Source organism: Lepidochelys olivacea, assembly GCF_965140295.1.
Source record: "Lepidochelys olivacea isolate rLepOli2 genome assembly, chromosome: 7".
Classification (NCBI taxonomy): domain Eukaryota; kingdom Metazoa; phylum Chordata; order Testudines; family Cheloniidae; genus Lepidochelys; species Lepidochelys olivacea.
In genome coordinates, this window is record NC_140417.1 from 90,488,323 (window position 1) to 90,763,219 (window position 274,897).

A 274,897-nucleotide genomic window follows, 5' to 3' on the forward strand; every position below is an offset into this window, starting at 1 on the left:
TATGGGGCTAGGTGTTTCATCAGAAGATGAACTGCTTTTTCTTACATTTGTCTCTTCTCTTGATGCAGCTGTAATTGCATACTGTCTAACAAATCTGTGGACCGAGGCCCTGGTCACCACTGTACAGATGGCAACGATAGGAACATTTCCCATAAAAGGAAATGAGGATGGATAAGTGCACTCTTGTTGAATGCAGACAGCTTCTCAGGAAATTTGATATTTTTGGCAGCATAGGTGTGACAATGAAGCTTGCAATCCATTTAGAGTCGTCATGCTGCAATAGGATGATGTCCCATTTGCTCTGCATAGGATATGAAGAGCTGGTAAGAAACTCAAAAGGGTTTTGTTCTGTCCAGGTAAAAGGCTCATCCTTGTGAGCATGTGACTTTGGAAGAGACTGACAAGTATGTAGACAGATTTAGGTGGAAATCAGATAAGACCTTGGAAAAGTGCACTTTTTTGTCATAGATTATAGCATCTGGGGGATCTGTAATCAGCATGTGCAGTTCCCCACTACTCTAACAGAGGTGATGGCCTCTAACAGCCACTTTTGCTGAGAGGTGTAATAACGCAGCAGGAGGCTAAGGGTACAAACGAGGGACCCATAAGAGATGACAACAATAAATAAAGGAGGAGGTGGATTCCTGATAAGGGGAAGCCCTTCACACGTTGTCCTGGCACATGCACCAATTCAGAGATGACAATATCCTGTCTGAGATCCATACTAACTTGTCCAGATGGTGAACCTCAGAGTGGTAGATTGACTTGAGCTATGCCTGTGTGTACAAGCAATCATGTCACCTAGGAGCTTGAAGCAATTCCTCATTGTGGATCACGGATGATCCTTGTTCGCCACATGGAGGTCTGTCAGACATACAACCAGACTTTTAAATATTACTACTATTCCATAGTATTAATGCACTGACTTGTAAAATGTGAACACTGGCTAAAAATGAATGCTGTTTCGATAAAGTCCAATTCTGAATCCATTCAATAAAACACAGAAAAGTAAAGACAAGGCTCTGGAGTGTAAACCTACCGTTAAATTTAAGACATATTGAAAAGATAAAAGAAAATACATTTTTTAAAAGTCTCTTTATTTTCCTTCACCATTATTGTTTTACAATACAAATATCACCTTGTGAATACACAAAAACCCTACAGAAGATAACTCTGCTTCACATAAAATACCGAACGGCTATCTTCTTCATTCTTAAAAATCTATTTTGTTCTGCACATTGGCAAGGATATCATAGAATACTTCCCCGAACATACAGTATGTATGGTAGGAGTGAAACTTAGAGGTACATGCAGCTTCTGCACAAATATATTTTAAAGAAATAGATTATTTTTGTTGTTTTTCAACAACATTTTCATTAAAGGATGGAGAAACTATTCAATTTGAAGTCAGTGATCAGCTGTAAAACTCCTGAAAAAGGGAATCCATGGCTGTTGTCTTGACAGTTAAAATCCAGCTACTGAGTAGATAATAAAATCAATTTAAATCTTACATTTTACTATGACCTGCCCACAATGTGTGAACAAGATCTGAGCCTTTGATTTGGTTTTTCCCTACTAATAGCAATTTCAACATTATAAGTAAATTTCCAGTTTAATTTAGTTATAAATGTAAAATTTATTAATGTATACAGTACATATAATTGTGTTTTCATGGAATATTTTATTTTAAATAAGAACATCTAAGACTGCCTACTGACCATACAATCAAGACAAGAAAGGCACTAGAAACATAGACAAATCTCTCTCTTCCGAGAAGCATTTTTTATTTTAACTCTCTTTTCTCTGACATGTAAAAATCTTTTTAAATTTAGTTTTCATACATATTTTGAAAAATAAAGTTAGGAAATACTTAGAAAATCACTTTACAACAGAATATTATTTTTTGCACTTTTTGACACTGTCACTGCAGATTTTACAAAATCAAAAGTTACTAAACCTTTCTGTGTCTTATCATTTTATTTGAAACATTGGTGTAACAGGTAGAAAGAGGTTTAATTTTTCCCCAGTCAGGTATTTAGAAACCTTCATATACACATTTGCTAGAAAATGGCTTACAGCCCAATCTTTGGGGCAAGAGATATGAAAAGTATGTTTTCCCAAGAAAATAATATGTTTTATTCCCAGATGTGACTGGAAAGACCAGAACCTATGATATAAAAGTTTTCATTTATGCTGTTGCATCCATATACAAAGGAACATGGTGATGGGTAATGTAAATCCCAAATCTATTAACAAGAAATGTATACAGTGCATGATAAGTTAAATTTTCTTTATTGTTGTCCAACGCAGATCCTTTGGAGAAAAAAAAAAGATCACAGTGCTTTCCAGGTAACTGAACAGGTTAGGTGAAGGTAACGGTTAAAAGATAAAAGATTAGGGAGCAGTTCACTTTTTTATGGCATCTTCTCTCATGGAGTTCTGAGCACTTTGGACAGTTCCTTTCCCCCCACTTTTTACAGCTGTTATGTGTCATTCACCAATCTGCCGTATTTAGCTTGCCTACCGAGATACAGCACTGGCCAGGGGAAGGGCCAATGGTAAGAACGAGGTACAATTCCTTGAACATTCTTTTCAAAGTACTGGAAGGGCCTGTACCACCACACCCGTGCAAGGAGGTTAGTCTGGGAAGCTTCTTTTAGCACCTGCACAAAGATAATTAGGAAAAAATAATTACAAACAAGCACAGCAATTTCTCTCATTACTTTAATGCACACTGTTTGCCACCATCTTCTGCAATTCTCCACAAATTTATTGTTTTAATTTACATAGTACTTGCATCCTATCTCTATGCACATTTACATTAACAATATGAACACATACCAAAACCAACCTACATTGACAAACTTCAGCTGGATAAAAATAATTATTGTTCACATGCTTCCTATCCACTGCCCCCGAAAACTCTCCTTGAACATGTCCTAATAGTCAAACTGCAGTTCCACTGGGCCAAGTGAGTAAGCAAGTTATGGATTTGGGAGCCCTATGAGAACTCTCTGTCCTCTAGGGGTTGTCAGTTCCACACTAACATCAAGTCTCAACTGTCAAGGAGTTGTCCTAAGTGAGAGAATTTTTATATACAGCTGGAGGATCCAAACTATGAAGAACTTTCCAGATTAAAAGAAACATCTGTAACAATACGATGTATAAAGCAAGCCGGTTTTATGGAGCACAGGCATGTTTCCTGTGTGAAACACCAGTAAATAATTTGGTGTTCAAGCAACGCAGTAGGTAAAGTTTCTGAGTGGTTAACCCTTAGCTTTTCAGCAACCCAGTCTGGAGGTTATTGAAGCATGAATGACTCTGGAGACATTCATACCCGAAGGGGAAAAAAGTCACAAACTGGCAAAAAGCACACTTGGCTTCTGGAATCATCTGGGAATCCAGAAACAGGTAAGGAATCAACACAATCTAGGGTTGCCAACTCCAGGGCATGTCTATACTGCCCCACAGTTTGGACTAACGGGTGATGTCAGTAGTAGTGCTCCCCTGGTAGAAGCTGTGGGAGCAAAATTAAAGGTCCTGAGGTCACACTAATGTTGCATCAGTGAGAACTCAGGACCTTTACATTGTGACTACGGCATCCACATGGGGGAGTTAACAGTGCAGTACTTTGGTGTGCGCTGCTATTCACATCACTCCTTAGTCTAAACTGGGGGGCAGTGTAGACATGTCTTCAGTAACAAAAGAAAGACATACCCAATACAGTTAAAGTGGCTAACAACCTCTGCCGTAACCTCTTTTTGCTTTCTCTAATCCTCAAATACCTCTTGACTCTTGTCTTGGGTCAATTTAAGCCAGCTATAGTTCAACCAAGTCAACTTTTGGACAGACACTGAGGCAGCACAGCATCCATGCTGTTTGGAAGGTTCGATGAATTAGTGATTCCAGTGCCAAACTGGGCAAGCACCATATTAGCCCAAGTAGGAAATATAAGCAAGTAACCCATATAACAATATTTCATTTTCATTCTATCTCAAGAGGCTCATAGGCAAGATAGACCCATTCCAGTGAATCCAGGTTAGAAATGGGAGACCTCCTTCATCTACAGTCAGATGCAGCCAGCACAGCGGTGCCAATTTCCAAATTGCATATGGGCTAATGCTGAACCACATACTGGACAGGAGAAAATAATGATGTTGTACTGTAATTGAACCAGCTTTCAGTAATACAGTGAAAATAGAGGTATAATCCACGATCACGGATGGCAATAATCATATTACCAATTTACCTTGTGTTACACAGCATGAACTGTGATGTAGACCCCTTGTCTTGTGCCTCTGGTATAAGATTCCTAACAAGACTACAGAACTAATATCACACACTATACCATAAAGATGATTTCTTCCTATCTAGAGTTCTCCTACTCTTCAGGAAAAGGACTGAAGTACCCAAGTCCTCTGAAGTCAATCCTGAGCCTCCATATTCCCAAACTGTACAGCACTGCTATTCCATCACCCTGAAATGGCAAATGAAGTATCACAGTTGCTGCAACTGGATACCGAGTAAGGACACCCAAGACAAAGTGAAAGGACATTTAGAGAATGATTTATTCCTTAGCTGAACGTAAACGCAACAGTCCACAACCATCGCTACTATGTAAGTCTTCCATCACAAAAGAACCATCCTGCCTGGGCCAGTTGGTATCAACACACACAATATTTGACGGATTACCTTTAGTCTCTATTCCTAAGCACACTTAATGATTCCCAGAACCAGTATATGCCGATATATCATCACTGTGAAAATTGGATGACAGGATAACCAATGTTTTTCTGTGCAACGAAATACAGCATTTCCCATAACAAGACTTTTGTAGTGTAATTTCCACTACTATGCTTTAAGTTAGCTTTCACTTCACCAGTTTACAGTTGCAAAATGCATTGACTCATTTTTCTGAGAGCAGTAAACCTATCAGTACCAGGTTTGTATTACAATATAAAAAGTACTGTAATGCCTTAAGCTTGCATTACTTTTTATATTATCAACTTAAAACGATTTTGCGGCTGGCATTAATTGTCAAGACCATATATTGCCATATTTTCATGTCATAAACCAACATCTAGCAGCTTTCTTTTCCAACAAACAAACAAACATATATATATTCCCCCTAGTCAGAAGCTTTGGGTATAAACTAGAAGTGATGGAACATTGATGATTCACAGAACATTCATACTTCAGCACTGCATATAGGCCCTGAATAAGCATATGCTCAAGTGCTATGCCGAACTGGAGCCATAGCAGGCATATAAGGAGAGAATGTGTTAAAGGATATATAATCAGGATCTCAATTTTCCAAATATAATACTTTTACACTGACCTATTATCTTAGATCAAAAGAGACTCCATTCCTATCTTAGATTTTCTGAAGATCAGCAAATAGTTTTGAGTACAAATAGGCACTAAATTTTTGCCCAAGTCTGAAGTCAGTCAATGGATTTTCCATTTAAACGGGGACTCTACATTACTGAGCCTTGGCAGACTAAATTAAAAATAAGGCAGTCAGCATTGCTATCGGTTTAACTCCACAAGACCCTCGAACACATGATGGTAGCATTAAAATAATGAGATTTTAAAACAAAAATAAATTGTTTAGGTCTGTCTTCTGATTTTTGAGCTTTAGAGATGTAAAAAACCAAATTCCTCTACCCACTCCACATCCCTCTCTGCTTCGTCCCCAAATTTCTTTCTTTCTTTCTTTCTGTTTCGTATTTCTGGCTCCCTCCCACCAGCTCTCCTTTATTCTTCAGATCACTACAGCCTCACGTAAGCTCCACTATCTCCTGCCTGGACCACACATGAAGAATGTGGACAGCCTAGGCTGAACAGATAGCAAGTGTCAAAAATCGAGATGGTGGTGGGTGGTAACAGGTGCCTATGTGAGAAAAAGCCCCCAAAATCGTGACTGTCCCTATAAAATTGGGACATCTGGTCACTCTAGGGCAGCCTGGCTTCTGTCCCATTATTTTCAATGTGAAAAGGACAGCCACCTTTACTAGGTGCAACTTCACTTCCACTTGCAGATGCTTTAAGACAATGGCTCTTTTTACTCAGAGCAGCCTGGCTTCAGTCCCATCAAAAGTAATCGTGACAGACATTTCTGAAATGGCTAAAAGTGCACGAGCAAGCTACAGCATATCTGGAGATCAAGAAAAGCTTTACCCCTCTATCACCCCCATTAAATTATGAGTTGTGCTAATACCGTAAGAGTGGACAATTTTGCTTTCTTCACCTTGCCCAAAATTCAAAAACACACATCCTTCAAAAGTGAAAATTAAATAAAAAATGAAGGCAGACTGCTTGTTTGGCAGGCTTTCCCACATTTTTGGTGATCAAGATAAGAGTGATGGAGCCCACTGGCAGGGAAGAATAAACCTGTTATGCTTCTCTGCCATCACTGGAAGTTCTGTAGTTTTTTATTTTAAGTGTTCTGTACAAGTTTGGATTTTAGGAATTCTTGGGGTTTGTCTTCTGTTCTCTCCCGTAAGGCACAATGTGAGGGGAGAACAATCCATCCATATTTCCTGGTTAAAAGTCTCAAAACAACATATCATAATTCATCTATTGATGTACTAAAGAAGGAGATGAAGAACCAAGGAGAACCAAATATTTGGGTGAAAACTCACTTGCTGATTGGCCATTGTGTGATACCACCAGAAAAGTCTTGTAGTGATGTAGTAAGCCACCACCACATCCACAGTGTAGTGGTCATGAGCCAAGAGAATACAGAACATCCCAATTATGCTAAGAGCCCAACAAATCCAATGATACCACCAAAGTCGCCGAGGTGAATCTGAAAGCAAGAAAAATAATCACTATTTAATCACATAAAAGAATGCTGATAACATTACTTAAACACACTAATTTATTACTCTGGAAGCCAGTAATTTATAATTAGAAGCAAGAGACTGTTAGACAACAACAACTGTGCACATGAATTGCACAATAAGACTTTGAGTGCAAAATAACAAAATATTTAATGTTTACCTCTCAATTTGAAAAGTAATCAGTATATTTTTTTAAAATGTATTCATACGTGTGGGAGAGAGAGCGAGAGTCTGGGGCACTGCGCCTGCTGTAAGATCTGAAGCCTGAACCACAGTCATCAAAGTTAAGGCATGTCATGAACCAAAGTTAAGCTTTGAACTTTGGTTCAGCCATGTATTACAGCAGATGCTACAAGTTTACTGTCTGACGCATGACCTTGGCAAAAGTATTGCTAGTGTTGCTAAAACTCAGGCTCCTAAGAAGCAACAGATACTGGGTATGTGTGTAGACACACTCTAAAAAAAATTAGCCCGGGTACATCCGGACACCAGATAAGGGGGGTTTGACATTAGTGATAAATAGGGATGTTTAGCCGAGATGCTTGGAGCAAGATACAAGGAGAGGTAACAAGCAGATGTCATGAAACACATAAGGTGGTACATAAGTTGTTAGTCTACAAATGTCAGGGTACTTCACCATAACCCTTTATGTGGCCTAGGGGACAGCAGACTCTGGCTGCTGACTACCACTCCTTCCCATTGGGCACTTGTGTTTGCATACTTGTAACCACTAGAACTGTGCCCTGAGAGCAATAAATCTTTGTCACTGAACAGTGCATGTGGTCTTTCTTTCTGGGTAGTACTATCAAGGTCTGAAGAGTGGTCAGTTTGGATGAGCTATTACCAGCAGGAGAGTGAGTTTGTGTGTGTATGGGGGTGGGGGGGGGGGGGGATGTGAGAAAACCTGGATTTGTGCAGGAAATAGCCCAACTTGATTGTCATGCACATTGTGTAAAGAGTTGTCACTTTGGATGGGCTATCACCAGCAGGAGAGTGAATTTGTGTGGGGGGGTGGAGGGTGAGAAAACCTGGATTTGTGCTGGAAATGGCCCACCTGATGATCACTTTAGATAAGCTATTACCAGCAGGACAGTGGGGTGGGAATAGGTATTGTTTCATATTCTCTGTGTATATATAAAGCCTGCTGCAGTTTCCACGATATGCATCTGAGGAAGTGAGCTGTAGCTCACGAAAGCTTATGCTCTAATAAATTGGTTAGTCTCTAAGGTGCCACAAGTACTCCTTTTCTTTTTGCGAATACAGACTAACACGGCTGTTACTCTGAAACCTGTTTAAAGAGACCTTCCCCTAGGGCTGTGCCCTGCACTAGCCAGCGGCGCTTTCTGCCGTGCTGATAGCCGTGCCGTTAGCGAAGCCTGACCCAGCTGCCCCGCTCAGCTGTGCCTGGAGGCTGGCTACTCGTTGCTTCTGCTCTGCTTGGGAAATGAAACTGCGTTAGCCTCGATCACCTCTCTTCCTCTCTTTCCTTTCTGTTTCTCGTGCTCGGGCATGACATCTGGGTGGTGAAAGCTGTTGAATGTTCACAGCCACTTTGCATTTTAAATGTATCTATTTAAAAAACTCAACCCCCCCGAACCAACTCTCTTTGCAGGGCTGGGATAGCATACGGAGAGAGCAACATGCATGCCAACTGACAACAGTCAGATACTAAAAAAAGGAAAGGCTAATTGAATTGAATTTTCAAGTTGCAGTGGGGGAGGTTTAGATTGGATATTAGGAAAAACTTTTTCACTAAGAGGGTGGTGAAACACTGGAATGCGTTACCTAGGGAGGTGGTAGAATCTCCTTCCTTAGAGGTTTTTAAGGTCAGGCTTGACAAAGCCCTGGCTGGGATTATTTAACTGGGAATTGGTCCTGCTTTGAGCAGGGGGTTGGACTAGATGACCTTCTGGGGTCCCTTCCAACCCTGATATTCTATGATTCTATGATTCTATGATCCCCAAAAAATTACACCAGTGACTATTTGGCTAGTTTATCTCAGTCTATAAAAACAGAAGTATGTATAACCTTATAAAGTACTTTGGGATTGTAATTATACATACTACAAGGCTACTGTAATTCCTTTTTTCCCTATATCCTCTTCCCTACCATATTGTGTGTATACATAAACTTTTGGGCCTGATCATCTCTTCAGTTGTATGCATACAACTTCCAGTATCTTTGGGAAAGTCACTTAGGTTTTTTGTGCCACATTTCCCATTCTGCAAAACAAGTATGCTAATATTTACCTACTAAACTGAGGTATTGTGAGGCTTGTGCTTTTCAACGATTAAAATACTTGGATCAAAAGCACTATATTCACTGAGCATGAGGTATGTTTTATATCATGTTCTAGTCAAAATATACTTTAATAAGAATGAATAATCCAAGTATAACTCATACAGTAGTGTTATTCCATTTTCACCTGTTTTCTTAGTCAATAAAGCATATATTATTGTCTTACATTACTGAATAGACTTGAACAAGCTGGGTTTTTCACTCTAATTCTATTAATGGATCGAGACAGTGAACATTCTTTAATCATTAATTATATACAAAATTAAATTCCATAAACATTGTAATAAACTTACACTCTTTGATAAATAAATATGTAAGCGTTAACATGACTGTGTGGCCGCTGTACAGATAGTCACCACACATGTTGTGGGATCCTGTGATAGATAATCCCCCTCCAGCAAGCAATTTCATTATCCTTCTCAGGTGAGACTCCCAATCTCCAAAGAGCTGGTGGAAGAAGAGAAGAACATATTTAACCAAGATTATTTCATACTGCATTAAAGATATGAAAAATTAACATAGATTATGAGAGAAGGCATTACCCTACAGGGTAATGTCAAGCATCTCCAATTCAATGCTGAACAAGCCTGACTCCCAGTGATGCTAATAGGACTTGAGGATGCTTACTAATTTGTGTGATCAGACCCTTTATCTCGGTAATTTTACACATGAGCTATTTAATGAGAAAAAAAAACGATTGGTTCCAAAGACTACTGCCAAACATCTTTGAGGCATAAGAATGAGACTTTAAGACTACAATACATAAAAATGGAAAAAAATGAATTGTTTTCAGATTATAACATGGAGAAAACACTACTGGGATGAAAATGCATGCAGTGTTACTTTACTTAAATAGATTTATATTTTCTAAGATAGGAAACCCAAAATTATGGAGACTTCCCTTAGAGAAAAAATTGTCAGGGCCTTCCCTTTTCTCTGCAAATAGCTAACGGTTTGGGGAGAAAAGGAAACTAACAAATAGCCAGCCTTAACTCATTCACTTTCAATTAAAATAATCAACATGACATATCTTTTTGGTATTATACTGGATCAAAGCAATAACTCCATAGTTACTGCCATTACATCTAGCAATTAATATGCCATGATTTTAGAGCGTTATCAGTTATGGTAACACTAAAATAGGTAACATGAAATCATTTTCTCTGGTATTCATAAATATTTATAAGTGCTGCCATTTATGACATTCTTCTGCAGATGTTTTGCCGGCAACATTCAATATTGTTCATTACTGTAAGGAAAAAATATTCTAATGGGAGCTTTAAATTCAGGTAATTGTTTAGTTTTCTCAGTGGGAGCTACACAGCTATACCTGAGAATACATTGTAAGCACCGTAGATATACTGTAGAATCCTGGGAAAGTCGGAAAACAACTCCTAGCAAAACAGCTTTTCTATCTCCTTTACAGTTACATCTCCAGAAAATAGTGAAGTGGTCACTCTTTCTCATAGATGAATGGCAAAGGAATTAAGTCAGCCAGGCAAATAATTTGTACAGCAATAGTAAAAGGTCCTCCAAATTTAGCTTATTTTCTAAGAATGAGACAGAACCCAGAAGTTAAGGTCAGGCAGCCAAAATACAGAACTGACAGATTAATCAAATGTATGTAGTCTTGCCTAAATCCAATTCCTAGAATACAGGGTTTTTTGGAGCTACGCTGGTTTCTATTGGCAAACAGATGTGTTTGTGGAGGAAAAAAATAGGTTATTTTACTACATGAGCTATCATGCAACTTACTTACTTCTTCCAATGAATAATGGACCAATGCAAAGCAAAATTCACAATAAAAATTCAAACATCTAACAGCAATGAAATATAAACACAATAGCTATAAAAACATGGAATAGTTTCCTGGGATTACAAGATGACACACGAAGCCAGTGGTTCCCAAACTTGTTCCGCCGGTTGTGAGGGGAAAGCCCCTAGAGGGCCGGGCCGGTTTGTTTACCTGCCTCGTCCACAGGTTCGGCCGATCGCGGCTCCCAGTGGCCACCGTTCGCTGCTCCAGACCAATGGGAGCTGCTGGAAGTGGCGCGGGCCAAGGAAAGTATTGGCTGCTGCTTCCAGTGGCTCCCACTGGCCTGGAGAAGCGAACCGCGGCCACTGGGAGCCGTGTTCGGCCGAACCTGTGGACGAGGCAGGTAAACAAACCGGCCAGGTCCACTAGGGGCTTTCCCCGCACAACCGGCGGAACAAGTTTGGGAACACTGCATTAAGCAGATCAAGCAGCAGGAACATCTATCTGTAGCACTAGTAAAATCCTATACACTGAATGCCACAGAGTGCAAAAATGTACTTTACATACCAATGTCTCTTTTCTTTGAAAAAAATCTCATCTAACACATATTATGAAGCCCAACGCCTCCACAAAAAATAAGTATGTTAAACAGAAATCAATTTCTTCCAGTGACAGACTGCAATTTTTAGGTGTTTTCATTAAATCTGGTAACCTCCCATTTTCCTTTTAATTTGATAATGATAAACTGTAAACAATTAAGATGAATTAAATAAAGTCCCTTAGTAACAGTGTTGTTCCTACAGAAATTAATCCAATAGTAAATTGGATGAATTGTCCAATTTAATGAGCTTGATTGAACAGTAAATACCACCTTAACAGTCATTGTGGTGTGATAACATCTGAAATTTGACACAATGGTTTCTGCATAAAGAAGAGCTGTAAAGTTGTATAGTTCTGGTTACTCATATTCCCCTATTATTACCCACTCCTCATATGGCTACCACCCAGTGTATCCAGCGTTGGAAATGCCTCCATAAATTATGTACAGCATTTCTAGCTCTGTTGTATCATTTCCACAAGTTGGCGCAAACATCAGCAAGGAACATAGGACATTGGTCGTACGTGCAGTGAGTGCTAGATAACTACATTTGCTCACTTTGTGGTATGGCCATTTCCCTCTGGCTGTGGAGCCAGGCCACCTCGGCACAGATTTAATACAATTCAGGGCCTCCTTTACCAGGCTGCTGAGTGTTCAGGAAGGTAGAGCAGATCTCACACAGAAGACGAGGAAACACCATCACTTACTGGCTGTTGTTCACTATTCCCACCAATGCAGAAAAAACTGAAAGCTGGTGCCTTAGCTGTCTCCTGGGGAAAGTCAATCTGCGAACTATCTATACCCTCCTATCTCCCCAAAAAAGGAAGATAAAACCTGTATTCATTACACTCCTCTGAAGAGTGACTGAAAAACCCATTTTTTTCCAGTAACCCCCTCTGCAGCAAGGATAGGGAAAGAGCAATTGACACAGTGGTCTCTGAACGGAGCAAAATTCTCCTGCCTATCACAAGTATTCAGATGCATTGGGATGAATAGGATGGGTAGGTGACTATGTGGAGAGGCTGGGGAGACTGGTTAGAAAAAAGAAGAAAGAGGGATTTTGGGAAGAAGTGAGATTACTGGAGAGAAGAAGAGTAAGAAATGGAGAGACAATAACTGAAGGAATGAAGGAGACAATACAGAGAATGCAAGGAAAGAGAAACCGGTGCGGGGGTGGGGGCGGAGAAAAGTGTTAGCAAGGGACAAACAGGTGATGAGAACTGAACAATGGAAGAAACCAAACGTTAATAACTACAATATGAAAGAAAAGTGAGATGTGAAAGACAGGAAAGAAGCTTTAAAAAAAGGCAGAGTGGCAGAGTTTTCAAAAACATTTTATTAAATAGAAAGATGATTGATGAAGTACTACCACAAACTAGACACATTCAGACTGTTTCCACAAACAAAAGCGTATTAAAAACCAGCTAAAACTGCTAAGAGCAAAACATATTCACACAAACACACAATACAAAAGAACTTACAAGTTCTGGAAAACTTGTTTGTAATACTTTAACATCCAGTCACAACATTAAACATACTCCACCCCTCTCCCAAGGATACAGACACACAAGAGACTCACCAAATTAATCCAACTCACACTGTAATGAAAAGCTTAACCTTTTTCAGCAACACTATAATTTATATTTATAGCAGACATAAATGGGAAAGCGTGTGACATGTTGTTCTTTCATGTGGGAAGCATAAGTTTGGAGTTAAGGGTTCGGCATTGCAGTGTCTCCCTGCCCCCAGCCTGAAGCAAGAAACAGTGTACAGGCTTCTCTGACCTCTAATGTAGCTCTGGTTCTTCGGAGGCTTACTATCTCCCTCTAGCTTCAGCTAGCCCACTGGCGTGGAAACCCTGTCTTCCACCCCAAGCACAAGGGATTATCAATGAGAAGGACAGGGCTGACCCGTGGTCATCTTTTATAGTTAGCCCTTTTCTCTCCTCATGATTCCTACTGTTGACCTCTGTCCACCTATGCTCCCTGGAAGACATGGATGCATTGAAGTATCCATATACCACATATGTCCTGGGACTTGCTTCCCGTTCCTAGCAGCAAAATCTAAGAGGCCTCAGAACATTAGTCTCCACTTTTCATTTTGAAAGAAATTTAACTAGTGTAGCCCACAGAGGAGCTGCATGTGCATGCATGCAAATTTACTTCAATTTAAACAGTAGGTGGAAGGGCCAGGTAGATTTCCACATATCTGACTGGGTTTATCCCTTCCTCTTGATGTTTAAACTATCTATGCAATGAATGATTTAGGCTCAAAGATACTTCTGGAGATTTTTTTTTTTGTTTTGCCTTTGGAATGTATCATATATATATACTTAAAAATCTATTTCTGAAGATTCCACTCCCCCTCCAAACAAAGGTTTTGGCTCCTTCCAGAAGATCATTAACTCTTTTATGGAGTGTTTGTAAGATACTGCCTGGGCTGCTCACACCTGCTAGAGTGACTCCGATCAGATATTTTAATTCATTCAAAAGAGGCCACTAATGGAAGTAATGGAATTTTTTTACACTTTGTTGCAAGCATAACAGGGGCATATTAGTCACTCAAAGAAAAGACTGTATTGCATGCCCACAAACTACCTGGAAGTGTAGGATCTAACGGCTTAGTATATTAACCAGCTAGGATCTAATGGATTAGTGTAGTAACCAGATAATTCTTCATGCTGTATCTTAATCTAATTTTAAAGAGGTTCACAGCCTAAAGTAGCCATGGTAACCACTTAATAATTAGAACAAAACATGTACTACTTAAATCAGTCACTACTGAATACATTTGTCTTCTGAAGACTAATATTTCTTTATTTTAGAGCTCATTCTTGTTTTAAAAACTCAACAGAAGGCATGAATTGTACTTTTCAGACAGTTCTAACATTAAGGATCTGTTTAGTGTCTTTCATGGTGATTATACTTCCTGCATTACCCATAAAAGCCTAGAATTCTCCCAAACACCAAATCATTTCTTTCAAACTATGTTTGACTCAGACAAGGAGATGAGAAGGGGTTTTCGGGATTGAAAATGTTCTGTATTTTACAAGGAAGTCCTGAGAAAGATCAAGAGAAGCTAATCAATATATCAAAACTCTGCAGTAATGCAGTACAGTGCAGGTTAGTCCTTGTTATAAAGGTCACTTAAAACATTGGCAAATCTGCCTAATTTCTGTTGAAATAAAGAATGTTCCTTTTCAGAAATGGCAGATTTACTCAGTTTGGAATTATAGTATCTGTTTTCTTTTTGTACTTATAGTGGCTCACTGTTTAATTGACTGATTACACATGTTGCTGATTTCTCCTTCTCATGTCCCTACCCATTCCTCCATTTACAAAGACTTATGTCTCCAAGCAGCCACATACGATTTGGCAAAGACTGCACTGTCATCATATAAGCAGAGCTAATTTCCATCATTGGTCAGCACACTCATTGGAACATTTTCTCTTGGAAACCAAACATTTTGGGTTTGTCTACTTTAAGAACATGTAGGCATTTTTCTGCATCAGTGCAGTTCCACCCATAAAAGAACAATAGCAATACTACTGTAAAGTAGGTTAAGGGGTTTTGGACTTTTAAGATGGCCTATAACTAATTATGCTCTGGAAGTGGAGTTTCACCAATACAGAAAAATGTGGACGAAGCCGTAGAGAGCTTGTACGTGGGAGGTTTCAAATAGGCTGATTAGATTATTTCTCTCAAGTTTAATAATTACCATAATTAACATCTAGGCTGGCGAGGGACAGGAATGCTATGGAGAGAGTGAGCAAGCACGACAGCTTGTCTTCAGTTTTTGTATCGCTTAAATTATATTGGTTTCAAACTGGTATAACATAACCCCCTTAGTGCAGATGCAATTATACCCATATAAAGGTGCTTATACTAGGATAGCTTAGTCTTGTAAATTTAGGGGAGTAAGTAGAGCTGGGTGGGAATTTGCCATAAGAAAATCATTAAGATGGAAAATTTACTGTCCACAAAATCTAATTTTTTTATTGGAAAATTTCTGTTTTTCAAAGACTCTTTGATTTTCTACTAGAAGAATGGAAACAAGATATTTCTCATTGGGTCAGTTTGATACAAATTGGAATATTTTACTTTGTTTAACTAACCTGAAATGCTTTGTTTCAAATCAATTCAACAAAACATTAAATTGCTGTGACAAAGCTCTGTCCTTGCCTCCGTGGGTCCCGCATTTCCTGGCGGATTTCGCTAGCCTCAGAGGCTCACTGTGACCCTCCACGTAACCCTTCTCTTTCTAGAAACAAGGGAAGCCATTTTCATCATAAGCCAGCAAGGGAGGTGAGGAGAAGTTATCCTTCCTTGCACAGTCTCTGTTGTCTCCCAGTCTCAGTGATTAATCAGGGGGCAAAGGTTGGGGGGGAGGGAGGAGAGCCCGGGCCCACCCTCTACTCCGGGCTCTAGCCCAGGGACCCTAATAGTATCAGCTATGGTAGCTGACCTTTTAGAAACATGACATGTACAATTCCCTGGGCTACTTCCCCCACAGCAGCCCTCACTTCCTCAAGCTCCACTTCACCCTTACCTCAGGGCCTCCTTCCTCGTGCCTGATATGGTGTGTAATACTCAGTCTCTCCAACAGCGCAACTTCCTCCCACAACTCCTGACATGCACACCCACCTGACTAACTGGGAGGTTTTTAACTAGCTTCAGCCAGCCCCTGATTGGCTTCAGGTGTCCCAATCAACCTAGCATTCTACCTGCCTTCTGGAAAGTTCTTAATCGGCCCCAAGTGTCTTAATTGACCTGGAGCAGCTGCCATTTCACTTATCCTGGTACCAGGGATTTGTTTAGCCTGGAGCTAATATATCTATCTCCCACTACTTTTCTATAGCCATCTGGCCTTGCCCCGTCACACTGCACTTTCCTACTAGTGCATTGCCTCATGGGACCTACAGGTCAGGCTCTCTGGAGGACTACAAATCCCACAATGCCATCTGGACTCCCCTTTGATGAAACTGTATGGGGACTTGTGAATCGCAGATATAGTCCAGCTGTGAAGCTTGGTCCTTGGGGAGAATAGAGACCATCAGGCTCCCAAAATACAACTTCCATGTTCACCTAAGTGGTGAAAGAACAGGTTAAGGACAATTTAGAAAAGCTGGACATGCACAAGTCCATAGGGCCAGATCTAATGCACCCGAGGGTGCTGAGGGACTTGGCTCATGTGATTGCAGAGCAATTGACCATTATCTCTGAAAACTCGTGGTGATCAGGGGAGGTCCTGGATGATTGGAAAAAGGCAAATATAGTGCCCATCTTTAAAAAAGGGAAGAAGGAGAATCTGGGGAACTACACACTGGTCAGTCTCATCTCAGTCCCTGGAAAAATCATGGAGTAGGTCCTCAAGGAATCCATTTTGAAGCACTTGGAGGAGAGGAAGGTGATCAGGAACAGTCAACATGGATTCACCAAGGGCAAGTCATGCCTGACCAACCTGACTGCCTTCTATGATGAGATAACTGGCTCTATGGATATGGGGAAAGTGGTGGATGTGATATATCTTGACTTTAGCAAAGCTTTTGATATGGTCTCCCACAGTATTCCTGACAGAAAGTTAAAGAAAAATGGATTGGATGAATGGACTATAAGGTGGATAGAAAGCTGGCTAGATTGTCGGGCTCAACAGGTAGTGATCAATGGTTTGATGTCTAGTTGGCAGTCAGTATCAAGCGGAGTTGCCCAGGGGTTGGTCCTGGGCTGGCTTTGTTCAACATCTTCAATAATGATCTGGATGATGGGATGGATTGCATCCTCAGCAAGTTCGCGGATGACACTAAACTTGGGGGGAGAGGTAGATACACTGGAGGGTAGGGATAGGGTCCAGAGTGACCTATACAAATTGGAGGCTTGGGCCAAAAGAAATCTGATGAGGTTCAACAAGGACAAGTGCAGAGTCCTGCACTGAGGATGGAAGAATCCCATGCACTGCTACAGGCTGGGGACCAACTGGCTAAGGGGCAGTTCTGCAGAAAAGGGCCTGGGGATTACAGTGGACAAGAAGCTGGATATGAGTCAACAGTGTGCCCTTGTTGCCAAGAATGCTAACGGCATATTGGGCTGCATTAGTAGGAGCACTGCTAGCAGACCAAGGGAAGAGATTATTCCATTCTATTTGGCACTGGTGAGGCCACATCTGGAGTATTGCGTCCAGTTTTGGGCCCCCCAAAATTGGAGAGAGTCCAGTGGAGGGCAATTAAAATGATTAGGGGGCTGGGGCACATGTCTTGTGAGGAGAGGCTGATGGAACTGGGCTTATTTAGTCTGCAGAAGAGAAGAGTGCAGGGGGATTTGATAGCAGCCTTCAACTACCTGAAGCGGGGTTCCAAAGAGGATGGAGCTAGGCTGTTCTCAGTGGTGACAGATGACAGAACAAGAAGCAATAGTCTCAAGTTGCAGCGGGAGAGGTCTAGGTTGGATATTAGGAAAGACTATTTCACGACGAGGGTAATGAAGCACTGGAATGAGTTAGCTAGGGAGGTGGTGGAATCTCCATCCTTAGAGGTTTTTAAGGCCCAGCTTGACAAAGTCCTGGCTGGGATGATTTAGTTGGGGTTGGTCCTGCTTTGAGCAGGGAGTTGGACTAGATGACCTCCTGAGGACTCTTCCAACCCTAATCTTCTATGACTATATGTGTCAATGCGCCACAATGGGGAAAATACAGTTTAATGTCGAACTAACTTGCAACGAAGCATCCTACCTGAGTTCAACCAACAGAAACGAAACACTAATTTCAAGAATGACGAAAGGTTTTGTTTCGATCGAAAAAGGAGAAAACATTTTAATATTTTTGAAATTAAGTTTTTTGGAATATTTAATTCCATGAAAATTTTACAAATGTTAACTTTTCTTTTCCATTCGGGATGAAAATACAAATGCTGAAATACTGGAATTTCCCATGAGATGGAAATTTCAAATTTTGCTCAGCTCTAGAAGTAAGCTACAGTGGTATATGGCACCTCTACATCAGTAACTGCATCTCATTATAGGATGTACAGATTCCACTATCTCAGGAAAAAAAAAAAAACAAAAAAGTCACACCCCTAATCAAAATAGTTAAAAATTGACACAAACACTGTAAATTAGGCCTGAGAAGGGAGTGCTTTGCATTGTTCAACAGCTAGCACCCCGGTTGACAAATTTGCAGCATTGACGATCTGTGAAAAAACGTCCTTGCCATTCCAACTTATATGAGAGTTACAATCAACAGGTCTGTTCACAGTTATTAAGGATCTCTGGCGTGTGGAAAAAGGAAAAAGAACAGAAGCTACCAAATGGAATTGCAGTGAGAAAAACTTACCTTTGGAGAACAGTTGAAATGCATACCGGGTACTGGCAGTGTAGTTACATACATCGTAATACACCGATATAGGTATAGTGTGCCAACTATACAGAAAAATCTTCTGCTAATAATAGACCTGGAGAAAGGGGGGAAACAAGTGTCATTCTAAGGAAACAAATTCTACCAAGATTTGTCTAAAAACATGAAAGGCATCAGTCTAGAATATCATGTTGACAATTCAAGCTCAGTAATTTTAATAATGCTTTATGCATCTACATCAGCTTTCATTTAAAACTATTAAAGAACTTTACAAACAGTAGTAAATAGAAGGTATCTCCCATTTTACAGGTGCAAAACAGGCACAGAATGCAATTAAGATTACACAGTAACTCAGTGGCAGAATTAAGTGGCAGAATTAAGACTAAACCCCAAATTTCTAACTTTTAGTTCTAAACACTAACCTACGATCGCTTCCTACCACCATTCCTCATAAATACAAATAACTCATAGTTTAAAGATAGCAAACAAAGCCAGTCCAAAACTAACATAGGTTTCTAGCCAGAGGCTGAATTCCTTTAATCTCTGCAGAGTATCTCTGCATCTACAAACAGTGAATTATCTTCCAAAAGGAGCAATCATATTCGATTTACTCATATACATTAAAAATTGTTACTCATGAAAGAGAATCGGCAATCTAAAATACAGAAATACAATTATTACAAAGCTGAATTAGACCAACCAATGACAAAAGGAGGTTGTTTACTAATATCGGAAGTCCTTTGAAATATGTGATCTGTATCTGTATTCAACACATGGATATGCATGAGCATGCATCCGAGTCCAGACATTTTACCGAGCGGCGTCCATTGGCCCTCATATCCATAGTGGGTCTTCTTGTGTTTTCGAGTGAGGATATAAGAGGTACTGCTGGTTGACGTCCCCTCAGTTTCTCTTCTCATGGTGAATCCAACCAGACCAGAAGCAGAGGGGACGGAGGGCAGGTAGTGGAATACAGATAGGGAGTGGAGGGTACCCTCAAGTCTTTTAATGAATGAAGAGTCAGTCATTTTCTTATTAAAGAGGTTTGACTCATCAAAGGGAAGGTCCTGCATAGTATTCTTCACTTCCCTGGGAAAGCCCAAGGATTGCAACCAAGAATCCCTCCTCATAAAAAAACCTGTGGTCAAGCTTCTGGATACTATAACTGTTGCATCAACTTCAACCTGAAAAGCTCTTTTTTGCCACCAACTTGCCCTCCTTTAGAAGGCTCACCCAACCTCGATCGGCTCAGGGAAGGAGCGCATCTCTTATGGACAGTTCTTGACAGGCATCTGTCCTTGCGCCCATGAGAACGCCCTTTATTCTCATGGGAAGCCCTGAAGGAAGAGTCTTTGGTCTTTGAAATTGAAGGCTCTGCTCCTAGGCATGTGCTCATTTACTGAGGCTGCTGTAGAGGAGGGTTTCCCTGCCCCAGATCAGAGGGGGGCCTCAGGGCCTTCTCCATTAAGGGTTTCCTAAGATGAAGCTCACAGGGTTTGCAATTTATTGGTGGAAATGATCAACAAACACAGAAGAAATGTGTGTCTCACTCAGACAGTAGACACAACATTGGTGTTCCTTTTTGACAGCGAAGGATCTAGTGCAGGAGATGCAGTTTTTGAAGCCTGGGACTTTGGGCATAGGCCCAGACTGCAGGGAGGTAGTCCCCGGTCCTGGGAAGTAAAGTACACAAATGACACTAAAACTATAGCTGTACTAAACTAAAAAGAATAACTATATACTATTTTATCTGCAGGATCTCTGAAAGCTGAAGAAAGAGAGAACATTGAATTCTGACTCAGGACCATGTGGCGGTAAGGAACTGAGGGGGTGTCAACCTGTACTGCCTCTTCTACTCTTGCTCAGAAGCATGAGGAGACCAACTGAGCATATGTGGACCAAGAGACACAGCTTGTTAAAATCTCTGAACTCAGGTGCATGCTGCACATGTGTACCCACATGAGGAATACAATAGGAACCAGCACTTGAAGAAGAACTGGAGGTTTAAATACCATGGATCCACAGTGGACTCATGAAAACACAATCAGTCACACGTTTCAAAATTTACCTCTATAATTACATCTGCAAGTTTTATCCATTCAGGTTTGAGTGTGAAAAACTGATCATTAGCTGTCACCCTAATTGCAAATTCATGTTAAAAATGAAATGCAGGCTTTGCAAGTACCAATGGCACACAAAATACAAGTATAACTTTAGGTTGCAGGTTGAGGCCAACCCAAAATTTGGCCCACTTAGCCTTCTGCTGCCAACTTTCAATGTAATTATAGTAGTAATAACTATAATAACAGTAGCAATAATATTAAATATTGGCAAGCATATATATGATACATCAGGATTAAGCCTCACTGTGCTGAGGAAGAGAATCACTCTGAGATATTCTCAAAAACAACAGATAAAGGTTAGAGGAAAGAAACTTAACATAGAAGAAATCTGGTGAAGAACTGGTACAACCTTATGTTAGTTACATGTTATGTTGGTTTTGCTTTCATAAAATAATCAGCATTTAAAACTGAGGAAATGATGGCAAACTAGGCTTGCAGTTTCTCATCCAGCCAAAAGTAGAATTCTTAGGTAAGATCAAACATTATCCTTTCTCCCATACTGTCTCTACTTGTGTCATAAATATAAAGGGAAGGATAAACACCTTTAAAATCCCTCCTGGCCAGAGGAAAAATCCTTCCACCTGTAAAGGGTTAAGAAGCTAGGATAACCTCGCTGGCACCTGACCAAAATGACCAATGAGGAGACAAGATACTTTCAAAAGCTGGGAGGAGGGAGAAAAACAAAGGGTCTGGGTCTGTCTGCGTGTGATGCTTTTGCTGGGGATAGAACAGGAATGGAGTCTTAGAATTTAGTAAGTAATCTAGCTAGATATGCGTTAGATTATGATTTCTTTAAATGCCTGAGAAATTAAGCTGTGCTGAATAGAATGGATATTCCTGTCTGTGTGCCTTTTTGTAACTTAAGGTTTTGCCTAGAGGGATTCTCTATGTTTTGAATCTAATTACCCTGTAAGGTATTTACCATCCTGATTTTACAGATTTTTTACTTTTTACTTCTATTAAAATCCTTTTTCCTTGTTCTTAAGATCCAAGGGTTTGGGTCTGTGGTCACCTATGCAAATTGGTGAGGATTTTTACCAAACCTTCCCCAGGAAGTGGGGTGCAAGGGTTGGGAGGATTTTGGGGGGATAGACGTTTCCAAACAACGCTTTCCTAATAAAGAAACCCAGATAAATGTTTGGTGGTGGCAGTGGAAGTCCAAGGGCAAAGGGTAAAATAGTTTGTACCTTGGGGAAGTTTTAACCTAAGCTGGTAAAAGTAAGCTTAGGAGGTTTTCATGCAGGTCCCCACATCTGTACCCTAGAGTTCAGAGTGGGGAAGGAACCTTGACAACTTACCATACAAGGCCCCAGGTATATTACTCTATCATTATAGCACTTTCCATGGAATACTTTAAGAGAAGCTGTCTGAAAGAAGGTTATATAGTAAACATACTGAAAAGTTATCCCTTCCCACTCTTGTTGCTCTCCTTCCCCAGACTGTCTCTGTTAAAGTAAAAACTACGTATTTAGGCAAGGATTCCTAAAGCATTTACTTGTGACTGCTTTCAAATTTCACTTTTTTAAAAGCACTTAATCCAGACAAAACCACATCTAATACCATTTAAACAAGTAAAGTTTCAAAACAACCAGTAGCAAACTGAACTCTCGTGAAACTCACAAATGGCTGACAATTTGATTTTTAATGGCTTTTGGCAGAGTCAATTAGTTGCAGTACTATTGATCTGACTACAGCATGACTCAACAATGCTAGATTAATATTACATAAGAGATTTAAATGCTTTGATGGAAAGATTTCAAACAATATATTGTGTACACACATATCTTTCAGACAAAGAAGGATTACCTCCTCTTGAAACAGTAAATATTTTTGCAAACAGGAATACACTAAAGAAGGTTTAAGGTTGTACTATCAGACTATATCTCCATGGATGTAACTATTGCAAACTGGGATAAGGGCATTATTCCATTAGAGAGATCAATTTCACTAAGGAGCAAAAGCTGAACTCAAGGCTGAACATCCATTTTATTAAACTATTTAAACTAACTGGTTTAGCAGACTCTGGGCTAAAGACACAGAATAAACTGTAAAAGGCAAATGTGAAGTAAAAATTCAATACCACTGTTTTTCTCAGGCTGGAAATACTGACAAGATTGTTGCAACTATGTATACCATTATAGCACACCAAAGGAGAGAGACTCAGACAATACTTTTAAGTTCACTAATTAACAAATGGCTACTAACTTGTAATATACTTCTGAGACCCAACTGTGAGGAGTTGCACTAGAGTGTAATGGTTTTATGCACTGTAGGTAGATAGTTTAAATTACAGGTGGATTCTGCAACCCTTAGTCATACTCAGTAGAGCTGTGCCAATTCATTTTTTGGTTTGCTAATAGTTCTGGAAAAATAAAAAAAATTTGGCTCTGGTTGAATAGAAGCCAATTTTTATTTTTTTTTTTTTTTTAGCATTTTCAATGAATTGAAGTCTGAAAACTTTAATTTAGGGTTGAACAAAACATTTAATTTGGAGTATTTTTAATAAAAGCAAAAAATGAAGGCTAGATTCACAAAACCCTTTATATGCAGTACTTCAGTGATTAGGGCATTCATCTGGGATGTGAGAGAAAGGAATTTCAATCTCCACTCCGGAGCTGGGACTTGAACCTAGGTCTCCCCGCTTCCCAAGATACGCTAAGCACCAGGCTATTGGCTATTCTGAGGGTCTCTCTCCTGTTGAAACTGTCGCACTTTCCACAAAATACTTATACATTTACTGTGATAGACAGAATGACTCCATAGCTCCAATGGTTAGGGCACTGGGCTATTCGGTGTAAGGGGGGCAGCACCACCACTGTTTTTGAGAATGGGAATCTAGCCTGAAAAGTCAAAATATGTTATGAATATATGAAAACCAAACAACCAAAAAACAAATAAAATACTCCATTGCGCACACGTTTCTCCTTGGGAAGAGGATAAGAGAACAAACACATGACAGACATTAGTTACGATGCTTAAACCACTACTGGCAAGCTCGCAAATACTATGGTGATGAAATCAGTATATAAGTCTATACACAATAAAACAGAATCTTCTCATATAATGCTATTGATGCATGCACCACTAGTGGGCACAGTTTGCTCTTCAAAAACAAAAGACCCAAGCTAATTTAATTTACATTTCCTAGATTTATGAACAGAAATGTTAGTATTAAATTCAGGATGGTTCAGGGTGTGTGACTGTAATGAGCAACATTTTCAAAGACTTAATTACCGGTTAATGAGTTAATGACAGCATAGAGTAAATGACTAAATATTATTAATGTTGGCCAAAAATATCCTCAAAGTTCTATATTATTATTTTCCATTTTTATATCATTATATATTATATAAAAGCTAAGAATTACGCCTCTTGGCTAAATAACTTATTCATATGCCATAGCATTATTGTTGAGAAAATAAAAGCTAGTCAAATTAGATTATCTCAGATAAATCCTCTTGTTAAATGTATTTAGGATTAAATCTATTTATTATGGTTTACAAAAGTTAAAGGAATAACTGATTCAGGGGGAAGTATGATTTTCCAGTTAGAGAAGTAGTCAGGGAGCTTGGAACCCCAACACATATTCTGGCACCAACTCACTATGTACCTTTGAACAAGACTCTGATTCAGCAAAGCATTTAAATATGCTTAACTTCCCTAAAAAGGGATGCTTTCCTGAATTGGACCCTGAACTTCAGGGCCTCACTGTGCCCATACAAAAATGGAGATAATGTTTAAACAACAAGTCAAAATGTCATTTGATATATTAACATACAACCTATGGTAACATATCAGGGACTTCCCAGTTATCCTCACTATCCAGTGGAATAATTATACCTATGAATGCTTTTTTCTTTGTCTCCATGGTTACTTTGTCATCTCAGAAAATCAGGGATTACTTCTGATAGTTTGTCTGAGAATAATCCAAATGGTCTTTTAATTACTAACAGCTATAAAGGTAAAAGGCAATGAAGGAAGTTGTATTATAAATATCCTACTTATGATGTCAAAGATTTCTGGTCTCCTTGTTAAAAGGCTAATCACTTGATTGAGCATATATGGGTTTGGAATACTTACCCAAATGCCAGGTTTTTAAACTCATAACATAGCTCTCTGAATCTTCTTCCTCTAAAATGCTCAATTAGTTATGTTTCTGTAGGGAGAAAAGTTTAGCCACAAATCTAGGAGGCAGCCAACTCAAAGAACTGTGGTTCATCAAGATGTTGCATTCAGTGTGCAACCCACACTGTAGATCCACATGAGCCTCATGCACACAAAATCAGATTTTTTTAAATCAATGTGCCTCCTTCCTTGTGCTCCTCTGTGAGGTCAAAAGGGCAGAGAGGCTATGACCCTGCTTCAGTTCCCTCACCATTCGAAAACTGTGATAGCTAAAGACTGAAAGTGGAAATGGAATGTGGAGATGAACAACAGCTTGAAGACCCACAGTTACTATAGCAAACGTAACTACTCTCTTGAGTCCGTGTCTATGGATCCCACTGTTGGTGACTGGCAAGCAGTATCCCCTTAGGATAGTGAGAATGAGGAGTGTCAGCTATATGCAGTATTGTAGCCATGTTGGCCCAAGGATATTACAGAGGGTGAGGTAATATCTTTTACTGGACCAACTTCTGTTGGTAGGAGAGACAAGCTTTAGAGCTACACAGAGCTCTTCCTTGAAAGTTTGTGTCTCTCCTACCAACAGAAGTTGGTTCAATAAAAAATATTACCTCATCCACCTTGTCTCTCTAAGCTGACACCCTCTAGTGCCAGCTGGAAGAGCTGAACAGTGATTGTAGTCCTGCGCTCCTGAATTTGGCATCTGATCTAGCCATTCGGCTCAATGCATAATGCTTGATACAGGTCAGTGGGTTACTCCACATTGGTGCCTGGCAGATCACGGAAGCAGGCAGAGGATGTTGTTTGAGCTGTGATGGAGTGGGCCTTGATGTTCAGTGGGAGAGGTATACAGTGAGATATCTTGTGTCGTCCTCATACAAAACAAAATAGTAAAATGTGAACTAAAGACCATACTTAACAATAGTTACCTGTTAGGATATAGATATTCAGGCCTGTCTGTAAAGGCCTATACTCTAAGAATTTAGGTGTATTCTTATCACTTGGCTAGTTAGAGATATAAAAGAAAGAATCAAAATCACTGTCTGCCCGTGTAAGGTCCTTCTCTTACTGTGACAGTCTGAGGCCCTGTGCTTCAGCTAAGATCTTTGGCTAAGCAACAGAGGCAGCCATAAGCTGGGAAGCGACCGGTCACCTCCTCACATTCCAAACTAGTCACATTGAAAGAAGGTGCTATTGGGCTGTTAGGAATACACTCCTGTCCTGATAATGCCTACCACCTCCAGAGAAAGGGAAGTGCCTAAAAAATGTAAAAGGAAATTTAGTTTGATAGCATCCTGTCTGGCAAGAACTCACTTATCAATAGCTGGGATGTGAAATCCTCATTTCTTGTTCTATCACTGTAGTCCTCATTTCCCTATTGTTTGTCTGTATAATCTCTGTCTGGTTCTGTGATTGTTTCTGTCTGCTGTATAATTAATTTTGCTGGGTGTAAACTAATTAAGGTGGTGGGATATAATTGGTTAAATAATCATGTTACAATATGTTAGGATTGGTTAGTTAAATTTCAGTAAAATGATTGGTTAAGGTATAGCTAAGCAGAATTCAAGTTTTACTATATAGTCTGCAGTCAGTCAGGAAGTGTGTGGGTGTGCGTGGGGGAAATGGGAACAGGGAATGGGGGTGGGGAAATTGGAATCATATTTTGCTAAAGGGGGAAATGGGAACAGGGAATGGGGGTGGGGAAATTGGAATCATGTTTGGCAAAGGGCAGGAATGGGAACAGGGACACAGGTGTAAGGCTCTGTGGTGTCAGAGCTGGGAAGGGGGACACTAAGGAAGGAAACTGGAATCATGCTTGCTGGAGGTTCACCCCAAAAAACATCGAATTGTTTGCACTTTTGGACTTTGGGTATTGTTGCTCTCTGTTCATGCGAGAAGGACCAGGGAAGTAAGTGGGTGAAGGAATAAGCCCCCTAACATCTCCTTTCCTATCTAATCAAGTAGGTCTCTCCAACCCCACCCCAAGATCAGTCTGTTGTAGAGCTGATGGCTTTACAGGAATCAGGAACCAAACTTTCAGGAAAACACCTCCATGCCACAAGATGTTTTCTCTGTGAATGGATTCAGAGTGCACCTTCCCATTCTGTGCTATAGTCTTTTATCTTTATTCATAGACAGGGCGAACCCCCATCTGTTGTAATGGTTCTTTTTTTTACTTCCAAGTGGTTTTGTCTGTTTGCAATTGTCTCTGATAGTTTTCCTTTGATAGCCTTGGGATGGAGCAACTCTATAGTCAACAGAGTTGCATTACATCATTGGCTATCCAGGGATAGGTGACAACTCCCACCTCCTTGAATGGGCCATCCCGGAGACATATTACCTGGTGACTACTCTAAGGACACAATGCATACTTTCAACATAGGCACATTATTCATTAAAATATTACCTGAACATATATCTCACAATAATTATGAGTCTTGAGAAGTTATGTGCTTCATGTAGATACCTTACATGTTACCCCTTATGGATAAATATCCTGCAAGATGGGTGGCAAAGAACAAAAGTCCCTTTGGCAATAGGCCTCTGTGTCACACACCTCTTATTCTTATGGAACCACCTACAGTTCTGGTGTGAAGCCACTGAGGAGCATGATCTCCTTTGGAGAGGATGATATGCTTCATGACATGTGGGAGGATGATCCTCAGCAAGGCCAGTGTGGCCACGTTGGCATACTGTACAGGTACTGGTCAGGTTGGGGTAAGCCGTTCCAGTGCCACTCCTGCACCAGCTGAGGTGGCGCTCTGACTGGGGGTTTCCCAATACCCTCCTTGGGGGTCATTCTACAATACCCAAGAAGAGGAATCTCTGCTCTCAGCCGGTAAGAAGGAATATATCAGCAATGGCGAGGAGGAATACATTTCCTCCTCAAAGGGCAGCACTAAGGGTTGATATGGGCCCAGTATCTGGCACTGCTCTTTTAAAAATATCCCTAATCTTGTGCACATGCATATGCACGGTAAGATTGATACTGACACGTATTCAAACAAAATAAATTATAGAGTGTTGTCTTCATTTATAGGACAAAGTGATTCAGAAATCAGTACTACTATGCTCACATCGCTAGATTTTCATTGAATGTTCTGTGAGAATACATGGAATTATTTTGAACCAGACTTAACTGTACTGTGCTATCAGAAGCTAATACTGTGACAGAATACACCCCTGTATTCACACCCTACACCCTACTGTAATAATCTTTGTACAAGATGTGCCTTGTGCGGTATCATTAGAAACTTATAATTTGGTGGTCAGTACTGTCCTGATAAATTATGCGTGGCAACATTATATGTGGAATTATAAGATTTCCCTGTATGGTGTTATTAACACAATCCAACAGCCTCACCCTGGCAGAACTGAGCAAACAGGTTTGTCCTAAACAAAGGAATGTATGTGTGCCTTAATTTGCATTTAAGCACTAAACAGAGTCATCAAGCTGGAAGGGGAAATAAAGGAAGCTCAAACAGGTGGGGGAAAAGAAGCCAGCCAAGAATATCCTTCCACGCAGACTCTTTATCTGCTGGTTCTCAGCTGAAAATGTTTTTCAAAAAGGGGGGCCTGAAACTATATAAGGGAAGCACAAACACCCCAAGGCACCCCCCAACCCCGTCTCCCTGCCCATCACATTCTATGCACCGAAGACAACAAAGGAAATAGCCATTGGACTCTCAGGGAGGTTGGGGTGGGGGTGGGTTCCTGACCAGAAAGAGTTTGGTCAATAATCTTGCTGGAAACATGTGGTGAGAAATTTTGCTTGAATGTAATATGGTTTGTTAAGTTAGGAACTAGAAATTGTTTTATCTTGAAAAAGAACAGGAGTACTTGTGGCACCTTACAAATTTATTGACTAACAAATTTATTTGAGCATAAGCTTTCGTGGGCTACAGCCCACTTCATCGGATGCATGCAGTGGAAAATATAGTAGGAAGATTTTATATACACAGAGAACATGAAACAATGGGTGTTACTATACACACTATAACAAGAATGATCAGTTAAGGTGAGCTATTACAAGCAGGAGAGAAAAAAAAACTTTTTGTAGTGATAATCAAGATGGGCCATTTCCAGCAGTTGACAAGAATGTGTGAGGAACAGTTGGGGGGGGGGGGAATAAGCATGGGGAAATAGTTTTACTTTGTGTAATGACACATCTACTCCCAGTCTTTATTCAAGCCTAAGTTAATGGTGTCCAGTTTGCAAATTAATTCCAATTCAGCAGTCTCTCGTTGGAGTCTGTTTTTGCAGGGTTTTTTTTTGTAATAGTGTGACTTTTAGGTCTGTAATCGAGTGACAAGAGAGATTGAAGTGTTCTCCGACTGGTTTTTGAATGTTATAATTCTTGACGTCTGCTTTGTGTCCATTGATTCTTTTATGTAGAGACTGTCCGGTTTGGCAAACGTACATTGCAGAGGGGAATTGCTGGCACATGATGGCATATATCACATTGGTAGATGTGCAGGTGAACGAGCCTCTGACAGTGTGGCTGATGTGATTAGGCCCCCCAATCTGAAGCAAATGCTCACCAGCAACCACACACCACACACCAAAAACACTAACCCAGGAACCTATCCTTGCAACAAAGGCTATTGCCATCTCTGTCCACATATCTATTCAAGTGACATCATCATAGGGCCTAATCACATCAGCCACACTATCAGAGGCTCGTTCACCTGCACATCTGCTTCAGGCTGGTGTATATAAATCTCCCCACTGTATTTTGCACTGAATGCATCCGATGAAGTGAGCTGTAGCTCATGAAAGCTTATGCTCAAATAAATTTGTTAGTCTCTAAGGTGCCACAAGTACTCCTGTTCTTTTTGCGGATACAGACTAACACGGCTGCTACTCTGAAACCTGTTTTATCTTTGTTTTTCTTGTAAACATTTCTGAATGTTATGCCTCATTACTAGTACTCACTTAAAATCTCTCTCTTTGTAGTTAATAAACTTGTTTTGTTGTTTTATATAATCCAATGTGTTTAAGTTGAAGTGTCTGGGTAACTATTTAAGATAAGAGGCTAATGTATATTATAGTGCAGGGGTCGGCAACCTATGGCACGTGTGCCAAAGACGGCACGCAAGCTGATTTTTAATGGCACGCTGCTGCCTGCCGAGTCCCAGCCACCAGGCCCGCTCAGCCTGCTGCTGAACCCAGGCTGGGACCCTGGCAGGCAGCAGTGTGCCATTAAAAATCCTGCCCGCCCCGGCCCGCTCTTCTCCGCCCTCGCCTCCCTTCCCCCAGGGCAGGGTGAAGAAGCTTGGTCCTGCCGACTGCTGCTGCAGAGTAGGCAAGCTCCGCCATGCCTCTTCCCCCAGAGTGCTGGTTTCCTGCCCCTCCTCCTCTCTCTTCCTGCCCCTCTTCCTCTCTCTCCCTGCTGCCGAACAGCTGATGGCCCTTGTGAGGGAGGGGGAGAAGTGGAGCCTGGTGAGTTGCTCAGAGCAGGGGGCTGGGAGCACGCCCACGACCCCAGCCCACACCCCCAGCCCTCTGCCCTGATCCCTGCACCCCCCTCACACACCTCCAGCCCTCTGCCCTGACCCCTCACCCACCCCAGCCTCCTGCCCTGACCCCTGCATCCCCCACAACCCCAGCCCTAACTCCAGCACCCCCACACACATCCTGCCCCCAACAGCTCTTCTCCTGACTCCTGCACCCATTGGCCATTAGATTGACTCGAGCTACGACAGACTGGTAACTATAAAGACCATCTGCAGGATGTGTGTGTGTTTGTGGTGTAACTGAATGCATATGCATATGTATTTTCAACAAATGCTGCATATTACCTTTTTCCCTGAAAAAATCCCATGTGCTTCTTATAACCATAACATGTGTCCTTATTTTCCTTCATAGATGTACCTATTAATAATCATCAAATGATAGCATCTATACACCTCTCATCACCCACATTTTCAACTTTATGTCATGTCCATGCTGGGCATGGTAGCTGTTCAGCAAGAGTAGGTTTAAACTGCAAACAACTTGGCAACAGATCAAGTATAATTACCTGACACATTACCATCCCAGGCAATGACTGGGGGTGGCAAGGCACTGGTTGACTTGTGAGTCATCACAAATATGCATGGAAAGAAAGTAACATCTAGAAAGGCAATACAAGGAAAATTCATCCTTTCATTTTCTGGAAGTGTAGAAACTTTTGATCCGTAAGGTCACAGGAGACAACCAGAAAATGGGAATTGTTCCTGGACACTAGGGAGGATGTGGGAGGTTGGAAGGTCTCAAATGTAAAGTTCTCTCTCCTCCTTAGGCTAGCTAGCTGATAGGGGCTTTGGGGCAGTTGATACTCATACTGATTTGTACCCACATTTTGTACCATAGCTCCTTCTCCCCCACCCTTTCAAAAAAAGGAAACACGAATGAAACTGGCACAATCACTTTAAGACCTATAAAAAGAAAGCAATGACAAGAGAGACTCCATGGAGCCACTCAAAAGCAGAATTGAGACCTATTCTTGACAATGTCTTTTTTAAATATATAAACAAGCTATAGAACAGTCCATAGCCCACTTCTCTCTCTAGAAGGGGTACTCCTGATCATATTTTATTCTGTTCAACATGTAGCGTACATAAATGTATTACCCAGCATATATGCATATATGAAGCAGGTATTTGTGCACCACCTGCATGAGCACCTTGGAAATTTGGCATTAGATGAAGGGATTCATAGTACTTTGGAGAATATTTTTAAAAATAGTAGATCCTCCTGAAAAGAAGTTGAAGTCTATTCTGCTAGTTAACAGCTCTAATTCATTTTCCTGAAGAAGACAGCAAAAGAGCCTTTTTGGATGGTACTCTTTAAAATTGCGCATTGCTTCAAGAGCTGGAAGTCTGAATATAGTTTTGATTCCAATTGAAATAATTCACTATTCATAGAAATGGCACCGACACCAAAGAGCAGAATAGCAAAACAGAGGAATGGGTGGAGAAAATGCCTCCCATGCTAGTGGCTGAGTAAAATTTTATTGCATTGAATTTTCCAAGCATCCATATTTTGTTCAGTGTAACGCTTGAGGACATCTGGAAGTCGTTCTCATGCCCACGCACCCTTTAGTGTTGGAAAGACCTTTACATATGTCTGCAGAAAAGCTGGAAAATTACACAATTATTTAAACAGAATTTTTAAAAAAGAGATTTTACCATTGAAATGGTACTCTATCAGAAGTTTGATTTAAAAAATAGTATACAAATTCAAATTTGATAGTGTTTCTTTAAATTGGAGTTGCTCAGATTAATCCCTGTAAACTTTCCTGGAATTGTACTCTTAACAGGAACACCAGAAATTCCCTAGCAAATCAGAGTTATTGCCCACCAAGTCCGTTTTCCTGTCTCTGCCAGTGGTCAGTACCCAGATGTTTCACAGGAAGCTTCAAGAAACTCTGCAATGGACAACTATGGAATAATCTGCCCAAAGATAAAGCTTCTTCTTCACCATGTTAGTGGTCCATGTCTGTTATTTCATATCTGTCAGAAGTTCATATCTGTTATTTTTTAACCTATCTGTCATAACTGCAGGTATTCTCATTTTATATAGAAATGTATAATGCTTTTTTGAATTTTGCAGACATCTTGGTCTCAATCATATCTTGGGGCACCGAGTTCCACATGCAAATATTCACAATGTATTTAAATATTTATTTTAATCAGTTTTAAATTGATTGCCTTTCAGTTTCATTGGATGTTTCCTTGTTCATGTATTATGAGAATAATGTACCCCTCCATTCACTATTAAATATTCATATCGTGTCTACTTGCTCATCTCCTCTTAACTGAACAGTCCTAATTTTCAACTTGCCTCACATGTAAGACTTTTGGTGTATGCCAACACTCTGATAAAAAACCTGTAGCCTCAGAGCCTGGGTCATTTGATATGGGCTCGTGGGGCTCAGGTCTTGGGATTTTTACTGCAGGGTAGACATTTGGGCCCGGACGTTTGGGCCCTCAGCTCTCGGACTTCCTCCTATGAGACACACGAAGGGAGCTTGGAGAGAGGGAGAGCTGAGCAGCTGGCTGTGGAAGAGAGAGTTTCAGTCACTGGCCCATTTCTCTCAGCCCCATACTTCTAAGTTTGCCTGAAGGAAGAAACAAAAATGGCCAACAGAAAATTACTGCTGAGAAAATAAGCCAGGCACCAGACTCTAGGAGAAAAGATGAAGGGGTAGAGGGAACATGTGGACTGTAGAGGTGGGAAAGGCAGAGAGTACTGATGGACTGTAGGGAATAAGGGGATTAATTATGGGGGCTCAGATATCGTGGAGTTGGGCAGAGTATGAAACCTTTTCAGAACAGAATGTAGATGGATAAAGGAGAATTGCTTCACTGTATGAAAAGAAAAGGAGTACTTGTGGCACCTTAGAGACTAACCAATTTATTTGAGCATAAGCTTTCGTGAGCTACAGCTACAGCTCATCCGATGAAGTGAGCTGTAGCTCACGAAAGCTCATGCTCAAGTAAATTGGTTAGTCTCTAAGGTGCCACAAGTACTCCTTTTCTTTTTGCGAATACAGACTAACACGGCTGTTACTCTGACACCTGTATGAAAAGAGGAAAGTGAAGAAATGTGCGGGCAGCAGGATGGATGAGAATATTAACTGATGGTAGGATGCATGGAATGCCGGGGATATAACTGATACAGTGATAGGGCAATTTTTGGATTTTTTTTTTGAAAGGGAAATTGTGGGAACCCACTTTGATTTATTAAGCAAATTATATGAAAGTTTCATGCAATTTTCACCCTCAGGCTTTTCTGCCAAGCCCACGTAGACAATTCTGACATACTCTGTAGTCAAGGGCCATGAAGGTTTATGTAGCATTCTATTCCTTTCAATGACACGCTTGAACACGTCACTTTGCTAGTGGCCATACTCTGTGAGCACCCACTGATGTCATTAGTGTTCAATTCTGTCCAATGCTGATTATCTAGACTGCTTTTTGGATGTTTAATAGTTGGTTTCTGGAACTCAAATATGCTTATTCTTGCTCTTTGAAAAGTGACAAGCTATGAAAATCCTGATACTGGTAAAAGTCAATGCTTTGAATGCTTCATTGACAGAGCTTAATAGGAGATAAATTTGATGTTAATCAGTTACCAAACTGGTTTATCTACTGGTAGTCTAAGGTGGACGTTATCTGCCCCATCTCATGGAAGACAAATCCCATATATCTTAAAATGTCTAGCTAAAATGCAGAAATCCCAGAACTATTCATGTGGTTTTATTCACATGATATAGTTTGTACCTTTTGTGTGTTTTTCACTATATTTGTTTGTTTATCTTCTTTTGCACTTTTAAAAAAGAGTGATATAATCTTTTTAGCATAAGTCTTCACTATGGCATTAAGTCTGGTTATCTACACTTGAGCTGGCCTAACTCAAGTGAGTGGGCACACTGACAAACTGAACATTTGAGGTATGCAGAGTGATTCTGAGAGCAGCTAAGGAGTTGTGCTATTGAGCTGCGTTAATTCGAGCTGCGACCTAGTTTGAGTTAAAAGCACCACCACAGTCAAAATTTAATGGTTTTCGTGTGTGGCCAGGACTTGAATTTGGGGCAACACCTGAGTTCACTCTGAAGTAAAGACAAGCCCACATATTTATACTAACCACAGTATTTAGGATTAGCTCCATTCTGTACTTTATGAACAAAAAAAATGTACACTCCAAAGAAATCTATATAGACTATGTGATAAATATTTAGATTTTTCTGAGTCTGCCAAGAGTACATTGACTTTAAAAAAGTCATCACCCCAAGAAAATGAAACATTTAAAAAGACTACGAAGATTTCAGTTTTATACCTTAAATACCTGCTTCTCCCAAAAGCGATTAGTATATCAAACACCACCATTGCAAAAAATTGTACTTACTTGTATTTTAAGAGCAGCCACTGAATTAACCAGAGTCCTACAAGGATCATGCCATTAATTTCACAAATAGAAAAGGCCCATTGTACACGGTTAAAACGGTCAAAAAATGCATCTGGTAGGGGACGCTGCACCTCCTTGGGAGGCACTCGTTCATGAACGACTGAGATTGTCACTGTGGTAAAGATGAAACAAAAAAGTGCATAAAGAAAAGCCAGTAAAGTCTTCCCCCACTCCATAGGATACTGGGAACGCTCTGGCTCTGGCATGGGGATCTTTATCATCTCCTTCCTATATCCATTTGGCATCCCATTCAATTTGATTTTAGTGCTGAAATCATTTTCACTCGTGGTGACATCTGTACTGATGCTGAGGTGCCCATTGGCATGCCCATTTTTGTGCGCCTCAATTTGGTGCTCCATTTTTAAAGTTTCTATCATGTACAACAACCTCTGCCCACTGTCAGAAGACACACGTGACAAAGGTGGCTTCTTAAAATCCTCCTTAGTTAGATTGATCAAATCCTGCCCAGTGTAAAATTCCAATGGTTCACAGTATTCTGGCACAGCATTCTCCATCAGCCAATTTGCCACCTCTTTGGGTGACCAGAATGCCACTTCTTTCATTTTGTCAGGCAAATGCATGAAGTCTTAAGTTTACTTTAAACCAGGCAGCAGTTGCTATTGTTCCAATACAACAAAAAGCCTCTTTTTGGCTTGTTCATCCTGTCAGATGTGCAGCAAAAACCAGTTTGGCAAGTTGACAAGTACAAGTTTCTAAATACTTTGTACAAATACCAATATAAGGTGGTCAGTCCAGGAAATGGTTCATCTTTTTTGCATTTATACTCTTCTTTCTAGTGAGGAAAAAAAAAATAAAAGGTGTTAAGACAGTGGTAACCTGTAAGTTTGCGTTTTATGTTCATAAGAAAAAAATAGCCCAAAGAAGCAATATCTAGATAGGAGCATGAAGAAAGAAGTACCTTTTAAAATTCAGACAAATGCATATGACTTTTCTTTTCAAGTTTGTTTCTGAATACTCAAGATAGTTACTAGTTTGATCTTCTGTATCATTTTAACAGTTAATATAAAGTTGTCTGGGGCAGGGAACCTCTTTTTGTTCCATGTTTCTACAGCACCTGGCACAATGGGGTCCTGGTCCAGAACCAGGCCTCCTCGAGCTAGGTAATACAAATAGTAAAATCATTACCTGTTCATCCATCAACTGTGTGATCTTACTGATGTAGCTCCTGTCCTCTTATACCCCTTCCATACTACTGTATGTTATGCTCATTCTTTGGAGTCTGATCCAAATCATGCTCATCTCAAGATGCTTTCACAAGATTTTAGCTATAAGTATAGGTAGTCGACTGATGATGTGAGATTTCAACCATGTTAAAGATTAAAAATCACAAGTTTTTGGTCCGACTGAAATCTGAACTGGAAAAATAGACCCTTCCAGTTTTAGATTCAACATGAAATCTAAGCAGATAGAGTGGTTTTAGATCCATGATGTAAATATTAACTGTCCAAACTTTGTAATAGTTCTGATATAAAGTTATGGTTTATTATAATTTGTAATTTTAACAGTCCATACTGACTTAATTTTAAATAATCAACAAAATAAAATGTACAGTACAAAGCAAAATGCAAGCTATAAGTCATAGAAATGTAGGGCTGCAAGGGTTCTCAAGAGGTTATCATGTCCATTCCCTCCAAAGCTGAAGCAGAACCAAGTACACTTACACCATCCCTGACAAGCGTTTGTCCAACCTGTTCTTAAAAACTTCCAGCGATAGGGACTCTACAAACCTCCCTTGGCATCCTATTCCAGTACTTAACTATCCTTACAATTAGAAAATTATTCCTAATATCTCACCTGAATTTCTCTTGCTGCGAACTTAGCCGATTGCTTTGTGTCCTACCCTCAGTGAACATGGAAAACAATCGACAACCATCCTGTTTATAACAACTGTTTACATATTTGAAATCTGTTACGTCGCCCCATAGCCTTTTCTTCTCTAGACTAAGTATAACCAGTTCTTTCAACCTCTCCTCATAGGTCAGGTTTTCTAAATCTCATATTTTTGTTGCTCTCCTCTAGTCTCTCTCTCCAATTTGTCCACATCTTTCGTAAAGTGTGGTGCCCAAAACTAAACAAAATACTCCAGCTGAGATGCCACAGCCCAGTGCCAAGGTGAGTAGAGTAGAACAATTAACTCCCATGTCTTACACACCTGTCTTACACACATCTGACACACCTGTTTGTATATCCCAGAATATTTACCGTTTTTTTGCAATTGCATCATATTGCTGGCTCATATTCAGTTTGTGATCCACTATAATCACCAGACCCTGGCCAGTTGTTACTCATTTTGTAGTTGCACATTTGATTTTTCCTTCCTAAATGAGTACTTTGCACTTGTCTTTACTGAATTTGTAAGCTTGTATGATTCAACTCAGAATCAATACTATGCTTCACATCTCAGCTCTTATAAATGTTTATAGTGAAAACAAGAATACATTTATTATCAAAGATTTAAGATTAAAGGGACTGTAAGTAAAAATACTGGAAACAAATGGTTATATATGAATCAAAATCATAATACACTTTCTAGAGACTAAACTTAACTAACAGGTTAACCTCCTGTCCAAAGAAGCTCACCTCTGCAGAGTTTTCAACCAAGTTTGCCTACGGTCCTGTTTTCATCAGTGTAAATGTGATGTCAGTTTACTTCCTAAGTACAGGATAAAGGGGTGTCTATTTGCCCCTTAGATAGAACCCCAAAGTTCATTGTCTTTACTCTTAGACAGGATAACCCCCTGTAGTTTGTTTTCTCCTGTGTGCTATTTCCTGTTGATTTCACGTCTCTTGGTTAGCATTTGACTCTGTATGTAAAAGGGCATCCACTGTGTTAGTATGTAAGCTAATCATTGTAAGCTAATAGAGAGACAGGTGAATTAACATCTCTTGTCTAACAAGAAACATGTTTTTTTACCTCTGCTGGTGACTGACATCTTGATTCAGACTGTAAGAATATATTTTCAGTATACATGCAAAAGTATCTGTACATATATTTCATGATGATATTAATAGCCAGTGTGATTCTGGCTTTTATTTGAGACTTCACATGATATTGTTTGGTGAACCAGAATGTATATACCAGAATCAGGAGATACCTGTCCCCTTCTATATTCCCTTGACGGGTGGCATTAAGAGGTTCTTGGATCACAGAAGACGCTATTGCAACCAGACGTAACCACTCTTAAAAACATAAAGGAGTATGTACAGGCTAAAACCATGTGATAGATCAGCGTAACGGCAATTTTAGGGAAGTGGGTTTTGCCAAACATCCTGCTAGAATATATGCTAGAAAGCAAACTTCTCCAAAGAGTAGGAGAAGAGTTGTATAATCTATTACAACCTGCTGAGTAAACAGTATGCTTTTAAAAGTTATCTAAAGATATACTAGATTAATAGTTTATGGAAAAATAAACATTTACATATTTTTCACGGGGCCTCTTTTCTCAATGCCAACATTAAATCCACAAATACTCCATGCTGCTAGTAAAGTAGATAGGACTGGGTGATTCTGAGTTGCTGCAAAAACTGCATCTGAAATTCATGGCATTCTGCCTGGGTATTGCTGCTCATATTTTATGAGAACTCTCAAACCTCTTGTCCAAATGCAGAACAAGAAAGCACTCCATGGTACCATCCCCCCATATGTATGGTCTATGTTTGCCACATAGCAAGGCCCAGTTTGGTAATTTCAGCTTCTTGATACCTACAGTAGCAGACTAAACAGTCTTCCATTGCATGATATAAAAGCTTCACAAAGGGTAAGGGAAGAAACATGGGAAAAGCAGGCAGGTAGGGATAGATTTTGAAATCTCTAGGGGGGAGGGAATGGGAACTGCACATTCAGGAAACCATTTGAGTTAATTGATTAATCTGACGCAGAGAAAAATAATCCACATTCACTATTTTTCTACAGATATGAACATTAACTAGATAAAGCCAGATGGACAGTTACTTGTTCCTTTAAGGGAATCAGGGCCCAGTGTGCATTCTGAAGGTCCACCTGAGAGTAACTGACTGTGTCAGGTGGCTCCCTAAAGGTTAATTGGGGAAGAAAAGGGGATAGGGGAAATGTGGGAAACAGAAACAAGCCCATCGAACCCTCACCCTGATACGTCCTACCTCCCTACACCTGGACCTTCCGCCAAGCCCCCCTCTACCTCCGCCCCCACTAAGCCCAACCCGCTGCTCCAGGACCCTCACCCCATCAAGCCCTACTCCCCCAGCACCCAGATCCCCTCCCCTGAGCCCCCCATATCCAGACCCCCCTGCCAAGTTCAATCTCCCCACACCTCCCTGCTGAGCCCCAACCACCGTCACCTGGATCTCCTGCAGAGTCCCATTGCCCCTGCACCTGGAATCCCTCAATAAGCCCCTGTGCATCCAGATCTCCCAATAAGCAACCCGCATCCAGATTGCCCCACACAGAAACCTCTCACCCCACATCTGGATCCCCTACACACTTGAATCCTGCTGGGATAAGCCTGCCCACCCACACCTGGTATGCCTGGCACAGAGGGACAGGGCCCTAGGGTGTTTCTGGGGCAGGCCCAGCCCTTGCACTGTGTCAGGGGCAGATGCAGCCTCACTGCCGAGTCCCTGTACTAGGGGAGGTGGGGGTTTCAGAGTAATCTCCCACCTCAATGCAGCCAGTGGCCTGTGGTCCCCACTGCCACGCTGGAGCCACATTTATTTATTGACAAATAAAATTTGCAGAATTTTAAAATATTGTGCACATACTTTTTGGTGCAGAATATTTAATTTTTTGGCACAGAATTCTCTCAGGAGTATATACTGCATTAGTAATACTCTGAGTTATTCTATCCCCATTAGAGTTAACGTTACACCTTTGAGAATTAGGTTGTCTGGAAAAGTAAGTTTATTAAATCAAGTTCTCATACTTTTGGGACTTACACAGCTTGCATCTTCCACTCTCTGGAAACAGGCTTAATCTCCCAGGCTTTGCTCTTAGTGTCAAACACACTTTCAATCTGCCATACCTTATTCTTAAAAGGAACAACTCCCATTAAGTAAGTGCAAATAATAAATGCAGCTGTAAAGCCAATATTAACACAAAATCCACATCACTTTAAATGCACATCACTTCTACGGGCCACTTTCCTCATATCCCACTGAGGAATACACTAAGAAACTGCATCATCTCCTCAGGACACTCCCTACACTAAGACAGGAACAAATCAACATACCCTTAGAGCCCCGACCGGGGCTATTCGATCTACTACCCAAGATCCACAAACCCGGAAATCCTAGACACCCCATCATCTTGGGCATTGGCACTCTGAATGAAGGACTGTACGCATACGTGGACTCTCTACTCAGACCCTACGCCACCAGCACTCCCAACTGTCTCCGTAACATCACTGATTTCCTGAGAAAACTACAAAGCATTGGTGATCTTCCAGAAAACACCATCCTAGCCGCCATGGATGTAGAAGCTCTCTACACAAACATCCCACACACAGATGGAATACAAGCTGTCAGGAACAGTATCCCTGATGATGCCACAGCACTGGTTGCTGAGCTCTGTGACTTTATCCTCATGCACAATTATTTCAAATTTTCTGACAATATACACCTCCAGACCAGTGGCACCGCTATGGGCACCCACATGGCCCCACAATATGCCAACATTTTTATGGCTGACCTGGAACAACACTTCCTCAGCTCTCGTCCACTCACGCCCCTTCTCTACCTATGCTACACTTATGACATCATCATCACCTGGACCCTCGGAAGGAAACCCTGAAAGAATTCCACCACGATTTCAACAGCTTCCACCCCACCATTAACTTCAGCCTGGACCAATCTACACGGGAGGTCCATTTCCCAGACACCACGGTGCAAATAAGTGACGGTCACATTACCACCACCCTATACCAAAAACCCACCAACCACTATGCCTACCTTCATGCCTCCAGCTGCCATCCCAGACACACCACACAGCCAAGCGCGGAGGTACAACCGCATTTGCTCCAACCCCTCAGACAGAGACCAACACCTACAAGGTCTTCACCAAGCATTCTCAAAACTACGATACCCGCATGAGGAAATAAGGAAACAGAACAACAGAGCCAGATGTGTACCCACAAGCCTCCTGCTGTGAGACAAGCCCAAGAAAGAAACCAACAGAACTCCACTGGCCATCACATACACTCCTCATCTAAAACCTCTCCAACGCATCATCAGTGATCTACAACCCATCCTGGACAACGATCCCGCACTTTCACAGGCCAGTCCTCGCCCACAGACAACCCGCCAACCTGAAGCATAGTCTCCCCAGCAACGACACACCACACCATAGTAACTCTAACTGAGGAACCAATCCATGCAACAAACCTCGATGCCAACTCTGCCCACATATCTACACCAGTGACACCATCACAGGACCTAACCAGATCAGCCACACCATCACCGGTTCATTCACCTGCACGTCCACCAATGTAATATAAGCCATCATATGCCAGCAATGCCCTTCTGCTATGTACATCGGCCAAACTGGACAGTCCCTATGTAAAAGGATAAATGGACACAAATCAGATATTAGGAATGGCAATATACAAAAACCTGTAGAAGAACACTTCAGTCTCCCTGGACACACAATAGCAGATTTAAAGGTAGCCATCCTGCAACAAAAAAACTTCAGGATCGGACTTCAAAGAGAAACTGCTGAGCTTCAGTTCATTTGCAAATTTGACACCATCAGCTCAGGATTAAACAAAGACTGTGAATGGCTAGGCAACTACAAAAGCAGTTTCTCCTCCCTTGGTGTTCACACCTCAACTGCTAGAAGAGGGCCTCATCCTCCCTGATTGAACTAACCTCGTTATCCCTAGCCCGATTCTTGCTTGCATATTTACACCTGCCTATGGAAATTTCCACTACATGCATCTGACGAAGTGGGTATTCACCCACGAAAGCTTATGCTCCAATGCGTCTGTCAGTCTATAAGGTGCCACAGGACTCTTTGCTGCTTTTACAGATCCAGACTAACATGGCTACCCCTCTGGTACTTTAAATGCAATGTTTAGCAAGATAAAATTACAGCAAGAACTCCTGGGTCCTTATATTAACTTTCATACATGTATGTTTTTTCCCCACTCCCCACGAATCAGCAGCAAAGTCTGAACTCACAAACTTCAGAACCATAGCACAGATTTCTTCTACTTCAACAATAAGAGTAATCTGTATTGAAAAAGCATGCTGAACTCCTCTTAGGGTGACCAGATAGCAAGTGTAAAAAATCAGGACAGGGGGTGTGTGATAATAGGTGCCTATATAAGGAAAAGCCCCCAAAATCTGGACTGCTCCTATAAAATCAAGACATCTGGTCACCCTAACTCCTCTGTATGGCCCAGCCCATACAGTGAGCCAACACACCCAGTGGGTTACGCAAATACTTGTAAGGTGGCACTGAAACTCTAGGTATTAGGATTTTTGGTTCACTTCCTGGCTCTGGGAGCAAATTTTACGGACAGCATAGCCAGTTGTACCACCTCCTGCATTTGCGTCATCTGCAGCGGCTGAATCTGGCATCTTTGGATGGAAATGCATAAGCTTCTTCCACTTAAGCTAGAGGGCCAGATCTCTTTGTATGAAAACTGCAGTGGAGTCATAAACCTCTGTATGCGGTTTAGCTGCTAAAGTGTGACTGAACCACACTCATCTAAGCATCAAATTTGCCATGTTCCTTCTGAACTATTGTGTGGCAAAAGCAATTAGACTTGGCTCAGTTATATCAGAAACTCTAATTCTATTCTCAGTTCTGCCCACAGTGGGTGAATGAGGTTACCTTCTGCAAGGTCTCGGTTATCCAATTTGGGAAGTAGGTGAATAATAGCCTTCCCTCAAGACAGCACTCCTTGGTTTATAGTAAGGCTTGTGGTGTGCACAAAAGATGCAGCAATCAATAGAAGAGCTGGGACTAGAACTCATGGTACCTGGACTTGCAATCTAGTGCTCTTTTCCGTAGGTTACAAGCACTGTGGGGGAGTCAATTTCTCTCTTATTTTGCTTCCTCAAAATCATGCAATGGCCTGAACTTGGCACATCAGCAAGACTGCTTGCAGCAGGAGCCGAATCTCATGACTCAGGATAAATCTGAGAGAGTTGGCAACACTGACCAAGGTTGCCAAGAAACACAGCAAAATATCTAAGAACTGAAACCAGCCCGCCTAACTCCAAGTCTCATGCCTGAGTACAAGATCACCTGTTCCTCATTCTTTTTTATGTTTTCATTCTCTCAGTGAAGTCCTTTCCTATCAAGGCAACAATCATTACAGAAATTAGTAAAGTAACTAATAGCCAATTCAAAGCTGTGAATAGCTATTAACCAATAGCCATGCAGTTTTGAGCTTTCACTTTTATTTTTAAAAAGCTTAATATCTGCACAGGCAGTAACAAAGTATTTCTTAAAACAAAGCTTAAAACAAAGTATTTCTTAAAATAAAGTCACCACCTACATTATATACATTCTAGGACTGCACATTAGCTTGCGGTTTTAGTGACATTACTTTTATTGTTAAGATCCAACAGTAAGTAATCAAAAACAAACAAAAAGTCTTCCAGAAATTGAGTTTATCTTCCTTTAGCAAACCCTGTTTTTGAAGCCTAGTCAAGTCGACAGTGTCTATATAATAAATATTAAACAAAAAGAAGTCAAAGAAGTTACTGTAACAGTCTGAATATTAATCAGTGATAGATTTTTGTGCCTAAAATATATATAACCAAAACTATCACCAATGCTGGCATGAAACAGTTTGCCTTAGTACTTAGGCTGTAAACTCTTTGGGGCCAGGACCGACTCTTTTACTCTGTATTTGTATGACTATCATTGTGGGGTCCGGTCCATGACTAGAGTTCCTAGACACTGCAGTAATACAAATATTAACAACAGTAACACCAGTACCATTCCACTACCTCAGCGGTAATATATCAACAGGCCAACAAACGTACGTAAGATTAAAAAGAAACTAAGTTTATAGCCAGAGCATAAAACTCTAGTGTGTGCGTTTCCCATCAGGGAGAGAAAATTTATATCTACAGGGCATATTTCAAAATTGCTGCGACTCCTCCCAGGCAGCCTTGCCTCCCGTCATCTTGAGATTGTACCCTGGATGATTGGCAGCTCTCAGGCATACTGATTATATAACAGAAGGCTTTAAAACATTACAGTAAAAGTTTGAGTTGGTTTACAGCACTGCAGGCATCACCAAATGTTGAGCACAAGACTCTTCAGCAATTGTGCTGTTATATTTTGAGACAGTTGCAACCTCTGAGTAGATTCAAAGCAGCGGTTCTGGAACTAGGGGTGCAGCAGCACCCCTTGGCTTGAAGTGGTTTCCATCATATACAGGGCTTGGAGTTTTATTCTATAGCTTTCAGCACCCCCACTATAAAAATTGTTCCACTGCCATTGATTCAAAGGGTAGCCCGTGGGGGGAACACATTGTAATAATCAGATTAGAGGTAATAAATACCTGAATTACAGTGACGAAGTTCACATTCTGAATGGAAGACTGCAATGGAAGATAAAAAGATACTCTCAACACAGTTGAAACAACTTAAATGTTCACCTTTGGAAAGAAAAAGTATCTTTAATATCACCAAAAAGAAAAGGAGTACTTGTGGCGTCTTAGAGACTAACAAATTTATCTGAGCATAAGCTTTTATGAGCTACAGCTCACTTCATCGGATGCATTCAGTCTTTCTGCGAATACAGACTAACACGGTGCTACTCTGAAACCTTTAATATCACCTTAACTGATCAGCACATCTTTAACATTCCAGGGAGAGAAAAAATATTTTCTAAACTACTAATATAAATCCACCCACAGTTGAAGAATTCAGTTAAAACCTATACAGTTAAACGGTAACACAAACAGAATCACACAGAGATAAATGACACAGGTGAGAAGAACTGAGTTACAGTTACACTGATACCTTAGTTATGTCAGATTGATAGTAGCTAAAACAATTATCTTCAGGTGACATTTGGGATATATGATGAATAGTTATCTAATAAATGCTTTTATAATAACAATCATTCTTTGCATTATTTATGAAAAACTCAAGGATGAAGATCTTTCATTCAAACCTCATTTGTCTCATTTCCTTCCATTCAGTTCTTCTATTCATACCCATAAAACTAGTTTATCTACGTAACTTTTCTTCCTCTTCTGCCTGCTTCTCTGAAGTAGTTATGGAGACACTAACAAACATTATTGTGCTAGGCTTTCACCTGACCCACAATTTTGTTAACCAAATAGTTGCTAAGCCTTTGTTATGTTACTATGGAAATACCACTTTATCTGATTCACTATTGACGAATACAATCTGGGCTAACAAAAAATATACCGTACATTGCCAGTACACATTATCAGCACAATACATATATCAGTATGTATTGTGCACTTAATAGTAATAAAACAGCAGTTAAATATAACAGCAGTTATATAGCCTAAACCCTTGCTCACTTACGCTAAGTATCCCATAACTCCTTGCATTCACTGAAGTAAGTTATAGCTTGAGCAAATAGGGAAGCTATCAAGATCAGAACAAATGAATGTTTTATGAGAGCAAAAGGAAAGGGTCTTACTCTCATAGGCCTGTACTGGAATGTCCCAAAGAAAGAGGTCAAGATATATGATTTTACTACCTTAGTACAGACCTAAGAGGAGTCTTCATGTCCTTTGGGACCTGGAATACATGTGTTCAGAACAAAGAGATAAAGGGTACAACATGGTACCACAAAAACAAGGTAGAAAGGCTGGTTAAATCTACTTTCAGATGGCATACACAGTATTTTTACTTGTAAACAGGTAGGGTATAAAAAGATGGCTTTAGGGGAATAACTTTGGGAGCACACCTGCTATGTGCTGCACGGGACAGCTTCCCAGAGCCTGGTATCATACTGAATCTTTTTCCTGTACTCTATTATTATTGGCTTGTAGCAATAAACCTGACTGATATTAGTTATTTGGTCTCTTGAATACATTTCCTAATAAATTAAGTGTAATCCAGCAATTGACTACGTCATTTATCAACACTGTTGAGTTTTCCTAACAAATTACTTTCTTCCCACTGTACACCAGAAATCAATTGTGTTTTCCCATAATATATATAACCAATATTCAGACATCACTCTCTATTACATAAAAGAATTGAAAGAATATTAAAGATTTAAAATCGAGTACTCAAAGCTAGGACATGCCTGAATTAAGGGTTGCCTGTGTATTCAATCCCCTTGTGTGTATGCATTAAGAAACAGCGTTCAATTACATGATCACACACTTCCCCCCACTTCCCACACACAGAAACCTTGGCTCCTACATTCAGCCTTTCTCCTGTAATAATGTATTGCCAATTCTTGCATATTTATCAAAAGTCACAACATTCTGAGAGATAAATGAATTTCTGATTTTTATTTTCTCTTGCTCAGGATTTCCATCACCTCTCATTACTATCAATAAGACTGAAGCCACAGACTGCCCTCAATAAAATGACTGACAGGACTCTTTAATCTTCGCAAGTGCAGCTAAGGCTCCCCTTAGCAAAGATGGTCACCTCCCATTGTTTCCAGTGAGGCTGAAACCAGGCTACTTTCAGGTAAGATGGTGGTCCTTTAGGTACCATGTGAGGGGACAGGAGAATGTGGAGGTGCTGAGAATGAAACTGTGGAGGCAACAGTTAGCATAAATGTGTTGGGAAATGGAACAGGTCACTGAAGAGTTGGGCATGTAAGGAGCAATAGACAAACTAAAGAAGGCACATGGGAATGGAGTATGGACGAGAGGGTAGGAGATGGAAGGAAAAGAGAGGGAAACATGGAGGGCAAATGCATGTACGAGCAGGTGGGGGACAAGAGATTGTGGGGAAAAGTGAGTGGGACAGCTGCTTATCCTGTCCAGGTAGAGAAGGGGAAAGAATGGCAGCTCCCCACATGCTAGGTATAGAAGCTAAAGCCTGCTCCAAGTAGTGAACATTATGGGGGTGGAGTGGAGGGAATGCTAGGATGGGAATCCCAGCTACTGCCTTTTTACCCCCAAGGCACAGCCATGAAACATAGGGAGGCTTTTACCCTACAGCAAGGAAAATCCATGTTTAGTTTCTCTCTCAGTCTTTTCCTGACCTTGTTGGACCTACATACTGTGTGACAAAACCAAAGCATTTATGCTGTGCCAACCATCACAATAATGAGGTATCTGCAATACCAGGCACAGGTTGTGTGATAGCAAGTAACTAATTTACAGTAACTACCTTGATGTTTTCAAGTTTACATCACTAAATTAAATGTTATTTAAAAGATCCTGAGATAAAATGAGCTGAAATCTAGGCTATTTTTGAACAGTTGAAATATGCAACCCATCTTCCACATCAATATAGCCATGCATAATAGACTTAAGCTTATTTTAAGAGGAGTGAAATTGACACAAGACTAACATAATACTCTTACACAAAGAAGTCAATTTAAGGTTGCGTGGCCAGCCTGAACACTGGTATTTCCTAATTTTTGAGTGCTTGATTTAGTGATTGAGTGCTTTTTTTAGATTCTTCCTCAGAAACAACTGCTAACAGCAGTAGACTTCCTTCCTATATGTGGACAAAGCCACTGGAGGATGACAGACTTTACTTGTAACCTTGTGAAACTGCTCATTTATCTGTAAAAAGTGGAAAGCAATATTTGCCTGCCTGCCTGCCTCCCAAGTCTATGGATATAAGGTCTTGCTGAATAATAAAGGATATGAATTACACAGGTACCTATACATACAACAGCTAAGACTAGAACTCACAGTCTTCTCCTGATGCCCAGCACAGCATCATTTCCCATAGGCTAAAGGGGTGTCTGCTGCTGTGTCCTGGCCAGAGCTCAAGTTCTACAGCGCCAGGAGGCATGCTCAGTGCAGAAGGAGGGTCAGTGATGCTGGAATATGCTCATTGCAGAGCAACTGTCCGAGGTTTTAGCAGAAAGCCTCTCAAAACATCTACCAATTATGTGCAAATGGCAAATTTTGAGGCTTATACCTTACCCAAATCTGGTTGAATTTTCATGGAGACAATGAAAGACCCCAGCAATAGCCCCGTCAAGATTCTAGTTTTCATTCAAAACCATGGAGAAGCTGGAGTTCAAAGAAGCAATTGAAAAAAATTAACATTACCAAAACTCTCCCTTCCCCAAAATATACCTCTTTCTTGGAAAGGGCTGCACTTTGTCCGAGAATTTCAGCCAGAAGCAGAGAGCGAGAACAGAAAGCTTCCACCCAAACAGTTAAAATTTGGCGAAATTACAAGTAACCTAAAACAGAAGTGCTTACCATAGGAAGTGTTAGGCAACCTTAAATACATGTGTGTCACTGCTGGTTCCACTATAATAGCATATCTGAGGTGTGAGGCTGTATGGAATATTGGAGACTGTTTATAATATTAATGTTACCAATATTATAAAATTGCAAGGAATCTGACCAGATATGCTGTGTAAGGTATCTGTGAAAATGCTGTTTTCCCAAGTATGATGATCTTGTTTATGTTTGTATCACCTTTGTATTGTAAGTTATAGATATGTATGATATTCATATTTCCAAAATTGTGCTTTGTTTCTGGGTGACATCCCACAGACAGATTGGCATCAGCAATGCCTAGCATCAAGCGTAATCAGCTGTACAATAAACCCATTGAAAGGAGCCAGGGTATACACCTTATGACTCAACAGGACTTGTAGGGGCATGCCTATGGACAGAAAACTTTTGCATGCCCATGTGCTGTATAGCCTGTATTTGGGACACAGGAAGTACAAGCCACATGGCAAAAGGAATATAAAAGGCAGCTGCGCCATCTCCATTTTGTCTTCATTCCTGCTTCTTACCACTGAACTACTTTTCTACAAACTGAAACGCTGAACAAAGGACTGAATGAACCATCCAAGCTGTAGATGTGTTCCAGAAGGACTTTCAAGCCAGCAAACTCACCAACACTGCTAAGAACCTGATATATGGACTTTGAAGTCCCTGTATGTATCTGATTGCTTTACCATTTAACAACTCTCTTCTTGTTCTTTTTTCTTTATAATAAACCTTTAGTTTTAGACACTAAATAATTGGCTGGCAGCAAGGTATTTTGGGTAAGATCCAACCTAATATTGACCTGGCAATTTGGCTGGCCCTTTGTGGTTCAGAAGAACATTTTGTAATGAGCCGAGTTTTTTTAATAACTTCCCACTGCAATGGACTGAGGTGCTGACTGGGAGCCAGAGAACTGGAATGCAATAATGGGGACTGCGTGATTTCTTTTTTTAGATTCTTGATAACCAGTGTGGGGAATCAGGAACACAGTTTGTGACTGGCTGGTGAGTCTGACTTCAGTGTTCTCCACCAGTTTTGGTAGAATCTGCTCTCATTTTGCAGCCTGCCCTGACGTTGGCATTTTCAGTGAGGGCAGCCCAGGCACCCCTGTCTCAACTGTGGTTTATTTAAAATATTATTTTATTGTATTATTTGGGAAATAGTATGACTATGTAATAAAACACTTATATGCATTATGAAAATGAAATCAAACTACCAGGTTTCTCTGTGGTTTATTTACTTATTGAAAATTTGGCTAATAATTATCTGCACTTACGTAAGCATTGTATCTAATTAACATAGAAGGTAACACACTATTGATACCAGCTATCTGATAGTTCAGAGGGGTGAGGCGCATATCACACCATCAATAAACCCCTGTGTAAATTGAAAATAAAGGGTTTTTCCCTTAATTGCTTGTGAATGATTGCTGTCTTACTGACACTGAAAATGAAACTTCTTTAAGTATCTATAGAAGAAAATGGTTAGATGCACGTATAGTTTCTCAAACCAGAGGTGAGATCATTGCCCAAATCCATAACTGTCTGCAACTTTGCAATCTCCTTCCTTTCTCCCTTGGAGAGCATTATTCTGTCAATCACATATGAAAAAAAAAATTCTGAACAGCAGCACAGCGTACAGCGAAAGCAGTCGAGCTAGGCTGCAGACCCAGTATTTTTATTAAGGTAATTTCCTAAATGTTAGGGAACTAGCTAGTGCCTGAGGAGAAGCTGTGCTTATTTTGTAAATTAGGCAGAGTCTTAAAAGTAAAGATGGACTGCAATGCTGTGGAGTCTGTTCAAGAAACTCCCAGGAAGCCAGGACTTTTACACAGACAGGTCATTGATTACCTACAAAACTGAAAACTGTATGGTGAATGACTGGATAAATGGACACAACTAAAAAGCTTTCATTTTTACAGCTTAAAAAATATAAAGTAAAAACTTCAAGAAAAAGTACACACTGGAAACCTGACTACTGTTTCAGCTTTATCTAATTACAGATGCTAAAAGTACCTACACATAAATTCTTTGAGTTCCTGCATATATATATATGCACTTGGTTTAAACAAGCCCTGGGAGTCACATGTAGCACATCACCACGTGTGCCACTGGCAGAATATTGAAACCTGTGAAAAAAATTCTGACCTGTACCTGGCCCAGAGACAACACAAAAAATACTTCTGCCAAGGTATCCTGTGCTGTAACACACATATATAAAAACTGAAACATCTGTCTAACCTTCTTCTGCTAATCATCCAGAGGCACTGTGTTTCTGGTGTTTACTTATGCATGTAGACAGTGAGGTAGGACCATATCTTCTTCTGTGTTCCACATAGGGGACTGCATACACTGTCCACACTCAGCAAATATATAATAATAATAATTATAATGTAGCAGCATATCTCCAACAATCTAATTTTCTTAGTTGTAAACTGCTGACTATACCCACACAAGCAAACAAAACATTATAACTGGCCCTTGATTTTCCCCGGAAGAGGGAGGGAAGAGCTGTGCAGTTAGAAGAATCTCAAGCCAATAACTTAGGATATTTAATAATTAAAAAAAAATTATTCCAGACCGCTGATGTCATATCTGTCATCTAGAAAAATTGGATTATTAAAATTTCTCTCAGGTTCACAACAAGGTAAGTAAGAGCTTGTGTGGCGCCTCTGTTGAAAAGTATGGGGCTGCATCCCCCCCGGGTTTATATCTTTGCTCACACTAGCAAAGTGGTAAAGCACACATCTTGAGAGAAGAAGACAGCCACCTGACAAGTAGTAACTTTCCTGCACAGGACAAGCCCTGATGTGCCTTTCCAGGCTCAAAAGACCCTATGCAACTATTAGAAAAAGTATCGGGGGTGGCCGTGTTAGTCTGTATTCACAAAAACAACCAGGAGTCTGGTGGCATCTTAAAGACTAACGGACTTATTTGAGCATAAGCTTTTGTGGGTAAAAACCCCACTTCTTCAGATGCATGGAGTGAAAATTACAGATATAGGCATAAATATACTGGCACATGAAGAGAAGGGAGTTACCTCACAAGTGGAGAACCAGTGTTGACAGGGCCAATTCGATCAGGGGGGATGTAGTCCACTCCCAATAATAGATGAGGAAGTGTCAATTCCAGGGGAGGCAAAGCTGCTTTTGTAATGAGCCAGCCACTCCCAGTTCCTATTCAAGCCCAAATTAATAGTGTTAAATTTGATCTTCTGGATTTCCTGCTGGAAATGCCTGATCAAGTAGGAGGAGTGCATCAGGACATAATGTGGGAGTAGGGTTGCCAACACTATTTCAAAAACAAGGGACTGTTTTCTTAGCACCGCCCACCCCACCCCACTTCTCCTCTTGATATTATTATATTATTAATATAGTATTAATAATAAATAATAATAATAAGCAGTACTCACCTACATTTGCCAGGAGTAATTTCTTGCTGCTTTTTGCAGCACTCACCAACTCCCAGTCTTGTTGCACAGAGATTAAAAAAAATAAGGGACGTCCCTTGTAATAAGGGACTGTTGGAAATCCTGCATGGGAGTGAGATAAAAGACAGGAAAGAAGGAAACTGCTTTTTTCTCAGACGCAAAAGAGGCTGGGGGAAGAAGAGAAGGAAGTGAAAAAAACCTGGAGAAAATCAGCAAGAAGGAGATTAAACTTATTTAATCAAGAGTGTTTAAAATATATCACATAAACAGATTTTATTTTAAAAACTTTAGTATGTAAGTAAAAAGGCAGAAAATCCTTAATTTAGCATAGCAAAAAGCCATGATTGATGGAGGGTCATCAACATTTGTGATGAACTTCAGGCAATCTAAGTATCAGCAACATAAAAATGTTTGCCAAACGAAAAATAAAAGATTTTGCTGAAGAAATAAATCTGATTATTAAGCTTACAAAGGAAAATGTAAAGGAAACTATGAATAAAAACTATCAAATGGTCTGTGAAATATGTACACTAATTCAAAATATTTTACAAAACCAGCCATAAAAAGTTAGTAGAAAAAAACCCTAAAAAAACAACAGTACAAACATGTACAATAGCCTTATTGCATTTAATGTTTATGACAAAATTAATTTTTTTTCTGCTACAAATTCATTAGTTGGTACCTCAAACAACTACTTCAGTAACAGAGAAAAAAACAGTATCCTCATTCAAACCACTCTTTCCTTATAACTAAGGCAAAAGCAAACAATTTCCTCACAGAATTGAACTTGTACAACTCACAGCCCCACCCTCACAATGCTAACATTTATTTTCTCTTTTAAATTCAACTAGAAGAATAGGTGACACCCGTTCTTCCAAATGAAAATCTTCTGCAGTGTTTTTTGGACTGTATTGTGCTTAATAAAGCTTCATATGAAAGCAGATGTTCAAAGGATACGGTTTAATATTTTATGTAACAAATATTGTATTACCAGTAACATATTACTTTAAAAAGTAGTTTCTGGTGTGGAAGTTTGTAAACATCCACCGATCCATGCTACAGCTAGAAAGAGGCCAGGAAACAATACTCATTCCTAATTTCCAGCACAAATTAGAAACAATACTTGAACACAGATCTTCTCTATCATGTATTGAGTCACACTGAAAATTGGGTGTTTTGGTCTGTATTTCAACTATCTTCTGCTTCAACAATTGGCAACTGTAAAGTTGTGGGCAGGGTAGGAAGAATCCTATTGCATGAGTAGTCTCAGACAACCAAAACTCCAGTTAAGAGACAAAAAATTAATTTCTGATAGACAACTGTTAATCCTTCATTTTCATCCTGGATGAAAAGACTAGAGTCTGATCTGCTGGCCTCTTGCCTCCACTTCCTAGTGAACATGACCAACCTGCAAAACAAATAGGCGCTTGCTGGGTTTGCTATTATACAGTTTTTTCAGCTACTTATGGTGTTGCCCCCTCCCGTCTTGGGAACAATGGGATAGCTCGTTTCTGCTCCCAACCTCCCTGCAACCACAGGCCTGGGAAAGGGCAGAAGAGAAGCCTGCCAGAGCTGCCCCCCAAAGGAGAGATGACCCCGACCCCACCCCCACCCTCGAACTGCAGGAGGAGCAGAACTGATGTGGGGACTGGGAGTGGGATGTGGAAGCTGGGAGTGGGATGTGGAAGCTGAATTAATTGCTGGCCTGGAGGGTTGGGGGGTAGGGGACACAATTAATTAGAATTTTGGGGAGAAGCTGGAAGCTCTGCACCATTAGGCAGTCAGTGAGAGCTCCAACCCAGGGGCCAAAGTTACTTTATTCAATACATTTACAAGAGTTGGCAACACTTACTGTCACACACATTGGAGGTGGGCAGAGGGGATTCCAAAAAAAAAAAAAATCAAGAGACAGACCAAAACACACAATGATAATCTTTTTTTAAAAATATATGATTGGGGGGGGGGGGAAGAGAATCTGACTCGATTTTTGAACTATTGGGCTTGGCAATACTATAGCTGAATTCCATATGGACTTTGGGAAGAGTTCACATTAATTATTATGTATATGCCTTCTCAAAGCACAGGATCCTGTACAGCAGTTCTTTCGTAGAGATTACATGAAACTATGGCAAAATTAAGGCCAGTTTTCATTTTCAGTCTCAGGTGTTAGTCATGTTAGTCAGTCAGTGCAACCAGGGTTTTTAATTGTAGGTCAGATCAGATCAGCAGTTTGCCCTTAAAAGAGAGAGAGACAACAAATATAGAACTCAATTTTAACTAACAACCTATGTAGAGAAATCACTCAGACTAGGACTATGGTGATTTAAAAATAAACCAAGACCATATTTAAGATGCAGCATTTCTTGTTACTTAGCTACAAATTATGTACAGTATGTAAATCTTAAACTATCTTAGATAAAACCAAAAACATGTAATTCAATGGCTATCCATAAAAACTCACTGTCTGGCCACCATGGCAAAATGGCAAATTATGGTCAAGGTTAAGATTTTGTCACAGATAGGTTTACTAAAAGTCAAGGATAAGTCATAGGCAATAATACAGACTAACACGGCTGCTACTTTGAAACCAGGCAATAAAGAAAAATTCACGGAAGCCTGTCCCTGACTTTTACTAAAAATATCCATGATAAAATGGAAAGGTACTAGGCAGATGCCAAGTAGCAGGGAGTTCCAGCTCCCCCACCTGAGGCAGGGAACTGCGGGGTTCCCCACTGCTGCTGTTGGGGGCCGGGGAGCTGCGGGGGTCTCCCCGGCTACCAGTGGAGGCCAGCGAACTCCAGGGGTCCCCCATGGCACCAGAGCTGAGGGGTACCCAAGGGTGTACCTATTACAACACTGTTGTCCCCTGTTATGGTTTAAAAACATAATTCAGTGATACAATGTAGATGGATCTTAACCATGTGTTTATAATTTAAATTTAGCTTAAGCACATACATATAGGAACAAAACATTTCATTTCAAGTATTAAATTACTTCTACTTCTATGTCTCTATTTTCATGTCTCTTGATAGAGCAAGGAAACTGCTACTGGTATTTAATTTTGAATGTGTGATTCATGCAATTGCTTATGCAAAAGTACTTAAAAACCTAGAAACCCTGTTTTCTTTCTTCGGGTGGATGAAAATTAGACCACTAATGATATATCTTAGTTATATGTTCCTTAACATATTTAGTCTTCTTATGTCAATATTTACATCTTGATATTTAAAATGCAATAAAATTAAACACACGCACTGCCAGTCCTGACAACGATAAAACTCCTACTAACTTCAACGGAAGCAGGTTCAGACCCAAAATTTTCTACTGCTGAGTACAATACTCATGACAATTTGAAGACCTACAGAGATTCATAATTTATTTTGTTTCTCCATGTAAAGTCCAATACAGAGAAAGGTAGTCTAGATTTTAATTTCACATTTTCTATCCAAATTCACTTAAGTGTCTTCTGGCCGAAGGCTGAGTAACATTTCTGTGAAGTTTTGTAGATCCCAATCCACCTTTGATTATGCAAAATCACTGCAGTCTTACTTTCTATTCCAGCTCAGCATTTAACCATATGCACACACAACACTTTGCCTCAAAAGTGTGTAATATTCACAGAAGAAATTAGTGTTTTCAATGTGCTTAATATTTCTACATGTCATGTGTTAAACAAGTTTTTTTTAAATTTGGAAGAAAATTTTAGACAATTGCACTTCCATGAAGGAAATAAATGGCCATTATGTCTGCCCCATGAGAGCAGTTAAATGATTTTCAAGGCCATAATCTAAATTGCCTGAAGGAAATAGAGCTTGTTCACTGAGCAGTCACAAAATCTGGGAAGCATTTCTTGTTTTAAGTATTAGTAGCAACATATTGTAAAGGTTACTGAGACAGTATATATGTATGAGATTTACACAAATAAAAAAAAGATACAGAAAACAGGATTTCAGACATGTTACTCATATCAACTATAGCACTGTTCTAGAAATTCTGATATTTTAATGAAACCATATAGAGATTAGCATTTCAAAATGAAGTTCTTCTATCCCTCACACATGTTTATTTTCTAACATCTGGTTGCCTACTTTTTCTTTTATCTTCTGTTTTACATAAAGGTATTGGAGTTGTCACCCAGGACTGTGAAAGAAATATTACATTTCTTCCTACAATATTTATAGAAGTATACATTAGCAACCTGTCAACTCCAGTTACTGATTCCATGGCATATGTTGTGTAGGGTTCTTCTCAACCATCATCCCTCTTTCAAATAATTACTTCATTATCTGCCATACGAAGAACTAAAGACTTTCTTTTTTTCTGCAGCAGTAGTTTTTAGTTAGTGATGGTGTAACTGGTGTATTTTGAATACTTCACATTAAAGTCACCCAAAAGCTCTAGTGACAGCTAAACCAGAGATTTGCAATGTACAGTTGCAGACTACAGTTTAAAGTACAGTATAAAATACTACTAGATCTCACTCACTTGTCTCCCTACTGGCCTAGAAAGTAGGTTACATTCAAATAATTCCAGACTTAAAAAATGAAAAATACTCTTGGGACATAAAAAAAGAATGATACTTATCCTATTTCCATAAAATTGTTATAAACATACTCAAAACACAGAGCATTTCATTAAATGTCAATCAGCAGGTGGCTCAAATATTCTACAACTCTCAGTAATGAAAAATAGCTATTTTCCCTTATGTGCATTTGTAAATTTAAATACAATGCTTCTGAAGATTTATAAATGCTGTACCCTATAAACTGACACAGAAGCAACTGCTCTGTCCATAACCTTTACTGATTTAATATTTAAACCTGATAGACTCTAGTTACCCTATACCTGACTCCCGGCCTGTTTAAAAACACAATGTATAATTAGGGATCTTTGGAACATAATAGGTCTGATTTTCTCTTCACTGATGAGGCAGCAGTAACTTCACTGAAGCTTAGGGTTCCCACCCTCCAGGATTGGCCTGGAGTCTCCAAGAATTAAAGATTAATCTTTAATTTAAAATGTCATGTGAAGAAATCTCCAGGAATATATCCAACCAAAACTGGCAACCCTACTGAAGCTAAGTCAGAGATAGTACAAAATTCAGAAATTGTTCATGAAATCTGCATACTTACAGTAACTGGGCTTGCTTTTTCCTTTCCTATATTTTAAAAATTGGAAGTTTACACCATCTGTAAAAGAAAATTAACACAAGGTTTTATTTGAACAGTTCAATGGTAATATTTCCTCTAAATTATTCTAAAATAGACTGTCTAAAATATGAAGTTTTTAGTACTCTAAATAATATTACCATTATAGAAAGCAATATCCCAATATTTTTTTGCAATATTTCATCTGTCTTCCACATTATGATTTTCCATGACTAGGGCTATGATTTTGTCACGGAGGTCACGGAATCCGTGACTTCAGCCTTGGTGACTGGGAGCTGCAGGGTCCCGCCACCTCCTGCAGTAGCAGAGAGCTGTAAGGTACTCCCGACTGGGAGGAAGTGGGCCCCCAAGCTCCCAGGCACCTGGACAGCGGGGGTACCCCAGCAGCTCCCTGGCCGCCGCCATGGGGTGAGGGATACCCTGGCAGCTCCCCACTGCAGTGGCAGCAGGGGGATTCCCACAGCTCCCCACCACTGGGGAGGGGGTAGGGGGACTTTGCAGCTTCCCTCTGCCACTAGGGGCAGGGAATCCTGGAGCTCTGAGTCCCCACGGGTGGTGGGGGCCCCGGAGTGCCAAGCCCCCCCACAGCTGCCCTGTCCCTTGCACCAAAATAGTCTTAGTTCAAGTAAGACTATCCTATAAATAGGGCCCTTATGGAGGGCCCTTCATTTTTATTTTATTTTATTTTTCCCAGGAATTTATTAGTGTTTATTACCACAAGAACAAAAACAGGTGAAAATCAGTGCAAAAAACTACTGTTAATTTTTCTAGGTAAACATCAGGGTTTATTTTGGTGAACCGAAAGACAGGGGGAAAAGTATTCAGTAGATTAATGCTTTGAACTCCGAACATCAATGTGGTTTGCCGCAGAACTAGAACAGAACTCAAAACACAATTCCACCTCTAAGTTTAAGAAAACAATATCTCTCTAATCCCCAAATAAAACTTTTCATCTGAATAAACAGTTTACTGCATCCGATGAAGTGAGCTGTAGCTCACGAAAGCTCATGCTCAAATAAATTGGTTAGTCTCTAAGGTGCCACAAGTACTCCTTTTCTTTTTGCGAATACAGACTAACACGGCTGTTACTCTGAAACCAGTTTACTGTTGTAGACTTAGAACTAATTGCCTTTAAATGTTTACGTTTAATAATTAAGCCGCACCATTTGCAGCACATGCACTCAACTTCATCCTTTTCTCCTGTTTTTGTTTTTTCAAACTTTCAAATACTGTACGACTTTGTGTTCTGAAACATATTCTGATACAGATTTTCATTCTCTTCCCATTTTAGTGGGTCAGATCTTTAAACCGTTATCTGCAAACAGCTTGAAATGTGTATGTGGTGGGTATGAGATTCACCAGTACATTCAGATGCGCACGCGCTACAGAGCTCACATGCGTGCCTGTTTATTGTGTACATCTTCTAGACTAATACATAGCCTTCCTTCAACAGGCAGCTTTGCATAAACACACAGACTAATGTATGATTGTAATACATATATCTCATGCAATGTATTCTGGTTTCTTAATAAAACAAGTTTTTTTTTATATATTTGAATGATTAAAAAGTAGGGTGAAAATCAGAAAAAAATGAAAAATACCTTTTGTAAAACCTGGGAATTTTTTGGTAAAAATCGGTTTAAACTGAAATTCAAGGGTCTTACCTATAAATTAAAGATGTGACCTTTGGTCCAGGTAATATTTCACAATCTATCAAAACACAACTGGCTATGTACAGTGCCACACAGCTCCAATTTATTTTACTCTGCCTCTGCAAATTACTAATTGCTCCAAAGCCTGTGACCATAAAGCCCTTTCTGAATTGTGTAACATTATACATCTCCATGTTGCTCTCAACATTTAAAAAAACTTACTGAAAGAGATGATCTGAGCTGGATTAGAAACTAAAAAGCTGCTTAAATCCTTTACTTACTGGATACACATGCACAGACATTTGAATAACGATTTAATCAACTAATGGAGGTACGATATTCGAAAGAGTATATTGGTAAGTGGACAAGGTTTACACATCAAAGTAGTTAAAAACTCTGTAAATCCTGAGGGAATTGGAAGAGAGGAAGATGCCAAGCTATATTATCCCCCTCTTATCTGTTGAACACATATGTAGCCCCAAATAAATTCTAACACTGAACAGGGAACTAAAAATCTGTGGTTGGTGGATGCTGCAGCTTCATGAATATTAGCTGGAATAAAATCCAAATTAGTGTGATTGTTAATGAAAGTAAGGTGATAAAGTCTGAGAGTTTTGGCTGCACTCTGGCCTGGTGAAGATGCCTATACAAGCTTGCTGGCATTTGCTTCTGCTGAAAGAAGTCCTGAAAGTTTCTGAAGCCACAGCTCCATCACATTTGGGGAAGGCAGGGAGAAAGAAGCATGTTAAAAAGATGACACAGAAATATAGTACGATGACAGACAACAATGTAGAGCACAGCAATTTATATACCATGCACTTGTAGTTTTGATTTTTGATTAATGAAGCAGCAGTGGTAATAGGGTATAACTGAGGGACTGTCTACACTTAAAATGTTGCAGTATAGATACTACCTATGCCAATGAGAGGGATTTTCCCATCGGTATAGGTAATCCACCTCCCTGCCTACATGGGGACTGAGGTCATCTTAACTATGCTGCTCAGAGTGTGGATTTTTCACACCCCTGACCAATGTAGTTAAACCAATTGAAGTTTCTACTGCAGACCAGGCCTGAGATACAGGGATATTCCTAAACCAACTGTCAGCAATAAAGACTGGTAAAAATGTTGAAAAGAGAAGTTGAGACATGCCAAATAACCTATTTTCTTCACGTATATAGAAGCAGAGCCTCCTCAGATTCATCAATACAGTGCAGGAACCTGTTTTGGGGTTTGTTTTTTCAGATGATTGACATCAGTACTGTACACCTTAGTGTACAGAACCCAGAATGGAAGCATTTTTATATAATTCATCCTAGTACAGTTAAAGCATGGAAAAAAATTAGACAAATTGAGGTTCATTTAAAACAGTGTGTTCCAAAGTATGGGGAGTACAAAGGACTATCAAAAGGGGTGTTGCTGGGACTCCACTGTGCTCCAGTCTCAGCTGTCTTTTTTAACATTCGTCTTCACTTGTTATGGTAGCAAAGAAAACCTTGCCACCCAACCCGCAGGTAACCGATGCGGTGATGTCTGCCTGAAACAACAGCTCTTAGTGAACAGCCCCAGTCATTTCAGTGGATGCTAATTCAGATGCCAATGATGATACTTCAAAATGTCAACTTTGTGAACAATTTTGTTCACTGAAACCTGTAAAAACAAGAAGCAGCATCACAATACGAGTATCTACACAATCTACTCTGAGTGACTGTTAATTTTGCCTTGGCCTTCAATACCACATGGTAGGGATGAAGGGAGATGTGTCTGGTTTCATTTTCCTGAAGGAGGCCTCAATTTTCAAAAGGCGGCAAACACTGACTGAAGCCATGCATGATTTATAATTCCAGAAACGAAAGGGTGAGAAAAATATTTTTAAAAACTCTAAGCTTAAAGAATCTGTTAGAAAGATAAAAATCCACATGGAAGGTTATACAAATTGTCAGAAAGACCCTTGTAACTATTAAAACCTGCCATGTAAATAATACTGACATTTTGAAATACTAAGAGAAAAAATGCTCTGGCCTTTTTTGGAACTTATACAACATAGTTTAAAAGTGTTATATTCGTTGCGTTCTGTCCATTCTGTACAGCACAAATACTTAAATGATTTTTTTTAAAGCAAGTGCAGTATTAGCTGACCTAAAATGACATGTCAGTTCAATCTTCAATTTAGTTTTACAAATACCTACATTCACAAGTTCTTACTATGGGAATACTCAAAAGCCCATCAGAAATCCTGATTAAACATGGATGTTATTTTAGGTGGTACAATAAGAGCAAAAAAATTTGCTTTGAGATGTGGATATATTTTATAGCATCAAGGGCAAAAATAAAGCAACTTCAAACATGTTTTTTTTTTTTTTTAAGTGCTCCAGGCTGAATTATTCTTCAAAAACCAAGTTATAAACCCATATGGGGTCTAAGACAGATATGCTGACTGACTAATATATACAGAACAATAGATAATACTCCGTAGAACCTCAGATATGAACACCTTGGGAATGGAGGTTTTAACTTTAAAATGTTGGTAATTCTCAACAAAATGTTATGGTTGTTCTTTCAAAAGTTTACAAATTAACATTAGCTTAATATAGCTTTGAAGCTTTACTGTGAAGAAAAATGCTGCTTTTAACCATCTTAATTTAAATGAAACAAGCACAAAAACAGTTTCCTTACCTTGTCAAATCTTTTTTTTTTAAAACTTTCCTTTTATTTTCTTTAGTAGTTTATGCTTAACAAAATTCTGTACTGTATACGCTTTTTCTTTTTTCCCTGCTGCTGCCTGATCGCATACTTCTGGTCACAGGCGCCATCTTTCCTTGGCGCCGGTGGGTGCTCGGGCCCCCTCCCTGTCCCCACCCTGACTTCACCCCATCCCTGGCCCTATTGGACCCCTCCACAAATCCCCACCCCAGCCTCGCCTCTTCCCCGAGAGTGCCGCGGTCCTCCCCTTCCCCCCTCCCGCCCTGTTTTGAGGTGCAAGTGCTGGGCGGGGGAGGGGGAGGAGAAGCAGGCCGGCGGTGTGCTCAGGGGAGAAGGCGGAGCGGAGGTAGAGGTGAGCTGGGGTGAGGGGGCAGGACGGGGAGCTGCCGGTGGGCGCAGAGCATCCACCAATTTTTCCCCATGGAAATCGGTGCCTATGCTTCTGGTTGACAGGTCAGTTGGTAACTCAGAGGTTCTATTATACTTCAGTTGCAAGAGAAAAGCATTTCTGAGACACAACTATTAAATTTAAAAATGATCACATGCATTAAGAATTTGCACTTTTACTGTTCCAAGCTAAAAAAAACAAAACAAAAAAACCACCACACCTTCAGTTTCTTTTTTTGGTTCAGGATGAGTCAAGTGTAAATGAATAAAAAGTGATGATTACAGTGTGTGAACTATACTAGACCAGTCACTGCATTTATAGATCTAATGCAATTTATGCTGTCAAGCTTACATACAAGATTGCTAAAAGTGACAATGCACGAGGTAAGCCTTGATAGACACTACCAACCCAGCAGCACACTGTATCAGTGGCTGCAACAGAACAGATAGCACATCTCACTGACCTCTGCCTATGATGAGTAGGATCAGGCGGCCTTCTTACCTTCTAACAGTCATGATGGAATTTTTAAGAGATGCAATGTGAGCTGTAATGATACCCACCTTCCTCTTCCATTCAAATTAGTAAAATGGGGGAGTGTAACAGTTTGGAACCATTACAAGATTCTGGGAAAGGGGACCACTGTCAGACCAATCCACCCTTCTCTTGCCACCAGAGGATGACAGATGTAGGGAGAGAGAAGGCATGTACAATATCAGCCCAAGTCCAATGAGATTCCATGAAACACTCTAATCTGAGATGGGTTTGAGACCGTGGCTGAAGGACTGTATCAGCACTCATAAAAACCACACTGTTTGCCTAATGGCGGTTCTATTTGAGAGACTCAAGTTTGATTACCAATAGCAGTCTCTTCTTGCCTACTCCATTAAGACCAGGGAGTGCTGCACAGGCTAAGTATCTTCATCTTAAAACAAAAAAAATTACTGATATTTTTGAAGTGCTGTGGTTACAAGTAACACCTAAAATTACTATAGCTGGTAGAGAAAACTGAACAGAGAAAGCATTTCTTTCATTACTTAGCACTTTGTGGATTCAGTTTCCTGTTTGCATAAGATTTGCACCCAGCAAGAAGAAAGAGAAACATTTTAAAATTAGGGAACTGTGATCAAAGTTGTTGAAATTCTCATTATCCACCAAACTGCCAAGTCTTTTTTGGATTCCACCCAACATTTAGTCTACATAACCTCTCGGACAAAGTTTATAGTACACTAGTATTTCCTTTCCTCATATTTAAATTTGTTGAATTTTCAGTCTCTGAATGCCCTCTTGTTCACATATTATGAGAGGGTAAATAAGAATGCTTGATTTCATACCATTCATGATTCAGATGGCAATTTTTTCTGATCACCACAAGGCCGTGATTCTTAATGGGTCAGCTTGCTAGGAATTTAACAATGTTTCAGGTTTCATTTTAGAGAACAGCCTATTGGGTGATTAAATCTGTGGCCTTACTGGTCCAAAATGACAATTGCTGTGTGATTAAAATCTTGATGTCCTAGTGAGATGACAGAGCTTGTAGTTTGGGAAAATCAAGTAAATGACTCTCTTTTAAAATAATGTATAAGAAACTTGTAAATTAGAATACCCTACATTTGGCATCAAAAACAAAGCAGACAAAGTAGAGGGATCATGGCGCAATAGGCAAACACTCAGACCAGATCAACTCTTTTAAGCCTAACTTTAGGTTTACCAGTCTTGATAAATCTCACTATTTTTCTTTCCTTTTTATATCCTCTCCCATTCCGCCCTTATTCTGTAACACAATAACATCCATAAAAAAAATGTTATTTCTGCCAGTACACAGGAATATTGTTCAGTTTTTTATTGTAGTTTTCTGCTTGTTTCATCCTATGAAAACCAACTGCTGTTACAAACCAGCAGCTTCTATCTTTTCCAGCCTACTAAACGCCAAATTTTAAGAAGATCATCATCTTGGTTACTTGCCTTATTAAAATATGCATTCCAGATAAAAGTACAAAATATTAAATATGGACACACATGTAACCAACAGACTGGTACTGTGGGCTCACAACTAAATAATTTACTTTAATTGGAGAAGTGAGTCCCAAGGTGAGGGCTCATAAACTCTCCTGCCAGTTAATTGACCTTGAGGCTTATCTAAAAGCAACTGTTATAAATGCAATATTTGTTCTTAAATAATGGAGATTTTAAAAAGTATACTTGTTTCATGTAATCCGATACAGCAAAAATTTCTCCCTCCTATGAATTATTCAAGAAAGCCAAGGTGGTAAAAGACTGTTGAACATTAATTGTTTGCAGTGTACAAGACAAACTCTGTGCTGCTCAAAAGCTCTCTCTTTCACCAACAGAAGTTGGTCCAATGAAAGATACTACCTCACACATCCTCTCTCTCTGTTGAACATTAAGTCACTTCTCAGACGATTCTCCAGGTCTCCTTACCAATTAATTATTAAACCTCTTACAAAGAAGAACACACATTAGTTTAATAATTAAATCAGAGTGGCTGAGAGAAAAGTTTCTTTAGAAATCTCCCAATAGCAACGTGGAAAGACAAAAGAATTTTCAGCTGCCTTTTTGAAACCGATTGTTTGAAAATGAGTGAAATACTTAGGCATGTGCACAAAATGGAACAGAGATTTGCAATCTCTTGAGTCAGTGGTTTCTATTGACAACATGAATGTAGCAGCTCTGCGACCACTGCTAAACTCCTTCACAAAGTTTCACATGAAAATAGTGATAATATATGTCCCGCAAATCAGGGGCCTCTCTCAGAGCTATTATTCCAGGCTGCACAGATTCAGGCATACCATACTGAATCAATTTTACACTCTTCACATTTTTAAAGGTTATTTTCACAGCTCTGAGGACAACAGACTGAATTTTTTTTTTCCCAAAGAAAACTCAGGGCTTCCCTACATGGGGATTTACAAGAAAATTAATCCCAATTAACTAAGGCATTGTCTATACTAAAGGGAAAAGTCGATCTAAGCTACGCAATTTGAGTCACGTGACTAGCGTAACTCAAATCGATGTAGCTAAGATCTACTTACCACGGGGTCCGCACTATGCGACGTCGATGGGAGACACTCTCCAATCGACTCCCCGTACTCTTCTCGATCAGATGGAGTACAGGAGTAGACGGGAAAGAAATCAGTGGTCGATTTAGCGGGTCTTCACTAGACCTTCTAAATCGACCGCCGCAGCATCTATCACCACAGCACTGATCCTCCAGTAAGTGTAGACAAGCCCTAAAGATATGAATTAAAAGTGGATTAGTTAAACTGCATTAAATCCCTGTGTGGACACTCAAGGTATGTCTACACTTAAAATGCTACAGCCGCACTGCTGTAGCGCTTCAGTGTAGACACTACCTATGATGATGGGAAGAATTCAGCTGTCGGCACAGATAATCCACCTCCCCGAGAGGTGGTAGCTAGGTCAACAGAATTTTTCCAGCAATCTAGAACTGTCTACACCGGAGTTTAGGTTGGTATAGCTATGTCTCCCAGGGGGTGTGGATTTTTCACTCTCCTGAGACAAACAGAAATGCTGATGTAAGTATCTAATGCAGACAAGGCCTCATTCAGAACTGATATGGTCTTGATTTGGTTTAGCTTAATTCTCTTTCAAAGTGAAGTAAGCTAAATTTAATTTACGTCATTTTAATTCTGAAGGAGAACACCCACACTGGGATTTAGTGCAGTTTAACTAATTCACTTTTAATTCACACCTTTAGTTAATTTGGATTAATTTTCCAAAGCATCCTTGTGTAGAGAACCCTAGGTTCTGGGACACAAGACAGCAGCTTCAAAAAATAGCAGTGGTTCCACAAAATTCTAATTCAACCACTTAACTGGGAAGTGAATTCTGAATATTCGCTGCAAACCCACTTGAATAAATATACTGTAAGAATAATATTCCAACTGGTCTTCACAATTAGTGCATGTTCTAAAACATTCTCTCACCTGAGTTGGCAAGCTGACTTTTAATTGTACTTGTGATGTTCACTCTACTTCCAATAAACAACACCAAAATGAGTTTAAGTTAGACTGTGCCTAATTGCATGAATGGGTGACCAAGAGAGGGTGGAGGACACAAGAATCCTCCCTCTTCATACTCCTGGAAAGGGAACAAGACAATAAGCAAGGACCAGGGAATTCTAGCACTGACAGAGCTGGTAAAATCTTGGAATTGCCATTTTGCAGGGAATTTCTATGTTTTGAAATTTGTTTTCATTCTGATTTGAGACAAACCCAAATATTTTTGAAATTTTCGGCCTAATGGAAAATCCAAAAAAAAAATTCACTTTCTGCTGTTTCAATTTTTGTTTTGGAATTTTATGTTTTTTCTTCATTTTTAATTATTTTTTACATTATTTCATGACATGTCAGTAGAAATTCTGAAATGAAAATTTTCCAAAATGAAAATAAAAATTGGTTTCAAAGTATTTTCCCTGTCCACAGGCACTGTTGCCAAAACTGATTTTTTTTTTTTTTAAAGTGTTTAGAATGAAAAAGGCCTTTGTAAAAACATTTCCAAGCAGCTCGACAAACAGGGGTAATAGCAATCCTGGAGGTTTGTGGAACAGGAACACAACGTAGATGGTTCAGAGGAGGAGTGATGAAGGAGTGCACAGTACTTTATGTAGAGGTACAACAGATGCCACCACTGACTGCTTAGAGGGACTGAGGGAAAATGCCTCCAAGAGTCTCTACTGCCGGGATGAAACCCTTTCACAAACACATACCCCTCTTTATCTATGTGGCTTTATGCCTTAGCCTGCAATCTACCCAGAACACGGAATAGATCATTGATTAAAATTACTATACTCTTGCAGGGCAGTAAGAAATTACCAAAGAGGGAGGGATCAGAGCTCGTGAGAAAGCTTAGCAAATGGAGAAATAAAAAGGAAGAGCTACAAAGTTTTTAATTTCCTACAGACTTTTTCGTTCAGAATGTATGTGAGCTTCCTATATTTGAAACTATTGCAAAGGTAATAATTTTATATTGGCCAATGAAACACTCCATAGTGTCACACAAAATTTTATATTCCTAGAAGCCAGAAGTATTAACCAACACATTTATTTAGCAATGAAAAATCATCTTTGCCTCTTATCGATTTAGCAAGTCTTCTCTAAAAGTCTTATATATTCTGAACACAAACTGAAGTTTAAAGTTTACAGCATCATCAAATTTACTATAAGAATTCTGTGTAGTTAATTTCCATTATATTCCATTTCTATTTCAACTCATTGTAATACTGGAACACCTGCTTAAAATGTGTATAAAATGACTGTCAACCCCATATGCAATAGGTCTAAAAGTTATAAAATATATATATATATAAGAAAAGCATCACACTTGTTTTCTATTTCCTGAAGACAAAGGTCTTATCAGGGTGCTACCAAGCATTCTGGGCTAAATCTGATTATGTAGGTCCAAAGAAAAGATACTAGCTTCTTCCACAGCTTTCCTATTATGCTATGGTTTAGGTGCTATTTTAAATCCTTCTAATATCTCCTGTTGCTGCATCATGAGCAGCCCATTGCCATGTTGTCTGCTTCAGGCTACACAATATCCTTCACCTAGGTGTGGTGTTTTCACTTGTACTTGTGACAACAAAAAAATGTTTTTGACTTCACTTGTTGGGCTTTCACCCTCTGCTTTATTTTAAGGATGATGTCTGTATGCCATACTTGGTAGAACAAGCTATGTTAAGTCCTTAAAAACAAAACAGACAAACAAACCAACCAACCTAGAAGGGAGATTACTTTTTATGGTAACAACTTAGCCTTTCAAAGGCTCTACTCCAGTGTTGACTCTTCTCTTTCCCTTATCAGATGGAACAGTCTACCTCACTTGGATTGAGAAGAAAAATTGTCGAGCAGCTTCTAATTTTTTTTCTCCTCCTTAAATGTTTAAGGAAACTTTATCTTCAGCAAACAACCTTAAAACTTGCATTCCTAACACTGTGTTCAGTTTTCTGATTATTGTTTTAAGGTCTCTGTGGGATTTCAGCAACAATGATGTTATCTGCATCTCTGAAATGACTCAGGTACTTTCTACTGCAAAAACCTTGAATGGAATGAAAAAAATTTCAGTTCCACCTACCTATTTGTTCTAAAAAAAGGCTTCTGGGTAGCAGTCCCTCCCTGTTTCAGAACGTATTGCTCATGGTATTAAAAGCCAGATTCACTGGTATACAGTTAAGATTCTCTGAGGAATGAATCATTAAACTGTTCATGCTTTGGTTCATTTCTCATTGAGCCTTACATAAGCTACCTAACAGACCTAAGGAGAAAAGGAACTGTGCTGTAAAAATTAGCTAGCATTCAAAACAATGTTAGCTATTTCAGAAAAAAGAACAGGATTACTTGTGGCACCTTAGAGACGAACACATTTATTTGAGCATAAATAAAAAATAAAATAAAATAAATGTATTAGGTGCCACAAGTACTCCTGTTCTTTTTGCAGATACAGAGTAACATGGCTGCTACTCTGAAACCAGCTATTTCAGAACTTATTTTTCCAACTTATCTTTGTCATTTTTTGTTTTTGACTTCAGCTCTAGCTTAAAACCTATACCTCAGACTTTTTTCCCTTGACTCAGGCCCACAAGCTGAAACATTGTAAGCTAAAAGGTCGATTGACATTTAAAAAACACCTTATGCTGAAAGGCTCCGAAAACCAAGATGGATCAAAGCAGTGCAAAATTATCGTGCAAAAGAAGCAACGGAATAATTTAGACAGCTTTCTGACAGAACAACAGTCTCAACAGTCTAGTACTGAAATTCTCTGTGAACCATACAAGCCCTTTTTCTTCTTTTCAAAGAACGTTTTAAAAATGACTGGAATTGTTCATCTGAAATAAGTTTTATCATTATAAATAAATTATGGCCTCATTCACCAATTATCTCATAGACTGCTGCAGTAAGCTTTATAATCACTCAAACCAAACTACACTGACTGGATCACTAATGTGCTGATGCTCAATTATTTCTGTGAAGAATGCTACAGAACATTAAACATTAACAACAGTCTAAGCCTACATTACCTTTCTCCAAAATAAATCTAATTCAACACTGTTGAAGTTTAAATAATCTTGAATTACTGGATCATTTCCCCTCCACTTACCTTCTTCTCTAATGACTGAAATAGAGCTAAGTTATGACATATTTTGGCACAATATACTATTAACTCAATAAACACAATTTACTCAATAAAATAAATGTGCTGAAATTCTATTTTCTTTGATACAATGTTAAACCTGTAGTGCACTTCTCAGGAAAATAATGTGTGATCACTTTAAAATCCCATACAGGACACTGGCAGCACAGAGAGTTTACTAAGAAGTTTGTGTTTTACAGGATTCTGATTTATTGTTTAAGAACTGCCAGAAGAATGCTTATCCTACTAGCTCCTATTCTCCTGCAGTGGACCACCTGAAACAGACTCCCTCCTAACCATGAATCCACATCCTCTCCAGCTATTATACTGTTTAATTATTGGAAGCCCTTAGGATAATATGAAGATAAAAATAAACTTACTTTATTGCAATTCTCTTCCGGGATGTAAGGTTTAATAGGACAAAAATCTCTTCATTGCCTGCAGCAGCCCCAACTTCTCTAATCGCTCTGAGTCACTTTGCTATTTCCTTCCATTCAAGTTTGACTCTGGTTTATTTATATTAGAAAGCGTATACAGAGCTGTGTAGGGTGCTAAAAGATGCAACAAAGCTACTATCGACCACATAGGCAAGGAATATTAAAGTGGTATTAGCCTCAATTTAATGAAGCTTGGTCTACATTACAAAGATAGTTAGATCAATATTAGCTGTCTTATGTCAACTTATGTCAGTGGCTACACTACAGCCTTGCTCCCGCCAATTTAAGTGCCCTACTACACAGACAAAATAAATCCACCTCCATGAGAGGTGTAGAGCTTATGTTGGCGTAGGTAAGGCAACAGACACTGAGGGCATGGCTACACTTGCAGATGTAGAGCGCTGTGAGTTAAATCAGCCCTTGGAGAGTACAGTAGGGAAAGTGCTGCAGTGTGTCCACACTGTCAGATTCAAGCACACTGGCGTGGCCACATTAGCAGTTCTTGCAACGCCACAGAGAGCAGTGCATTGTGGTAGCTATCCCAGCATGCAAGTGGTTGCAATGTGCTTTTCAAATCGGGGGGTGGGGGGTGGAGTGTGACAGGGAGTATGTTGTGTGTATGCAGGGGGGGAGAGTGGGTTTTTGGGGGGCTGAGATTGTGTCAGCATGATGTCTTGTAAGTTCAGACAGCAGCAGACCCCCCCCACTCCCGCCTCTCTCTCTCTCTCACACTCACAGCAAGCAACATTCCACACTAATGGTTGCTTTGTCCCAGAGCAGATAAGCATGCCAGCTGTCAGAAACGGAGCTTTGAAAGGGCCTATCCGCATTCCTGCAGCCGATTCCAAAACAATGACAAGAGTGGCCACTTGACTTAAGGGGATTATGGGACGTTTCTGGAGGCCGATCAGAGCACAGTAATGCAACACCTCGTTCACACTGATGCTGGGGCATTTCAGCCAAGGCGCAGCAAGCGTTATGCTTCTCGTGGAGGTGGATTACCAGGAGCGCTCCAGCTGCAGCGTCCAGGGGCTCTAAGTGCCTTGCCAGCGTGGACGGGTCGTGAGTTAGGGTGGGGCTGCTTTAATGCACTCTAACTTGCAAGTGTAAGGAAGCCCTTAGTTACTTAAACTGGCTGTTGGCTAAAATTGTTGTCAATTTCAGGGAGAGCTGGAACCCTGAAAATGACAAGAAAGGCTGATAGGTTCCCTGCTGTGAACCCCACACCTAGCTCACAGCTCAGGCTGTCACCCTGGGATGGGTGAGGGGCTCCAGCTAGAGCCCAGCTGCCTCCTGGGCTCTGGGCCCTCTCCGGCACTCCAGACGGGGACCGGGGTCAGGGGCCTGTCCTGCTTCACATGGTTCCTGGAATCAGCAGCATGTCCCCCCCTCCAGCTCCTACTCATAGGAGCATCCGGGGGCTCTGCAAGCTGCCACTACCCCTGCCAAGCACCACCCCCACAGCTCCCATTGGCCAGGAACCACAGCCAATGGGAGCTACAGGTGCAGCACCTACAGACAGGGCAGTGTGCAGAGCTGCCTGGGCATGCCTCCACGTAGGAGCTGGGTGGGGGGGACATGAGCTGCTTCTGGGAGCTGCTTGAGGTAAGCACGGCCTGGAACCTGCATCCCTGCACCAGCCCTGATCCCCCTCCTGCCTTCCGATACCCTCGGTCCCAGCCCAGAGCACCCTCCTGCACCCACACCCCCAGCTGGAGCCCTCACCCCCTGCCGCATCCCAACCCCCAATTTCATGAGCATTCATGGTCCGCCATACAATTTCCATACCCAGATGTGGCCCTCAGGCCAAAAGGTTTGCCCAGCGCTGATCTAGATGCTTGATCATAATAGAAGATTTTAACCTAACAAACTCTTAACTACTAGTATTTAGAAAGGTAGATTATGTCCTCTTCTTTTTTGAAGGAAAAATAGGACATTAATTTGTTGTAGCACAGAAGGTTGCAATCAAGAAGAAAAGTTATCTTTTAAATTTAAAAGAAAGGGAGAACTAAATTTAACTAGAACCTATATAGTGTAGATATTTTTAATGAAACAGCCCACAAACAATGAGAGAAGAGTTTCGTGAAGGAAATCTAAAACTGCAGAAACCTTATCTCAGGCCTGGTCTTCACTTAAAAATTAGATCGACCTAGCCACGTTGCTCAGGGCTGTGAAAAATGTTATGCCCTGCATGCCATGGTTAAGTCTACCTAACTCCTAAATTAGGCACAGCTACATCAACAGAAGGATTCTTCCCTAGGGAATTTTTAGTGCATACCACTCACTTGTACATGGACAATACATTACAGTGCTTTAGCCGTAAGGCACGTTATCCCACCAAGTAGACATGCCTTTAGAAAGACAATGAAGGAGGATTATTTGGTCTTGGGAGATCTCTGAATTTCTGTAAATTAATGTAAAGAAGAAAAAATGCATATTTTGGGGGAACCTTTCAGCCTCCGAGTCTTGAGTCCCTATTCAAAATTTTTCTTAATTATTAGTTTGTTATTAAATGAGATACTTCATGTGTAGTTAAAATGTGGTTTGATATTTTCTCTAGCGCATTTTTTTTTCCTGAAAACATGAAGTAGTCTGAGAAACATATTCATTCTCAAGCCATGGAAAAAAGGTACAAAATATCAAATTATGCCCTTCAGCCCTGAGAACAGATTGCTCTGGTAATGGCCATATTTATTTGCCACTAAGCCTAAATCCAAATATTGCTTGGTGCCTGAAAGACCTAAAACCACTAGCAGGGATGCTGTTACAACTATATGCCCCAATCTCACAAATTATTACATGCGGATAGACCCCTACACACATGCAGCACTTTAGTGAAATCTTAGTTCTGGTCATGAGCTGAAAAAAGGTTTACAGTGTATTTCAAAACAGATAATGATTCAGTTATAGTGATATTTGTGGGGTTTACTTTTTGTTCAGTAACTTTATGCATTTAAACTTTTATCATTGCTTTGGTCTAGATGATTTTTGGGGGCAGATGACCAAAATTTCACAACTCACTCTTAAGTTCATCTTCATCTCAGAAACAGCATCTTTATAAATAATCTTACAAAATATAGAATGAAAGTGGAACGGTTTCCAGAAAAGAGTCAATTAAATGCTCAGATAAGGAAGTGGGTGACAAAGAGGAAAGGAAAGGATAAAATTAAGCGTGCCTATCATTTGAGGTTCTCAATGCACTTTGAACACTGAGCCTTATAACATCTCCCATAAGGTAAATTAACCATATAAAAATAGGCTAGCTGAGGCATAGAGAGGTCAGAAGAATGCTTTGACCTAGATCACAGCATGGTGAAGTTCCATAATGACATCCTGATGGACCCAGAAGTCCTGATAAGATCACTTTATCCAATTACCAAATCAAGCTTTCCTCTCCTTGTTGAAGGTGGCTAAGTTATGAGGGGGCAATGGACGGGAAGTGTGCTATTACTTGCAAAGAAATAGGGATAAAGCCCTTGTATAGATGTTTTTCTACAGAAATTCTGTTATAATTAACCTTTCCTGAGAACTGGGCCCCTATTTGGAAGATTTTAATATATTCAGGGCTGTATTTCACTTTCATTCATATACAGTATTTTCATTTTATATTTATAGTAGGATTTAAGTGGTTCCAAGTAATAACAGACAGAACAAAGTAAGTTACCAAGCAAAACAAAACAAAAACACACAAGTCTAAGCCTAACATAGTAGGAAACTGAATACAGATAAAATCTCACCCTCAGAGATGTTCCAATAAGCTTGTTTCACAGACTGGACCCCTTCCTAGTCTGGGCCCAATCCTTTCCCCGGTACAGTTCTTGTTAGCTCCAGCTCAGGTGGGAACTAGGGGATTTTTCCTGACTGGAACCCCCTTTGTTCTGTTCCACCCCCTTTGTTTCTTGCCCCATTAACGGTAACTTTGCCGCGCCACTGTGCCGGGGGGGGGGGAGGGGGGGACCATTGCTGCACACAGGAGAGCCGCATAGGGGCCAGGGCGGAAGCTGCAGTCTTGGAGAAGACCCTCTCTTGATTCCCTGCTCACCCTCAGCAGCGAGATATCTTCCATAATTATCACATCCTGTGGAAAGTGTGAGGACAGGAATGATCATCAGCCCCCCACCCCGCCCCCATTGCTGGCTCTCCCCAAGAGCCACGTCCCCAGGGTCCAGCAAGGTCCAGGAAGAGTGATTTACCCAGCCCCTGTTTTGGGGGGTCCTGTGGCTCATTTGTGCTTGCCTCGGGTCAGCCAGTTAGTGACAGATGTGTGAGTACTGGCTGTGTTTTAAATCACTGAATTGGTGTTCTGTGTGTTGCAAACAATAGTGCTTCTGTAAAATGTTGTGTTTAAACTTCACAGAGATGACCTCGGGAGCCCAGCCTCCCTCTTTGTTACTGGCAGCTGAGTGGTTGCACAGAATTAGAAAGCAGCCAAGAAGAACTAAGGAGGACTTTCTGCGTGATGTTATGATGCACTCTGCGGCCGAGAAACAGGAATTGAAGGAGTGGCGGGACAGTGAGAAGAGAGAATGAAAGGAGAACGCGGCACACAAGAAAGCAGCCCCTGCAGCAAAACTCTTTCCCATGCGCCCCTCCCCACATACACCGCCAACATACTCTTATCACCTCCTGGCTCCACTCTCTACCCACAGCATTCCACTCCTCCCTCCTCACAGTCCAGTACTCCCAATATCCACTGCACTCAACACCCATCCCTCTGCAGTTTGGCCCTGCTGAAGTACAGCACCCTGCATCATACTTCAAAGGAAAAGGTTGGGTATGATCCCTGGACATACACAAAGAAAGAGGTGCTCTGTGGGATAGCTGCCCAGAGTGCACCGCTTTGAATAGTGCCGCAAGTGTGAACACGCTATTGCGCAGGCAGCTGTCAATGTGAACACACAACAGTGGTTTTCCTTCGGCGCTCTCTGAATGGCACAGTAACCATCAGCGCTGTAACTTTTGAAGTGTAGACGTGCCCTAAACGTTACTCCTGTTAACATAAGGGAGTGAGCTGGATTATGATCCTTCTCATGGCATCAAGAGAATTGTTCAGTTTTAACCATTTACACCTGAGCAGACCTGCTGAAAGGAAATGCAGTTGCACAGCTCTCATTTGAAGACATGTATGTGAAGACAATGGGATTGCATGTGTGTAAGAGCTTGGCATACGTAGCTTTTATTACCAGGAGTGCGAGTGAGAGGGAAACTCATCTTGACTTTCAGATTCCAGGTTAAGTTTGCAGGACTGGCTGTTTACAAACAACAAGATTGTTTCTTTCCTAACTCGCCGTGTAGTATAATTATTGAGGCAAACATGTACATTAAAAGACTGTTTAAAAAATTACTTTTTTAGAACAGAACACCAGAGTTTAAAATAAGCCTCCTAATATATTTGCACTGCAATACTAGGGAGACCTAAAATATTTAACAAAAAATCTATTCTGGAAAACCCACAAAAGTGACTGATTTATAAGCATCTTACTGTTTAACAATGAAGAAACTCAGTATGTTCCCACAATAATGCATTTCCTTAATCTGAAGCAAACTAAATGCTACCATATGCCTGTTGGGAGGTAATGGGTCCATTTAGAGCTGGCCTCCTTCTCTGCTCAAGGAGGATGACCTGTATTTAAAGGCTCCATATCCTTCTTCCTTCCTCCCAGGTAATTCTTGTCAATCACCCTGGTAGGGAAAAAAACACCACCCTTTATTCATCTTGCCTTTTAAACCCCCGGGGACGGGGGGGGGAGAGGGGGGGGGGAGAGGAGGGAGAAGACCCAGCTCCTCAGTGGCCATCATTTCCTGTAAAGTTGGCTAGCAGCCTGTTCTCTTGCCTGTCAGAGGAGGTCTCCTAGCTACACTAGATGTGCACTCCTGAACAGCCAGATCTTTATATTAATTATCCAGGCAGCCCAGAATGGTAAGTTACTTTGTTTAGGAACACAGAGTCTAGCAGCTATGACATAGGGTTCTATAGCTTTAATTTATGTAGCTGACAACATGACAGTAGCTAAAGCTTTCGTGGTACGTTCCCTGTCCCATCCCAAATCTCATTCAGCTGCCTTTAATTTAGCTATCTTGGATTGTGCAGAGTCTCAAAATACTACAGTCAAACAAAGGAAAACTGGATCCTTATTGGTATAAAGATTTATATTGGTGTTAATTAAATACACTAATAGTACCACCAGTTATAGCTGAATGAACAAACAAGTGATGATTTTGAACTTAATTGATTAAATTTTTTAAAGTTTTGTTTTCTGATGCAAAGACAGTAAGAATGATGATTTCTTATCTGTCCAAAGAATCTATTACAACATACAAGATCTTTCAGGTCAAAAAAATCCGTTTTTGTAGGGATAAAAGCTTTTTTCAAGCTGTAGGTTGGCTGCCTTATGCTGATTTTCTCAGTTGAATGTACTGAGAGATTTTATTATATGAGAAATAAAACTAAAGATGCATTCTCATATCAATAAACACCCAAAACCTCTTACTAAAAGAGTTATTGTAACTTGAAGTTATGTTCAGTAATTACTTTTATTCACCAAAATCTCTGAAATATGGATATGGGATATGAAAATACATTTCCCATTATCTGATCATTCCTATCTTTGATCATAACTCATGAGAACAGCCTACCAAAATCAGTATAAGATTCTTGAAGGGTTTTTGTTTGAACAGGACATCAGTTACAGAGTCATCATAACTGCAAAACCCCAAATTCATCCATGTAACATATGAGTATCACAGAAGTAATTGTTTCTTAAACTTCATAGACAAAATAAATACTCTGAATAAAGAACCTAGCATTGTAAAGTTAAGTACAGAAACTACAATTTTTAAAAAGCATGAACAGATCCTCAATGCTAATCTCAACAAGCCAGAACCACAGCCCAAATGAATGTTCAGCTAAACCGTTAAGAACCAAACTGAAGTTCACCATATACAATACATTTAAAATGAAATTTCACTGATGAGTTACAGTAACTACTGATTGCCATTGCACAACGTTTTGTAAACTATATTACTATTCTTGCCCCTGGGGCATTCTGCATGGACACTTTAGGCAGCTAGATTTAAAAACCAGGCCCAGAATAAATATCTCCTGCATACACAAAGTCGATTGCCTAGAACAGCATTTATATTACTCCTCTCTCTCCATAATGGCAAGTTTAGATCTATGCAGGAATCTGAATAATTCTTAAGTGTGTGTGATTGTTAGTGTTTTTCATGAGCTTTTTACCTTGGGGACCATTTATGGGGATGAAATAAAACAAGATACAGGCTTCTCATAATATTTCACTATACAGGAACTGAAATACTGTGGGAAAAACAACTATTTCAGACACAAATGTTTCCCTACGCATAAATAAGTCTAAAAATGTTCATATATATGATCAACTATGCACCCATCCCTACTCAGGACTACAGAAATGTATGAAACTCTCAGACTCATAGAAAAGTATGGTATTTCTCTAAAGTTGCATTTGCACTGTTTTCCTGTTTAAATTTAAGGTGTTTTCCTCTGTTAAGATGTTTGATCAGTAAAATTTACCAATAAATTTCATCTCAAATTTTAGAATTTATCTGTAAATTTTGGATATGAAGCCCATGTCTGCTCGGTGCCTAAATCACTTCTGAAAAAATGGGACTTAGGGGCCAAAGTCACTTGGATACTTGATATTTCCTTAATACTTAGATTTATTTTAAAACTTTTTTTTTAGACACTAGGTTCTATGAAGCAGGAACTCTCTTCCTATGTACTTGTTCAGTACCTGCCAAAATGAAGGCCCCAATCAGGGTGCTAACAGAATATAAAATGTTAAGATTACTTATTCTTTTTAGATATGCTGAGCAGCAATGACACTAAGTATTATTACTATTATTTTGTGATGCTACTAGCAAATGAGTAGTTTAAAAGCACAGTCGTTAATTAAGTCAAAAGACCTCTGATGGGTAGTGACTTCCTCAAGGTCACACAAGGCAGAGATCATATAACCCAAGAAACCCACCTTCCATCGCCATAGTCTACCCACTAGACCACAATGCACTGCTGAATTATGAAAACTGTATTTGCAAATTAGATGCAGGATTTCAAACAACTTCATTATTTATTTTGCAGTGACAATGTTCAACTCTAAGACTTCCCTCTGAGAAAATCTGCAAACGTTCACAATGCTAGCTGATAAAATCATTGTGACAACTCATTAAATTGATAGCACTATAAAAGTACAGTTTACAAAAAGAAGAACATACGTAAAAGTAACTGTCCTTCCTTTTTGTCCTTTAGTCATGTCAGCACACAGATGATTATAATAGAACCCTAATTTTAGGAACTAATTGTGGATGGAGGACTTCATAAAATTGAACATCTCAGAGCTGCAGCACAGTGCATCACATCACTTTTTTTTCCCATGTAGAGCAATTTCCAATACACTGGGAGCTGCTTGAGGTAAGTGCTGCCCAGAGCCTGTATCCCTGCCCCACTCCTGCGCCCCTGCCCCAGCCCTGATCCCCCTCTGAACCCTTCAGCCCCACCCCAGAGCCCTCACCCCTCCTACACTCTAACCTCCAATTTCATGAGCATTCATGGCCCACTATACAATTTCCATATCCAGATGTGGTCCTCAGGCCAAAAAGTTTGCCCACCCCTGCACTAGAGGGGTGGCTGACTTGTTCTTCATCAACATAATGTTCATTATGTGATTTTCTTTCCCCACGAGGAAAAATGGTTCATATTACTGGTCATCAGGAAAAATGAGGTTCTACTGTACTGCCTACTAGATGCTAGAAGGTGTATTGTAAATTAAAGCAGTTTCAAAGCTGCTGTAAATTGTGCTTCCTGAACAACCCCCCCACCGGCTCTGCTGCCACTACCGCAGGATTGGCAGAGCACAGCATACTTCTGTTGTGCCCTGGCAAGCCCACTATGCTGGTGAGCCATGAGTGAGTGGGGTAAAGCCAGCATTTTGAGGAAGTATCTTGATCAGATTAGCTAATCTGCCATACTATTAAGCCACTCAGGGGTGGTTTTTTAGGATCTCTATTTCCCATGGTGAACATGTTCCTTGTAGGCTTGCAAAATAATATGTATTCTGGCTAGGATCTGGGGGTTTTCCTCCTATTCACTACGAGACCTGGCAAATCAAACAAAGCTGTATCTCCTGCTTGTCTTAGGTGGCCTGGTTCCAAGAGCACATCCAAATATAGATTCATAGATTCATAGATATTTAGGTCAGAAGGGACCATTATGATCATCTAGTCTGACCTCCTGCACAATGCAGGCCACAGAATTTCACCAGTAGCGCAAATGAGGAATTGTACAAAGATACATATAGGGCTGGAAAATCCTGGATGGTAAATTGGCAGAGCATGCCACAGAATGAGAATGAATGTCCATTCCTAACTCAGAGCTAGGGATTGTGCCCCCAGGGGAAAGATTTTCAAAAGTTCCTAAGGATTTAGAAGTAAAAACCTCATCACAGAGCTTTTGTTTATAAAGAAATACCAAAATAGTCATTCCCAAGCGATCCTCTTCAGTGGAAGTACCATGGAAAGCATAAACCCCTATAAAATTGTTATATGGATTTCCCTTTCCTTTTCCAATATTTCTTTTGCGAACTAAATTCTGGTCTACACTGCAAACTTATGTTGGTATGATTAAGCCACCCTGGGGTGTGGAAAATCCACACGCCCTGAGCAATGTAGTTATACTGATCTAACTCCCAGTGTAGACAGTGCTATGTCGGCGAGAGGGCTTCTGCTGTTGACATAGCTACTGCCTCTCAGGGAGATGGAGTACCTATGTCCATAGAAGCTCTCCCGTCAGCATAGATGGCATCTTCACTAGGCACTACAATGGCATAGCTGCAGTGGAGCAACTGCAGTGTAGATAAGCCCATACTTGCAGTGCAAACCTAACCCAATATTTCCCTCTTAGGAAAGAATTATGGCCATGATGATAAATTTAAGATCCTAACACTCTTTGAAAATGGGAATTGGATAAGATCCTTGCATCATTGTATATCCAGAGAAGTCTGTTGCTGTGCTTCTATGGTGATGTGCATCTGCCATTTGAGAGTAAAGTTTTCCGTAGCTATGAATGATAACATTTGCTAAAAATTCATTTTTCTCTTCCAAACCACATGGCAAATCTCTTGATTTCTGTTGTGATCGTCCTAATCTCATGGAACCCCTATTATTTCAATATGGGAACTCAAATTTTAAAAGCAACGGTTTGATAGTTCTCCTTCTAATCCATCTGACAGCCAGTGGTACAAAATGTTGCCCACTGGCCAGACTAATTAGCATGGCTTGGATCAATCCACTTGCCAATAATGATTGGAAGATTTACTTTGCAAGAAGGAGGTCATCAATCTCTGAAGAATGTAAGGTTTGATTACAAAACATTTCTATTCTTGTTATGAGAGTTCCATGTAAAAGCAGTATGTGTTGTGTATGTATCATTAATATCATATAAAGAGCACTGTCTATTGACCTATATAGAATAGCTCCGGACAAGACAGACAGTAAGAGTACAACCAGCACCTAAAGACAGACACACATATCCTAAGAGCAGTGCCAAGCTCAGACTCTGCAGTGCAAGGACAACTCTACCACCTCAACCATCGTTTAAGAATTACCAAAGAACAACTGTCCTCATGAAGGCCTGAATTAGTATCACTGCATGTCTTCAGTTACAAGTGCTGCAGTGATGAATGTGAAACAGGTTCACTTACTAGTGATCCTCAAATTAACCAGTGCAGTGCCGAGAATTTATCAGCATAGAAAACACCAGAAGGTTCAATCATCAACAGAAGGGACACAAAATAAAAGCATCCAAAATGCAAATCAAGCCAAGCTGCCCAGTAACTTCAAAGATGTTAACTGAAATTATTCATTTCCACTTCAGGAAGAGGTTTTACAGAAATTCTGTATAAAAGTAAAAGCAACAGGAGTACTTGTGGCACCTTAGAGACTAACACATTTATTTGAGCATAAGCTTTCGTGGGCTACAGCCCACTTCATCTGATGCATGCAGTGGAAAATACAGTAGAACGATTTTATATACACAGAGAACATGAAACAATGGGTGTTACCATACACACTATAACGAGAGTGATCAGTTAAGGTGAGCTATTACCAGCAAGAGAGAAAAAAAAACTTTTTGTAGTGATAATCATTTTTGACTGTTACTATTCACAACTTTGTGAGCAGCAGTGAAACTGGCAAAAATCATTGTCACTGAGGCTTGGGAAAGCTGAGCAAGCAACAGAAGCAAGCACTGGAGTTATCCATAGGGTAGGAGAACAGATGCTGGGGAGAAACAGGTGACTGAAGACCTCTTCCCTTCCCAATTCTGATGGCAGGCAAAAAGTCAGATTCAGTGGTAAGAGTAATGGTAAAAGGTAGGAGTGAGGTGTAACGGAGAAAGTGTCTTCTCACTTCCAGAAGCTTGAGAAGATAGAGCTACAAATTTATCAGCTACCTAGCCTAAGGCAAATATTAAAGATCAAGCCTCACGGCAGGATTCAAGAAGATCAACCAGATACGAATTCCCTCCTCTCTCCCAGCAGACTAGGGCTGGAGGGAGGTGTGAGGGGAAATTGCATTCTTGCTAGAATATTGCTGTTTGACCTCAATCCTAGGGTCTCCACTTCACCCCCACTTGTGTCTGAAACCTACTTCTGATTAATAGACATATGTCTATATTTTAAAGCCGTGCTTACTGACACCTACTAACTCTATAGTCACACAACTCATATCCTCCTCAGGGACAGAATCAGCAGCTTCATTTTAATGAGATCCAGAAGACGGGCTGAAAATGCAGGTGAGACTTCACTTGTTCCTTCTGCAACCAATAGTCCCACGAGTCACCATTAGTCCAAGTTTTACTTTAAAATATCTTTAAAAGATATTTTTTTAATTTTCTGAATTCAACTTGGTTCCAAATCAGGTACTAAAACATAGCACCTCTAAGAAATAAACTGATGTGCTTTTTACATTGTGTAAATTCACCTACAGTAGTTTATCTTTAAATGCAACTTGCCATCCTCCTGGTAAAAGAGTAACCATTATAAAACTTACATTTTATTCTTCACCCAAAATAGACTTACTTGCCTACAATATTTTAAGTTATATTTAAATTTCATCAAGAAATATAAACCTATAAGAAATCCTATATAGATGTTCTAATTAATATTTCAATAAGGGGAGGAGTTTGGGAGAGAAGGAGAAAAATATATTTGTCACAAAATGAACAAACAGTATCACGTATTATTTGGAAAATAGTTAAACAAAAAAAGTCTAGAGCTAGGGTTATACTCTCCTTGAAACTTGTTCAGCTCAGCAACAGGTTTTCCCTGGCTCCAATGAGGGAAGAATAGCCCCATGAGTCACCAGGTTTTCTATAATACTTGTGTCACCTAGTTAAACGCTAGAACACCGGTTCACAAACTGGGGTCCACATACCACTAATGGTCTATGGAGACCTGCCTATTGTTTTTCCACATAAGCAATTGCCACAGGGATGTTATGGAACTATTAATTGGATGGGAGAAAGTCCACATACGTACCTGTGAGAAGGAAGTGAAGCTGTCCATAAGACTCAAAGTGATATCCAGGCTACGAAAATGTGAGAAACCCCCTGCTCTAAAATACCTTATAGAAAGACACCTACTAATTTATTTCAAAATAAAAAACTATAATCCATAACCAAACACCCAGTATTTTCACCACCATCTTCAGCCTGAACTGAAATCAAATATTCACTAAGGAATCTTGGTAACAAATTTAAAAAAATACATAAAACTGAAAGTGTAAGTAAAAACTCCCTCCCCTTTTGGAGATATTTACTCTTCAGGTAATGACATGAAAGGCAGTTAACATTCTAGCTGGCCATTACTTGACTAAAAGTGGTCTTAATGCAGTTCTAATACGGTGCCATGTTTCAAAAAATCATGTACTCTTGACATTTTAAGATGCAGTAGTATTTTCTTCTCTACCCTTACTCTATTGTGCAGTCTCAGGCCTTCTGCTATGCTTCGGACACATCTTATGATTAAAACAGGATCGTTCAGAATTTAAGATCTACTGATTTACTGACATTTTTCCATCCAATTCACATGACAGGATTTTTCTCCCTTTGGCTTTGTTGCTAATGGTCTGGGAGTTTCCCTTTTTTCTTATTTTAAGTGTCAACTCATTTAGAGTTTGTCCATTCAGCAAGGACACATATCTATAAGATCAAACTTCAGAATTCCAATTGAGTGTTTCAGCATGCTTTTTACAGATTTAAAAATTTTATTAAAGTTAATGTTGAAAATCAAATTTACACAAGTTAAGAGGGAAGGTACTGTACATACTGGGTCTGGCTTGGGTTATGGGGGATTGCAAGTATCGGTTACAAGGTTCATAAGGTACATACATATCACAAAACCAGCATAGATCCAGATTGGGGTGTGGGAGTTTTTAAAAGTGTCAGTGGATAAATGGGCTCGGGTACGCCACCCATGGACTGTATTAAGAGTCCAAATCAGTATTGGTGTAGAGAGTAAGTACATAGGTGATACTAAGCTCTCTCCCCTCCAAACTACAAAGTTCATGTTACACTTCGTCTCTACTGAACGCTCACAGTTCACACAGTTTTCAAACTGTTTCCTCTGTATTTCACTTTTAAACTAAAAAGAAATCATAGCAAAATCCTCCCTAAAAGCAGCTACAAACACCACACACCCGCTTAATTCCACACATACAGATAAAGCATTTAAATAAAGCATTCTCACCAAATACACGCCGGGCTCAAGGATTGCTTCTTCTCCAGCTGTATTTTCTCAGTGTACCGTGTACAAATGATGTCAGCAGCACTTAAGACGAGAGGCGGAGAAAAAAGCATACTGGGAAATCCAGTCCAGCTGGAGAAAGCCTGTGACTTATGTGGGTGGGTGGAACTCTTTCCCGTTATAGTTCATCTGATAGAGATGATCCATTTCACTATAATTTGCAGAGCTTAAAAGAGTGGAGATAGACGTGTCTATAGAAAGCAGCTTTCATGGTATGCTGGGTGTGGTACTGCTTAGCTGGTTTAACCATGAAAGCTTTAAAAGAATGAGTCAACCTACTGAGCTTTTAAAACTAAACATTTTCATTGTCTGCTAAAGAAATGCATTCTTCCGAGGATTTTTTTCAGATGAGTTAACACAATCTGGAGTTTTAAATTGCTTCTGAAGTTTACCACAGTTTCATGTGGCAGTTTACATTTCACTTTAAATGTGTTCCAACTCTTACCAGCAAAACAATCACTTATATGTATTTTTATTAATCAGTTTACAAACTTTAGTACAGCACTCTCAAATCCAGTAATTGTATTGAAATCTCTAAATTAATTTGATCAAAGCTAAAATTCAGCATGGCATTGTACATGGAAAATAAACTAATAAAAAAACAGAAAGCAGGGATAAAGTATTCGCAAAAAGAAAAGGAGGACTTGTGGCACCTTAGAGACTAACCAATTTATTAGAGCATAAGCTTTCGTGAGCTACAGCTCACTTCCTCAGATGCATATCGTGGAAACTAAGCTCAGAACCAGGACGGAGACAAATGTTCATTCTCCAACACACAGACATCTGAATCTAAAGCTGCTGCCCTGACTCGGAAAGCAAAAACTCTAACATGCTCTGACTTCCTTCCAGACTACATAATACTAGATGCAACATATGTCAAACTGCTAGAAACTTGCTGCTGGTTTTTATAAGGCAGACAACACTGTTATTCTGTGAAGCAGTATTTCCTAATCCTCCACCCCACCTGACACCGGAGAATAGTTTGAGGGGGGAGGTGCAGGAAAAAAGTGGCTGGGTCAGCCTGGGTGGAGAGACACATACAGAGTACAAATAAATGTGTTGTTGCATGTGATGGCTCCTTGCCAACAAGGGAAATCAGAATCAGAGAAGTGAATGGATGAAAAGGAGATGACAGCAACTGCATCTGGGCATAGTGCAAGGGGACATGGCAGGATATTCATCTGCCAGTTCAAGCTGCGGTAAGATCAACAAAGGATTTCTCCATCAAAACCTTTCAAATATCAAATATCACCACTACACCACTCTAATACTAGAGGTTACGACACATTAGCAAAAACTAGACTAACAGGAAAGGAGTACTTGTGGCACCTTAGAGACTAACCAATTTATTTGAGCATAAGCTTTTGTGAGCTACAGCTCACTTCATCGGGGTTTGTCACAAATTTAGGGCTTTCAGCATTTATGTAGTATGATATTAGGTTAAACAGATTTTAAAATGAAAAATTAACTCTGAACTAATCTTACTAAAGTAAGGATTCCCCCTAAAGAAATGTTCCTGCTGAGTTTATCTCCTCCAGCATATAGGCAAATAACACAGTGCACAGCGAAGCCAACTTGCAAGAAAAGCCAGACTTTGGCAAAGATAGAAAAGGCAGTTCATTCTCCTGTCAGCTGGAAATCTATATGATCTATTGGCTGAATAAATAAATGGGATGTGTCCAGGGTGATCAAGTTCCCTGATGAACAGATAAAATTCCATGTAAGAAAATGGATTAGTTAATGCTTCTACAAGCAACAAAACTCATCTTGTGTGGTCTGTGAACCTCAGAGAGCACCTACATCACAATTAAACACCTGCGGCTGGCCCATCTTCACAGAACTCAGGCTGTGGGGATATAAGATTGTGGTGTAGACGTTTGGGCTCAGAAGAGCCCAGGCTCTGGGACCCAGTCCCCTCAGGGGTCCTACATCTCCAGTCAGAGCCCGAATATACATTGCAACTTTTCAGCCCCACAGCCTGAGCCAGATGATGCAGGCCAGCCGTGGCTGTTTAACTGCTGGGTAAATGTACACAGAGAAAAAAAGAGTACCATACTATGTCCCAGCAATCAGTGGAAGCCTGGCTGGAAACCATCTGTTTGGAGGAAGAAGCGCAGCTCTGAAACAATACAGAGAAATTCCCTCCACGCACAGAGCAAATGGATACATGTGTTTGAAGGTAGTATTTCTTACATATATTAGGCCTGTTAGTCTTACCTAGTCTGTCCTCATTCCTGAAGATCCTGGAGACTATCGGGACAAAGCAACCCTTCAGTCTACATATACCCCTCCATACATTTTTCCATAATATGAGGACACAGAATGATAGGATTTGAAGGGACTGGAATGATCATCTAGTCTAACTCCCTGCCAAGATGCAGGATTTGTTGTGTCTAAACCAGCCAAGACAGATGGCTACCCAGCCTCCTTTTGAAAATTTCCAGTGAAGGAGCTTCCATGACCTCCCTAAATCTGCTATGCTGTAATTTGAACCCACAGCCTCTTATCCCACCCTCTATGGCAAAAGAGTTATTTCCATCTTTTTAATGGCAGTATTTTAAGTATTTGAAGACTGCTATCATGTCTCCCTTAATCTCCAAACTAAATACACCTAGGTTCTTTTCCAAACTAAAATACACCTAGGTCCTTCAACTTTTGCTCATATGACCGCATTCCATCCGTTTGATCGTCCTTATCACTTGTCTCTAGATCCTTTCCAGTTCCTCTACATCCTATCTATACATTGGCATCCAAAACTGGACAAGGTACTCCAGCTGAGGCCTAACCAGTGCCCAGTAGAGTGGTACTATCACCTCCCATGACTTGCATATTATGCATTTTTTAATGTTAGGGATGCCAGAAGACTTCTGACTGCAGAAGACCAAACACCCCTGCTGCGCCTCAAGGCCCTGTCCCTTCCCCAAGGCCCCAGTGCTGCTCACTCCATCCCTGCTCCCTCCATCACTCACTCTTCCCCCCCTTTGCTCATTTTCACCAGGTTGGGCATGGGGTTGGGGTGCGGGAGGGGGTGAGGGCTCTGGGGTGGGGCAGGGGGTTGGGGTGGGGGGATGGGCTGAAGGTTTGGACTGTGGGAGGGGGGTGCAGGCTCTGGGAGGGGGTTTGGGTGTGGGAGGGGGTGGGGCAGGGAGTTGGGATGGGGGAGATGGTTTGGGGTGCGGGCACCTCCCCGAAGCAGCCGGCCTTTCCCTCCTGCTCCTAGGCAGAGGCACAGCCAGGTGGCTCTTTGCGGTGCCCCCGGCAGCAGGCACCGACCCTGCAGCTCCCACTGGCTGCAGTTCCCGGTCAATGGGAGCTGCGGAGCTGGCGCTTGGAGCGGGAGCAGTGCGAGGAGCTCCCATGGCCGTGCCTCTGCCTAGGAGCCATAGGGAAATACCAACTGCTTCCTGGAGCCATGGAGAGCCAAGGCCAGGCAGGGAGCCTGCCTTAGCCCTGCTACGCCGCCAACCAGACTTTTAACGGCCCAGTCAGAGGTGCTGACCAGAGCCGCCAGGATCCCTTTTCAACCACGCATTCTGGTCAAAAACCGGACGCCTGGCAACCCTAGTTAATGTGACCTAAAATGTGCTTTTTTTCCAACAGCATTGCGTTGTTGATTCATGTTGAGGTTGTCATCCACCACAACACTCAGATCCTTCTCAACACTGCTGCTGAGAAGACATAGGGGCTTAAGTTAAAACAATCTGGTTTGTTATTGATCTTTGAAAATTTCAGATAGTTAAAAGGTATATGACAGATTTGAAAAAATTAAAAAGCACCCTGTTACGTCAGGGAACATAAACAATCATACAGTGACTGTCAAAAGTAATCTTGTGGTGTGCACATTAAAATGGCTGACATAAGCAGGAACATTTGCAAAATCTTGGAGGAGAAAGTTCAGCTGACAACCAGTATAAGGGTGCTAGGGCCATTTATTGGAGTTGATTATAAATAGGCTTGAATTTGATTTTTTTATATAATTTTGATGGATAATATCAATGTTTATTTTTAAGATTTTCTATACTTATCAATTTAAATGTTCACAGTTGTGGGAAATTATGGGGGTCAGACAATTTATTTATGACAGTAGACACTGAGATGCAAAAAGTTAAAGCTTTGAATCATTAAAACACAAATTCTCATCATATATGCCAAAACATACTAAATAAATAGCCTTAAATCAAACTCTAAAAAGTTTTCAAGCAGCATTTTTCTTACTTGGCCTATCTGTAAAATTCAATTATCATTGATGGAAATATTTTTCATGCGCATGCGCACAGGGAAATCAATGTTTATCAACATTTACCAATAAAAATATAATCCTTCCAAGCCTGATTAAGGCAAAGAGGGCAAAGTGAAACTCAAATTGGAGAACTAAGTTTATGCCTTTTTGTTTGTTTAGTTGTCCCTCGCCCACTTTACAGTATAATACGAAAAGGCAACCTTAAAGGGTTTTTTAAATTTAATTTGACTTTTTCCACATTTTTTTCCCCTTGGAACTGTCAGGAATGTCAAGTCTAGCCTTCCCTATTTTTGAGGAAGCAGTCTGAGGTCCCAGAGGTGTTTCTCTCAGGCTTTAGTTAAAAGGAATGGAGTGTTTAAGTTTTAATGAAGGCACATTTGCTGCTAATAATTTCCCAGACATTTGATTTTAATTAGTTAAAGAAAACAGTTTTACACAATACAAACAAAATCACTTTCCCTTCTCAGGTTTCAGAGTAACAGCCATGTTAGTCTGTATTCGCAAAAAGAAAAGAAGTACTTGTGGCACCTTAGAGACTAACCAATTTATTTGAGCATAAGCTTTCGTGAGCTACAGCTCGGCTGTAGCTCACGAAAGCTTATGCTCAAATAAATTGGTTAGTCTCTAAGGTGCCACAAGTACTCCTTTTCTTTTTCCCTTCTCAATTAATCAGGTCGGACTTGCATGGCATTTAAGAAAAACAGGGGAGACAATATCTGATTTGCTAATATAAAACAAAAGCATACAAATACTATTTTTAACACACAAACAAATAGAACAAACCTATTCTGGCAGTATCCATGTTTCCTTTATATATCAGCTGCCTTTGACTCTCCTCTCCACAACACACTGATAGATGGATTTACTCAAGCTGGTCTCTCCTTTCTCTGTAAAATCTCAGGGTAATAGTGAACAATTGTTCATCCGCCTCAAGAGCTCACCTATTCAGGATTTCAGCAAGTTCAGGCATGGATACAGTCCCTATTAGACTGCAGTTTTAGTGGCTGGTAAGAACACCCAAAGAACCAGATAACAGCATTTGCTAAAAATGCTTTTTCTTTTTTCGGAGGAATGGACAAGAATGTTGTGATTTTTTTTTTCAAAGGCAGATCTTATCACAGTTCGTTATCCATGTCTTTGTCACCTCTAGGTTGAATTACTGAAGTGAGCACTACACAGATAATGTTAATCTTAAAATATACTTTAAAATAGAAATGCTTAGATCTTAAAGCCATTCAGAAACTCATAGCTAGGACAGATCCAGTCTAGACACTTTCTAAGTGGTATTTTCTGAAGGGACTGCTTTGCATTAGTTCTCAATAATCTGTACTATCTACAAAATGATTTCCAGGTCACACTTAAGGTTCTGGTTGTTGCCTCAGCACTGGGGATCATCTGAAGCACACAACAGCTTTTAAAAATCCCTAATTTGAACAGTAATACATTCTCATCCAGTGGTTCTAGGCTTTGCAACTCACTTCTACCATGATCCACCATAACCTCAGAGAATAATGCAAGACTCTCCTGGTTACCCAATTTTTTCCCCAGGAATAAGGGGTGGACTGGGTTTGGCTGGTATTATGGGATCAATAAAAGGCAGTGTGATTCTGGAACTGAGGTAGTCTTTTTAGAAATGCCTTTTAATATGTTTGACTATTGTGTGCAGTTTAAGTATTGTAAGTGCCCAGCGAGCTGCCAATAGATATTTATTTAGCTTTAAACAAATAAATAAGATAGTAAACTTGGTTATGACATCTCAAAGTATTTGTGAACTCCACTTCATAGCTCCAACTTCCTGGAGGATAAAAACAAGTGGGTGGCCAAAGAACTGTTACCTTGTGTGTGGTTTCCTAGATTTCAGAAGCGAGATTTGCAAGCATTGGTGCCAGGGACAGAGGTCGCCTGCAGTGAGCATGAGTCGACAATGTGGCTAACTGGACGGGATGCGATATGGTGCGCATCTCAAGGCTGTGTGAAACAGTGACATGTGGAGGAAGTCTACCCTCTAATGATGCCCATTTGTGGTGTTTACTGTTCATGGTGATGTGACTCTATGGTGCTTCGCACTATGAGAGAATGCATGTATGTGTGGTTTCTGTTGGAATAGAGGGAGAACACCTGTCGATACTGCCTTCTGTCATACTGTCTTCACTCTGCTTCATCTCCTCCTTCCCACGTGAGGCTCACATAGCACAACAATGAATGCAGTATATATGCATAAAGAGGGGAGGACTGACTCTGAAAGCTGTCCCATTTTCCCTGTGCCGGTAAGAATTTTATATTAGACACATGAGAGGCTTCTGCTCCAATCACTGACAGCATAAACTTAATATTAAATTAATATTGCAGTAGCTCAAACTATAGGGAAAGAAAAAGCACAAATATCTATCTTTGTTACTTTGCTCACATGACCCAAATATCCCATAACAATTTGTTACATAATGTCAGTTTGAAATCTGATAATTTATCTTACTGAGATAGTATTCAAGAAAAGGGTTCAAACCACTGAAATTTAAATCCCCAAATGGCAGACTATAGAAACTAGAGAGAGGGCTTAGTAACTCATCTTTTTCTTCCACCTACCAGTGTGGAAATTGCATAATGGCAGATGAATGCAAGTAATGCACAATACAAGGAATAATCTGAACTACTTATTCTCAATGCTAAATTAACTGTAAACATTGAAGAAATATCTGGGTGTCATTGTGAAGGTCAATTAAAACACCTACTCAACATGCAGCAGCCATCAAAAAACTAGCAAAATTTTACGATGTACTTGCAGTGGGACAGAAAATACTACTGAAAATATGATAACTTCAGTGCGCACTCACCTGGAGTTGTGTGTTCAGTTCTGGCTACCCTATTCATCAATCAATGTAGGAATAGAAAGGATTGAGAGAGAGAGCGCGCGAGCGCTGTGAAAGTTAGAGGCATGGAAAGGCTTTCATATGAAAAGAGACTGAAAAGATTGGGACTGCTTTAGTTTAGAGAAGAGGGGGGAAAGAGGAGAGACATGATGGAGGGAAATAAAATACTGAATGGTATACAGATAGTATATTGGGAATTCCTATTTATCTTCTCCGACAAGAACAAGAAGATACCCAATGAAACTGAAAGACAACAAATTTAAAACTGATAAATAAATCCTCTTATTTATATGTAGCACAGTCTATAGAACTCATGTTGCAAGATGTCATTGAGGCTTAGTCTGTAAGATCTTTGGGGAAGGCACTACTGCAGGGGTGACCAACCTGAGCCGGAGAAGGAGCCAGAATTTACCAATGTACATTGTCAAAGAGCCACAGTAATTTGTCAGCAGCCCCCCATCCGCTCCCCCACCCCGCTCCTAGTGCCTCCTGCCCACCGTCAGCCCCGCCAATCAGCGCCTTCCCCTCCCTTCCCGCACCTGTTTCATGCGTGCAGGAGGCTCTGCGGTGGGGGAGGGGGAGGAGTGAGGGCATGGTAGGCTCAGGGGAGGGGTGGGGGCAGGGCCTGCAGCAGAGCCGGGGTTGAGCAGTGAGCACCCCCTGGCACATTGGAAAGTTGGCGCCTGTAGCTCCAGCCCTGGAGTCGGTACCTATACAAGCAGCTGAATATTAACTTCTGAAGAGCTGCATGTGGCTCCAGGGCCGTAGGTTGGCCACCCCGCACTACTGTCTTTTCACTAGTCCCTGTGTGTACTGTGCTTAGCACAAGGAGGCCTGATCTTTAGCCTCTAGCTACTGCCACCAAACAAGTAATAAATAGTAAGACTAAGAGCTCAGTTAGTAGTATTCAAAAACAGACTAGTAATTTTTATATGGATAATGAAGACATCCTCAGTTACTTTAGGCTTCATGGCATAAGGCAGCCTCTCACAGGCATTAGAAAGAAACTTATCCTATGGAAAATTTATTATGGGTTTTTTATCAACTTTCTTAGAAGCATCTAAGAGTATCCACTCTGAGACAGGATACCAGACTAGATGGACCATTGGTCTAATCTAGTTTGGCAACTCTTATATTCCCATGTTCACTTCTTATATTTTAAAGTGCTTTTTCCAATGCACCATGCTAACTACTTTTAAAGTTTATCAGAAATGGATAGTAGGATCTCTTCTACACAGGGAAATTATTGGAAAATAAGTCTGCAAATGTGTGCATCTGTTCATTTCAATTACAACTATTAAGAGCTGTATTACTTTGAGGTTTTACTGCCTTCAAAACATTTTCAAAGCAATCTTAAGTAATATTTGAAATTAGCTGGGCACAATATAGGTCACTTTAAAACATATGATACTGAAAAGCAATTTAAACAACACCTTCACTCCAACAAGCAATCAAGTCTCTTTCTATGAATATATATCAGTCAACTACCAGAAACCACTTGTTTCCTCAACCATTAACAAATTAAACTAAGAAAGAGATCGCTTCTCATTATTAAAATGTTACTGTATATGCTGAATTCTGCCTGGTGAAGCAGGATTTTATTCCACTGCAATAAATGCCATCTAGTGTTTTTTTTAAGAAAAATCACAATCTTTCATTCAGAACTTCTCTCTCTCTCTCTCTGGTTAAGCTAAGGGGACCCAAGAATTCAAGCTGTGTAAGAAATCCAATTAGATAAATGATTTCTCAATAGACTTAGGCAGGCAACAATACAACTTGCAGGATTGCACTGATTCATGTCAACTAGTGCAAATGGATTTTGTGAGAGTATGTTATGTGTGTATTTGGCATCAGACTAGGCATGGCCTTATGCTTGCTTGATTCCTTTAAACTTCAGCATCTTTCCTTCTATATTAGTATTCATTTGACTTTTAATTCAAACTACTTTTAAATTTTAAGTTTACAGAAAGCCAGAAAGGAAAAAAAAACAGGTACCAAGCTTTATAAATAAATAGACCACACATATAAAACATATCAAGCAAAAAAAAGGAAAAAAAAAATCTTAGGATTTTTCACTATTGACTTCAAAGGGAGCAGAATTAGGCCAGCACTGAGCACATCTGAGAATCCACATATTCTCCTATACTTCAACAAACATGGTCAAATGATTTTAGAGTTTTATCAATGTATAAAGTCATGCTCCATAGATTTTTCTACAAGAATTAAATACACCATTTTGGGAATTTTTTCTCGAGATCTTCCTTAAATTGACAAACCATTAATGATTTAGAAGGAATGTGGTTAACAGGCCATTTTTTGGACCACCATCAAATTAAATGATTATTTTGAATGTTTTCCAACACAGATATTTTAAAAGATTTAAATGGGAATTATGAAGGCCTTTTTACATCATCCTTTTTTTAGTGGACAAAGTATTGCCGAGGATCCTGTGAAATGTATGACAAACACAGACATTGTAACAAATCTAGCATCCACAATTTACTGGGTCAACCAGCTCACAAGCTGCAGTATTTAAATAGGCTGAAATTACTGCTCAAACTAAGAGAGGTATAGTAAAAGAAATGGGAAACTGGGGACAGGAATACATTTTGTACATCACTCTACACAGTGTCCTTTTACCATATGCCCACAATATTGTGTGTAGATGTGTTGGTTGGGTTACCAAATACTTGCTCAAGCCACTCACTTGTTTTATGAACCAAAACACATTCAAATAAAATAGCACTAGAAAGGGATCTCAGGCTTCAGAATACTCTTCATATACAGTAGTGATATGAAATTCCAACCCACCTGTATCATTCACTGATAACAGCTAACACATTGCAAAATCATTTGAAACAAGGAACTGGTTTTATGGACAGTAATGGAAATTCAATAAATTAGTATAGTTTCCAAGCATGTATCACTCTCAATTTTAGCTCTTAGTGAACACTTGACAAATTTATGACACTGAACAAAAAATACTCTTTGAAAGGAATTATTTAAAATGAAATACTTTTGACCTACCCAATGAACAGATAAATCCTAATTACAGAATTACAAACAAACAGATAAATATGAAAAAATGAATTTAAATAACCACTACTTTTAACCTGTAGGTAAATTTATTGCACTTTTTTTTCCCTGATGATTATCCTTGATGCAGGCTAGATGATTTTGTCCAACTGCTTTTTTTTTAAATCAGGTATGATATATCCAAGCTCAGTTAAATCACCTATATAAAGAGAACACTCCTTACCTGTAATCATCTTTGTTGTACACATCACATCTTCCCTCTAGTCTCCAAATTTGTTAGTGTTCTGCTATTGTATCTCTACCTACCAGAAAGCAAAGAGACAGTTCAGTTCTCACAAACATTTTTGTCATGGATTTAATATCAAATTCTCCTAACACTTCCTTATTTAGATTCAACAAAAACATGTCTGTATGTGCCACAAACCTGTATAGCTTATATAAGAGCTTTCCTTGATTTTACCCATTTATTGCACCAGCATAATTATCCAGCATGTATTTATTCAGTTGCTTTAATTACTCCCTATCACAACCAAAAACAATATCAGGAAATATGGTGTTATAAAAGAGTCACAGGAAGGAATATAGAAAATTCTCTCTTTAAAATATTCTGGTGGTTTTGCGCAAGTTCCTTGATTGTTTCTATTGCCGCCATTTAAAAGTCAAACAAATACATTCTCTGATCCACCAAGAGATGGGGGCTGCAAAGAACCCTAACAAGACCTTAAAGCTTTGACCAGAAGTTCTTGTATAGGAGGAATATGACTAGCATCCAAAGAATGAAACAGATACTTTTTAAGGAGAAATGGTAGAAACACAAATCCCACACATATTTTTCTGTAATTCTATAAACCTTCAAGTACCAGGTAAAAATAAATTGGGGACTAACTACTAATGACGTGCTTTCCAGAGATGCTGAGCCCTTGCAGCTCCCTTTGTCTTAAAGGGAGCTACAGGAGCCGAGAACCTGTGAAGACCTGATCACTAACTACTGTAATTCTACCCAAAGGTACACAAAAATCAGTGGAAAAAGCCATTCAAACTCCCCTGTCCCACTAGATGACATGAAAAAACTTGTCTAGAGACCTGTCTTTAGAGTCAATAACATTCAGAGACTTAGGAAACACATGAAAGTCCCAAAATAGAGTAAGCACGTCTTGCACCAAAGCACAGACTTGATTCCAATGTTTTAAGTCTGAGATCTCCAGCTCCCATAGTGGATTCAGGGGGGGGTTGGGGGGGGGGAGGGAGAGAGAGAGAGAGTGATAGGCACCATTTCTTCATCTTTATGAACAATAACATGGTATTGAAAGGAGGAGCAGACGATCAAACGAACAACAGGGAGAAAACAGCATGGAAAGAAAGGGAAAAGCAGCGCATGAGCAGAGCACTGTTTATGGGATGTGCAATGTGGAAGGAGTATTTGAAGAACTGGGCTTATCACAGAATGGTCTCTCACTGAGATGGTTAATTGATTCTGGCTGGGAGCTTGGTTAAATGCTTGCTTAGAAACTCCAGCCCTGAAAGACTTTGTGAAGCTTGGGAGTTGAACCTTGGCAAAGGCCTGCTCCACCATTAGAAGACTTAGCCTGGAATTTAAGTTAGCTTTTAGGAACCTGGCCTAGGCAGAGGCCTTCTTCCAACCTTCAAAGGCTCAGTTTAGTCTAGAGACAAGGCAGAGAGCTAAGGAGGAGATGAGAAACCCACATCGCATAGTAGGTCCAAAACTTTGGATGTCAAAATTAGAGATGGAATCATGTCATGAAGCTCAAATTTGGATTCCAGCTTTCCCAGACCTCAGGAGTATTCAGATTCCTGTATTCTGATGTAAGCCTATTTCCAGTCACAATGTTCGGCATGGTAAATGTTGTGAATCCAGATGACTCTTTGAAGAGAGGTGGGAAAGAAATAGGAAGGCAGAGATCCAGCTTCAGATTGCAACCAATTCTGAGCCAAACATGTATCCCCCTTCCTGCAACATCAGTTCGCCGAATGGGAAAGAAAAATTGAGGGAAGTAGGAAGGAAGCTAGATTTAAAAAAATACAACATAAAAAAGGAAAGCCATTTAATTTATTTAATACTTCAGCTGATTTAAAATGCCAATAGAATATAGCCTTTATTAGAAGTTGCCACCAAAAATTTGATTTAATTTTCAGACCATTTATACAAGAAAGGTGTTCCCAGCATACTATAGAACACATCTCATGCTTTGGCAACTAAAGTTCAAAAGAGGAATACTGTGTCATACTCCACATGAGTCACTATCTTGAAGTGCAAAGGAAACAGAGTTTCCGTTCCCCTTCCTATACTCTGATTAACTTGGTATAATTCAAAACTAAAAAGTCAATTTATTTCAAGAATTTTCTTTCATGTCAAGTTTTTCCCCAATACAAAAGTGGACTTAAAAGTTCCCTTTATATACATAAATATGCATTTGCTTTGTTAGTGTATATATATCTGTATATGTACAAGTCCAAAACAAGATTTTGATAATTCTGCCTACCAACAATCCAACCCCTTCTGGAAACTCAGATGAATCACAACACCAGTTTTTTTCTTTCTTCAAATGGATCCAGAAATATTTGACAGTATGAGTGTACAGATACTACACAACCTTTGACTTCAGTTTGTGTTTTGGTTTCCTCTTCATAAACATCTAAAATCATGTCTCAAGTAAGGACTGAACACGAAGCAAATCTCATCTACAGCCAAGCTCTACAATACAACCGCATTTGCTCCAACCCCTCAGACAGAGACAAACACCTACAAGATCTCTATCAAGTGTTCTTACAATTACAATACCCACTTGCTGAAGTGAAGAAACAAACTGACAGAGCCAGAAGTTACCTACTACAGGACTGGCCCAACAAAGAAAATAACAGAACGCCACTACCCATCACCTTCAGCCCCCAACTAAAACCTCTCCAACACATCATCAAGGATCTACAACCTATCCTGAAGGACGACCCATCACTCCCACAGATCTTGGGAGACAGGCCAGTCCTTGCTGACAGACAGCCCCCCAACCTGAAGCAAACACTCACCAGCAACCACTCACCACACAACAGAACCACTAACCCAGGAACTTATCCTTGTAACAAAGCCCGTTGCCAACTGTGTCCACATATCTATTCAGGGGACACCATCATAGGGCCTAATCACATCAGCCATACTATCAGAGGCTCGTTCACCTGCACATCTACCAATGTGATATATGCCATCATGTGCCAACAATGCCCCTCTGCCATTGCTAAACTAGACAGTCTCTCCGTAAAAGAATAAATGGACACAAATCAGACGTCAAGAATTATAACATTCAAAAACCAATCGGAGAACACGTCAATCTCTTTGGTCACTCGATTACAGACCTAAAAGTTGCAATTCTTCAACGAAAGAACTTCAAAAATAGACTCCAACGAGAGACTGCTGAATTGGAATTAATTTGCAAACTGGACACCATTAAATTAGGCTTGAATAAAGACTGGGAGTGGATGGGTCATTACACAAAGTAAAATTATTTCCCCCCCTACTGTTCCTCACACATTCTTGTCAACTGCTGGAAATGGCCCACCTTGATGATCACTACAAAAGGTCCCCACCCCCCCACTCTCTTGCTGGTAATAGCTCACCTTACCTGATCACTCTTGTTACAGTGTGCATGGTAACACCCATTGTTTCATGTTGTCTGTGTATATAAATCTCTCCACTGTATTTTCCACCGCATGCATCCGATGAAGTGAGCTGTAGCTCACAAAAGCTTATAAGTAATAAATAAATAATTTAAGATAAATAAATAACAAATAAATTTGTTAGTCTCTAAGGTGCCACAAGTACTCCTTTTCTTGAAGCAAGTCTTATGTACTTCAGTTTTCAAACAGCTTCAGTCTTTTCCCATCCTTACTTTACATCACTGCGTAAGAAGGCTGTCTTTGCTGTTAGTTGTATTATTCCTCTCTGAGATGTTCCAAACAATCCTAGTAATCACTTTTACTCTTAGATTAGTAAACTGGTCTTCCTCTGAATTTCAGCTGCCTTCTTAAAGAAAGATATTTAACTTAATCTAAGCTTTTTGAAAGTGCTTATTACATTCAGTCTCTCCACAAGACTACCCAGAAAGCTGAGAGCAGAGAGTTCAATGGGCTGCTTTCTTCCTTGGAGTTGGTTTTCTGAAATGATATTGCATCTTCAGGAAAACAGTGCAGTCTTTCAATGGTTCCTTAAGAAATAAGTCCTCTTTCTTCCTAGGAAAAAGTTTAAAGTCAAAAGGTTTAAAGGTAGTGGCCTGTTAGCTAGGCATCTGTGCACTAACTTCATGCTTTTTATACTACCTTTTTTATACATCCCTCTTACACTCAATGGTGCAGTGTAGCTTAGTGATGGGTAGATTTAAAGACTGTAATTTCTTACTACTTTGGTTGGAGAGATCTCTTCAGGGCTGTTTCATGCAGAGAGTCTGATCAGATGTGTTAACAACCCTCTATTTTATCTCTGGATGACAGAATTCATTTGCATCGCAGACACCTATTTCACAGCTCACTCCAGTTAAAACTGGAACGCCAGATTCACAGAGCCAGTTTCAGCTCCCTGATTCTGTGTGTGGCCCTCCATGCAAGTTAGAGCAGCCTGGGGGTTAACTCTAAAGTGCACAGCTGTCAATGGTCCCCAAGGGACCATGCGCTCTTTTATCCTCATCTGGTGCTGTGTGCGCCACTCACTCCTCTCTAGAGCTGCAGGGTAGATGACCCTGTAAGAGCGGTCTACATGGTCTCTACACGCGCTGGGTGCCCCACCATAAATACTCATCTAGGAGGATAAGGTTGGTTTCCATTCTCTTTGTGAAGACACGTGAGTGAAGAAAATAATTTGCCCCAAAATCTCTCATTAAATTTAATAGTCAGGAACTTTTTTAGATAATACTAATCTAAGATTGTCCTGCTGAATATATATACACACACAACAGCAGCCTTTCGCGATGTACGTTTTTCTGCTGTTGTTAGTCAGGCATGGCTTTTTCTCTTTGGAATATCCTGGCTGAACTGTGACAAGCCTGATTACGAACATCACAATTTACATTATGGAACTTTAAGAATAACGTCCATAGATTCTTTATCAGAGATAATTAATAAAGTTGTATTGGATAACATACTATACAGTTACAGTTTCACGATCATTCATAGAATCATAGTTTCAGTTTGAAACATTTTCAGAACATAAAAAGTATTATGCATTTCAAATAAAACAGGTATTCAGCGCTACCATGATACGTTTCAGATGTGTTTTAACAAAGAATAATGAAGCTAACAATAAGCTTATGAAAAATCTCCATTTCAGTTCAGCATCATATGTTTGAAAGAAATATTTCCACTTAGTGGGGACTTTGTATGGTGACCTGTGGCACACAAAGTTTCATTCTAGATTGGAAGATGGCATTCCCAGCATGGGAAAGAAAGGAGTGGTTGCACTTATTACCTTTACTTCTCCTTGAAAGCAAAGGCAGAGGAGTCATAATCCACAAGATACAGAGGTTACAATGTACAAGGCCTATTCTGTTACAATTCTTCCTCACAGGAAATAAATCCCAAAACAAAGAGGATCTCCCTTTTACAGAGAGAACACATGGTTCCTGAATCTTCGTTACTAAGTGCCACAAGAGGCATACAGCGTAGTAACTAATCTCTATTTGATGTTCTCTTAATACATTTGTTTTTTCCCCAAAATTATGTTTTTTATTGTTTCCTTTAGAATCGTTATCTCATAGTTTGCTTTTGTATATTGATGACATCATAAATGTAGTGAATAAAGTTGTTTTAAAGTTTTTCCTTCTTTCAAAGTTTTGGTGAAGTGAGCATTTTAACATATATTAGAAATTAAAAATATTAAAAATGTAATGCTCTAGGATAGATTCTGCAACTATTACTCCCACTGCACAAGAAGCAACTTAGTAGCCAAGTAATTTCTCTGATTTAAAATTGGACTGTGTCTATAGTAAGATACTAGTTAATATGCATAAATTTAAGCATGTGAGTATTGCCATTGAAGTTAAATGTTTGCAAGATTGGAATCTTAATCTTCTGCTCCTGTGATGACTTTTTATTTATTTATTTTTAGAGGGGATTTTATAATTTACTTTTAGAGGAAAATTATCTGACACCCTGTCTGCTATATACACAAGCACATTTTTCGTTTCCTTTATACATCAAGAACATTTTTTCTCTTTTGCACTTTTTCTCAGGTTCAGAAGGAAGTGGGAGGCAGACCAATTAAGAGTCTGTGGGCAAAGATAAAAGGTGTAAAAAATAGGGGCAACATCGTGGCAGAGGTCTACTATAGACCAGCAAACCATGATAGGGGAGGTAGATGATGCATTTCTAGAACAAACAACAGAAATACACAAAAGACAAGAGCTGGTTAGTTATTGGGGACTTTAACTACCCAGACTTCTGCTGGAAAAGCAATATGGCAAAACAGAAAATTTCCAGTAAGTTCTTGGAATGTGTTGGGGACAACTCTTTGCTCCAGAAAGTGAAGGAAGGAACCAGGGGACAGCCACTGTAGACCTGAGTCTGACCAACAGAGAGGAACTGGTAGCAAATCTGAAGGTGGAAGGCAATTTGGGTGAAAGTGATGATGAAATGATAGATCGCACAATTCTAAGGAAAAGAAGGAGTAAGAGCAGCAGAACAAGGACTATGAACTTCAAAAAAGTAGATTTTAACAAACTCCCAGAACTGGTAGGTAAGGTGTCATGGGAAAAAAATCTAATGGAAAAAGAGTTCAGGAGAGCTGGCAGTTTCTCAAGGAGGCAATATTAAAGTAGGATGACCATATGTCCTCTTTTGGCCAGGACAGTCTCTTTTTTAAGCCCTGTCCCGGCCATTTGGCAAAACTGGGCATTTGTCCTGTTTGCTCTTGCCAGCCGATCATCAGGTATTATAGAATATTAAAGAATATTTACATAAGTTAGATGTACTTAAGTCAGCAGGGCCTGATGAAATTCATCCTACAGTACTTAAGGAACTAGATAAAGCAATCTCTGACCCATTAACAATTACCTTTCAAAACTCATGGAGGATGGGTGAGGTACCAGAAAAGTAAATAGGGAAACAAAGAAGACCTGGAGAATTATAAACCAGTCAGCCTAACTTGGATACCTAGAAAATTATTAAACAATCAGTTTGCATGCACCTGGAGGATAAAAAATTATAAGTAATAGCCAGCACGGATTTCTCAAGAACAAACCAATTCAATTTCCTTCTTTGACAGGGTTATGGGCCTAGTTGTTAAGGGGCAAGCGGTAAACAGAGCTGGGTCAATCCTTTATGTCTAATGGAGATCAGCCCCTGGTGTCTAGCTAACAATTGATCTTTCAAGTTACTGACCCCTTAGGAGGTGCTAAACACCTTATAATTCCATTTAACAGAATATCAGTGCGAGCAGAATGTGCCCAGCTCCTCCCAGGAGGCAGCTTAAAGAACATAAATCATGTCTTGCATTTACATAACTTGTGAATAACTTTCAAAAAGTCACTATGGACATTCTATACTTGGTTAATGGAACCAAGATGTACCACATTTGTGCTTATGTGGGCCACTGCAAACCAAAAATTGAAAAACCACTGCACTGCAATCAGAACGAGTTCATGTAGAATGCAGGTTTTCCACTGAAAACAATCTACGTGCCTTCAGTTGATATGCCAGGCAATGCTTATTTATATTTTAAAATAACGAATTTGGCAAAAGAGCACTAAAAATTGAACTGAACACATTGCAAAATGGTTTCTACCTTTTTTAACCATGTTCCTGTCTCACCTAAATATTTATTTTCTCAGATTTAGTCTGCATTTTTATAGCTTCACAGCACAATTACCTAAGTGACAATGTTCAGTTCTATTTACACTGTCTATCGGTGTTCAAACATGAATCTCAGTTTCTTATTATCTGGAACTATCTATGTGGAGCCAGCACTTTCCAGTAGAACTAGAATCAGATGCAAATCAAAAAAGATACTGAATGTGACTGGTGTTGGGTGATCTGGGCTAGGGTTAAAAACAGAATTAGCCAAATTTATTGTCTATGCACCCTCTGTGCAACCCCACTGACTCTTTTGGAGTTGCACAGAGCACGGTGGATAAAAATCAATGATTTGTTTTTTTAATTAAAAAAATGGATTTTTTTTTTATGAAATGCTTTTTGAGGGAAAAAACCTATCTAAAGATAATTTTAATTAAGATATATTATAGCTCAAAGATATCTCATTGTGGAATAGGGATTATAAATTCTAATTCTATAGTATGAGATAATATATTCATGTCATGTTTCAGAAAAGTTTTGTAAATGAGTTCCAATAGTTCATGGATTAGGGACCCAATCTTATGGGGTTCCAGGGGCTTCTGTATAGATTATTTAGGTTAATCTTTCTATCTACCCAATGGGACTCAGTGCTCAGTCTAGAAGATACTACCAGAGATGCTTAGTTTTGCAGTTCTCAGACTGTGGATTTGTGTCTCCAGAGATAAAATGCTTGTTAACAGCAAAAATGTTTTCAAATAAATAAATAAATAATATATAGAGGTGAGAACTAGCAGACCTCAACCCTATTGTCCCTCTGCAAATTTGGGTACACAGAGTTAATCCCTTACCTCTCTCTAAAAGTGCAAAGTTTTAAAAACTTCAATGAATAGAAGATTATTGGGGACGGAATAGATCTGGACAAGGAGAAGAAGTCTGGAAGTAAATGTGAGAAGAGAGGGACAGGCAGTAGAAACAAAAGTGAAACTGTTTCAGCAGCATATTCTAGAAGTCTTGAGGTCTTTCTCAGTGTAGCCTTCATTGATTTGAGATCTACCATACCATACCATTCTCTCACTAGAAGGGAAAACCTATAATGGCAGCAGGCCGTAAAAGAGACCCAGTTTGGGAATATTTTAATGAAGTTCCTCTACCTACGGGTAAAACAGGCATGCGTGCAAAATACAAACAGTGTGACTAAGAAATGCAAGACCTGAATGAAACAACATCATGAGAAGTGTTCCTTCTCAGGAGGAAGCTGCGTTGAAGATGATGAAAGGAACATGTCTGAACATGCAGGATCTTCAGGTTGGTAAACTTTTTTATGGACTGTCTGTCTTGCTTCTGGACTATTCTTGAATTCTCATGTTTGAGCAAAAATTATAGTTGTTACTCTATGGTACTATCATTTTAGATGCAGCTGTTTTAAAAAAAAATAAATAGCTGAAATAGGCAGATCTTCCTTTTACAATTTCACCTTTAAAGTAGTAAAGAGTGTCAGTGAATGTAATGAGTAATACTAAATGAGCAGTATGGTAATAATAATTAAATAACTGCATGGACTTATTTTGTTTAGGAGAATCCATCCTCAACGTTCAGGATTCTGAAGACTATCCACCTTCAAGATCACCATCATTTTCTATAGTTTCAGAGTTATCTGCCAAAGATAGTGTTTCAGTCACATCATATATATTACATAACCACAATATATCATCTGTAGTAAAAAGAAAAAAAATCTCTATCATCCAGAAACAGACATAGATAAGTTTGTTATAAGAACCAATAGATTACAAAAAGAGGTGTAATTGATGAAAAAACTGCTTGGGTTGTTTATGCAACAAACTCTCCTTTCCGTATGATTGAGAACCCACACTTCATCAACATGGTGCAGTCATTAAGACCCGGATACAATCCACCCTACAGAGCAGATGTCACAGGCAAATTGCTGGATAAAGTGTATGAAAGAGAAATTGAGCAGCGTGCAAAAGGTCTAGAGCAGGGGTAGGCAACCTATGGCATGTGTGCCAAAGGCGGCACGCGAGCTGATTTTCAGTGGCACTCACACTGCCTGGGTCCTGGCCACCGGTCCGCGGGGCTCTGCATTTTAATTTAATTTTAAATGAAGCTCCTTAAACATTTTTAAAACCTTATTTACTTTACATACAATAATAGTTTAGTTATATATTATAGACTTATAGAAAGAGACCTTCTAAAAACGTTAAAATGTATTACTGGCACCCGAAACCTTAAATTAGAGTGAATAAATGAAGACTCAGCACACCACTTCTGAAAGGTTGCCGACCCTGGTCTAGAGGGTAAAATTGTTAACCTGAGTCTTGATGGGTGGCGCAATATCCACAATGATCCTTTTGTATGTGCTTGTGAGACAACAGAAGACTAACACAGCTACCCCTCTGATACTTGACACCATGCAAGGCACTGCATTTAGTCTTATTGAGTGGAAATCCATCAACCTCATGAAGAAACTTGCACAAGTACAGACAGATATCATCTTCCTTTTCAAATGCAAATGGATGGACATCATAACAAATGAACTGAAGGTGAAAAATCCATTGGTCTGTGCAGTATGTAGATAGCAAAGTGAGAGATTATGCCACACACTATCAAAGAAACTGAGGAACCATCTGATCACCAGATCCTATACAGCAAACAGGAAAACATCAAAAAAGAGCTCTCCAACTTGGAGACGCTCATAAATAACCAACCTTCCTTACAAACTGACTTTACTAAAATAAGACAGGAGATCTACATTACACACTTCACCTCTCTACAAAGGAAAAAGGACTGTAAGCTGTCTAAAATCCTACCTGCCACCTGGGGCCACAATAGTAGTACCCCTAACTCACCCAGCAATATCATCAATCTACCCAGCTACACACTCAGCCAGCAGACGAGTCTGTCCTATCTCGGGGACTCTCTTTTTGCGCCACCACCCCCACAAACATGGTACAGTTCTGCAGTGATCTGGAAGCCTACTTTCACTGTCTCTGACTCAAAGAATACTTTCAAGATAACACTGAACAGCGCACTGATACACAGATATCTTCCCACCAACAGCACAAGAAGAAGAAGGTCACATGGACTCCTCCTGAGGGTCGAAATGACAGTCTGGACGTATACATAGAATGCTTCCGCCGACATGCACAGGCAGAAATTGTGGAAAAACAACATCGCTTGCCTCATAACCTAAGTCGTGCAGAATACAATACCATCCACAGCCTCAGAAACAACCCTGACATTATAATCAAAGAGGCTGACAAAGGAGGTGCTGTTGTCATCATGAACAAGTCTGACTACCAAAAGGAGGCTGTCAGACAATTCTCCAATACCAAATTCTACAGGCCACTTTCCTCAGATCCCACTGAGGAATACACTAAGAAACTGCACCATCTACTCAGGATACTCCCTACACTAACACAGGAACAAATCAACCTACACTTAGAACCCCGACCGAGGTTATTCTATCTACTACCCAAGATCCACAAACCCGGAAATCCTGGACGCCCCATCATCTCAGGCATTTGGCACTCTCACTGAAGGACAGTCCAGATACGTGGACTCTCTACTCAGATCCTATACCACCAGCACTCCCAGCTATCTCCATGACATCACTGATTTCCGGAGAAAACTACAATGCATTGCTGATCTTCCAGAAAACTCCATTCTAGCGACCATGGATGTAGAGGCTCTTTACACAAACATCCCACAAACAGATGGAATGCAAGTTGTCAGGAACAGTATCCCTGATGATGCCACAGCACAACTGGTTGCTGAGCTCTGTGACTTTATCCTCATGCACAATTATTTCAAATTTGGTGATAATATATACCTCCAGACCAGTAGCCCCACAATATGCCAACATTTTTATGGCTGACCTGGAACAACGCTTCCTCAGCTCTCGTCCACTCACGCCCCTTCTCCACCTATGCAACCTACATTGATGACATCTTCATCATCTGGACTCATGGGAAGGAAACGCTGGAAGAATTCCACCACGATTTCAACAGCTTCCACCCCACCATCAACCTCACCCTGGACCAACACGGAGGTCCACTTCCTAGACACCACGGTGCTAATAGGTGGCGGTCACGTTAACATCACCCTATACCGAAAACCCACCGACCACTATGCCTACCTTCATGCCTCCAGCTTCCATCCCGGACACACAACACAATCCATTGTCTACAGCCAAGTGCTGAGGTACAACTGCATTTGCTCCAACCCCTCAGACAGAGACCAACACCTACAAGATCTTCACCAAGCATTCTCAAAACGACAATACCTGCATGAGGAAATAAGGAAACAGAACAACAGAGCCAGACATTTACCCACAAGCCTCCTGCTGTGAGACAAGCCCAAGAAAGAAACCAACAGAATTCCACTGGCCATCACATACAATCCTCAGCTAAAACCTCTCCAACGCATCATCAGTGATCTACAACCCATCCTGGACAACGATCCCTCACTTTCACAGGCCTTGGGAGGCAGGTCAGTCCTCGCCCACAGACAACCCGCCAATCTGAAGCATATTCTCACCAGCAAATACACACTGCCATAGTAACTCTAACTGAGGAACCAATCCATGCAACAAACCTCGATGCCAACTCTGCCCACATATCTACACCAGTGACACCCTCACAGGACCTAACCAGATCAGCCACACCATCACTGGTTCATTCACCTGCACATCCACCAATGTAATATACGCCATCATGTGCCAGCAATGTCCCTCTGCTATGTACATCGGCCAAACTGGACAGTCCCTATGTAAAAGGATAAATGGACACAAATCAGATATTAGAAATGGCAATATACAAAAACCTGTAAGAGAACACTTCAATCTCCCTGGACACACAATAGCAGATTTAAAGGTAGCCATCCTGCAGCAAAAAAACTTCAGGACAGGACTTCAAAGAGAAACTGCTGAGCTTCAGTTCATTTGCAAATTTGACACTATCAGCTCAGGATTAAACAAAGACTGTGAATGACTACAACTACAGAAGCAGTTTCTCCTCCCTTGGTGTTCACATCTCAACTGCTAGAAGAGGGCCTCATCCTCCCTGACTGAACTAACCTTGTTATCCCTAGCCTAATTCTTGCTTGCATATTTATACCTGCCTCTGGAAATTTCCACTACATGCATCTGACGAAGTGCGTATTCACCCACGAAAGCTTATGCTCCTATACGTCTGTTAGTCTATAAGGTGCCACAGGACTCTTTGCCACTTTAACAGAAGAAGGGAATGTCTTCCTTACAGAAACAAATGCACACACAGCAGAATACTTACAAGAAGCAGCAGTAAAAAGTATAACAAACTGAAAAAAAATTCAAATGTCTAGTATGCAACTTGGTCACAGACAATGTTGCAAATGCATCAAAGATGAGAAGAAATTATTTAGAAGAGAGTCCCAAGCTAGTAACATACGGTTGCAGTGCTCATTTGATGCACCTCCTAGCCAAAGACTTCAGTGTTCCAGAAATAAAGGCTAATGTTGTTGAAGTTGCAAAATACTTCTGTAACAACCACTTTGCAGCAGCTGCTCTGAAAAAAGTGGGAGGAACCAAGCTAACTCTCCCACAAGATGTGTGATGCAACTCAGTAGTGGACTGTTTTGAGCACAATATCAAGAACTGGCCTAATCTGATGACAGTTTGTGAACAAAATCGTGAAAAAATAGATGGCACTGTCACAGCCAAAGTTCTCAACATTGGGCTTAAGAACACATGTCGAGTACCCTGAAGCCTGTTTCTGTAGCCTTGAACAAAATGAAGGGAAATAGCTGTTTTATTGCTGATGCTGTTGAAATTTGGAGTGAGTTCTTAAAAAGAGAAATATGCAATGACAGAGTTCAATTACAAGCATTAAAAAAACGAATGGGACAAGTACTAACTCCAGGTCATTTTCTTGCAAATATTCTCAATACTCGGCATCAGGGTCAAACCTTAACTGCGAAAGAGGAGTTGGCTATGACATGGACACCCAGCAATCATCCCTCCATAATGACAACTATAATAAATTTCAGAACTAAGGGGGAACCATTCAAGAAATATACATTTGCTGATGATGTTTTAAAGAAAGTCACACCAGTGAACTGGTGGAAGTCACTTAAACACTCGGATTCAGAGACTGCTGAAGTGATAATCTCACTTTTAACAGCAGTTGCTATCTTCTGCCAGTATAGAAAGAATATTTTCTTCCTTTGGACTAATTCATTCCAAATTGAGAAACCGTCTGGGAAAAAGCAGGAAAGCTTGTTTTTTTTTCCAGATTATGAACAAACAGGAAAATGAAGGTGAAGATGACTGAGTTAGCTGCAGAAGCTAATATTTTATGTTTCTCATGTTGACCTGGCTGACATAGTCTATTTAATTTTTGTTTTGTTTTTAAAAATATTTCCTCTATTTTAGTTAAACAATTTTAACAAAAACAAACCTGATTTTAAAAAACTTGAATGTTTAACTAAATTCAAAAATTCATATGCTTGTTTTGTTAAAATATTATATGTTTGCTGTTGAAGAAAAAAATCCAGAATACATAATGTTGTTGTTTTAGTTAAATAAAACGATTTAAATGTCTGTCTGGTGATGTTCTCCTCCAAGAGGCATGGCAAAAAAATCCTCCAAATATTAATGATTAACCTGTTGAACTGGAGATAGTTCACCTCCCAATGACTTCATAAATATCTGCTTCAATTACCGTTGGTAAATGAAATAACCGAACAATCATTCATTTTCTGATATAGCTGTAAAACTAATTGGAAAACTTTTCAAAATAAATCACTTTAAAAATGTATAGTGTGTACCTTCTAAAAATGAAACTTACAATTACCTCTGAGATGTGAAGAATACGTATTAAGGTTATAACAACCAACAAATCACTAGTATAACAACTAAATAAATCACTAGTCAGGAAGACTCGATTTAATAATGGATTTCTACATAAAAGTGCACTTTTATGTAGCTATCCATGATTAAATCGAGTCTTCCTGACTACTGATTTAAATCATGATTTAAATCAAATCCACCCTAGTTTGCCCTTCATTGTCACCGTATTTTAGTAGCACATGAAAAGACAGAATCTGACAAAGCAAAATGTTAAAATATTAATACCCAAAATACACTACTTATAGATGCTGTTCAGACATGTCAAAAGACAGGCCCTGCCCTGAGAACTTACAGTCTGAAAGGCAAAGTAAAAAACAAAGATTAGAGGTGGAATAACATTTACAATAAATGTGAACAGGGTAATAAAAATAATAAATGCAACCACAGTACAGCACATGATTATTGGTGATCAGAGTAAGTAATAGTGCTTATTGTCATTTAATTTTCAGAATATGTGATGAGGGATACAGTAATATTAGATATCCCTACACTAGGGACAAATGGCACATGCACACACTCAGATTCACGCATGTACTTCTCATAGAAATAACAGGGAGCCACATTGACTCGACCAAGGGCAGAGTATGTCCCATAGCATGTGCACATGCAAGGACCATGAGGCAGAGAAAAGTGCCAGTTATACTGTAGAGTAAACGCTATACTAACTTAACATAACTCAAAATATTTGGTAAACAATGGTGCAGTTACATCCAACAGTCAGAGGTTAAACAGCATCCAGTCAGCCATATTTCTCCATTCAAAAGACCTACTTTATAAAAATATTGATGGTTTATGTTGCAGCAATAAGAAAGGCTTCTACTATCTACCTTTCCACCCCCATATGGCAAAATAGGACTGAGAAAGCCTGAAGTAACAGACAGAACTAAGGATTTTCTGGTTTTAAAGCTGTATAAAAAGTTAAATAATTAACCGACAATAACCCTCTGATGTACACCTATATATAATATTACTCCAATTTTTACAGATGGGGAACACAAAAACTGAGTGACTTGCCCATGGTCACAATATTTATGGGGCAGAGCAGAGAGCAAAACTAAAGAGTTTATAGGTTCCTTGCCTCCCACTGGCCTTCTAGTCCATGTTTTCTATAAACTTTACTCATCTGATGCAGATTAGAAATACAGATCAGAGGACTTTCTGTTTGCAGCTAACCTGCTCTGGAATCTAAATTCTTGCTGGTTTTAGAATGTGAAGAAAACCAGTGTGTTTCACATGGGTCAACATCTGCAGGCACCCATATCACCTGCTAGCAAAGCCAAGGACTTGGACAATGAAAGAGCTTTTCATATTGTCACAAACTAGGAAATAATTTTTCATTTGCATCAAATTTATAATACACTGCTTGTAACTCTGTGGCTAAAAACATGTTTAAAAACTACACAGTAACCACTCTAAAATACAAAGCGTATACCTGCCTTGATTCACAAACCAAATCTAATTACCTAATCAATTCAAATACTAACCTGAGAAAACTTCCATTGTAACCCCTTCTGAAGTGTGAGACTAGGAAGCTGATTATTAAATACAGTTTTCCAATTACAGCTTTGTACACTTGTTTTAGCCAGTCTTCTCCATCCTGGTTTAACCCGATATGAACAGAACCCTCTATAATTTCTGTAAATATTAAAAATTACTATTTGTCCCTTCTATGCCGAAGTCAACCACAGCAACATAACCAGGCGTCAAAACTCAGGAGTATTGTGTCACCTAAACATCCTACCATCGAGTGGTTAAACATTTTCTTAGGCCCAAAGTCAGCAAGTCTCTTAAGCACATGCCTAGCTTTAAACACTTGAGTAGTCCCATTGACTTCAACGTTTAGTACCTTGTTGAACTGGAACATTAATGAATAAAAACGCTGCTGCTGCTCCCATTCAAGTCAAGGGCATAGCCAACCATTAACTTCAACACGTACAAGATCAGGTTCAAAGTTATATAGTTCACTTGAGTTTCTAATGCTGGGATTACAGCAGCATTTTTGAGAACAGTTTTTCTTGACCCAAGCTACGAACCTTACCAAGCTACATGTTATTAAGCAGCAGAAGTGCCATATCTCATCATCAGCCTGTAATAATCAAATAGTTTTGTTAAAAGTTTCCAGATACCATGAAATAGAAGCACAGCCAAGATTTAGGTGAATCATACCCTAGGTTCACTAAGCAAGATGCACAAAAATATTTTAGAGTGACAGGACTCATTTTAATGCTTCCCTTGTAAATTAAGTAGTTAGTCGTTTGCGTTATTCAAATGTCGGTTTCATTTTAACTCACACTGTGCTGGACTCTCAGTATGTTACAGATACAGTCCCATATATCTGTGGGCAGGTATGTTAGTATTGTACTACAGGGAAACAAATGCTACAAGCAGATTACTACAACAGGTTCAATTTCAAGGGAATCAGAGACATTTATACTTAATGTAGATTCTCTGTTTAATGTCAAGTACCTTTTCACAGAGTAGCATGGCATAGAATTGATGTTGACAAGTAATGGTGATTTGGATCATGGAAAAGATATTATGGATCTCAAATAGAAATAGAATGCCTATAAGCTTTCAAACTGCATCCTGAATTTTATATGAAATTTAACAGCCATCCCCACAACTCAGGCTTGAGGATTCAAATGATTCTCTACATGTTTCAGGAAGTTACCTATTTCTGAAGTTCAAATTTAAGATTCTAGATGTGCACACTTTTGCTGCAGGTGCCTATTAGTGCAACTGATAATTCTTCATTTTGACTTGCTTCACATTTATAGGGTGGACTACTTTACTATCTGTGAGAGTAACTTCATACTCTCTACGTAGTCCTAAAGCTATTCTCATCATTCCTTTCAACACTCCAAGACCACATACATCTAAGTCTTGCCAATTCTTTCTGCATAACATCTCTAAAATCTCAAAGGCCTTTCCTATCCATCCACATATATAAAACTCTTGTCCAGGCTCTCAGCTTGCATCTCGATTCTTGCAATACCTTTTTCTCTGGTGTAGACAAACATAATCTTTCCCTACACATAACCATTCAGAAGGTTGCTGCAAAGATCATTTTCTAGCCCATCGCTTTGACCATGTCATTCTCTCTTTGCATCCTGTTAACTGGCTCTCTGTTCTCTATCCTATCAAACTACTTGTCTTCCCTTTCAAGGCTCTTCACGATGATCTATCTCCACTCAGTCTATCATCTCTAATTCAACATTGAACGGTCTACTCCCGTCTCCTATCAGCCTTCCTCCACTGCCCACTTGTTAAATTTTCAAACAAGCACTTAACGATACTATCTACACTGCAGTTAGACACATGTGGCTGGCCCAAGCCAGCTGACTTGGGTTCCTGAAGCTCAGTCTAAGGGGCTGTTTAACTACAGTGTATCCTTTTGGGATCTGGGGTCCTCCCATCTCCCAAGGCTCTAGAGCCCAGGCTGCAGCCAGAGCCCAAAGATCAAACTGCAATTAAACAGCCCTCTACCCTGAGCCCTGCGAACGTTAGTCAGCTTGCATGGGCCAGTTGTGGGTTTTTAACTGCCATGTAAACATACCCTAAGTGCTCTCTCCCATGCTGCCCTGCATGGAAGAAGCTCCCTGTAAACATCCACAGTTACCTCATCATCCTACCTCATATCTCTCCTTACTACTCTCCTCCACCATGAGGTCTTACCAAAAAAAACCCCAGAAAACAAAAAAACCTGACAAGTAAGTCTGCTGGCGAGCTGAGACCACAGCCTATCATGCTGACCAGTATTATTTCACTGTTTCCTTGTGCTCTCCTGTTAGTCTGTCTGTATCCATCTGTTATCTCTTGTTGCATGCTTAGATTATATGCTCCTTGGTGCAGAAACAGTCTTTTTGTTCTGTGTTTGTACTGCACCTAGCAAAATGGGTCCTGGACCATGACAGGGCTCCTAGACCCTACTATAATAAATATATCTCTAACATAGCTTGCTACAAGCAGCAACACTCAAAGCTGGCCCACACTCTAAGATCCTTTGGACTAGCACTTCTCAGGTTTAAGTTCCTCTTTTTGAAAACAAGTTCACAAAATAAATGCTAGCCACACTGGTGATAATCACAGGGCTACCAGATCACATACAGTCCACAAAATCTGGTATCATTCCCCTCACTATGACCCTTGGAATCCCCTGGACCTCCCAACTAATTGTGATGAGAACCCTCTTTCTTTTGACTGTAGTAGCTTTACAATAACATGGAATAGTTTTATTTTAAATAAACTGAGTAAATAAGCATTACAGAAAGCACCCAGAAGCAGGAAAGGTAAAATATAAAAACTTAAAAAAAATATAGTGATGGTAGAAAAATACCAAGCAGACATTAAACACAACAGACAAACATGAAAAAAGTGATGTCAGTGAGGTTGAATGGATGCCTGAGAGGGGGCAGATCCACACATGAAATCTTGTATTCTGACATCTTCTCCTCACACTCTGTATTACAATCACAGGAAATGGTAGTTTCACACTTTGAAACTTGGTGCTGAAGTATTTGTCTTGGCCTTAGAATATATTTAATGTTACTATCTCTTACACAGATCACCTTTTACAAGCCTTCAAATGTGAAATGAACTTCCCTACTACTGTATTCTTTGTTTAGAACCATCCAAAAAAACAAACCTAATTTCAACTAAAAGTCCTTCATCCCCTTTTCAGCACAATCATAATTATACATTGAAGTGCATAAAATGGTGAGAAGCAAACTCTCTACTCTTAGTCAGAAAAAAGACTAACCAGTTAGGAAAAAACTAATTTCTGGTTCACATTTTAGATGCAAATGTGAGATAGTATCTTCTGCCAGACTAGAAGTATATCCTTTGACTACTTATTACCTAGCACAATGGGATCCTGGTCCATGGCTAGGGCTCCTCAGCAGTTCGGAAATATAAATAAATAAATAAATAATAGTTTAGTGATCCATATCCTGCAATTTCTTCAGTCTCTACTGAAGCCAATCAACACTTGATCAGAGTAAGGTCTGAATAGGGACTGCAAGTCTGCCTCTATGCACCTGAACCTATGAGTAAGGCTGTGTGTCTGTCATGTAGGTCATGGATTCCGTGACTTTCCATAACTTCTGCAGCCAGTGCGGCTGGCTCAGGGGCTGCCCCTTGGGACAGCAGCAGTAGTTTAGGCACGGGAGGGGCAGGGTGTTGGACAGCATTTACCTTGGGGAGGGGAGCTTCAGGGACATGCTGATAGGGGCTGGATAGGGAGCCTGCCAGCCCTTCCCCTGACAGCACCAGCGGGGGTCCCGGGCCACACGCCGCTGCCCCCCTGCAGAGATTCCGAGTCACGTGCCACCACTGCTGCCTCCTCCCTCCCCTCACCCCTCCACTAGCGCCAGCAGGGGTCCCGGGCTGCGCGCTGCCACCTATCCTCCACCCCAGCACCAGCAGGGGTCCTGGGCTCCATGCCACCGCCCGCCTCCCCATGCCCAGCACCAGCGGGTTCCCAGGCCACCTCCGCTCAGCACCCGCGGCCCCCAGCCTGAGATTTAGTTAGGGGTATATAGTAAAAGTCATGGACAGGTCACGGGCCATGAAATTTTGTTTACTGCTTGTGACCAGTCCATGACTTTTACTAAAAATACCAGTGACTAAAACACAGCCTTACCTATGAGGTACTGAGCACTTACCTTGGGGCTTTATTTGATCATAGTACAATGATTGCTACTGTATATTACTACTACTATTTTCTTAAAATAAAAGATACTGTACCGGATATACCACTGTATAATTGTATTACCTTCACACACAACTGTATATTAAATCCAAATTGCCAAATGAAATTTGCGTCAGCATCTCTCAAATAAGTCAAGACATAATGCAAGTGTTCACTAAACGCAGACTCTCTAGACTTTCAATCAACAGCACTTCCCATAATGGATTCAATACTGTATAGCAATGTGTCTAAGTTCTCAGGTCCCAAGCCTTTGGAGTAACTAGTTTCTCACCTCTAAAAACTCAATTTTAATTGAACTACCCCATAATAATGGGCTTTTTTAATCAACTTGATTAAAAGTATTTTGTCAAAATTTGTTAAATGCTCCAATGACAATTTTCATACAAGTATATTCTTTGTTGAGCAGCACACTTGAAGCAAAAAATGGAAAAGAGAAAGGTCATTTACCTTTAGAGTGTCATTCACCTTCCCAGATTAATCTATCTTTCTTCAGACCTCTCTCTCTCTCTAAGAGAAAACATAAAACAAAGATCATTTTAACTTTCATGTTCTCCTTTAAACACTTTGGCTGATTACGACAGACTTCTTCCAGAGCAAGTACCTTTAAAAAAGTTCACTTTATATACACATGAAGAAACATAATGAAGAAATAAAGCACTTCTGTAGATATGTCTGAAAGTATCTGACGAGAGAGAGAAAGAACAGGAGATAGGAATAAGAACTTTCATTTTATAGTCCTGCATTTACCACAGACTGTAAGCAGTAAACTGGTTCAAGCAGTTAAATTCAGGTACACACTAGCTTCAGCCCTCCAAGATACACAAGCATTCTGAAAACATTCCTACCTATGGCTTTTTGCACAACAGTCAAACTAATTACCTCTACTTGTAATTGACTGAAAAGCTCTGGTTATTTATGACTAACAATGTTTTGCATTTCCAATTTACTTAGAAATTGTATAAATAACCAGTGTTAGCTGATCTTTAACTAGGTCGACAACTTACAACACTATAATGCAAGTGTCAACATACAGGTAGTTTCCCCATTCAATGTTATGTTTAAGAAGTATCCAAGAAAGGTTTTCATAATACACAAATAAAACGGCATTGGGGAAATGTCTTAGTTCTCATTGCATAAGTTACCATAGTTTATAGATATACACTAATATTTGTTGCATGACTTCACTTAGAGGTAGGTCAAACCCAGACTTGGCAAGATAGAATGAAATAAGCTGCACTTGTTTTATGAACTGTCATTCAATTTTATTAGTACTTGTTGCCTCTGCTTGGCCATAGATTGGAGAAAAATGCCACACACTGTAAGTGCCGCTTATTGGTATGCCCTTGTACTCGCCAACTACATCTAAATCCTGCTGTTACAGAGGCCAGAAACAGTGAATATGATTATTAATGGGCTGCTGAGAACTGATTTTCAGAGGCTATATGGGTTTTATTTCCTAAATCTGTTTATATGGCCTCAATTCTGCCCCCAATTGGATACCCATTACAGTACATTTCTACTCCAAATATTTACATTTACAAGTTATATCTTAATATTCTCCTCAAAATAAAGATATAGCTATTTAATTTTAGAAATCTTTTCAATTTATAAAAGGAGAGAAAAAACTCACTTATGGCTCCTACGACCAACACATATAATAGCCATGCTCAACCTCATTTTGTTAATCTCATTTCTTTGAGGAATATTTTCCAAATAAAACCCTCAATTTTCAATGTAGAAATATCTTAAATATCTTCTCCTCCTACTCTGACAGTCCAAATTAATTTTGGCTTTTTTAGTCAGTTCTCTTTGACCTACTCTTCAGAACTTACTGGGACTGTATTTCCTTAATGATATTTTTGTTCTCTTTTTATCCAGTGCTTCTCTTTTTGTACAATAATAGGCATTACTGTTCACAAGAAATTCAGCTCCATCTCATCTTCAGATTGTTCTCCCTGAGTTTCTTTTCTCAGTGCAAGGGTGGAAGATCTGTTTACTTTCTTCACTGAGAATAAAACTTTATTGCAGAAGGTCAAATCCTTATGTCTCTTTCTAAACTCTTTACTGATCTACTCACTCAGATTCTGCTTTAGCCATAATGCCAGAGAACATAGGTCGTAATAAATTTGTGGCCTTATACTAACATACTAACTTTTATTTCCTCATCACTGCATCTTTACTTTTTTTTTAATTAGCATAATCTGGAAATAATATTCCTAGGGGGCTTCTAACACTTGCTGAGGAAAATAGAAAGTTTGCCTTATTACTCATTATTGCATTTGATGAAGTGAGCTGTAACTCACTTACGCTCAAATAAATGAGCTTATGCTCAAATAAATGGGTTAGTCTCTAAGGTGCCACAAGTACTCATTTTCTTTTTGTGGATACAGACTAACACGGCTGCTACTCGGAAACCTGCCTCATTACTGAAACCTCACTCTTGAAATGCCGATTCAACAGATCTTTTCCTATACGCGACACAGTGAACTCCTTCTCTTGAGGTTTCCTGACCCACCCTTTTATCATTGTATCTTTCATGAGTCTCAATTTTCTTACCATACCTTCTCTCCCCTCCCTTTGTTTCCCCCACCCATACCTGATTTTATTTGCTAAACACAGTTATCAGCACCTGTGACTAAAGGGCTCACTTTTTCTTTTTCTGGTACATTTTTCATCAGTCAACTCAGTGAGTATGTCTGTTCATTGGCCATTAAGCCCCACTAGCAACTGAATTTTTGTTCATGACACACTTTTCCTTTTCAGCATTTGCAGCCTTTTTGTCAGATACTCCACTAGTCCTCCAGACAAAGGCCATCCTCCTCCTATTACTGGCTCTGCATTTCTTGCCTAAATACTGTTTCATGCTTTTAGGGAAGGTCATTGAATATCTGTAGAGCTGGATTTTAATGGAGGGCATAAACATAGGATGGGAGCCTGATGGAGGTGAGCTTTACATCTCCCCTCTTGAAGCCACTTTTCTCGGCTTCCACACTTAGGTGATCTTGCTTTCCCCAAAATGGGCTCTTGTTTACTGACAGGAGTACACTAAATTAAGTTTTATCTTTAGAAAGCCTGGCCTCTCATCAGAAAAACTGGTTTATTTGTGAAAGGGACTGTGTCCTCCACAGGGACAAATTCAATTTCTGTTGCTTGCTATAACAAGCGAACAAAAGGAGGCATAGTAACAGCCCAAAAACTTGCATGCAAATGCCAACTATTCCCTAATGCAGGGAGCTGTCAATGTGAAATTACATTACAATAAACCCTTTCAGAGTCTTGGAACATGTCAAGCGGATGAATGGTACAACTGGAACTTCAGGATTTTGGATTCCTCCCACTTCTAACCCACACAACACCCACCAGCAAGCCCATTTTCGCTTGGCAGCAATAAAGTATAAAACACGATATCATACCAAAATTAAAACAGAAAGTAGAACCAACTGAACACAAAAAATAGCAACAGCACACACTTGCTTCCTGGACTTGAAATGGAAATCAAGATCATTACCATAATTATGGTCAAGCCAATTTATTCAGAAATGCCACAAAGAACATCAGTACCGAAGTGCTTCTTTATATAACGCATTAACATTGGTGTTTTGTTAAAAAGGTAATTTTAGTGCTCATGAGTGGTGTCAGACGGAAAGGATTTGAAAATGAAATAGACTCTTCGGTTCTTGTACCAGAACAGCATAGACAGCAACAGTATGGGCTTCCCCTTTGATATCCATCCATTGAATCCAATTCTGTCCTAGAGAAATGACGGTAGTTCCCTTACCAGGACCATTACCATTCTCAGTTCCTTCATTCAGCCAGCCAGCCAGCCATTTAATGCCAATGTGTTGTTAAGTTTGTATAGCATAGACGTTATCCCACTAGGAAACCGATGGACCAGATATCATTTGAAACATGAGCCTAAGTGCAAAACTGAAGACTCAGGGGAGAAAAAAAAAATGTGTCACTAACATGTTCGTTGTAACAAATGCTATTAATTTATTTTTACTAGGCAAAAATTGAAAGCCACTAACCTTAGTTATACTTAAAGCCATACCTTAACTGTAAGGGATATGTAGACTTGCAACACTAAACTTGGAACTTCACATTTACTTTGCATCATGAACATGCTGGGGGTTGTTAATTAAAAGCAAACGGTTTATTCTAAGAAGGAATCTTTTATGCACAATGATAGAAATATTTTAAAAACTGATTCGTAAGGAAGAGACAAAACACCACAGTTTGGATCTAGTACCATACTTCCCCAACATAAGGCAGTGTTTGGATCATGGTTTTAAAATGAGCCTATCCCTATTGAAATGTCTTGGACTATAAATGTCTCTATATAGATAAAACCTCATGCATAAATGAGATTTTCCCAACATTTCATAAACTAACTCTGATAAAACCTAGAGGAAAGTTGAAGTCTAAAGCTGCATAAGAAAATATGGTGCCTCTCTCTTCACAGACTTTCCAAAGCTCATGCCACTTGTACAAATTTATTAGGAAACAGAAGAACTATCAGGTATAACTCAATATTAAATTCCTGGTCAAAACAGTGTCAAAACAGAGGGTGTAAAGATGCTGTACAGAGCTACCCCATATGTCAAGGTTCCTTCCCCACTCTGAACTTTAGGGTACAGATGAGGGGACCTGTATGAAAAAAATCCTAAGCTTATTTTTACCAGCTTAGGTTAAAACTTCCCCAAGGTACAAACTATTTTACCTTTTGTCCCTGGACCTTATTGCTGCCACCACCAAGCGTCTAACAAAAACAACAGCGTCTAACAAAAACAACAGGGAAAGAACCCACTTGGAAACGTCTTTCCTCCCAAAATCCCCCCAAGCCCTACACCCCTTTCCTGGGGAAGGCTTGATAAAAATCCTCACCAATTTGCACAGGTGAACACAGACCCAAACCCTTGGATCTTAAGAACAATGAAAAAGCAATCAGGTTCTTAGAAGAAGAATTTTAATTAAAGAAAAAGTAAAAGAATCACCTCTGTAAAATCAGGATGGTAAATACCTCACAGAGTAATCATATTCAAAACATAGAGAATCCCTCTAGGCAAAACCTTAAGTTGCAAAAAGTCACAAAAACCAGAATATACATTCCATTCAGCACAACTTATTTTATCAGCCATTTAAACAAGACAGAATCTAACGCATATCTAACTAGATTGCTTATTAACCCTTTACAGGAATTCTGACCTGCATTCCTGCTCTGGTCCCGGCAAAATATAACACAGACAGAGAGAACCCTTTGTTTCCCCCCCACTCCAGCTTTGAAAGTGTCTTATCTCCTCATTGGTCATTTTGGTCAGGTGCCAATGAGGTTGTCTTAGCTTCTTAACCCTTTACAGGTGAGAGGATTTTTCCTCTGGCCAGGAGGGATTTAAAGGTGTTTACCCTTCCCTTTATATTTATGACATGCTCCCCAAAATCACAAATAGGGTGAAACGCTGGCTGTGATTTCTTCCTGGAGCTCTAGGAGAAAACAGAGTTAATAAGACACATGCACCTCTAAATATACTACCCAGTATAAAAGACTAACAATATTTTTCACATCTCAAGGACGATTTTAACCAGTTGATTCTGGGAAACTTTCATGGGAGAGTGCATCAGCCACTTTGTTAGAAGTTCCTGAGATGTGTTGGATGTCGAAATCAAAATCTTGGAGAGCTAAACTCTACTGAATAAGTTTTTTGTTATTTCCCGTGGCAGCATGAAGCCACTGTAGCGCAGCATGGTCGATTTGCAAGTGGAAACACCGTCCCCAAACATACGGGCATAGCTTTTCCAGAGCGTAGACAATGGGGTAACATTCTTTTTCACTGACTGACCAGTTGCTTTACCTCTCAGACAGCTTCTTGCTGAGAAACACTACAGGATGGAATTTTTGATCCAGTCCTTCCTGCATTAAAACTGCTCCCACACCATGCTTGGATGCATGGGTGGTTACTAGGAATGGTTTGTCAAAGTCTGGGGCCCTTAGCACAGGGTCAGACATGAGTGTCGCTTTAAGCTGGTTAAAGGCCTTCTGACACTTTCCGGTCCACTGAACAGCATTTGGCTGTTTCTTTTTGGTTAGGTCTGTCAGTGGGGCAGCGATTTGGCTGTATTGCGGTTCAAATCACCTGTAATATCCGGCCAAGCCCGAGAAGGATTGGACCTGTTTCTTTGACTTTGGGACAGGCCACTTTTGGATAGCATCCACTTTGGCCTGTAGGGGGTTGATAATTCCTTGACCCACCTGGTGTCCAAGGTAAGTCACTCTGTTTAGGCCTATTTGACACTTCTTAGCCTTAACAGTTAGTCCTGCCTCCCTTACGCGCTCGAAGACTTTTTGTAGATGTTACAGGTGTTCTGCCCAGGAATCTGAAAATATGGCCACATCCTCAAGGTAGGCAACTGCATATTCTCCTAATCCCGCTAGGAGACCATCTACAAGTCTTTGGAAGGTGGCGGGTGCATTCCGCAGCCCGAAAGGGAGTACATTAAATTCATACAGCTCGACATGTGTGGTGAAGGCTGACCTTTCCTTAGCAGATTCATCTATTGGTACCTGCCAGTACCCCTTGGTTAAGTCCAAGGTAGAGATGAACGGGTCCCGTCCCAGTTTCTCCAATAGTTCATCTGTGCGTGGCACTGGATAGTTGTCTGGGCGAATTACAGCATTTAGCTTACGGTAGTCCATGCAAAAACGTATCTCCCCATCTGGTTTGGGAACTAGAACCACTGGAGATGCCCACGCACTTCCAGAGGGGCGGATTACACCCATCTGTAGCATATCCTGGATCTCCCGTTCTATAGCAGTTTTAGCTTGAGGAGACACACAGCAAGGTTGGACTTTAACTGGGTGAGCATTACCTATGTCAATGGAGTGGTATGCCCGTTCAGTCAGTCCTGGGGTGGTTGAGAATGTTGGCGCGTAGCTAGTGCACAGCTCCTTGATCTGCTGTCGTTGCATACGCCCAAGGGTCATGGAGAGGTTCACCTCTTCCATACCACCAGCACTTTTCCCTTCGTAGTAGAAACCTTCAGGCCACTCAGCATCACCTCCTCCCTGGGCTGTAAACTGACAAACCTTTAATTCGCTGGAATAAAAGGGCTTTAGAGAATTAATATGGTACACCTTAGGCTTCCGGTTGGAGGTGGGGAATGCTATGAGATAATTAACAGCTCCCAGGCGCTCCTGGACCGTGAATGGCCCTTCCCACGACACTTCCATTTTATGGGCCTGGAGCGCCTTTAAGACCATGACCTGGTCCCCTATTTTAAAGGAATGCTCTCTGGCAAGTTTATCATACCAGGCTTTTTGCTCTTTTTGAGCATCCTTTAGGTTTTCTTTAGCAAGGGCTAAAGAAGTTCAGAGGGTGTTTTGTAGGTTGGTTAGTTAGTTCCTGGAAGAGGATGTAAACCCCTCCCATTGCTCCTTCACAAACTATAATGGCCCCTTAACCTCGCGGCCATATACAAGTTGAAATGGTGAAAACCCTAAACTGGGATATTGTACAGCTTTGTAGGCAAAGAGCAACTGCTGCAACACTAGGTCCCAATCGAATTTACGTATCATGGCCCCCAAAGTCCCATTACATTTCTCCACCAGGCCATTTGTTTGATGATGGTAAGGGGTGGCAACCAAGTGATTCACCCCATGAGCTTCCCAAAGGCTTTCCATAGTTCTTGCCAGGAAATTGATTCCTGCATCTGTGAGGATGTCGGAGGGCCAACCTACCCTGGCAAAAATGTCTACTAATGCCTGGCACACACTTTTAGCCCTGGTGTTGCTTAGAGCTACTGCTTCCGGCCATCGGGTGGCAAAATCCATGAAAGTCAGTATGTACTGCTTTCCTCTGGGTGTCTTTTTCGGAAAAGGACCCAGAATATCCACAGCTACTCGCTGAAATGGAACTTCAATGATGGGGAGTGGCTGGAGAGGGGCTTTGTCCTCATCTTGGGGTTTTCCCACTCTTTGGCATACCTCAAAAGACCGGACATAGTTAGAAACATCCTTGCCCATTCCCTCCCAGTGGAATGACCTCCCCAAACGGTCTTTAGTCCTGTTCACCCCAGCAAGGCCACTAGGATGATCATGGGCCAAGCTCAAGAGCTTTACCCGGTACTTAGTTGGAACTTAGTTGGAACATAGTCTTCCTGGTATCCCCCAGAAAGAGTTTCCTTGTATAAAAGTCATCTTTCTACAACAAACCTGGATCGATCAGAAGAGCTGAGAGGCGGTGGGTTGCTCTGTGCCGCCGTCCAAGCTCTCTGGAGCCATTCATCTGCTTCCTGTTTGGTCTGGAACGGTTCCCTTGATGCTGTAGACATCAGTTCCTTATTGAATTGTGGACCTAGGCTTGGTCCCTCTGGAAGCGATGTAGGGGATGGGGCTGTTTCCGTTGACTGTGAACCGCTCTCCGCTGGTGCACTAAGTTGGGGTTCAGGCTCCGGCTGCTCCCAGTTCAGGTTCAGCGGGGCCCTCTGGTGTTGGGGTTGCAAGTACTGGATTCAGTGCTGGCAATGGGTCTGATGCTGGTTGTTCCGCTGGTTCCGGTTCTGGGACTGCTCTGTCTGGGTCTCTGGGACTGGATCCACTACTGCTGTTGCAGACGTTGGCATGGGGTCCAGGTCCATCACCTCTGACCGGGTCCTGGTAGAAGTTTCCGGAACAGAGCTAGGCATGTCGGCTTGCTTAGCCTGGCTGCGAGTGACCATTCCCACCCTCTTGGCTAGCTTCACATGATTGGCCAAGTCTTCCCTCAACAGCATGGGGATGGGATAATCATCATAGACTGCAAAAGTCCACGTTCCTGACCAGCTCTTGTACTGGACAGGCAACTTGGCTGTAGGCAAATTGAAAGAGTTGGACTTGAAGGGTTGAATTGTCACTTGGATCTCTGGGTCGATTAAATTTGGGTCCACGAAGGAAGCATGGATAGCCGACACTTGTGCTCTGGTGTCCCTCCATGCGGTGACCTTCCTGCCCACACTCACAGTTTTCCTCCGCTCCGAGGGTATCTGGGAGGCATCTGGGCCTGAGGACCTCTGGTGTGATTCCGGTGCAATGAACTGTAATCTGTTGGGGTTCTTGGGGCAGTTGGCCTTCACATGCCCCGGCTCATTACATTTAAAACATCGTCCAGCTGACGCGTCCCTGGGGCGAGGTTGGTTGCTGGAGAATGGTATGGCAGGACGATAAGGTGTCTGGAACATTCCCTGGTGTGTAGTTGGGTCCTTGGGCTGCACCCAGTAGTAGGGTGTGGTCTGAGGGTGTCCCTTCTGGTATCCACTCTAACTGCGACCAGGTTTGTTCCTCTCTCCTCCCTCCACCCATTTTGTTCCAGCTTGCCCCGCCTCTCTGGCAGTCTGGGACTGCTCATATCGATCAGCATAAGAAACAAGACTTTCTGCTGAGTCCATTTCCTTATCCCATAAACCCTGTTTTATTTCCTCCTTGGACATAGTCAGGAATTGCTCCTGAGCTATCAAATCACACATTCCGTCAAAGCTAGTGACACCCCTTCCTTAGACCCATTTATCTAACAGATCCTTCATCTGGTTTAGATAAGCCACATTACTTAGTCCAGGCCCTCTCTTAAGGGTTCGAAATTTTACTCTGTATGTTTCAGATGTAATTTGAAATTGCTTTAAAACCAAATCCTTGAACTTATAGTCAGAAGCCTCATCAATAGGCATCTTATTGAATATGTCCAGAGCTCTTCCAATTAATTTTGCGACCAGTGTGGTCATCTTGTGAGCTTCAGGAATTTTATGGAGAGTGCAGAGTCTCTCAAAGGTGAGAAAATATTCAGCAATATCACTGGATTCATCATACCATGGACACAGTCACTCCCATTTGTGGATTGTTGGGGAAGGATGGTTAGGGTTATCCAGTAGATTCCGCTCAGCCCTTACTTTCTCCAACTCCAGTTCATGCTTCCTTTTTTTCCCTCTCCTCCATTTCTTTTTCCCCTCTCCTCCATTTCTTTTTCCCCTCTCCTCCATAGCTCTCCTGTGAGCAGCCTCTTGGTGTTTTTCTGCCTCTATAGCTCTCTTGTGGGCAAACTCTTGGTTTTTTTCTGCCTCTTTTGCTGCCTCCATAGCTCTCCTGTGGGCAGCCTCTTGTTTTTTTTCTGCCTCTCTCGATGCTTCCAGTTCTCTCCTGTGAGCAGCCTCTTTGGCTGTTTCTGCCTTGGGCTCTGGCATGTTTGCCTCTCTGTTTTTAACTAACTTTACACCCAAGAGTTAGAAATAAAACAAACAAACAAAAAACTTGGCTTGAGGAAGTCAAGGAATTCTCATTAGGGAATGAGAGCTGAGGAAGCGTTGTTCTAAGTCAGCCATCAAAATGTTGGCATACTGTGGGGCCATGCAGGTACCCATAGCAGTGCCGCTGATTTGAAGGTATACATTGTCCCCAAATCTGAAACAGTTATGGGTGAGGAGAAAGTCACAAAGTTCAGCCACCAGGTTTGCTGTGACATTATCGGGGATACTGTTCCTGACAGCTTGTAGTCCATCTTTGTGTGGAATGTTGGTGTAGAGGGCTTCTACATCCATAGTGGCCAGGATGGTGTTTTCAGGAAGATCCCCAATGGACTGTAGTTTCCTCAGGAAGCCAGGGGTGTCTCGAAGGTAGCTGGGAGTGCTGGGAGTGTAGGGCCTGAGGAGGGAGTCTACATAGCCAGACAATCCTGTTGTCAGGGTGCCAATGCCTGAGATGATGGGGCGTCCAGGATTTCCAGGTTTATGGATCTTGGGTAGTAGATAGAAGACCCCTGGTCGGGGTTCTAGGGGTGTGTCTGTGTAGATTTGTTCTTGTGCTTTTTCCTGTCCAGATCTCTCCAGAGCTAGACATCTCTAGTGCAGCAGTCTTAAGACAGTATTTTCAAACAATTTTACAGGAGCAAAGCACTGTTGTGACATTTTTTTTCCATACTAGAGCTAATTCAAAAATGGGGGATGAGGAAAAGAGATCAGCAAAATATTTCCCATTTTTCATTGAAATTTCAGGTCCGTGAAGTGTGACATCACTTTCCAAAACCTACAAACTCCTTGTACTACACAGGGATACACAATTTAAAAATACAGAAACCACACTCCCGTATTAACTTACTAGCACTGCTCTGAACTGCCATGAAGAATAACCAAGCTTTATTTCCAGTCCATGCTATGCTCTTGCACCTTGAGCCAGTATGTCTAAGAGTTGTGCCTGGGCAGCACTGGGGAAGCAAAATGAATAGACAACAGGAAAAGAAACAGTTCAACCATCATTCTAAATTTTTGTGTACATGAGGCCTAGAGATACAATATTACAACTGCTAAAACATGGGAAATGGTTAGAAGCAACATTCTAGGGCTCTCACAATGTTGACGCACAGAGGATCATATTACCAAGAGAGAAGATGGCTGCCTGACCACTCGTCTCCTCCACCCCCATGTGGCTCCCACGTATCTAAGCCATAACTGTCAGAAATTTACTCATTACAGGAGGGAGATCCTTTTTTGTTGTGTTGTTATGAATCCTGCTGGGAAAACAGAAATGTGCATCAACCCAATCCTGAGTATCCAAAGAAAGGTAATCCAACAGTCTCTCACAAAGGACTTTGTAGCTAAGAAGAACTTTTTAACTACCAAATTTGATCTTTTATCTCAAGATATACATGAGCTCTCTAAAAATGTGGGAAAAGTCAAAGCTCCTTTGACCTATTTAGATAACAAACTACAAAAACATGCCACACAACTGAAGGAGGTTAACACGGAGAATGCTTCCTTAAGGCAAAGACTAACCAGTCTTGAAGAAAAACAGGAAGATCTTGAAAACTGATGATGCAGAAATAAATTGCAGTTCCTGGGGGCATCCTGGAAGGTGTGGAAGGAAAAAACATGATTAACTTTTCCCAGAATACATTCTTTGAGGGACTGGATTTGGATCCCGGTTTGCCTTCCCTGGAAACTGAAAGGGCTCAAGTGACAAGGGCCAGGAGGAGAGAACAACCCCAGACCTATCATCTGTAAATTGCTAAGATTTAATGACAAAGTTAAACTGATGTGTTAGGCAAAAAGGAATTCTTGAATATCAGGATTTAAAATTTTCTTTGTATCCAGACTTCTCTGCGAGTTTAAGCAAGAAGAGAGCAACATTTAATGTCATCAAACAAGCTCCCAGGGGATCGCATATTAAATACAGTTACAAATATTCTGCGATTTTCATAATGAAGAAGACAGACTCATTGAAATACTTAAATACCAAATCAGATGCTTGGCAAGCACTATAGGAATTGAGACCAGATCCCACTCTGGTAACAGCATGATCCTCTCATAAGGAAAAAGAAATTGCCAAGTAGAAGTCCTGAAAAAAAGGATCTGTGATTAGGAAAATCAGGCAACCCATGCACCCCTTCTCGCTGAAATAACTGGCATTATTTCCAGAGAGACAAGGTGGGTGAGGTCATATCTTTTATTGTACCAACTTCTGTTGATGAGAGAGAAACTTTCAAGCTTACATAGAGCTGACCTGAAGAACAGCTCTCTGTAAGCTTGAAAGCTAGCCTCTCTCACCAACAGAGGTTGGTTCAATAAAAGATATTATTACCCCACTACCTTGTGTCTCTAATATGCTGGCACTGACATGCCTACAACAACACTGCATATAACATACAGCATTATTTCTGACAGAGCTGATGTCTCAGTGGTACTAGGAGGACGCTGGAACACGGTCATGGATGACATCATAGACAAATCTCAGTGCTTTAGGGGAAAAGCTCAGCCCTTTGCAAGCCACTCATTATCCCAACTGAAGGATATTTGGACACAAGCATCCTACAAAGCATGACTACACATATTTCTCTATGGTTCATGCCTCCTATTCCAGATTAAATTTTTTATGATATCTACAGTTCTACCTCCTGCATGTCTGGGGGCAGAAGTTGGTAGACTCATAGACTTTAAGGTCAGAAGGGACCATTGCAATCATCCAAGTAGTATCATCATCTCTGATCATGGTCCAGTTTTTCTTCATATAGACACGGGTCATAGCACTCCAAGAGCCTCAAGAGGGAAGTTAAACACACTTCTACTCAGAGACCTTAAATTTCTTCAGATGATTGAAACATCCATCACCAACTTATTGCAGGCAAATACAAATGCCATCTCCTCTACTATAACTTTATCGGAAACACTGAAGGCTACCTTAAAATTTGCATCTGGAAGGAAGGAAGGAAGAAAAGCAGAGGAGGTTGCAAAATAATTAGATGTTGCACTTGCTCAGTACCTCAAAATACAAATACAATGGATGTATCGTCCACCCAGATTCAATTCATGCTTAATAGAATTAAACAGTGGCATTATGAATTGTGGGATAAAGTGAGCAAACTCCTAGCAAGGAAAATTAAAATGGCTTCCTCTAACAACATTATATCCCCCTTGTTACAGAATAGTCTTTCCGTACCAGAACCTGATAAAATTAACATATAATTTGAAGACTTTTGTGAATCCGTTGACATACCTCACAGTGAGTTAATTTCCAGTCTATTTGACAATTTATAAATACATTGTCGCTATCTACCTACAACAAGTGAAGCAAGCAATAGATTTCCTCAATCTGAGCCAAGATTCTGGACATGATGGCTTTACAGCAGAATTTTATAAGACGTTTATCAACCAAATAGTACTGATACTGTCAGAAGTCTAATGAAATATTTACAAAAGAAATAATATCATAAGACATGAGGAAAGTGATGATTACTCTAATTCTAAAAAAAGACAAGGTCAGTCTTAATTGTGGCAACTGCACCCAATTTCTCTGTTTAACACAGATTATAAAATTCTGACAAAGATTCTCATTTCACACTTAAACAACATTGTTCCATCAATCATTCATGCAGACCAGGAGGGTTTTATTTGCTGCATATTAGGGTCAGACAATACTCGGAACATGTTCTACTTAATTTGCAAGGCACAAACAACTGGGGCTATACAAATGGAAGGGCCATACCTCTAAGCAATCCTGAGAAAATTAGGATTTGGACCTAACTTTCTGATCTGGATTGACATTATTTACAAATCACCCTGTGCCTTTGTTTTGACTAATAGTGTTTTCTTCTCCACTTTTCCGTTACATCAAGGAATGTATTGAGGGTTGCCGTCCATTGCCTCTACTATTTGATATAGCCATGGAACAACTAGCAGCATAAATCAGACAGAAAGAATTACCACTCCACTGAAAGAATTACCATCACGATAAAGACTACAAGATTAGTCTACAGACAGATGATATTCTTCTCACTCTCAAAAATCCTTCCTCTTTGATTCCATCACTACCAACTGCAGTAAACTATTTTGGTAAGATATTACAAAATCCTAAAGCAACCAGGGTAGGGCTCACCCGTATGTCAAGCCTCTGTGTTTCGGACATTCTAAAAGATCCACCCTGTTTGAGTAATGCCAGGAAATAGATTGCTACAGCATTTATAGTGGCCAAAAGTGTCATTTTCCAAAAATGGAAATCTGCTACTCCTCCCACATTCTTTGACTGACTGAGCTAACCAACACTATCCTCATGGAAAAACTGACAATGTATAGGGGCACAAAATCCAACTGTGAAGACACCTGACCTGGTCCTTCATGAAAGAAGAATTACAAACTGACTTCAGATAGATTAGGCTTCTCATGCTTCATGTGTGTGTGTGTGTGTGGGGAGGGGGTGTTAGGGAATTACTTATCGTATAATTATCTATGAATATTTCGTTTTGTTATATTGTTAAATACATATTCCTGTTCTGTTTTCTTTGTCGCTGTATTTGAATGTCTGTATGGATAAATTAAAAGTTCTGTAAAATAAAACTGAAAAATGTTAACACACTGGGCAGTTGCCTACAGCTTTACTTTCTTCGGAACCATCTTTGCAGTGTCATTTTCTTCATCCTTTTTCTAAAATTTCTACTGCCACCTGCAGCTTTTCATTGGCTTTATACCTAATAATTGAATCATGAAACATGGTTTTATGTACTTGCTAAAGATAACTGGTTCTCTCCTTTGAGCCAACCAGATTCGCTATTACAACAGCTGTCACATGCAGTTTTGTTTCATTTGCAGCTTAAACAGGCTTTTGCTTGGAACACATCAAGGGCAAGAAATAACGGTGTCTGGAGTGTTTGGGGGCATTTGTTTGTTTGTTTGAAACTAACATGTCACTTTCTCAGCACAATAGCTGCCATCTGCTTAAAAGCTCAGAAATGTCAGTTGTTAATAAAATATACTTCAGATTGTATTTACACTTTTATTTATGGTAAGAAATGTCTTCACTTCTGGACTGAACAAAGTGAAGAGAAGGGGTTTGTTTGTTTGTTAGTTTTTAAGCACAGCAACTAATTAAATGAAACCCAACACCCTCAGTTTCTCTTGGAGAGGTTACAGGCAAATAGGTTACTTTGACAAATTTTATGGGACTGGCCTCAGATCCAAAACTTCTGGTTAAGCCACATGCAGAAAAAATCTTCAACACAATAAAAATTCAACATAATATATGGTGACATTGCACTCCATATGCTTTATGAATGTGAGTATGATTTAACTGGAATACGCTTTATGCAAAAGGTCTCTTGTAAGATATCATTACAAAGGTAATAACCTACTGAATATATTCATTCTATTTGTATGAATGTATCATTCTTGTATCTGAAACTAGAAATATGAATTATTACTCTGAGGTCCTATTGTAATTATGCAAAGTGTGGGCCATTAATGGTGGCATAGGATCTTGATGGGACAATTGGTCATGAATGGGTTTATTTACCTGCAAGCCTTCCTGTGTACCTGAGGTGGGTAATGAATAATGAGGTCTTACAGTGACATGTGACTATGTCACATGATACTGGAATCCATCTTAAACCTGGTGCTTTTCCATTTAGGAGGAAGGGTGGGAACCCAGAGAGACACAAAGGATTCCCGCCTTTGGCCAAAGATATAAAAGGGGGTGGAACAAAACAAAGGGGGCTGCCAGTCATGCGAAATCCCCTAGTTACCACCTGAGTTGGAACAAACAAGAACTCTACAAAGGGAAAGGATTGAGACCAGATTAAGAAGGAGTCTAGTCTGTGAAAGAAGCTTATTGGAACATCTCTGAGGGTGAGATTTACCTGTATTCAGTTTGTTAAATGTATTAGGCTTAGACTTCAATGTTTTGTTTTGTTTTGCTTTGTAACTTACTTTGTTCTGTCTGTTATTACTTGAAACCACTTAAATCCTACTTTTTATACTTAATAAAATCACTTTTGTTTATTAGTAAACCCAGAGTAAGTGATTAATACCTGGAGGAGCAAACAGCTGTGCATATCTCTATCAGTGTTATAGAGGGCAGACAATTTTGAGTTTACCCTGTATAAGCTTTATACAGAGTAAAACGGATTTATTTGGGGTTTGGATCCAATTGGGAACTGGGTGTCTGGGTGCTGGAGACAGGAGTACTTGCTGAGCTGTTTTCAGTTAGTCTCTGGCTTTGGGGACATGATGCAGACCCTGGGTCTGTGTTGCAGCAGGCTAGTGTGTCTGGCTCAACAAGACAGGGTTCTGGAGTCTCAAGCTGGCAGGGAAAACGGACTCAGAGGTAGTTTCAGCAAATCAGGTGACAGTCCCAAGTAGGTCTCTGTGACCAAACCCATCACATATATATTATGGGAAATACCACTCCTTCAGCACAATACAGGCTACCAGCTATTCAACATATTAACTGTAGCTACCCAGAAATGTACTGCAATACTGTAATTCATGAAAAAAGGAGCCGATCACTAAGTCATGGCCAGACAAAATGCAACGAAAATGAGATACAGGACAATTACAGCCATTCATTGAAGGAATTTTTTACCTGTGCATGCTGTTTTCATATTCATTTCTCCACTGGCTAATTCAAGACCTTCATAATACTCAATTCTAAACACACAGCAGAACCCCACTTTATCGAACTCCAGTTGCAACCTTTGGGTTTACACAAACTGAAGTTCTGCTCCTGTAATGTTTAGAAACTATCGGAGACAATCTCCAGAGCAAACCTCTCCTCCTCTTTTCTGGAGACTTGGCTTGCTCTGTATGTTCAGCAGAGACCCTGCTAACTGAACCACTGATTTTACAAAGTATGTTCAAGTACTTTGGAAATACAGGAGTTCCACTGTGTGAGTGTTCCTATGTAGGCAGATAGACATACAAATACACACAGAGAGAGAAAATAATTCTTGCACTTATCTTTCCTTAATTAAGACAAAACACAAAAAGTTAACGTTTCACCTCTCTCTTCTTTCCTTTCCAGAAATAAATTATCTTAGTGCTTGTTTATGGGAAGTGGGTCACATAGAATTGGAACTGAGGGCCCAAGTTGCACTATTCAATTCATTTTTCCATTTGGCTATATACTTCAATTTATTATGAAAATACCACAATCCTGTTGAACTAAAATGCAGGAAAACTTAAGTATGAAAAAAACTTATCATTGTCTTCTGTTGGCAATAGACCTGCCTTTTTCCTGGACCAATATAAAGGAACCTTTTCATCACCTTCCTTTGTCACAATGTAGTCTATTGTTTCTGTTTAACCATGTAGTACTTCTGATGTAAACACAAGAACACTAAGCTCATATTATCATGCCAGACAGTGTATAAATAAAAATCAAAGAGAAGGTAATTCTGTTCCATTATATTAATGACAGTGCTTTGGATTAAAAGCTTGTTCTGAGCATAAAGAAAGACAAAGGTAATTTTCTACTTTCTGTGCATCTACAAAAAGAATATAGATACCATCAAACAGAAATGTTGTAACATTTTCAAACAGTGTATGTCTGTTTGTTCTATATCAGACTTATAAAAACTGTTAACAGTTAAGGTTGCTAACAGCAAACACTACCTTGCTCTCACTCCCAAAATCCAGAAAACCAAAGGTACGCCATAAAATTACATAATCACCCTCACACGTAATCATGTCACACCACTCAAACACAATGTCCCTATCCAAGGTAAATCAAAAATAATCAGCCACAGTAACCACAAAGAGTCAATATTGTGCAAGGCATAAACCTAAACCTTAGAAGGCAGGCAAGTATTTCCCCCATTTTACAAATGACGTAACTGAGAAGTTGCACAAGGTCATTTCTGGCTGAGAACAGAACCCACATATCTATAATGGCAGACCCAAGTCTAATCCACTTAATCATCCTGCACTACAGAATCAATGTGCCATATCTAAGAGCAACCACACTAAGGAACAGAACTCAGGTATCCTGATTCCCAAGAGTCCATTTTTTGTCTAGCAAGTATTTGTCACAGTCATTGCCAGTTTTAATGAAAACTACAGCCTGAAAGATGTGCAGACACTCTGTGAATCACATTTTAAGATGGCATCTTGACAAGGAGAGCGGCATGAAATAGCCAAAAAATCCACATGTATACAATTTCAATTGCACCTGCTACTAAAGCCTGCAGAGACTGCTTTCTAGATAATCCGAAATAGAGGAGAAAATGTTTGATATTCTGTTCCAAAATTTCTTCTCTTCTTCAGTTCATCCAAAATCTTATTTGCTGGGCAGGTGCCTGTTTGTTTGCTGAATTAATGAGACTGGTGTCATTACATCAGGATTTGCACTATATATAATATTTAAAAAGAGAGGTGACTGACAAAAGAAGTACAGAAGAATTTGGCTTTTATCAGTTTCCAAAAAAATAATGCTTTTGTTTTCACCATGCTACAAAGCTTTCAAGATGTGCAACTCATTAGATTTGTAGTCTATGAGCTTTTAGGTCAATCAAACACCTACACTGTAGTTAATTAATGTAGTATATTTATAACTTCACTTTTAAATGAGATTTTTAGGCACAGAATGGAAAAATATATAATCTATTAAAAACAGCAGTTTATATTAGTATTTCTAAACACAGTAAAACCATTAACTTCTCCAGAGAGATTTTAGCAGGCTACATATATTTCTAATTATAAGTTGTTCAGTAGCTACATACATAAATTAATAGACTGAAAACAGCTGATGAAACAAGTGTCATGTCACAAGTTCCCAAGAGCAAGCTCTTTCAACACCAGGCACTTCATTTAAGTAATTCTCTCTCATGTTGACTCCCATATTCACTAAACACCACTAATGTTGACAATGCATAAAACCTTGGTATTATGCACTTTCCAACTAAGATCAAAAGACTTCAGAACCATTAATGAATTTAATTTTACAGCAATCCTCTAAGGGAGGTGATATTATCCCCATTCGACCCATCAGGCATAGGGAAATAGGGCTCAATCCTAGGAATAGCCCAACTGAACTAAATAGGATTACTCACGTAAGTAAGGGCTGTATGATTGGGCTCAAAATGACTGACTTAAGATCACAGAGAATGTCTGCTACACAGCATGTATAAACAACATGTGAGATCCTGGTCCCATCAAAGTCAATGGGGTTATGTCATTGGTGACAGGATTTCACTCCGAGTCTCCTGTCATTGAATCTTGACCTTCAGTCATAAGACCATCTTCCTAAAATGGCCATTTTATTCCAACCAAAAGAAAATACATTCTCAAAGGTAAAACCTAGTTTGCAAATCCTACAATTCAAACATGCAAGCTTAATATTTTAAGACATTTACTATTGTGTGGCAGCGGTGGCTGTTTCAATTCCTCAAACAGCTATAGTCACAAAATGAGGGGAAGAAAACTTCCAAAGGATCTAGTTGAACAATGTAGCCCTGCACCTTCATAGCTTGAAGGCTACATGTGGTACTGCTAAGGTACTACAAGACTGGTTAGGGACCAAATCCCATTCAAATAGGTGAATGAAGTAAAATAAGACCCACAATACCAAGAGTGAACTTAAAACATTAAAATGCTTATCAATTTCAAAGATGAATAATTTCCAATAAAGTAAAATAATTCATAACAGGCATCAGTTCCTATGAAAGTTAAACAAATCCTCTTAAAATTCACGTCTTTCTTTTCCTAAGAAGAAGAACAACATGAGAAGAGGAGATTGATTTTATGTTAACTCTGAAAGCAAAGTAGCTTAAATCACAATTACCTACAGCTTTTGAAATTTAGAAATGTTTGCACTGTTGATCATAATTTTGCAGCCAAACTACCACCATATAAATTAATTGTAAAGAAAAGATGTCTAAATTTTGTTTCGCCGAAGAAAAACCTACCTGTTACATTTTGCAGGTTCACAGGGTTTGCAGCTGACTAATGGAGTAGAAGATCTGTCATGAAACCAATACAACTTCTAATAAGTGGGGTCTACTTTGGCAAAATAGAACAGTTATTCCATTATACTCACAGCCTTTAAGTTTAGGACCCCTAAAAGAAGCATTCCACTTACGAAAACATACATCTTTGCTTTCTGTGTAGGCTATATTACAGCAAACATTTAGAAACTTATTACATAAATTAGCATATGTAAACACAGTGACAGTAGAGCTCACCAAGTTTTTCAGAACGTTCATAGCTGTATCAGGGGACAGGTAGCCTGGCAATGAAGTCACCGAGTGGGGGGTTTGTGGCTACCGGAAAAAGGGTGCTGGAGGTTATAAAATCCTGTGCAAAGTCTGCATGTTTGTTTACTTTTATGGTTGTGTGCCTCTGAAGAGTTATACTGTAAACCAGGAAAAATCATACACTGGGTGGGATTCTGGGGTACATGCAAGAGTTGCTGAGGAGGCTTGGGGGATTCAGCACTACTTTCAGGACTTAGCAATTGGACTGTGGGGGATTCCTACTGCCAAAAGGGTGTCAGACATAAGATCTGCTCCTGGAGTGTCTCTCTAGAGCTCTACAGTGAGGTACAGTTTCTAAATTCTGCCTGGCCCCAACACGCATGTGCAGTTCCGCATTTCGATCCCCCTCGCAGCAGTCTGGCAAGTGTCTAGCCAGGGATGTTCAACCAGATCTGTGAAATACAGTACCTAGACACAAGGGGCGGAGGCGGCATTCTGTGGTGGCCTAAAGCACCACCATAATACAAATAATTAGTATGAGAAACTCATTTAGCAAAAGACAAATAAAACTTTAAAAAATACAAGAAAGAAAAGTGTGTGAATAACACATTTAAAAATTTTCACCAATGAGAAGTCATACTTTAATCCATTTTTCAAACAGTTTAAAAATAATGCAGATCTGGCTTGCCAAATTCCAATGTACCATAAAAAGGAGAAACTGACAACCTAAATCCCTGGAGAACATTTATGCCAGAAACGGTAACAAAACTGCAGTGTTAAAAAGCATTGTAAACATTTCCATTTTGAAAAAAATAAATTTGAATAACTAATACATTTTCTACTAGGAACCAGAACATTGAATACTGAAGCATCTCCACAAGAGATCTAAATTTAGAAGAGTCAGCATTAAAGTTAAAGCAGAAATTCTTAATTAGAGTAACAATGCTAGTAGACCTTCTGGTACTTTGGGGAAGGGCAGAAGTGGATCTTCAGGTAGGACAACTCTATGAAGTAAGTCCTATTTTTATATGTCATCCAGAACATGTTAACATGGTTTATGAAATTACGTATTTAGAAAGTTCATTAAAGTGTTAGAGAAATCTACATCTGGTACTGCCAGCCACAAAAGTAAGGATGACAACAAAAATATCTAAGCACAAAGGGGAAAAAAAAGAAAGCAGGAAAAGCTTCTTTCATGTTAGGAAAAGGGCAATTTATTTTTGAACTGTTTGTTCAATCCTGAATATCCTCTCCTTCATCCATTTGAAGACCAGGTTGCATTACATCATTTGAAACCTCTTATAAACTACAACTTTCCTAAGAGATTGCCTTCTCCACCCTCTTAACCTTAGTGACATTGTGGTAGATTGCTATACATTAACAAACAAAAACAAAAAACAACCTCCCATTTTCACCCAAACTTAGGTAGGTCAAATCTGAAACAAATAAAATCTTTAGCTTTTTTATCTTTAACCATTTTATATTCCACATTTGCAATACCAGCAAATGTAGTAATGGAAAAATATTTAACATAGAAAGTCAAAGGGATCATATAAATACTCCTAGTCAATTTTGACTATCTATCCTGGTCAGTTAAGTTCCAGAGTGCAAACTTCATACCTGCAATAAGTTACCAATTTATAGGGCAGGTCTACACTTAGAGCGGCATACAGAGTAAATCCACAGCACTCCCAGCAGTATAAACAGCAGTGTAGACAGCGAGGCACTGATTAGGTGAGTAGAGTACAGACACACCAGAATTCTAGGGCAGGGTTTCTAAGTCTTTTTCTTTCTGGGCCTCCACTCCGCTCCTCCCACCAACATGCTATAAAAACTCCATGGCCCATCTGTGCCACAACTGTTTTTCCTCATATAAAAGCCAGGGCCAGCACTAGGGGGTAGCAAGCAGGGCAACTGATCAGGGCCCCACACCACAGGGGGCCCTGCAAAGCTAAGTTGCTTGGGCTTCAGCTTCAGCCCCAAATGGCATGGCTCGCGGTTTCAGCTTTCTGCGCTGGGCCCCAGCAAGTCTAATGCTGGCCCCGATTGGTGGACCCCCTGAAACCTGCTCACAGCCCCCAAGGGGGCCAAAGACCCTGGGCTGAGAATCACTGTTCCAGGGCATATCGCCCACACAGCTGTCTACATGCCCAAGCCATGCCTCCAACATCTTCTAATATGCTATTATTACAGTGTCATGCTGCCTCCCCCTGCTGGAGCCTTCCCCTGGTGCATTGAAAGTCTGGCAGGTGGAAGCTGTGGGCACCCCTTCCTGCTGTGTTTCCCCTGCAAGAGCCTTTCACTGCTGTGTGTAGCTACACAATGCAGCATGGACACAGCCTGCCTTTCACTGAAGCATGTAGACAAGGCCACAGTAAGTACAGGAGACTATTCTCCCCATATCTTAAAATAAAATTTGTAATATTGTTAGGGCTGAAGAAACGCCATACTGAATTTGTTGTATATTAAATTTTAGGGTAATCCACATAAACAATATTCCATGCCTGTCTCTTCAGGTTTAATCAAATATGAGCCCAAAGAGCTTTAAGAGTGTATGAAAACATAATAGGAACTACCAGCAAACAAGAAGTTAATTTATTTTCCTATCTGTCACACTGTAAAGTGGCAAACTAACAAGCTAAGCTTTGCTAAGAGCTACATGAATAGCTTTGTATAAGATGGTAACCCATTTCCAAACTAAGTCTTCATTAATATCTAGTATCACAAACCTACTTTTTTCCCTCATATCTCCCCATGGGTCTATATGCCAGATTTGTGATTTTTTTTTTTTAAATAAGGAAATTAAAAAGTAAGAGCTGTTGAAATAATCCGTTTGTGTTGAGTGACTGGTAACCACAACACACACAAAGAGATGGGGTTTGTTCTAACAGATGCATCACTGGTGTGCATATTTCTTAGTTTTCAATGCTTCAAACAGCAAATTCCTTTCTATGAAGAACTACAATACAGTTTGTTTTTAAAATGTCCATTTTACCATGTGCAAGTTTGAGAGTACACAACTGAGGAATATTTACCTATTCATTCTTGTTTCTCAGTGACTTTTTGGAGTTTTCATGTTGACAAAATGCTCAGTTGCAGAAACTTATTTTAAAAACCTATCTGCTATAGAATAAAAAACTCCATATATTGCACAAGTCGTTTTGCAGTGGCAGAGCATGTTCTGCAAGCACTGAAGAAAATAATAAGCCAGAATAATCAATCAAAATTATTTCATTTCTCTAGTTTTATTATTCATTTCATTGGTCTTTCTGCATGTTGAAAATAAATATTCATGAAACCTCCTACATAGAATTCTTCCTAGTTTTGTGCAGTTGTTAAAGTTGAAGAAAAGACACCAGAAGAGGTCAAACTGATTCTGGTTGTGGTGTTGATGAGTCTCTAAGTCATGTGATGATGCAAAAGCATCTTGTTGAGACAGGATCAGAACTTGAATTGGACTAGTTCAGTGACTTTCTCTCCCCCACCCTTCCTTGCGATGCATCTTGTCTTCAGGAATCTTAGGTTTCATTTACAAAAGGAAGGCTCGAGCTATGGTTCCCAAGTATGGGATCAGCATAACTGAAGCAGTGATATTTGCCTAAGAGCCTGAAACAATTTCTCAGGGATTAGGAGCAGCACAGGTGCTGGAGATGGGGAGGCATGCATGCCCCCCCTCTTTAAACAGGGCCATAGACCTCCCCAATTTTTAAAATCTGAACACGTTCACAGCTGGGAGAGAAAATACCATGAGCCAGCTGGCATTTGGGTCACTCTGCATTGAGCTGCATGCTGGGCCCTCACCTACCAGCTATTGAAACTGCAGCAGTAGCTCCTCTCACTGCCAGGGACCAGCCAGGTCCAGGAACCAGGATGGACCTGTCACCCAAAGGCAAGGGGCTAGCCAGCAGAAAGGATAAAGTAAAGAGTGGGGGTGGGGGAATGGCTCTGAAAGGGTCAGGCTGGTGGGTGACCTCCCTTTAGTGTTCCAGGAAGGTCAGGTTGGTGGGGCAGGCATCTGGAAGGCAGAAAGAAAGGTCTGTTTGCCTCGCAGTATTACTGGCCCAGTTTCCCCAGGGAAACACCACAGCTAAGAATTTCTTTCACTTGGCAGATCAGCATCTGGAAGGTTATTCTTCACTGTTCCCAACGGGCCAGAAAGTTACTTTCTAGCACTTGGTGGAGGTGTGAATGGATGTAGTTTCCAGGTTTTTTCCGCGCTTCTGCCTCTACCGACCAACCTAATAACAAAAATACTCAGAAAGGAGAGTGAAATTTTGTTTTATATCCTAGAACAACATGCAAACCACAGCTAAAGTTCCTTCGTGTCTTATTTTCTATCTCCTTTCCTCAGAGAGATCCTCAGTCTCCTTTTATACCCCGAAGTTAAAACCTCGTCTGATATGGCTGCTCACAGTAAAGTCAGTAAAATGGCTCTGCACTTTCACACTGGGTCTGATGTCTGAGCCAAAGGCAAAGGAAGGTATGTGATTCTGAGCACTGTAGGGGATACCACTGAACAGAACACAGACACAGCTGACCTGTAAGTTTCCCTTTTGGGATGGGAAGCTACACCTCTGGTTATTCTATTCACATGGAAACTAAATTTGAGTAATGACAGGTTTCAGAGTAACAGCCGTGTTAGTCTGTATTCGCAAAAAGAAAAGGAGTACTTGTGGCACCTTAGAGACTAACCAATTTATTTGAGCATAAGCTTTCGTGAGCTACAGCTCACTTCATCGGATGCATACTGTGGAAACTGCAGAAGACATTATATACACAGAGACCATGAAACAATACCTCCTCCCTGGGGGGAGGAGGAGGAGGTATTGGAGGAGGTATTGTTTTTGGAGGAGGTATTGTTTCATGGTCTCTGTGTATATAATGTCTTCTGCAGTTTCCACAGTATGCATCCGATGAAGTGAGCTGTAGCTCACGAAAGCTTATGCTCAAATAAATTGGTTAGTCTCTAAGGTGCCACAAGTACTCCTTTCCTTTTTGCGAATACAGACTAACACGGCTGTTACTCTGAAACCTGTCATTACTCAAATTTAGTTTCCATGTGAATAGAATAACCAGAGGTGTAGCTTCCCATCCCAAAAAGGAAACTTACAGGTCAGCTGTGTGTGTGTTCTGTTCAGTGGTATTCAATCACTCATTCAATCTCCCAGGGAGGAGGTATTGTTTCATGGTCTCTGTGTATATAATGTCTTCTGCAGTTTCCACAGTATGCATCCGATGAAGTGAGCTGTAGCTCACGAAAGCTTATGCTCAAATAAATTGGTTAGTCTCTAAGGTGCCACAAGTACTCCTTTTCTTTTTGCTAAATTTGAGTGGCATTGCAAACCTGTGCACCAGGTCACAATCCCACTCAAAAGTACACCCCCGCTACCCACCATACACAATGTTGCAGTCTTTCTGGCACCACTGATAAGCAATTGTTAATCTCATTCAATTTCTATCTCAAACATCCTTTTAAATCACAACTTTTTCCCTATTTCCCCATCTAGTTTTCAAATTTTCTTTAGGATTATCTTTCCCTTTCTCTCTCAGATACCTCCTCTACTCTCTGTCACCATCCGTTTTCTTCCTTCCTGCCTTCCCAACTCATTTATTTGGCCCCACATTTTCTTCATTTCTCCTAAATTCAGTTGTCCGCCCATCCACTTCACTACAGAATCACAAGGGGAGAAGGTGGTGACAGAGCCAATTATTGCACCTGGGATCTTTTTCCTGAGGCCGTTGGGAAATTAATGGAAGACTGTGTGTCTTTCTATCCTGTTCTCCTGTGGAACTGGTGGGGAGGGTTCCTTTTCCCCCCCTCTCTCCAGGAGAGAAGGAAAACTAAAAGAGGAAAATCTTGTAAGAATATGCAGTCATTTCTCCATTCAGGTGCTGATGCTACTTCACTAACTAGTGGGAAGGCTGAGAGCCCCAGAAACTTCAAAACTGACATCAGCTCCTCCTGACAAGTCTGTTTCAGACTCCAGGGTCAGGAAAGTCTTCATTTTACAAGCCATTAAAAAGAGTGAAAACTGTACCTCTGATCACTCAGGCAAAGGACAAGGAGAAAGAAAGGGACAAGAGCTCTCTTATTGCTTTTGCCAGAAATAGTGCAGCTGAGCTCTATCCACAGCATCTTGGGAAGATTCTCTTTAAAAATAATATGGCTCAGATGGACTGTATGGTTCTTGAGTATGCCATCAAAGTGTGAAGTGCAATTTTAGAACAAGAGTATCCTATGACAGTGCCTTAACATACAACCACACAAGTCACAACTGCTGTAAGACAAGACCACGGTGCACACAGTGAACAGTACAGGTTTTCTGGTATAGGAATTTAACTCATTTTCTGAGGAGGAAACTGTAAGCCTGAGAGGTAGAATAACTTTAGAGCAAGGACTGTTGCTGAGCTCTCAACTAAGGATTCCAGAATCATTATACCTTTAAAAACCTACTAATTAATCCCAGGGCAATAAATTTACTAGCTCCAATGGCTAAACCCATGGAGCTTGTATCTTGGCAAGTGAATTCCTCAGAATTTTTCCTTTTATTCTAAAAATGGCCCCGGAAATTAAATGCAAGAATCTAGAGTGGTTTCCAACCAAAACTCCAGAATCAAATATTCCTGAGTTTATAAGTTGTTGGGGGTGAAAGTTGTTTTCAGGGTAGTGTCAGATTCTAAAGTCAGATCCAAATCTCATAACTGAGTTGTATTTCCATAATTGACTGATACAGCACAATGAACACAACACTCCCACACACCACACACTCTTCTCTCCTCCCCACCCCGCCTCAGCCCAAAGTTACCCCATCCCTTATTAGTGTAGGTGTGGGCAGAGAGAGGGTTCTTTTCAAAATTCAGAGCTGAACTTTGCATCTTGGATCCATCTTCACAAAAAAGTGACTATTAGTGCAACATTAAGTTTGCAAAGCCAACCACTCAAAATAATAAACCAATTTTTTATTTTTTCTCCCACAACTATGCCAAATTGCACACATGTAGTATTTTCTACTTCATCTCTTGAAAAAGTAAACATCCAGGTATTGTTCATTACTAGTACCTACTATAAAACACAAAAGACATGTAATTAAGCCAACTCCTGATCACAACAGAAGCCTTAAACTTATCACATTCCTTGACTTGAGTATTTCATTTCAAGACCTTAATGTGGCATTAGTAGTAGGGAGGCTCTAATTTAATTATAATTAAGGTGATTCTGTATTATTACAAATAGCCTTTTCCTGCCCAACCCTTCAAATTACTTCACAAGACTGCATTCTGGCAGCTTGTTTTTATAAATGTTAGACTTGTGCTAACAAAATAACCACAGAGTTATGACTCATCATCAAACTCAACTTCCTACTGTTAAATACAATTGACCTGTTGTGCGTGAAGTCTATAATTATTTGAAAATACAAGAGGTAAGTGGCTACAACTTAAGCATCTGACTCTACAGCTTACTCACATCATTGATACCATTCACTTCAACAGAACTGCCACTAAAAATCTTGAGACCAAGACTGCTAGAGAATAGAAAAAGTTATCCTGAGGAGTTCTGCAGCTCTGGCATTATACTTGCTTGTCTCTTTGGGAAAATAGTCGTTGATCATGCATTAACCAAGTTTTCAGAAAATCTGAAAATAAGAACAGATTCTTAAATGTGGGACTTGTCTACAAGGTGGGGTATTGTGCTCTAGTGGTGTGTGATTTCTAAAGCGCACTAACGTGTTGCACATTATTTGGTCCATGTAGACTCTGCTGGTGCATTTTAACAAAGTGCTGTTTGAAACAGTATCTACATTAAAGACAGGTTTCAGAGTAACAGCCGCGTTAGTCTGTATTTGCAAAAAGAAAAGGAGGACTTGTGGCACCTTAGAGACTAACCAATTTATTTGAGCATAAGCTTTCGTGAGCTACAGCTCACTTCTGAGCTGTAGCTCACAAAAGCTTATGCTCAAATAAATTGGTTAGTCTCTAAGGTGCCACAAGTCCTCCTTTTCTTTTATCTACATTAAAGTGCACTAGTGCACACCAGCATGGTCTACACAGACCAATTAATGTGCAACATGTTAATGTGCTTAGAAATCACACCCCCGAAGATCACATTATCCCATTATGTAGAAAAGTCCTTAGATTATCTACAGCTGAAAAATGTTCCTAAGCAATCTGAATGAGCTATGTGGACAATGAAAGATCTTAAAGAGATGACAATAAAAGACAAGTGACTATTTGGGGAATACGGCATGTCAATTCGTTCCTTTTTTAGTAATAGCATTTATGATTCTAACAGTTACTGTGAGTTAGGTCAGCCATTTGTAGCAGGGACCTGAGAGACAGTGACCACATCTATCATTACAAAGTTTCACCAGTAAAATTGCTGCCCACCTACAGTTGCTGACATTAGTTTGTCACTTGACTGTGTTCATACGTAGCTGCCTTTGATGGTGCAGCACATCCTCACAGTGACAGGTTGTTTCCTGCATTTTAGGTAGGCAGCCCAGTGAACACTGTGCCACTGCCTGAAATTTTTGCACTGAATTGTAGGGTACCAGTGCTGCTCTTGGTGAATTAGGAGAGTTGGGGTCAAATTCCCACAATTTCTTCTGTTCCATCCCATAATCTGTTCTTATTCACTCTGGTTTTCAATCTCTCTGCCATTTCACCATCAGAAGCAGAGATACTGAACAGATTAGTGCAGCAGTCTTTTCTGTTTTAGTAACAGAGCGACTAATTCTCCTGTATGTGTGGAACTACAACTTCCACCACACCAGATGGATTATGCAACAGTGAAAATGAGAAATGAGAAGTGGATGATTCAGAGAGTGAATGACAGTTGCTGGCTGCTGCAGGCATTCACTGACCAGCTACACACGTGGAGAAGCACTTCTGGGTCTGTGAAGGGATGACCAGCAATAGCTGCAGAACTTTTGGATGAGGAAGGCCATGGCTCACAACTCCAAGACTGAGCTCACATCACCTGTCCAGCACAAAGACATTGAAAGAGAGCTGCTTTGACAATTGAGAAATAGGTGGTAATCATGCTCTGGAAGCTTGCAATTTGGCAGTGGACAATCAGTATGGTGTTGCAGAATCTATGGTGGGAGACAGTCATTATCCAGGCGTGCAAGGCCATTAAGTGTATCCTGCTGCATGACTATTACTCTGCATAGTATGCAGGAAACAGATGGATTTAATTGGCTTCCTTAATTGTGGTGGAGCAATAGATAGGATTCATATCCCATAATTACTGGTGTTCCTGCTTCAGACTACATAAACAAAAAGAGGTACTTTTTTTTTTTTTTTTTTTTAACAGCTATTACAACACTGACATTAACATTGGGTAGTATGAGAAAGAACATGATGCTTACATTCTTAGAAATACAGATTTTTTTTTTTTTTTTTTAAGTTCCAAGCAGGAATGTTTTCCTTTATAAGTTTCACTCCCCAGCAACATTCTGCATTTCCTTTGCAATGTCTGAATGAAGATCTATTATTCCTGCAGTAATTCTGCATCTGGGATAGCACTGCCACATCCCCATAAAGCAGAGGTGGACAAACTACGGCCCACATCCGGCCCACAGGACCATTCTGCCCAGCCCCAGAGCTCCTGGCCCGGGAGGCTAGCCCCCAGCCCCACCCCTGCTGTTCCCCCTTCCCCACAGCCTCAGCTCACTGCGCTGCCAGCCCAGTGCTCTGGGCAGAGGGGCTGCAAGCTCCTGGGGCAACGCAGCTGCAGAGCCCAGCCTGACCCGCTGCTCTGTGCTGCTCAGTGTGTGGCTGGCTCCAGCCAGGCAGTCGCGCCACCAGCCACCGGAGCTCCAGGCAGCGCGGTAAGGGGTCAGGATAGAGGGCAGGGGAGTTCAGGGGGTGATCAGGGACGTGGATAGAGGTCAGGGCGGTCAGAGGGAAGGGGTGGTTGGATGGGGCAGGGGTACCTGGGGGGGGGGGCAGTCAGGAAGGAGGGGAGTTGGATGGGGCAGCGGGGGGGCAGTTAGGGGTGGGAGGTCCGGGGTTGGTCAGGGGACAGAGAGCAGGGGGGCTGTCTGGGATCGGGAGGGTTGGATGGGGCAGGAGTCCCGGGGGGGGTTATCAGGGGGCAAGAAGCAGGAGGGGTCGGATAGGTAGAGGGGGCCGGGCCACGCCTGGCTGTTTGGGAAGACACAGCCTCCCCTAACCGGCCCTCCATACAATTTCTGAAAACCGATGCAGCCCTCAGGCCAAAAAGTTTGCCCGCCCCTGCCATAGAGTCTGAGGAAATCCAGAGCTTCTTTCCTGAACCAGTGAGCAACATGCAGCTTCACATGAGGCCATACTGGTAAGCATGCAGGAAGAGAAGCATTTCCAAAACATGCTGGGGATTTTAACGGAAAGAGGGCAGGTGAGCTTCTGGACACTGTGACCCCAGGGCAGCAGAGTTCAAAAATTTAACCAGAACCGTCACTGCCACAAGGACAGTGGAATTGTGGGATTGCTGCTGGTACAGGTAATGCAGCATCCACACAGGCATTGAACCACTGGAAGAGTGCCAAGAGGCAGAGGTAGTTTAAATTGACCAACAGAAGTTCACGGTTTGGTAGCAGACAGTCAGGAGCAAGGTGAAAGAGCAGGCATGAAACAGGACTCAAAACTGAGTGTGAACTCACAAGGCTACGCTAACAAAAGGCAAATTTTACTGGTAAAACTTGGTAATGTAGACCAAGCCTGCATCTAAAACAACAGTTCTACACTACTGGAATAATAGAATTGCTATCTACAGAATCATTGACTGTTAATGACACTCTGTGACATTGCACTCCATATGCTTTATGAAAATATGCTTGGAATGTGAATATAATGTAACTGGAATATGCTTTATGCAAAAGCTCTCTTGTAAGGAAGGTATCATTACAAAGCTTACGGCACTGCTATGGGTACCCGCATGGCCCCACAGTATGCCAACATTTTTATGGCTGATTTAGAACAACGCTTCCTCAGCTCTCGTCCCCTAAAGCCCCTACTCTACTTGCGCTATATTGATGACATCTTCATCATCTGGACCCATGGAAAAGAAGCCCTTGAGGAATTCCACCATGATTTCAACAATTTCCATCCCACCATCAACCTCAGCCTGGTCCAGTCCACACAAGAGATCCACTTCCTGGACACTACAGTGCTAATAAACGATGGTCACATAAACACCACCCTATACCGGAAACCTACTGACCGCTATTCCTACCTGCATGCCTCCAGCTTTCACCCTGACCACACCACACGATCCATCGTCTACAGCCAAGCTCTGCGATACAACCGCATTTGCTCCAACCCCTCAGACAGAGACAAACACCTACAAGATCTCTGTCAAGCTTTCTTACAACTACAATACCCACCTGCGGAAGTAAAGAAACAGATCGATAGAGCCAGAAGAGTTCCCAGAAGTTACTTACTACAGGACAGGCCTAACAAAGAAAATAACAGAACGCCACTAGCCGTCACCTTCAGCCCCCAACTAAAACCCCTCCAACGCATTATTAAGGATCTACAACCTATCCTAAAGGATGACCCAACACTCTCACAAATCTTGGGAGACAGGCCAGTCCTTGCCTACAGACAGCCCCGCAACCTGAAGTAAATACTCACCAACAACCACATACCACACAACAGAACCACTAACCCAGGAACTTATCCTTGCAACAAAGCCCGTTGCCAACTGTGCCCACATATCTATTCAGGGGACACCATCACAGGGCCTAATAACATCAGCCACACTATCAGAGGCTCGTTCACCTGCACATCCACCAATGTGATATATGCCATCATGTGCCAGCAATGCCCCTCTGCCATTTACATTGGTCAAACTGGACAGTCTCTACGTAAAAGAATAAATGGACACAAATCAGATGTCAAGAATTATAACATTCATAAACCAGTCGGAGAACACTTCAATCTCTCTGGTCACGCAATCACAGACATGAAGGTCGCTATCTTAAAACAAAAAAACTTCAAATCCAGACTCCAGCGAGAAACTGCTGAATTGGAATTCATTTGCAAATTGGATACTATTAATTTAGGCTTAAATAGAGACTGGGAGTGGCTAAGTCATTATGCAAGGTAGCCTATTTCCCCTTGTTTTTTCCTACCCCCCCCCCCCCGGATGTTCTGGTTTAACTTAGATTTAAACTTGGAGAGTGGTCAGTTTGGATGAGCTATTGCCAGCAGGAGAGTGAGTTTGTGTGTGTATGGGGGTGGGGGGGGTGAGAAGGCCTGGATTTGTGCTGGGGGTGGCCCACCTTGATTATCATGCGCATTGTGGGGAGAGTGGTCACTTTGGATGAGCTATTGCCAGCGGGATAGTGAGTTTGTGTGTGTGGTTTTTGGGAGGGGGATGGGGGGGTGAGAGAACCTGGATTTGTGCAGGAAATGGCCCAACTTGATTGTCATGCACATTGTGTGGAGAGTTGTCACTTTGGATGGGCTATCACCAGCAGGAGAGTGAATTTGTGTGGGGGGGGTGGAGGGCGAGAAAACCTGGATTTGTGCTGGAAATGGCCCAACTTGATGATCACTTTAGATAAGCTATTACCAGCAGGACAGTGGGGTGGGAGGAGGTATTGTTTCATATTCTCTGTGTGTATATAAAGTCTGCTGCAGTTTCCACGGTATGCATCCGATGAAGTGAGCTGTAGCTCACGAAAGCTCATGCTCAAATAAATTGGTTAGTCTCTAAGGTGCCACAAGTCCTCCTTTTCTTTTTGCGAATACAGACTAACAGGGCTGTTACTCTGAAATTTACTGAGTGTGTTCATCCTATTTGTATAATTGTATCATTCTTGTATCTGAAGCTAGAAATATGAAGTATTACTCTGAAGTCCTATTGTAACTATGCAAAGTGTGGGCCATTAATGGTGGCTTGGAATCTTCACTGATCCCATTAACTAGGACAATTGGTTGTAAATGGTTCTGTTTACTTGTAAGCCTTCCTGCATACAGTGAGTGCCAGCCAGTGAGTAATGAAGTCTCACAGGACATGTGAACATGTCTCACGATACTGGAATTCATTTTAAATCTGGTGCTTTTCCATTTAGAAGGAAGGGTGGGAACCCAGAGAGAGACAAAGGATTCCCGCCTTGTGCCAAAGATATAGAAGGGGGTGGAACAGAACAAAGGGGACTGCCAGTCTTGAGAAATCCCCTAGTTACCACCTGAGTTGTAACAAGAACTGTACCAGGGGAAAGGATTGGGACCAGACCTGTGTTGCAGCAGACTAGTGAGACAAGGGTTCTGGAGTCCCAAGCTGGCAGTGGAAAACGGGCTCAGAGGTAATTCCAACACGTCAGGTGACAGCCTCAAGGGGGTCTCTGTGACCAAACCCATCACGCCTTCTGCCACCAACTCAATATGGCACTGCAGCATGGAAAATCCAAGAACAGGAGGAGCAACAGTCGAGGTGTTACAGACTGCTTTTTAAAACAGACATGCTCTCTGAGCAAGGGGAGCCATTTCATCACCAGAAACAGAAGGACAAAGCTGGAAGAGCAACAAGGCAAGAGAGGCTTTTCTTTTGCCCCAAGGACACTGACCAGAACCTGAGGACTCTGGGTCATGGCGGAGATTTGCATTCAGGTGTTTGTTTTGTTGGATCTGTACTCTGAGACAACACAAGAGAGATCAAGTGTGTGTGTTGAAGCAGTTCCTGTGCAATGCCTGTTCCTTACACACCATGTGTCCCTGAGGGGATAAACTGTAAACCAGAGCACCCACAAGGGTGGAGCTCTGGGGGAAGCATATATAAACGACAGGAGAGGTTTGGGAGGTTCAGCACTGGTCTTGGGGCCTAGGGCACTTGGACAGCGGAGTCTTATGTCCAAAGGAAGGACTTCACACAGAGAATCTTCCCCTGGGAGCATGCCTATAGTCAGAGACCACACTTGTACTCTGCCCAGACTCAGTTGGCTTGGATGCACAGGGGATCTAAAGGTTGGGTCCAATTATAAAACAGCGTGATGACTGGCCACTAGGTGGACTCAACCAGAGTTGTAAGAACATGTGTATTTATTTTACTGGGTTTTTTTGTTTGTTTGTTTTTATACATACACACACTTATCTCATACTCCTGCCTTACGACAAGCATGTTACTATCAGGCTACCTTTAAGGAGACTTCTCTTTGCATTTTTCAAAGGGTGTAAGAGAGAAACCATGAAGTTGAGATATCATGCAAATCTCCTAACATGCTGCTCACATCCCTCACACCTGAAGTATTTATTAGACGTGGGAAAACTTGTTAGTGCATCTTATAAATAATTAAGTATGACTATACATCAGTGGCTATGTAAACACAAAAATAGAAAGAGTTAAATATTTAACAAGACAATAGAAAGGAAAAAAATTCTTGTATGAGAGCTAACCTAACGATGCTGACTATGTAACAGTTAAGACTGCACTACTGTGCATTAATTAAAACACAAATAAGTCACCCTGCTACAACATATTGAATGATCTGTAAACACTTCATCTCAACATCTATGGAGAGAGGGCTATATCTATAGTGTCTAAACCGACACAGGAAGAGAATCTGCTAGAGACAGACAAGACACTTTTATGACTAAAAGCAAAGGGAAGACAATCATTATTACTACTGAAAGCAGTTGCACAAAAACGTGACATAGGACACTAAACAGGCGAGTCTAAATTCAGGACAAATCTGAGAACACAATAAAAAAGATTCACCACATTTTTGAGCAATTTCAAAACTGTAACAAAATGGAAGAAATGAAAACAAGTCAAGTGGACTGCTTACAAACTCGTAATTCTATGGAAAGCAGAGCATATGGATTCAGGCCTAAATCCGTTATTTACTAATAAAAACTTTTGAGTTATGTAGCACTTACATCTCATTTTAGATAAATAGCTTTTTTTACTAGCAGTGTCTGTTTGGCCTGCGCATGCACCCTATGCATTCACATGTGCCCCACAGTGAGGCTATACAGAGCTGTGCAGGTGAACTGCCCTCAGTTCCGTCTCTAGCACAAAGTCCACCAAGGAAACTTTGAAGTAGAGGGGATGGAGGGTAGATAGTACAGCACCCACAGGGGGATACATTTCAAAGAACTACAATTACTGCACAGGGTGAGTAACCTCTTATTCTTCTGTGAGTACCATCCCTAAGGATTTTCCACTGATTTCCAAGCAGTATCTTTAGAAGGAAGAAAGAGCTTTGGAATAGAGTCCAGTATTGAGGACAGGACTGCACTGCCAACTGACGTGTCAGAGGCATGGACCAAGGCATCATGTTTGGTGAAAGTACATTCTGAAGACCACGTACCAGCTCTGCAAATCTGTTACTGGAATGTCCTCAAGTGGATCCACAAATGTTGATTGTGACCTTGCAGAACGGGCCAATCCCCTGGCAGGAAGGAGGAGGTTGGCAGCATCATAGCAAGCAAAAATACACCCTGGAATCTACCTTGATAGTCTCAGGTAGAAATAGTGGATCCCTTAAATCTGTATGCAAATAGAAATAGTCTGGAAAGTTGAGAGCCAGTGTCCTAGACTACTGTACCCCTTTCAGGAGTCTGATTTGTCTTGCGTACCCCAGGTTTCACCTCACTCGAAAAACTACTAGCTTACAAAATCAGACAAAATATATAAAAGTGTCACAGCACACTATTACTGAATAATTGCTTACTTTCTCTTTTTTACCATATAGTTATAAATGAATTGGAATATAAATACTTACATTTCAGTGTATAGTATATAGAGCAGTATAAACAAATCATTATCTGTATGAAATATTAGTTTGTGACTTCTCTACTGCTTTTTATGTAGCCTCTTGTAAAACTAGGCAAATATTTAGATGAGTTGATGTACCCCCTGGAAGACCAGTGTGTACCCCCAGGGGTACACGTACCCTGGTTGAGAACCACTGGTCTAGGAGACCTCCAAAATTGTTTGGTCCATCTAGATAGAAGACCAATGCTCTTCTCACATCTAAGGTATGGAAAGAAGCTCCCTGTCCTGAGCTACGTGGTTGGGGGGAGGCACAGGAGAGGAGGTAAACCTCCTCATGGATAGTCTGGTTCAGCTGAAATTCAGACATCACTTTAGATAAGAATTTAGGGTGTGAACCTAGGGAAACCTTGTCCTTGAAGAACACTCTGAAAGGAGGAACTGCCATCAAGGCCCTGAGTTCTCTAACTCTTCAAGCTGATGTGATGGCTATTAAAAAGGCCATCTTCATAGATTCAATAAGGAACAGATCACCTTTGGTTAAAAATCGGTGTCTTGTGAGACCTCTGAGATTTAGACTGACCCACTCCCAAACTTGAGGGAAAAGGTTCCCAAATCCTTTAATGAACCTTTGCATTATAGAGTAAGAAAATACTGAGAACCCTTCTATTGGAGAAGGGAATGTTGTTAACACAGCCAAATGAACCTTGACTGAGCCACCTGATAAAGCTGTTCTCTTCAGCTGCAGCAGATAAACCAGGATAAGCAAAAATGAAGACTATTCAGGTCTGAGTTCCAGATGCTCACACCAAAAGCTAAATCTTTTCCACTTCTGAAGGAAAGTACTATGGGTAGATTCTTTTGCAGTTTAAGAATACCTGCCGTACCTCTCCAGAGCAAGTATATTCTATCCCCACAAACCATTGAGGAACTATGCCTGTGGGTAGAGAACTTCCAGGCTGGAATGACACACTCAGCCAACATCTTGTGAAAGCAGATCAGGGATGCATGGAAAATTGATCATTGGACCAGGAAACAATTGAAACAGGTATGGGTACAATGCCTGTCTCAGCCATGCTGGGACTAGTAGGGTAACCTTGGCTTTGTCCTGCTTGACCTTGTTCCTCACCCTTAGAATTAGCGGTGTTGGGGAAAATGCTTAATACAGGCCCTTCATTCAAGATAGGAAGGAGGCATTTCGCAGAGCATGGAGGCCTACACCTACATTGTTTAATAGAACAGACAATCCTTTGTTTGTCCAGTGGCAAAGAAGTCCACTTCCAGACATCCCCACATTAAAACAGGTCATATAGGATTTGTGGATTCACTTCCCTCATGAGCTCATGAGAAGTGTCCCTGAAGAGGGATGGGGAAGGTAAGGTTCGGGGGGAGGGATGTAAAGTGGATGGCGTATCCTGATGTAACCCTCTCCAAAACCCATTTGTCTGTAGTAATTTATTCCCCTGCTTGTTGAAAATGGGAGAGTCAGTTTCCATATGGGGGGAGGTGGGCAAACTACTGCAGCTGGTAGACTAAAGAGTGGGGAAGATTCAAAACCTCAACCAGCCCAGTAAAACTAGTCTTTTGATGACAAAGCTGGTTGTGTATTTGAACCAGATAGATTTGTAAAAAGAAAAGGAGGACTTGTGGCACCTTAGAGACTAACAATCCGATAGATTTGTGGTTCTCTTCCTGCAGAACCAGTGCTTCTTTCTGTGGGGGTTCAGTAGGACTTTGGAACAAGAAAAAAAAAGACAAACCCTCAACCAGCCCAGTAAAACTAGCTAGTAACTGCCCCTCAGAAATGACAGCCTGACATACTCAGATAGTACGAAAGCTTGCTCATAGCCATATTTACAGACTTCCCCACTCCACTGGTACTGGAGGAATCTGTAGCCTGAACAATAATGGATAGAGATGTCAACGATTCCAAGACCATCGACCTGGGGGGAATCAAGGTCTTTTAGGGGCAAACTCTCAGCAAGGTGAGTTTTAGCTCCTCTCTCTTGGACCTTTGGAGGTCTCTGAAGCCTTTCCTTTTCTAGGGGAGGGATAAGCTGACGTTGAAGAGGCAATGGATCTGCCTGGAGACTAAGGTACAGACGGGTTCTCCTGACCTGCCTTGGAAACAGTGTGAAGGAGCATTCCACCATAAGAAGCCCCATCTTGATTTCCCGGTTCTTCCTCATCCTGGATTTAAGGGCTAAACAGAAGTTACACTTTTGTGGGATGTGTGACTCTCCCAGACAGCAAACAAACACTTGGCCTCCAGCAAGTCAAGCAGCATTTGAAGCCCAGAGAGCTGAACATGCCCGCCTGAGGAAGGCAATCGTTACCAAAAGGAGGAGAGAGGAAAAAAGGCATAGTCCTCACACTAGTAAAACTAAACAACTATACTAAGCTGTATACTAAGCTAAACTTACTCTAGAAAAATTTTTATAGACAAGGTATGCTCAAGGTGGACTCTGCTATAGCTCCATCTCAGGAGCTTTAGTGCGGGGCACAAGGATGTATAGAGCACATGTCCGGACTGAATGAATACTGCTAGCAAAATTCTCCGATTGAAGGTGCGTGGGGCACATGAGAACCAGAAGTAGAGCACCCACAGGGATATTACTCAAAGAAGAAGTTCAGCCTCTGTTTACTCCTTATTTGGGAAACACGGAGAAAAGAAAGGAAGACTGCAGAAGAGTAAAATCCACAGAGATCGGCAAGGATATCTCTCTACAAAGACGTCCCTCTTTGCACTTAAACTCCATTCACACATACAGTATTTCAACTACAGCATATAAAATACAGCTCATGAGTACTTTTCATGATGATCTCAGAACCAATCAGCCAAAATGCATTTCCACTAAGTTGTCAGCAACCTTAATGGGAAAAGTGAAAAGTTATGACTGCACGCAAAGCCCTATAAAAATCGATACAACCAAAATCAGTAATACCAAGTTAAACATAATTTCACCTAGCCTGACATGAAACAAAATATGAGAACAAAAGTTGTAAAGATTACTCCTGCTCCTAAAAGGAATAATTCAATTATAATAGATCCAGCCAAACACTAATAAAAGCATATTTACGTTAGCATTTTAAAGCTCATCGGTCACTTTTAAAAATCTCAGAATTTGCCAACTGTTACTATTTTTAACTACAGTTAGAAAAAGTAGTAACTGAACTGTAAGATCTTGCCACAGCTGTTGACTTTTAAATTGTTAAACTCAGATGCTGTAAGAAAACTAAGAAATCCAGATAAATTTAAAATAGCCATGGAAGTCACACAAGCAGCCAACAAAGCCAAACGGGGGTTAGAGGGGAAGTCACAGAGAGGAACTGCTAACAAAAGGGCAGCAAAAATGGTTGTTCATATGTCCTGAGTAAGAAGGACTTGAACCAAGCTCTACTGGAGTCCCTGTATTGGTGACTGTAGACTTTCTCTAATCTGTCCTGAAAGCAATTAAATCCCCATCTCAGGAGTGATTTAGATGGAATCTCAATGTTGAATAATGACATCTCAACTTGCTATCTCAACTAATCTGGAAAAATATGGGGGACGTGGTTACTACTCAACTCTCTAGCTTAGATTAAAGACTATATATATTGCAAGTGAAGCTGGTGAATAATGGATTTTTTTTTTAATTTGCTGGTAATTCTGAAAAATAAAGAACAATCTCAGGTCAAACAAAATGTTTTATTTTTTAAAAAAAATCAAAATGTTTTGTTAGATTTTGGCCATTTAAAATGGTTAGATTTTGACCCTTTTGATAAATTTTTAATAAAAACTAGAGGAAATTTTGAAACTGAAAGTCTTTCTAAACTGAAAATACCACAACATTTAGTTTTAAAATGTTAAGATGAAATGTTTACATTTTGGAGATTTTTTTAGAATTTTTTTAACCTAAACAATGAATTCAACACAAATTAATGAAGTGTTTCAGTGTCACCCAATCTTCATTTTTTTGCAAATAGTTTTGGTCAAAAAATTTGTTCAGCTCTAACTGTAAGCAAGAAATTTAATCTGTTGGTTTATCAGCAACCAATACAGACAATCAGGGTAATAGTCACTTTATTTGTTCAGCATCAGCCTGCTAAATGTTTACTTATTCCCTCACCCCTTTACAAACAAATTACAAGTCTCAGTGTCAGTTTCAAGTGAAACCAACTGGAAGACAAGATGAAGAATCCATAGGTGTCCAAAAATCCCTCTATGTAATCTAAATCAGGTATGTAAAGGCATACTACTGCAATATTTTACCTATTTCTGTCTTGTGACGTGGCACCCCATAATGCTTTATGGAAATATGCTTATGAATGTAAATATGACATAACTGGAATAGGTTTTATGCTACATATGCCATGTAACATATCTCTGCAAAGGTTCTGATCTACTGAATATATTCATCCTATTTGTATGCCTGTATCATTTTTGTATTAGAAGTTATGAATATTGGCTGTGTACTTGTTTGATTTTAAGTAGCCTTAGTAAGGCATTTGGTCAGCTTCTTTAGAAAGGAATTTGCAAGTGAAGTGTCCAATCAAGAAACACTTAATGGACAATGGATCTTGGAAGACTCCAATCCTTATAAGAAGTCTACTTGAGGACATTCAAGGTAGTACATGAACAATGGCTGCCACCGGTAAAGTTCTGAATTATGCATGGACATGTGACTTGCCCATGTGACTCCAAAACTCCATCTTGTGCTGGGATTCTACACAGGGGGAGGGAGGGGTCTCCACCCACAAAAGAAAGTCTATTTAAGCCCCTGGGAGACCCCTCCATTTTGTCTTCAGCTGGCTCAAGAGAGAGCCTCTCCACCCCAAAGGATACCTGAAAGAAACTGGAACAAAGGACAGTAACCACAGGGTGTCAGTGATTGCTGGACTCAGACTAGAAGGAGGCTAGTCTGTAAAAGAAACCTACTGGAACATCTATGGGGGTAAGATTTCATCTTTAATCACTTTCTTACTGTATTAGGTTTAGACTTGTGTGTTTTATTTTATTTTGCTTGGTAATTCACTTTGTTCTGTCTGTTATTACTTGGAACCACTTAACTCCTACTTTTTGTAAATAATTCATTAAAATGGGGTCTTGCCGACAAAAAGTTTGGAAACTGCTGTTCTAATAACTTTATCCTGGTTTAAACAGTAATAGGTAAAATCTTGCAGTAGTATACCTTTACTACTTTGGATCAGGCCCATGACGGGTAAAAAGAAAATGTAACATTTAAAAAAAAGAACACTGAGACCTATAACTATAGCTATACTTAACATATTGAACAGATTTCTGAAGCCAATAGCGTTCCTACCTGTCAATTTTTCAATGAAAACCCTAAAAGCATATACTTATGTTTGACTGCAAATGTTCATTAGTGAGAATTGATAAACAGCTTCAAAGATGGTTTAAACATCTTAATTTCATCACCATGAAACTTATCCTCACTTGGGATAAAATAAGGGTAGTTCCCCCTAAATCAAATGAGATACTCCAATTTATACCAGCTGAGGGCAGTACCTCTAAAACAAGCAGCACTGATGAGAGAAGGCTGAACAAGCAAAAGTCATTTTAGAAAGCCAAAATCTAACAGCTATAGTAAGACTGTTACACAGTGTCATTGTTATACATGGTCAAATCAAGGCAAATGAAAAGTCCCAGATAGCTCATTTAATCTGATGTTTTTCATATGACATCACATGACTGGCAAGTGTGAGGCAGCATCTTTTTCTAACAGATTTGCAAGAGTATTAAACAAATTAAAGATGAGAAGCCTCATCAAACTGCTCTGAAACACCGAAAACTAAACTGGCAGAGTGCTGCTGCAATGAATGGTCTAATAGTTAAGGTTATGAAAATTATTTCTGCATCCATGAGAAGGGAAAACCAGGCTGGACAAAAACAGCAAAACGCAGAGTTTATATTTATAAACTTGCTTTGTCACATTATCCCCAAACTAAGTCAAGAGGCAAAGGGCAGGTCCTACAGCTACTGCACAGAACCAGGTTCAAATAGAAAATGACTCACGTCTTTAACTGTGGGCTTCATCTGGTATGGAAACAGGAACTGCAATATCAGATCAAACCAGTGAAATAACGAATCCACTCTCCAACAGTGACCAGTACCATATGGTTCACAGGAAGATACAAGAAAGTCCATACTAGACATTTATGGACTATGATCCATACATTTGCTTGCATATGTCCTACTCCTATGTTTTTCAAACATGATGCAGTGAAGCCTACACAAAGGACTACCTTCTAATAGGAATTTCCCTGTCAGTTAACTCCTTCAGAGTGCTTAAGGCTAATTTTACAATTTATTTGAGCTTTTACAGACCAACTTTACAAGGAAAGCAATACATTCTAGTCCCCAGATGACCACTTAAAACCATTTTTAATGTGTAACAGTATTCCTAAAGAGGAGACTGAAACAAGACTTAACAATTCTATCCTTGTGTGCACTAGTTAACTCATTTTGATGATATTTTTACATATGTACGAACTGGAGTCTCACTCAAAACCAAATAAAGCATCTTTTATTGCAGAGTTCCATGTACTTACAATATATTGATGTGCAAGAAAAATGTATAACTTTTTTGTCCTATGCAAGTGTTGCCTATTTTATTGTCAAATATGCAGTGTATTCAAAATATACCAGAAACTGAAATACTTACAAACTGTTACATGAATAAGTCTTTTCACACACAAGTCTGAAAACAGTAGTCTGCAAAAAAACTTCCAACAATAAATTATCAGAAGATACAGACATTTAGTTATATCAGTAATAAATGAACTACAGAGGAAATGAGTATTTGCCGACATAACAGGAATATGACACTGACAGATCAGGTGCCAGTGCATGCTGAAGCCAGGCCAATTCACTTGTGTATTAGAATAGATCAAAATGATTGCTAAATGTCTTAGAGTGTATTTTGTGTTTAAAACTTCCTGAAAACTAATGGGGTGTTACTTGCATTGTTTTCACTTACCTTCAGAAGCAAACATTTACATTGTGTATACCCCTGTAATTAAATAACCCATCAAAGGAGAAAGAAGCCTTATAGAATGCAAGTGCTTGTCTACATTACCCGCAGGATCGATGGGCAGTGATCGATTCAGCGGGGGGTTGATTTATCGAGTCTAGTCTAGATGCGATAAATCAACCGCCGAGCGCTCTCCCGTCAACTCCGGTACTCCACTGGGGCGAGAGGCAAAGGCAGAGTTGACTGGAGAGTGTCAGCTGTCGACCCACTGCAGTGAAGACACCGCGGTGAGTAGATCTAAGTACGTCGACTTTAGCTACGTTATTCACGTAGCTGAACTTGCTTAACTTAGATCGATTCCCCCCTTTTCCCCCCGCCCCAATGAAAAACTGTAAGAGAAAAGAGCTAATTTCAAACAAGTGGTCATTGTGTGGGATGACTGGAGGTCAAAGACTCAAAATGCATTCCTCACTCTCAGTCTTCAAAGGAAAAGCCCACATGGGTAGTCACCCTGTGAGCTTTTTTTCTGTGACAAGAAGCTGTAAGTATGGATTCAGGGAAAGATCCTTCTGTTTGGATTCTTACAGGGAAGTGTACCAGATGCAAAGCAAAGATCCCCAGAGACAAAATGGTACCCTGAAAAGACATTTGGGAAACTGGCAGTTTATTACATCATTGCCATCATTTTGAATTACAAACTATGACTCATCTGTGTATATATTTTACCTGCTTTCACTTCTCAGTAACTCTCACTTCCTTTCCTTAGTTAATAAACCTTTCGTTAGTTTTTACTATATAATTGGCTACTAGCGTGGTTCTTGGTATAAGATCTAAAGTACCAGTTGATCTGTGATAAGCGACTAGTCTCTTGGGACTGGGACTGTGGTAAGTTTTTTTTTTTTATTTAAGAGACCTATTATCAAAAGTCCAGTTTCAATAAGTGGTTAAATAGAGTGAAGAGTCTAAGAGGACTGTCTGTGACTCCATGGTAAGATTGGTATAGTGATCCAGGAGTTCACATTTGTTACTGGCTTGGTGAAATCTAATGATAGAACACACTACCAGCATGGTGCGTCTGCCCTGTTTTCTGACCATCTACCCTGAAGTAGGCACTCACAGTTGTGAGCCACTCCAGACAGGGCGACAGACACTAGATACTTAAAGTAGATTTATTCCTCATTTGTATTGCAATAGCCCCCAAACACCCCAATCAGAATTGCTGTTAGATGCTATATAAAAGCATAAGAGGTGCCCCAAAGAGTTACCAATTTAAGATTTAACAAGTGTGCGTAATGTACCACATGAGTGAAAATGAGTGGCAGAATAAGGGTAAAAATGATACAACGATGAAGATACCATTTCAGCAAGTGTCCAGTAAAGTGTCCATTAAGCTATCATATGATTTGGACATTTGTTCACCTTTTCCGAAAGAAAATGATGTAAAAAGTTATTAAATTAAACCAACTCATTTCCAGTACTAACAGAAATGCAATTCAAGACATTCTAAGGACTGCATCCTGTTACACAACTATTCTAAATCCTTGGATTTAATTTTCTCAAAAAACAAAGATAAATATTGCCCATATGTTTTTCAGCTACCATTATTTTTGAAAATTGGGGAAAGTGTGCAACCATTAGCTGGTAGTCTTCAAGTTGAGTACAAATCATTTAACAACAAGAATTCAAAACAGAATCCATTGCTAGATATACAGCTGTATCTAGAATCAAACCTTTCTATTTACCAGGGAAGAAAATGTGTCTCTTTTACAGGATCTCTGCTTATACGTTCAGCCTGCTGAACTTACATTCATCTTTAATTAGCAGATGACTAAATTATTCATAGCATCTGTCTATGAAAGGTGAACAGAGAAGTTGAATTAACAGGGTGCTAGTGGCTGCTGTTGCCTGGAGAAGATAATGTGTTCCATCGTTAATATTTATGTAACTGAAAAAGTTGGCAAGGATTTTTAATGAGTCTTTGATGAAGTCAAGATCAAAGTTTTACGGAGGTTTGTCCAGAACAGTCTCATTGCTACTACTCTTCAGAAAACAGCAACTTAAAATTATTAGCCCCTGCCACTAGTAATCTACTTAAATGTGAGGGATGCAAAGAAAACCAACAAAATTTCTTCAATGTTAGCAACATGTTGAGAAACCGAATTTAAGTGTTTTTCTTTGTACATGTTTTGAATCTTTGCAATCAATATTGCTGTACATTGACCATATTCACTGTAATATTAATGGAGTCTTAGCATCTAGAGATGCAAAGTGCTATTTCCTTATATATTCTAAGGCATCATCTCCTTTTTAGAGATGGGGAAAATCTATTAGAGAGAGGTTAAAGTTGACCTACAAAAGATTTTTTTAAAGCTAGGTTTGTGCATCTTTATGCTAGATGAAAGACTGAATGTTATTTTTCTATCCTTTAAAAAACAAACAAACAAACAAACAAAAAACACCTTAAAAATATCAGAAGCGTCCAGTTCAGTTTTTACTGATTTTCTGGAAGGCGTCCAGGAGATGAAAGGGATGTAAATCTTCAAATGAAGGAGTCAGGGTGCTGAACCTTTAATAAAAGGGCTTCCTTATTTGAAATCTTAGTCGCTGAAGTAAAATGTTTGTTAAACATCAGAGTTTTAACCATTCTCTCTCAAAATCCCTTCTCTTAGCAGCTTTACTTTCATTCCCTTGGCTCATGATATCACTCTCTCTAGTACTCTATGAAGAGTCAAAGTGCCTAGGTAAGAATTGAAATCCCAATGGAAAAACAACAAGAGACACCTTGCAGGAATTTTTTATACACAACTTAAAGGATCATAAAGAAACAAAAACATGTATACCATAAAGCATCAGAAAAGGTCAAAAGCCCAATTTCTTTTCCTTTTGTAGAGCATCTCACCTGCCAAAGTCACACAGCAAGAAAGGCAAACCTGGTAAGAGAAGCCAGGTTTTGTGTGGCTCACAGTCTGGTACCCTTTCCAATGGGCCACACTGGTTCCAGCAGCAAGGACAGCAAAGGCTTGTTATAAAGAGTCCCATTAGAACAATTACACTTTATTTGCATCTGGTTTTTGGTCTTATATTTCACCAAGATGCTTAATATTAAGAATATTTTCATTTCTAACCTGCCTTAGAACAAAGAATTTGCTGCATTAAATGCTGTAGTTTCTCCCTACAAAGCAAAAAGTGTGCCTAATGCAAAAAGCAAGGTGACACAGGAAATGTCTAAGCATATTGCCTTGATTTTCTATCATATTCTCTATTAAGTCAATACTATTGAATCAAAGCTTTGCTTGAAGAAACCATCCAGTACAGCTTCTAGAACAAATAGCAATACTGAATTAATTAGTACAATGCTTCTATATATGGGTGTAAGTAGAGGCAAACAAAGCTCAGACTGCTTCCAGACATGTATTGTCCAAACTGCAGCATCAAAAAGCTGAATGAATGGCAATTAACTAAAAGGTCAAAGAAAGTAGTCCTCCAAACTTTAGGTAATTTTAGTACTGATTTACAGTAGTAGATAAAATATTACCCAAAGTGATGGCAATGAAGCAACTAAATTCACAAAATACCTCTTGAAAGGCAAAATGAGATCTAAATTACAGGTAAGACATCTGTAATGGGGTGGCACTCACCTCACTCGAGCGTCCCCTTGTTCAGGTGTGTGCCTGCACCTCTCAGTCTGTGGTGATCCCTGTCAGTGGTTTCTCAGGTGATCTCAGTGAATTGGCCCTCTGGCCAAGTCAATACACAGATTGTGGGCTTTCAACAAAACAAAACCATTTTCAGGATAAACAGTTCAATGATAAAAAGTCTCAGTCTGCAGTCTTTAAACAGTCCCAGCCCTGGTATTGAACCATACTCCCTGGAGGCAATGGTTTTGCCCTTTCAGCCCTAGCTTCCCAGCTGGGCCACTAATTATCTCAGTTCCCCTTGTGGGGGTGTATTAAAGTCTAATACAGCTCAATGTTTAGTAAATTGCTGACCCTCTTCAGGGCCTTCAGTCCCCTCTCTGGAAATAGAGTTAACTCCCTCCTAAGGGAGTATGCTATTCCACCTGTGGCTGGCGAAGAGGGGACCCAGTAATGCCCACCCATTACTCCAGGTTCCAGCCCAGGAATCTATGAATAGCAGCCACGTGCCGCTGTTTCCCCTTTCAACTTCTCATAATGCTGCTATGATTCCCTGGGCTACTTCCCCATGGCCCCCTCACCTTCACGAATGCTTCACCCTTACCATAGGGCTGAAGTCTTGTACTCAGTCCCAGTAGCCAGCCAGGAGCTCTCTCTTGCTCCCCTGGTCCCTGCCAGCACTCAGCTGTCCATGGTACTACAGCTCCCTTACTATAACATTTCTTTGCCATTTCTCTTAATTATGCCATTGAAGCTTCCCCAATTTCTACCCCAAGGCCTACAAAAAGCACTAATAATTGTTATGAGGGAGAAAAGGAATAAACATTTTGGATTTAGAAAGTCTTACGCCAATATTTCCAATCTGGATACCTAAACTTATATTCCTAGATCCATATTTAGACACAAAAATAAATGTGGCCTGATTTTCAGAAGTGTGTCATAAGTCATAATGACATCAGTGGGTGCTGTGTGCACACAGCATGTCTGAAGATTAAGCCACTTCTATTTTAGCATCCTTTAAGATTTAGTAGTCTACCCTTAGGCACCAATGGTTTTCAAACATTGGCTTTAATGTTCACAAAACAGGGTTGTAAAGGTCTCAGAAGTGTAATTTTGATGTGGCTCATAAAGATTATGGATTCTGTAGTTACTTGACAAGCTGGTTCCTTAAATCACAGGACAGTTAAACTTTGTATTGGCAACCACTCTTACTACTCAACTAATGGCTTTAACCCTTATGTACAATCTAAGTGACCTTAGAGAGAACATCTACAGCTTACTTGCAACTTCTTCTTCTTTTGTATGGCTGTACAGAGCTGCAACTACAATTTCACCTAAAGTTTATTAAGCCAGATGGCTATATCAGGAGTGGCAAAATTCATAGCAGGGATGCCTCTTTCATATTTATAAATTGGCAGTAGGTGGTGATATGTTTGATGATCTGTCATGGAGAGCCACACACACAAGCTGGGGAGTCCTTGATTTTCCATTTGTGCATTAGAGGTCTGCTTCTACCATGGTTGGTACAGATTCGGTTCTGAGTTGACCAAGATGAGCATGGAAGGTCGAACCCAAGAACCTTCTGAGTAGGATCCGGTACAAGGTGCTTATTCTTTAAGTTGTGTTTAGCCCATTCTACTTTCCAAGCCTCCTTCTGATCATAGCCTGATTGCATGAGGCTAAGTGAATGTTCCCAGAAAGATGCTGGGGAGGGGGTGGGGCAGGCACACTGTCAAGGTCTTGGTGGATAGGAAGACATCTGTTTTCCTGGATTCACTGAGCTTCACGGAGTGTTGCAGAAGTTTGGCATATTGACGAGGGAGCAATGTTAGACAAAACAGGTAGCCATGGTGTTGGAGTCAATTTAAGTGTTCCAATGATTCACTGCATCACACATCACTGTATTCAGCTGGCTGTCAACAAGTCATGTGTGGCTGCATCTGCTCCATTCCGGTGCACAATATTCAGCTATCGAATATAAGTGTCATTGCAGATGTTCACAACATTCATGCCAATGCACCCTAGGTTGTACCTGCTAGTTTCTGAATTATGCTGGCTCTTGTTTTTATCTTTGCAGCTACCTTCTCAAGGTGATCATGGAAAGTGAGGGTGTGGTCAAGTTTCACTCCAAGGTATATTGAGGCGTAATCATGTCACACATTTTTACCACAGAAAGCTACTTTCACTGTGTTTTTGGCACTCCTATTATCGAGATGAAAAGTGCTTGCTGCTTACTATTATTTTTCCAGGGTTTGGTTTGAGTCTCCATTTCCAGAAGTATTGTTCCACAATTCGGAGGTCCTCAGTTAACAGCCCTTTCATAGAATCATAGAAGATTATGGTTGGAAGAGACCTCAAGAGGTCATCTAATCCAAACCCCAGCTCAAAGCAGGACCACCCCCAACTAAATCATCCCAGCCAAGGCTTTGTCAAGCCAGGACTTAAAAACATCTAAGGATGGAGGTTACACCACCTCCCTAGGTAACCGATTCCAGTGCTTCACCAACCTCCTAGTGTCATGGAGGTTTGGTGCTTGGATTGTCATGGCAAGATCATCTGCATATCCAAATTTTTGTGATTTAATTGGAGGCATGTCACTTATGTAAATATTAAAAAGGGTTGGCCTGAGTACAGAAACTTCTGGTAGCCCACTGTTTATGGTATGGGGTGAGTCGGTCTTATAATGCAAGTAAACCCATAGGCGTCTGTTACTCAGCATGGTCCACAGCCGGCAAAGTGTTTGGCAGCAAAGTATAATTTTTGCAAGTTTCAGCATCAGGGCCTTAATCCATACAGTATCATACGAAGATGACAGGTCGAGAAATACTGCACCAGTCTTTAGTTTTTTTCTGATAGCCAGCCTCAGTGTGAGCTGTAAGTTCCAGAACTCGGTAGCAACAACTATGTTTTGGTCGGAAGCCTGCCTGTTTGACAGGGATAATTGACTCAGTAAAAGGGCGTTCTCATTCTTTTGATGATGATACGTTCAAATCGGCCGATAGCTTCCTACTTCATCAGTGGGCTTCCCAGGCTTTGGAATGGTAATTACCATTGCCTCACGCCATATTTCAGGGATCTGTACTGTCCTTAAGGTAGCAGTATACAATGTTGCTAGCCATTGGAGTCCTTTGGGGCCAAGATGGTGGAAGAATTCTGACAGAATACCGTCAGGGCCTGCCGACTTCCATTTTCATTCCTAGAACCCTGCACAGATACACAATTAAAATCCGTGGGCAGGAGTCACACGCTGCTGCATGGACAAGACTCCTGTCCGGGAGCATGAGAGGGACAGCTGCCGGTGAGCTTGGTGCCCACACCCCCAGTAAGTAGGGCTGGAGGTGGCACAATCACACTAGAGGAGTTGCCTGGGCTGGGCGCTGGCTCCTGAGAGCAGCAGTCCAACGTACTGCTGCTTTTGCCGTTGCAGTTCCTGGTCCGGTTGCTGGCCAAACTCCTGCTGGGCTCAGGCATTGTCATTAGAGCCCTGAAGCTCCGCAGACATCTGCTTTATATCCATGGATATATATTGTGTATCCGTGCAGGACTCTATTCATCACGGCAGGTCCTTCTTTTACTTCCTCAATGCTGATAGTGGAAGGTTCTCCTGAGGGGATTGATTCAAGTGTCTGGTAGAGTTGTTGGTACACTTCTCTTCTTGTGTGTTTATCAAGTGGTCCTTTGTGTGCTCCACCAGTTTGGAGGCTACTGAGTTTGCCCAGATTTTTGGTGGCCAATACTCTGCGGGACTAGCGGACTCAAAGCATCACAGTAATGTCCAGGCTCTATGGCTTGAATGTGTGAAATCAAGGTTTTGCATGCAGAAAAGCCAGGAATGGCATCTTACTGTGTCAAGGGAGTGTAGTGTGGTTTTTGAAGTTTGAGAGCTCCTGGTCTGAGTGCTGGGTAGCCCTGGTTTTGGCCATTTTGTGCTAGGGACTTTATATATGTTGGTAATGTGGAGCTCCCCTACTTTGATGGTTGTGGTAAATGTGGTCTCCCCTTCAGTTGGTGAAATAACATTAAAATCACATGTGTCCTTGATGTATATTGGCAAGCCATATTTCGGATGATAATGGCGAGTCATTAGGTTGTATCCATAGGTATAGTAGTGCCTAACCTGTTGGTCACTGCTAACACGGGTCTCTTGCAATATGAGGATGTCAATATTGTGAGTCTTCAGCAGGTTTCCAAGCTACTTGAATTTTGCCAGTAAGACTCCTTCAACATTAAGTTGCAGGATTCTTGGTCCAGGGTCTATTTGATACATTGTGTGGCCCTAAGGAAGAACGTTAGGATTTGTTGAGTTGCGATGACCGGGAGATTACTGAGCCATTGTTTGGTTGCTGAGTTGATGGAATTTGTTGTGAAAAAAAAGGGCTTAAAAAAATTAAACAGAAGGAGATCTTCGTAGACCTTAAGTTTCAACCCAAAAATGTGAACAGACTCAAAACAGCTTTTGAGGGTCATCTTAAAAACAGAAATTTTTAAAGATATACTGGCATTTGCTCATTAAAAAGTCAACTGAATAGTAGATTTAAGTATTTCTAATTGAATGTTGTGTTTACAAATGAACAATTTTTACCTTTTACCTGGCAGGACACTTGTCTGAAGGACTGAGTAACATAGGTACTCCTATACTGGACAGTGGCCCAGCTACTCTGGCATTTTTTCTCAGACAGTGGCTTGTACCAGATGTTTCGGAAGAAGGTTCAAGACGTTTGTGGCAGACAGTTATGGAATAACCTACCCAAGAAGCTTCTTCATAATCCCAGTAACTTTTAGTATGGAGACTCATGAATCCCCATCTTTTTCTCTAATTAAAGTTCACTATATACTCCAACTTTTTGTTTTCTGAGGTCTGGTCTACACGGTTTTTGAGCTGGTATAGCTGTCTTGGTTAAAGTTGAGTGTGATTTTTTTTTTTTTTTTTTTGTAAAACTTACCAGTACAATCCCTACTGGGGAGACAGTTATGCTGGTATGTACATGCCTTGTAACAGACAGTAGGGCTCATTCTCCTTCCCATATGGGAGTAAGCTATAGTGATTTTAAGTGCATCCACGCTAGAGGCTGTACCAGTTTAACTTTACTGACATAGTTAAAGAGGTACCATTTATGTGTTTAAACAAGCCCTTAGCCAATTTCTAATCCATGACATTACCTCTCACTCGATAGCTACTTAATTTCCTTGTTAGCATCTGAGGAATTTTAACAAAAGCTTTTGAAAATGCAAGAAAATGTCATCTCATTCTCCTTTATCCACTATTTTGTAGATATGCTCAAAAAATTCTTATCAGTAAGCGACATAATTTTCTTTTTCAGAAGCTGTGTTGGTTTACGCCATCATCATGTTTAAGCAAGGAGTTTTACCATTCAATTTTTTAATGTCAACCACTTTTCCTGGTGCACAGACTCACTAATTTGCCATTCCCTACTACCTTTGGAGAGCGATAAAAAGCACTTGCTACCATACAGTCCTGTAGTATAGTAGACAGTTTTAATGACATTGCATATTACCAACAGCTCAGACACTTCATTCCTAAATCCCTTCAAAACTCTGATATATATCATCCAATCCTGGTTATTTGGTGCTATTTTTTGATTTGTTCAAGTACCTCCTCTTCTGACAACAACATCTGTTATTACCTGAAGAGGATAGCTTATTACCATAACCTCTATGGTGACAACTAATGCAAAGTAATCATTTAGCTTTTCTGCAATGTCCTTATCCTCCTCAATTGCTCCCCTATGTCCCCCATAGTCAAGCAGATCCACTAATTTGACTGCAGGCTTCCTGCTTTCGATTCATTTAAATTTACTGTTGTTTATGTCTTTAGCTATTTGCTATTTAAATTCCATCTTAACCCCTCTAATTTCCATTTTACATTCGAAGTTAAAGATAAAATGTTAGTGAAGGCTTCTCAAAAAAGGGTTTTGTTAGGTCTCATTTCTATCATAGGAAGACCGTTGGTAGTCTACATTTCTGAATTTTTCTTCACCTTATTTTAAATTAATACTCAATACAGCTGGCAGCATAGGAAATGCATATGACAAGGGCTAGTTGTCTCCTTCATCTTTCTAATAAGGAAAACAGTTGTCAAAGCACCTCATATGCTGCCCTGGCAGGACTTTGAGCACTGGAAAGTTAGTTGTAACATTCTGAAGCCCTCAGAAAGCTGCACTATTATGAATTATTGCAATAAAATAAGGTGACTCAAACAAGTTTTAACCACTAAAATATCTTAGTTTGACTTTTAATGGTATCATGTTTCATGATCAATGAACTACATGTGAAGCTGCCTGAGAGAAAATGAGTTTGAGCTCAAAAGATGCCATTCTACACACAAAATTAATATACTGAATTCTCAATAAAGAAATCCTGCTGGTTAAAACGTAGTGCCTACCTACAGTTGAGACTATTGCCCATGTGACTATTTTCAGTTATGAGAGTCACAAGACAATGAGCACGCTAAAATATACTTGCCTCACACTAAGCCACTTACATAGGCCAGTCAAATATTGCTTTTTTTTTTTATATAACACAGAACAGCTCCAACTGAATAATTAATGAACTTGTAAGTCTTGCCTCACAGATCATGCTATATAAGGAAACATTTTAAAGGGTGAAAACTGCAAATGACCCCATAAACTGAAAAACTAGTTAAACATTCACAACTTCAAAACACTCAATTTGATCCTCAGAGCAAAAGAGCACCCTTAATAGTGAGAGGGGATGTGAGTTTCAGAGGTCCATTGAGGCACAAGCCTATATATTTGGTTTTAAAAGACTTGATAAAATCAGACCTTGAGTTTAGCCAGTATTTCACTATTATCTTATGTAATATTTTTGCTATACACCTTTTCACAAGCTTCTACAATACTTCCAAAGTACTACTGAATTTTGCACCAAATAACTATTCATTTACAATATGAGGTCCACCTTTACCACAGCAACTACATGCTGAGAAAGCACACGTACAGAATTCCAAAGAAATAGTGGTTATTTAACCACTCCAAGTTTGGGTTTAGGAATCTTTTTATTTGTATTGCTTTATTTCTTCATTTTCAGTTGAACCATACCCATCTTGTGCCCCATCACCTGGAGAGAAGTGGGAGGCAGTTTGCGACTGTGAGATAAGCACGTAGTTGTAGCAGAAACACCCAGCCTATTGGCAGTGAAATGGTTAACAATATTGCTATGTAAACTGTCATTGTTATGGTTCAGATTTAATACTCTATTTATATGACTGGAGCAGTTCACACATCAGCTTTTGTTTCAAAATGTCTAGAGACTCATGAAGATATCACATTAGTTTAAATTGGGCTCTCTCATTTTCAAGGTGCATTGTGACTATAAGGACTAGAGATACATAGAAACTCTGCCCTAACAAGTCGAGGCATGTAAAAATAATTCTTATTTTAACATAAAAGCTGGAGTAAAAAAAAAAAAAAAAAAATCAGTAATTTTCCTCTGAATTACAGAGAAACTGAAAATTTCTACTTTACTTCTACTTAACTTCTCTGAGACACTTAACATTTACTAATCTGTAGCAAATTGTGACTAGTTAGAAAGTTTGTCCCTAATTACTATATCTTCCTAATCCACCACTTTCCAATACAGATTTTGGAAGGTACTATCTTATATATAGGTATATAACTAAAAGTACACTTTCTATGTCATGCATGAAGACCTCCAGTCTTAAGGCCACTGCAGACAAACAGTGCTGAATTAGTTCCCTGATTTGTCTAATATACAGATCAAAGGTCTAATCATCTTTTTAAAAAACTGATGCAGCAGTTATACAATTTCTTCTCTGTGTACAAGAGGGTGTCCCTGTGAGGAACAGTGACAGAAAGTGTCATTTCATGTGGCTTTCCTTGAAGATCTGGAAAGCAGGCTGCTGCCAAAGTTCTCCAATAAGAGAATTAATGTTTTCTATTTAATCAAAAACAGTTGAAGATGACACTCAATGAACATGACAGGACTTTGACAGCTGCAGAAAGGGCCTCTTGTGGGATGACAAATAAGTGACTCTTTAGACAGGTTAGAGACAGGACGTCATTTAAATCTGGAAATTGACAACCAGTCATGAAGGCTCAAAGTTTAAGTCTAGTTCATTCTACCACGGCTTCGAGACATAAGGTTTCTTTTGGGCACTGACAGCCTGAGATTCCCCCTGAGGAAGAGGGAATTAAGATATAAGGAATCCAGCTTAGAGGCACAAGAAATCTCCAATTTATATGGGAATTGTCTGCCCCTACACACAAGCCCACATAAGAAAAAAAATCCAGCTTCCTTTATACTGAAATTCAACTTTAAAATATGATGAAATACTTTGCGTTTTAGGCATATGCCTTGATAAGAAACTCACCAACGTTCATTTTGCCAGTGACATAGCACTAGTTGTCAAATCAATGAACAACCCAGTTGCGGTACTTAAAGCCCTGAAAAGCTCAGCATCACAAGTCAGCCTAAAAATTAATTGGGGTTAAACCAAAACTCTTCCAGTTAGTGATTTCAAACACACGGAGGGCTCTAGCATCTTAGCAGGCAACCACCCAGTCAAGATTGGTGGTGATTTTACCTGCTTCAGCTCTGTTTTTGATAATATCAACAGCATCAAGAAAGAACTTGAAGTCCACAGTGCAAAAGCGTAGTCAGTAATGGGGCATCTCATCAAGAATGTCTTTTGCAAACTGAACAGTCTGTTAAGTAGAGAGACAAACTATGGCTACACAACAGTGGTCTGTATTCTGATCTAGGGGACATGGCCACTCACTGTCAAGATTGAAAAGATGTTGGACACCATTCCGATGAAGCATTGTCAAATGAACAAAAACATCAAACAGTATGAATTCAAGTCAAATGAATAGATCCATTTTCTAATTTAACGGTCCTGTGATTTCAAATGGTTGCCCTACGCCAGGGGTGGCCAACCTGAGCCTGAGAAGGAGCCAGAATTTACCAACGTACATTGCCGAAAAGCCACAGTAATACGTCAGCAGCTCCACATCAGCCCCCTGCCCCCTCCAGCGCCTCCCGCTTCCTGCCATGCCTCCCACCTGCCATGATCAGCTGTTTTACATGCACAGAAGGCTCTGGGGAATAAGGGGAAAGAGGGCGGGCACAGCACATTCGGGGGAAGGGGTGGAGTGGGGGCAGGGCCTGGGGCAGAGCAGGGGGTTGAGCAGTGAGCACTCCCTGGCACACTGGAAAGTTGGTGTCTGTAGCTCCAGCCCTGGAGTTGGTGCCCATACAAGGAGCCACATATTAACCTCTAAAGAGCCACATGTGGCTCCGGAGCCACAGGCTGGCCACCCCTGCCCTATGCTCTCCAAGGTGGCATGGTCATATGCACCAAACACCTACCAACTTCCCTGCAAAAATCACCTTTTACTTTGACCCAATAAAAGCAGGATGAGAAAAAAATCCAGAAGACCTAAAACAAAAAGGCTGGATGGAGCCAGACACCTGTCACTCACAAGCCTTTAATCCCGTAATATACCAGATTTGGCTCGGGACAGAATATCACGAAAGCACATCATGCATTTAGTGGCTTCTATGCTGTCCAAAAGCATAAGAACAAACCTAATCTAACCTTTGCCCAAATGGCCTCTTCTACATTGCAGAAATTTACAAAACACAGTTGTATTGATGTCAGAATAATGGCAGCCATTGTGTTCACAAAGTTCTAGCAGCCAGACCCATTTTTACCTCCATTTTAATTGAACTTGCTCATAAGGAAGAGTAATAGAAAAGGTAATAAAAAGCGATCCAAGTCAACATAGAGTTGTCAGGTGACCAATGAGAATTTTGTATAAGTTTTTCCGTATGCATGCAGTTGTTTCACAGTGCTTTCCATCTGAGGATCTCCTAGTGTTATATAAACATTAGTTAACTTAGCCTTTCCACTGATTTCTATGAGCTGGATCAGGTCTTATATGAGATTGATACTTTTTCTATTTTAGGTACTTACATAGCCCCCATTACTGTGTAACTGAGAGTCTCAAACACTCTAACGTATTTATCTGCACAACAACCCTGTGAGATGTGTAAGTGCTATTATTCCCATTTCACAGATACGGAACTGAAAGAGAATAAAGTGGCTTGCTCAGGGTCACACAGGAAGTCTGTGGTGGAATAAGATCTGACCCTGGGTCTCCCAAATCCCAGGCTACAACTCTAATTTCTTTCTCTCAGATTTCAGGAAAAATGATCCACTGGTTCAAGTGCTGTTATGGTCAGAAAGAATTGTGAATATGTAAAAATAACATTTGCTTAATCAAGAAGCTCACTGTGTATATTGCATTATATCTGCTTCCATTACTGGTGTAAAAAACCCTAACATTTTGTCGGATAACACTGCAGAATCAATACAGCTATGGGAGAGTGAGCAGCACTTTTCTGGCTAGCAAATCACCAACATTATTAAACTCCAATGATGAGACCAAATACAGCAGGACTTTCAAATCCCAGGCTGAGTTCACAAGAGTAGCAGTTAAAAGCCGTTTTGTTTGTAAGCAAGTAAAATATGCACAAACGTATCCCCGCAATGCCAATTTAGCGTCACTTTCAGAGTAGAATCACTCTTGAATCTAGCTGTTCATACGGTTTTGTGCCCATTCCAAACACAGAATGATTTATATCTTCAGTTACCTCATCCCCCTTCTAGTAACAACTGAATTAACTATTCCTAGAAATATAAAAGCAGCAGATATTTGAAACTGGAAAGGGGTATCTACTAACCAAACCAAAGTGATGGCTCTTAACCCCTGCTCCTAGGTAGCCAAAATCTAGCTGGTGCCTCTGCCCCTCCTGTATTGGTAAATGGGAGGAGTGGCCATGACTCCAACAGTGATTTGCAGCCCCTGGTTGAAAACTCATTTTAGAGCAATTATTTCAGGCTGAGATTTTGGCAGGCATCATATCAGTTTATGTGATTTTCCTATTTTTTAGGTTCTCTCTGCAACCATAAAGGTTAGAAACTTGTTTTTAAACTAGTAGCAGAAAGTCCATGCTGTCACAGAGGTGTAATTTGTAAAGTCGTGTATAAAAAAGCCAAAAATGGGGGCTTTTGGTTCCATGTGCTGTGCTGTAGTAAGCAATATTGCTGTTTGTACAAATTCCCCTAAATTTGTGCACAGAGCTATCCCCCAGCTGGAGATATAACCACCTCTTTATTACCCCTTGTAGCTGTTACTCCCACCTTCTCTGATCAACTGTCACTTTCCAACTGCTACAGAACCTTTGGATTCCAACATTACATCTGGTTCTCAGACGGCCCAGTGATGATTGAACCGGGTGATATTCTAAACAAAAAGAACTCTAAGCCATCCTTGTAGCTGCTTCTATCGCTTCATATTGACTCAGATATTCTAGGCTACAGAGTGACAATTCTGTAAAATCTGTGCTCCTTACAGCTGGTGGTGATTGTGAGGTGTAAGCTGCGGTGAGGGGCTGTATGTGTGTTAGGGATAAATTGTGCGTTCTGGTTGTATTGCTGTGTGGGTGGTTCTGAAGAACTAAGGCAGCTGGGCTTAGACTCCACCATCTGTGCAGTCTCCTTCATACAACCAATGAAACAGTCACATGCAAATTAGCTGCAGAGTAAGGGTTGTGCTTGGTTAACCTACCTTTTTATCACAACAGTCTAGGACTCTTGGCACGGCATAGATACATGCCCTACTGCCATTGTACACAGCACTGGTGTAATCTCTAAAGTCAAAATGGCTGAGAAGTTAAAAACTGGACGGTAACAGACCATGAAAGACAGTGATGATTCAGCCTGGTGCTATTCCGAACAAAGAGAATTCTCAATCAAACATGTAGCTGCTTCTATAGCTTCACACTAATTCTACAGATATAAATGGTTTCAGAGTGACACACAGAAAGAATTATATTACACAGATGACAGAGTAAAAAAGGGAGAGAAAAGGAGGGTGGTTACAATCTGCAGGTTGAGAAACCTTAAACTACTGGCTTTCTTCCCCCATGTAGGAGAAGGGAACATCTTATTTCTTCAAATCTTATAAATTCCAATAGGGAACATCAAATGAAAACTAAACTTTATTTTCCCTGCAGGCCAGCCATTACAGGGCTACCAGTTCAGATGAAGACTCTTCTCCTTGATTTGCATCCTATGTACATTAGATTTAAACACATCAAGGGAATCAAAACAACTTTGACCTTTACTACTGTAAGTTTTTTATCTGTATAATGTGTGATGGGTTTTGTTTTTTTGCTATTTAAAGTGTGAAAAAAAAAACAGGTCTAGGAAAAAATAACTCAGTTATCCCAGATTATCACAAAGGGCCATTTAACATAGCACCATTGTTGCAAGCAGAGCTCAACAAGTGGCCAAAAACACAATAGACATTACATTTCCTTTTGACTGTAACAAACAGTCTTTCCCATAGAAAAAATACAACAGGGCAGCAAAATTCCCAGCTGGAGAACAACAAACTAAGGATCTATTCACAGCATTGTCTGAACTGACAAAATGATAATGCTGCTGTCTAATAATATGGAAATGCACAGCAGCTATCTCATAAAATGTCCTCTCTTAAACTAGAATTAACAGATCCACTTGCAGAAAGCATTTCTATTAGACTTTGTTCGTCAGTTCCTAATATATTTCTCCACAACAGAACCTCATCTTAACAAACGTCAAGTCACTTTTCTTCAGACATCCTTTTGGTTTTTCTCCTGGGCATCCAGCAAAGTTCAATAATATACTTTGTGGATGAACTACGAGAAACTGATGACTTTTTTCTCCAAAGAGATTATAAACCCAGAAGGAACCGTAGCGATCATCTAGTCTGACCTCCTGACTAACAAAGTCCTTGGAACTTCCCTGAAATAATTCCTGTTTGAACTAGAAATAAACAGATAACAGTGTTTAAAATTGTATTTATTAAAAATTCTGAAGCAATTTATTCTTTAAACTCAAAAATAGGGGTGTTGGTCCTACTGTCCTGGCCAAATTAAAATTCTGGTAGTTACATTCTGCCCACCTGTGTTACCCATACATTTTCAACTTGATACAGCATTCTGTTTCAGTTCTTGTCCTAAACTGATGTGTTATGTTATATAACACCTTGCTCATATTACAACCTAGCAATGGCCGCATTCCAAAGGTCCGCTATAATCAGTTTATATAGTATGCTAAGCATTTTATTCATCCAAGAAGATCCCAGTGCTATGTAAGGGTTACAGAGAATGGATATTTCAGCAATGTGTGTAATAAAAAATTAAAATTTGATCATCAGACACAGATTAATCTGGTGAAGAATTGGCACAGCTTTGTTACAGGTTTTGTAACTGAGGATAGAAAGAGAGGAAGGAAGCAGGAAAAGGAAAGAAGGAGAAGAGGAATAAGTCACCTGCCTCGCCACGATGAATAGTTTTGGGTTTTGTAGGGATCATGGTAAGGTGAGCTTTAAGGACGGATGTGGAGGAGGTTAAAGTAGTAGATATCTGGATTTTATCTAGGATTTTTCCCATGCATGAGGGCGAGAGTAGGAGAAAGCATGGAGGTGTTTAGGAAGGAAGCTGAATGGTGGACTGTAGAAGGCTGGGAATACTGGCAGAGCAAAGGCAGGGATCAATCTCATGATAGGTTACTACCTCATCTAGGGCTTGACTAAGTTATGAAGCATCTTAAAAGTGAAGCAAGAACTTGTATCTGATGCAGGTGAAAGGAGAGCCAGTGGAGGGACTCAGAGTGGGATGGATTACCACAGCTCCTCCAGGATCTAAAAAATAGTGGATGGTGATTAAGGCAAATCAACCAGGTTATAAGCTCCCGAGAGAAGTATCACCACCAGGGAAGGCTTGCATATTGTGGTTCAAGCTGGATTCTCTAGTGGCCAACAGACAAAAGAAGGACTTTTGGATAAATATCCTGAATTTCAACTGATTCAGGCCTTCTTTCTGATCCAGCATTCAGACAGGACTTTCTGTCCAAGGGTGGGGAGGAGCCTCCAATCTTTGCAGAAGGTTTGGAAGAACTTGATCTACTAGAGGCCCACAGTATTGATGGGTGACCTATGGTAAGCTTTTAGCATGTGTATAGGAACTTGTATTTTTTTTATGCTTTCACTGTAATGCTTTTACCTTAAGAATAAATGTGCTTGCTCAGAAGAATCTGTGTAGTAACTTATAACTGTGGGCAATATAGTTATCATAGCCTTTGGAGAGAAAGCAAAGCACAGGCACTGGCCTATTTAGGTAGTCTTTAAATCCAGGGAGCTGTGCAGCCTTAAAACCCTTGGTCAGGACAGAGTAAGATACAAGTCTCTGCCCAGGAGCAGGAAACCTTTAAGTGGGTGTCCTCAAGGGACCAAGGAAAGGGAATACAGGTGCAGCAACCCTCTGACAGCCTATTTTATTATTTTTAAGATATGTTGTCTCTGAAGTGCTTTAGCTCTAAATAAATAATGCTTTGCTTTAGGAGGTTGTTTGGTCACTGATTACATGGTCATTGCCCCAAAGAGAACAGAACAACAGGGTCTGGACATAAGTCAGACTTGGAGAGGTGATCACAGTTGATACACAGAACACTACAACCTGCCACCACATCTGAGGGTGGGAGAATTGCGTGATTCCATCCCAAGAGGAAGGTGACAGTCTGAGGCCTGAGACCTAGAGGGCATGCACATGGAAAGACCAGGAGGGGTCAGAGGCACAGTTTCCCTGGGAATTAACAGCATGTTCAATAAATCTGAAGATGAATGGAAAGAAGAGGGATTGGGTGATTATTTGAAAGAAAGCATCCAGGGTGGGTTGTTTAAACTAGAGAAGACCAAAGCATGTCTGTACTGGGAGGGAAAGGAACCAGGTGAGAGTGAGGGGCTGAGAAGAAGAAAGAGAGGTGGTTAGAGCTCAGCAGGAGAGAGAGAGAGAGAGAAATTAGCAAACAAGAAAGATGAGGTCACTTGGTCTCTTCTATTCATTTTGTCTTTTCTGTCCTCTCCCAAAGGATTAAATGTTCCAGGGCTGCTGAGTGGTACTGACGGAAAGACTAGTATAAAGTGTTTGTGTCACTCTGGTGTTGTAGAGGAAGGATAGTGTGCTGCAGCAGTTCAAGCACAATCCTTCTATGTGAGAGTTTACCACAGAGTGGGTTCTGTACACATATGGAGCAAGAAAGTTTCCCACACTCCTGAACTTAATTTAACTCTGGGTAATGAAATTTAACCTTTGTATACCCAAACACACATCTTAAACATTCATATCCATCCCAAAAGCAACAAAGTAACACACATAACATGTGAAAGAAACTATTACAGAAAAATGTTCTCTGAAGACCAGAGTTTTAAACACTAAGACTATCATCAGTGACAAGGAGCTTAGTATTCTGCACTAGACATTTTTCAACATAAGAGACCTATAATTTGGTACAACTTAAATTCGCCATCCTGGTCCTATAAAGTCAGACAGCAGGAATATTAAGGATGTTACAGTTCCAGGAGCATCAAGAGAGGCCCTGTTTCTAGAGTTCAAAGCTTTCCCATTTAGTGGTGTCTCCTTCCCTGACCCATTCTACTACCAACAATAGTTTGTAGTTTGCACAGAGCGCAATCCCTTAAACCCTGATCAAGGTATTTACCCTGATTCAAATGAATTGCAGAGGCACAAAACAGAGAAACCAGGAATGAGGAGGACTGAGGGAAGCAACATGGGTGCACTTTCTTACCAAATACCAGGGCACCCATGTATAGAAAACCAACACCCTTGAGTCTCTCCTCTGAATACACTGCTCCTGCAGTACAATTAAACACATTTTTTCTGTAAGATTGAGTGGCCCCTCAATTATTCAGATCTTCTTCACTTCAGTTTGGTAAGATGCAAAGGAGAAATGCTCTTCTTCTGTCTACAGACCTTCTTGGGGCTTAATTTCCTGTAACTCTGCCAATGAATTTAAGCAATGCCCAACCACAGCTAGACCCACCAGTCACACTCTTCCATGAGCAGTCAAATTAGCCATTACCCTCCATCCCCAACACTACCATTTTAAAAACATATTAGCAAAATAAACAAGGGGACAAAAAGCTTGTCCTCTTCTAAAGTAGTGATGTGTAAACAATTTCTGCTATTGCAGTAACTCTACCATATATATTTGCAGCAAAATGCTACTAAATAATACACTTTTGAAATTAAAGAAAAATGCCAAAAAAAATTCACTGGATGGCCAGCACTGCACAAAAATACTTTTCACCATATTTCTTTCATTACAGTAAAAGCTTGCTAAGACATGACACAAGCTATTTCTCTGTAGAACATTCAAATATACAAAATGAAGCTTTAATTTGTGCTGTCTCCAAAATTTGCCTACTTTTCTACTTCTGACTTCAACTGGAGTAGATCTGGGGCAGTTAAGGAGACTAAATAAGCAAGCAGGCACTGCGACAGAAGACATTTTGTAACGTGTTTAAAAAAAAAAAAAAAAGAGAAGCAGTTGAAGGAATCTTTACTATGAAACTAGGGTTACCATATCGGAACATTCAAAAAAAGGACACTCCAAGGGGGGGAGGGGATTTGCTTGCGTCCCCCTGCCCCAACTCCACCCTTTCCTCGCCCCCATTCCAACGCCTTCCCCAAAGTCCCCACCCCAACTCCGCCCCCTCCCTATCCCATTGGACCCCTTCCCCAAATTCCCGCCCTGGCCTCGCCTCCTCCCCGAGCACACCACTTTCCCCCTGCTCCCCACTCCCTCCCAGCTGCGCGAAACAGCTGTTTCATTGTGCAAGTGCTGGGAGCTAGGGCGAAAAAGCGGGCACACCCTCGACTGATCAACAATCACTCTCTTTCTTGAATGATCAACTCTTCTTTGGGGAAAAATAATAATGACAAAATCCCAGACATTTTTAGATATTTAAAATTCCTCCCGGACAGCGATTTAAAAACCAAAAAGCCGGACATGTCTGGGAAAATACGGACGTATGGTAACTTTAATGAAACAGATTCTTTAAGAAGTGCTTAGCATTCCTAGGAGGAAAGCAAACTAATTCCAAAGAGAAACATGCTTGACTCAAACTATACAAGAACCTGAAGCTACTTACAGTACTTGAACCATGTAGCTGAGGTACATTTAACAGAAAAAAACAAGGCTCTCAAGGATTTGAACCCCACACAGTTTACAAACTGGTTAAACATCACTTTACTTCTGACACTGACAAACAGTCATGCACACCTTTCCTATGAAAAGGCAGGTTCTGAATCAGACTGCTAATAGAGTATTTACAGTGTTACTTTTTCTTTAAAAAGAACAATTGCTTTATACAGCATACAAAAAAGGAAATATATTCCATTGCAAATATTTCAGTACCATTCCAATCAAAAATCCAGCACATGACACTAAAAACTACAGCTTAGCTTTCCATTTTTCTTTACACAAGCAAAAACAAGGTTACACTGGATTGCCTAATCTGTTTTGTGTAACACAGAGCATGCAGAAAACCAACATATCAAAATATCTGCAGTGTTTCCTGAAGTATTTCCAGTGAAAACCCTAATGTTGTATTTTAAGTTGCGAGCTTCAGTGTGCAATGAAAAAAAGAGAGTGAAAAGTCTTCTGAACTCCAGGGAAGTTTGGTCTTTATCTTAAAAGGCCACATTTTACCTCCACCCCCTGCAAACATCCCTGAAATAAAATCACATTGCTTTTCAGGTGTGGGCTATCTCCCCTCCTTCATATATCAAAAAATAATTTGCAAATAGGTCAGTACATAATGTACAAAACTGAAATGGAAAATTAATCACATTTATGAAATCTATTTATATTTTAGTGAGTTCAGGCCTCAAAGTGCGCCAAACTGACAACCATACAGACTGTAGTTCTATCTGAAAATCAGTACAGCATGAACAGTAGGACAAATTTCCCTACACCATTTCCAACCTTCAGCTGGATACTCCATCTCAGGAAATTGAAGAGTAGCTTAATCTCCATGTCCACTCAGTTCCTTCTGCTGACAATTCGAGAGTAGCTGTGACATGAATGCCATCTAGTTTGAAAGAGATCCCCAGCTCAGTTCACACCAACCAAAAGCCATTGTATATTAACTACTTTATCATCACAAAGCTCAAGCTAGCAATTTAAGAGGTGTACTGTATTACAGTGATTTACTACTCCCTTAATCTAGTCCTTCACTAATTGTTTTCTACACCATATTTACTTCCAAAATATCTATTCTGCTTAGTTTCACTTGTAACCCCTAAGGGCCACACTAAATGAAGATATATATAACATCCTCAGAAAAGTTATAGCAACCTCTCCTCCCCTACGCATAAAAATAGAAGCTTTGCATGAAAAAAACTACACACCAGTATAAATTAGTTACTGTTCTGAGCACGGATGAGTGTACAAAAGAACAAATACATTCAAGGTCAGGTTTTGTGGACGCAGGAATTTCCAGTTAGTTTTATTTCTAGAGCTGTGCAAGTAATTTCTCACAATATGACCTGGCTAAAAGAGTAAAGCATAATTTTCAGTTACTGAAACAAAGTTATGCCTCACAGTAGAAGGGCTGCTAGTCAAAGTTTCTATTTAGTTTGTCAAGGCATTTTGTCTCCCCTTGCTTATGAATAATGTGTGTGTGTGTATATATATATATATATTATTATTATTATTATTATTATAATTAGGACTGTCAAGCAATTAAAAGTTAATCATGATTGTGAGATAAAAAATTAATCACAATTAATCGCAGTTTTAATCACACTGCTAAACAGTAATAGAATACCTTTTATTTAAATATTTTGGATATTTTCTACGTTTTCAAATATATTGATTTCTATTACAACACAGAACACAAAGTTTACAGAGCTCAATTTGTACTATTTTTTATTAAAAATATTTGCGCTATAAAAAACAAAAAGAAACAGTATTTCAATTCACCTCATATAAATTCTGTAGTGCAATCTCTTTATCATGAACTTAGAAAAGTAGATTTTTTTTTCCCACATCTAAGTGCACTGAAAAATAAAACAATGTCAAATTTTAGAGTCTACAAGTCCACTCAGTCCTACTTCTTGTTCCTCCTTTAGTAGAGTCTTGGGGCATGGCACAGGAAGAAGGGGTCAGTCCCCAGAGTAAGGGCCCAATTGGAGGCAATGGTGGGTTCAAGATCCCTACCTCTCTGCCGGTGCCGGAATGGGAGCCACTTTCTCTTCTTTTCTCTCCTCTTCCCACCCTCCGGAGGCAGACTGGGTTACTGCATCTGACTGGACACTGTCAAGTCCCTCTGCAGCCCATGCCTCCCTCCGACCAGATGTACACTATTAACGCGTTAATTTTGTTCTCAGTTAATCGCAGGCATTGACTGAGATTAATTGACAGCCCTAGTTATAACAAATATTTCAATGGGAAAAGGGCAAAGAAAGAGGGATAGCAATGGAATAAAAGAGAGAGAGAGAGAGAGATTCATACCTACCAATTTCCATCCCAAATTCTCTCCCAAAGTGACTGAAGTTTGATCACGAATTAAATAGTGAAATTTCACATTTAAGTTATATTGTCAATACTTTAAAGCTCACTTTTAGCTTCTGTACTCACACTAGCAGAATTTATGCTGCCACAATGATGTACGTTTCACATGTTGCTCTTCCTCAAAGTCACAAGCTATTTTTAAAATGTCCCTGTTGTTATGGCTGTGTTTAGTGTGAAAGTAGTGTGATTAAACAAGCTGTGAAGGGGAGAGGAGAGAAAAATAGGATAGCTTGATCAAGTGAATAAAAATCTCCAGTCTGCAGTACTGTGTCTTGGGAGCGCTTGAGAAGTTGGGGCCTTGTGCGAGTTACAGCACAAGAAAGCCACCCAGAGTGCTGTACCTCACTCCCCGTCCACACTGGCAAGGCACGTAGAGCGATCTGACTCCGCGGCTACAGCGCTGCTGGTACTCCACCTCAGTGAGTGGAATAATGTTTGATGCGCCCCCGCTGGGGCGCTGCGGTACCAGTGTGGATGCCCTGGCCCTATATTGCGGGGGAAAGTGGGTTGGAGGTGACATGGGGGAACAAGGGAAACAGTTTTGGGACAAGGGCTGCAGGGGTGGGGCGCAGTAGTGCAGTAGTGGGGCTACACACGCCTGGATCGAGTCTGCTTGGCGCTCCATGATGCTTATCAGCAGCTCTGTGCTTTGTGCCGGCGATCCACATTCTGCTGGAGGACCCTCCTTACACTCTCCAACCACTCCTGAACTTTTTGATTTTCATTAAGGGAGTGCTGCATGACTTTATGCAGCATGTCCTCTTTGCTTCTACGTGGCCTCTTCCTGATTCTTTGCAGCCTCTCGGCCAGTGATAACACGGACAGCTGAGATCTCAAGGTTGCATCTGTAAAGGCAAAATGTAACACTTAACCAAGGCAGAATTGTTCACGCCAGACAGAGCAATGATTCCCCCGTACTTAAGGAGGGCAAGCACAGTCTACACAATCGCATAATTTGCCTGTCCCAAAGCAAGTGCACATAACCCCTAGGAGCACCAAAATGGTGAGTAAGCATAGGGTCAAGGGGGAATGATTCTTTCATGGCTGTACTGTCCTCTGGGTTTCTGTGCCTTGGGGAGAGCCAACAGCTGCAGGGGTCCCTATACCAAACACTGTCCCCACATTTTCCACAGGAGTTCATCCTGGAAGGTATCTTGCTGCTGAGGGTGACCTGGGAAGCAAGGGAGGGTCTTCTACTGCAATGCGGCTTCCTGTGTGCAGCAATGGTCCCCCCGATCCCTCACAGCACAGTGGTGCGGACACATTAGCCTGACTGGGACAAGGACCACAGTGGCTCTCCCAAGAAACCTGCACAAGCGCATTGTCCAAATTCTGGCTGAGACCTTTGAAGAGATGACTGAGTCCGATTACCATGATTTGAGAGAGCACATCAACGCCCTCTTCCGCATATAAGCATGCATGCAGCCCTAACCCTCCTCACCCCAAGAGCCCGCACCTAATAACTTCCTTTCCAAAATAAAAGCCGCTTACCAGGAACCTCCTCTGATGTTTGCCCTTCTCCAAGCACCGACCACCGCGACTGGCTACCTTCCTCCTGGCTTGAGAACAGCTCCTGGATGCATGCTTCTAGGGATACCGGGGTGTCTTCCTCCTCCTCAGTACCCTCGCTCCCGCTTTGCTGCTCCTCCTCCTGCCCTGTTGCACTCGGCTCTGAGGTGTCCATGGTGGTGCTCGGAGTGGAGGTGGGATCGCCCCCAAGTATCGCGTCCAGCTCTTTGTAGAAACAGTAGGTCGCAAGGGCAGCACCGGAGCAGCTGTTTGCCTCGTGGGCTTTGCAGTAGGCATTCCGCATCTCCTTCACTTTAATGCTGCACTGCAGAGCATCACAGTCATGGTCCCTTTCCATCATGTCCCTTGAGATCTGCCCGAAGGTATCGTAATTCCTACGGCTGGAGCGCAGCTGGGACTGGACAGCTTCCTCCCCCCAAACACTGATGAGGTCCAGCACCTTGCCACTGCTCCATACTGGGGACTGCCCGGAGCTTGGAGGCATGGTCACCTGGAAAGATTCGCTGAGAGCACTCCACGCCTGGCTGAGCAAACAGGGAGGGGATTTTCAAAATTCCCAGAGAATTTAAAGGGCGGGTCTGATGGTTGGTCACCTGAGGGTAGGGCAGTAGTGTTCAAAGTGATGATCAGAGTGGCTGGAACAAGCATTGTGGGACACTTCTGGAGGCCGATCAGAGCGCACTAACAGGCCAGGACGTCCACACTGGCGCCGCAGCGCTCCAGCGGGGGCGCATCAAATGTTATTCCACTCACTGAGGTGGAGTACCAGGAGCGCTCTAGCTGCAGAGTTAGAGCGCTCTACGTGCTTTGCCAGCATGGACGCATTGTGAATTAGAGCGTACTGGGCTGCTTTAATGCGATCTAACTCCCAAGTATAGCCATGCCCTAAGACAGACTTTGGTTTGTAATAAATTTCTGAACCTAAAACTTATGCAGCATTTTAACTTGAGGCTTGTGTAAAGTTAGTTTGTAACATTAACTTTTGGGGCATCCTCAGTAGTCTCTTCCTTTTATCTTTACAGAGTCACTATCTATTTGGAAAAAAACTCACATTTGTCTGAAAGTTTTGTACCATCTGTACTTGACCTATGAGTACTATAACTCAGAAATTAACAAAAAGATTTCTTTTTTTTCCACCTTGTTTATTCTGCATATTTGAGAATACTTTGTCAAACCTAAAGAGCTCTGGGTAACCTCAAACGTTTGTCTCCCTCACCAATAAAAGATGGTCCAATAAAAGATATTACCTCATCCACCTTGTCTCTCTGGGTATGTCTAAACTGCAATTAAAAACCCATGGCTGGCCCATACCAGCTCACTTTGGCTCATGGGGCTTACTTGGGTTAAGGGGCTATTTAATTGCAATGTTGATGTTCAGACTCGGACTGCAGCCCAAGCTCTAGGACCCTGCAAAATGGGAAGGTCCCAGGGCTTGGGCTGCACTCCGAGCCTGAATATCTTCACTGCAGTTCAACAGCCCGAGCCCCACAAGCCAACTTAGCTGGCACAGATCAACTGCAGGTGTCTAACTGCAGTGTAGACGTACCCTCCAACACTTTGTGTACCGTTTCAATGTCTCCTCTGCATAGGTAAACAGTTCCTCCACTGCTAATAGACTTTGTAAATATCAACCAAGAAGCAAAAAACCCTTACGTACTTTTAAATAACTGCTTACAAATACTTTCAGAGCATATTATTTAAAAGGTACTCTGACAGAAACTGGATTTTTTTTAAATTAGTCAAAAATAAATTGACTGTCCCTTCAATTTCTTTCTGCCATGTAAATGACTTCAGAAATATATATATAATAAACACACACACACACACTAAGTATAGCATTTAAGCCCTGCATATTTTTAGCCAATTTAATACTGATGCCTACAAAGCCCACCAATTGAATAGTTTACTCTTCAGAATCCACTTTCCTGTTCTACTGTGCTGATGGAGAAACAGCAACTATTCAACTACAGCTGCACCTGGACCCCAATGACGTACTCAAGAGAACTCATGCAGATGTAATGAAGAAAAATAAGGATGTTGGCTTAACCTTGACCATCCTCTGTTAATGATAAACCATGTCAGGTACAGCATACACAGAGTTATTTAACCTGTAATGAATCAGCAAAACATGCCCTCATGATCAGGAGGCTTGATTATTGCAGTTCCATCCTTTCTCTGTCATTGGCAGCTTGCTCAGCCTACAACAGCTGATTTGAGCAATCATATTACATTCACACTGTCTCTAAATTGGCATAAATAGTTTTTAAGGCCCTGAATTGTGTAAGTCTCACCTATATTAGAGCCTAGCTGACATTTATCTGCACTCTGATACCACTTGCATTTTAGGAATCTCAGCATCATGTCCCTGATTAGCTTGCCTTTCCTGCAATGAGCCCTAAAGACTGAAACTCTCTCCCTGCTTCTCTAATCATTCTTCTGACTTAAATATTACAAGTTTTTTTTTAAGTTGGCCTCATTTGTTATTCCCCACTTCCCTATTTTTTGCATTTCACAACCTCAATTGTGTCTGTTATTAAGGGAATACTTTTACTATGCTTTTAAATAATTATTGAATAAGTATGATACCCTTCTTTTCCCTCGGTGGGAAAGGCAGTTGGAATTATCTCCCCCCCCTCCCCTCCAATCTTTTCTCTATTTTGATGATTAGGTGAGGTTTCCACTGTACAGCATATATGGGTGTTTGAACTTTGTTATACTTATTTACCTATTATGTTGATTTAAGTTTAATGTTCCACTTCCCTAAGCATAGATATGCTCTTTCATACAATCCAAATAAAATGAGGACTCTGTCATGGCAAAAGTGATTAGTTTTTAACTTTTTTGTTTGGTATCTCCAGTAGTTTGTCATCCACTTTGGTATGGTTCTTAAATACAGGAATGTGATTTTAGAAAGGCAAATAATATCCTTGTAGAAGATACAGTGATTTTAAAAAATGTCTCAATTCCTATTTGTGTCAGCCATGTCTTGCAGCATACCTACTTACTTTGCTCTATTGTAGATATCAGCATCTCGTAGTCTGAAAGCTAATATATAGACAGTTGGGGGTGAGGTGGTTAATCATCATTCCCATAATACAGCATTTATAATATATTGCTGCAGCTTTCCTCTTATTTCACTTTTTGCAAGGTTGGCCTCTAATACTTCTACAGATCAGTTAACTTCATGGACATCAACCCTCTAGAGAGATATCAACTGAACAGTGCACATTTTCTTCCATGTTAATGGGTAACTATTAATATGATAATACAGAAAGCCCAAAATAGGCTGTACAAACACAGATGCCCAAACACACACAAGAACATACATTTAAGCATGTCTACCTTCCTGTACGCTGTAACAAGTGACAGAACAAGGAACTGTAGTCAACCTTACCCAATTGTATGTGTTACAATTATTTAAGTAATTTTCTGAATGATTTTCACTTGCATGAGATTTTATTTATGTTCCCCAAGCACATATGTACTTCACAGCAAAGTATCCAGCAAGAAAATACTCAGCTGACCAATGTCACTAACAAAAGAATCTATTGGTTTCCATGCAGAATTTAAGGTGTTTGTTTTGACCTATAAAGCCATAACATTTTTCGAACCTGCCTACTTTAGAGACTGCCTCTCCCCATGCAAAGCTGCACACCCGAGATCAGCTTAAGCAATGAGCAAGAGCCCTTCACTTAAAAATAAGAGGGGAGATGCTGGTACCGCTTTCTTCATTAGGGGCCTTCAGATTTGGAACTTATTCCTCACTGAAGTAACCCAGATTTGAACATTCAAGACATGATGCAAGATTTTTGCAGGAAGCCTAAAGAAACAACTTGAATGTCAGACTCAAAAGGTGAAAGAAAGAAAAAAAAAAAGTTAAACTTTCTGGACAAAATATTCTGCTTGAAGATGCGTGTATATATTTCCCACTGAAATCTGTTTAACAGTTATGTATTACCTTCGGGGACAGAATTTGTTTTTTTATTTTTACTCCATCTTTTTGAACCAGATTCCCTTGGACAATCTGTACTTTTCAACTGTTTTTGATGAGTTAGCTTACCTCCCCTTTATACAGTTTGCTTATATACACAGGCAGGAAGATAGCGGTTGGCAAGGCTAGATTCCTCCCCAAAAGATGCACAGGAGGTGTGTCTGCCTCAAAACTTCTCTCCATCATGGTCCAGCTCTGTGCCTAAGGATGGAACTAAGAAGCAGAGAGCCCAATACAGCTGACAAGGAACAGTGATGGCAGCACCCTCTTCTACCCTATGCCAGGAAGAGACACCTGGCAAGAAATACTGGAAAAGAACAAAGTAGGCAGACACTGCAACTTGTAGCAGTGAAGAGGACCCTATTAAGTGGTGTGGGGAGGAAAGAAAGGTAGCAGTGCAAGAAATTTTCACTCAGACTAGTAGGATTAGTTCTCAAGCCAATAGCTGTATGAGAAATATTTCAACTCCTATATTGAGAAGATTCTACTCTACACTGATGTAGAGGTGAGTCACCTTATGAACTACCTGTAACCGATTAACCCCATGAGGCAAGTAGAACTAGGCTCTGAAAGAGTAAAACTGGTTCTGAACAAAGTAACTTGGTAACTTAAAGAAAAGGAGTACTTGTGGCACCTTAGAGACTAACCAATTTATTTGAGCATAAGCTTTCGTGAGCTACAGCTCACTTCATGAAGTGACCTGTAGCTCACGAAAACTTATGCTCAAATAAATTGGTTAGTCTCTAAGGTGCCACAAGTACTCCTTTTCTTTTTGCGAATACAGACTAACAAGGCTGCTACTTGGTAACTTAGTAACTTTTCCCATCCCCTTATGTACGCAATTGTACTAGTCTCCACTATTTTAAACATTTTTCCAAGATAAAACAGTCTTTTGACTTACTGATACAAACATCTGAAAAAAATGAACCGATCCTTTTTGGGACTTTTAATTGGATAACTTCAGTACATATTAACAATGCTGTTTTAATAACATGAAAATGTTTACTTCTGGCTTCAGACCATATACACAGAATTATTCATAGTTCAGTTACTGTAATAAACCTCATGAAACAGCAATCGGTTCTACAGAAGACACTGGTGCATGCACTGATAACTGCAAATAATATGATAATCATAACTACAGATCATACACACAAATAAAAACTTTTGGTAATTAAGCATTTGTCAGTTGTATTTAGTTTACAGATCATCATAACTCTCACAAGTTGTGAAGATGCTGATTTTGATTTTTCCATCATCAGAATACACCATTTCTTCAAAGTTCTACTGCAACTGGCTTTACATTTCAATTGAAAGTGATGTAATGTCTACAGAAGTGGATAGTGAGACTACCAAAATTTTAATAGAGAGCCAGATTCTGCAATCCCTGCTCAAGTTGACTAATTTACCAAATAGTCTCAGTGTAAGAAATGCAGAATTGCACAAATAGTTTGCTGATTGATGACTAAGACAGTGATGTTTCCTCCTCTATAGTAACCTGCACTGAAACTTTAGCACAGAGAAGCTGAGTGACTGCCTTTTCATTTGGAGAACCTTTGCAGCAGAAAACAGACCACCAAACATTAACTTCAGAAATCAAATTAAATGACAACGTTCACAGTATATCAAAGAACATGAGATACAAATATATTTTAAAATATATAAAAATAGCTGTATACATTTATTACTGCATGTGCTTATTTTTATCCCTTTTCCATCCCAGTAAACTAAACTAAACTGCTGAAATGTAATTTTGTGACTGATGCTTTCTTATAAAAATACAAATATTTACAACCATCTCTGTGTTACCGTGATAGTATAGATTTGTTCATCTTTTTTTTTTTTTTAAAAAAGTGTGATCAAGCAACTTTGCAAACGGCACAAATGTATTTTCACCAGGTAGAAGGCATTCTATACCCACAGCACTTGGCTCCCCATTCAGTAAAGAAGGTAAGCAGGTGCCTAAATCACAATTTAGGATGTCACGCAGCATGCAAAAGCATGAAGAAAAAAAAAAAAGAAACATACATATTTTTAAAAAAGTGACTAAATATCAACTATCTTCATTTACTTAGCCATTAGTTGGTAACTGTCTTTTGACAGTGGCCTCTATGAATTTGCCCATAAATGTGTAAGAGTAGAGATGCACAGTAGATTCCAGAGGATTTGTAACTTAATTGCAAAACAAATGACCTCACTAACATCACTGTGCAATAAAGCATGTTTTATAACAACAATAATAAAAGTATGCAACATCCCACCAGTAATAAGGACAACATTTAAAGCAACCCTTATCCCTAAAAGAGATATTGTACTGTGAAGCACAATGTTCACATAACAGTAAAAAAAACCAAACAAACAACAACCCTGAAAGTACCTACCCACCCCAAATCAAATTTTGAGACATCCCATTAAAGTACGTCTAGATGGAACTACAACCATTTCTTATCTATACACAAAAATAAATGTGTTTTCAAAATTACATACTTTGGTCCAGTACTTAAACATATTCATAAGTTCCCTTGCTACCTTCTTATTAATTCCACAAAGAATTCTTCTCCCTCTGTGTGAGCACTATCAAGAATTACAAAAACTGTTCCTAAACAACCCAAAAGAGCACTTTAAGCCCAGAAACGAATAATAGTGAGCTCTAATATACAAAGATTACCATTAAAAAGTCAGCATTTGCCATAAGTCACCACACAGATATCACCCACTTGAGATATAGGGATAACTGATGATTGTTGGCAAATACTAATTTAACTGGCAACCAGTGTGCATGTGATAAATACACATTTTCCCCCCTTATAAGAGGATCATCAGAATATTGCTCTGAAAGATAGTTGTAAAACTTAGCACAACTCATACTTAGTGTTTGCAGCATCTTGCCTGAGAAGGTAACGAAGATCATAGGCTTATCATTTATGTATTTTCTGATTCTTTGCAGAGTATGAAGCCTTCAGTGTACTGGACCCAACCCTCTCGCAATGAATTCCATATCAAATCTTCACTGACTTTAATTCGAGCAGAATCTGACCCCTGTATAACATGGGAACATTTCCAACACAACATTATGAAAGCATTTATATTTACTGCCCTATTTAAAAACTGGTCATTGATATGCAATACATACACAACATAATCATTAGTCACATTCAAGGTTAGAAGGAAGGCAAGAATTACCCCAGATTCTTGAACAGTTCTGCTCCTTTCCCTTATTGGAAAATTAACACCGAGAGGTGTCCAAAGAGATCTCACTTCAACAGACAGGCATCCAAGGAGGAACAGTGCTGCCCTCACCCTTCCAACATAAATCATAGCAAGCAGAACAGCTGTTTTTAAAATACTGCTTTCACAACAAAATGTTCAGTACATAAGATAAACCTTGTGAAAGCCTTACTTGGCATCTGATGATTTCTTGTCTAAAGGAGAAAAAAGCTTGGAAGAATACATGTCAAAAGACCCTATTCTTAAAACTTCACCAGAAGGCATGCCAGTAACTGTCAGGCCTAGGACATGTTGGCTCATTTTTATCATATCATTTAATTGTATCATAGAATCATAGAATATTAGGGTTGGAAGAGACCTCAGGAGGTCATCTAATCCGATCCCCTGCTCAGTGCAGAACCAACACCAACTAAATCATCCCAGCCAGGGCTTTATCATAAGAGCAACTCTAATAATTGGGGGGGGGAGAGAGTTTGGCGGGGTTAATAAAAGCTACATGAAGAATCTATATAAACTGAAGCCAGTAATATTGCTGTGGTAAAGTAAGAATCAACATTTTGTTGGTGGTTACGTGTCTACCCATAAAAATGCACATACATCTACCAAACCCTAGATTTGCATTCACAAATCCAGTAATTGCATTCCTAGGTTCAGATCCCGCAACTAGAACTGTACTGACTCTCATGCCCACACAGAGTCCCAACAGAGTCAATAGGAACATGCCCTAGAGGTGTGCCTGAGCCTAATTTTAAAGACTCAAACCTGACCTGAGGACAGCTGACCCTAACCAAGATTGCCAAGTCATTTTCAGATCTGACCTTGAACCTGACACTTGTAGTTGGGTCCTGACAGATTTCCTGACAGATTTGGGTTGGCTTCCAAGGCTCTACCCTGCCCACTCAATCAGTGACTGTAGTCCCTAATCAGGTCCCTAATGTGAAAATTCTGGAGCACAAGTTCATTCTTGTCAGTAAATGTATTTTTAAGATTTGTATTTCACAGTAAAAATAAAGCTCATTAGAGACATTTTAAACATTTTACCCAGCTCTCTCTCTACTCAAATTTAAATGTGAACAGTCATTTAGGAGTTCTGTGCTTGAATGAAAAGTTTTAATAAATAAAGCAAAATCTTCAGAAAGTTTAGAAAAAAGCCTTCAAGAGCAGCAATTATTATTTCATGTCCCTCAAAAAATAAACAACTGAGAATAAATATTCATCACAGGGAGACCAATCAAAAAAGACTAGCCCTGGCCTTACTTGAAAACCTCAATCCCTTTTTAGAAGAATAAACTAATATATGTTTATAAAAAATCCATGTTTTAACTTATGGCATTCATTGGCTTTTGCCTACCTTTTCTTAGGCAGTTATTGTTACCCGAGGCAACCTGTATTGAAAATTGGTGATAAATAATAAAAGAGGGCTATGATAAACTGACTCAAGCCATGCATATAAGGGAGCTAATCCTGCTCCCAGGTAAGTACATAAATTCTGGAACAATTCTATGGAAGACAGTGGAGTTGCTCTAGACTCACACGAATGGAAATGGTTTCAGAGTGGTAGCTGTGTTAGTCTGTATCCGCAAAAAGAACAAGGAGTATTTGTGGCATCTTAGAGACTAACAAATTTATTTGAGCATAAGCTTTCGTGGGCTAAACCCACTTCACTGGATGCATGCAGTGGAAAATACAGTAGGACCACACACACACAGAACATGGAAAAATGGGTGCTGCCATACACACTATAATGAGAGTGTTCAATTAAAGGTGAGCTATTATCAGCAGGAGAAAAAATAACCTTTTGTAGTGATAATCAGGATGGCTGATTTCCAACAGTTGACAAGAAGGTGAGAGTAACAGTAGGCGGGAAAATGAGCATGGGGAAACAGTTTTACTTAGTGTAATGACCCATCCACTCCCAGTCTTTATTCAAGCCTAATTTAATGGTGTCCAGTTTGCAAATTAATTCCAATTCAGTAGTCTCTCGTTGGAGTCTGTTTCTGAAGTTTTTTGTTGTAATATTGCGACTTTTAGGTCTGTAATCGAGTGACCAGAGAGATTGAAGTGTTCACATTCTTGAAATTAAACATCAGTGTAAAGGTTTGTCGGACTGAATTTTATGCCTATGTAAGGGGGCTCCCCTTACTAACATTCAGTGAGGATGTTTTGGTTAGCTAGCTTCAGTACCAAAAGGGGAAGGATCAATGGGAAATCAGGCCCCTGAGACTGACAGTCCCCAGGGGCAATGGGGAGAGGCCAACACTCCAGGTCAGCCTGATTGACAGGCTAATCAGCAAGTCAGGAGGCCAGGGTGGGTCCCGTCCTCCCTGTGAGCTGGAATTGCCTGGGTTAGACAGAGTGGGGCCGAGCTAAGGAGAGAGCAGGGGCCCAAGCTGAGCTAGGGAACAGAGTCATGCCAGCCAGCGGGGCCAGAAAAGCAGCTCAGAGAGAGCAGATCCTGTGTTGGGAGCAGAGCTGCAGCCACAGAGCCAAAGGGGCTAGAGAAGCAGCCCAGGGGGCTGGAGGCAGAGCAGCAGCATCAGTGATGAGGCAGAGTGAAGCCGGAGCTAGAACAGTGGAGCTGGAGCAGTCTGGAGCCAGGTGTGGTGAGCAACTGGGGCCAGCCAAGGGGCCAGAAAAGGGCCCAGCGCAGAAAGACAACCTCTAGCAAGGGTCCTTGCAGGCCAGGCTGGGAGGGGGATCTTAACCCGACAGGGGGCTGATGCTGGGAAGAAGGGTCCCACCAACCAAAGCCTGGAGGTATGTGGCCACCACCAGAGCAAGTTTCCAACCCGCAGCATCCCTGCAGCCAGGGCCTGAAAAGAAGGCCTGGAACCTACAAGAAACAGACTGTAAACTGCCCTGACGTTCCAAAAACAGTTTGTAATGTTCCCTGCCACAGAGCTGGTAAAAACAGGAGAGTGGGGTGGGGGAGAGAAAACCTTTTGCATTGGTAAACACCCATTTTTTCATGCTTCGTGTGTATAAAAGATCTTCTGTACTTTTCACAGTATGCATCCGATGAAGTGAGCTGTAGCTCACGAAAGCTCATGCTCAAATAAATTGGTTAGTCTCTAAGGTGCCACAAGTCCTCCTTTTCTTTTTGTGAATACAGACTAACACGGCTGCTACTATGAAACCTGTCTTATCTGAAAACATCCAACAGTATGGTGTCCTTGTTGTAGTTCAGCAGCTCATTAAATCAGAGTTAAGCCTTCCATTGTTTTCTGATCCCGGAGCTGCAAACACACCTTCAGAGAATCTGCTGCATTTGTAATGGAAACCAAGCAGAAGTCCTTTGCAAAGCATGCTGCTTCATAGTCACAGGAGCACAGCCAGATTTTGGTTAATCTCTGGTGTGAGACCAGCACAACAGTGGACTTTACTAAGAGTACCAGGAATAACCACACATAGAACGAAGAAGCATGAAGAAGCTGGTAACTTTGCAAATTTACCAGACCAGTAACCAGTATAGGGAATGAATTCAGTTGCTCAAGACCAAGTACTGGAAAACCAGGGATCACAACCACACCTTGAGCAACTCAATGACATCTTGCCCATTTTATGAAGAGTTTGACTAGGTGCTGGGTACTGAGCTGACCACAGAGCCAATGGTGGTGCATGATGATTTGGTCAGCCTGAATGAGGACCTACTGACCCCAGAATCCAGCATGGGAACAGATGGGAGCCAGCACCTCATGAGGCCAGTGAAGTGACTCTGCTGCTAACACCGGTCCCAAAGTAGGCTTAGCCACAGGAGCAGCTGCAGCATATCCGGGTGCCTTACTCAGAGGAGCTTTTCCATGCCCCTCTGAGGAACGGCTCACCACGTAACCAGGAATATAAAAAGAAGGGACAGAAGCTGCCTCAGAGCCTGGTAAGTTTCTGGCTCCATTTTCATGTTTATTAATATAGGAAGGGAGGATTTCCATTCTATGAACCAATGCAAAAGTTATTACAAGCCCCAGCTAGCAACATGTATCCACTAATAGCAGATTGGATGCCAGGACCTTGGCATCCCCCTGCCTCCTATAACTCTCCTCCACCCCACAGGTGGAGTTCAAAATGACAACCAGGAAATGCAAATAGTAAAAAAACGCCTTGAAAGTGAGTATTTACTGAAAAGCACAGATTTTTGCTAGTACATTCTTGTTTCTTAAAAATAATAACCTTACATTGCCTCAGTGGTGTAATTAGCTGCCTGGAAACAGTTCCTTCCATGGGGGAGGAAGGCAGAAATGTGTTTTATGTACAGATCTAGTCCATTTCAGTTAAATGTAATCCATAGGGGACAAAATCATTTGTCCCAAATACGACTGGGGTTTGAACTTTTATCCAGAAATGCACTTTGGGGCAAGGAGGATGACTGTGGAGTTCTGTATTTTTGCATGCTGTCATAACAAGCTATGCCATGTGGAAGTTAACACAGTATCCCATTGATTCCCTCATGAATTCTGACCCAATCCTGAGTACCGATAGCTGCAAACTTTTCTTCTAGCAGGAACTCCAGATAAATAGTCATGTTTCAGGTAAGGGTGCATTTTCCAGGACCACCTCAGTAGCTGTCCAGCCCACTCCACTCATAAATGTACTGTTCAGTCACTAAATGTTTGACTACTTTCAGCTGCATACATTGCTGGTTTCCCAGCGGCAGCTTGGAATAACATCTCCCTTTGCCAGTCAGGCACCATCAGAATGTTATGTCCTCCAAAATGTGGAAATGAAACCTCATATGAAATGATAGAGAAACCTTCTGTAGCACAGCCACTGACTGCCCCCAAGTTGTTCTGAAATTTTTAGGGGAAAAGAAAAAAGAAAAAAAAAAAACAGCTACAATTTTTAAAAAACTTACCCTTGTCTCTGCACTTCTTTCGCTGCAATTAACCCGGCTGGGTCCCTCTCACGAAATACTAAGGTTCAGTCTAGAAATGTAATATTTTATATCCTTCGAATTCCACAAAGATTTTTTCTGTGCTCCTGTACTGAGAGCTATGTGAGCTATATCTTGTCCTATTGCAGGCCCCTCAACTCTACAAACTGCAGTACCTCTACAACTCATCCACACGTCAGCAGAAGCCTGGGCCAATGTACCCTCACAAACCATTCCGAGAAAGAGCATTTCTGTAATGAAATGATGGCTGAAGTTCTGGACAGGGCTAAGAAGCAGGTCCAGTACCAAAGACAGAGGGACTTCTGGCTAGTGGAAAGGCATGGCAAGAAGCAAGGCCCGGGCTAGTGGGCAGTTTGAGGACAAGGCTGCTGTGAGGGAGCAGGCATTTGCTTTGCAGTTCCCAGACCAGGAATGGAGGCTAAGGGAGGAGGACAGAGCTTATCAGAAAGAACTGTCTGAGCCACTGCTATCATTAATGGCCACCAGAGTACCGGCTCCAGCTGCACCTGTACCACGTCCTGTCCATGGTACCCTGTGCTGCAGCTCAGGAATAGTTTGGACAACTCCATAGCTGGGTGGCTCATGCAATCAGACCCTATGAGCAGCTGGGTATGGAAACTGTGCCTCATGCTGTCCTCCATATTGATCCCTTCCCCTGGCGCCAAGTGCATGGCAAATGTGGAAGGAAAGGAAAGGAAAGGAGGATGGAGGCCAGGGAGTAATTGAATCAGTTTTACATGTCCACACTACACTCCTTGTGTCGGCGGCATGCATCCAAACCAGGAGCGCTTGCACTGATTTCACTGCCAGTGTGAGGCACTGTGGGATGCTGAAAGACAGCAACATTTGATGTAAGCAACACAGTGTCTATTCTGACACTGCGTTGACCTAACTAAATCAACTTAAGCGCTATGTCTCTTGTGGAGGTGGAGTTATTAAATAGGTGCAGTGTGCAAATTACACTGGTGGGAGCTACAGTTTAGTGTAGACGCTTACAGAGTTAGATTGACATAAACTGCCTAACTCTGGAGTCTAGATCAGGCTTAACGGAGAAAGATATATATTATCCAATGGCTGGAACCTGAAGCTAAACAAATTCATACTTAAAGTAAGGCATAATTTTTTAACAGTGAGAATAACTAACCAGTGGAATAATTTCCAAGGGTCCTGGTGGATTCTCCATCACTGACTATTTTTAAATAAAGATTGGATGTTTTTCTAAAGAAAGATGTTTTTCTTCTAGAAATTATTTTGATCAAGTTTTATGGCCTGTGCTACACAAGAGGTCAGATTAGATTATCTCAGTGGTTCCTTCTGGCCTTGAAATCTATGAGTCTATTCAAATAGCTATTTAAAATGAGCTTGAAATATCTTGCTAGTATTATGGCAGCACCTAGAAACTCCAGTCAGACCCCTGCTGTGCTACCACTGTACAGACGGATAATAAAGGAGACAGTCCCTGCCCAGAGAGCTTACATTCTAGATGTCAGACAGGATGCAACACGTGGTCAAAACAAATGGGTGAGGGAAAAAAGGGGGAAAATTAGGAAAACAAACAGAATTTTACAGAAAGGAGAAAGGTGTCTACATAGGAATTTGCACCACTTTAATTAACTTTATTTAAATACAGTTCTAGTTACATTGGAATATCTTGTGTAGGCCAGGGTTTAGGCCTCAATCCTGCAAAGACTTGTCTTCGTTCCAACAGTTAGCTTGAATTAGAATGATGGATCACACTCCAAAACACTGGAATTACATAAAGTAATTTGACTAGCAATACAGCGATTGGATTTGCAGATTATGAGTTGTTGTAAATCAAACTGTTGCATCCCCACTGCATTACTTCAGCTTCAATCCACACACTACACCCCCAATGGGTAGGGTCCTACCAAAATTCCAGGCTGTGAAAAACACGTCACGGACTGTGAAATCAGATCTCCCCTATGAAATCTAGCTATTGAAGGGGCGGGGAAGGGGCAGGGCTAGGGGTGCCTGTCGCTGGAGAGGGACAGGACTTCTTCTTCCCCTGCCCAGCCACTATCGGGGGTAAATCAGACCCACTTCTGGGTACCTCCCCTGGCTGTTGGAAGCGCCATGGCTGTGCTGCCTTCAGAGTCCAGCTCTGAAGACAGCAGCGGCAGAGCTTCCTGTAGCCGGGGGAGATTCCTAGAGGTGAAGGCAGGTCTAACCTCCCCCATGCTGCTGGGAGCGCCCCCACCAGAGGCTCCTAGCTGCTAGTCCCAGATAGGCTGGGGAGGGACAGGACTTCCTCTTCCCCTGCACAGCTGCTCTCAGGGAAATCAGACCCTCCTCCAGGTACCTCCCCCAGCAGTAGGAAGTTCCGCGGATGCTGCCTGCTCTGAAAGCTCCCAGCAGCATGAGGGAGATCAGACCCACCTCCACCTGTGGGAATCTCCCCAGGCTTCAGGAAGCTCCATGGCTGCACAGAAGTGAGGGTAGCAATCCTGTGGATCCCCCCATGTCAGCTTTGTGACCCCCCAGAACCCCATTTTGGGTCTGGACCCCCAGGGTTACAACATTGCAAAATTTCAGACGCACACATCTGAAGACATGAAATTGACCCATTTTAAAACCCTCTGGCCATGAAATTGATCAAAATGAACTGCCAATTTGATAAGGCCCTACCAGTGGGCCAACTAGCTCAAGCTTAAAGCATCACTGAACTTGAGCTAGAGATTTTTGTGTACGGACAGAGTTATAACAAACGTGCTGAGAAGGCATATCCTGAGAAACGACTATACAGGTTTGATTAGCAGCAGAGTGACAGGATTAGCAGTTATGACTTATCCTCGCTGTATTACTAGTTCCAGGTCAGCAGCACTCAAGCTCCAACCTATCCCCACCGGCTAGCTAGCTCACGCCTAAAGCACCACTCAACTCAAGCTAGAGATTTCTGGATGCGGAGAAGGGGCAAAAGTCAAGTTATAACTTGAGCTAACCATATAGTGAAGAGAAGCCCTAAGACGCCTCAGGAACAGAAAGTTCTAGAAATGCTCCATCCAAAGTAGTACAGATATAAATCAGCTTTTATAAGCTGCCATTGCTTCACGTAATTGTCCCTCACCTACTTCCAACTCAGATAAGCTAGGGATGAAACATTTATGATTCCCACCTTCTGTTAATAATGCCTCCTTAGTAGTAATTAAGGCCCAAAGAGGTTGATGACTGCAACAAGAACAAGGTCTTGCCCAGATTTCCAGCTCTTGGTCTGCTCTCACCAGAAATGGAACACTGCAGTCATTACCTCTTTCTTTAAGTAGTGTAAAATCCCTCTAGCAATAGCTCTTGGTGTTTCAGGAGACAAATGAAAAGGACCAGGCAGAGCACAGGAAGAAATAAGCAGATTTAACCAAAATGGATAGTCTCATCTTAACGTACTGGTCTTTACGCAAAGAGTTCTCTGACAAAGAATAATGCTTGTGTATGCTAGTGCCTTTGTATTCAGATGAGCATTAGTTGTGATAGTCACAAAGTTTAGGCCAACTCCATTGTGAGGCTTCAAAAACATGACTACATAATATGGCTCTTATGGAGCCAAACAATCCTGTTCAACCAAACAAGTATCATGCTAAGAGTTATTAAAAGAGAATCTATATTCACCATACCAAGCAACTAATCTAGCATTTTTTAAATGGGCTTATCAAGATTTTACAACCCAGACTGATTTACCCTAATAAGTATAATCTGATGGGAAAAGTCCCCTGGATTGTTTTAATCGGTATTTTACAAGATATACAGTGATTCCCATGAAAAGTCTTTATTCACCAATTGCTACCACACAGATGTCTCCAAGATTCCTTAGGGCTAGACTCCACGGGCAGTCTCTGTTAAATCATATGGCCAGTTGCTTGACCACACAATGGTTCATTCTGAAATATATTTAAGAGACTAAATAACCAATATCAATGAGGCTCATTGCTAAAATCAATAATATAGTACAGGGAAAAGGTTCAATATAATACCTTGTGCAGCATTTTCACCTTCACCTTACAGGAAAGGCGTGCTCCCAAAGTTACACTCCTAAAGCCATCTTTTTATGTCCTCCCTGTCTACAAGCAAAGAGGATATTGATAATGTGATATATATGTTAGCCCAGCATATGTTGGTCAGAAGTCCCAATGAAGTCATACTTAGAATGCAAAATAGCTGTCATACCTCATACCGGTAATAATTGTTCAGTGAACGCTGATCACTAACAGCTGCATGTTTGTTTCCAACGTATTCACAAAGAAAATCTCACTCTGTGTGTGTGTGTGTGTGCGCGCGCGCACGCGTGTGTGCAAATAATGAAGGGGGCAATTATAAAGTTCCCAACACAGTCTTTTGAAAATAAAGTGTTAATCTCAGTCATGTTAAATTTTTAATTTACAGTTAAACTTCTAAATTAAATATTTAACGTCTACAATAAATATTTTAATTTAACTTATATATACACACCATTTCCTTATATGCAATAGGTATTAATTAAAAATAAAAACTAATGAAAAAATATACAGTTCTACACAGCTTCTAGGCACTAAGGGGAAAACAACAACGTACAGGATATAAGCAGCTTGGAACCATAATTTGTTATATACATTATAAATCCACTTTGAAAAAGTTCTGGGCCAAGTTTCATTCTGTGACACACATGAACCTGCAGTAAACACTTAGACCTCAATGGAGTCACTCCAGATTTAGTCCTTTGAATACAAAAATGAAGTCTTTATCTTCCACTTTCAATCAAATAAAATTTTTGTATGTTCTCTCCAATTTCCAATTACGAAATCTGTAGAGGTATAATATGCAACAACGTTATCTGCCAAAAAACTACAGAAGCTAAAATGAAAAGCATACATAATTTCAATCCAGAAGACAAAAATCAAGGTAAATCTAACACAGGTAGGGCTGCCAGGTGTCCCGTTTTAAGGGGGCCTATGTAGTCTCCAGTTAGAAGAATTGACCAGACACCAAAAGTCCAGTTATCACAATTCCGTTGTTGCCCCAGCCCAAGGCCCCTTTAACCCAAGAATACTGGGCCCAGAGCCAGGGAGGGGCAGAGCTGGAGGCCCCCAGGTACTAGTCCTGGCCGGCCTGGGGAGGGACACTTCCTCTTCCCCTGCACAGGCTCCTCTCAGGGACGGGTCAGACCCACCTCCGGAAACCTCCCCAGCTGCAGGAAGCTCCTCCCCCTCCCCCCACTTCCTGCCCCCATCGCTCCCTGCAAACTCTTTGCCTCAGAGCTGCTGATGGACGAAGGAGGAGAGACACCAGTCCCCTTCAACCTCCCTCTTCTCTTTATAGTAAGTTGAGCCTTTGGCTGGGAGCAGGGGCAGTTTTGTAGCATACAGTTTTGAGAAACTGGAAAGTTGGCAACCCTAAACACGGGATCCAATTCTACGGAGATCAATGGCAAAACTCTGACTGACTTGAATTGTGAAGGATCAGTTCCTTTTTTTGTTACTTTCAAATTATTATAAAGAAAACTAACAATCATCATTTTCACCTACTCAGGACTCAAAATCCTCAACAGATTTGATGCAACCTCTATGAACTCTGTTGATGCAGGCTGATATATTGATGCCAGTCAATCTGAGAGAAAGGATGGTCTTGGGGTTAAAGCACTGCAGTGGAACTCAGAATGTGTAGGTCAAATTTCCGGATCTGGAAAGTGATCCTGTGCAACTCACAATCCCTATGTAACTCACCAGCATGGCAGTTCTCCATCAAACAAAACCGTGACAGTACCACTTCTTTTCTCCCATTCCTTACTTGTCTTGTTCATTTAGATTGTAAACTCCTTGAGGCAGGGACTGTCTATTACTATGTATGACAACACCTACATTCAGCAGCAAATTGGACTGAAAAATCAATCTCAATAAGACAGATATCATGACCTTTAATACTGTCTCAGCATCACCAGTACGGATAGAGGATTATGTTCTCACCAATGTAGAAACATTCACATACTTGGGCAGCACCATCAGCCAGGACAGTGGAATGAGCCAGGACATCCGGAATAAAAATCAATGAAGCCAGGAAAACCTTCAGGAGCTTAAATACAGTCTGGAAACCATCAAAATACAACACCAAAACCCAACTCAAGATCTATCAGAGCTGCATACTTTCAGCCAGGGTTGATAAAAAAAATCAATGATAAAATGCTTTTTGAGAAAAAAAACCTATCTAAAGATAGTTTTCATTAAGATAATATAGCTGAAATTTCAAAATACTTCCATACCAACCACTTTGCAGCAGCTGCTCTGAAAAAAGTGGGAGGAACCAAGCTAACTCTCCCACAAGACGTGCGATCAACTCACATCTGTTTTGAGCACTATAGCAAGAACTGGCCTAATCTGATGACAGTTTGTGAACAAAATCGTGAAAAAATAGATGGCACTGTCACAGCCAAATTTCTCAACATTGGGCTTAAGACAAATGTTGAACGCATGCCGAGTAGCCTGAAGCCGATTTCTGTAGCCTTGAACAAAATGCAGGGAAATAGCTGTTTTATTGCTGATGCTGTTGAAATTTGGAATGAAATGAGTGAGATCTTAAAAAGAGAAATATGTAATGAGAGTTAAATTACAAGCATTAAAAATAACGAATGGGATAAGCACTATCTCCAGCTCATATTCTGGCAAGTATTCTCAATACTCAGTATCAGGGTCAAACCTTAACTGTTGGAGAAGAGGAGTTGGCTATGACATGGACATCCAGCAATCATCCCTCCATAATGCCAACTATAATAAACTTCAGAGTTAAGAGTGAACCATTCAAGAAATATACATTTGCTGATGATGTTTTAAAGAAAGTCACACCAGTGAACTGGCAAAAGTCACTTAAGCACTTGGATTCAGAGACCGTTGAAGTGATAATCTCACTTTTAACAGCAGTAGCTTCTTCTGCCAGTATAGAAAGAATATTTTCTTCCTTTGGACTAATTCATTCCAAATTGAGAAATCGTTTGGGACCTGAAAAAGCAGGAAAGCTTGTTTTTCTTTTCCAGATTATGAACAAACAGGAAAATGAAGGTGAAGACGACTGAGTTAGTTGCAGAAGCCAATATTTTACGTTTCTCATGTTGACCTGGCTGACACAGTCGATTTAATTTTTGTGGGGTTTTTTTTTAATATTTCATTTAATTATTTTAGTTTTTAGATTTTAAAAAACTTGAATGTTTAACTAAATTCAAAAATTCATATGCTTGTTTTGTGAAAATATTGTATGTTTGCTGTTGAAGAAAAAAATCGAGAATACATAACGTTGTTGTTTTAGTTAAATAAAACTATTTAAATGTCTGTCTGGTGATGTTCTCCTCCTAATACAGCATGTCAAGAAAATCCTCCAAATATTAATGATAAACCTGTTGAACTGGAGATAGTTCACCTCCCAATGACTTCATAAATATCTGCTTCAATTACCTTTGGTAAATGAAATAACCAAACAAACATTCATTTTCTGATATAGCTGTAAAACTAATCTGAAAAGTTTTCAAAATAAATCACTTTAAAAATGTATAGTGTGTACCTTCTAAAAATGAAACCTACATCTCTCTCTGAGTTGTGAAGAATAAGTATTAAGGTTATGGAGTACTTGTGGAACCTTAGAGACTAACCAATTTATTTGAGCATAAACTTTCGTGAGCTACAGCTGAAGTGAGCTATAGCTCACGAAAGCTTATGCTCAAATAAATTGGTTAGTCTCTAAGGTGCCACAAGTACTCCCTTTCTTTTTGCGAATACAGACTAACACGGCTGTTACTCTGAAACCTGTCATTATTAAGGTTATAACAACCAACAAGAATGCACTTTTATGTAGAAATTCATGATTAAATTCCTGACTAGTGATTTAAATCATGATTTAAATCAAATCCACCCTGCTTTTAAACTACTTTATAGTGCAGAATGCTGGGGAATGAGAAAGTATGACATGTCCAAACTGTCTTCATTCCATACAACCTGCCCCAGAAAAATCCTCCGTATCTTTTCTCACCGAACAATCTCAAACCAAGATCTATTGACACAGTGCAGCCAAGAGGATCTGAGCACCATCATTGCCAGGAGGCGTTGGGTCGGTCATGTGCTTCTGATGGAAACTGATTACATCACCAGAGTAGCAATAAGATGGACACCTAAAAGCAAGCTAAAATGAGGGCACCCGAAAACAACATGGCAAAGAGCTGTGGAAGCCAAGCTGAAAAACCTAGGGCGCAGCTGGGGAACCATTGAAAGACTTGTCAGAAAGAGACAGGAGTGGAGGAGCTTTATCACTGCCCTAAACACCAAAGGTGTAATAGGAGCATCATGATGATGACAACACCTAGCAAACTGCAGACTTCCATCTTGATTGGTTCCTCTAGAAGCTCCTATAATATAAATAAGTCACAAAGACACTACCTAAAAAATAAGCAAAACTTGGCCCTTCATTCAGCAAGCAAAGTTTTATGGGCTAATTGGGAGGTGTACACAGGTCCCAGTGACAAATTTCTGGGTGGTATTCTGGGTAAGTTCTGTCTTTCTGGGTGGTATTTCTTCTCTTAGGTCACTAGTTTTATAAGCAATTCCCAAAAACTTTAAGGGACATAATGTCAGTTTCATACTATTTTTAAATGTCTTTATTTGCTATACCACCACCTCAGAATTACAAGATTTTTGTACACTTTTTGAATATCTTTCTGCCCAGACATATAGACAGGTCAGTTTCACTTTCAGCTTCTAATACAATTGGGTCTGATCCTGCAAGGTGCTGAGAGTTCCCAACATCTACTACAGTCAATGCAGGATCCAGGCTTAGCTCAATGCTGGGATTATGAACGCTACAAGGCAGTGCTTATTTGTTTGAAAAATCTATTTTTCAATCTAGATTCTAGGAAGTCATGACAAAAGCTCTAAGAGCAATAGAGAAGTAAGTATTGTTTTACAAAAGTCACATCCGAATACAAATTTGAGTGGAGACTATCCCTTTCCACAAAAAAGAAAGTATACACCTGTCATCCTTCACAATGGTCATATAGTTGTTTTCCTTATTTATAAACTGTGCACACCAGAAAGCCCTGTAATTTCAGAACCATACTTCCATTTATAATTTTAAAATCCAATAAGGTAGAATATTTGAGTCAATATTAAAACTTTGGGGGGTGTCTGTGTCTCCATACACTTCTCCTGACAACAGAAACTGGAAACCTGAAGTTTCCAGGCACACTAACCAAGTTCCCTCTAATTTTTGACAGGCCGTGTGCACAAAAAAATTCTTCTGTGCAAATTTTTGACAGGCCGTGTGCACAAAAAATTTATTCTGTGCAAATTATAGTGCTTCTGTGCAAATTTTTGTGTGCACGGTGTTTCGCTGTGTGCAGGGGGGGTTAGGATCTGTATGCACGCGCACAGTTTAGAGGGAACAGTAATACTAACCCATACCTGTGGCCCAGTAACACACCCCTCACTAAGCCCTCACCCACCCCAGCACACTACCACAAAGCACATTAACCATCCCCAGCCTTGTAACACCCCCCACCTCGCCACAAATCAATGGGTCTTGAGCTAGGACTGCTGACTCAGTGGAAGCAACACCAGGGCTCTTCAGTACAGGCCTCTACAGTCACATAAGAAAACAAAAATTAGCCTTTTTTTGTGTATAGAAGATGGGAATTCAGATGAGGTCCTTATAGTTTGACGCCAGTATAGGCCTTAGAAGGGCTACTGTAAACAGATCACCCTTCCTGGGGAGTTCTTGGATGGTTGGGCTACAATCCATGAGTCTTTGAGCTAGGACTGCTGAGTCAGAGGAAGCAACACCAGGATTCTTCAGTCCAGGCCTCCCCTACACAAAAGGGGAGCCTCCCTGGAACTGTGCCTCCAATAACCACCAAGAAACAAAATCAATCTACTTAAGCAGCTGTATGCAAGAGCCAGGGAGGAATCCGTTCATTACTGCTGCCTCCTTCCCTTCTCATAGCTCTGGGCCTTGTGGGGAGCAGAAAGCCTGCAACCATTCACAAAAGAGAATTTCGTACCTATTGCTGAATTCCCAGCTCAGCCTGGAATTTCATCCCACAAAGATCTAGGTTGACTATTCCCATTTCACTGCTCCCGGTTAAAGCAGAGATGTAACCAACAGCTTTGGCCTTAAGAGATGCCATTCTCCATCACTCCCTCCCTCAAGAATTCAGAACTTGTGACTGCAGCTGCTTATCTGCCCCAGGTTGTAACTCAAAAGACATCGCTGGGCCACTTCCATCACTGAAGATAATGTCCATAAAATCCTAAAACTACCTTTTGACTGTAGAAAGGTTAGTGACAAGATCATCCTTTTATATGCCCCCTTGTTGCAATTTGAGGTTCCAGACACTACAGCATTTAAAACCAACAGGGCCACATTCATTACTCTCTCTCTCACTACATACATACATACATACATACACACACACACCCCCTCCCAACTCCAGCAGCAACCCTCACCTTGGCACTCTAAACCCCTTCATCCATCACCTGTGTGCCCAGCACACTAACCCTTTCCCTCAGCAGCTGCCTCTCCACTCTGGCTCTATGCCCCAATCCCAACTAGGTCTTCCCTAGTTCACTAACCTCTGCCAGCACCTCTCATCAGCTACCTTCTGATCTGGCACACGAAACCTCCAGCCTCCCAGACACTGCCACATCACAACACTGTAATCCAGACAGCAACCCCATTCCTTCGCGGCACACACACACTCTGACATGTCCCCACCCTGTCCTGCAACACTGACACCCTCCCCACCCTAACAAACCAGCCTCCCTGGCCCAAAAACCCTCCCAACACCCTAACCTCACCTTCCGTCCTGAACACTAACCCCTCACCCACCCCAAGGCGGTAATCCCCTCGCACCACAACCATCCCTCCACAATCCCGGCTCGCCAACTACCCCCTCCCCAGCTCACTAACCACCAGCCCCCTGACTCAGCTCGCTGCCCAGACCAGCCCCGGCTCGCTGCCACACACACACACACACACAGGCGCGCGCGCCCCCAACGCTCGCTGTTGCGGGCTCTCGAGGGCGCAGCCGGGTCCCAGGGACGGGGGCTGCCTCCGGGCACGGGGCCCTGGGCAGGATCAGGCCGGGTGGCCCCTGGCACTCACCGGGCTGCGGGCCGGGCCGCCTCCTGCAGCGGAAGCCCAGCGCGGGTGGGCGTCGGGGTGCTGGGGACGGGTCGCCGAGGCTCTGGGCGGCTGCAGGACCCTCCGAGCTGTGGCGCACGGCACGGCCACTGGCGAAGTCCCCTGGGCGGCGGCGGCAGAGGCCCGTAGGTCCCGTTCGGCGAGGGGCGGGGAGGGCTCACCCACGTGATGGGCCCGTGTCGTCCTGCGCAGCTGCCATCATCCGCTGGTCTGGCGGGCTCCGCGCCCCCCCGGGGGGGGGGACCCGGCAGCGCCCCGCCCGCGCCAGCGGGACCCCCACGGCCGCTCCTGGAGAGCCGCCCACGCCGCCGGCAGCCAGGCCTCGCACACACGGGAGCCCTGGACGAGGCGGAGACTGGAGAACGAGCGAGCTGGGGAGGGTGCCTGCGCCTTCATGTCTCTGTGAGCCTGAGAGAAATGTGACGTGTGAACACTAGAAGGACGCATATAAAACATATACAAAGTGTTATTTGATAGCATGTATTGCAGTGTAAACGTAACGAGCTGTAACCAAAGATAAACACAGCCCAGGCGCCACCCCCGCCAAGTTCACTCAATACACTGCGAACGCACCTATCAACCACAAGGCGGCCAGACTAGAAGTTATAAAAGATGTAGGCCCGGGGCAGTCAGTGCACAGAACAGCACCAACGCATCACACTCCGCTGCCCCTGCCCTCAAAAAGGCCAGTTTGGCCTGACCCACTAAAAAAATTGCCCAGGCAGAAAACAGGCCATGTGCGAGCTCTGTATCTCACTCCCAAAATTAACAGGGACCTGCAAAAACCCTTGAAAAGCTGCTGCAAAAAATCAAAAAGAGGAATCAAACAGGGACAATGGAAGGAAAAATGAAAGGCCATAGCTGAGGCTAAACAAAAGAGGTGCCGCCTACACTCCTCAGGTGATGTGGCTCACAAAGTGATCGCTAAATAGCGCCAAGAAGCAAGACTCACCACTGCTCAAGTTACCCAAGTGCTTAGGGAGATGAGACTTGCAAACCATCCTCCAGGCCAGGGACATGGAATCACTCAGGGACAAATGTATCCTCCAGGAAGTGTCAGGGAGATCAGATTGGGGAGCATAATGCTGCATCTTGACTCAGAAACCATAGAGCTGCTTCTTGTTCTTAAGTAGGACCCTACCAACCTCATGATCCATTTTGGTCAATTTCACAGCCAGGGGGTTTTAAATTAGTCAATTTCACCTTTTTAGATGTTTACATCTGAAATTTCACAGTAGAGTTGTAACCATGAGTGGGGGGGGGTTGCAAGGCTATTGTAGTGGGGTCATGGGATTGCCGCCCTTACTTCTGCCCTGCTGCTCACAAAGGTTCCACCTTCCGAGCTGTCCAGCTGGCTCTCTAAAGCCAGTGCAACAGCCAGCAGAAGTGAGGATCACATGATATGGGGGGGGTTACCATATGTCTGGTTTTCCCAGCAGCTTTGGAGACTGATAGCTGGAGCCGCAGCCTTTCCACTCAGGGGTGTGTATGTGTCAGCTCAAGCCACAGCATCTCTGTGTGGGGTTTGTTTGTGTGTGTGTGTGTGGCTGTGTGTGACAGGTTGAACTGTAGCCTCTCCATGTGGGGAAATGACAACTTGAGCTCTGCAGCCCAGGGAGGTTCCCGGAGGTGGGTCTGATCTGCCCTGGGAGCGGCCCCTGTAGGGGAAGAGGAAGTCTTGTCCCTCCACATCCCCTGCTCGGACTAGCAGCTGGAGTCTTGCACAGGGAAGGAGCCCTCACCTGGGCACCAGATTTCACAGGGGAGATCAGATTTCATGTTGCGAGAGGCATTTTTCATGGCCGTGAATTTGGAAGGGCCCTATTCATAAGTGGAAAAGAAGCATCTGTCAGACACTTTCAGGACAAGAGCCTGCCCAGCTGTAACCAAATCCTGGTCACAGAAGGAAAAATAGCTTGTGAAGGGAATGCAGGAGTGCCCTCTGCAAAAAATCTCTGCAGACACTGAGCAGATTATTGAGATTGTAAATCAGAGAGGCTTTTACCCAAAAAACACACAGATCAGACGCCAATCTAAATAGTGATGGCTGCTGCCAACTCCAACTAAACCAACCAGGAGCAATCAAGCAGGTCAACCCAGCCTGGGTAAAAGCAGAAGAAGGTTCCTGGAGGAGATAGCCTTGGAGGGGAAAAGAGGGTTAAAAAATGTGTATTGTCCAAGAGCCATGGACTGTAAAATGCCTGAGCACTTTGCAGGAGTCACCAGGAGTTGAAAAGGCCATTGTAGAATGTACGTAAATCGAGGCTAAGTAACCATGTCCAGCAGAACAAATGAGAGTCAAAGCCCATCTCCCCAGCATGACAGAGGGAAAAGAAAGCCACTGAACAGACCAAATGCAAAATGTTGACAACCTACTGACCAGGTCAATGACCCCATCTCTCTCATCTACCAGCAAGAACAGCAAATCAGAGTGAAACCAGGTGTAACCGTTCCAAAAAATGGTTGATGTGCTTCTGAATCCAGTCCAGGAGTTCTGATAGAGGGTCCAGATACAGCAGTAGGTGCTACAACATTGAGGTCATGAAGTTGTTGGCAACCAAAGCCTATCCCCAAAAAGGAAGTCCAGTAAGGAGCCAGCACCATTTCTGCAAGAGGCCTTGTACCCGCCACAGCTGTCTCCCATATCTATATTGTTCAGATCAGAAATAAAAAAAACACTTTCATCCCAGAGGTGCCCCCATTATTGGAATTATGAGGGCAGCAATTGGGAACCACTACCTATTGCCAAGATCCCAATAAGATCAAATTGTTCTTTGCCCAATTGATTCGAGCAAAGGAAGCCTGTTCGTATACTTGCAGACAGGTGCAAAGTGCCTGCACATAACCTTCAGACATGATAAAATCTGAGATGTCATCAATATAGGCTGACAGACAAACCAGGAAAGCATCCGGCTCCCTGGGCAAAGGCAGGCCAGTCAGTGGGCTTCTTATGAGGTGCAAGAATGGCTCCAGCTCAGGGCAGATAACATCTCAGACAGAAGGAACCCCTGAAGAGCGCGTCTATGTACTGGTAAGCAGCAGCGAAGACCCCCCATTAATCTTTAGGTTTCAGAGTAGCAGCCGTGTTAGTCTGTATCCGCAAACAGAAAAGGAGTACTTGTGGCACCTTAGAGACTATCAAATGTATTTGAGCATAAGCTTTCATGAGCTACAGCTCACTTCATCGGATGCATACTGTGGAAAATACAGTGGGGAGATTTATATACATAGAGAACATGAAACAATGGGTGTTACCATACACACTGTAAGGAGAGTGATCACATAAGGTGAGCTATTACCAGCAGAAGAGCGGGGGCGGGGGGGGGGGAACCTTTTGTAGTGATAATCAAGGTGGGCCATTTCCAGCAGTTGACAAGAACGTGTGAGGAACAGTGGGGGGTGGGAGGGGGAAATAAACATGGAGAAATAGTTTTACTTTGTATAATGACCCATCCACTCCCAGTCTCTATTCAAGCCTAAGTTAATTGTATCCAGTTTGCAAATTAAGTCCAATTCCAAATCTTTAAAACACTAAAACATTACAATAAAAAAAAATGAAGTAATTGGCCCAATCCAAAATGTTTCCAATGTTTTAAAAAGATAGACACGGTCAAGTCTATCAAAAGCTCTCTCCTGGTCCACTGCAATAAATCCCACATCCAGATTTAAAAGTTTGTGAAAGTAAAAATATAGAATCACAGAAATGTAGGGCTGGAAGAGGCCTCAAGAAGTCATCAAGTCCAGCCCCCTGTCTTGAGGCAGGAACAAGTAAATCTAAACCATCTCTGACAGGTCAAACCTGTTCTTAACCTCCAATTATGGGGATTCCACAACCTTCCTTGTTAGCCTGTCCCAGAGCTTAACTACCCTTACAGTTAGAAAGTTTTTCCTAATCGCTAACCTAAATCTCCCTTGCTGTAGTTTAAGCCCATTACTTTTTGTCTCACCTTCAGTGGAGATGGAGAACAAATAATCATTGTCCATGTTTTAACAGCTCTTACTTAGCATATGTGAAGCCTATTATCTTCTTTTCTCAAGACTAAATATGCCCATTTTTTTTAACCTTTTCTCAAAGGGGCCATGTTTTCTAAACCTTTTATCATTTTTGTTGCTGTCCTCTGGACTCTGTCCAATTTGTCCACATCTTTCCTAAAGTGTGGTATTCAAAATTGGACACAGTACATCAGGAATTAAAAACAAGTGATCAAAAATACAGAGGTTAGGGACAAAATATGTTTGAACAAGGTGTATCAAACAGTCCAGATAGTTTTACAGATGATTTTCAAAGGCTGTGATTAGGCTCTTATAATCAGAATAGTGAAAGAGAAATAGGTCTCCAGTTCAGTAAGTCACAAAGGACCCCTTGGGCTGCAGGGTGATTACTGCCCTGCAGCAGATCAGGGGTGTGATGCCTCCCCCCCCCAGGCTGCCACCTGGAACTGAGCCCTCTGTGTCACCAATCTGGGTTCCCTCTTGCACTATGATGCTGTGACAAGCTGCAAAGTCCTCCAGGCTTGCACTCACACCAACAGCCAAAAGCAGGGACCACCCCATCTGTGTTCATGAATGCTCTGGCCAGCCACTCATGAACCCATAATAGAGAGGCGGCAGCCAAAATATGCCCCCAGCTCCCCAGCCTAGGACCCCAGAGCTGTACCATCCTGCCCTGGTCAAAAACCTGACCAGTATGAATTTATTACGCAGTCCACCACTTCTACAAAGGAAAGTGGACGTGCACCAACTCTTGTTCCTGAGCTGAGATTTTTTCCCTTTGTACTTCAAACAATACACAGTGTTTTAGGTAAAATATAAAAAAGGTTTATTATCTACAGAAAGATAGATTTTAAAATATCATAAGTGAGAGCAAACAAATCAAAGCAGATTACTTAGCCAATTAACAAAAATGCAAACTAAGCCTAAAATACTAGATAGATAGGGTCTGAATTAGCAATATCCCACCCTGGCTGATGATACAAGCAGTCCACCGAGTTTCCGTACACAGGCTAGAAATTCCTTTAGCCTGGGACCAGCACTTCCCCCAGTTCAGTCTTTGTTCCTCGGGTGTTTTTAGTTGTCCTCTAGTGTGGGGAGTGAGGTCCAGTTATGATGTCACTTCCCCCTTTTATATCTTCTTCCAACTTGCCGGAAAGCTCTTTTGCTGTGACCTGTGTCAAACAGTTCTCATTGTGCAGTGCTATCTTGAAGAAGTTTCTATTGTACACAGTTCCTGGGGTAAACCTTGTGCTTCTGTGTATTTCTTCAATAAGCCATTAACATTGTTTGGCCTTTTTACTGAAAGGCTGCTTGTGGGTGTTCTTAACCTCACAACATGTTTCAGGAGTATATACATAACCACACTTCATAACTTTACATACTATAGCACATACAATCCAACGAGATATTAATGTCTAGCAAATCAAGACTTTTAGAATGATACTTCACAAAGCATACTTTGTACAAAACGTATCATAATTATATGACAGTGGTGAATAAGGGGGTGCTAGGATGTCACAAGAAGCAGCTCCTTCTCTTGAACGCATTCCATCAGGAAGAAAATCTGAACCAATAAGATGCCAGAAATGTTCAAAAATTCAGAGGACAGCCTGTCAATACCTGACGTCTTGCCTGTACAGAACTGCTGGACCATAACAGAGAGTTTCTGTAATGATAGAGAAGCATCCAGACACTACTGTTTCCCACCAGTCAGACAGGGTTAACCTTGGTACGGCTTCTCTATCACTAGCACATCGTAGCTTCAGGCAAGTACAGCACACTGTAAAAGGAAACAGTTGCTTTCTGGATCTCTGCATAGTCAGCCATCACATAACTATCAGGCTGCCAGAGACAATGCGTCTGCTGGCAGTCCACAGTCTTTCTCTCCAAATCAAAATAAAAAACATGTGGCAGCACTGATATTATACAGATGTGTGAAACAGGCCCAAACCAGGGTTCCCTGCTCCTTCTCCTCCAGCAAGCACCTCAGAAGCTGGCACCTTCTCAGTAAGAGTCTGGTGGATCTGCACCAGGTTCCCCACATATACTTCCATGATGTCACATTCCAAGGCACTCATAGCATGATGAAAGGATTGAATAGCAGCCTGGACGTACTCATGGCAGAATAGCTGGATTTCGACCTTCTCAGCATCCTAGCAGTTGTCTCCGGGACTCAAACAAAGGGCTTCTGCTACTGCCAAAGCTCCCAGAACACAGCAAACACCTGGGTAAAATTCAGGTCCTACAACAGTTTGGCATTAGAACGCCAGGAGGAAGCACAAGCCGGAAGAGGGAAAGACTCACTAACAGAAACACAATGATGTTCAGACAAGTGAGTGGAAGACTGAACAGACATATTCATAGTTGAGTTCATGCTACAAAAGTGATCCAGTATAGTCCCTGAGACACAGTTGGGAGTAGCCCTCAGCCAGGAGTACTGCCTAACTACAGGGTGAGAGCACCTCCAGACATCCATTAACCCAAAAGGCTGAAGGACACAGTGCAGTCAAGCAAGGCCTGAGCAAGCATCTGCAGAAAGGAGACAAGGTTGGTGGAGGATGTATTATTTTATTGGTCATAAATAGAGATGTCCACAGCAGAAATAGCACTCCCAATTAGCTCATGGCATATGCTGAATGAGCACCTGTATAGGGTCTTGTGCTTTTTGCGGTCCCAGAATCGTGCACAAACTAACACAGGTGAATGAAACAGCTTGCCAGGAAAAAAAAGGATCATTTGGTCAAGGAGTACATTCTTGGAAAGTGGGCTGAACAGATTGCCACGTGAAGGGGTTCTATGCTGATTCCCATCATGAAGGTAGCTAGGTGCTAAGATGACAGTCATTCAGAGGTGTAAGGGAAGCCGGATACTGCAGGAATGGGGTGGAGCTAGGAGACAGACAAGTGACAAGAGGGGAAGCTTGCCAGAGACCAGCTGTCTAGAATGAGCATAGTGGTGAACTGGCGACCTAAAGGAAAGGCTGGAAATCTGGCTACTAGTTGATTAGGGAAAGATTAATGGATTATAAAGCCAGAAGGGGCCAATTGTGATCTTCTAGTTTGACCTGTATAACACAGTCTGTAGGATTTCCCTGAATTAATTCCTGTTCAAGCCTTTGCATGACTTTTAGAAAAAAATGCAATCTTGATTTAAAAATTTTCAGTGATGGATAATCCACCACAACCCTTAGTAAATTGTTCTAATTTCAAAAACGTATGCCTTATTTCTAATCTGCATTTGTCTAGCTCCAACTTTCAGCCATTGGATCTTGTTATATCCTTGTCTGTTAGGCTGAAGAGACCATTATCAAATTTTTGTTTCCCATATAGCTATTTATAGACTGTGATCAAATCATCTTAATCTTCTCTTTGTTTATGTAAACAAATTGAGCTCCTTGACTCTATCAGTATAACACGTTTTCCAATCTGCTAATGATTCTTGGAGCTCTTTTCTGAATCCTCTCCAACTTAACAACATCCTTCTTAAATTGTGACACCAGAACTGGACACAGTATTCCGGTAGTTGTCACACCAGTGCCAAATACAAAGGTAATATACATACAAAAAATCACATCAGCCCTTTTGCCAAAGCTTCACTCTAGGTGGTCATGTTTAGCTAATTATCCACCATGGCCCCAAATTCTTTTCAGAGTAATTTCTTCCTGTAAACATGGTCTACATTCTTTGTTTCTAGATATAAGACATTACTTTTGGCCATATTAAAATGAATATTGTCTGCTTTCAGCCAGTTTCCCAAGCAATCCATATCACACTCTATGAGTTACCCTTCGTCATTATTATTTACCACTCCCCCAATTTTTGTATTATCTGCAAACTTTATCAGTAATGATTTTATGTTTTGTTCCAGGTCATTGATAAAAATATTAAATAGTATAAAACCAAGAACCTGCCTGAGCGTAGTTCCCCACTCAAAATTAATTTTGACACCTGTCATGTGGCCAGTATTTAATCCATTTAATGTGTACCATGTTGATTTTGTATTGATCTAGTTTCTTAATCAAAAGTTCATGTGGTATCAAGTCAAATATTTTACAAAAGTCTGAGTATATTACATCAACACTGTTACCTTTATCAACCAAATTTATAATCTGGCCAAAAAAAAGAGAAAAGAACATTAGTCTGATAGGTTTATGGAAAATAAATACTATGTTGATTAGCATTAATTATATTACCATCTTTGAAATCTTTTATTAATTGAGTCCTGTATTAGCCATTCCAACATTACCTTTCTTCTAGTCTTCTGGAACTAATAAACACGAATGGGACAGAGAACTCATTGGCCTGGTCTTTTAAAACTCTTGGATATCAGTTATCAGGAGCTGCTGATTTTAAAATGTCTAACTTTAGTACCTGCTGTATAATATTCGCCTGAGTTACATTTGGAATTAAAAATATTTCATCATCACATGATAGGACTACATCATCTGGCTTTTTCCCAAGTACAGAACAGAAATATTTATAGAACACTTCTACCTTTTCTTCGTTAATATTTATATTTCTTCCATTTGCATCTACAAATGGACCAATATCATAGTTAGGATTTCTTTTGTTCCTAATATAGTTTAAACTTTCCTTCTTATTGTTTTTAACTCTGCTGGCCACAGATTTTTCCTTCTGTCCTTTTGCTTTCCTCATCAATTTTCTATAATTCCTAGCTTCTGATTTATATTTTTTGCTATCAACTTCTCCTTTCTTTCATATATACACACACACACACACACACACACGCACACACACATACAGAGAGAAGGGGGAGGAAGAGAGAGATTTTATATATATATATATTGATTTTTGATAGCTGCCTTCACTTCCCCTCTAAGTAAGGATGGTTTTTTAACCAGTGTGGCTTTTGGGGCCATTTAGTAAAAAAAATTTAAGCAATTACCACTCATATTTTCCCTAAATTCTGTCTCCCAATGGATTTGGCTCATAATTGTTTTCAACTTTGTGAAATTGGACCCTTTTAAAGCACCAAGTGTATATATATTACTGTTTTAGACTTTAGGCTGGCCTAAATAGATGGAGTCCATCAAGCAGACATCTGCAACAAGTGCCTATGCGTCCCCAACATGACTCAGCCAAGTGCCAAAGCCTATTGGAACCTCCAGCATAAAGTTGTCCTACTCACCTAATCCTACCAGATGAAGAATCCTTCCTGAAGCCTCTGACCTGACTTTTCTTCCTCTCCCTCCACACATGTGAAGTGGGAGCTCTTATATAATTTCTAAGGGAGAAAGCAAATGTGAAGGCAGTTGGCTCGTATGCTTGTATGATTGTACAACAGTCGCTGCACATTGGCAGGCATATGAAAGTTGGTCTGTCCTGATATCATTTGTACAATATCTGGAGCTTTGGCCATAGAAAAGTTTCTCATTTTTGGCCAATATAAGTGTCACTATACATCTATTCAAACATTTTTTCAATATCCTATTTGAACGTCCAAAGCACAGATTCTTATACTTTAAAGGGTAGCTCCATCCAACCTCGTTTTAGTTACCAGGGCTATCAAATAATTTTGTTGCTTCAAATGGTGAAACAGTCTTGAGGAATGATTTTTCCTAAGTACCTTTAAATGCAGTCTGGTCCTTTTGGTTGTTTTCCAAATTGACTGAATTATGGTCTGATTTTATTGAGGCTTGGCACAATTAGTTTGCAAAAGAAAATGTGATAGTTGCAGGGAATGGTTTCCATGGCATCTGTCAGAGAAATCACTAGATCATTTTCTAGGCTGGTTGCCATGTCTCCTGTTGGTGGTGCAAAGATGAATTCTGGAAATTTTCTGTTAGATTTTAGCTCTCATTCACTCTACCTTTCCCCGTTGGTTCTGGAGTTTTCCACATGACATCATGATAGAAGGAAACTTAATTTCCAATACTGCATTAGCACTTGTCACACTGATCCATTCCTCTTTATGTCTTTTTCCCAAGGTTTTCTTAAAGACATAGGCTGTTTTACATGGACCCATTTGGGAGGGTAATCCAAGAGCTAGTATAATCTCATTTATAATTTAGGCCCTGATTCATTAAGGTACTTAAGCATGTGCCTAAATTTAAATATGCAAGTAGCTTTATTTACATCAATGGGACTTAAAGTTATATCAATACAACTCTATTTACATCAATGTGCTTAAAATTAGGCACATACTTAATTATCTTGTTAAATCGGGGTCCTGTTCCCTACTAGCAGAACTTCAAAACTGGATGAATCATATCCATAACTGGGTGCTGTATTCTCATCTATCATAGAATCATAGAAAATTAGAGCTGGAAGAGACCTCAGGAGGTCATCTAGTCCAACCCCCTACTCAAAGCAGGATCAGCCCCAACTAAATCATCCCAGCCAGGGCTTTGTCAAGCCAGGCCTTAAAAACTTCTAAGGATGGAGATTTTACCACCTCCCTAGGTAACCCATTCCAGTGCTTCACCACTCTCCTTGTGAAATAGTGTTTCCTAATATCCAGTCTAGACCTCCCCATGGCAACTTGAGACCATTGCTCCTTGCTCTGTTATCTGCCACCACTGAGAACAGCCTAGCTCCATCCTCTTAGCAATCCCCCTTCAAGTAATTGAAGGCTTCTATCAAATCCTCACTCACTCTTTTCTTCTGCAAACTAAATAAGACCAGTTCCCTCAGCCTCTCCTCTTAAATCATGTGCCCCAGCCCCCTAATCGTTTTCATTGCCCTCCGCTGGACTTTCTCTAATTTGTCCACATCCTTTCTGTAGTGGGGGGCCCAAAACTGGGTGCAGTACTCCAGATGTGGCCTCACCAGTGCCGAACATAGTGCCCCTACTAAAGTAGACCAATATGCCATAGCCTTCTTGGCAACAAGGGCACACTGTTGACTCATATCCAGCTTCTCATCCACTGTAATCCCCAGATTCTTTTCTGCAGAACTGCTGCTTAGCCTATAGGTAGTCCCCAGCCTATAGCAGTGCATGGGATTCTTCCATCCTAAGTGCAGGACTCTTGTTAAACCTTGTTAAACCTCATCAGATTTCTTTTGGCGCAATCCTCCAATTTGTCTAGGTCATTCTGGACCTGATCGCGACCCTCCAACGTATTTACCTCTCCCCCCAGCTTAGTGTCATCCGCAAACTTGCTGAGGGTGCAATCCATCCCCTCATCCAGATCATTAATGAAGATGTTGAATAAATCTCTGCAAAAAGCAAGGTTTATTATTGCTTCCTCAGTACATATTCTTCATCTTGAATATGGATGAAACAAGTGGTTGGGTGGATTCCAAAGATAAAAGACTTCTCCTTCTCAGTTGTTTCCCAGTCTCTCTGATAGAACCCTAATTCAAGCTGGCCACTCACATATTCACTACTCTGTCACACATCACAGGTAGCACTGGTTGAACTGCACCAGTGCTTGAGCAACAATGGGGCATTTTTCAGAAAAGTCTCAGTGGTGAAAATCTTTGGGGAAAGACTTGTTGAGAATATTGATGGCTCCTGTATTGTGACCAGTGGAATATATTTCAAACCTTTATAATTAATGTGGGGGTATATCCTTTTATTTCATTTGTTCATGCCACAGTTATAGCATTAACATTGATGCACTGTTAACTGAAGTGTCAGCATTTGGGACAAGAGGTACCATACTGTTTTACAGCTTCTTGTGACCTCTTGTCCCAAATAGCGAAACTCCTACTAACACTGTGACGGTGCTGCTGCAATAACAGTGGCATAACCTCCATGAAAAAGAAAGTCCTCAAAAATAATAATTTAACAAAATCCTAATAATTATTCCCCTCTCAAGAGTATTGTTTGCAGTGAGCGATGCTGTTTGGGATTGGCCATTGCTGATGGAAAAGCTAACAGGTTACAGACAAAATATTAATCTTGAGGATAGACAGCCTGGCTTTCCTAGGTGCCTTAGCTAGTCAACATGGACAGTTAGAGTGCTATCAGAAATGTTAGGAAACAACTAGTGTGGGAAGACCCCTCGCTTTAACTCCTGCTAAACCACTTCCTTGGATTACAATGAAGAACATGTTATCATGCACCCTCACCTCCAGGGAACCCCCCTCACGCAGGGGCAGCAGGTTTGTATAATTTTTGGTGGTGCCCAGAATGGGTCCAAGTTCCCCCCCACCCTTGTAAGCCGATATATATTTTTTTAAATAAAGTAAAAATGAACTGGAAATAGTAAGCATTTAACAGTTTCCCTATATTACACAATATCACTATCGTAAGAAAAAATTATTTAACTAAGAATATCAACTTTATTAATACTCTTGGATCAATAACCTTCAAAAGCAAATACTTTCTAAAATTAAAACAAAGTATAACCCCTTCTATTGCGATGTTCTTCAGGAGACGGCAAACACTTTTTTGTTGTTGTTTGGTGGGGGATGGGGCTGCCCCTGGCCCAGCCTGGGGCAGGAGTGCTGACTGCGGGCGGGGTGGGAGGCAGGGTGTCACGACACTCACCCAAGCCCCAGCTGCTCAGGTCCAGGAAGCCCCCTCACCTCCCCTGTGGTGGGTGCCAGGGAGTGGCTGCCATCATGTACGCCTCCTCTCCTGCTGCTGCACCTCACCGTAGCCTCACTGGGGATGGGGGATGGAGCTGCCCCTTGCCAAGCATGGGGCAGGAGTGGTCACTGCGGGTGGGGGGGCAGGGTGTCATGAGTCCGACCTTCAGCCAAACCCCAGCTGCTCAGGTCCAGGCTCCAGGAAGCCCCGTCAGAGTTGTCTGTCTCCTGGTGGGTGCCGGGGTGTGAGGGCTGCCATTACGTGTGTGCCTCCTCCCTCTGCAGGCGCAGTGGCTGCCTCAGCCTGCCGCTGGCACCGCTCCCTTTGTTGTAGCCAGCAGCAGCCAGTGAGGGAGCGCAGCACAGAGCAGCAGGGCAGCCACCCACTGCCCAAGGCGCAGACATGGGGGATGCACACGGGACCAGCAGGTGGGGCCAGGGGACACTTCAGGGGAGGCACATGGGGGCAGCAGGCGGGGCCGGGGAAGAGACCCGTCCCTGAACATTGGAGGAGTCAGAACCCTGGGCCCTGAATATTGCTGGAGCACAGACACCACAGGCCCATATAACTCGTCGCCCCTGCCCTCACATCTGGTCATGGTGTTGCAGAGGTCCTCATCTCTAACACTCCTGTGTGGCCACTTTAAAGTTCAATCCCCTTCCACGGTAACAAAAAGGTCCAACTGTAAGTCCAAATAAATCTCTAAATAAGTAATTTATTTTGTCAATCTCAGGCCATTCTAAAGTCCTCCTAGATTGCTTCTTCCCCAGCAGGATTCCCAACACTGCCTCCCTTCCCCAGAGACACCAGCAGCTCACCTCAGGGATCTTCCTGCCACTTACAAACCATCTCAGGCTTTCCTCCCAACCTGCTTCCTTTGGGTACATCTGCACAGGGATAAAGACCTGCAGCACAGCCGTGGCTGGCCCCGGGGCAGCTGGCTTGGGAATAGAGGGGCTAAAAATCGCTGTGTACACATTCAGGCTTACGATGGAACCTGGGCTCACATTGAAGAGGTGGGAGGAAGATGTGTCACAAATAGAGGATTAATATTTCAGGCAGGAAAGCAGCAACAGGAGCAGACAAACTTTTAAGAAACTATCATCTTGTTTTCCTGCAAATCTGTCCCAAATAAAAAATGGCAGAAAACACAAACTATAAAAATACAGGGCAATTTGTCTCTAAATAGACTGTTTTGCATAAGTTAGCAGTTGCTCTTTAGGTTGGGCCTTAAGGTTCTTCATTAAATGCAGTATTTGTGTTGTTACAGGTGTCTTTTTCAAAATATATTTACAAAATTTGCCCAAAAGTTGATGACATGTAAGCAGTATTGTGGGATAGAAAGTGGTCATTTTCAATTATCTTGGACACCAAAGTAATTTTACCCCAAAAATTACTAGTCTAGAAAAACAAGAAGTGGTAGGCCACCTCTTAATTATTTATCTTACTGACAATTGAGGAATGTGTGACTCCCACTGTTTTAGTCACAGAAGTTCTTTTACATACCTTAAGGGACATCATGACTAAAACTAAGCAAAATAATCAGTTAAAAAACAGGGCTATTTTATTATTAAAGAAAAGAAAACATTAAACAAACCAATACAAATGACAAAACACAAATGATAAACCAGTTACTTCAGTTACAATCTCTTCTCTGTGCCTTTCTGTGGGGAGCTCTTAGAGACACGTTTAAGAGTAGACGCACCCTTGGTGGGGGACATTCCTCTTTGTAAATTGAGACCAAGGTCTTAATTTTCCAAAATTATTGAGAGAGAGTTCAATCTTAGTATATCAAAAGAAAATAGACTGTTTATAAATGAACAAAAGAAGTTTAAGGATAGGTAGAGCCTACTGGTTATTATTAATAACCAGACAGTTTGTAGAAGAGAAAGCTAAGTAATTTTACTAAATCCTATGAAATCAAAGAAGATATTTAACCAGGCACTTAGAAGAATCCATTTAAGGAGCTGTTTTGAGACAGACCCATTAATAACTAGTAAGAACCTTAAATCCAGTTGAATCCCACTATTTTCTCTGGTTAGTTCTTGTCTCCTATCCAGGAATACATGGTCTATTGGCTTGGTGATTAACAGGAGAAACTGTTAATATTTTAAGTTATAACAGCATGTCCATATACTGTACCACTAAAATCATTAGAATAGTTTAAAAAAAAAATCTAATCCCTTGGTAGTGTCTTAGGGCTTGGCTACACTTGCGAGTTAGAGCGCATTAAAGGAGCCTCGGGCTCACTAGCTCACTACCCGTCCACACTGGCAAGCCGCGTAGAGCGCTCTGACTCCGCGGCTAGAGCGCTCCTGGTACTCCACCTCGGCGGGTGGAATAACGTTTGGTGCTCCCCTGTTGGAGTAACGCAGCACCAGTTGGGACGCCCTGGTCTGTTAGTGCACTCTGATCGGCCTCCAGAAGTGTCCCACAATGCATGTTCTAGCCACTCTGGTCATCACTTTGAACTCTACTGCCCTGCCCTCAGGTGACCAACCATCAGACCCGCCCTTTAAATTCTCTGGGAATTTTGAAAATCCCCTCCCTGTTTGCTCAGCCAGGCGTGGAGTTCTCTCAGCGAACCTTTCCAGGTGACCATGCCTCCACGCTCCGGGCGATCCCCAGTATGGAGCAATGGCAAGGTGCTGGACCTCATCAGTTTTGGGGGGAGGAAGCTGTCCAGTCCCCGCTGTGCTCCAGCCGTAGGAATTACGATACCGTCGGGCAGATTTAAGGGACATGATGGAAAGGGACCATGACCGGGACACACTGCAGTGCAGGGTTAAAGTGAAGGAGCTGCAGAATGCCTACCGCAAAGCCCACAAGGCAAACAGCTGCTCCGGTGCTGCCCTTGCGACCTACCGTTTCTACAAAGAGCTGGACACGATACTTGGGGGCGATCCCACCTCCACTCCAAGCACCACCAGGGACACCTCAGAGGCCAGTTCAACAAGGCAGGAGGAGGAGGAGCAGCCGCAAAGCGGGAGCGAGGGAGCTCAGGCGGAGGAAGACACCCAGGAATCTCTAGATACATGCATCCAGGAGCTGTTCTCAAGCCAGGAGGAAGGTAGCCAGTCGCGGCGGCCAGTGGTAGGGGAAGGACAAACACCAGAGGAGGTTCCCGGTAAGCAGCTTTTATTTTGGGAAGGACGTTATTCGGTGCGGGCTCTTGGGGTGAGGAGGGTTAGGGCTGCATGCACACCTAGATGTGGAATAGGGCGTTGATGTGTTCTCTCAAATCACGGTAATCGGACTCAGTGATCTCTTCAAAGGTCTCAGCCAGAACTTGGGCAATGCGCTTGCGCAGGTTTCTTGGGAGAGCCACTGTGGTCCTTGTCCCTGTAAGGCTAACTTGTTCGCGCCACTGTCCCGTGAGGGGTCGGGGGGACCATTGCTGCACAAAGGTAAGCTGCATATGGGCCATGGAGGAAGCTGCATTGCAGTAGAAGACCCTCCCTTGCTTCCCAGGTCACCCTCAGCAGCAAGATATCTTCCAGGATGAATTCCTGTGGAAAATGTGGGGACAGTGTTCAGTATAGGGGCCCCCTGCCACTGTTGGTTCTCCCCAAGGCACAGAAACCCAGAGGACAGTACAGCTGTGAATCAATCAGTCACGCTTGAGCCTGTGCTTACTCCCCATTTTGAGCCTGTGCTTACTCCCGTGGGTTATACGCGCTCGCTTTGGGACTGGCAAATTATGCTATTGTGTAGACTGTGCTTGCCTTCAAGTACGGGGGAATCATTACTCTGTCTGGTGTGAACGATGCTGCCTCTGTTAAGAAGGTTGCATCTATAAAAGCAAAATGCAACAGAGATCTCAGCCATCCATGTTATCACCAGCTGAAAGACTCCAAAGAATCAGAAAGAGGCCACGTAGAGGCAAGGAAGACATGTTGCATGAAGTAATGCAGCATTCAAGTAATGAAAATCAAAAAGTGCAGGAGTGGCGGGACAGTGAAAGGAGGGTCCGCCAGAAGAACGAGGAGTGCTGGCACAAAAGCAGTGCTCTGGCAGCAAAGCACGGATCGGCTGATAAGCATAATGGAGCGCCAAGCAGACCCTACAGGTGCTCATAACCATGCAGGCGGAGCACTACTACGCCCGCCACCCCTGCAGCCCTTGTCCCAAAACTCTTTCCCTTGTGCCCCCATGTCACCTCCAACCCACTTTCCCCAACATCCGAGTTCTTACTGCCACCAGCTGCCTCCAACACCTGTAGCTTCACCACCCAGCCCTGAAAACTATGACCCTTACCCACTGCAGTCAACCCCCATCACCATGCAGTATAGCCATCCTAAAGTGCAGCACTCATTGCACAGCACTCCAAACAGGAAGGCTGAGTATGATAACGGGACATACGAAAATCTTGCGATTGTACCATTCCCCACCCTACCCCCTTGCACTTTGTGTTTCCCAAGCCGTTGTGTTTCTTTTCAATAAATGGATTTTTTGGCTTTGAAAACATTCTTTTTTATTGCATAAAGTAAAAGATACCTTAGTCCAGGAAAGAAACAGGCACTGCAAGTCAGCGTAGCAAACACAGATTCCTACTAACATTGGAACCACTGCACTTCACTCCCGTGCAGGCACTACACATTACTGGTGGCTTTCAGCCTCAGATTGCTCCCTTAAGGCATCCCTGATCCTTTCAGCCCCACGCTGGGCCCCTCTAATAGCCCTGCACTCTGGCTGTTCAAATTCAGCCTCCAGGTGTTGAACCTCCGAGTTCCATGCCTGAGCGAATTGTTCACCCTTCCCTTAACAAATGGTATGGAGGGTACAGCACGTGGATATAACTGCGGGGATGCTGTCATCGGCCAGATCCAGCTTCCCATAGAGAGAGTGCCAGCGGCCCTATAACCGGCCCAAATCACGCTCTACAGTCATTCTGCACCGGCTCAGTTTGTTGTTGAACCTCTCCTTGTTGGTGTCAAAGGTCCCTGTGTAGGGTTTCCATGAGCCACGACATTAAAGGGTAAGCGGGGTCTCCAAGGATCACAATGGGCATTTCGACTTCCCCTATGGTGATCTTCTGGTCTGGGAAAAAAGTCCCGGCTTGCAGCTTCCTGAACAGGCCAGTGTTCCGAAAGATGCGTGCATCATGCACCTTTCTGGGCCAGCCTGCGTTAATGTCAATGGAACGCCCACGGTGATCCATCGTTGGAGCCCTCACTGTCACTTTGGATCATAAGGAATAACTCGACTGCCAAACGTGACATGCTGGCGAGAGTCGTTAGCATACTTCTCAGCAATTCAGGCTCCTTTCCCGCAGACCGAAAGGGAAGACAGAGCGCATGGTACAAAAAACATTGAAAGATGGCACCAAATGTGGACGGAAGGACAGGGATGGCTGAGATGCGAACTGGTGCATCACAGGATGTTGGGACAGGACCCAGAATGTTCTGCACCCCCCCCTTCCCAGAAGCCACAGCACCAGAATGGGAAGAGGTGATCTGTGGGATAACTGCCCATAATGCACTGCTCCCAATGCCACTGCAAGTGCCGCAAATGTGGCCACGCCAGTGCGCTTGCAGCTGTCAGTGTGGACAGACTGCAGCGCTTTCCCTACTGCGCTCTCTGAATGCAGGTTTAACTCAAAGATGCTCTACATCTGCAAGTGTAGCCATGCCCTTAGTTAATGTCTTAGTTGAGGCGCTCCTTTGATTGGTTGCCTTGAGGTTTCCCTGATATTAGCTTCCTTTAGCTGTCTATGGCAGCTTGTTTGTAGGGATGGTCAGGATAAGTTGATGAGTGGTGATGTGTATAAGCGGGGTAGCAGAGGGTGTGTAAGATAGTGCTCATTTCAGTTTGTATACTCATCTCCTTTCTATTTTCATGAAATTAGAGGAAAATAAACCCCTTTTCATGCTTGTTTAGATTTATTTAAAATTAGTTGCTGTATTCCTTTCATTGACTCAGTACCATCATGGGTTGTTGTTAGGAGCCTCTTAGTCTTATGAACATGTAGTTTGTTAATACATATATGCATTAGGGTTGTAATTCTTCCTTGACAGTTGCATTTTCTTTGCGGCAGGAAATTCTCAGACCATTTTTAAATTTAGATTGTTAACCCTTTGTATTCAGCCCATTTTCTGAGATATTCTTTCAGTTTTATTAGAGTTCAACGGGCAATGAAATTGTTTTCAGGAAGTCGAAATACTCCTGTTTTTATATAAAGTTTTTAGTTCTCAAAATAGCCTTTTTAAAATTCAGTAATTCTTAAAAGAACCCTTAGCCTGAATAGTTATTAAAGAAGTTGTTGATCCTTGGTAAGTTTTGGAGAGATGATTATTTTTGTCTTCCTGACTTGCGGGGAAACGGGGGTGGGGGGAAGAGAAGGAAATTGCTTGAGTTTGCCAGATAGCTAATTAATCAATTCCCCATTAATATGAATATTCTATACTCAAATGGCTTCTTAGAGCATTTCTTAAAAGTGTTTGCCATTTCAACATTTAAGGAATAGACATAAAGGTTTAAAACATTTCCAACTGCATGTTTTTCCGAGAGGCTTTTCTCAATGACGTTTTTAGAGTGATTATAAAAAAATTCATTTCAAAAAGCATATTTTTGCAATTTTTTGTGGGGGCTTACTTACAGACTTTTCTTGGGAGTGTAGAAAAGCTCATTTCATAAGCTAGATTTATTGCTCTGGCAACACATCCTTACTTTTTTGTTTTTTAATATACACACACATACATACACACACACGCACACGCACAAAATCAGGTCTTTTCTTAAGACACAAATGTTTTACATGGTTTGTTTTCTTGAGACAAGGATTACATTTGTAGCAACAAATATTTTTTACAAAGGGAGGTGTCCTGGTCTTGATAAGATATTCTGGTTTAGTTACCTTTTAGACTAGATGGTATTTATCAGTTACAATATAAAATTTGCAGTTAAAACTCTTATTAAATATTCTATAGAAAGCACCTATCACACATCCACTTTTCAAAACATAGCATAATGACATTACTGTAAAAATTAAAGCAAAATAGGAATGAAAAAGAATGCATTCTGGAGTATGTATAAACACTCTTACGGGTAATAAACATGGTTTTATGGCTAAGAGCAGGTTATCTTCCTCACATTTGGCTTATCTCCTGCAATTTCTTCTGATGAGCTTGAACATTATATAATATAACTAAAACATATATAGGTAGTTTTATATTTTCAAGCATCCTTGCTACACATACTTATAGCTATCTTAATATTCCGCAAAGGTGCAGACAGGTTTGTAAAGGCCTACTATTAAAAGGATAAATTATAATTTTATTCATATTGTTTTTGCTTCAACGTTGAGGTCTCTCCACTACAGCAAATTCTTCTACCAACTGAAAGGCACAAGCCTATTATGCAGGAGAGGACACTGATCCTAAAGTAGTAGTAGTCTGTGGATGCCCTTTTTCTGGGTACGATCCAAAGCCCCTTGAAATCAATGTAGAGACCCCTATTAGCTTCAATGGACTTTGAATCAGGCCTTCTGGGAAAAGAGTGACTGCTGATCTGCTTTTAGCGTTTGTGCTGTAATCTACTTTCCCATTCACACTACTTCCCATAAAGCTGGCTGAGTGCCATCCCATCCAGAATGAAGGTGTTGTCTGCTGAAGAGGGAAGGAATAAAGACAGCAAAAACAACACTGGGGATAGAGTCCATGGTTTTAAAAAAAATGATGATATGACTGTTTGCTCCTCTGTAGTATCAGATTAGCATAAACTTTTTGTGTTTATTCTAGGCATTCTCTCTCCAAGTTTCTCCCTATAATATATACACCAAAGGAAACCCATATTAATTGGCAGGTGGCTTTTGCTTGCTAAATTAAAAGCTAAGCTTACGTTTCACTGATAGCCCAGGAATTTTCACAATTCAGGATGTACGTTTTCCAGTATTTCCAGAATACTTCACCTGATTTTCCACAGTAATTGTCAAGGCGTAGATCTGTAGTCTAAACCTCAGGTTAGGCAAACCAGCATTGCACGGTTTTGTGCACTGTAGCAATTTTCAAAGCCTTAAATAATTAAGCAGCAGGGAGTGCTTTTTTGTTCTCAGTACAGCACCTAGCACAATAGGGTCCTGGTCCATGATTAGGGCTTCCAGGTGCTATGGTAATACAAATAATAATACAGAGGACAGCATGTATGAAACTGTTCTCAGAACAAATGAGAACTAAACATATGATAAATGAACCTGTCACATGGTACACTGTCATTGAGATGTCATGATTAAAAGAGAATGCCAATGGAACAAAACATTCATATAGGATAACAGTCTCCTACTGCTAGATAAATGCTGATGCACAGCAAAAAAACTTGGATTTTCAACAGGTAGCATTTGTTTGCAGCTCAGCTACTTTGCTGCTATTAAGTGATTAATGTTGTAGGTGCTGTCATTTTCGCTGATCAGTGACAATGCTCACTGAACCTCTCTTGAAAAATTGCATTCTGCTTGCCACAGGTTAGACATATTTCCTCCATACTTCAGCCAATTAGAAAAAAAATAAACTGTATTTCTGTAAAAAAAATTTTACACAATTTGTTGGAATATACTCTTTAAAATATTGGCAAAAAAATATTTTTTCTTGGGGAAACACTGCTAAATTTGAAATATAATAAGAAACACTTATTCCAGACAGAGCAGTGGCAATACAGTAATGCATCACCATATAAAAGACCAAAGAAGGAGAAAGAATTAGCAAAGGAAGGGAAGAAATTCAAAGGAGAACACAATAAGTGACATGACACGAAAAACTTTAAAGTGATCAGATATAAATGTATTTAATATTATTTGTATTCTGGTAACATCCCCAAATTTTCTAGCGCAGGCACTGTGAATTTTACATGTATAATATAACACAGCAACTGCCCAAAAATGCTTGTAATTATGCATCATTTCCACAGAAAATTAGAGGAAGTCACACTGCTTTCTGGGACCTGTTGTGGCCATCTAGACTTGGACTCATTCTGAGCATTTTAAGTGCCAAAATAAAAAAACAAATTCAAAATTAAGCTTTTTAACCTTCTAAAGCAAAACCTTTCATGTGGAGCTCAGCCCTGTTCAGTGGCTAATAAAATAAATACTGGCTTCAGCGGTCAAGAAGGCACAGCACTTACTATGTTTTTAATATTTCTATGTCAGTTCCTTCATGACTGTGGTGGTTGGATGGGAATGATTGGGTGGAATATTACTGGTGGGACAAGAGTTCAGTTGTGGCTCACTGCTGATTTGTTAGACTCAGGTGCCCCCTAGGGGAGCAAAAAGAAAAGGAGGACTTGTGGCACCTTAGCCCTGGTCTACACTAGAACTTTAGGTTGAATTTAGCAGCGTTAAATCGATGTAAACCTGCACCCGTCCACACGATGAAGCCCTTTATTTCGACTTAAAGGGCTCTTAAAATCAATTTCCTTACTCCACCCCTGACAAGTGGATTAGCCCTTAAATCGGCCTTGCCGGGTCGAATTTGGGGTACTGTGGACACAATTCGACGGTATTGGCCTCCGGGAGCTATCCCAGAGTGCTCTATTGTGACCGCTCTGGACAGCACTCTCAACTCAGATGCACTGGCCAGGTAGACAGGAAAAGAACCGTGAACTTTTGAATCTCATTTCCGGAGACTGCGGGAACTGTGGGATAGCTACCCACAGTGCAACACTCCGGAAGTCGACACTTGCCTCGGTACTTTGGAAGCACTCCGCCGAGTTAATGCACTTAATGCAGTTAGAGCATTTTCTGTGGGGACACACACACTTGAATATATAAAACCGATTTCTAAAAAAAGACTTCTATAAATTCGACCTAATTTCGTAGCGTAGACATACCCTTAGAGACTAACAAATTTATTTGAGCATAAGCTTTTGTGAGTTACAGCTCACTTCATCGGAGCCGATAGCAGCAGTGCTTAAGGCTGAGCAAATACTTTCCATCCCTCACCTGTTTAGCCTTCTGTACAATGCCAAGAGTGTAGGAAGGAGTTTCTCAAGGTATATATGAGAAGAAATGTGAAGTTCTGGGCCAAAGGGGACTGTTTGGCTTAAGATTTATTACAAGGAAAATAGGCATATGAGAGAAAAAGTATACAGTGTGTCAATGGAGCCTTCAATATCTCTTCCTTTAAATTTGTCCTGAAAACAGTCCTTCCCAGAAAGCTATGCCCCACCATTTCCCTCAGAGACAAGCGGATTAAAAAAAATTACAGAAAAAAACAAAACAAAAATATGTGGCTCTAACCCAAGGTTTGCTTACTTTCACTACTCCGCCACTTCCTTTTGTTCTGTCCCAGCCCATTTTCTTCAAGTCTATGATCAATCTAGACCTTAGATTTCTGGGCTGGGACATAATGTTCACATTTTCTGCATTGTCCACCCCAAGCTTTCAAAAGGAAAACAGGAAGGAATTTTTCACCCCATGAATAATATTGTACAAGTGGCTAGGCACAGTAGAAGTGAGGATTGCCATCCTTTCAAGCATCAGGTATTAGGAGTGGAGGCAAGTTATGAGACTTGATGGATTAATTAACTACATGGAACATGAACTAATCCAGTGTGGTAAATCTTGAGCCAAATTTATCAGAAGTCCATCCTCCAAAGCATGTATGATCAGTGCACTCCACACAGAAAGCAATGGTGCACATAGGTATGCTATGCCCGATCCAATCCCCCATTTTCACATACACAGGAGTAGTCACACTTTGGAGAACGATGAAAGCCCTTAGGATCTTACAATCTGTACCATTCACAGAAAAGTATTTCCAGGAAGGCTTCTAGAAATTGCTTCTTCATTGACATTTGGGTGTAGAAATGCATAGCTGATTTAATTAGGCCACTCTACTTTGCCAACTTTTGTGAAACATATCCCTTGTGTCTGCATCACATGACGATGAGCCAAAGGAGTAGGAATGTGAGCTAACTGGTTAATGTATTGCTTAGCTCTGTGCATGAATCTTTCCCTAATGCCTCTCCAGTTTTCTGTGACTCAGTACGTGTTTGTTAGCCTTAGTCAGTATTCCTGAATTCAAGGGAAAGAAGAACAGACTGAAGTGAAAGGACATTATTCTCTCCTCTCAGATTATTTTTCCTATTATTGCATACCAAGATTGTGGCAAACTAACTGCTCTTGCTAGGAAAAGAAGCAATAATTACAGGATTTTAGGTCAACTGCTGGGGCAGCACAGGTTCTCTGTTACATGTCCAAAACATAAGACATCCTACTTCCTTCAGGCTAAAATTCCACAAGACAAAAGGAAGGGTTTTTTCAGCCAACACCCATATTTTTAAGAAAAGGCTTTTCTCAAAGCCTGCCTTTCATATTCCTCTTTCTGTGAGCTTTTCAGCTGTCAGTTTACATCCTGGATCCCCTGAAAACCAGATGTGCGCTCCTAGTTCGGCTTGTTAAGGTTCCCCTCAAGGATCTCCTACCATTCATTTTGGCTAGCTGCCACTTAGGCCCTGAAAGAATCCTACTGCTCTTCCCCTTGGCAGTTCCAGTAGCGGCACAGTGCTCTGAAGGTAGGAAGTGTGGCGGCAACTGCATGTGCGCAGCAGGATGACATCATGGAGGGGAGGGCACTGACACCATTACTTTTTTCAGAGTAGCAGCCGTGTTAGTCTGTATTCTCAAAAAGAAAAGGAGGACTTGTGGCACCTTAGAGACTAACCAATTTATTTGAGCATAAGCTTTCGTGAGCTACAGCTCACTTCATCGGATGCGTACTGTGGAAAGTGTAGATCATTTTATATACACACAAAGCATGAAAAAATACCTCCTCCCACCTCTCCTGCTGGTAATAGCTTATCTAAAGTGATCACTCTCCTTACAATGTGTATGATAATCAAGGTGGGTCATTTCCATCACAAATCCAGGGCTTAACAAGAACGTCGGAGGGAGTAGGGGGGTAGGAAAAAACAAGGGGAAATAGGCTTGAATAGAGACTGGGAGTGGCTAAGTCATTATGCAAGGTAACCTAAGTTAATTATATCCAATTTCCAAATGAATTCCAATTCAACAGTTTCTCGCTGGAGTCTGGATTTGAAGTTTTTTTGTTGTAATATTGCAACTTTCATGTCTGTAATCACGTGACCAGAGAGATTGAAGTGTTCTCCGACTGGTTTATGAATGTTATAATTCTTGACATCTGATTTGTGTCCATTTATTCTTTTACGTGGAGACTGTCCAGTTTGAGCAATGTACATGGCAGAGGGGCATTGCTGGCACATGATGGCATATATAACATTGGTGGATGTGCAGGTGAACGAGCCTCTGATAGTGTGGCTGATGTTATTAGGTCCTGTGATGGTGTCCCCTGAATAGATATGTGGGCACAGTTGGCAACGGGCTTTGTTGCAAGGATAGGTTCCTGGGTTAGTGGTTTTGTTGTGTGGTATGTGGTTGCTGGTGAGTATTTGCTTCAGGTTGGGGGGCTGTCTGTAGGCAAGGACTGGCCTGTCTCCCAAGGTTTGTGCGAGTGTTGGGTCATCCTTCAGGATAGGTTATAGATCCTTAATAATGCGTTGGAGGGGTTTTAGTTGGGGGCTGAAGGTGACGGCTAGTGCCGTTCTGTTATTTTCTTTGTTAGGCCTGTCCTGTAGTAGGAGACTTCTGGGAACTCTTCTGGCTCTATCAATCTGTTTCTTCACTTCCGAATGTAAGCATTCTTCAACTACAATACCCACCTGCAGACGTTCTTGTTAAACCCTGGATTTGTGCTGGAAATGGCCCACCTTGATTATCATACACATTGTAAGGAGAGTGGTCACTTTAGATAAACTATTACCAGCAGGAGAGTGGGTTTGTGTGTGGGGGGGTGGGGGTTGTGAGAAAACCTGAATTTGTGCTGGACATGGCCCAACTTGATTATCATACACATTGTAAGAAGAGTGATCACTTTAGATAAGCTATTAGCAGCAGGAGAGTGGGGTGGGAGGAGGTATTTTTTCATGCTTTGTGTGTATATAAAATGATCTTCTACACTTTCCACAGTATGCATCCGATGAAGTGAGCTGTAGCTCATGAAAGCTTATGCTCAAATAAATTGGTTAGTCTCTAAGGTGCCACAAGTACTCCTTTTCTTTTTACCATTACTTTTACAGCTCTGTATTGAACTAGAGCTGGGCACAATTTTTTGTCCAAAACTATTTTTAGACCTGAAACATGTTCTCCGCCTCCAGAACTGCCAACAAAGCAAAAAGTCTGTTATTTGCACAGCTCTATACAAAACTGCAGCTCAGAGCTGATTTAGGAACTGTTGGTTTGATTTTATTTGTAACTGTTAAATCTGAATCATCCTCTCCCATGGAAAGTCCCTTTCTCCCTTAGACTTGAATCTCTGTAAGGAACCCCTCATCAAGTTCCTCTCCTTTCATTCTCTTGAGGACAGCTAAGGTTTATCCTCACCCACCCTAAAATGTTATTGCACTTGAAATTTCCCTACTCAGACCTCTGAACATATTTACTCTAAGTGTAAGCTTAACTATAGGATTGTGGATAAAAGTATGAAACATTCCAGTCACATATACTGATAAATGATGATGGGAAGAAATGAAAAAGGAAGACAGACTGAATTAGTCTTAATGAAAAGGCCTACTGATATAACTCAAGGACAGTGTTAAGATCATGTCTGGTAAACAAGGGAAGTGTGGGACCGGAAATCAATGAACCAAAGTCAGCATGTCACAAGTTAGGACTAATTGGTGGACAAAATAATGACGGAATGGGTTATTTTACCCATCACAGTCTTTTGAGGTACTTCAACACAAAAAAAAAAAATGTTGGGAGGAAAAATTAGCAGATGCAAATACTAGCTAATAGGAAAATGGGATAACAGGAAGAAGCAGATTTCACTAACATGGCCGCCACACCCAGTCTTCTGGGGCTTTGGAATCCACTGTGAAACCACTGGGCCTCTGTTGTCCTAATCCTGAGACATGTCCTGACCAGAATGGGCCAAAGAGAGGGACCCAAATAACATCACCACCTCCAACTAAATCCCAAATACCATCTGAGATATGAAACTTTTTCCCTTCCTCTTCTTCCCCTATATGTCCTTTTCCTTCCCTATCTTATTTCTTCTCTTTCATTAGCGAGAAGGAAAAAGGAGGGATAGCAGAGCTTGACTTAGCTGGCCAAGAACGTATATTTTGCAGCATTGCTGTAAGCCTGTGGCTAGAAAGGCAGCTAAAAGCAATACCCTTAAAACTTATAAGTTTGCAAAAGTCCTGAGAGTAGCAGATAAGACCGTGTGCTGTTCCTGTCAACACTTCTTTGCTATTCTTTCCTTTCTCCTTGTGCGTGCGTGTCTGTCTCTCTCTGTCTGGTTTTCTCCATTAGGAAACAGGGCTGGACTTTAACAACAATGGTCACAACCACTGAAGCTCATCTCAACTAACATTAGTTCTGATAACTGGACTAATACTGTGATCCCCATAAAAGAAGAGACATATCATGGTTAGCCTATTGCTTGCTTCTACCATATTGTACGTCACATTTTCTTAGACTTTGGCAGAGTAGCCAAAATTTAATTTTACCGTAACCCACAGACAGGAAAACTTTCAGATTAATTGGTAACAAACTTTTAAAAATCCTCATATTAGAGAAATTCTGATGCCCAAGAATGCATTTTCTCTTAACTCCAAACTAGGCATTGCAAGCACCAAACCATAGAATTATATACAGTTTATGTGGCCTGCATCCAAAGGGATGATGTTTGTTCCTGAATAGAGCTTGGAGTGATCAAAGTGGCAATATAATTACCCCATAGACCAACAAGAAATGCAGCTGACGTAATAAGGCTGAACTGAATCTTGCCAAAGCGTAGAAAAACTGTAGACGATTAAAAAGATTAGATGTTTGACATATGTTCAAAATTTAAAGATCACAGGTAACCCTAGTCCTAAAACAAACATCCAGTGACTTAACATGTCTTGTTACATAGACTGAAAACATCCACTCAAAAGTCATGGTGAAGCTTATTTGCTTTGTAAATTATATTGCAGTCATTGCAATCGTATTCAGTTTGGAGTACATTTGAATTGGCAGTCCATTGCACAGCTGTAACGATGTATATTAATTTTACAGTCTCTTTACCATCAGATCTCAGGTCACTCACTTCATAGTTTTGTTGCCTCACAGTCACTGAAGTGACAATGCTGTCACAATACAAGTTATTTTGAGTCAGGGGTATCAATTACTTTGTGATTATAATTCAGTTTCACAGTCACTACAAGTGGCGTACCAATCATATCATTTTTGCATCAGTGGTATAGTAATTCTACATTAATACCACCATAAAATTGTACTTCTACAGTCAAGGCACAAAATTAAAGAGATAGCAAACTAAGTTTTAAGGAAGACTGTTTTTAGAGACTGAGAAACGGTGTGATGGCCTGAAAATTCAGTCTGTATACAAAGTGAGATATCCTTCTTTTTCTGTGGGGGCCCTTATCTAACTAAGATCCATAGGGTCCCAACAACTTTTTTCATCTCAGCATAGGAATCACCTCAGGTTTTTGTTTCGTTTTTTCCTCCATACGAATCATCTCAGTTTTTCCCATCTCAGCCTTCCAATGACAGCCACCAACCAAGGCACTCAGCATCTTTTGTTCCACCACTGATGCTGAACTACAGGGCAGGAAGGAAGGACTGAACCTTATTTCAGCCTTGTGTATTTGTAAGGAATAACAAGCCAGATTAGAAAAGGGGGTTTTTGAATGAGTTGTGACACTAGGCAGTCTCTGAGCCAACTCAGTACTGCTGGAATCACTCAACAAAAGATACATAACCAAGATAACAGAATTTGTCTAAGATATGGATTCCAATTAAGATTCTTCTTTAGCATCTGTCTCAGACTAAAAAAGAAAAGGAGTACTTGTGGCACCTTAGAGACTAACCAATTTATTTGAGCATGAGCTTTCGTGAGCTACAGCTCACTTCATCGGATGCCTACCATGGAAACTGCAGCAGACATTATATACACACATGTTTCAGAGTAACAGCCGTGTTAGTCTGTATTCGCAAAAAGAAAAGGAGTACTTGTGGCACCTTAGAGACTAACCAATTTATTAGAGCATAAGCTTTCGTGAGCTACAGCTCACTTCATCAGATGCATCACATCTGAGGAAGTGAGCTGTAGCTCACGAAAGCTTATGCTCTAATAAATTGGTTAGTCTCTAAGGTGCCACAAGTACTCCTTTTCTATATACACACAGAGATCATGATACCTCCTCCCACCCCACTGTCCTGCTGGTAATAGCTTATCTAAAGTGATCATCAAGTTGGGCCATTTCCAGCACAAATCCAGGTTTTCTCACCCTTCACCCCCCCAGACACAAACTCACTCTCCTGCTGGTAATAGCCCATCCAAAGTGACAACTCTCTTCACAATGTGTATGATAATCAAGGTGGGCCATTTCCTGCACAAATCCAGGTTTTCTCACCCCCCTCCAAAAACCACACACACAAACTCACTCTCCTGCTGGTAATAGCTCATCCAAAATGACCACTCTCCCTATAATGTGCATGATTATCAAGGTGAGTCATTTCCATCACAAATTCAGGTTTTCTCACCCCCCTACCCCCATACACACACAAACTCACTCTCCTGCTGGCAATAGCTCATCCAAACTGACCACTCTACAAGTTTAAATCCAAGTTTAACCAGAACTTCTGGGGGGGGAGGGGGGACATCAGCCACACTATCAGAGGCTCGTTCACCTGCACATCCACCAATGTGATATATGCCATCATGTGCCAGCAATGCCCCTCTGCCATTTACATTGGTCAAACTGGACAGTCTCTACGTAAAAGAATAAATGGACACAAATCAGATGTCAAGAATTATAACATTCATAAACCAGTCGGAGAACACTTCAATCTCTCTGGTCACACAATCACAGACATGAAGGTCGCTATCTTACAACAAAAAAACTTCAAATCCAGACTCCAGCGAGAAACTGCTGAATTGGAATTCATTTGCAAATTGGATACTATTAATTTAGGTTTAAATAGAGACTGGGAGTAGCTAAGTCATTATGCAAGGTAGCCTATCTCCCCCCCCCCCCCCAGACGTTCTGGTTAAACTTGGATTTAAACTTGGAGAGTGGTCAGTTTGGATGAGCTATTGCCAGCAGGAGAGTGAGTTTGTGTGTGTGTCTGTGTCCCCGGGAAAAAGGGGGGAGGGGGTGAGAAAGCCTGGATTTGTGCTGGACATGGCCCACCTTGATTACCATGCACATTGTAGGGAGAGTGGTCATTTTGGATGAGCTATTACCAGCAGGAGAGTGAGTTCGTGTGTGTATGGGGGTAGGGGGGTGAGAAAACCTGAATTTGTGATGGAAATGACCCACCTTGATTATCATGCACATTGTAGGGAGAGTGGTCACTTTGGATAAGCTATTACCAGCAGGAGAGTGAGTTTGTGTGTGTGGTTTTTGGAGGGGGGTGAGAAAACCTGGATTTGTGCTGGAAATGGCCCACCTTGATTATCATATACATTGTGAAGAGATTTGTCACTTTGGATGGGCTATTACCTGCAGGAGAGTGAGTTTGTGTGTGGGGGGGTGGAGGGTGAGAAAACCTGGATTTGTGCTGGAAATGGCCCAACTTGATGATCACTTTAGATAAGCTATTACCAGCAGGACAGTGGGGTGGGAGGAGGTATTGTTTCATGATCTCTGTGTGTATATAATGTCTGCTGCAGTTTCCACGGTAGGCATCCGATGAAGTGAGCTGTAGCTCACGAAAGCTCATGCTCAAATAAATTGGTTAGTCTCTAAGGTGCCACAAGTACTCCTTTTCTTTTTGCGAATACAGACTAACACGGCTGTTACTCTGAAACCTGTCTCAGACTAGACCTTTCATTTTCAATAAATCATTTCCCTTTCTATTGGATGTCTGGGGATGTAGCCTCCAAACATTGCTCAAATCCAAAACTAGTCTAATTTACTTTATTCAAGATAAAATACACTAGCAGAGCTGACAGAATGGTAAAGAAGCCTGATTAATTAATTTTATTTGTGAATCTGAGCCCAGTATGAGTTCAATCCCTTGCTATTTGTTTTATTATTCAGAATGGGCATTCATGAAAGTGTTCACAAATCCTGAAGTTTTGAAGCTTGCACAAATGATTGTTTGTCCATTACTTTTTACCAGTAGTCCATTACTCATTAGCAGTTATTTGTTATTCTCTAGTTTAAAAGAATTCAGCCGTTCCATCAGGGACCAGATCCAATATCATGTGACTTAGATGATAACATCAATAACAAATTGTGAATAGTCATTGAGTCCAGTTTGTGAACAGTAAAGGAAAAGGATCAATCAGGGTGAAATTCAGCCCATTCAAAGCCTTTGGGCAGCATACCTATCAAAACTGCTTATGTGGGACTTCAGAAGCGTATAGGCCTTGTTGAATTTCATACCCAAAAGTATTTGGTGAATACTTATGCACACAACAAATGCATTTGGAGAAATTAGGATCATTTTGTGAACAATTAGATTAAGATCAGGCTAAATTCATAATGAATATTATTCACACTGAATAACTTGATCCACTTTTCTAGGGGCTATAAACATCCACTGTTCAAGTTTTTAAAAGCTTTTTGGAGCAGGGTCCTTGTTCTTGTACATCCAAAAAGATTTGGGAAAGCCATAGTGGCTATGTAAATAGTGACATAACTACCCTAAAAGTAAAAATACAGCATAGCTATACAACTATGGAGTATGGCCCAGTACCTCTCTCCTTCTTTATCATCTTCTCACACCCTAAAATGCATAGGGCATCCACCAATGTCAGCTATTTATTTCAGTCTTGGGCTAGTCTATTCAGGCTTCAGAGTGTCATATTAATGGATTTAGCTTCTTTCTGTATTATGTTCCTTTAAGTCACCTTCTTTCTCTTTCCAGACGGTATTCATATCATGACGATGTGGAAGTCATGTTGCTGGCATCCTCAGAGCACATCCTAAATATGTCCACTATTGTCTTTTTACCCGTTTCATGCTTCAGATTGGGTTGCTCTACTTAGAATTTCTGATGTTGCAAGAAACTTATTCCAATGAACTAATTTTATCAAATTCCATTGTAGATTTCCATTACACTGCTCCATGAAGGACGACAGACATGATGGCTGTGCTTGTAATTCATATTTGTGTCAGTGCTAACTGTGCTACTTTTCCTAATCTTTTCAAGTTTATGAAAGTTGTTTGCTACTTTTGATATTTGTTGCTGGACATCTAGCATATTGCCACCATTTCCCCCCTTGTTGAGAACAAACCAACCTGATGTGTGTCCGCCAAAAGCTGTGTCTTTTCTTCCACTAAGCAGTGATGAAGTATTAAGCAGGACAACGTCATCAGCAAAAACAAGGTCATCTAACTGGGTTTTACCATTTGTCCATAAAATTTCTTGGTTGCATTCTTTGGTTACTTTCCTCAGGACAGTCAATGACCAGTTCAAACAAACAATAGTGGGGGCTATAACACACCCTTTCCTTACTCCAGTTGTCATTGAAAAGCATTGACTCCTGTTGTCCACATCCCTGACTGCACATTTGGCATTATCATTTAGATCCTTGATGATTCTCAATTTTGCTGGTATTCCATAGTATGCCAAATTTTCCAAAGACTGTCTTTGTGTATGCGGTCAAAAGCCTTCTGGAAATTATGAAATTTATCTCAAGAGGTTCTTGCCTTTTCATGCTTTGTTTTATAATACGTCTGACAAAACAATATGGTGTGTATGTGATCTCAGTAGCCTAAAACCTTCGTGTTCCTCTCTGAGTAAGAGCTCTGTTTCTTGATATGTTCCAGACTGAAATTGCACTTGACTTTCCCAGGCATTGAGATAATGTGATTCCTCTCCTGTTATTAGTTAGCAAGGCCTCTCTTTCACTGGGTTGGGTTCTTTTCTTCACTCCATATTCGATCCAAAATGCCAAGGAATGTTGGGCAAGGGGGATGGAGGGGGCTGTTTTGTCACTTGCTTTAATCAGCTTTCCACTAATGTTATCCTCTCCAGGTGCTTTCTGATTTTTATGTTTACTGATGGCTTTTCTAAACTTCTTCCATAGTAATGTCTCCTAAGTCAATATCAAGCTCTGATGGTTGGTCTTCATCATGTATTTCTAATAGTTCACTTGGGCTTTATTTAAAAAAAGCCTGAAAATGTTCTGCCCATCTTTTCTGTGTTATTCTTCTGTACTAAGGAGACTTTCCATATGCATCTTCCATAGGCCTCCAATAGTACTAGTTTCCTATTAGCCATTTAATTTGTTTTATGGTTTTAAGGTCGTTAAGTAGCTCTGACCTATCATTATTATAAATGGATTTGTTTAAAAAGATAAGGCTTTAAAAAAAACAACACCTCTCTGTGGATCTAATTTTCCTAAGGATAATGGAATCATGCATATTCAATGTGTACATAAATACAGTCTTAAAAACTATAGGATGCACAAAGTGCTTAGGAATGCAAGTCTCGTACTATGAATGATTCAGCATCATTAGAGGTAAACTAGGTGTGGTTTTTTAAATCAGTAAGGCTGTATTAGTATAAGTTTTAATTGTAAAGTCAGAAACACTGATGAAAAGCATTTTTCCATGCAAGACCTCCTAATTACTTTATGTAGATACTCGGTTCTGTGACTTGATGTACCCTCTCAATTCCAACTGAACTCAATGGGGAAAGAGGATTGGGCCCAGATCCTCAAAAGGTATTTAAGTATCTAATTGCCACTGAAATCAAAGGGAATTAAATACTTTTGAGGAGCTTGGCTCTAGCTCTTCATAGCCTATAATTTACAAACTATGTCCTGATCCTGCCTGGAGAAAGAGAGACAGCCTAACCACTGCACTTGCACAGAGCCGCACTGACGGCAATGAGGTGTAAGTGCCTATTAATACAGATCAGTTTGCAGGACTGGGCTCTAGCTGGCCATTAAACAGCACAGACAAGAGAACTGGTAATTATAGTAAGAGTGTAAGAAAAATCAAAACTATTACTATTCTACTACGCTCAAAGGTAAAGCTTTCTTTTTTGTAATTAATATTTTTTTACAAGTTTATTACAATCAATTGCATTCTGTAGTGAAAATACAAATGCATTTTTAAAAACAAACATGAAAATAACTTGCAAGTATACTGCTATATATGAACATTCAACATTTTTTAAATATACTTTTATAGGGTGGCAGACTTTTACAGCCTCCTGCCCAAGAATGCAGGGCTCTTCTGTTCAGTTATCCCAGGTTAAATGTGAATCAAAATCCAGGCTAAGTATGCTGAGTTACATTGGTAGGAAGATGGAATTACCTCTTAACAGGATATAAAGATGGGAGGAATCTTGTTTTTGCATGGAATGAGCTAGTACAGAGCAGATTGTGAAGGGAAAATTTAGGTAGGGGCAAGCTCAGGCTGTGGTTTATGCTGTGTTGTACCTCAGAATGAACAAAGGAAGACCAAACCCCAGGAAGGACAAACTTGGTGTGTGTGTGCTCTGTTCAAGAGGGGTAGGGATTCTGTCCATTCAGAGGATCAAAATGGCTAAATACACATCTCTTCATAATAAATACTAATGTAGTGCAGTTAAACGGCATGTTGCATTGAAAAGGATTCTGAAGAAGGGAAGCCAGTGTTACACAGTGTTCAACTGGTAAAACAGCATCAGGACACTGCAACAATCTGGCTTTATATCTTCTTCAATGTAGAGTGCGGGGTCATCCAGCACTTCCTGAAAATAGAGTTCTTCAAGGAAGCGTCTAATAATCAATCAACCAACCAACCATCATCAAGTATTCCCTACAATACCTACATTCTTAGTATCTTGAGGTGGGCAAAATTTGTAGACTGAAATTTCCTGCAAAAGAATGCAGATTCAGCAACACCACTTTATTTCAAATAGTCATGTCAGTTTCTCACAATTTTTCATTTTGAAAAAAATTCCAAACATTTCAATTTCAGTTTACCGTGCTTTTTCATTTAAAAATTTCCTCTGATTTTAAGTGTTAAGTACTGAAAACTGTTTCAGATTGAACTAAGTTCTTTGTTTGACCAAAATGAATTTTACTTTGATTCACCAAAAATTTTTTTTAAAAAGTGTGTTATTTCCCCCCTGGCTTTTTCAAAAGCCTAACAAAACAAAACAAAGAATCAGTTATTCATCCAGCTCTGATGCTAGCACCCCTTTTGTCATATTTGAGAGCACAACGTTAAAAGATTAACTACCTGTACACTTAGCAAAAAGTCTTTCATACTAACAACTCCCTCCCTATATTAACTCTCCCAAATGCAGAGGAAAATACCTTAAGTTACCAAGCAAGTGTTCTCTTTCACTGTTTAGTACAATACAAAGTCTTGTGTACACCTTAAATGCAAGGCAATTAGATGTTGAGCAAATGAGAGTCTCCTATGGAGACAGGAGACTGCCTTGTACTTAATTCTGTTGGTGATATTTTGTTCCACTATCTCTTGGACACTCATTGGCCTGCATTCCTTCTATGTCTTGATATTCATATCTCAACAGAGTGCATATTTCACCACCCTGCATGCCCATGTCTCTCTTTGTAGGGGGTGAACTTGCCAATCCACTGGTACGTTATATGAACAAGGATTTATCTGTTCATATGTAGCTTGCTTCCAAGTCCATGGTTTGTCCCCAGTAGTTTGATCTTGACAGGGTCTCCCATTTGTAGTTCTGGGAGATCCTTAGCTTGTGTGTCATTGTAAACTTTGGCCTTAGCATGTCTCTCCCTTTGTGTGCTACTCCTTCCACCACTGCCAGTTGTAACAATGCTTGGGCTACAGGCACCAAAAGTATGTTTTATATCAAGATGCACACATTGGATTAGGCTCTTAAAGCCTTCTGTGGGAGTGTTTCTCCACTCAAGAAAGGCTTCCTATATATTTTCTTTGCAGCTTTCTTTAGTAGAGTCTTAGCAATTTTAAGTGCTGATTCAACTTTTCCATTTGACTGGCTGTGGTATGACTATGCAATTTACCCAGGAATGAGAACTCAATCTCTTTGCAATTAAACTGGGGTCAGATCTCTGACACTGTAGCAGGTATGGTATTCAAAGCTGTGAAATGCTTCATTGCTTTCTCCATGTTGGTCGCTGCAATGTAGTCCAACAGTTCATCTAATTCACAGAAGTCTAAAAAGTAGTTTACAATAATGTGGTAATTTGTATGGTTTGCAATGAAAAGGTTCATTCCTAGTTTTTTCCATGGTCTTAGAGATGCTGTGCATTTTCACTGCCTCCGTTACTTGTCCTGCATTTCCTCACATGTATCACAACTGCTCACCATTTCTTTAATATGCTGGCAAGACATGACCAGCTAAAGAGATGGCATCTCTAGAAAGCCAGAGACATGCTTCTATTCCAGAATGGCTCTGATGTATTCTTGAGAGAATTTGTTCTCAGTCACGTCGATATTAGAATTCTAGAGCCTTTATATAGGATGCTATTTTGAACACTCAGTTTCTCTCTATAGTTCCAGGATTCTCTGCGAGGCAGGTGGGGTTTCTTCCCTGGTGTCTGGCCATCCTGACAGAAAAGTCAATGTGAGCCCTTCTAAATCTTTGTCTTATATAGTTTGTTCTCAGATTCTTTCTAGCTTCTGCCTTGAAACTGGCATGTCATAGGAGGCACCACTCACAACTGGTCTGGTGCCTCCTTCTGGGAATTAACTCTTGAGGCCAGTGCCCCCTTCCATGCCATCGTTCTGTCTCTTTCACAAGTCTGCAGCTCGTCTGTCATTCCTGGAACCACAACATCCCCTTTGTGACTCAACCCTCCAAGTAAGTCACTCAGCATTCCCCTCTTCCAGGGTAACAAATTCCCTTCTCCCTAGCAGTTCTAGGCAGTCTTCCCTTCCACTGCCTCAGTGCCACTTCTCTTAGCCTTCACTGCTCCTTCCCTGGACTGCTTTCCCCTTCACTCTTTGGGTGTACCAGCATCAAAAACCCCTTCCCAGAAAGGGACTGCTACCTGCTTTCCTACAGGCATTCCCAGCTGCCCCTCACTGCTCACCACTTCTGGGCTTTATACTAGCCCCACCTGTTCCTGCACAGCTGAGCCTACTTCTAATTAGTGGCATGCTCCCAGGCTCCACGTCCAGGTGCACCCAGTGGAGTTAATTGGCTTACTTGGTCACCTTACCCCCTTTTAGTCCTGTGTGAGGTGGTCACTCCATCACATGGCTGGCTGGGTTGATACTTTGTCTTTCTGTTTTCTATATTCCTTACAGGTTGAGGATCTCATTCTTTTTCATTTGCCCAATTTTCATGCTGCAAGGGTATTCTGGATAAGAAATCAGGTATGTACATCTAAGCTGTAGCATTGTAGTTTCCATAGTATGCTCTGAAGGCATTTTGGGGCCACTGATAGTGGCTTTTTAAAAAATGGTCTAGAGGCTAATCACTTTCTACTCTAATTGTTTCCCCATCCTTGAAAATACCGGTTGAATTTTTCACCTGCAAACACTATTCTAAGACATTCCTTTTCAATTTAGGCATGTCTTTGGCTGGTTGGCAACAGTGACCTTGATGCAAAAGCTACCTGTTGTCCCTTTTGTCAGGTTGATGCCCTCAGCCCCATCACACTGGCACCATATTGTATGGTTGCTTCTTTATTCATATCATATGTTTCAGGATAGGATGTTTGTCACCATCTCTACAATTCCTGAACTGATCTTTAGGTGTGGACATCTGCTGTATTCTGAGTGTTTTAGAGTCAGGTCATAGCCTTTGGTAGGTCAGCAACTTTCCCACACGTACTGCAGTCAATTGAAACTTCACCTTGTTTTAATTTAATTTTAGATTTACTTCCCCAGTTTTTTTCTAGCAGACAGATGAGGGTTGTGATCTATCACAGTTTCCCCTATGCTATCTCCTTGTTCAATAGTGGACTGTCATCCGCTGTGATGCAGATTCTTGCACCTCCTATTGGTTCATCTTGCTGGTGGCACCAATATTCTTCTGATCCCAAACAGTATTCTGAACCATCTGTATCTACCTTGCACAACTTTGGATTGATTTATGCTTTCCCTGTTCTACCTGGGCCATTACCGGTGTCTGATCCACTGATGATCTGCATTTGGATTGGAGTTTATTCATTAGCTTAGTATATGTCTAAAGCTCTTGGTAGAGATAGTATGGACTCTGCAGTCTCCTCCAACTTTCTGTATTTCTTTTCTCTATTACTAGTCTATCATGCATTTTAAGATTTGATAATTGCATATGTCATCCATTTATGATTGGCAATATACTGATCTATTATTTCTCCAGATTCTTGATTTCAGTTGTTGGAAAAAAAAGATATTTTGTGTAAGACATGTTTAGTGGGATTTTACATGGATTCTTCCCCTGTGCTGCCGACATACCCAGGTGCTAATAGATCATGTGGCAGCCTTCACCCCTTACAGCTTTTAGTGGGACTGCTTGTGAACTGCTGGCCTATCTCTTCCAGCCCAGCAAGGACTAATACCACACTTAAAGTGGAACTACCTGGAAGGAAGAACCTGAATAAACCTTATGTTCCACATATAAACCTAGGCTTTTCCTCTGATCCAAGGTCTTCTGCAGAGGCCTTTCCCCTTGCCTCTCCACTACCTCCACTCCAGGGAGGCTTTTCCCCTTTTAAAAATATTATCCATCTTCCACTTTTTGAACTCTTAAAAGAGGAAATCTAATAACTTGTCACACTGCTGCATTTGTGGCCAATAAACAGTTTCTATTTACAATTGAAAATGCATCTATTAGCTCTATTTCCCCCACACACACACACTTTGAAACACTTTTAACATACGTAATTACACTTCTCAGTGATGTGCAATTCAAGGACACCTCATTCCTACTAAAAATTGCACAGTGCTGGGTTAAAAAACAAGCCAAATGCCACACAGGACCTGTTTTAAGAAAAAATCTCAGTACTCTCATGCTTCAGATAGTTGGGATTAGGAAAAGTAAGGCATGAAGCTGATGACCTCATTACCATAAAACTTCAAATTAGTAGTTTTTAGTTTCTCAAAAAGAATGCCATTAGTATGATTATATAGCAAGGGAAATATCAATTTGTATACTTTTCCTCAAAATGTTTTATGATCCTATATAATGTTATTTAAAACATATTATTAGACATTTTAATACTAGCCATAGAGGATCAGCTTTATTGAGGTCTTATTGTAGGGTATTCAGTCTGTATAGCTATTAAAGGGAGGGGAACAAATTTACCCTCCTCTTCTCATTAACAGACCCTGTCATACCACAAAATATCAGTTATAAACTTGCAACACATTAGGAAAATTGTTGCATGAGGATATTGCTTTTTTTTTTTTTAAATGACTTTAGGATGTGCAAAAAAAGTGTATCATCAATCTCTCACAGGTTCTCTGCGGCAGAAATCCGCTGGGCTCAGATGAATTATTCACATCCATATTGATTTTATACAAGAGCCAATAAAGTTTAGCTTGTAGGATTCTGATTAAATTTAATTTGAATCCTGTATATAAGACAGAGTCTTTCAGGAAACCTTAAGGCAAAGGCCAATCCCTTGTCTCAGTCATTCTAATGGAATAAACTGCATCCTTCTCCTCCAACTGGCTACATAGATGGCAAGCAAGAACCTTACTTTTCTCCCTGTAAATTAGAGGTGACTTCCCTATATAATTTTAAACCACCTCCTTAGCTTGAAATTTTATCATTGGTTATGGTGGCTCATCAGCAAGGGGCTATGGTGGATTGTAATTCAATCATTCTCAAAGTTCACTACTGCAAATAGTTGCCTTTAAAAGCTACTTATAAACAAAAACACTGCCTTCTCTGTAGCACCCACTTCTCACTAAGTGTGACTCTGCTGAGGCCTGCCTCAGTCTTGCCTTCACAGCCGAGATATTTCAAAACATTTCCATTCTGGGGTCCAACTTATGAAGTCCTGCATAAAGCCTTTCAAAAGAAAAAAACCTTATGGTATCTTCACCCCAGTTGCAAGCTGGGCACAACCTGTCCTCCCTTAGGGGAGGTTTATCTTCCTGCTTTCCCAGCATCTCTTACCTGGAGTTCGGCCTTTTCCCACAGACCTGCCTCACTAGTATTTTGTCCTCTCTAGCTCAGAGGTTTGCAGGAACCTGGCTTTGTCATGCAGTCATCTTCCAACAGCCTTCAGCTGTTTCCCTGGTATAAGGCCCAGGTCCCTTCCCTTAAGCCAGTGGCGGGCAACCCACGGGCTGCATGCGGGCCATCAGAGTTATCTGACTGCAGGCGGCGAGACATTTTGCTGATGTTGACCATCAGTAGACACAGCCCCCCGCAGCTTCCAGTGGCTGCAGTTTGCCGTTCCTGGCCAATGGGAGCTATGGGAAGCAGTGGCCAGCATGTCCCTGCAGCCTACCGCTTCCCACAGCTCCCATTGGTCAGGAACGACAAACTGCAACCGCCAGGAGCCGTGCCTGCGGACAGTCAATGTCAGCAAAATGTCTCATGACCCACAATCAGATTACCCTGATAGGCTGCAGGTTGCCTTAAGCCCTATTGGGCAGCAGGTAATCCTCCCTGGTACACTGGACCCAACTCCTTCAGAGGGGACCGTCATCATGTTACAACCATCTTCCTTCCAGAAAGATCTACGAGCCTCACATTTCATCTTCTTGCTCTGTTCCAGATCTTCCAGTTTTCTCAGGCTCATTTTTGCCAACTGGAGCCCGATATGTAGCTTCTCTGTCCTTATTGGTTCCTGATCCGGCAGTCTGCCTCAGAGGCTCTTGGAAGACCTCTGGGCCAGTTTATTATAATTTACTGTTTTACGCACAGAAGTCAACTACTCTGCAAGAATGCTTGTACCCTTTTGTATTTCCTGCAGGGTTTTCTGCATTGTAGCTTTTGGGTTTCCCCAGGCTAGCCTCTGTTCTCTGACTGGGTCCTGGGCAGGTTATGAAGAGCCAGTTCTGTATTTGAAGAGTCTGGGAAATCTTGATTTTTTTTAAAAAAAAAAAAGTGGGGGGTGGAGAGTCAACAATTTTACCATTTTCCCCCTCCTACAAGCCTGGTTTTAAGAGGCTGCTAGGTTGTTGATTTGGGAAGAATAGCAAGGTTTAAAGCTATCCTGGTGAAAACTTCTGCTCTAGGTCAGGAGCACACACCTCACCTGCCACCACTCTGGGTTATGTGAACCTCCCCACAGTTTTATATTTTGAATGTGATGAAAGGGTATTTATTTTGGGTCAGAGTTAAGGGTATATTGTCTATACCTAATAAGAACAGTGTTTACTTATGCTCATTGTTATATCTTCTTGCTTTTAGAATGCTTGGGTTTCGTAAAATGATGCATTTTTATTTGACAAAATTCAGTTTTTAAATTAGATTTCTGGAATTTTCCTTATTTTAAGCACATTTCATACTTTATCTTGTGTAGATAAGTGAAGAAATAGGTTGTGGGTTTTTTTGCTCGTTTTTACTTTTTTGATAAATGGATTGGAAGAGTCTCCACTGTAATGATCAGGGCAAGTCAATAGTGTCTTCTACAGCATCCTGCCTCACTCATTGCACACCGGACATGGCTCGTTACATGCGTAATGAGCCATGCATGAAAGCACAGCCTACCATTAGCCCAAGAACTGGAAAAATTGCTGACAAAGTACCAGTAATCAGGTCTAATGCTTCTACAGTCAATTCCTAACCTACTAGGTCATGGGTCCTAACAGCTGAGTCACTGCATTTCTCTGTGCCTTAGCTCATCTGAAAAATGTAGCTCAATGTTTCATCTGTCAATCTCCAACCACTCTGAAGTTGGAGAAGCATATTAGCCCATTTTATAGTTGCCTTAACCAACTACAGCAGAGGTGGGCAAACTACAGCCCACATATGGCCCGTGAGACCATCCTGCCCAGTCCCTGAGCTCCTGGCCTAGGAGGCTCACCCCCGGCCCCTCCCCTACTGTCCCCTCTCCCCCACAGCCTCACCTCGCCGCCGACGCAATGCTCTGGGCAGCGGGGCTGCAGAGCCCAGCCTGACCCGGTGCTCCGTGCTGTGCGGCTGCCTGTCCTGGTGCAGCCGTGCTGCCAGCCACCGGTGCTCCAGGCAATGCAGTAAAGGGGCAGGGAGCAGGCAGGGGTGGATAGAGGGCAGGGGAGTTTAGGGGGTGTCAGGGGCATGCGCGGTCAGAGGGCAGGGAATGGGGGGGTTGAATGGGGGCAGGTGTCCCGGGGGGGCAGTCAGGAAGGAGAAGGGGGTTGGATGGGGTGGTGGGGACAGTTGGGGTGAGGTGTCCAGGGGCAGTCAGGGGGAAGGAGTGGATGGATGGGGCAAGGGACCCAGGGGGGCAGTCAGGAAGGAGGGGGGGGTGAATGGGGCCGCAGTCCCCAGAGAGCCGTCAGGGGGTGGGGACGGGGCCATGCCTGGCTGTTTGGGGAGGCACAGCCTCCCCAACCAGCCCCCAATACAGTTTCAGAAACCTGATGCAGGCCAAAAAGTTTGCCCGCCCCTGAACTACATAGACCTGAAAAATGTTATATAAGCCATGGTAGTCTAGTGCACAGGATGTCATGGTAACATTCCAAGCTCTGCCACAAACTGCTGTATCTTTGGCAAATCGCTTAATACAGGTTCATTTTCCAGATGGAGCAATGAGGAACAGCTTAATTCACCCTTGATCGTGAAGAACACAGGAAAAGGAGTAGTAGTTTTAGTACAACCTAAAGTTCTCTTCTGGAAGAGCCTCACTTAGTTTGGAAGATGACAATTAAGATATTCAATCCCCATGATTTTTGTCCTCAATTGACAAGAAGGCAATTTCTGAAATCCATTACCATTCCCGCCTTTGAAAACTGACTGTTGTGCTGTAAAACACTGAAAGAGTTAACAGTATATCTCCCTAAACCTGGAAGTAGTGATGACTAGCTTTAATAAAACACTTGGGATGGCTGAAATCATCCACATCTTTGTGGGCATCTTGCTTCTGCCTGCACTGCAACACACCACATCTTGCATGAACCAATGTTAATATCTATATTGTCTCAAATGTTGTGGTGTAGAGTAATTTTATTAGGGAAAATAGGGACAAAACAGTGTCCACGTCACAAAATTTTCAGAGGGGAGATTGAGTAGGATTTTAAAATTAATGTCTTCAAAGCTTTCAGAGCACAGGTTTCCCTGCCCCTCCATTTTTAGAACCACAAGGTGGATCACAATCCACGTTATAATGATACCATAAGGAAATAAACAGTTGTAGGGGGAAGCTTGGTGCACTAGTCCCTGGTAGATATCTGATAGTTGTCAGATACAGAAAGACCTTTATCTCATTACTAAATTGCAGCCAGCCAATTGAAGGCAACACGCTCACATGTATTGAATCCTCTATCCTGCTTCCACTTAAAAATCAATGGCAAAAATCCTCCATGGACATCCCAGGGAATATTATTGGCTTCAAAACTCTCCAAAACAAGAGAATCAATATCTTTGCTTAAATACAGCCAATTTACTTTCAATTAACCCATGCATGATCTTTCAATGGGATTTAATTATATGAAAAATTTGAAGGTCATTTTTGAGTTGGAGGGTGATGAATGTTAGGCATGTGTCAAAATGTCAAGTTACCCTACCAAAGTGTTTGACAAATTACAGTATCTTCATATTTTGCATAAACATTCTCCTTTGCCTTCAGAGCATATCTGGGAAGGCTCAGGCCAAAGTTATAGGGAAGCTAAAAATAGAACCTTATAAATGGAGTTAATTGCAACTGTAACAATGGAGAGGCAATATTTTATACCATAGGTTCTCTGGCTCTTATCTTTTATTCAGTCTCATTCTAACCTCATGATTTCTCTATAATAGACACTCTTTGAAAGACTATTTCATAGGGAAGTGTCACACTTATTAACTGAATCAGGCTATTTCTGCTCTTGCACCAGCTAGCAAGAAAGAACAATTAAGTCATGTGATCATAGAAAGGTCTTTACTGTGTGACTAGACATTTTCTGTGGTAAAGGATGCAATCGGCATGTAAAAGCTACAGAACAGCCATTGAAATAAGCTGTACTTTCCATAAAGATTTACTTCTTTTGATATGTTATGTAGCAAGAAGACATTTAAACTAAACAAGTTCATTATATGCCCACAGACTGCAATTTCTGCAAAATTGTGTGCCAAACTAAAAATAATTAAAATCTAGTTCCACAAATAGATGAAGATACAGTGTATGTGCTGGCAATGAGGGTCTACTGAAATCTGGCCGATAAATATTAGTATACAGTACCCTAAATAACTATCATTAAGGGCCAGATTCTGACAGATTTCAATAGGGAGGCTTAGGGGAGCACCAGCCTATGAGTTCCTTGAAGCACTTTTTGCCTCATTTTCCCCACCTTCTTTTAGCCTGCTCTGTCTGTCGGCATGAGCTTGACCAAAGCCAGACCTTCAGCCCAGCTAGACTTGGCAGACCACCTCTTCGTCACAGGTGCACGTCAACTGCTATAATCTTTCCTCCATGCCTCATCCCAGACTCTTGTACCTCCAACAGCCCCACTGTCCAGGGGATGGCACACTCCTCCCCTCACTCACAGGTTCAGGCAGGCTGCAGCTTGGCTGAGCCTCGCCCCCCACCCCATCTCCAGTCAGCCAGCTCCCAGAGGGAGGTGGAAGACTATACACTCTTCTCAGCTTTCTCACAGGCTGCTTCCCAGAGAGAAGGGACTTCCCATCCTCCTCTCCTCCCAACTGGTCTCACCCAGCTCCTCATGGAAAGCAGCTCTACTCTGCCCCAAAAAGACACATATTGTCATCTGAGATTGCCATAACATGAAATATATGGCAGAATGTGGGTAATACCACAGAGAGGAGACATACAGCTCTTCCCCCAAGGAATTCAGTCAAATTTAATTAACACTCTTTTTAAAAACAAGCATCAGTATGGAAGCCCGTCCTCTGGAATGGTGGCTGAAGCATGAAGGAGCATACAAATGTTTAGCATATCTATCACGTAAATACCTTGCAACGCCAGCTACAAACCTGCCATTTTAATGTCTATTCACAATGTCACCTGAAAACGAGAATAAGAAACGGGCAGCATTATCTCCCGTACATGTAAACAAACTCTACAGGGGAATGAAAACCAGATAGCTACCTCTACATCTTCTCAGGTACATGTGTCCTGTTAACTTGGAGATGGACAGGATGTCATCTTTACATTTAATAATTTTAAGAGATAATGCGTGCACATGCTGGTTCTTTCCCTGGATTGGGCTCATCCATGCTCTGCTGCTGGGAAAGGCTAGACTGCAGAGGAGCCCCCAAAAGACCCTACCCCACAGCATAGCTGGACTTCCCCACCCCAATCACCACCACCAGCGCATGTTCATCCTCCTTGCTCCTCACAGCAGAGGTGTCTGTTTCAGGTTCCACTGAAGTATCCATAGTGGTCTGTGGGGTCTCTGCCAAGAATGGCATGCAACTTAGAAGAGCAGCAGTTCTGTGGTTCAGTGTACCAGATCTGTTGTTGGCCTCCCTGGGTTTATGGTATGCCTGCTACAGTTCCTTTGTTTTCACAGTGCATTGCTGCTGATCCCTGTCATACTCCTTTGGCTACATCCCCTGTGCAATATGCTCGTTGATGTCCATGTTTCTATGATTGCTCCATAGCTCTGCCTGCACAGCCTCTTCTCCTCACAGGCCCAAGAGATCCAATACTACCTGACTAGTCCAGGCAGGAGCACATCTACAGCATGTAGCCAGCACAATCAGATGGGCAGTGCTGCTAAGTTAGGGTTGCCAACCCTCTAGGATTGGTCTGGAGTCTCCAGGAGTTAAAGATTAATCTTTAATTAAAGATTGTCATGTGATTAAATCTACAGGATTATGTGCAACCAAAATTGGTGACCCTATGCTAAGTGTGCTCACCCAACTGGGCAATCAGGCGAAGGCATTTCAGAAATACTCATGGCTTTTAAGGGGTGGGGACACAGCTTTCAGTATGAGACCCCGGGCAATAGTAATGTTCACAATTGTGATCAAAGTGATCACTTTTAGGCATTGTGGGACAACGGATGGAGGACTGTTAGTGTTATCACAGGTCATGCAATGTTTACACTTGCACAGCTTCAACCACAATACATCAGCTGTGGCTCAATGCAGTTTGGGGTGGTGGTGTTGCTGCCTCACCAGAGACTAAATTTGAACATAGATGCATGCGTAAGTAGATGCAAGGTGATTTTTATCAACCTAATTTTGTAGTTTAGGTAAGGCCTATGTTACACAGGGCATTGCATTTTTCACAGCCCTGAGGGATGTAGCTAAGCCAATTTAATTTGTAATCATAGACCAGGCCTGAGAAGGTTAGACAGAACCTAAGGAGTTAAAGGCATAATCAGATGTTGAAGTCAGTCAGCTTCGATAGTCCAAAGATAAGGTTAATGAACCATTAATCATTGGAAATGAAGAACAGAATGCAGAGTGGACTCAACCTTTAGAAGAAATATTTTATCTTCTAATAGGCCCTAAATGTCCATTAAGCTTCATTAAATCCAGCCATGTCACCCATCAGACTAGAATGCCAGCAAGGGATTGAAACAAATATTCAATATCCTTGGGAACAAAGTGTGAATTGAATTAGTTTAAAAGAAAAGATTTACAGGAACCACCAAAAGTGATAAAGCTCTAGTTAAAGAGTTCATGGTCCAATGCATGTATCAGTACAGATAACTGAAAGGCTGATTAACTTAATACATAGAAGAAAGTCTGGTAAGACGGCCAAAATATTATGGAGTAAGTTTCAAAGTGGTGCAGAGATTTAATCAGTGGGAGTCACATACCTAAATTCCTGCCCACTACTCAGAAAATTAATCCTATTTTAATGAATTCTGGGTAGATTATGGCTCCTGAAAGCAAAACATTGGTAGAGCACATGCCAGTTTCCTAATGGAGACACAAGCATAGTTGAGGAGGGATTAGTTTTTGGGTCAATGCTGGGACTGTGTTTGGGCCCTAACAGTTTAGGGCAGTCCTCACGACTATTCTAAATTGCATCTAGGAACAGTCCAGGCATAAGAACAGTTCAGCCACGGCCTGTACCAAAGGCTCCTGCAAGGAGAAGACAACCCTGCACCTGCCAAGAAGGCCCTTATGCTGAGAGTATTCCCCCATGGAGACATTACTGCTGATTTGAAGCTGCTATACTGACACAAAGAGGCTACGCAACAGGGGTGAGTTTCCCCTCAGTGCTTCAGAGCTTGCTGTAGGGAGCACGCTTGCTAATGGTCCTTACAAAACCTTTAGCGAAGAGGTGTCATACTCTCAGGGCTAGTCTACACTGGCAATGCTAAAGTGCTGCCTCAGCAGCACTTCAACATGGCTTGTGTAGTCACGGCAGAGCGCTGGGAGAGAGAGCTCTCCCAGTGCTCTTCTTAAAAAAAAAAAAAAAAAAAAAAAAAGAAAAAACCCACACACACCCCAACCACCTCCCAGCTGTCTTGCTCAGGGTTTTTTTTTCACACCCCCTGAGCGAGACAGTTGCAGCACTGTAAATTGCCAATGTAGACAAGTCCTTAGTGTCACTCTCAACATCCCCTCTGGTGCAGAGGAGGTAGCACTGCAATGTACTCCAGCTCCATCCTTCCATGCCCATGCTGGAGCATTCAGCAATGCTGGCAGTGCTAAAGGCAGCTCCCATGCTCTGAGTGCACAGAGCTACATTATGTCAGACTCCTTTCTGAGAGCTCTCTTCTCTCCAGTAACCTCCCCTCCTGTTCACTGGCCAAGTATGAGGTTGTTCAAGATAGGGGAAGCCTGCCTTGCAACCTATTACACAACTGTAGGAAACTGGGCCTGAGGCTCTTTCGTGTGCTCTGCATTGTGTGTGTTCACCTCAGACCAGACCCACTCAGAGAAACCACCAGGGCTAAGGCTTTATTCCGTAAAGAAAATGGAACAAAATTACAGTCCAGCAGCCTCCTCCTTTGCTTGCCGGCTGCCTGCTCCCAGTTCAGTCAGCTCCGAGATCTCTTGCTGGGAGGGGAGAGTGTACATCCTGGCAGGAACCAGGAAGTTCTCCCAACATGCCACAGTTTGTAGTCCACAGCTGCTGTTGAAGCACACCGAATCTTGGTAGACACTATTGCTACTTTAATTGGGCCCGTGGTGAATATTATTTGGCGATTTTTTCCCAGCAGTTTCACGTCGAGTTTACTTTAAGCCTACTTTTTTTAAGTCTGATAGGAGAGGTGCTGAAAACCCTCACTGCCCGCAGCACCCCCTGAAGTCATGTAGTGACTAAAAGATACCAGCCTGCTACTACTGGAAAGTGTACTCCTGGTTATCCACATATCAAATACAGACACAGGCAGTGACCTTGCAAGCTTCATGCACTACCTTACCCAGTGTGCTTCAAACTATTTCTGTTGTGATGATGTCTATGGGTGAGAAGGTAACTCAGGTGCCTGGCCCATTCAGTTCTTAACCTTTCCCCTGGGACAACTAAAAGATTTACCTACCAGATGTGTCACCTGCCTTGGACACTGGGGCACTGAGTGATGGTTTCTAACTGGGATAGAAAGAAATGCACCCACATGGTTCCATGCTTCCCTGAGAAGGAGAAGAGGGTTGTGCTGGACCATTGTTCTTTCTCCATTTGTGTGAAGTATTGCAGCGTTCTAGTCTATCCCATCTCCTGTTCATTGAATACGGGAGGCTGCGGTTAGAGAAATGTAGTGTTGTGTTAACCTCTTTCTGCGTCCTCTGATCTATGTAGTGCAGTCTCAGCTTTCCTAATGTCCAGTCTTGTCTGGGATCTGGATAAGAACTAAGCGGTCTAGAATTTAGCCCACTCTAACTCAGCAAGATGCTGATTAGAAAAGCTCTTGGCTTTCTGGTAAGATAATCAGACAAGGCTAAGTGCCAACTGGCAAGGGAATTACAATATCATCCCGATACGGATATCTATATTCTGGTTCACCAAAAAGGACTATGAAGTCTTTTATTTAAAGCCTGGTCACTAATATCATTGTGAAATGTATGTATACTAAAGATATGTTCCTAAAGTCTGTATCAAGACAGACTTGACAAACAGTTTTCTGCCAGAAAAAGGATGTATATTCACCTATTTGCATGCAAGTGAAGCATTGTAAATTAACAAAACCCGTGGGGGGCTGGGGGCTCATTAACATACAAAGTCAGCAGGAAGATGCTCACCAGAAGATAACTATGGAAGGGTGGGGCAGAGGAAGAGGGCCATCTTGACTCAGATACAGAGAATAGATTTTGAGGAACGTAAGGAGAAGGCAAAGATGAGACCCCTTTATCCTGCACCTAAGTAGTAAATCACACTACCTGATTACATTAGCAAAAATGGGATCTCAACCATGCTCAAAGCACTGCTAAGCACATTTGGGGTGAGAAAGTTTTTAACAGGTTAGCCTGCTAAGTTTAGGCTCTAGAAATTATGTTATGATAGTGTTTCCCTTGGGTATCCATTTCCCTTTCTCACTGTCTTTTGACTCGACCCATTGATAATAAACCTAATGCTTCCACTAAAAATATATCTCAATGCAGAGGTATTATACAAGGAGCTGACCCTGAGCTGAATAAATTCAAGCTGGTGCATACACTGTTCCCTTGGGGACAGCACATTCTAGGGTTAATGTGAGTGTTCAGAGGCTAAGGGCCTGGACACCACAGAAACACACTTCAAAGGGACTTGGGGATTGAGTATGGATATTGTTAACCTGCAAGGCAAAGGAAGAGCTGGCATGGCCCAGAGGAAATTGCTTGTGTGACTAATACAATGGTGGAGGCAAAGAGCTGACACCAAGTTAATCACAAACAATTCTCCCTCTGACTGGAGAGTAACAAGGTTTATATGAGTCTTGACAATCTCAAGGACCATCACACCTTGAAAAACCCACACCATGAAAAATGGTGAGGGGTGCCATGAGGTAAGGTTAACTAGACGCCAGGATCCCATCTTTGTAGATGGAACTTGGACCATTGCCCAAACACTTTGACTTGCTCTGTGTAACACCCCCTTCTCCCTCTTGGTTGGTGAAATTTAATGGGGGACACCTGGCCTTGAGGAGTCTCAAGATCACCCTTGCTTCTTTCAGAAAAGGCCAACTAATAGATACCCAAAAGAATGAAGTAATCACATCGATCTTCAAGTAGCCTAAAAAACAATATTGTAGGCACATCAGAATTTTAGGACTAGAGCAGAAGTATGTTGTCCAATATAACTATTTAATTTGTTGGACTACTGCCAAATAGGTGGTTTAATCATGAAGAAAGGTCGGTCTTATTATACAGCTCCAATTTTAGAAAATTGAGGGCCATCCCAGACTGAATAGCTACCAAATAAATTGACAAGTTATGCCCATCTCCAATACTTCCTCCTTTATAATTTTAATGAGATCTGACTTTTAATGCAGTGTAGGACAGTTAGTCACTTTAGCTTTTTAAACAGTGCTTCTTGATGCTCATCTTTCCATGTCACTCAAAACTGCTTCTCTTACCCTTTTTGAATAAAAGGTCTGCCTGACAACATTTTCATTGTGTAACCCCTATTGTCATGGGCCTATAACTGGTCTATAAAAATTGTACTGTGGGCTGGAACTTAACATAAAAAACCTCTGGGAGCAAGTTAGAGACAAATGTTCGACAACTTGATTTGGCCATAGGAGAGGTACAGGGAGAGAGAGATTGAAACCTGTGCTCCAGCAACTTTTGAGGTTGTTTTCTGGAAGAACCTTCCAAACTGCAAATTAATTGTTTTTGATGTTTTGAAAGGAAAATAGTGTCACATTTATATAGTGTCTTCTGCTCGGCATCTTCTAGCCTTCTATAGACATTCATAAAATTAACCACAAAATGCCCCAGAGAGGCAGGTAATTATCTCCATTTTACAAATAAAGGCCCACCCTTCCCCATAGGGCATTGTATACATATGTAATAACCATTGACCATGAGAAGGCAGGTTAGTCTACTTGGGGACCAAAACACTATTTGGATTTTTTTATGGCTGGACTAGTATTTCCTCATGGCATCACTGCAGTGTAGAGCATCATGAAGGCTCCAGGTGAGTGAGGAAGAAGGAACAGGCATCAGGTAAAGGGAAGCAAAATGGAAGTGAGGCCTCTGTTTTTCCTACAAGGACAATGCAAGTAACATCTCTCGTTTAAAAAGGAGGGGGGCGGGGGAGGGGGGGAAGAGAAACAAAGAGACAAGGAAGGAAAATGAAATAGACCAAAGTCACTTCAACTTTTAAAACATTCTCCAGGCATTGACAACATCACATCTAGTCAATACTGTACCTTGAATTAAGTTACCAGGCGAGCAGGATGAGCAAGAAATTTTAAGAGCAACCAGTAGTTTATGCCCAAATGGGGCCATTTGAAAATGTCTTTCATCAGGACATTAGCTGTTAAAGAAATATGTTACCACGCAGCGAATACACAACAAAGCAAGCAAAGCTGCAGTGGGAACAAGAGGCATTTTCAAGAAACAACAGCTGGATGTTTTCAAAAGAACAATGCATTAATTTACTAAATTGCATTCTAAACATAGTTTCTGTATTGAAAATTGATGTGCATTTAAGAAGAAACACCAAGCAAAAATGAATAAATCATACTGATCAGTGCCTTGAAACTAATTTGGCTTTGCTACAACAGAAAAGTGTTACTGGTCAGTCACTAAAAAATATGTTTTTGAAGTGGAAATAATAAAAACAAGCAATTCATTACTACTATAGAGGCACTGGAGTCAAACAGGATTGGGGTTTTCTACAGTCATCTTCTGCTACAATATTATATTACTGGCATGGGCACCAGGTTTGTATAATTTTTGGTGGTGCCCAGAATGGGCACAAGCAGAATCATCCGGTCCATAGGATGGACCGGGACAACGGCCCCAGGCCCCACACTTCAGGGGGACATGGGGTACAGGGTGATCTGGGAGGTTAGCGGGGGACCTGGTGCAGCCATCAGCGAGCGACCTGGCACCAGCCCACCCTGCTCTGTCCCCCCCCCCCATTCCACGCCTCCCCCCAGCCCCCAACCCTTTCCGGCTTCCACCCCCTCCCCCCAAGCGACACTGGGAGACGGTGGAGCAGGGTAGGCTCGCTCCCTGCTGCTGGCACCAGGCCCCCCACTAATCCCCTAAGCTGCCATGTACCCACGTCTCCCTGAAGTCCCCCCTCAAATCACAGTGAGCCCAAACATTGGTGGAGCTGGGCCCATATAACTCGCTGCCTATGATTACTGGATGAAAATGACAAGTACTTTGTGAAGCTTCTTTGTTCAAGACCACCACTGTATCAGGTGGTCAAATGAGGTGTTAACTTTTATGAGAACACTCCATAGGAACTGACATAGGGTCAGATTTTCAAGTGCTGAGTCAGCACCCACATTTGCATCCAGATTTTTAAAACAGCTCCTCTACCATTTAGGCATTTAAGTAAGGGCCAGATATGCAAGAGTGCTCAGCACTGAGCAGCTCCTATTTTATGGCCAGATTTTCAGAAGAGCTCTGCCACCACTCATCTCACCTAAGCCATTGTTAGAAGAATAAAGCCCCTAAGAGCATGGAGCTCTTCAACTATGGAATATGTAATAAAACCAAGACTCTCCATCGATGTCTTTTATGGGATTCTGAGAAGGAGAACTTTCTGTGAAGATCTTTACAGAAAGAACCCATTCATCAATGAGAATTTCCCCTCATGCCAGACAAACATTTTAAAAGCCATCCAAATTACATGGCCAAACACTGAATGGGATACTCCGAGTGAGTGACACCACATGATACGCAGGGCATGCGGCCCCCGTGGTCTCACTGTGCAGCCCGCAAGCAAGTAGGCAAGCAGCAGGGTGGGGCAAGCCAACAGCTGGCTGGCTGGCTGGCCGGCCGGCCAGCCAGCGGGTAGGTGGGGTGGTGAAGAGGCCAGTGGCTGTGGGGCAGGTGAACTGGTGACAGGGGAGGGGGGCTGAGGAGGCGAGCGGGCGGCAGGGGTTGAGAAGGCAAGTGGGGGGTGGGGGGGGGAGGCGAGGACGAGGACGAGCCGAGCGGGCATTGGCCTCAGGAGGGAGGGGGAAGAGTGGAGCCTCAGTACGCTCGCTGCTCTGGGGAGGGAGAGGAGGAGAAGAGAAGGGAGCGTGGCCTTGGGGAAAGGGGCTGGAATCCGGGTATATCCCCACCAGCCCCTGCCGTGAGCACCCCCATGACCACAGCCCCCCCTGCACCCCCTCACTCCTCCCCAGCCCCCACTGCACCCCCCCCACCTGCTCTGACCCCCGCCCCCGCTCACACCCAGCGGGGTGGCGCTGGAGACGGGGGGGTTGTTTCGGCAGGGTCGGGGGGTTCAGCCCTCAGCTGTTTTCTTTGGAGTAATATGGCCCTCGCCACTTTATGAGTTGTGCAGGCCTGCTATAGGTGGTATTTTCAAAATGGAGACTTGCTTCATTATGAGGAAGTGATAAAAACAAGCTCTTACTGTCTCTCATACATATATGTATACACATTCTTAATTAGCAGTTAGAACCAATTACAGGTTTATAACTGTTAAATGCTATGCTGTAGGTGGTTTAAGAGATATAAAATGACAAACTAAATGTAAATTTGATAAGATAGCCACAGCCAGTTTTGTTTTCCTTGTTCAGTTTACAATAGCTTGAGACAACAGTTTCTTCAACTCAAATCTGCTTTGTTAGAGAGGATAAAATTGATTGAACTTGTGGGTAACTAGTTAATTTATGCAGTTTGCAGAAGACATTATATAAAGAATCTGAAAAGACCATATAGATTTTGCATCTGTATACACCTCTAGATATCCCACCACCCTGATGCCCATATTACCTCACTGCAACATTTGTTCATCTGCAGCCTCTCCAGTCTCTTAATATTGCGAAGATACAGATTTTCAAAAATGATTTCCTGTAATTCTGTCAAGACAAGGATTACACTGCACATCACTGGGGAAAGGGCAATAAATCAGAGCCAGAAGAATGCTTACTAGACAAAACCAGTGACTGAAATTTCTCTGTCAGAGCTACTCACCAATCAGCACACCCCCCAACACAGCTGGTGATAGCACAGCAGGCTCTCTTCATTTTGTGCCCCCTGCCAAGTCACTCCAGCCCTGTGGTGGTCAGCATCATCTCATTACTCAGCCCTCCAGCCAGAACACTTTAGAGTCTCACCCCTTCAAGGGTAAGAGAGTCCTACAAACAAAAGTTTAAGAGCCTCACAGCCAATCCTTGATCGAAGTCCACACTCACTGGTCATTCCAGTCCTGTTCTCCAGGGTCTTTCCACCACCTTTATCAGGTCTCCTATAGAGAAATCCAGACCCTACCTTTCCCCTAGGTTTTAACCCAAGTACAGGTGTCCTGCAGTAAGCAGGCAAGTTCTATATAGTGTCTGTAGACTTCCATCTTCTTGAACCTGTCTGCAGGCCTCTCCTTCCTAGCACAAGTATTTAGCTGTATTTATCTCAAACCACGAACCCTTGTTATCTTCTTAGGCCTTTTAATTGTTACCCTTTTCTCAGAGCAGGAGGGTCCCAGGACTCCCCATTAAAGTCCCCTAATAAACTTCTAACAAAAACAAATTCAAGCCAGTTCTACCATTCTCAGGGACATTTTTTCCATCCCTCTCTACTCTGATCTTCTGCAAGCACCTTCCTGAAAATCAGGATTCTACCCTTTCATCAAGGCTCCTCACTAGAGCTTGCATCACTCCAGGGACTTCTCCATATCTTTCCTAACCTTTTACCAGGATTCTTTACTTCAGAGAGAAAGCTGTTAGTCTCCTAGGCTTCTACTCCTACCAACTTCACTACTACTAACAGCTGGATTATACTATCATTCTTTCTCTACCCCCACACAGTGAGGGTACGCCAACCTTCCCTTCTCTAGAGTAACTGCTTAATTGCTTCTCCAGCTGGAACTCATCTTTAGTTGGGCCTGGCCCACCCTACAGGTGCAACCAGGTTCCCTAATTGAGCATGCCAGCTCCAGTTAACTCTTTCAGTGTCAGAATACACCCCATCACAATCTGTCTGTCATGTCTGTTAGTTTGTTTGGCTGGTTTTTCTATCCCTTTGTGTTGTGTGGAGAAAGTGTGTTTATTAAGGTACAAGTACTTTTACTTCCCCTCCACTTCCCACCCAGTACTTGTATTTTCCATTTGATCTGGAACTCTGCAGCACACCTCAGTCATGAAACACCTGTGCAACAAGTAAAGGTTTTGCTCATGTCTGGTTATAAAAATCCATTCAAATGAAGCAGCTGGCTAATATTCATAAACAATATTGTACATTATTAGGAGCAGCTTCTCTGCATCAGCAACTATCTGCTTGCTTTTCCATCAGTTCTTTTACTTTGCTGCTCGAACACTTTCTGATGCTCTCTGTTAAGTATTCATCAAGGTAGCAGAACCCAGGGAAAATCATTTGGGGCATGGAAGTGTTCCTAAAAATATATTTTGAGTGTGAAAATAGAAATAAAAAAGCAATTAACTGAACACCTTTCCCAGATTTTGACAAAGATTACCAGAATGTACATCTTTGGTGTCAAACTTTTTATCATCTGTAATCCAGAAGAGATGCTGATTTAGCTGATAACTATTACAATCATTATTTGGATTATTTCTGACCTCTAAAGAGGAGACTGAAATGTAACATAGATCATAAATAGAATGAGTTTGCCTATCTCTCAGCTTAGTCCTTAAGTGACAGTTGTCCACAATTAACCATTCAAGACTGACCCCAGTGCAAATCAGGACTGAGGTGTGTAGGTGGAGCTAGGGTGTGGGCAAAAATAGAACAGGATTGTGTATTGAAAGTTAGGACTCAGGTGCTGTCATAAAAATAAAGGGAAGGGTAACCACCTTTCTGTATACAGTGTTATAAAATCCCTCCTGGCCAGGGGCAAAACCCTTTCACCTGTAAAGGGTTAAGAAGCTAAGATAACCTCGCTGGCACCTGACCAAAGTCATCAATGAGGAGACAAGATACTTTCAAATTGGGACGGGAGGAAGGGTCTGTCTGTGATGCTTTTGCCGGGAACAGATCAGGAATGCAGACTCAGAACTTCTGTAAAATTAGTAAATAATCTAGCTAGAAATGCGTTAGATTTCCTTTTGTTTAATGGCTGGTAAAATAAGCTGTGCTGAGTGGAATGTATATTCCTGTTTTTGTGTCTTTTTGTAACTTAAGGTTTTGCCTAAAGGGATTCTCTATGTTTTGAATCTGATTACCCTGTAAGGTATTTACCATCCTGATTTTACAGAGGTGATTCTCTTACCTTTTCTTTAATTAAAATTCTTCTTTTAAGAACCTGATTGATTCTTCATTGTTCTTAAGATTCAAGGGTTTGGGTCTGTGCTCACCTGTCCAAATTGGTGAGGATTTTTATCAAGCCTTCCCCAGGAAAGGGGGTGTAGGGCTTGGGGGGATATTTGGGGGGAAGATGTCTCCAAGTGCGCTCTTTCCCTGTTCTTTGTTTAACACACTTGGTGGTGGCAGCATAGGGTTCAAGGACAAGGCAAAGTTTGTACCTTGGGGAAGTTTTTAACCTAAGCTGGTAAGAATAAGCTTAGGGGGTCTTCCATGCAGGTCCCCACATCTGTACCCTAGAGTGCAGAGTGGGGAAGGAACCTTGACAGGTGCAAATGATGACGCTGTATGGGGAATCAGGAACAGAAGACCAAGGTGGGTTTTATTCATCAAGTGAGGCTCATTAGTAGAGCTGTATGGTGAGGGATTGCAGAGCATGCTGCTTTGCACTTTCCCCTAACTAGTCCTCTCCATATCACACATCGATGACGTCAAGGTTCCTCCCCCACTCTGAACTCTAGGGTACAGATGTGGGGACCTGCATGAAAAACCTCCTAAGCTTATCTTCACCAGCTTAGGTCAAAACTTCCCCAAGGTACAAGATATTCCACCCTTTGTCCTTGGATTGGCTACTACCACCACCAAACTAATACTGGTTACTGGGGAAGAGCTGTTTGGACACGTCTTTCCCCCCAAAATACTTCCCAAAACCTTGCACCCCACTTCCTGGACAAGGTTTGGTAAAAAGCCTCACCAATTTGCCTAGGTGACTACAGACCCAGACCCTTGGATCTTAAGAACAATGAACAATCCTCCCAACACTTGCACCCCCCCTTTTCTGGGATATGTTGGATAAAAAGCCTCACCAATTTGCATAGGTGACCACAGACCCAAACCCTTGGATCTGAGAACAATGAAAAAGCATTCAGTTTTCTTACAAGAAGACTTTTAATAAAAATAGAAGTAAATAGAAATAAAGAAATCCCCCCTGTAAAATCAGGATGGTAGACACCTTACAAGGTAATTAGATTCAAACATAGAGAAGCCCTCTAGGCAAAACCTTAAGTTACAAAAAAGATACACAGACAGAAATAGTTATTCTATTCAGCACAGTTCTTTTCTCAGCCATTTAAAGAAATCATAATCTAACACGTACCTAGCTAGATTACTTAATAAAAGTTCTAAGACTCCATTCCTGGTCTATCCCCGGCAAAGACAGAATAAAGACAGACACACAGACCCTTTGTTTCTCTCCCTCCTCCCAGCTTTTGAAAGTATCTTGTCTCCTCATTGGAGATTTTGGTCAGGTGCCAGCGAGGTTACCTTTAGCTTCTTAACCCTTTACAGGTGAGAGGAGCTTTCCCCTGGCCAGGAAGGATTTCAAAGGGGTTTACCCTTCCCTTTATATTTATGACACGCCCCCCAAATCTCAGCTAGGGTGAAACACTGGCTGGGATTTCTTCCTGGAGCTCTAGGAAAAACAGAGTTAATAAGACACATGCATCTCTAAATATACTACCAAGTACATAAAGACTAACAATATTTTCTACATCTCAAGGATGATTTTAACCAGTTGATTCTGGGAAACTTTCACGGGAGAGTGCATCAGCCACTTTGTTAGAAGCTCCTGAGATGTGTTGGATGTCGAAATCAAAATCTTGGAGAGCTAAACTCCACCGAAGAAGTTTTTTTGTTAGTTTCTTTGACGGTGTGAAGCCACTTCAGTGCAGCATGGTCGGTTTGCAGGTGGAAACGCCATCCCCAAACATATGGGCGAAGCTTTTCCAGAGCGTAGACAATGGCGTAACATTCTTTTTCAGTGACTGACCAGTTGCTTTCCCTCTCAGACAGTTTTTTGCTGAGAAACACTACAGGGTGGAATTCTTGATCAGGTCCTTTCTGCATTAAAACTGCTCCCACACCACGATCGGACGCATCTGTGGTTACTAGGAATGGTTTGTCAAAGTCTGGAGCCCTTAGTACAGGGTCAGACATGAGTGTCGCTTTAAGCTTGTGAAAGGCCTTCTGACACTTTTCGGTCCACTGAACAGCATTTGGCTGTTTCTTTTTGGTTAGGTCTGTCAGTGGGGTGGCGATTTGGCTGTATTGCAGTACAAATCGTCTGTAATAACCGGCCAAGCCTAAGAAGGATTGAACCTGTTTCTTTGACTTTGGGACAGACCGCTTTTGGATAGCATCCACTTTGGCCTGTAGGGGGCTGATAGTTCCTTGACCCACCTGGTGTCCAAGGTAAGTCACTCTGTTTAGGCCTATTTGACACTTCTTAGCCTTAACAGTTAGTCCTGCCTCCCTTATGCGCTCAAGGACTTTTTGTAGATGTTCCAGGTGGTCTGCCCAGGAATCCGAAAATATGGCCACATCGTCAAGGTAGGCGACTGCATATTCTCCTAATCCCGCTAGGAGACCATCTACAAGTCTTTGGAAAGTGGCGGGTGCATTTCGCAGCCCGAAAGGGAGTACATTAAATTCATACAGCCCGAGATGTGTGGTGAAGGCTGACCTTTCCTTGGCAGATTCATCTAGCGGTACCTGCCAGTACCCCTTGGTTAAGTCCAAGGTAGAGATGAACTGGGCCCGTCCCAGTTTCTCTAATAGTTCATCTGTGCGTGGCATTGGATAGTTGTCTGGGCGAGTTACAGCATTTAGCTTACGGTAGTCCACACAAAAACGTATTTCCCCATCTGGTTTGGGAACTAGAACCACTGGAGATGCCCATGCACTTTCAGAGGGGCGGATTACACCCATCTGTAACATATCCTGGATCTCCCGTTCTATAGCAGTTTTAGCTTGAGGAGACACCCGGTAAGGTTGGACCCTAATTGGGTGAGCATTACCTGTATCAATGGAGTGGTATGCCCGTTCAGTCAGTCCTGGGGTGGCTGAGAACGTTGGCGCGTAGCTAGTGCACAGCTCCTGGATCTGCTGTCGCTGCATACGCGCAAGGGTCATGGAGAGGTTCACCTCTTCCACACCACCACCACATTTCCCTTCGTAGTAGACACCTTCGGGCCACTCAGCGTCGTCTCCTCCCTGGGCTGTAAACTGACAAACCTTTAATTCTCTGGAATAAAAGGGCTTTAGAGAATTAATATGGTACACCTTAGGCTTTCAGTTGGAGGTGGGGAATGCTATGAGATAATTAACAGCTCCCAGGCGCTCCTGGACTGTGAATGGCCCTTCCCACAATGCTTCCATTTTATGGGCCTGGAGCGCCTTTAAGACCATGACCTGGTCCCCTACTTTGAAGGAACGCTCTCTGGCATGTTTATCATACCAGGCTTTTTGCTCTTTTTGAGCATCCTGTAAGTTTTCTCTAGCAAGGGCTAAAGAGGTTCGGAGGGTGTTTTGTAGGTTGGTTACAAAGTCCAGAATGTTAGTTCCTGGAGAAGGTGTAAATCCCTCCCATTGCTGCTTCACCAACTGCAATGGCCCCTTAACCTCACGGCCATATACAAGTTCAAATGGGGAAAACCCTAAACTGGGATGTGGTACAGCTCTGTAGGCAAAGAGCAACTGCTGCAACACTAGGTCCCAATCATTGGAATGCTCATTTACGAATTTACGTATCATGGCCCCCAAAGTTCCATTAAACTTCTCCACCATGCCATTTGTTTGATGGTGGTAAGGAGTGGCAACCAAGTGATTTACCCCATGAGCTTCCCAAAGGTTTTTCCATAGTTCCTGCCAGGAAATTAGTCCCTGCATCTGTGAGGATGTCGGAGGGCCAACCTACCCTGGCAAAAATGTCTGCTAGTACATGGCACACACTTTTAGCCCTGGTGTTGCTTAGAGCTACTGCTTCCAGCCATCGGGTGGCAAAATCCATGAAAGTCAGTATGTATGGCTCTCCTCTGGCTGTCTTTTTTGGAAAAGGACCCAGAATATCCACAGCTACTTGCTGAAATGGAACTTCAATGATGGGGAGTGGCTGGAGAGGGGCTTTGACCTGGTCTTGGGGTTTTCCCACTCCTTGGCACACATCACAAGACTGGACATAGGTAGAAACATCCTTGCCCATTCCCTCCCAGTGGAATGACTCCCCCAAACGGTCTTTGGTCCTGTTCACCCCAGCATGGCCACTAGGGTGATCATGGGCTAAGCTCAAGAGCTTGGCCCGGTATTTAGTTGGAACTACCAACTGTCTCTGAGGATGCCAGTCTTCCTGGTGTCCCCCAGAAAGAGTTTCCTTGTATAACAGTCCTCTTTCTACAACAAACCTGGATCGATTAGAAGAGCTGAGAGGCGGTGGGTTGCTCCGTGCCGCCGTCCAAGCTCGCTGGAGGCTTTCATCTGCTTCCTGTTCGGTCTGGAACTGTTCCCTTGATGTTGGAGACATCAGTTCCTCATGGGATTGTGGACCTAGGCTTCGTCCCTCTGGAAGCGATATAGGGGATGGAGCTGTTTCTGTTGACTGTGAACCGCTCTCCGCTGGTGCACTATGTTGGGATTCAGGCTCCGGCTGAGCCTCTTGTGTAGGGCTATCGGCTGCTGCCAGTTCAAGTTCGGTGGGGCCCTCTGGTGTTGAGGTTGCAAGTACTGGATTCAGTGCTGACACTGGGTCTGGTGTTGGTTGTTTGGCTGGTTCCGGTTCTGGGACTGGTTCCGTCTGGGTCTCTGGGACGGGATCCACTACTGCTGTTGCAGACGTTGGCATGGGGTCCAGGACCATCACCTCGGACCGGGTCCTGATAGACGGAACAGAGCTAGGCCTCACGGCTTGTTTAGCCTGGCTGCGGGTGACCGTTCCCACCCTCTTGGCCTGCTTCACGTGATTGGCCAAGTCTTCCCCCAACAGCATGGGGATGGGATAATCATCATAGACTGCAAAAGTCCACATTCCTGACCAGCCCTTGTACTGGACAGGCAACTTGGCTGTAGGCAAATTGAAAGAGTTGGACTTGAAGGGTTGAATCATCACTTGGATCTCTGGGTTGATTAAATTGGGGTCCACTAAGGAAGCATGGATAGCTGACACTTGTGCTCCGGTGTCCCTCCACGCGGTGACCTTCTTCTGCCCACACTCACAGTTTCCCTCCGCTCCAAGGGTATCTGGGAGGTATCTGGGCCTGTGGACCTCTGGTGTGATTCCGGTGCAATGAACTGTAATCTGTTGGGGTTCTTGGGGCAGTTGGCCTTCACATGCCCCAGCTCGTTACATTTAAAACATCGTCCAACTGACGGGTCACTGGGGCGAGGTGGGTTGCTGGAGAATGGGGTGGTGGGACGATAAGGGGTCTGGATGGTTCTTTGGGAGGTAGGTGGGGCCTTGGGCAGCCCCCGGTAATAGGGTGTGGTCTGGGGTTGTCCCTTCTGGTCTCCGCTCCAACTGCGAGCAGTTTTCTTCTTCTCTGCCACCTCCACCCATCTGGCTCCAATCTCTCCCGCCTCGATTACAGTTTTGGGCTTCCCATCTAGGATGTATCTTTCTATTTCCTCAGGAACAATCTCTAAGAATTGTTCCATTTGCATTAGGAAGGGCAAATTTACTGGAGATTCAACACTTGCTCCTGATATCCAGGCATCCCAATGTTTCACAATGTGGTAGGCATGTCGGGTAAATGACATGTCTGGTTTCCACCTTAGGGCTCTGAACCTCCGACGAGACTGCTCGGGTGTTATCCCCATTCTGACTCTCACCTTGGATTTAAACAGTTCATACTTGTTCATGTCTTCTTTAGGCATTTCAGCTGCCACCTCAGCTAAGGGTCCACTGAGCTGTGGCCTCAGCTCTACCATGTATTGGTCAGTAGAGATGTTGTACCCAAGGCAGGCCCTTTCGAAGTTTTCTAGGAAGGCCTCAGTATCATCGCCTGCCTTGTAGGTGGGGAACTTTCTGGGATGGGGAGTGGTACTTGGAGAAGGATTACTAGGGTTTGTTGGGATATTCTGATGAGCCTTTATCTTCTCCATCTCCTCCACATACTTCCTCTCTTTTTCCTTCTCCTCCAGTTCTTTGTCCCTTGCTTCCATAGCTCTCCTGTGAGCAGCCGCTTGGTGTTGTTCTGCCTCTCTCGCTTGTTCCTTCTTCAGCCGCATGAGTTCTATCTGTCTTTCATGTTCCCTTTGTCTTTCCGCCACCTGAAATCTGGTTAATTCCAGCTTGTGTCGAGCCGTGGATTTTGTCATTCTAACCTCTCTGTTTTAACTAACTTTACACCCAAGGTTTAGAAATAAACAAAACTTGGCTGTAAAATTTTGCTGTGCTGGAATAGAATACCTATTCTCTGATAGTGATTGTCAGCCTACAGAAAAAGACAATTCCCTTGTTTCTGCTCTGGGCCCAAATCAAAGCAAAAAACCTCCAACTACTTGGAAACCTGCTTACCAGCAGCCCAACGGGAAAAAAAAATTCCTTTTCAAACCTGTGCTCCTTGTAAAACAAAAAAATCAAAATCCTAAAAAAAAACAAACCCTGCCACTTTTGTCTCCAGGCAAATGGGTAGAACAACCCCCTCCCTATTTACTTTTAGAGAGAGAAAAAAAAAAAAACCTCTGGGTTGGAAGACTGTGAATTTCCCTGCAGGAGTTAAATACCCTGCCTCCAGGTAAAGAAAACCTGCAATTCACAAAGATAATCCCCTTTTGTCTTAGCTCTGGCTCCAAAGCAGAGAGAAAACAAGCTGCTTTTCCAGCAGCTCCAAAGGAAAAAAAAGTTCCTTTTTAAAATCTGTATTTCTAGTTCAAAAAATCTCAACTGGATCTCAAATTGATTTCCGGTTAATCCCACCACTATGCCACCATGTCAAGGTTCCTCCCCCACTCTGAACTCTAGGGTACAGATGTGGGGACCTGCATGAAAAACCTCCTAAGCTTATCTTCACCAGCTTAGGTCAAAACTTCCCCAAGGTACAAAATATTCCACCCTTTGTCCTTGGATTGGCTACTACCACCACCAAACTAATACTGGTTACTGGGGAAGAGCTGTTTGGACACATCTTTCCCCCCAAAATACTTCCCAAAACCTTGCACCCCACTTCCTGGACAAGGTTTGGTAAAAAGCCTCACCAATTTGCCTAGGTGACTACAGACCCAGACCCTTGGATCTTAAGAACAATGAACAATCCTCCCAACACTTGCACCCCCCCTTTTCTGGGAAATATTGGATAAAAAGCCTCACCAATTTGCATAGGTGACCACAGACCCAAAACCTTGGATCCGAGAACAATGAAAAAGTATTCCATTTTCTTACAAGAAGACCTTTAATAAAAATAGAAGTAAATAGAAATAAAGAAATCTCCCCTGTAAAATCAGGATGGTAGACACCTTACAGGGTAATTAGATTCAAACATAGAGAAGCCCTCTAGGCAAAACCTTAAGTTACAAAAAAGATACACAGACAGAAATAGTTATTCTATTCAGCACAATTCTTTTCTCAGCCATTTAAAGAAATCATAATCTAACACATACCTAGCTAGATTACTTAATAAAAGTTCTAAGACTCCATTCCTGGCCTATCCCCGGCAAAAACAGAATAAAGACAGACACACAGACCCTTTGTTTCTCTCCCTCCTCCCAGCTTTTGAAAGGATCTTGTCTCCTCATTGGTCATTTTGGTCAGGTGCCACCGAGGTTACCTTTAGCTTCTTAACCCTTTACAGGTGAGAGGAGCTTTCCCCTGCCCAGGAGGGATTTCAAAGGGGTTTACCCTTCCCTTTATATTTATGACACATGAGCTCTAATATTCACATCCATTTTTCAAAATCTTTTTTTTCTTCATCCAAGGTCTTTTTGTTATCAATTACTTTGATTTATGTGTCACCTCTGATTTGCCAGAAATGGCACAAGATATATTCATTCTTCCCCTCTAGCTTTGTGTCAACATCAGCCATGCCAGGGTAGGAGAAGGTATTTCCAAAGCCTTGCAGTTTTAGATGTCTGAATGAGCAGCTCTTTATTATCACTTGTAAGTCCCTTTGATTTTAAAATCACTTTAGCTGTGTCAGAGACCTGACCTCCTAGGAGGTAAATCTCTAACAAAAACTCTTAAGGCAATGTCATTATAGACAATAATCCTTATTATGTATGTTAAATATCCCTATCCTGGTGGGTGGGGAGACATACTTTGCTAAATGCCACATCCTTTCCAATCTCCAGTGGAACCAAAGTTCTGGTTTAGCCAAATTCTTCTATGGGATAATTATACTTTGCAGCACTATACTATTTCCTCTTTGGGGCTCTGACACATTTTACAAACATTAATTAAGGCCACACAACACTACTGAGAGCACTTCCTTTCCCCTATGTTCCACCCTTACACCAAGTGGTGGGAACTGCTGCCACCTGCAGAAGGCAGGAAGCCCAGGTGGGCCAGTCTCTACTCAAAATGCCTCATGAAAGTAGGGTTAGAGCATGGACAGGTATCCTGCGTGGACAAAAGGATCTTAGTGAACGTAAAGACCTAAGAGATTAAAATCTATAGATCTGGGGAAATGGTTTATAATGGAAAAATAATACCTTTTGAGGTAGATATAGGATTGTATAATGAAATTAAAAAGGGGAGTGTTAAATGTGCAAGTTATAGCAAATCAATACATTTGTGATAAATGGGGATGCTACTGCCAAATGTATATCGACAGCTCCAAAGATGTAACAACAGGAAGAGTGAGAACAGCATTCCCTTTCTCCTTCTCGTACTCTGAAATAATAATGCCACTGCTGGATATTGCCTAGAAGACCCTCCCGAACAGTTGTGCTATTCGTTGCCAGATGAACAGATTAATGTTGCAGGTGCTTATCTACTGTGTTCCCTTCGAGCACTGTACCTGAACTGGTGCCTTAGAACCACTATTAGTGTCATGCCTAGGAGCTGTAGTTCTGGACAGAGGTCCCTTTGTGCTAGGTGCTGTACAAATAGAAAAAAGATGGGCCTTGTCCCGAGGGGCTGGTCATTTATGTAAAATACAAGAGATGGATGTAGACAGATGAGGGAGTACAAATAAACAGTAAGATAGTATAGGTCAGCTTGGTAGGAGTGGTCTCAGCTGCCTAACCATCGTCAAGTTTTTTGCAGGCATCGTAGTAAAGAGAGTTTTGAGGATGGATTTGAAAGTAGACACCGAGAAGAGATAATTGGATGATGGTAGTGGTTGCTGTGCACAGAGCAACTGACTCTTTTTATCCCTTTGTCTTTGTCTGTGTTTGAATTTGTCAGCTTTGTAGCCTAAGCAGTCTCTGCATGTCTACATTAATTGAAACTTCTTTCCACAGATTCCCAGCAATGTGCTTTGTGATTGCAAGGTGCTGGTTTGCCAAATCCTAAACTCTAGTGTTAGAAAAATCACTTCTGCTGGCTCCTTTACAGGACTAAGCAGAGTCATTCCAGTGCATAGCATGCATGCTGCCTGTGTGCATTTCTCAAAGGGATTTTCACAAATGCACAGCACTTGCATGCCAAGTATTCCGATGCTGTGACCCAAGAATCTCTTGAACCCAACTGGAAGAGTTCAAAATGGTTACAGGGATCCCCTGGATCTGGTATTTACATACTACTTCAAAGAATGTCTTGAAAGCCCATGTCACCCTGATTGTCATAATTGGCAAAATGTATGTGTGGATTATCTATAAGGAGATATGTGGATATCTATTGGGAATTATGTTCTTAAAGCCATGAAATCAAAGGAGGTCACCCAGAGGTGACATGCCTTGAGACAGTTTCCACCAGACAGGAGGCTGGAGACACTCTTCTCCCTGGCTGACCATTGTGTGTCTTACAATTGAAGTCCTTTTTGCATCTGAGTCAAATGCTAATGAAGGGCGTGCAGTGACTTCAAGAGAAGAAATGAACAGGAAGGGGTGAATAGTGAGGTGGAGGGAGGGAAACACTGTTTACAGGTGAAGAACAAGGGACTGGTCTAATATATCTAGGGGTGCCTGGGCATTCTTTATGTGGACAACCTGCCAGCAGTCTTGGTCTCATGAAAAGAGGATCTCAGCCATCTTGGCTGCAAAGCACTATGAGAAAGATTTTGGGGAAGCAGTATCTCTCATTTAACAAGAGGGCATTTTGTTGAGTTCAAGCTCTAAAACGTGTGTTGCTTTATTTTATTTATTTATTTAATTTTATATGTAACCCTTTGTTTCCAGTATTTTTGTTTGCTATCATTTAAATCTCTGTCCTTTGTTAAACAAACTTATACTTGCTTTCTCGCTAAACAAACCTAAATGTTGTGAATTAAGTGGAGCTGTGTTCTGAGGTTTAATTAGTAAGCTGCAGTGTACTCTTCCTTTTGAGGACTGGGAGTCTGGCAATTCTATGAGCATCCAATGGATAAGAGTCTAGATATCACAGAGGGATGCTCAGAGAACTCAGGGGTTGGAGTATGCCTATCACAAGCCTGCATGAGGGACAGGAGAGCACTCTTGGACTGAGAGCAGAGCACTCTTGGACTGAGAGCGGAGCACTTATGTTACCTGTATCTAGGAGAGTCATGGAGCTGTCCCATGGTAGGCACAGACAAGGTATCCTCACCCTAAGGGTAGCTGGTGGCAAGATGCCTCACAACCCTGGGTATCCTTAGGGAGCATCACACATGCTATCTACCTTAAACCTGATGTGTATTGAAAATAAAGGGTTTTAAAATAATATTTTAAAAAAGAAAATCAATATTTCTGAGCCACCTATTGGTCATGACTATAGCATGTCACTTCACAACAAGAATCACTAAAGGTTGGTCCAAGCTGGAAGTAGGCAGGATTGACTAACATCTTGCAGAGGGACTGGGGGGGGCATGCTCCCCCAAAAATGTTGGTTACCCTTTTTTATATTGGTAACAAGTAGTTCACTTTAGCTGTGATGTTTTATAACAAGGACCTCATGCTCATATTGTACAACTTTGTGCCACACACACCCTGCTCAAGGAAAATCCACTCAGGCTGGATTGCCCACAAGACTTAGTCCCCAGAGGCCTAGAAGAGTCAAAAGAACACACTGGCCAGTTGAAAGCCAGTAGGCCAGTTAAGAAAACTTCCCTGCAGCTTCTCATAGGGCAGGCAAATTGGGAATGAGGAACCAACAAAACCAGTCAAGGCCTTGGCTTCAAGTGCTACAAATAAGTGTTTCTCTAAAGGCACAGACAGCCAAATTCTGAGTTAATTATTTAACTGTTTAAAATCTGAGGCTAATCTAACTTATGGCACCGGCCATCCTGTTCCAAACAGACTGCTCCAAGCAAACCAAGGTAGAGAGTGCCTGCAGTGCCAGACTTAGCCCAGCAGGGGTGCTATGGAGCAGTCCCACCTGTGTCACGGAGCATTAAAAGACTGTATCTCATTCAACTCCAGAGAAAGGGGGAGAGATTGAGGCAGAAGACAGAAATAGAAAGAAACAACAATTTAAAGGATTGGGGGAGTGTCACTTGGAGACAAGAAAATATAAAAGGAGTGATTGTCCAAAACTCTTTCTCCAATATCGGGGGTGTGGAAATCAAACTTTAAAGTAAAATTCCTAGACAAAGAAACCTAAGATAATTAAGGTTGAAAATATTACTTTAAAAATTATTAGCTTCAGTTTATAAAATAAAACAAAAAGAGGAAGTAATGTTGTGCAAGCAACTGTAACTCTGAGATACATGTTAGAGTGGAGATTTCAACCAATTCTATACATAGGAGAGTAGGGTGAGATCCCCTGGTTCCTTTGGTTTGTAGTGGAAAAGTGGAGGAGATCAAGTGTTTTTTCTGGTGGTGTTCATAGTGAGAATAAGAGATAAAGTGCAAGATTATTATGCACATGCAAATCTAGGTCTTCATGTAGAGGACTTGTGTAATTAAAATTAATAAAGTGCTTAAGTGGCTAGATGGATTGGGGCCTGAAATGTAGAAATGATTTTATTAAATTGACCATACCTCTGATTTGTTTTTGCTGCATTGACATAATGGGTAACAGATCAGCTGTGTGCTGGAGTTCTGTTCAGCAATGAGAGGATTGCCCCAATTCATTTTAGCTCATCCGTGATCAGATTTTTGTTGTAGTTTTTGTCTTTTTTTGCAGACAGCTTTATTTCTGCTTTGTAATCAATGAGCAGCATTAGTTCCGTAAACAGGGCTTGCCATGGGCTATCTCCCTTTGTTCTTCCATTTCCAGAGTTGGCTATCCAGCAGCACTGCTTTCTGTAATATGGCTTTGTGCCAAGTTAGCTCTGATGTGTCATGGTGGACCTGAATGCTGCTCCTAACCAGAGATTTTCATTACTCTGTGAGAAGATGTTTGTGACCATCTCACATGTAGCCCATAGAGCTATCTTTAGCAATTCTTTCTTTAGCAATAACACAAGGAAACTACAGGCCTGTATTCTGGAAGACATTGGCTTCAGCAGTTAGCATAAGACTTGAGGCCTATGAACTTTGGCACAGATAAATGGCCTAACATTCCCAAAATTTTGGGGAACTTGAATTCGAGTGTTTAAGGGGGAAATTTGTCTTTAACAACACCAACCAACCACAGGAACATGAGCTAACACCAGTTTTTTGATATTTTTAGGATGGGAACATCTGCAGATTTCTGACCACAAGAGTACAATGGCTACAAATTGACATATATGATAATAAGTTGAGATCATTAATATACTCACCTATAGGAGAAATGCACCCCAACAATAGTAGAATGAGGAAATACAAATACGTAAGAGGGGAGAAACCCCTACTGAATATGCATTAGACAGAGTAGCATCAGCATAACATATTATAAAAGTTGTATCCCAACCTGTGGACAGGAGGAGAGAGAGATTTAGTGCTCGGGAGGTGCCAGAATGATGATCAGGCCAATGGTGATGAGGAAGATAGTGGCTAACATTTTAGGTTGTTCTGCAAGGGCTGGTGTGAGTATATGGATGTTCAAGTGTACATTTTGTATCATCTCTCTTTACCTTGCTGGGTTTGAGTGTTTGTAACTTTGCTAAATGTATTAATAAATTACGAATACAGAACTCTTCCTAAAGTGTGTGTGTTACTTTACATCAGGGTTCCCAACTAAACAGTAATTTTAAGAATACTGGGCCTTATCTTAAGACAAGAACCTGTCAAACCTCAGATGATAACTGGGAATTCTTAAGTAATCAAGATATGATTAATAAGTCGGGCTATACACATTGCAAAGTAACTCCATTTACATTTTTCAGGATTTCTACTTTCAGTGTTGCTTTCCCATGCAAAATTCATTATTCCAATTGCTATTACTTAGATCCAGGCTGAATCTCATTTTTCTTATTTTCTTGCCCATGTTACTTATCCCTTCAGGTCTCCTTGTTTCTCTATCCTCACTAGTGTGTGTGTCACCCACCTAAAACATAAGAAGTTGCTTTTATTCACTACTCCCAGATCTGTTCAAAGACAAGATGTTGGGCGGCTGATAGGATAGGAGGGGTAAATTTTTATAAGGAGTCAGTGGAATTTGTGTATGCATATGAATGCAGAATTCTACCCCAATTTTATTTTATTTTTTTTGGAGGCCCATTTAAAGGAATTGCCAAACAAAATTCTCAAACAGAACATTAAATGCCCTTTAAAATGCATGATATAAATATGGTTTTGTGGTAATATCCCTGTATTACTGATCATTCCAAAATATTAATAATTCCAATAACTCTTCAATATTTTGGCTTTGCTGTTGCAAAGAAAGCCATGCAACTGCAATCAGAAGCTCAAGCTAAACAAACTCTGCTCCTGGTGCTGTACTAAGAACGCCAATTATACTTTTGACAATTGAGTCCGCATAACAACCAAATCTCTGTGCTTGTTCACACAAAAATACTGTACGTGAAATCATTGGTTGTGAACAAGAGGACATGGCAGAATATTCCCATATTCCATAATGCTTCAGACATTCTGGAACATTCCCAGACTCTATGCATTCCATAATATCCCTTCTGGATTGTTCCCATACCCCAAATGTGCTGGGACATTCTTGGGCTCCACCCCTCATGCCTTCTTTTCTGGAATGTTCCCATGCCCAGGCATTTTGCAGTTTATTTATTTGGCATAGGCAATCAGATCAACCCAAACCACAGACTTATCATCAACCATTTTTCAAGGCACAAAGACCTCCAGGAAGTTGAGTAATTTTGCAGTCCTCAACAATGTGGGTCAAGGTTTGTGGCTGCCCACACTGACATAATGGACTATCTCTAAAATGCCCCCAACGTTCTGCTGAAGCACAAATTCCATGTCCGGTACAAAACTGATTCAAAAAATTGGTTCATTGCCTTCGCAGTAAATCAAACCTGATATGACGCTGAGCGGGGTCTCAGACAAGCTAACTATTTGTCACGGTCTCTTCAGACCATGAAGCTTGCCACGTGTCCTGACTGTA

General features: G+C 41.3%; 1 protein-coding gene across 11 annotated transcripts; it reads right to left on the minus strand.

The window, feature by feature from the left end:
- Positions 1 to 1,076: 1,076 nt before the first annotated feature.
- On the minus strand, positions 1,077 to 205,134 carry SGMS1 (sphingomyelin synthase 1). 11 transcript variants are annotated; one of them, XM_084634359.1, is made up of 11 exons: positions 204,765 to 205,134; positions 114,188 to 114,243; positions 93,562 to 93,640; positions 56,976 to 57,032; positions 51,826 to 52,010; positions 44,557 to 44,595; positions 34,982 to 35,834; positions 18,822 to 18,939; positions 9,437 to 9,590; positions 6,645 to 6,811; positions 1,077 to 2,663 (listed from the first exon to the last, which is right to left on the minus strand). In XM_084634359.1, the coding sequence occupies exons 7-11, from the start codon at positions 35,620 to 35,622 to the stop codon at positions 2,484 to 2,486; spliced, it is 1,260 nt and encodes a 419-aa protein (XP_084490485.1). In that variant the 5' UTR covers positions 35,623 to 35,834; positions 44,557 to 44,595; positions 51,826 to 52,010; positions 56,976 to 57,032; positions 93,562 to 93,640; positions 114,188 to 114,243; positions 204,765 to 205,134; the 3' UTR covers positions 1,077 to 2,483. The 11 variants fall into 11 exon arrangements, with proteins under 11 accessions (XP_084490485.1, XP_084490482.1, XP_084490489.1 ...); XM_084634356.1 differs by having other exon boundaries at positions 114,188 to 114,247; XM_084634363.1 differs by lacking the exon at positions 204,765 to 205,134 and adding an exon at positions 160,524 to 160,540 and having other exon boundaries at positions 114,188 to 114,247.
- Between the last annotated feature and the right edge of the window lie 69,763 nt (positions 205,135 to 274,897).

Coding starts and splice junctions, on each gene's coding strand:
- SGMS1 (XM_084634359.1), bottom strand. CDS start 35,622: ATGCATTTGCCTGACAAAATGAAAGAAGTGGCATTCTGGTCACCCAAA. Junction 18,940..34,981: donor TGGCTGCTCTTAAAATACAA/GTAAGTACAATT, acceptor CCCTTTCTCCAG/GTCTATTATTAGCAGAAGAT. Junction 6,812..9,436: donor ATATTTATTTATCAAAGAGT/GTAAGTTTATTA, acceptor TCTTGCTTTCAG/ATTCACCTCGGCGACTTTGG.